Genomic DNA, 288,358 nt, shown 5'->3' with positions numbered 1-288,358 from the left:
CATTGCTAGATATTTGTTTGCTTGCAAGCAGAAAAATAAGGGGGGAGCAAGAATGTAGGGGGAGAAAATGCCAACACATTTGAATCAGGGTCTTGGTGTCCGGACATAAACAAAGCAAACAAACAAAAAGACTGGGGTGGGGGGGGCAGCTAGGTGGTACAGTGGATAAAGCACTGGCCTTGTATTCAGGAGGACCTGAGCTCAAATCCTGCTTCAGACACTTGACACTTATTAGCTGTGTGACCTTGGGCAAGTCACTTAGCCCTCATTGCCCCACCAAAAAAAAAAAAAAAAAGACTAAGCTGGTAAACTGGTATATTCAGCCCTCATCTGGAATCTTGGGACAGCTGTCTCATCTGGGTGTTGGCTGCCTCTGGGTCAGTATTAGACAAACCTTGAAGTCACTCAGGAGCAGGGGCTTTCTTTAGATGATCCAGGAGTACACACCCACAAGTTTGGCAGCTGTGGAAGTAGTCAGAAGGAGCAGGTAGGAGCCCTTAGAAACAATGATTGACTGCACATAAATTAAGTTTCCTAGCCAGGCAGGCCTAGGTTCAAATGATGCAATAAGATTTTTCATAAATTCATAATCATAATTACATTAATGTCAGATTACAGATCAACATACTTAGAGGTCTCATGATAGACTAGTTTTAAGAAAGGAAATTTGCATGTCACCAAGGTAACTTAGAAAACTTTAGCATAGAAATCCTTGAAACAAAAGAACAAACCAATACAATAATTATCACCAACATTAACTTACACCAAGTCTTCTTGTATGCTAATAATCCATTCTTAATATCCATTTAATAAACACATTTTGAGTCATGTATTTATCTGGTGCCTAGATATCTTTTCTTGCACAATATGCTTTATTCTCAGGACAGCTCTGAAAGGGTCTATGATTCTTTGGTTTTGAAACTCCAGAGAATTTCAGTTTATATATCCAATTTGCTATTTCTATCCTTACCTAAATCCTGTATCTGATATAGAAATCATTTAAAAATATATGAAGGTCAACTATAAAACTCTCATGCCTTTTAATATAATCAAACATATATTTTAAAGTGGGAAAATAATTTCTTTTCCGTTACCATTATCAATACAATTTTTGTGTAAAATCCAATTAATCCTTAATTAATAAATCCCTTATCCAATTTGAGAACTTGTTATTAAAACATATTGAAGGGGGCAGCTAGGTAGTACAGTGGATAAAGCAACAGCCCTGAATTCAGGAGGACCTGAGTTCAAATCTAGCCTCAGATACTTGACACTTACTAGCAGTGTGACCCTGGGCAAGTCATTTGACCCTCATTGCCCTGCAAAAAACAAACAAAAAACAAAAAACATATTGAAAGCCTGAATTTTCATGACACATAAATTTATAAGCCAATCATAAACATCTATATATGGTACCTAGAAAAAATCTAATCCTGTTGCTTTTCTCAAAATTTACTATTTTGTTTATTTAGAAAACTTACAATACATCTTTGTCTTATTATTTTGCCTCATTATTTCCCCCTTAGGAGAATATCTTACACACACACACACACACACACACACACACACATATATATATATGACCACAAATACAGATTAAAATTGTAAAATGTTCATACTTGAATCGTATAATAGTAACTCAGAGGTGTTCCAGTATCAATCTATTACTTAATAGATTTAGTATTGTACCTACAAAACTTCAAAAAGAGGGACATAGTTATACCAATGTCACAAAGAGGGAAAAACTTCCTTAGATGTTTGATTCCAGGAATGAGTCATATCTGACAGCCAATCATGCATTCACAGGGTGTTAAAAGCAAGGTTTAGGATTAATGAGGTGGGAATTTTCCTTTTCAGAAAGGAAATCACACAATGGAGAAATAGAATCACAAGGATCCTACCTTGGGTCAGGCCAAAGTCATCCTAAAAACCTTTCAAAAGCACAGAAATCCACCCTTCCCAGTTCTCAGCATATGCCATACACCTTTATCAGTTCTCAGACTGCAGCACTTGCCACTTTCTACTATTTGCTTCATGACAATACAACTATGCCTACAATCAAAGCTCAAAATAATAATTAGTTACGGTCCTAGGAATTTTTACCTTAAATAGCAGAATTTCACTAACCACAACTTAGGACTCGAATATCTTTCTAATGTTTTCCTAACAGTTAACATTTAATTTATCCTTTACTTATAAATTAAAACTACACATATTCTGGGGCTTCAGACATAGAGCAGATACTTGATAGTTGACTCATCATTAAAATGTTGAAACTACATCTTTAAACCACCTTATAAACTTTCATAATAGCCAAGATTTTTTTTTTTAGTGAGACAATTGGGGTTAAGTGACTTGCCCAGGGTCACACAGCTAGTAAGTGTTAAGTGTCTGAGGCCGGATTTGAACTCAGGTACTCCTGACTCCAGGACGGGTGCTCTATCCACTGCGCCATCTAGCTGCCCCTAGCCAAGATTTTAAAATTAAAATTCACTATTATATTAACTATTTAAGTTTTCAAGTATCTTTATTTTTATCACATTCTTTTAAAAGCCCAATTCATGTGTAACAGTATACAGATTAAAAATTGTTTCTCTAACAAGTCTGGGGGCAGCTAGGTGGTGCAGTGGATAAAGTACCAGCCCTGGATTCAGGAGTACCTGAGTTCAAATCCGGCCTCAGACACTTGACACTTACTAGCTGTGTGACCCTGGGCAAGTCACTTAACCCCCACTGCCTTGCAAAAAAAAAATCTAGCAAGTCTATTACAATGTCTCTCAAAAATCACAATATAAGGAAATTACAAAATACAATGATAATACAAACAATAACATGTATTTAAAACATGAAACAAAACTTCAGATGACATCAATTGCATTTTCAAACTATCTCATGTGAAAATCATTGATCTTATTACCTTTGGCATTTTAAAACCATTTTTAAGGTTATCAGGTATGGAACAATTACATTCAATTAAAGAAATAATAACAATTTAGTGCTTAGCATATGCTGGTCACTGTGTTAAGCACTTTACAATCATATCATTTTGATTTCACAACAACCTTAGGAGGGGGTACCATTATTATTTTTCTCTTTACAGATCAGGAAACTGGTGCAAACAGAGCTAGTATAATTTGCCTAAGATTACACAGATAATAAATTCAAGTTTCCCTACATTTTTCAATATTTTTAACACCTGTATTTGGGACGCTGATCTGAGATGAGAGGGGTTAACAGAATAAGAGGGAGAGGATCTTTGGTTTAAACAATCTGTTTTCTTTTCATAGTCAGAAATGTCAAGGAAGGGTTAATAAGTGGTGGCTGTAAAAGTGCAAGCCTTTACCAATTTTGTTTTCTTTCTTCCCTCTGGGCTGACTTCCAAACCAGCTGTTTTTCTTCATTGCCCTAGAACAATGGAGTTATCAATCTTCAGGGAAAGTGTCATCTGCTTTCACTTTTATAAAATTTAATACTTATTTTTCCTTAAAACAAATTCTACAGTGTGGTACACCAAAAATTATTAAGATATTTCAGAAGGGAGTGAGTTCCTAGAATTACCACAAACCCCATGATTTCTCCCCAGCAATCTAAAAATGATTAATCTTCAGACTCCTTAATGATTAATCTCCAAATCTCCAGAATCTGCTAAAATGTTTTTAGCAGTTCAACAAACTTTAATTATCTGACTTTATTTCTGTATTTCCAAGTTGATGCATGTTGAAATGACAGGGGAAAAAAAAGCGTTTTGCGGGTTTTTCTATTTTCTTATAACCTAATCTCCTGGAGAAAGCCTAAAGGAGAGTTAGTTCGATTAATGAGACAATTGCTTCAAATATGAGAATTCATTAATCTTTCCCAGTGTCCTAAACTCTTTGGCTACACAGCCCTTAGAAGTTTTTCTGGCTGGCTGCATTTTAAATCTTTCAAGGTAACAATATCTACAAATAGCACAAATAGGATACAGACATTCTACAAAGACACACAGACAAAATGACAGGACAGATACAGACAGAAAGCCTGCAATTTCACAAACAAAAAACTTAAACAACAAACACAGGAAGCATTCCATAAAGACGAATTAAACCACAAATTGACAGAGCATGCAATTAAGACCTCAGCTTTACCTTAGGTTTAACTGGTTCGACAGAAAGCACACAGCTGAAGATTTTAACCCAGATGTGAAGGAGCTAAAGGCACAAAGTTTGCAAAGTATAGATGTGCAGGGAGCCTGAGGCTCATCATTTGCAAAGTATAGATGTGCAGGGAGCCTGAGGCACATGGTTTGCAAAGTATGGACATGTGGGGAGCCTGAGGCTCACAGTTTGCAAACTTAAACATGTTGGGAGCCTGAGACACATGTTTTGCAAACTTAGACATGCTGGGAGCCTAAGACAGATGGTTTGTTTGCTGGCATGCCTAGCTTGCAAACGACCTGAGTGTGCACACCAAATTTGCATATGGAGCTGAGTGTGCCAGCATATTACAGAAAGGTGTGCTGGCATGTCATTATAAAAGGATATCCATTTTACCCAAGTGATCTGAGATGAATCACCAGAGGGGCCCAGGCACTTTTCCTCACAAATAAAAGGCAGGCTCAATCAAAGGGGAGAGCTCAGAATGGATTGGAGCACAAGGAGGCCTCATGGACTCCCCAGGCAAGGAGGAGCTGGACTCTGGAGAAATCTCTGGTGATGCCTAGTCCACTCCCACTGGTTCTGGAAGGTCCAATTGGTGCAGTTCCATGTCCAATCCCACCACTGCCACCAAAAATGTCAATCGGACTTTTTCCAGAACAGGTCTCTAACCTATATATGACCAGAGCTGCACAACATAGGTCAGAGACAGGTGTCAGGAATTAGAGAGAAAGTTTATTTTCTAAATGGGGAAAAGACTTGCAAGTAAGGTGGAGCCATAGACACATGTGCTGGGGCCCCCTTCCTAGTGGGGGTGGGGGGACTGCTCAATGAATTGTAGCCTTAACAATGAGGAGGCAGCAAGCATGTGACAAGTTTGATTCACTTGCAGGACATTCTGACTTTGTCCAGTGTTTGTCTTTTGACCAGAGAACACCTGGTGAATTGTGTGACTAGATCATCCAGAGGGTCATCACAAAGGATTGTTGTCCTGCTAAGCTCAGGGCACAGCTTGCTTGCTGGGCCTTAGCTCTGGAAAGACAGAGTCTAAATTTAACTTTGTCATGCCTCTGTTGTGGATGAATATTTTGATACCTGATAGAGTAGGAAAAGAACTTTGATTTAATATAAATTGTTGAAAACGTCTATGAAGAAACAGTTTAGAATGGGATTTCAAAAAGCTTTAGAGAGAAAATGACCTGTAGTGTAATTCGACAACCTCGATCTGTTTGATACAATGTGGAATGATGTCTCACTTGTGTTGGAACAATTTAATGTTCCAAATAGCCAGAGAAACATTTATTTTTTAAAACTTGATTAATTTTAAGTGTAAAGAAACAGTTTTAAGGGCACCAGCCATTCAACTAGAATTTATTAAACACCTACTATATGCCAGGTGCTGTACTAAGGGCTGGTAGAACAAGCCCACCCTCTGTTCTCAAGGAGCTCACAGTCTAATGGGGAAGCCAATATGCAAACAACCATATACAAACAATATATGTGTGTGTGTGTGTATGTGTGTGTGTATGTATGTATATGTATGTGTATGTGTATATGTATGTGTATTTGTATATATGTATACAGAATAAATTAGGGGCAATCTTGGAGGGAAGGCACTAAGATTAAGGACTAAGGACGGGGATAGGCTTCTTGAAAAAGGTGGGACTCAAAATGAGATTTAGAGGAGGCTAGGAGGTAGAGATGAGGATAACGAGCATTCTAGGCATGGGGGACAGGTAGTAAAAAATGCTCTGGATTGAGAAGGGGAGTGTCATGTTTGAGTAACTGCCAGTGTCACTGGATTGCAGAGTGCAGGAAAGGGAGTAAGCTGTAAGAAGCCTAAAAAGGCATAAAGTAGCCAGGTTATGAAGGGCTTTCAAAGACAAATAGAGAATTTTATATTTGATCTGGAAGGTGATTGAGAAGCTCTGGAGTTTGTTGAATAGGGAGGTGATATGGTCAGACCTACATTTCAGGAAGATCACTTTAATGGTTCAGTAGAAGATGGATTATAGTGCGGAGATCTGAGGCAGGGAAATCAACCAGCATGCCATTCTACCAGTCCAAGGGTGAAGTGATGAGTGCCTACACCAAGATGGTAGCAGTGATGGAAAAGAGAGAACAGGACATACATAAAACATGTTTCAATGATAGAATGGACAGAACTTGGCAGAGAAGAGTTGAAGATAACACCTAGGCTTCAAGCCTGAGTGACTAGAAGGATGGTGGTAGCCTCAATAATAATTGGGAAGTTAGGAAGAATGGAATGTCTAGAGGGAAAATGAGTTTAGTTTTGGACATAGTAAGTTTAAGATGTCTAGGAATATCCAGTTCAAGATATCTAAAAGACAATTGTAGATAAGAGACTAGAGGTCAGGAGAGATGTTAGGGCTAAATAAATAGATCTGGGATTCAGCTTCATAAAAATGATAATTGAAATAATGGGTGCTTATGAAATTGTTAATAAATAAATGAAATTGTGTGTGTGGCCTGCTTCAGCTTTAGATGATCTTTGTTCTTGTTCTAGTTCTGTCACTGGCTAGGGATATTATTTAGGAGAAGTCATTTAATTTCCCTAGGGCCCAGTTTCCTCATCTGTTAAAAAAACAAACAAACAAACAAAGGACCCCCTATAGTTTTCAGGATAGGCTGAAATTTTGCTTTGCTTTCAAAGCAGGAAATAGACCCAGGAAAGGCCAGCATTGTGGAGTGGGAAAGAATCAAAGGATTTAGATTTGGAGAATGAAAATGTCTTGAAATACAAGCTCTGTCCCTTTGTGTGTCAAGAAAGTCACATACCTTCATTGGGCCCCTCTTTTCCTCAATTGTAAAATGACAGTTTAGGCCTATATAATCTCTAAACTCCTTTCTGGTTTTCTGACCCTATGACCGTGCAAAATATTCTCCTTATTCTCTTATTATATCTTCCCTTTCTGTAGTGAAATACATTCAACAAGCACCCTTCAAGTACTTAATCTCTTTGAGTTTCAGTATCTTCATGTGTAAAATGAATATAATAGACTAATCGATTATTAAATGTTCTCCTCCTTTTAAATCCTAAAATTGTACAATATAAGGATTCAAGGCAATATTCTCAGTACCTGGCAGAAACAAAGACAAATAAATTAACTGAATTGAATTGAATGATTCCTGCCCTTAAGAAGTTTGTCAATTAGTAGTGGAGATGACATATATAAAAACAAGCATAATTTAAAATAAAATATTTTATGTGTATAAGAAACCTATAAATAACATCAGAGAATCAGAATCAGAGTGCAAGAAGGGGTATTAGAAATAATATCCCTTTATAATATCTCTCCCATCTGTTCCCTTCTTGCCACTCATGCCAACAGCCTCAAGAAAGACTCTGAATAAACTCAGATGACAACTGGACACCATGTAAAATCCTTTTTTGTTGTTGTTTTTCAGTCATGTCTGACACTTCATAACTCTTTTTGAGGTTTTCTTGGCAAAGATGCTGTAGTGATTTGCCATTTCCTTCTCCAGCTCATTTTACAGATGAAGAACTGAGTTAACAATCAGGGTTAAGTGACTTGCCCAGGATAACATTGGTAATAAGTGTCTGAGGCCAGATTTTAACTCAAGTAGATGAGTATTCCTGACTCCAGGTTCAGCATTCCATCATCCTCTGCACCACACTGCATCCTGGGACATCTCCAATGGTCTGGACTTTTATCTTGCCACTAGATTTTGATGATTCTGGAAGAGAAAGAGAAGATGACATCTTTGTGCACCTCTAATCACCTAAATCCAATTCATGCTCAAGTCAAGATATCAGCCCATGATGTCACTGGTCCTCTTCAAGGATGAACAACTACTTATACCCTAAACTGATAGCCTTCTAACTGGTCTCCTGGCCTCAAGGGTTATCCCCCACAATTCTGTCAAAATGATTTTCCTAAAGCTTGGCACACCATTGTCATTTTCTTATCTAATAAACACCAGTTATCTCTAGGATCAAATATAAACTTCTCTGTTTAACATTTAAAAACTTTCATGATCTGGCCTCAGACCATGAGAGTGTGAAATCCTTAAGAGCAGGTGTTGTTTTGAGCCTTGTTTGAATCCCCAGTTCTTAGCACTGTGCCCTTAATAAATGCTTATTGGCTGACAGACTGACTGGCTTTAAGTTTGAGCTCCACTGTCCCCAAAGAATGAAGAAGTATATGGGAATGTGAGCCCTGCCCCTACATTTGGCTAATCCCCTTCCTGCACATTCATCACAGTGCAGACAAATTTGCCTCCTTACTGTTGTATCTATAGGACAGCATCCCTGTCTCTGTGCCTTTACCTCGGGGCTGTCCTGTTCCAAATCTGGAATTCATTCCTTCCTCACCTCTGCTTCTAAGAATTCCTACTTTCCATCCAGGCTTAGCTCAAACTCCTTCATAGACATGAAGTTTTTCCTTATCCCCTCAGCTGCTAATGCCCTTTCTCTTCTCTCCCCATCATTATCTTATATCCACTTTGTATTTATTTTTATATGTACATCCTAATTCATAATGAAAATAGCATTTATCTACTTCTTTAAGGTTTGCAAATCACTTTACAAATAGGGAAAGTGAAGCAGGCAGAGGTTAGGTGACTTGTCTTAAACTAATGTCTGAGATTTACATTTGTTCTTTCACACTCCTAGTCCAGGCCCTATTCTCTGCCCTACCTAGGCTAGATTATGAATCCTTCAGTGGGAGGGGCTATATTATTTTCCTTTTGTCTTTCCATCTCGGCAGCACCTAGCACATAATAGGCCATTAAAAAGGATTGTTGAACTTACTAGCTGTGTGACCCTGGGTAAGTGACTTAGCCCTCATTGCCCCGAAGAAAAAAAAAAAGAAAAGAAAGATTGTTGATTGTTGACTGACGGTTGAGTGGGACACCTTCATTTCACAGATGGGAAAATCTTGGGGCCCAATAAGTGACTTGCCCAGCTCATAAGGAAGGTAGCCGAGCCTGTATTTCAAACCAGATTCTTTCAGTGAATCCCAGGTCTCTTAACTTTCTGACTTCAGGTTCGAGGCTGGCCGGTCTTTGTATAACCTAAGCGCCTACCCCATATTGGGCCTTTAATAAATGATTACTGATTGTCAATTGACGATTGGGTCAAAACACACAGATATTTTACAGCTAATGAAAACCTTGGAGAGAGGAAGTGCCTCGGCCGAGAAAAGAAAGTCACAAGGAAGGTAAGAGAGCCGGTATTTCTAGTCAGGTTGTTTCACTAAATCCCAATGTCTTTCTGGCATCGCCTTCCAGGTTCTATTTCCTGACTTTAAGAAACAAAACAAAACAAAACACGTTCGTCCTGGTCGGCCCCGCCCAGCCCACAACAGTCCAGAGTCCGGGGTAGCCCAAGAGCCTCTTGGCCGCAGCGCGCTGCCAGAACTACGACTCCCAGCGGCACCCGCGCGGCCTCCCGCGGGCTGGGCATGGGACTTGAGCCGGGTCTGTGCTGAGGTGGCAGAGGAAGCGATCCCGGATGTGGCAGAGCCGTGGCAGCGGAGGAGGAGGAGGGGAGGGCTGAAGATGGACTCCTCCGAGAAGGCGGCAGCCACCTCTTCCCCTCGAGGTCGGCCGGCTCGGGGTAGACCCCCGAAGCTGCAGCGAAACGCCCGCAATGGCGTGGGCAAAGGTGGGGAGAAGACCCCGCATATGGCGGCTTTGATTCTCGCGAGAGGAGGCAGTAAGGGCATCCCCCTGAAGAACATCAAGCTCCTGGCAGGGGTCCCGCTCATCGGCTGGGTGCTGCGCGCAGCCCAGGACGCCGGGGTCTTTCAGAGGTGTGCATGCGCAGAGGGGGCCCAGGCTGACGGGGAAGGGGCGCGGGGGCCCGGGGGTGAGCTTCCTCCCTCTGACAGCGCCCTCAGGAGTGGGCGTGGAAAGGGTTTGGGATTCAGGGAGCCGGGCTCCTTGAAGAAGAGGTTTTTAGCCCCTTCGGATGACGTGGGGACAGTTCTCATACTTTCCCCTCTTTATTTTCCCACCTATAAAATGGGGAGATTGGTTGCTTTCCCCTTTCCTCTCCCCCTTCACAATGATGCAGGTGCCCCGAATGAATGAATGAACGAACGGAGGATGGCATTTATTGAGTCTATGTGCCAAATACCGTCTGAGGCAATAGGCGAACTGTTTAGAGGTCCGGCTAGCGTTAATTAAATGCCACAGACTATGTCTTGTTGCTTATTGATAAGGGTGAAAAGGAGGGTTCAGGAATAGGTGAAATGTGAGGTCATGCATTCTTCTTTTAATTCCCAATTCCAAGCAACCTTCCTGGTCCTCTTTCTGTGAGTCAGCACAATCTAAAATGCAGCCAATGTTTATACATAGGGAGAAAATAGGGAAGATTTATAGTACACAGTAATTTTATTGTAATATTCTTGTAAATGATTTCATCATTTAAATTTGAACATTGCCCTGTTCAAAGGATTTCCAGTGCTTGGCCCTTGATACAACTGATCAGTCAATTCTAATCGCTGTGCCCGTTGTCAATCACTTGATGATGTTCCTGCCAGCTCTTCAAGGAGAAAAACTCACGTAGATGACTAAGGGGAAAGGAGGGAATATTTCTTATGAATTATGAATCGAATTGCTATAGCCTCAGACAGTGGTTAAAATTGCATATAACTGCTCTGGGAATTGCAGTATTTCAGCTTTTTGGTGAAGAAATGAACTGGTGGAGCAGTTTGAGAACTGTTGGTCAATCAATAAGCATTTATAACTCAACGTGTACTATGTGCCAGACACTGTGCTAAGGACCGGGTATACAAAGAATAGACCCTATAGCCTAATGGAGGAGACAGCATGCAAAGCATGTACAAAAAAACTATATGCAGAATAAAATGGAGCTAATCTCAAGGGGAAGGCACTAAAATTAAGAGGAATGGGAAAGGCTTCTCACCTGAGTCTTGAAGGAAGCCAAGAGGCAGAGATGAGGAGGGAGAGTATTCTAGGCGGGGACAGTTTAAGAAAATGCCCAGAAGGGAAAGATGAAGTATCTTGTTCTTGGAATCCTGTTCCTGGATTGCAAGTTATGTGGAAGGTGTAAGACTGATAATACCTTTCCAAGTATTTGGGGGCTAGGTTATGAAGGGCTCTGAATGCCATACAGATCTTTGAGGTGAGAGAGAGCCACTAGAGTTTATTGAAGTGGGGAGGGGGGAGGTGACATAGTCAGACCTTTAGTTTAGGAAAATTACTGATGGCTAAATAGAGGATGGATTGGAGTGGGAAGAGACTTAGGCAGAGAAACCAATCAGCAAGCTATTGCGGTAATTCAAGTATAAGGTGATAGAGGTCCTGTACCAGAGTGTTGACAGTGTCAAAGAAGAGAAAAGAGTGTGTTTGAGATATGTTACAAAGATAAAATCAACAGGCCTTGGCAACAGGTTATGGAGGGGAAGGAGAAATCAAGGATGACACCTAGGTTGTGAGCCTGGGTGACTGGGTGGTACCTTCAACAGTAATAGGGAAACTAGGATGATTTGGAAGGAAAGATAATGAGTTCAGTTTGGGATATGTTGAATTTAAGGTATCTACTGGACATCCATTTTCAGATGTCTGAAAGGCAATTGAAGAATTGAGACGAAAGGTCAGCAGAGAGATCAGGGCAAGATGGATTGATATGAGAATCATCCGTGTAGAGATGAGAATTGAATCTAGGGACACTGATAAAATCACCTAGTAAAATGGTATAGAGGGAGAAGGGGAGAGGGCCCAGGACAGAGCCCTGGCCTCAGGCTCGAGGGCCTGTGCCCCCATTTCTCTACCACACACTGGCATTTGACCTTGGTCAAGGTATTTCATTTTTTTAGTGTTCCAGGCAACTCTGTATGAATATAAATGGCAGAGAAGGTGCCAGGCAGCATTGGTAGAGGAAGTTCATCAGGAGATCTATGTACCAATGAAATCATAGGCCCATCCACTATCTCTTTGCCAGCTTTTTAGCAGTATATTTGTATTCCACACCTGGCACTTCGAGTTGGTTGCTTCAAAAATGTTCATTAAATGAATTCAAGTGGTTTATAAAGGTGCTCTTGGCAGAATAAGTTCCTCATCCTGAACCTCCCTGTACCAATGAAACACAGGCCCAATCTCTATCTCTAATAGAGACAATAAGTTATAGAGAGAATAGAAACACCTATAAATCAACAGAAGAAAAAAAATCCAAGAAAAAGGCTAGGAAAAAAACAAAACACTTATGACTTCAAATGTTTTTATATAACTGCACAAAGTATGGGTAACAAGCAAAACTTGCCGCCAATTAGAGCCATGCAAAAGTCTAACAGGATACCTTAAAAGGTAAGTAGTTTCTATTTTGTTTTTCAAGAAAAAATTTAACCATGGGCTGGGTATATTATAAATAAAGGGCCTTTGGGGTTGTATATAGGTGGGCCTAGGTGACCTCTGTAAATCATGAAATTTTAGAACTGGAAGGAACCTTAGATAGCATTTCATCCAAATCTCATTTTGTAGACGAGGAAGCTGAGGTCCCAAAAAGTGAAGTGATTCATCTAAGGACACCTCACTAGTTAGGAGCAAAGCTCACACCACAACAGTCAAAGCTATTGGTACATACTGATTTCTGCTGTTCTGTAATCATGTCTAATCTTATTAACACCCTGTCTCATTTCCCAGAGCAACTCTTACAAATCCTTTTTTCTTTCCTCTTGGCTCCAACTAGAATTTCCTATATTTAGCAGATAGTAATAATAATCACTGACAGTGAAGTGCCTTACACTTCACATATATTGTTTCATGTGAGGTAGATACTACAGATATCTTATTTATTGATGAGAAAACAGACTTATCTGATTCCATATTCCACACTCCATTCACTATGGTATACCTGTGTTCTCACCTCCTACTTCTCTGTAATCGAAGCAGTCTGCATTTCCTAAGCCTCCTTCTTCCATTATTCAGAATTTCTCAGCATCATGACCCATTTCTTCCTTTTGCCCCTTGGTCACAGAATAAGAGGTATTTCTACTCTTCTACTTTGCATTATTATCCCATTTGTTCCCATCTTCTCCAGGAAGTTGTTCCAGCATTCACCCATCTCTCAGGAGAAGCAACCTGGTGTTGTAGGGGAAGCATGCTCAATTTGAAGTTTAGAGGACCTTGTTCAAATCTTGGCTGTACCTCCCACTGTTTAGTTGCTCTGTGTGACCTTGGATAAGTCATTTAACCTCTTTGGGCCTCAGTTTTCTTATCTATAAAATGAGGGAATTGGACTATGTGACCTCTAAGGTCCCTTCTAGCTTTAAATCTATATTGTGCTCTGATTTGTTTACCTACAGATATGCTCAAGTCTCTCCAACCCTTCCCTCAAAAAAAAAAAAAATCCCCTTGACCTGTATTCCATCTGGCTGCTGTCTCATCTGTTTCCCACTACATTGCTATGTTTCTTGAAAAAGTTTTCAGTATCTAATGTTTCTACTTCCTTATTACCCCTTCTCTCCTCAACCCTTTCCAGTATTTCTGCCTCTTCCACCACCACTCAAGGCTCCTCCCTCCACTCTTTTGTAAAGGTAGTCAACTTGAGTGTGGCACACTGCATTGAATGTCAGCTCCCAATGTGTTGGTTAGTTTTGCCAAAGTCCTTCCCCACCTCTTATTTATTCCTTTTTTTTTTTTTTTTTTGCAGGGCAATGAGGGTTGTGACTATCCCAGGGTTATACAGCTAGTAAGTGTCAAGTGTCTGAGGTCGGATTTGAACTCAGGTCCTCCTGAATCTAGGGCTGGTGCTTTATCTACTGTGCCACCTAGTGCCCCCTCTTATTTATTCTTATAAGGGATGTGCCTGAGGAGAGGGAAAGGGAGGGAGAGGTACATAAGAAAATTTAGGTATTCTAAACCTAAAAGGTATCGATAAAAATGCATTTAAATCTTTTTAAAAATATATTCCTTCAAAGATCACCTCTGATCTCCAGAAAACCAAATCCAGTGTTCTTTTTCAGTCATTGTCTTTGACTTTTCTTCAGTTTTTGACACTATCGTGTCCTCTCTTATACTGGATACTTTTTCCTCCCTCAGGTTCAGAGATAGCAGTCTCTTGGTTTTCCTACCTCTCTAATCATGCCTTTTCACCTTCTCTTTGCATGAAGCATCCAATCTTAGCTTTCTCTTTGAGAAGAGTAGCTAGAGCATTAAATTTGGAGTCAGAAGACTTGAGTTTGAATCCCAACTCACACCCATGTCAGTCTCAATTTCCTCATCCAGAAAATAGGGGAAGTAGTATTTGCTTTGGGGCACCTAAAGGGCTGAGTGGAAAAATCACTGGGCTTGGAGTGAGGAAAACCTGAATTCAAATCTGGCCTCAAATCCTAGCAATGAAACCCTGGGCAAGTCACTTAATGCTCTGTTTGCCTTAATTCACTGGAGAAGGAAATGGCACACCACTCCAGTGTCTTTACCAAGAAAACCATGTGGACAGTATGGTCTGTGGAGTCACAAAGAGTAAAGAACAGCTGAACAACAACATCTGCTTTACCCACTAACAGGATTGTTGTGAAGAAACCATTTTTCAGATTAAGTGCTTCAGAAGTATAGTACTTTTCCCACTTAACTGCACTTTCTCCCTTGTCAATTTCAGTTCTTTCCTATAACTTCACCTACCACTTCTATGCAGATGGCTCCCAAATTGGTATCTCCAGCCCTGGTCTCTTTTCTGAACTCCCAGACTTATAAAACCTAACACATGTAGAAAAAACATTTCCACCTGTATGTTCCAACGTAATACCTACATGTCTAAATTTGAATTTGTCATCTTACCCCTTCCCCCCAAAACCATGTTTCTTCTCACTTAACTATTTCTCGCTGTGGTGCCAAGATTTTCTCAGCCTCCTACATTTAAAATCTTGGCATAGTAATTGACCCTTTATCCCCTTTAAACCCTCTCAGTGCCACTCAGCTACCAGTTGATTCCATTTCTGCTATATGTTTGACATTCAGCCCTCTTCTCTTTCCACTGTGACCACTCTATTTTTGGCCCTCCTTACTACTCTCTTCAACTGTTAATAATACATTACTAACAGGTCTCCCCTTCTCTACTTCCCATACCTCCCAAATCCATATTCCATATTATTGCCAAAATAACCATTTCTTATGCATACATCATGTCACTCCTCTGCCTAATAATTTTTAGTGGCTGTCAGCCAAGTAAGGCTTAGATTACTTTGTTTGGCATTCAAAGTCTGCCATAGTTTGGCCCACTCTATATTTCCAGGCTTATTTCATTTTACTCCCTTCCATAAATTCTGTATAATTGAACTACTTTCTGCACTCCAAATATACCCTGTGGCCTCTTCACTCTGCTCCTTCTTCACACTGCCCTCTAAACTTAGAATGGCTTCTCTGCTGAATTCCTAAGCTTTAAAACACAACTTAAATGCCTCTTCCATGAAGTCTTCTTATTCTACATGGTTGGTAATATCTTTCAGATCTTAAATAATACTTTGTCATCTATTAATCATGATATATATATATATATATACACACACACCTTTATTCATGCCATCCCCTTATTAGATTGTAAGCTCTATGATGACTCGCATCCTATCTCATTTAAACTTTGTATGGTCCCCAATGCCCATCATAGTGCTTTATACACAGTAAAGACTTAATAAACTGTTGTTGAATGAACGAAGCATAGCACAAGTTGTTGCCATAGTCTGACTTACTGCTGTAGCCTCTTGCCATTGACAGCTGCCTAACCCTGCTTTAGAAAGAGCCTAGCAACTTTTTTTGTGTGTGGTAATAAGGGATAGGTGGCTTACCCAGGGTCACACAGCTAGTAAGTTTCAAGTGTCTGAGGTTGGATTTGAACTCAGGTCCTCCTGAATCCAGGGCTGGTGCTTTATCCACTGCGCCACCTAGCTGCCCCCGAACCTAGCAACTTTTATTCATCCAATTAAGTGCTGAAAGCTCTATGTTTGAAAGGAAGCTTAAGGAAAGTTTGTATGTTGGGGTTGTTGTTTTTTTGCCTTTGCCAGTGTTTTGAGTTGTTTGGGCCTCCCAAAACAACAACAGTTCTCTAAAGAAAGATATGGGGAGAGCCAAGCAGAAATAGGAGCTGACACCAGAAGATAAAAGGACTTTTGAAGTATGAACGGGAAAGATAAGGGAATGACTGTGGTTTCCCCTTTACAGCTAAATGAAGTATTGCAGAATCTCGGGATAAGGCAAGGTTTCAGAATCATGTTTCAACTACCTTCGTGAGGAGGAATCTCAACATCCTATATAAGAAGTAATTGGAAAATAATCAATCAGTCTTTTGTTTAGAGTCCTCCAGTGAATAGCAAACCACTTCTTCCTAAGGCAGCTGTTCCACTTTTGGTCAGCTCTTTCAGGAATTTTTTTCCTTATATAAAGCCTAAAAGCTTCCTCACTTCAACCCATTTTCCCTAGTTGTCTGAGAGCAAAAAAGAGCGGATCTCATCTCTCTTCCAAATGATAGCTTACAAATATTTGGAGAAGGCTATCAGGCTGTCTTCTTTTTCAGGCCAATTATCCCCATTTCTTTTATTTTATCCTCTTATGGAAAGATTGCAAGGTTCTTCACCACCCTGATGAATAAAATTAGAGATAGAAAAAAACCCTGAAAAAACATATAGTTTTACTCTTTGGCAAATGAAGGAATTGAATTGTGGACCTATGATTTTATCCAGGGTCATTGACCTGATATGTAGTAAAGTTGACACTGAAAGAATGGGAAAAAATGGAAATCTGTTAATGTCTAACTTGCCCTGCATTTTAATGGAATGAATTTTTTCATCAAAGTGAAAGCTTACTCCTTTAAGTCCTCAAGCATTTCTTTTTTTACTATTTCTGATAGAAATCTTTATAAAATGCTATATGTACATCCCTGGCTTACAACAGAATGTACTGAATATAATAATTTCTTAAGTTTGAATATGTCTCAAACCCTACCTCTGACCCATCCTAGCTGTGTAACCCCCAAGCAAGTCATTTAATCTCACTGCTGACTGGCGACTCTCTAAAACTCATAAGTTACAAATGAGTTTCCCATGATAAACTTCAAGGAGTTTTCATGTTAGGAGTTCCCCACCCTGATGAAATTATAGGTACTTAAGTTCTGGTGTGTTTCTCTGAAAAATCAGTCTCATAGTCACACCTCAGTTGTTAGGGGCTTTTTCCTTAACTATCCTTGGCAATATTATAATTATCCATTGATGTCACATTACTTTCTAAATGCTGGAGGGTGGGAAGAGTACGTTAAGATTCACCTCTGTACTATTCAGTTGTAGCCAGACCAGTAGTTCTTAGAAAAGGGGTGCAGCAGCAAGTCATGCGAATGGACTGAGAAGGAAGCTTTCTGTTGTTAATAAGGGTTGAACCTCCTCGATTCAAAATAAACTTTTCCCTTTTTAAAGGACTGCACTCTTCAAAGATCCCTCTAATCTGCCATAAGACTTGGAATACAGAAATTGTGTTTTTGCCTTCAACCATCTGAGTGTGTTATAGAGCATTATAGCAGTTGCTAATTATAGCAAGAAGAAAGATGTCCTGATTAGATTGGAAGTAGTGTAAAGCACCTGGGATATTTCGTCTTTATCACTTTATCTTTTGACTCCTCATCTCTCTCCCTATCTCTATCTCTCTGTCTCTATGTCTCTGTCTTTCTCCCTCTTATTCTCCCTCTCTTGGAATAGGCCTCATATCAAAGTAGGCCCTACTGTTGTTAGAAGATGCAATAGAGGTGACCTTTTCTTCTCAAAGGCTATGCCAAAAGAACACAAACTCACAGGTTCTACTGTGCTAAAACTTTGACTGGGAGCCCAAGAATAGACAGGATCCTACTTTGACCAGGATCCCAGGAACAGACAATCTGTTTTCAAACTAAGTTCAGGGAGGCTTATCACCAATACGCTGGTCATTCAGTGATGAATCCCTTGGCCATGGAAGCCCATGAAACAAAGAGGAATAAAAAATGTACCTCAGCTTTTCGCAGCCTTCCTCTCTTTCTGCAGGGCAGCTACATGGTGCAGAGTGCCAGAACTGGAGTCAGGAAGACCTGATTTCAAATCTGCCCTCAGACACTTTCTAGCTTTGTGACCCTGGGCAAATCACTTCACTGTGTTGGCCTCAGTTTCCTCATTTGTAAAATGACCTGGAGAGGGAAATGGCAAACCACTCCAGTATCTCTGCCAAGAAAACCCCAAATGGGGTCATGAAAAGTCAGACATGATGGAAATGACTGAACTACAGACAACAATCTATTTCTTCAGTGATGGTGGCAATGGCAGAAAATGGAGCAAAGAATGCTGCATCATCTATAAATTTTACCTTAACTGTTGGTACTCTGAACGTGAGATCTTTATAGAATGAACAGTGAGTGGGAGTGGAGGAACCGAATTAGATTTATCTCAACGTTCTTGCTATAAATAAAGCCATAAGAGAGAAAAGGCCAGTAAATTGAAGCTCAGAAATTTAGCCTTGTAGAGGCAAATAAAGATATTACTGGAGTTGGTTTTATCAGGTACCCAAAGGCATCAAAAAAATAGAATCTGAGGGGAGATTTGTTCATTTTATGTTCATGATAAGTATTTGTAAAACGATCATCATAAAAATAATTGTAATTTATGTGCCAACACCTATTTCAGAGGATAAAATAATGAAACTATGAAGAATACCATAAAATCTTCAGGAACTTTAGGGGTTTTTTTTAAAGTCACTTTATTGATGCCTTTTGTCTTTACATCACATATACCACTCACCCCTAAAATATTGAACCCTTCAGGTGCAAAGAAAAACGGTTAAGCAATACCTGATATAGAGACCAATTATAGTAGCTGACATGATGTATCCTATTTTGCCTAGTATTCTCCTAACTCTCTGCCATGAAGTAAGAATCATGTTTCATTAATTCAGTGATGGTCATTCATTTTTCCATAATTCAGAGTTCATCTTGCTTTTAGTGATTTTTTTCATTTATATCATTACATCATTGATTCTCTTATTTTTTTCTGTATCAGTTCATGCAAATCCTCCCACATTTCCCTAAATTTTTCATATTTATCATTTCATATTATACACTTATATTTCCTTACTGTAGTTTTTACATGCACTCCCTAGTTTATGGACATTCATTTTGTTTCCAATTTTTTGATACCACAATATACACCTATCACTGTGTTGTTATATTAGACTTTGGGGTGGGGGTGGGGGTTGATTTCCTTGGTAGTGTGATTGCCAAGGGTTATGAATTGTTTGGTCACTTTTCTTACATGGTTTCTAATTGAAATACAAAAATAGTTGGATCACTTCACAACTACTCCAGTGGGATATCAATACCTTTTAGCATGGGCTACTCTTCCTCTTTTAGTCATCTTTGCCAATTCTTTTGATGTAAAGTAAAACTTTGGAGGTGTTTTCATTACATTCTTTTACTCTTAATAATTTGGTTACTATTAAGAATTCTGTCTTCAATTTCCAGAAGAAGTTTTTGATGGATTTACCTGTTTGTATTAAGCTAGAAATTATCCAGCAAGTACATATTTTTGCCAGTTTTTCTTAAAAATTTCTTTCCCTCTCTTGATCAAAATCATCTCTTAAATCAGTGAAGTTCAGTCAGCCTTGTGTCCTATTGTCCATTGTCTAAAGTTCTTGAGATTTACTGGCTAGAAGGGCATCAGCCACATCCAAATCAGCCAAATCCCTTCCCAGAACTGTGATGTTAACAGAATCCTTTTGATATTTGTATTTGATAACCATTTGTTGCCTCATGCCTTTGCTTACAGGCAGCAGCCCATGAAAATGTTATCTTCCACTATCTCCTTTAAATGGGTTAAATGAGCCTAAAGTAGTTGGAGAAATTCAAGCATGTTATTATTTACCAATCAGCCCTAATGACTATGAAGAAGACAGAGAATTAATTTCCAACAAACAAATGATTGAAGCAGAAAAATGAAAAAGAAAAGAAAAATTAATCCATTAGTGTCCAATATAGTGATGACCCTTAATTTTAGCTGGGCCAATCCATAGGTAACATACATAGTTCAGCACTGGGCCTATTAATCCACTATTGATGGAGTTGTGAAAGGATCCAACCATTCTGGAGAGCATTTTGGGAACTTTGCCCAAAGGGCTGTAAAATTGTGCATACCCTTTGATCCAGCAATACCACTGCTAGGTTTATATCCCAAAGACAACCCCAAAAAGAGAAAAAAGATCTATTTGTACAAAAATATTTATAACAGCTCTTTTTGTGGTGGCTAGAAATTGGAAATCAAAGGAATGCCCATAAATTGGGGAATGGCTAAACAAAATGTGATATATGATTGTGATGGAACATTATTGTGCTATAAGAACGATTTCAGAAAGTCCTAGAAAGGCTTATGTGAACTGATACATAGTGAAGTAAGCAGAACCAAGACAATGCTATGCACAGTGACAGCAATATTATTCAGTGAAGAACTGTGAATGATTTAACTATTCTCAGCAATACAATGCCAAGACAATCACAAAGGACTAATGATGAAACATACCATCTACCTTCAAAGAAAGAACTGATATTGATTGAAGACAGACTGAAGCATGCTTTTTTTACATATTTTCTTTATTTGTTTTCCTATATAAAATTACTAACATGGTAATGTTTTACATAATTGCACATGTATAACCTATATCTGCTTATTTCCTCAGGCAAGGGAGGGTGTGGGGAGAAAGGAGGGAGGTATATAATTTGAAATTCAAAACTTGAAATAAAAATGTTTATTATTAAAAAAAAACACTGGGCCTATACTCAAAACCTTCAAGTCAAATTGCTTTTATAATTTGTGTTCATGGTTAAAGCTGTGTTGATGATTTTGAGTTCTGAATAATATTTTTGTTTTATAACTGATTTCATTTTAACTTATGTTGTCATTTCATTATTACCAGATAAATGTCTATGGAATATAGTAAAATTCAATTCAACACACACTTATTAAATTCATACTACATGCAAGGCATTATATTAGTCCCTATGTATACAAAGACAAAACAAAAATCAATCCCTGCTATGAAGGCACTTTTATTTTACTAGAGGGATACAACATTTATACAAAGAAGTCAGTGCCTGATCATTTGAAGAGGGAAAAATGGATTAACAACTATTATTTTCTTCTATATCAGTTCATGCAAATCCTCCCACATTTTCCTAAATTGTTCATATTTATCATTTCATACTGCACACTTATATTTCCTTACTCTAGTTTTTACATGTATTCCCTAGTTTATGGACATTCATTTTATATACACCTATCACTGTGTTGTTATATTACTTTGGGATGGGGGTTGATTTCTTTGGTGGTATGATTGCCCCAGTAGGACAAGAGATATGAATTGTTTGGTCACTTTTCTTACATGGTTTCTAATTGAAATACAAAATAGTTGGATCACTTTACAGTTACCCCAGTGGGATATCAATGTTCCTGTGTGCTCCCATGGAGGTGGCACCTCTGTTGGGCCCTGAAAGAAGTGAAGAGAGATTCGAAGGTATTTTAGAAGAGAAGGGTGAGCACTAGTAACTAGAGGAAATCAGGAAAGTCCCCTTTTGGGAGATGGAATTTGAACTGAGGATTCCAGGAGATAGGAGGGAGAGCATTCTAGACATAAGGGACAACTTGTGCAAAAGCACAAGATGGGAGATGGACTATCATATTTGGGGCACAATAAGTTGGCCAGTTTGGCTAAACTATAGAATGGTTAAGGGACATGTATATATTACTATATAAGGTAAATATGGAAAAGTAGGGTGGAGGGGCTTTAAAATGCCTGGTGAGGGGTTTAAACTTTATTCGAGAGGCAATGGAAAGGCAGCAAGATTGGTGAGCCAGGGAAGTAGCCTAGTTAGATCTGATTTAGAGAAATCATTTTGGCGGCTACATAATGGATGGATTAGAGAGGGAAAGGATCAAAAGCAAAGACACAACTGGACCTGGATGTGGGGTGGGGGTGGATTCTTATACCAGAGAGGTAACAACAGCTTGAATTAGAACTTACCCTGATCCTTTAACCCAGACTTGATGAATTAGGATGAATTTATTTCTCTCAAAGTAATCTATAATCTATATAACAGGAAACCTAATTAGAAAGACAAATGTTTAAGTAGGCATGTCCCTATGATATTGAAACCAACAAGTCACCTTTGTGTTAACTTTTTGTTTTTGATAGACAATGCAATTAAGTTGGGTCATTTTCAAGAAATTATCTTCCCATGATATTTTATAGTAAACCTAGATTTTTATAGCTGTATTAGTAATCAGTGTTCTCTGTGAGTCAATAGAGTGCTATGATGCCCAAAAAAGGTAGTATGATTTTAGACTTCATTTAATTTCCAATATGGGGGAAGTAATAGCCTCACTGTGTTCATGTTCCATCTGGAATATCATGTTCAGTTCTGCATACATGATTTTAGGAAGAACATTGATAAGCTAGTGAAGGCAACCAGGATGGTGAAATAAGTCAATAAGTTTTTATTAAGCACTTATTGTGTACAAGGCAGGATAGCATACATAGAGGAGAGTTAGGGCCATAGGAGGATCAGGTGAAAGAAATGGAGTTAGATGTCCAGGAAAAGAGAATAATTGGATGTGGAGGGAGAGAGTTAGGATGGTTGCCTTCAAGTTATGTGAAGAGCTGTCACATGGGGAGGGGGTTAGACTTGTTTGGCTTGGCCCCCAAACATAGAACTAGGAACAATGTCTAGAAGTTGCACAGAGACAAATTTAAGTTCATCAAAAGAACCTTCCTAACAATCAGAATGGGCCCCCTTTTGCTGGAGATCTTCAGGCAAAAACCAGATGAGGACTTGATAACTATATTATAGAGAGGATTCTTTCTGAGATACGGAGGAACTAGATGGCTTCAGAGGGCTTTGCTAACTGAGATTCTGTGAGCCTGTGATATGGCAAAGTATCAGTAACAGAACATTCAGATGCCAAATTTCCATTGGACGTACATTCGTAGTTTTAGAATTAAGAAGAACCTTAAAAATCATCTACTCAGTCTAATATTAAATGTAATTGTTGGGCTACTTGAACATTTCTCAGCTATTAATATGATATATGTTTCTTTGGGGAGGGCTGGGTTTTTTCACTTCATTGGTAGAGAGAGCTCCTGTTTAGGAATTTCTACCAATGCTCATTGACACCTCCTCTACAATTTAAAGTTTTAAAGAACTGTCTGGAGCATTAAGAAGTCCATGCTTATTTTTCACCTTAATATTCCAGGCTTAATATGCCTTTTCATTATCTTAAAATGATCCCTTGTGTATCCAATTATAGCTACTGTTTGACTATTTCTAAAATATTGAAATTCCTAAAGTCTCAAAAATGTCTAATTTTAAAGCAAATATTGGGCAAAATCAGTATATCATTCAAATATATTTAAAGGACAAAGTTCATTATTATTCCTCAGTAGTAAGGTGATTATCCTTCCCTGGCAGTGTGGACACAGCAGTGGGAAGATTTAGAGTCAGTGGGATCTGCCACTTATTGTTTGGATGAACTTGGGAAAGTTATTTTACTTACCTCTTTGGGCCTTTACTTTCTCATCTGTCAAATGAAGGATTACTATATTATCTCTAAAGTCATTTCCATTTTTAGCTCTACAGTCTTATGAACCATAATGCAATAAAATACGATTTTGGGGGTAGCTAGGTGGCACAGTGGATAGAGCACTGGCCTGGATTCAGGAGGACCTAAGTTCAAATCCGGCCTCAGACACTTGACACTTATTAGCTGTGTGACCCTGGGCGAGTCACTCAACCCCAACTGCCCAGCAAAAAAACCACAAAAAACAAACAAGGAATAAAATACGATTTTTATGGCCTGGGTCAGGACCAGAGTCCTTTAAAACAGATTTTCTGCAAAAACAAAAAAGTAATGGAAATATAAATAAATGATGAGAAATAAAGCAGACTAGTTTTTATCTTTCCTTTATTAATCTATAAGACTATGGTAAAATAAATTTAAAGGCATAAACAACTTAGAAAATTCATTAAAATCTTCTGTACCAATCATTTTCATTTCATTGCCTACAATGATTAGTTCCTTCATGGCAGAGACTATTACTTTTTATCTTACATAGTGCTCACACCCAGTCATATACTCAATAAATGTTTACTGGTTCAATAAAAGTGGTATATCCCTTAAGACAATATTATATAATGAGATTTTGTTGTACTCACTCCATAAGGTGTAGTATAGAACCCTCCACCAACCCCTTCCTGGGATTTGGAAAAATTAAGTCAGAAAAATCAAAATTTTTAGAAAGCCTTTTGGTAAAATAAAGACCAATTATTTTGTCATAACTTACATTTCCAATAAAGAACTGAAGAAATCCACAAAGGAGATAGGAATTGTATTGGGTAACTTAGAATTATAGAATATTTGGCCTGGAAAGGACCTTACAGATCATCAGTTCCTGCCTTGGGCCAGTCACTAACTTTTTTTGTTTCCTAATTTCCTCATTTATAAGATGAGTAGGTTGGAAGAGATGACTTTTAAGGTCAATTTCAACTCACAATCTGGCATTCTATACATGCCCTTGGTTTACAAATGAAGAAATTCAGGTACTAAGAGGTAAGTGACTTGTCTTAGGTTCACAGAAAATGAGTGACATAGCCAAGGCTAGAACGTCATGTCTCCTAACTGCCCTTTGTTTGCCTCTTGACCACAGTTGCATAACTGTGGAATAGAAAATGAGAATTAAAAGTCAATGAAGCTACTGCCAAATTCAATAAACAGTGGAAAAACAATTAGGGTAAATTGCCAGTTTTAGTTTTACTGTTGTTCCATTGGCAAAAAGCAGCTAGTTACTGATGTGAGAATCATTCCTGAATCAGCTTTTTGTCCATACAGCCACTGAAGTGATTTTCCTAAAACGCAGGTCCAGCTATGTCCATTTATCTCCCTGTCTACTCGTCATCTCCTTCTCCTTCTCCTTCTCCTTCTCCTTCTCCTTCTCCTTCTCCTTCTCCTTCTCCTCCTTCTTCTCTCTTTCTCACACACACACACACACACACACACACACACACACACACACACACACACACCATTTCCCTCAGTAAATTCCAGTGGCTAACTCTCGCCTCCAGGAACAAATAAAAATGCTCTATTTGGCATTCAAACCCTTCATTACCTATCTCCCTCCTACCTTTCCTGTCTTCATCCATCTTACTCCCCACCATGTACTCTTTAATCCAGTGACACTGGCCTTTTGGCTGTTACCCAAACAAGACACTGGATGAAGCATACTATCCATCTCCAAAGGAAAAAACTGATGTTGACTGAACAGACTAAAACATGCTATTTTTTACTTTCTTTTTTTCTTTAAATTTTCTTATACAAAACAACTAATATGGTAAATGTTTTACATAATTGCACATGTATAACCAATATCTGATTGCTTACTGCCTCGGGGTGAGGGGAGGGGAGGGAGGAAATGAGGGTTAAATTTTGGAACTCAAAACTTTAAATAAAAATGTTTATTATTTTAAAAAAACACGATCTCTTGGCTCAGGGCATTTTCTCTAGTTGGAAATGCTCTCTCTCCTCCACTATGACTAATGACCTTCCTAGCTTCCTTTAAGTCCCAACTAAAATGCCACCTTCTATAGGAACCCTTATCTTATCCCTCTTAATTAGACTGCTTTCCCTTTTAATTGTTTTGTATTTATCCTGTTTGTAGCTGGCTTTGTATATATTTGTTTTCATGTTGTCTCCCTCACTCGGGAAGTATATGGAAGTAACCTGAAAGAGGAAGGCATTAGCAGCCCAGGGGGGCAGTCACCTAATCCCGTGGGGGGAATGCAGACAGGAAAAGGCTTCCTGTAGGAAGTGCAATTTGAGTTTTCTTGAAGGAAACCAGGGAAACTAAAGAGATGAAGATGATAGGACAGAGCATTATTCCATGCGTAAGGAACTACCAGTGCAAAGGCCAAAAGAAAGGAAATAGACTGTTGTGTTTGGAGTACTGTAAGGCCAGGCTACATTGTAGACTGTGTGAAGGAGAGTAAGGTATGAGAAGGCTAGAAAGGTAGAAAAAGCACAGATTTTAAGAAATTTTAAATGCCAAAAATAGGATTGCATTTTTAGTCCTGGAGTCAATACAAAGTTACTGGAGGTCTTTGAGTAGAGTAGTGATGTGGTCAGACTTTGGCAGCAAAGTGGAAGATGGATTGGAGTGGGGAAAGACCTTCAGTGATAATGGAGACACCATATTTGAACTAGTATCAAAGTTCCAGTTCTACTGCCTAAGGAAGTAGAATTAGAACTGATGAAAAAACAAGATGGAAATTCAGCCAGACTGTATCAAGTGTCCACAGAGGAAGGTAGGGCTTTAAGTCAAACAAATTTGAGGGCATCGAAGTATCAATTTTCAAGGTACCATAAAGAAGAGAAGGCTTTATATTATCTCCCCCCCCCAAACAAAAGACAACTAAAAGAATACCGATAACTACAGACCCATATGCCTACTTTCCTATCTATCTAGACAAAAATTTCATGAGAATAATCTACATGCATATCAAGGACATCCTTGATGAGGTTATGAGAAGGGGACAGGCACACTTTCACAAATAGTATTCCCTAATAAAGCTTATTTTTTATAATCAAACAGTTGACTAAAAGGTATAGTGAATACCAGATTTCACTGTGCTTTTTGTTTGCTACCTAGAAAAATGCCAAATAAACATTTATTACTAGGTTATGATAAACCATTTTTGAGTGAGAAATAGGTATTTGCCCATGTTTAGGTCCAAAATGACCAAAATGTGTCTTCCTTAGGTGACCTTTTTGGGGAAGTCTTAAAGATGAATGTATAGCTGTGTGACCCTGGGCAAGTCACTTAACCCCAATTGCCTCACTAAAAAAAAAAAAAAAAGATGAATGTGTTCCGACAATCCGTCAACTCAGTCATGTTAACTCCTTAGCTATGTTTAGTGATGTTTAAAGACTAGCTTAAGGAGTTTCACATCTGATCTTAAGATGTTAATAGGGCACACAATAATCTCTCAGAGCCGTGATAGTACAAGTTCCCACTTCAAATAACAGGAAACATTTTTTCTCTATATCCCGTCTTCATTAAATTTCTGTTGTGCAATATTAAATCCATTACTTCATAATGTGAATATTCTTTGCTGAATTCCTATTACTTAGCATTATAAAACTAAAATTCCAAATCATAGTGCTTATTTTTACCTTTCATCTATTTCACTAGTTTTACAGGAACTTTAGAGATTTTGAAGCTATTTACTTTGATAGCAAAGCTCTTTAATGGTTTGGGGGGTTATGTTGTTTTTTTTTTATTTATATATAGTATATGGGTTTCTACGGATCATGATGAAATTGAGAAAGTTGCCAAACAGTGTGGAGCACAAGTTCATCGCAGAAGTTCAGAAGTTTCAAAAGACAGTTCTACTTCTTTAGATGCTATATCAGAATTTCTAAGTTATCATAATGGTATGTATTTAATTACTTGTTTATTTTTTTAGAAAGCAAGTGCATTTTGTTGTTGGGATGGGATTTTGCTGTATTTAATTATTATATAATTTTATTTACTTTAAGATGAATTGGTTATAAATTAGAAAAATCTTTGTTGCTACTCAATTGTTTTTTCTTTTTTTGCTGAAATCATTATGACACACATTTTCTTCATCTTGTGTCTTCTTAAGAGGTTGATATTGTAGGAAATATTCAAGCTACTTCTCCATGTTTACACCCTTCTGACCTTCAGAAAGTGGCAGAAATGATCCGAGAAGATGGATATGATTCTGTTTTCTCTGTTGTGAGGCGTCATCAATTTCGGTGGAGTGAAATTCAGAAAGGAGGTAACCTGACATTTTCATTCTTTCTAGTTTTAACTTATTAAATCACAATTCGAATTTTTTCTTCTCTAGGTGTGTTATGAGAAGTGAAAGTGAATACATAATACGTAGTGTAAATTATGGAAGCAATAACAAGGTAGTAATGATACAGTGGTTTATGGAGTATGATTTCTGTTTATAAAACTCTGATCTTATTACTAACAATGAGGTGATAGTAACAGATAATATATTTAAACCAGCAGTTGCTAACCTTTTCAAGTAAAAGGACTCATTTTTAATGTAAAAAAGTTTTCAATTCCATAATATAATAGTTATACTATTAGTATCCATTGACTATAAAATAGAAAAGTTACAATAAATTCATTAATAATTTAGGTGAATTTCTGTTTTACTAATGAGAATATTTATAGAGATTTCAGGACAGTAATACATGTTATTTATTCAGCCAATGGAAATTATGTTTACTTATTACGTGGAATTCGTTGAGGAAATGGATCCTTTACATTCCAGTGTTTCATGATCATAGTCTATACATATAGACTGAGAACCTTCAATTTTAGCTTCTCTTCTAACCTATGGGAAATGTTTAAAATGATTTTCAAAAAACAAGTAAGTCAGAAGCACTAGGTAAATATTGGAAATATTTCAGACCTAAGTATTCTACTTCTTGACAAATTATATAAAAATAAATAAATAAAATGTTAAGACCCTTTAGACTAGAATAAGACTGAGAATAAGGTGTCAGCAAAATCAAAGTGAATAAAATAATGAAGGATATGCCATGGGATTACTTACAAAAGCCTAGAATTATCCAACCCTTAAAAGTTGAAAGAAGAATTTAGCAACTAAGACTTAACATGTTAAAATGTTAGATTTTACCCAAAGGGATAGTAAATATATAGAGAGATTTAAAGAGGGATTGAATACATTCATGCATGACAAATCCAAAATAGTATTTTAAGGGAAACTAAGAAGGTTGGGGGCAAGGGGCAAAGGGCAAGGGATGGGGAAAGGAGAGATAGATGGCATTTCTTTAATTTTTTAAAGATTGACTAATTTTTCAATAAGATGTCAAAATTTATTCAGACAGGTTACTGAGCTGGAGGGACCAGGAGTCTTAGGCACTGTGGAGGTTTTTTTATGTTCTTATGCTTTTTCTTCCATTTTGATTGGGTCAAGATACTAAACTTATTTTGGCATATGAAATGCTACATTTTTAGGTTCCCTTCTGTGGTTGAGACCGCTGAACTTAGAGAGCCCATTTCAAATAAGAAAAGGGCAAAATTATCTCTACAGTAATTTCTCCTTGAGAAGACTCCTCCAGTTAGACATACTCTTTTAAAAATTTATATTTTAATAAAATTTTATTGATAACATCTGCTTTTATATCACTTGTATTTCCCAATTTACTCCTCTCTCCACCTCCCAAAGAGTAATCTCTTATTACAGAGAGAAAAAACAAAGGGGAAAAAAGTTCAGCAAAGCTAAAGAGAACATGTGTTAACCCTATATGTAATTTTACACACCTATAGACCTCCACCCCTCCAAAGAAGCAGGGAAAGTAGGCATATTCTTATTTAAATCTGAGTATTTGGTAGGAGGAGCCTAACAAAAAGAAAAACTAATTCTATTAAAAGGATGCAGAACATGATACTATTTTCATGCTGCATAAGACTGACTTGACTGCTCTGGTTGTTTGGTAGTAGGAAGGTGAAGTAGTTGAACACTTACAGTTAAAGAGGAATTAAGCATTTCTGAGAATGTGGTAGATTTTTAAAAAATGGATATCTTCACTGGATATTCACTGGAGAGTTGAATCAGCTGCAGATGTGTTTTCCCAACAATTAGTGAATAATAATAATAGCTGCTATTTATCTGGCACTTCTAAGGTTTGCAGAACACTTTGCAAATATTAACTCATAACATCATTACCAGATTAATTCAATTTTGTTTGTATACAGACCATTCAGTACTACTTTGTTAGAAGATCCTCTCCATCCAAATCAATCCTGTGATAATGTGGTACACACAAACATCAAATGACATAATATTTTCATCTACTTTTTAACATTAAATTATTCTAGCATCTGGATAATTAGAGTATACCAGGGAAACTGGGCAGGAAGGGCATGTCATAGTTGTTGCATGTGCTCTACCTGGAACAAATTGTCCTTGTTATGCCTGAGGTCATAACCCAAGGTTATTACAGGGGCTCTCTAGACCAGAGATGACAAACAGGCGACCAGCATCCTTCAACACTTCAAAACAGATTAAAATGTAATTTTTAAAAGTTAATAAAATAAAAAATAATACAATAAATCACAGATAACATCACATTTAAAAACCAAGTCAACATGTGATCCACAGGTGTCCATATATAGCAATTAGTGGTCTCCATTTCTATTTGAGTTTAGTAATTACTGTAGAGTTGAATCAGCTGCAGAAGTGTCTTTCTAACAATTGCTGAATAATAGTAATAGCAATTATTTATATTGCACTTTTAAGATTTGCAGAGCACTTTACAAATATTATCTCAGCATATAACCATCTGATTAAAACCTAAATTCAAATACAAAGTCAAATTTGAGTTTGATGCTCCTATCTAGACTCTTCCAAGGATGTGGATTTGTACTAGGAATTTCTTGCATTTATGAGATGGATCATCAGGTAGTTACTGGGAGCTAGAATTGGTCCTTCAGCAATGTATTAATATGTTTTAGGAAGATTTTCTAGATTTTTATGGCCAATTAGCATTTGACAATAATAAAAAAACCCTCAAAACATGTAACTATAACATACATTCCCTGAAGCAATCTAGTTAATGGAGATTTTATTATATTACGTTGTGTATGACTGTTCATGTTTTTATAAAGGGTTCTTATCCAGAATTATTCCAATAGAATCATTCATGCTAGCAAAGATGGGGTTATTAGGATGTGTTATTAGTAGATATGCAGACATTTTGAATTGATTATAGTCTTTTACTTGCAGTAAGTGAAGTGACAGAGCCTCTGAATTTGAATCCAGCCAAACGCCCTCGTCGGCAAGACTGGGATGGAGAATTATATGAAAATGGCTCCTTTTATTTTGCTAAAAGACATTTGATAGAAATGGGCTACTTACAGGTCTGTATGGTCATCTGGCCAAAACCTTCTAAAGAAGTGTACTCTGGATTAGTTATGTTTATGTCTTAAGTCCTAAAAAATGAGAAGAGAAGCAGAGTTGCTAAATGATATCAAATGTCAGCATTAAGGGGGCCAGACTATCACTGACAAAACTGCTTTTGTATGAGGCATTGCCCTTCATGTTTATCTTCTGGTGCTGATCAGTAGAACACAGATACTCTATGTATACTATACTTTAATATACATATGGTGTGCTATACATAAAGATATTCTGTATATAATGATTTTCAGACAGGTATATCTTCAAATATAAAATTATTATCGTAACATTCATATTATTCCATTAAAAACACCAATATTTTAGCTCTGTTTTTGAGTTACTGTTCTCTTATAGCATTACTCCTTAGTAACTGTCCCATTGTTATGAAAGTCATCCTGAAAAGAAAACTTGAAAACCATGGAGTTCCATCATATTACCATTAGTTTATCTAAAACACCATGTTTGGGAAGAAAACAAGTTTTCTATCTTCTCACCAGTCTACGAATTTTATACCAAAGATCAAATATTTTAGAAAAATCATATTAATCAGGTATAGATTCGTCTTACAAGCTTCCATCTGAGACATGGTCCATATAGTATATGGTATGTTTATACCCTAAAATATAGAGAAAGCCAATATTCTCTGCCCAGTAGGAATGAGATACAAGGACTTATTGACTGACTATTAATTTTGATAGTGGAAGTCCTGGGGCAGCTAGGTGGTGCAGTGGATAAAGCACTAGCCCTGGATTTAGGAGGACCTGAGTTCAAATCCGGCCTCAGACCCTTGACACTTACTAGCTGTGTGACCCTGGGCAAGTCACTTAACCCCCACTGCCACCCCCCCCCCCACACACACAAAGAAAGTAGAAGTCCCATCTTTATAGAAAATGATTCGTTTTGTCCACATAATTGCTAAGGTAGGAAATCATACTCCCTTCCCATTGACATCAGCAAGTTTTAATGATAATGAGCCTCACCCCCACCTCACATACACATACCTTCTGCTTCCTCGACTAGGAGTTTTAAATTAGGGCTTAATATTAGTTCTTCCATTTGTTTTATATGAATTTCCACAAATAAAATAGATACGGTTCAATAGTACTGTAAGTTTTCTTGTCCTCCATTTTCTCTTGTGTCATAACTAGAACAAAAATCACAGGGACTCTTAAACTGTCCCTGAGTTGTAGAGAAATAGAAAGAAAAGAGATCTGTTCATATATGTTGTTATCATACAGGACTCTGTGACTGATTGCTTCTCTATTCATCTACCTCTCCTTTTGGCCAAAATATTGACGGGGAGAGAATATTGTTTATAATTATTTAAGTAGACTTTCACTTTAAAGGGGAAAAAATGAGAATTTTGCCATCAACAATACTGGGAAATATTCCAGGCTTCTTGATGGGTTTGTTTGAATATAGGGAGAAAAAGGGCCCTCCAAATTATTAGGTTCAAAAATTCATTGGTTTATGTTAGTAATGTCTTACATTTTTGTAGTTCTCCAGAAATCCTTTTAAAAGTAACATATAAAAAAGTTTTGTGTATTAAAATAAACTTTTTTCTGTAAAGCTACTAAGTTATGCATACCTTTTAGTCCAGCTGTACCACTGCAAAAATACAGCAGCAAACAGAAAACTCAGGGAGTGCCAACCTATCTAAACAAAGTATGGTATAGTCACATAAAGGAATATTACTGTACTAGAAAAAAAATCACAAAATGGACCGCTTCAAAGAAAACTAGGAAGACCTCTGTGAGCCAGAGTAAAGTGAACAGAATTAGGAAAATGATGACAACATTATAATGAAAAATAACTTTGAAAAACTTGAAAACTCTGATCAATAAAATGTTATCTTTCCCCCCAAACTCTCCTCTGTTCCTCATTTCTTGATTAGTTTTGAAGATACCACTCTCCTCTCTGTCATGCAGGCTCACAGCCTACGTAATATCTTTGACTCCTCATTCTTCCTCATCCCCCATTTCCAATCGGTTGCCAAGGCCTGTCAATTTTATCTTTGTAACATCTCTCAAATATGCCACCTTCTCTCCTCTGCCATTGCCACCACCCTGGTGCAGGCCCTCATCAGCTCACACCTGGACTATTACAATAGCCTGCTGATTGCTCTCTCTGGCACAAATCTCTCCTCATTCCCATCTATGCTCCATTCAGCTGCCAAAGTCATCTTTCTAAACCTCAGGTATGATCATGTAACCCTCCTTTACTCAGTAAAGTCCCATGGCATCCTATCACCTTTAGTATAAAATATCAAGTCCTCTATTTGGTATCTAAACCCTTCATGATCTGCCCACCTTCCCAGTCTTACTCTACTTCCAACCCTCATGTACTCCAGTAACATTGGCTTTCTTGCTGTTTCTCAAACAAGACATTCCACCTCTAGACTCCATTCATTTTTACTGGCTGTCCCTCCTGCCTGTAATGCTCTCCCTCCTCATCTCTGTCTCCTGGATCCCTCTAAGTCCTGGCTAAAACCCCATTGGATTTTTGGGAATTATTTTTCAATTCCCCTTAATTTTAGTATATAGCTTGTTTGCGCATAGTTGTTTGCATGCTCTCTTCCCCATTAGACTATGAGCTCCTTAAAGCAGGGACTGTTTTTTGCCTTTCTTTCTATCTCCTGTGCTTAGCACAGTGCCTGGAACATAGTAGGTGCTTAATAAATGTTTGTTGACTGACTGACTGAAAATGAAACATGCTACCCCCCTCCTGCCAGAAAGGAAATGGATTAAAATGTAAAATGAGACATTCTTTTTTGGACTTGGCCAATGTGAGGATTTATTGTGCATATCTATTATGAAGGATTTTTTTTTCTTTTTTTAAGTTTTCAAAGGGAGTCATTGGAAAAGAGAAATAATATTAATTGACTAATTAAAAAAACCTTTTTGCTGGGACAAGAACAGCTCTATTGATGCTAAGAAATAATCCTTTTGACATTAATTTTTATAGGGTGGGAAGATGGCCTACTACGAAATGAAAGCTGAACACAGTGTAGATATTGATGTTGATATTGATTGGCCTATTGCAGAACAAAGAGTATTGAGGTAAGAGCATTTAATTAAAGCTAAGAATATTTCTGTTTAACAAACAGACTAAATTCTATAATTGTTAAAACATTACAACAAAGTGTCCAGATGGCAATTTCTGAATAACTTGTAAGTTATAGGATACTCAATATAGTTGGTATGGTTCCATAAAATCACACCAGTTTAGCCTACCTTGATCCTGTCCACAATAAAGTATGAGATTTTATGCCTTTATATGCAACAGAACAGAAGTAGCTATTTTTTTTTAATATTTACAGCAGTGACTTGAAAAATTAAGTAGATAACATGCTTATTAAATTTGCAGGGGACAACTTATTGTGATGGGGCTGTTTGTAAGAGTTAGTAGAGTGCTAGACTTGGAATCATGAAGACCTGTTATTGGAATCCTTCCTCGGCATCAGCTGCTTGACCAAGAGAAAGTCAGATAGCAGCTGTGAAACTCAGTTTTCTCACCTGGGGATAATATTAGCTAAAACACCCACCTCAGGCTTGTTGTTGTGAAGCTCAAATGAGATGATCTATGTAAAGTGCTTTTAAACCTAAGAGTACTGTATTTGGATTCAAAAGGACCTTGTCAAATTTGGATTTGGTTTCTTTCAGATATGGCTATTTTGGCAAAGAGAAGCTTAAGGAAATAAAGCTCCTAGTTTGCAATATTGATGGATGTCTCACCAATGGTCACATTTATGTATCAGGAAACCAAGAAGAAATAATATCTTATGATGTTAGAGATTCAATTGGGATAAGTTTATTAAAGAAAAGTAATATTGAGGTATTTACCCACTGAATTATGCTATATTTATTATACTTTTTATTTAGTCTAACAGATAATTGAGGGAGAGAATCCTGAGATTTAAAATTTTGAGTGATAGAATCTCAAATTTGGAAGAGATTGCACAGGCCATCTTGTCCACCTCTTACCGTTAAACAAATACCATCTACAAAATTCCTGACTGGTCGTCTTTCCAAGGCAGCCCATTCCATTTTTAAAAGTCCCAAAGATTAAGAGATTTTTTCGTCTATTGAGCCTAAATCTGCTTCTTTGCAGCTTCTAGTCATCTGTCCTCTAGGGCTAAGCAAAATATAAATCTTCTAACATACGACAGCTGTTTATACACAGGATGGTTATCACGTTTCACCTAAATCTTCTCTAGGATAACTTTCGCAGTTCCCTTTGTTGTTAATTACGTTGTTTCAAGGCCACTCACTATCCTGGTCACCCTTCTCTATACACTTTTCAAGTTGTTAGCAGCCTTCCTAAAATATGGCATCAACAAATTCAACAAAGTATGCTAGATGTGATCTCATCAGGAAAAAGCACACTGGAGCTATCCCTGCCCTACATCCTGGAGCCTGCAGCTGTCTTATGTATCAGAATGGGATCACTGATGTATCATTTTTTCTCTGAAGTCTTTTGCCCTGTGGAAGTACTACATTTCCATTTTAGATCAGACTTAGAAAATGTTAAAGTAGTCATATTTTAAATATAAAATCATTTCTTTTTACTTAACATAATATCAAATAACTTCATTTTGTTGACTTGTATTATGTTCTAGAGATATTATTTTTAAAGAATTTTTCTGTTTTTAAAATTTGCAGTGCAAATTTAAAATATTTTCATCTTTTTTTCATAGGTAAGGTTAATCTCTGAAAGAGCCTGTTCAAAACAGACACTCTCCTCTTTAAAACTGGATTTGAGGATGGAAATTGGTGTATCCAATAAACTAGCAGTTGTAGATGAATGGAGAAAAGAAATGGGCTTATGTTGGAAAGAAGTGGCATATCTAGGTAGGTACCTTTATTTAGTCATAATAAAACAGAATTAGGGTTTCATCTTTTACATGTGAATCTATGAGTATTTTGTCCATTTTGTAAAGAAATGGAGAAGAAAAAGCATCACTCATCCCCCTAGACTGGTCATGGCAGAGGAAGCAGAATACTCCTTGTTTCATAGTGCCACTTTCAGACTCTCCTTCTGTTACCCATCACTCAGTAGCCTCCACTCCTTTGAGCTTCATACTGTCCAAATTTATCACCCAATCTAAATTCTTTTGACTATTTTCTATTGACATTCAGTATGTTTTCCTTCATTCCTCAATGAGTTCAGGGCCTGTACTTGGCTCCACATCAGCTCCTGCCCTTATACACATTAGGGGACTTCAGTTTACATATTGATGCTTCTTCAACTATCAGAACTTCCCAATTTCTTAATAACTCAGTTTTTTTGTTTTGTTTTGTTTTTGCAGGGCATTGCGGGGTTAAGTGACTTGCCCAGGGTCACACGGCTTGTCAAGTGTCTGAGGCTGGATTTTAACTCAGGTCCTCCTGAATCCAGGGCCAGTGCTTTAACTTCTGTGGCACCTAGCTGCCCCTCAATAACTCAGTTTTTAATCATTTTTTTCTGCACTCCAGCTCAGCTCCATGGAGTTAGATAGTCATATTTTTGGTCTTGCTTACAACCACTTGTTCATGAGCTCTGAAATTTATCTGATCATAATCTTTTATCATTCCACACTTCCCTATGCCTTATGGCTGTTGTCCCTGTTGTCCTTACTGGGACCACCAGTCCTTCCCCCTTCAGTTCCTTCCCATTCCATTATCACACCTGCACTGGATACACTGTCTTCTCTCTATCTTGAGCCTGTTGTAAATTGATTCAACTCTACATTTTCTTCTTGAATCCTTTATTCCCTTGTCCTATTACCAGTTACTCCTCCAAACCCCAACATTGGATTACTCCCACTATCCATCTCTTTCACTACCATTCATGTGGAGCTGAATTGAACTGATGGAAATCACCAAACAATGATGATTTGGTCCATTACAGACTGATGTTACATAATCGACTAGGCCTTAGGTTCAGCAAAGCAGTCCTTTTACATGTTACTAATCAATTTACTATCCCACTTACCATAGTGATTATTGCTTAAATTACTGACTGAGGAGAAAAGAGTGGTTCACAGTGTCAGATCCTTCAGAGAAGTCAAGAAGAATGAGGATTGAAAACTACCATTAGATTTGGCAATTAAGAAGGCATAGGTAACTTTGAAATATTTTCAGGCAAGCAACAATTAACAGAGTCTGATGCCAGATTTGAAAGAGTTGGAAAGTGAGTAAGGGAAGAGGAAGTAAAGAATGAGCATAGGTGACTTTTTGGTGTTTGGCTGAGAAAGGGAGAAAAAATGTAGGATTGCAGGTTGAGAGGATTTAGATTCTTAGTGAATGTTTTTCTAGGATAGAGAAGATGACGTGGATGTGCAGAAGGGAGCTGGGAAGGAACAAATTAATAGAGAAGACTGGGCAAAGAGAAGGTGATTGAAGGGCAGACAGGTGGAGAGGATGGTAGGCATGATATTGGGGACACATGTAGAAGGGTTGGCCTTAGGAAGAAGAAAGATCACTTTTTTAGCAGAGGCTAGAGTAAAGGAGGAGAGATTGGTGGATGGTATGAAGAAGGAAGAAGACTATGCTCAAAGCTGTAGTTTCTTGTTTTCTCTCTCTAGGTTGAGGTTGGCAATGAAGGACATGCTGAGGAGTTTGCATTTTGACCTGGAGTCCAAAGGGAACCACTGTAGATTTCTTAGTAGAACAATGACCTGTATCTAAGGAGTATTCATTTGAGAGATGTGTGAAAGTTGGACTATACAGTGGAGAGACTAGATACCAAGAGACTAAGCAGGAAGCTGTTTCAGTGCTTTGGGAGAGAGTGGGGAGAGAGGTGAGGAGGGGAATGCATTTTCTGGCATTCTTCATATTTGACATTTCATTAGTTGTTAGAAATGTGGAGAATTCTCTGGGTGTATAAGACTAAAGCAGATTAAACTTTCTTATCTAGCACTTTAGTAACTGGAACTTGATCATCAGCTCTTTATAATCCCTACACTAAAATAATAGTTGATAACTGTGAAGCAGGCATGGTAAGGCTCTCAGATGACCTCTGAACAAGGACTGCAGAAAAAGTCAATTACTAAGTTTAAATGATCAGGGCAGCAAGGTGGTGCAGTGGATAGAGCACTGGCCCTGGATTCAGGAGGACCTGAGTTCAAATCTAACCTCAGATACTTGACACTTGCTAGCTGTGTGACCCTGGGCAAGTCACTTAACCCTCAGTGCCCTGCAAAACCAAAAACAAAACTAAATTAAATGATCAAAAGTCTGCTTTGCTTTGAGTAATAATAATGTGCAAGGATGCATTTTCTCTAATTCTTTGAAAATCAATCTACACATAAGATTTCTGTATAATTGTGGCTTTTGGAAACTAGAACCCTGCATACTTACTTGATAAGAGTTTCCTGTAAACAAACTTGAGTTATGTTGGGGAAAATTTAGAGCTCATTTTGTTCTCTCCCATGGGTTCTTAACATAGGATTCATGAACTTTTTCTTTGATATTTTCATAACTGTATTTCAATATAATTAGCTTTCTTTATAATCCTACTTTTTTACTTTATGCATTTAAAAACATTATTCTAAGAATTCCATAGGTTTCACCAGGAGTACCTAACACAAAAAGAGGTTGAGTCCCTGGCCCATGCTATAATATTTATATGGGTGTTTATCACGTGTATTTCTAAAATAATGTGTGCCTGTTCCTTCAGTTATGAGTATTTCCATAGCTTGTTGAAATTACACTGTATCTTAAGTTTTAAAAATTGTTCTTGAAATATCTTATTTTTTTTTAGGAAACGAAGTTTCTGATGAAGAATGCTTGAAGAAAGCTGGCATGAGTGGGGTTCCTGCTGATGCTTGCTCCATTGCCCAGAAGGCTGCTGGGTATATTTGCAAATGCAGTGGAGGCCGAGGTGCCATCCGAGAGTTTGCAGAACATATCTTCCTACTGATAGAAAAAGTGAATTCATGCCAAAAATAGAACATAATGTGATATTGATAATGATTAAAAAGGAAGAGGAAACTATATAGTCCTCTTCAACCACTTTGCTATTATTTTGTTGGGTTTACTTCTGTGTTGTAATGTTTCAGAAATATGATTTGCTCTGTGGTATAGTTAAATAGCTTTAAAAAATTTCTGAAATCATTAGCCCAAAATCTGTTGTAGAAATGGAATGGTCTGTGTTACCTTTTATTTGAATTTATCACTTAGGCTTGCTTCCAGCCTTTTCCAGATTTTTGTTAAACAAAATTAGCAATATTATCAGAAGGTGAAAGCTTTGCATTGTACCAAATAAGAATGCATGCTTATGTGCTTCAAGTGATCCTTGAGTTTTATTTATTATAGGACTGTGTATCTGGTAATATTTAAACTATCAATTAATAAAATTATATTGCATAAACTTTACTAGAACTGTCTCATTATTGTGGGAGAGAAGGGTTAGGAAACACATTGCCTTTTTCCTGAAATGCATTTTGGATTGCACTAGACCACACATTTTAGAGTCAGTTACAAATTAGGAAGCAACATAATGGAGAGCAAGAGGTATCAGACTCATCGCCCCCTGGATGAAAGCAACTGGCACGACTCCTAAGTGCAGCCCAAATTATATTAATATCTAGTTGGGGCATATTTAACAAAATCACTAAAATACAATGCAACATAATGTGAATTTGTGCCTTTCTAAGTCAGTATGTGATGTACAGGGATCCATTTCTATTTGAGTTTGACACGTCTACTGTAGTAGTTAGGGCACTGGACTTGATTCAGGAAGCTCTGCCTTCAAATCCAATCCCAGCACTTAATAGTTGTATGATGATGGGAACTCATCTAATCTCTCTGTACCTCAGTTTCTTCATCTGTAAAATGAAGGGAGGAAAGGTGGCTCATGGCTAGGTGGCCATTAATGTACCTTTCCACTCTAATTTTGTGAACCTACGATCCTGTTAAAAATGTAACAAAGTGTTGACTTTATTTATTAACTTATTCATTCAACAGATATTTTCTAAAATACTTGTATACATTACATTGTGGTACTCACAAGAAGACAGCAATATCCTAACCTCAAAGACCTTATTGATTAATTTAAAAGCTTACATTTTATTTAAGTTTACATAGAGCTGGCTACATAATTGGGATGAGTAGAAGAAGATGAACTGGTGAGTCACTCCTACTTATCTCTAAGATTATTTTAATGCTAATTTTATGTACTGGATTTTGCTATACTTGCACCTATACACAACAAAGAAATCTCTCTTTTATCTAATGGATTCATGAACATAACATCTCAGAGATTGGACAGTTAGATCAGGTTTCAGAAAAGCAAGAAACATTTTTTCTGATCTAATTATATGCTTCTGTCATAGAGTACTTTTATACTTAAAATCTCTGTAAATATATAGAATAAGACATTATATTGACTATCAGCAAAATTGCCCTTGTTCTCTTTAAAAAAAAACAATCTCTTCTTAACTTTGCTATGATTTTTGTCATACAGTAGAAATTATGTTTGGTATCTAAGGTGAAGTAATTGTATTTAGAGACCTTTCATTTCAAACTGTTTTCATTTGCTGACTGTTAAAAAAAAACCTATTTGTATATAACAGGACTATTTAAATAATTTCCTCATTTCCTAATTAGCTCCTAGAATTCTTTAGTTGCTGACGTTTAGTAGGTATGTTATATAGGATGTATGTTTTTTGTTGGTTTGTTTAATGGGGGAAAATGAAAGGAGCTAGAGAGATGGATGATTCCAATGTGAAAGATTTAAAGTGTTCCCTAGTCATTGCAAAACTTAAAAGTGAAAGCTCATTATATTTGACTTCATAATTGAATGGCCATTTTTTGCTTCATTATCTTAACTTTTAAGAAACAGCTTCTAAAATTAGGTCAGCAGAGTGAGAAATATAGGTGAATTATTTTGTTTTTTGCATACTGTAATATTTTGATACAGTTCTAAAAGAGTTGATGTGAACTGAATAAATTATCTTTCTAATATTAAAAAATAAAGCATCCCCTTAAAATACTTCTTTTAGCAATAGTATTCAGAATTCTATATATGTTTCAATGGAATTCCTTTCTAATATTGATATTGACGGTATTATATTGAACATTTATTGTCTATAATTTTAATATTTCAGGGAACATGATTTGATTTTTATATATGAATTGATGTGATAAGCTATATGATAGATAACATAATGGTGACTGATTGGAAAAAAGCCATAAAGGAGTTGCAAGAGATCAAATTTTGAATCTGGAGAACACTGAGATTAAGAGGATAGATGTAAAGACTTTGAGAGGTGATTGACTCACTGCACTTATTAAGGACCTGCTATCTCTACCTGTAAATCTCTCCCCATAGTTCTGCTCCCAACTCTCATCTGGACTGCAACACCAGGATGTTCTTGCTGCACCTCAAATTCAATATCATGTGTGACACAAATAGCATTAGATTTGCAATTTGAAGATTTGAGTTCAAATTGTTTATTTGTACCTCCTATCTGTGCAAGTCACTCATTGTCAATTTACTCATATTAAAATGAGTTAGTCTAGATCAGAGGTGTCAAACCCACCCTGAGCAATGCAGATGTATACCACAACACTCCTGAGTGCAGCCTGAGCCAGATTAAAACGTAACTGAGAATTTTTTTTAAATGCAGTAAAATATAGATAACTTTGCATTTTAAAACTCTCAATATGTGGCCCCCAGGGATTCTTATGTATAGATTGGTAGCCCCCATTTTTTTTTGAGTTTGACACCACTGGTCTAGAAAATGATCTCTCAGTTGTCTTCCTGCTCTAAATTCTGAAACTTTACCCAAATCTGAACTTAGCTCTTTCTCTCAAAAATTAACCCTCAACTTTTATTGATGGAAACCACTCTCAGGGTCATGCAGATTTGCAACCCCAAAGCCAGAGAGGCAACATTCTCACACTCAATGAATCAACATTTTTTTTGAGTGACCTTGCAATTAGAATTTTTCAGAGACTATGCTATTTACAGCTTTGTAGCCAGATAGCCTCTCTGGGAGAAAATTGGTATTAAAAAGATGGCCCTTTGTTTCAGGGAGAAACTTGAGATCATTAAAACTAAAAATAAAATCCAGTCTACTAACTTCCTCTTCAGCTCAGAGCCTAGTTCTTTGTCCATCTGTGGTATCTGTCCAAGCATTACTGTAAGAGGGGATTCTGGGGCAAATTCAAGTCAGAGAGGGAGGCACAGAAGACAGACCTCAGAACATCCCAAGGCCAATATTTGCCACTATCACTCCTGATCCTGAATGTATCATGTGGACTGGGACCCCAGCCCAGGTGGCATAAGGGCAGCTTCCCCCAATAGGATGTAGCCATACAAGTATAGCAGTAGAGGAAGGTGGACCTCTGAGAGTAGTGTGATAGTGATGGGGTCCTCAGAGGGTGGAAGGTGAAAATGATGCACTTCCTCACCCATGGGTACTGATTTGCTCCACATCTCACAGTCCTCTAAAGGACTGTGAACCACGGAGCTTGACTATTGCATTGAGGAAGCCTACCTCCACCTGAATTCTTGGCAACTTAGGACAAGGCTCCAGTGGCCTGGTACTAGTTATAACTTTATATCAGAAAAACATGGACTGTTAAACCTGCTCTATAAACTGTTCATTCACTTGTATGTAAGCCTGGAAAATAAACATTATTCATCTGTTTTCATATTCATTCGTTCGTTCATTCATTCTCGTAACTATCCACCTGTGCGGATAGTTAGGAAAAAAACTGTATATGTGATGAAGGCTCTCATTCAAAAGGTTTTGTAATATTTTATCCAGGACTTGAAGTAATCAACTCAATATCATCTGCTAAAAAACAAAACAAAAACCTCTTTCTAGAGCTCTTCTCCATGTATAGAGAATTCTCCCATTTGGGCTCTGGGCTCTGTTTTACCTTCCCCATGACCCTGGCGAAGCATTTGATTTTCTAGGTTATGTTTTGCTTAAGGTACATCATTAAACGGCTGTCAAAGTCATTTCAGTGCTTACTTTTTTTAATCTTACACATTTTTTTTAAATTGGCAAAGATTTTGCTAAAATCTTGGTAAACTACCTTTTAGAATTCCCCTAATCAGATTAGTCGCTCCCAGACCATGTTTTTTGTTCACATCCCACCCAACTATAGTCATCTACCAAAACTAAATTGCCCACTGTCTTCCCCTGCAATTACACTTCACCTGGATCAGCATCTTCTGCATTAAACTCGAACTCCTGGATCCTGGCCGTCTAGAATCCCCTGACCTGCCAGTCCCTGGAGAAGCTAATCCATTCATCTTTGGAGCTCCCACTTTAGTTTACAGCCTTCTTTCCAAATGATGGAGTGAATGTTAACTAATGAAGCCACTATGTCTATTAGCCTGCCTTATATCAAAGTTAATATTCTGTGTAGTCAACTGTCCCACAGGCCATCTTTCCATGAATCTGTGGTGTGTGAATTTCTTTCCCTTATTCCCCTTCCACTTCTTTCTCTGGGCACAGAAATCAAATCAACAGTCAGTCAATGGACATTTATTAAGTACTTACGATATGCCAGACATTGTGCTAAGCACTGGGGATACAGATATTAAAAAAAGAAAAAGAAAAGATAATCTGTCTTTTAGAGGATTACAATCTTATGGGAACAAAGCAACACACAAAAGAAAACTGAAATAAGTAGATTTGGAGAAGGTACCCAGCCAGGGGTGGGGAGATATGATGGAGAATTCCAAATGAGTGCAGCTATGTGGGACATGATGAGATGGTTTGCTTTGGTGCCCTCCTTAAATGAAAGGAGGAACTTCTCTACCCTGCCCAAAAGATCATTCTTTTTGATAGAGAAAGCAGAAGCAAAATGGAATTGAGCTCCTCTGATTCCTCTCCATTGTTTATTATCATTGTCTCATCCAACCCAGACTGTGGTACTGTTCTTATTTCATCCTCCTCTTTTTGTCAGCATGGCTTTTGTTTTGTTTTGTTTTGTTTTGTTTTTTAGTGAGGCAATTGGGGTTAAGTGACTTGCCCAGAGTCACACAGCTAGTAAGTGTTAAGTGTCTGAGGCCGGATTTGAACTCAGGTACTCCTGACTCCAGGGCCGGTGCTCTATCCACTGTGCCACCTAGCTGCCCCTCAGCATGGCTTTTAAAAGTTCTTCCTGGGGCAGCTAGGTAGCACAGTGGATAGAGCACCGGCCCTGGAGTCAGGAGTACCTGAGTTCAAATCCGGCCTCAGACACTTAGCACTTACTAGCTGTGTGACCCTAGGCAAGTCATTTAACCCTCATTGCCCAGCAAAAAAAAAAAAAATTCTTCCTTTTTGTGGTCCTTTTCTTTCCTTACCATGCTCAACTCTTTCTGTGTTTTAGTATTCCTGTGATTACTTTTACAGGGCTAATGCACACTGTCATTCTTCATGCATTCATTTTCTATTACCTGGCTTCATCTTCAACTTCTGTACCTATCTTTAAAAAAAAATAAGTTGACCCAAACACAATATGATCATAGGTATTAGTTTTTTAATCGATGAAAATGAATGAATGATTATGAATTGATTGGACAATACCACCTATTATTTTGTAGTCATGTAAAGACAACATAGGTGAGTATCATAGAACTTAAAAATCCATTTGCAACTAGTATACCCATAAAATATCATTTTCAATTTGTACTGTCTTCAGTTGAGCGATGACTCACAGATATCCTTTTTTATATTGACAATTTATGAAACTGTCTTAGGGTAAGCACATTGAAACTCCACTATTATGCTCAGAATCTACAGTGTAGGGCTATTTTTATAGATAAGACTGAATTATAATGAGAACCTCTGTAACAGAATGCCTTCTTTTGTCAGTTAGAGGATTATAGTGATTTTAAGCATATTTCTTGAAATTTGGCAATAAGGTTTCAGAATAGAATTGCTTTTATTTTGAAATAAAGATAATCGAGTCCAAACTTATGGAAATCAAATAAGAAATTATTTCTTTTAAACATCTTTTCTCACTAAAACCCTCAAATTTTTGTAATTTGTAATGAGTCTATGGCTACTTACACCTTGACCATGCATTGTCCTGGTCTATAGATATGCCATGAACTATTGCAGCAGAGAATATTTCTATATAGACACCAAGAATTGAATAAAAATGGCCATTGAGGTCATTGTACTTACTCGTATTTCCATATACACACATCTCTCTATTGTAAAGGGCTAAAATTCTAGCTATACTGTCTAAAATATCTAATGAGTGGTCGCCAATAAATTAGAAGCTTTAGCAAGAGTATTTAAGTGTTTAAGTATTTATTAAAGAGCATTAGGATCAGGGGGCAGCTAGGTACCACAGTAGATAAAGCACTGGCCCTGGATTCAGGAGGACCTGAGTTCAAATATGGCCTCAGACACTTGACACTAGATGTGTGACCCTGGGCAAGTCACTTAACCCTCATTGCCCTGCCCCCCCCCAAAAAATGACCAGGATATCTATTCTGGAGAAAAGAGCATTAGGATCTAATGATCAGAGAGAAAAGGTAAAAATCTAACTACATCTAAGAGACCCCATCATCCAACCTGCCATAGCAAGGTCAGGAACCAAAAAAAGACCAATTCTTCCTTCTTCCTCCCAAAAACCTCCCTTCTCTGATTTCCAAGTGCTTGAATCAGGGTCAACATCCATTATGAATGTCATTAAGTTCTAGCAGTGCTACTCAGCTGAACCCATGTCTAGTTGATAGACAGTACCCATGAGCAAATGTCACTTCCTGACTCTAAGGAAAAGCCACATGGCTTGCCCTCAGATGCTTTCTCCTCATGGCGGAGCTTTCCTACAGTAACTCTCCAGCAGGTGCAGTCACTCCAATTGTTACACTATATTCTGCATGTATGAATACACATATATAATGATTATTACATATACATATGTTAAGTACCATATATAATTATATATTATTACATGGTAGATATGTACACGTATAATACATGCATACTTATATAACTGAATTTAAATACAACTGGTCCAATATATAACCAAATAGAGTGGTGTTTTAACTGCCACTCTTTCATTTTCTTTTTTAATTCCCATCTTGGGCTCTAAAAGTACTCAAGATGTTTTAATATTTCCTTACAAATTCATAGAAATGTACAGTCTTTATAATTCACTCTTCACCAATTATTGATTCATAAACTGAATATATCACTTTTTCCATGAGCTTTCTCTATATTTCAATCCCCCTTGTCTCATAGGCTCAAATAAAAATCAGTATTACTAACTATATAATTTAATAGTATAAAAACATTATGAAGATTTTTTTATTTCTTCCATAACATATCACAATGAGAACACAGCACACAGTCCAACAATTCAGTTCTTTCAAGGATGGCACTCTCTTCTCAGGAATTTTCATTCTGATGTTTCTTCACAAGATAAATGATGGCACAGTCTCATAGAAAAGAAGTTCTCTTAGTCCTTTATGTACCTCAGACAATCTCAGCAGGAAAAAAAGTCCTTTACCTTTGTGCTAAAACAGTTTCTCTCCAGAATTACAGTTAAATTCTGTCTCCTCACAGACTCCTCAATGGTAACAGTCATATAATAAAAACCCAAGATTCCATTCCCTCTTAAAGAAAAAGTAACAGTATCCAAGGCTCTGTGGGAAGGGCTATTGATGCAGGGTTTTTTTTTAAATTTTTCGTTAAATATTTCCTAATTACATGTTTTAAAAAACCTGTAACAAACATTCTTTAAAATTTTGAGCTTGTATTCCTCTTTCCCAACCTCTCCTTGAGAAGACAAGCACTTTGAATTTGATTATACATGAGGTCATACCAAAGATATTTCCACAATAGTCATGTTGCAAATGAAAAAACACAATAAAAATCCAAGATAAAAAGTGGGATTTTTTTGTTTTTTGTTTTGTTTTATTTTTAGTGAGGCAATTGGGGTTAAGTGACTTGCCCAGGGTCACACAGCTAGTAAGTGTTAAGTGTCTGAGGCTGGATTTGAACTCAGGTACTCCTGACTCCAGGGTCGGTGCTCTATCCACTGTGCCACCTAGCTGCCCCAAGTGTTGGTTTTTTGTTGTTTTTTTTAAGTATGCTTCAATCTGAACTCAGAGTTCATTTTTTCTTTCTTTGGAGGTGGATAGCATTTTTCATCATGGGGCCTTTGGAATTGTCTTGGATCATTTTCTTGATCAGAATAGCTGTCTTTCTCAATTGATCATTCTTATAATATAGATATATAGATATAATCTATATCAGATTACCTGCTGTCTAGGGGAGCCGGGAGGGAGGGGAGGGAGGGAGAAAAATCTGAAATTGTAAAGCTTGTATAAACAAAAGTTGAGAACTATCTTTACATGTAACAGAAAAAATAAAATACCTTATATGTAAAAAAAAAATATTGCTGTTACTATGTACAATAGTCTGTCTCCCGGTTCTGCTTACTCCACTTTGCATGAGTTCATATAAATCTTCACAGGTTTTTCTGAAACCATCCTGCTCATCATTTCTTATCACACAATACTCTTCCATCACAATCATATACCACAACTTGATCAGCCATTCCTCAATTGATGAGCATCCCCTTGATTTCTATTTTTTTTACCACCACTAAAAAGAGCTACCTTAAATATTTTGGTACAAATAGGTCTTTCCCCATTTTCTTTTATCTCTTTGGGATACAGACCTAGTAGTTGTATTGCTGGATCAAGGGGTATGCACAGTTTGAAAGCCCTTTGGCCATAGTTCCAAATTGTTCTCCAACGGTGGAACTGGTTCACAACTCCATCAGCAATACATTAGGGTCCCAATTTTTCCACATTTCTTCCAGCATTTGTCATGTTAGTCAATTTGATAGGTGTGAAGTAGTATCTCAGAGTTATTTTAATTTTCATCTCTCTAATCAGTAGTGATTTAGAGCTTTTTTTCATGTAACTATTGACAGCTTTGATTTCTTGTTCTGCAAATTGCCTGTTCATATCCTTTGACCATTTATCAATTGAGGAATGGCTGATATTTTTATAAATTTGACTCAGTTCCCTATGTATTTGAGGAAGGAGGCTTTTTTTGTCAAACAGAAAGTTCTTACCCCCAAATCTTGGATCTTTGGGTTTGTCAAACACTGGAAAGACTTGTACTAACTGATACAAAGTGAAATGAGCAGAACCAGGAAAGCATTGTATCAGCAACACTGTGGGATGAGTGACTCAGCTCTTCTCAGCAACACAATGATCCAAGACAAGTACAAAGGACTCATGAAGGAAAATGCTTTCCACATCCATATAAAGAACTGTTGGAATCTGAATGAAAATAGAAGCATATTTTTTCACTTACTATATTCTTTTTTTTTTTTTACTTTTGATCTGTTTCTTCTTTCACAACTGTGACCAATATGGAAATATGTTTTTACACGATAACACATGTATAGTCTATATCAAGTTGCCTACTGTTTTTGGAAGAGGGGAGGAGAGGGAGAAAATTTTGGAACTCACAATATTGTAAAAACGAATGCTAAAAATTGTTGACATGTAACTGGGGAAAATAAAATACTATTTTAAAAAAAAAGAACTCCCATGCATGTGTAATAACCTATATCTGATTACTTACTGTCTCAGGGAGGGAGGAAAGGAGGGAAAGAAGGAGGGATAAAATTTGGAACCTAAAACTTTTTGTTTTAAAAACGGTTTTAACATGTAATTGGGGGGAATATATTCAATAAAAAGAACAATAACTCCCCCCTCCAAATAACTTATGCATCATAAACAACATATATATTACACATTATAACATATAAGAATCATAGATTTGGATATAGAAGGAATCATAGTGATTATCTAATCCAATCCCTGCATTTTATAGATCCAGAGAAGTTAAATTGCTTCCCTGAGGACTTATAGGTTATAAGTGGTAGGGTCTGAATTTGAACCAAGGATTCTCCCTAACTCAAACCAATATTCTTTTCACTGTACTATGCTGCAATGTAATACAGATAGATACAAGGTGATAGCTATGATACTATTCAGATAACATTGTTTCCTAGAAAGGGACCGTTTAATTCAATGCTGGCAATATTAATAAGTATTACGTTTGAAGCTTAAGTAATAATTCTGAAATATGATTTGCTAAATATTTGACAAACCTAATTCCCAATGTAACCAGCATTTCATTATTTCCCCATTTTTGCTAATGTCTTTATCATCTTATACAAAAATTTCCCTAACTCTCTATTCAAAATAATTTTGTTGATCAGTTTAATTGCCTTATTTTCAGAGAATTTTCTATAAACTAATAATAGCTATCAGGCATATAGTGCTTTAAGTTTTGCATAGTGCTTCACAAATATTATCTCATTTGATCCTCGCAATTACCCTAGGAGTTACTATTATTATCTCCTTTTACAGTTGAGGAAACTGAGGCAGACAAATGTTAAGAGACTTACCTAAGTCCATGTTTGTGTCTGAGGCCAGATTTGAATTCAGTTATACAGCACTCTATCTACCATGCTAGCACCATGCTTAAGAGAACTTCTTAAAATTCAAAAGTTTTTATGATAATGGCAATAATGACTCACACTTATACTATGCTTTAAACCCATTGAGATCATAGATTAAGATGTGGAAAAGGACTTTGTGGGTCATGTAGTAAAACTTTTAAATTTTTTTCTACACAAATGAGGAAGCCAAGAGAGGTCAAACAACTAATCTGATCTTGCATTCTTGCCGTGAATGCCAGTAGCAATTTACAGGGAAGGTTTTAGGACCCATTTAGTTACAGAACATGTAATCAAGTGAATTTCCATCCACACTTATAAAAATTAGATTAAAATGTGATAACACAACAGATAACCTATGGGTCAATTCCTTAGCAGAGGAAGAAAAAAGTAGGTCACATAGAATGTTCCAAAAAGTCTAGTTTCCCCCCTACCAACTCTCTTCTCAGACTCTTCTTTAGGAAAGAATGGAACTTCCCTAAGTATGCCCACATAAGAACAGAGTGAGACTCTTTTCCAGACAAAGATGGCTTGATTAGGTGACTGGGATCACCTGCTGTTAGGGCTGAGAGAATAGTGCAGTGTGGGGAGCAGGATCAGCTTCGAGCAAGCAGCACCTCCAGAGCCTCGGAATCTTCAGCTGCTTCTTCTGAAGCTTGGCTTGTGGACAAGTGAGGAGGTCCAGTGTTTGGGGGGAGTAGCTGCAATCTCTGCTGGAATTGGGGTGGGGCACCCACATTCTGAACCAGCAAGCAAACTTGAGGGACAGCCACCCAGTGGGGGAGGGGCACAGACACACCAAGATTCCGACTATAGAGAATCAGATTTCTGTTTCCAGGTAAGAGAGAAAGTGGGCTGTGGTTACTCATAGGCCAATCAGGCTGAGAGCAAGCCCAATAACCCCCTGGGCCAAGCTGTAGCTTGGAACAGTGTGTTCTGGAAGCAGCACTACACTGTAAGAAGGAGTTAAAAGCCAAGAAATATGCAGTCAAGATGAGTAAGAAGAGAAAACAACAGACTATCAAAAACTTCTCTGGGGGCAAGGTAGACCAGAATACACCCTCAGAAGAAGATAATAACAAAGCTTCCTAAAAAAAATACAAATTGGTCTCAGGCCATGGAAGTGCTCAGAAAAGACTTTGAAGACAAAGTAAAAGAGATAGATTTAGAGAGGTAGAGAAAAATGGAAAGAGAAATGAGAGAGATGTAGGAAAGTCATGTGAAAAAAGAAAAAAGTCAACAGCTAGAAAAGCCAAATGCAAAAGGAGATACAAAAGCTCTCTGAAGAAAAGAATTACCTAAGAATTAGGATTGAACAAATGGAAGCTAGTGACTTTACGAGTGACACAATAAAGCAAATCCAAATGAATAAAAAAATAGAGGGCAATTTGAAATATCTCCTTGGAAAAACAACTGACCTGGAAAATAGATCCAGAAGAGATAATTTGAAAATCATTGGACTACCTGAAAACCATGATCAATGAAAAAGCTTAGACATCATCTTCCAAAGAATTCTCAGGGAAAATTGCCCTGATATTCTAGAAGCAGAAGGTAAAATAGAAATTGAAAGAATCCACCAATCACCTCCTGAAAAAGATCCCAAAAGGAACACTTCCAGGAATATTATAGCCAAATTCCAGAGATCTTAGGTCAAGGAGAAAATATTGCAAGCAGCTAGAAAAAAAGGAATTCAAATACTGTGCAGCTACAGTTAGGATAACACAAGTTCTAGCAGTTTCTACATTAAGGAACTGGAGGGCATAGAATATGATATTCCAGAGGGCAAAGGAACTGGGACTAAGCCCTACAATCACCTACCCAGCAAAACTTAATATAATCTTTCAGGGGAAAAAATGAGTCTTCAATGAAAAAGAGGACTTTCAGGCATTCATGATGAAAATACCTGAACTGAATAGAAAATTTGACTTTCAAATACAAGACCCTAGAGAAACATAAAAAGGTAAACAGGAAAAAGAAATCATGAAGGACATTAAAAGGTTAAACTGTTTACATTCTTACATGAGAAGATAATACTTTCAACTCATAAGAACTTTCTCAGTATTAGGGCAGCTGAAAGGAATATTAGACAGAGGTCACAGCTGTGAATTGAATATGAAGGGAAGATATCTGTAAAGCATTTATTTTTGTTTTTTGTGGGGCAGTCAGGATGGGGTGGCTTATGTCTGGGGCTGGATTTGGGCTCAAGGCGTCCAGGGTCCAGGACTGGTGCTTTGTCCACTGTCCACCTTGCTGACCCATGATGACATCTTTAAAATAAAGTTAAGGGGTAAGAGAAAGGCAGGGAAAAAAAGGGAAAGGGAGAGGTGGAATTGTCTAAAGTAGCTCACATAAAAGAAATAAGAAAAAGCTTATGGAGTTGAGGGGAATATAGGGAAGGAGTGGGAGAGTGAGTGAGCCTTACATTCATCAGAATTGACTCAAAGAGCAATACCATAAACAGTCAAGTGGGTATAGTAATATATTTTGCCCTGAGGGAAAGTGGGAAGGAAAAAGGAAATAAGGAGGGGAGAGGTGAAGGAAGAGAGAGCAGATTGGGGCAGGTGGCAGTAAAAAGCAAAACACTTTTGAGGAGGGATAGCATGAAAGAAGAAAATAGAGTAAATATCAAGGGTAGGAAATAGGATGGAGGGTAATACAGTTAGCAATAGTAACTGTGAAAGAAATGATGAGCAGGGTGCTATCACAAGGAACTATGAAAAATGCAAACCATCAACAGAGGAAGAACTGATGGTATTTGAATACAGATTGAAGTATAATTTTATTTGTTAGTTCCTCTTTCTAAACTTATTCTGTCTGTTTTCTTTCACAACTTGACTAATGTGAAGATATTTGGCATAACTGCACATGTGTGTCTTATATTGAATTGCTTGATTCCATAGGAAGGGGTGAGAATGGAGGGAGGAAGAAAATTTAGAACACAAGGTTTTTAAAAAATCAATATGAGGGGAAGCTAGGTAGCGCAGTGGATAAAGCACCGACCCTGGATTCAGGAGTACCTGAGTTCAAATCCGGCCTCAGACTAGCTGTGTGACCCTGGGCAAGTCACTTAACCCCCATAGCCCAGCAAAAAAAAAATCAATATGAAGAAACGATGAGCAGGGAAATTTCAGAGAAACCCAGAAGGACTTACATGAACTGATGCTGAGTGAGATGAGTAGAACCAGGAGAACACTGTAAACAGTATCAACAACATTGTCTGTCGATCAACTGTGATAGACTTGACTCTTCTCAGCAATAATGGTCTAAGATAGTTCCAAAGGAGTCATGATGGAAAATGCTCTCCAAATCCAGAAAAAAAGAACTGTGGAATCTAGATGCAGATCGAACCATACTATTTCTACTTTTTTGTTTTCCTTTTTTGAGGTTTTTCCCTTTTGTTCTGATTCTTCTTTCACAGCATGACTAATGCAGAAATATGTTTAATGTGATTGTACATATATAACCTATATCAGATTACTTGCTGTCTTGGGTATGGAGGAGGGAAGGAGAAAAATTTGAAACTAAAAATCTTATAAAAACAAATGTTGAAAACTATCTCTACACATAACTGGAAATAATAAAATACTTTTATAAAAATGAATCTGGATGAAAGGGGGTTCTGGTACTAAATTAACCTCCAAGAAAGGGGCCCTGGGTTCATAAGGAAGGCAAGGCTTCTTAGAGTGAATTTGATTTGTATTTTTGCAAGGGATAGGAGAAGTGTGGGGAGAAGAAAGAAAAACAGGAATAGAAGTGGAATTGGGAAGGAGAAATAATAGAGATGAGTGGAAATATTGTCATGCAATGCAGCATCCAATAAAATGTAAGTTCCTTAAGGACAGAGACTTTCATTATTTGCTTTTGTATATGTAGGCCTTTGTATTTTTCCAATTCTTAGCATAGTGCCTGGCACATAGTAGCCTCCTTAATAAATGCTTGCTGACTTGACTTGAAGCACCTAGCGCAGTTCTTGGAACGTAGTAGGCAATTATCAAGTACTTATTGATTGATTGAAGGGCTGATGTTAGGAAATACTAATCAGTCAAGTGATGTCACTCGAGCAGTGACCCATATAGATAAGCATGGTCCACAAGAATTTATTAAGTACACATGATATGCCTGGCAGAGGTGGGGATGTAGTGCCTGCGCAAGCGCACGCACGCACACACACAGACATCATTATTCTCAAAGAATTCATAGTCTGGATCTTTGGCTGAGACTTGAAGGAAGGCAGAAGTCAAAGATGAAGAGGGAATACAGCACACTTTATTACTACATCTACCTACTAAGGGTGAATATTTATTTAATACCCAATCATAAATGACATTATTTTTATTCATCAAATTAAAAAAAATAAAGCTTATTTTAAAAAAATACAACTATTCTTTACCTGGGGGCAACTAAGTGGCTCAGTGGATAAAGCACTGGCCTTGGAGTTAGGAGGACCTGAGTTTAAATTTCACCTCAGACACTTACTAGTTGTATGACCCTGGGCAAGTCACATAACCCCAATTGCCTTAAACTTCTGGAGCCATCTCCAGTGGTCCTGATCTATATCTTACCACTGGATCCAGATGGTTTTGGAGGAGAGAGTGAGGTTGGGGACTTTGCACAGCCCTCCCTCACTTGAATCCTATTCAGTGCAAGTCATGTCATCACCCCAATGTCATGGTCCTCTTTGAGAACAAAGGACAAGCAACAATTCTATACCTAATACAAAATTTTAAAACAACATGTAATATACCAAAATTCTTTTTAAGGCCTTAGCATATGCCTATGAAAATACTCTATCTGGGGCAGCTAGGTGGCACAGTGGATAGAGCACTGGCCCTGGATTCAGGAGGACCTGAGTTCAAATTCAGCCTCAGACACTTAACAATTACTAGCTGTGTGACCCTGGGCAAGTCACTTAACCCCAATTGCCTCACCAAAAAAAAAATACTCTATCTATGCCTATCCTTTGACTTAAAGAAAAATTTCCCCGAGTTCTATAATGAATCTTTTATAAGGAAGCCTTATAAAGAACACAATATCTCAGGTTATTTGCTGACATGGAGTCATTCATATTTCTCTGAATTTTAGATGTTCGATTTACTTGGATTCTTGGATCTTGGACTCTAATCTTGGATGCACAATTTAGTCCTTAAGAGTAGCTTAATAAGGTTAATTTGCCCTATTTGAAATTGCCCATAGAAAAGAATTTTCCTCTGTTCTGGTGTTTCTCCTTACTATGTCTGAGCCTTATTTTCCCCATGACAGTATTTTCTAATACTTCCACACCATGAAATTATTTCCACAATAGTGAAAAACCTTAGACTATTTTTCTCCCAAACCCATAAACTACTCCTATTTTCAATTTCTTTGGAAGTTAGCCAATACAATCTATTGTATTTCCCATAATCAGAAGTCAAGCTTATTTTTTATTTATCAGATTTTCATTAGTGACTTTCTTCCAAAGAAATCTTTCAAACTGAGAAGAGCAATTACAGGGCATTTTCCTTTTAGAAGGTATCCATTACTGTCTATTTGAAAATTTCTGGATTTAATTTCTTGCCTGATGTGGAGAGTGAGCTTTTCTGTTCCCCAGGAAAAAAGCAAAAAACAAAAACCTAAGACTATTTAGAGTTGAAAGGGACCTTAGAGGTTATCTAGTCCAACCTCCTTATTTTACAGATGGGGAAACTGAGGCTCTGAGGGACTTGAGTGATATATTTAAAGTCACACAACTAGCTTCCCCTCCAGTGCATTTTCCCTTGTATTACAGATAAAAGCAAAGAAAGACTGAGTTATGTTGTACAGAGTTTGGGTATTTATATGCATTGTATTGCTTTCTAATTCTTTGAAAATTGAAAATTGGTCATTGACAGGAGAACATTGTACAGAGTATCAACAACATTATGTGTTGCTCAACTGTGATAGATTTGATTCTTCTCAGCAATACAATGGTCCAAGATAGTTCCAAAGGACTCATGATGGAAAATGCTCTCCAAATCCAGAAAAAAAAGGAACTGTGGAATCTAGATGCAGATTGAACCATACTATTTCTATTGAGTTTTTGTTGTTGTTGTTTTTCTTTTTTGAGGTTTTTCCTTTTTGCTCTGATCTTTCTTTCATAACATGACTAATGCAGAAATATGTTTAATGTGACTGGAAAATAATAAAATATTTATATGGAAAAAAATCGGTCATTGATGTATTATATAGATGATAATTGTAGCAGGAGCAAAATTGTAACCCCTCCCCCATGCAGGTTAAGCTAGTTTTTCCTTAGAAGGTATTGAGGCATTCCTTAAGATTTGATTGGCTTTGGGGGCAGGTAGGTGGCACAGTGGATAAAGCACTGGCCCTGGATTCAGAAGGACCTGAGTTCAAATCCAGTCTCAGACATTTGACATTAGCTGTGTGACCCTGGGCAAGTCATTTAACCCTCATTGCCCCCCCCCCCAAATAAAAATACTTGATTGGCTTTGGGAACTAAAAGACTGCTGTTGACTTATTGCATATCCTTCTCTTGCCATGGGCACTGGCCCACGTTAGGCTCAGCCCAGAATATTTGTTTTAGTCTTGGGGGATTGGAACATAATGAGCTCTGTAAAGTGGGGGATGGGTAATGCAGAAGACTGTAAACCTTAATTGGCCTTGCTGCTTCTGGTGATAATTTTAGGGATACTTGTAGGGGTCGCTTCCTGAGAAGAAACCCCCACTTCTCGAGGATTAGAGAATAAATTTTCGGTGGCCATTCAGCAAGAAGAGAAGAATACGAATATATTCTGTGCCTTTAAATGCTTTTACCTTGAAGATAATTGCACTAAACTGTGGTTTAGTCCCTCCAGCTTTGCTGACTCTTCATGCCTAGTGATTTCAGCATCCTCTGTGTTCTACTAGGAGATCTCTTCAGAACTCGGTATACTTTAAGTTGGCCTGAAGGGAATGCACTTTTGGAGATAGTAAAAGATTTTCCCCACATTAAAAAAAAGACAGATTCAAAAATACATTGTGTTCAAACTTTGCTAGAACATTATGAACCAAGCGCCCAGTAGACATTTCAAACTCAACATAATCAAATAAGAAAGCATTATCCTTATCTTGAAACCCTCTCCTTTTAAAAACTTTTATGTTTCTATCAAAAATCACGACCATCCCTCCAGTCTTCTAGGCTTGTGACCTTGAACTCAGTTTCTCTTGCCTCTTTTGGCACCATTCCCCATAATGTCTAATCCATTGGGAAGTTTTATGAATTCTACTTCCACTGCTTCCCTTTCCAATCTATCCACTTCTATCTTATCATTTCTCATAGAGACCATTTGAACAGTCCCCTAATTGGTTTCCCTGATTTCATTCTGTCTCCTCCCCAATTCATCCTCTGCAGAGCTTCCAAATCTGCCTTCCTAAAGCACAGTCACTTCCCTTCCCTGTTCAGGAAGATACAGGAGCTTCTTATTGCTTCGAGGATCACATCAGACATGTACTAGCTGTGTGACCCTGGGCAAGTCACTTAACCCCAATTGCCTTAAACATCCTGGGCCATCTCCAGTCATCCTGATGTATATCTTGCAACTGGATACAGATGGCTCTGGAGGAGAAAGTGAGATTGGTGACCTTATACAACCCTCCCTCACTTAAATCCAATGTAGTGCAAGTCATGACACCCCGATGTCATGGTTCTCTTTGAGAACTAAGGACAAACAACAATGCTATATTACAAGCTGTTTGGTATTTAATGCCCTTCACAATCTGGTTCCAACCAATATTTTCTATCATCCCCCTTCATGCATTCTATGTTCCAGCCAAATTGGTCTATTTTATATTTCCTATACTGATCCTAAATGTCCTAGTAAACATTCTATCTTCTATCTCTGTGTTAATGTAAAAATTACACCTCCCTGCATTCCTCACCTTGGACTCATAGAATCCCCAACTTTTTTCGAAGTTTAGTTGCAGTGCCACCTTCCTCATGAGGTTTTTCTCAATATACTCAGTTGCAATTGCATTCTTCTATCTATGATTGTATTTACTTTGTAAATATTTTCATATGTATACATGCCTTCTTTGACAATAGAAGGTAATTTCACTGAGGGAAGAGAATACTTAGTCCTTGTCTGCATATCTTCAAGCTGGCCTATAGAACATGTAGCATAAATGCTTATTGAATGAATGAAGAAATATATTAAGTTTAAAAAGTGTCTCCTAGAGGCAGCTAGGTAGGCCCAGAGTCAGGAGGACCTGAGTTCAAATCCAGCCTCAGACACTTGACACTTATTAGCTCGGTGACCGTGAGCAAGTCACTTAACTCTGATTGCCTCACAAAAAAATAAATAAATAAAATAAGAAGTGTGTCCTAGGCCCTTAACTGTTTGCTAAATATAATTTATTTAGACATGCTGGCAATCTATTACCAACAATTGAAACCAGTTGAAATTTAATTCAGAAAGGAAATGCAAATTACAGGGAGGATGGTATGAGAACATTGAAAGAACATAAGAGTGACTATGTCCTGTTCAATTGTTAAAGGCAAACATCCTGCTAATGTTTACAGAAGGTTTAAGCCATATTTTTTATTTGTTTCCTTAAACATTTTAAATGGCGAGAGCACCTATAGCAAGTTGAACAGAGAAGAGTAAATTGTATAAAAGGTGATTCTTTTCCAGAGAGCAGGGCTTGAAGCTATACATTCTTTCTGCTATAACCATGTATTAATGAAGTATAAGGTTGTTTTCCTGAAGCAAATTCCTATCCTTACACTGAAACACATCATGAAATAAAATCTCCTATCAAATGGAAAGGGCTTCAGTAATATCTAACACCCTTTACATAGAAAGTCTGGTATCTGGGAAATGAGAGAGAGGGTGGGCCAGGAGAGTGGAGAGTTCTTCCCATATCCTCCTTCATTTAAGGAGGATGCCCAAGGCAGACATCTCTTCATTCCCCACCTGGCTGCTGCTTCTGGTCTGCTTCTTGCTTCTACACCGAATGCCTTCCCCACCTCTTTTCAGATTCCTTTTTACATGTTGCTTCCCCTCCCACCCTATTAGATTGTGAGCAACTTGAGGGCAGGGACTGTCTTTTGCTTTCTTTGTATCCCCAGCACCTAGAGTGGAGTCTGGTACAGAGTAGGGGGCTGAATAAATGTTTATTTACTGACTGACAGAATGAGGGGGGAGGGAGAATAGAAAGGGGAGGAGAGGAGAGGAGAGGAGAGGAGAGGAGAGGAGAGGAGAGGAGAGGAGAGGAGAGGAGAGGAGAGGAGAGGAGAGGAGAGGAGAGAAATAAGGACACCAAAAGATAGTGAGATGAGAGAACGAGAGGGGAGGAGCAGAGAAAGAATAATTAAGGGAAAGAGAGAATGTATGTGTGTGAGAGAGACAGAGAGAGACAGACAGATAGGAAGAGTTCTAAGAGTGTGGGGAAGGGTAACACTGCTAAAGGGGAAGGCAATTTAACCCTGGAACGTGGTTGCTGCTGCTTCCAGATAGAAGCCAGACAGCCAGAATCAGAAGCAAACCCTGAGACAGTGTGGTTTGGGACTTCGAGATTTTCCAGGCTGGGGCAAAGTGTCAGTGGCTCCACCTGAGTTACAGCTTCTCTTACATAAGTTCAGAGAGACTCATTGAAAGTAAGTTATCCACCAAATAATTTTTTTCCAGCCACAGCAGCTGTGAAATACAAAAGCCATCTATCTGTTTTGGTGGAAAGCGATTTTGCCCATACTGGTGAAGTCACAGATCCTTGAAGTACAAGATAAAAACTGAAATGTTAAAACTAACATTTTTTTTTCAGGGAAAGGTTATAAATGGATTTGTTTTGGAGAAGAAGATTTCCTGGCAGTTTGTGCTTAGGCTGGTGGGGGCAGTAAATTAAAGGAAGCTGTGATCACAAAGAGCCAGCATGGCTTTATCAAGTATTTCATGCTGGTGAAATGTTAGCGGTCTGTGTGAGCTACACAGACTAATTTTAAAGCTCATTAGTCACTCCTTTCCTAAATGATATTCAACAAGCTGCTGTCTCTCCCCTCTCTAGTGCTTCCTCCACAGAACTGCCAAAACAATCTTCCTAATTCACATGACTAAGATGTCCTCCCTCTGCTCAAAAACCTTCCTTGACTCCCTACTTCCTACTGGATAAAATACAAACTCCTGGGGTTGGCATTTAAGAGCCTTAAGAGTCTGGCTCCCACCTACATGCAATTCCAGGCTTCTGCTAGTCCCCTTTACATACTCTACACTCTAGACCAATGGGACTACTAGAACAGTGTGGATAGTAAGAGGCACTGGGTTCAAATCTTGCCTCTGACACATAATTCCCATTTGACTGAACAAATCACTTAACTTTTCTGGGCCTCAATTGTCCTATCTGTAAAATGAGAGGGGAGGAATAGGATTGGATGGTATCTGTGGTCTCATCTTGGTCTAAATCTATACTCCTTTGATATTAGCTGCCCCCTCCCTGCCCCTGCCCCGAAATTGATATTCTTTCTTCTAGGCTTTTGCATAAGCTGAATTCCCATGCTTGGAACATACCCATTCCTTACCTCTGCCCTTCAGAATTCTTGTTTTGGTTGTTTTGTCTCAAGGGCCACCTCTGTAAAGCCTAGCCCGATCTCCTCACTTATTTATATGCTTCCTCCTTAATTGTCCTTGTACTATACTATATGTCCCTGTATCCCCACTGTCTTGTATGTAGCAAGCATTCTCCTTTCATTCTTGGGGCTGAGCAGAACCAGTATCTGCTACCTCTGAGGAGATGAGGTGTGGGTTAGGGGAAAGAGTATTCCTGTAGAATAAAGGGGAAGGAGTATTCCTGAAGAATAACTATGATCATGAGGGATCCCAAAACAGGCTCTAGACACAAGAATATGTTTGCTTGTGCTCCTGCTGTGGACCTCTGGTGGCTGGTGGGGGAAAGATGCTGGGAGGGCCCTTGAAATAGTAGAGTTCTCCAGGCAGGTAGGTGATTCAGGCCTAGAGTCAGGAAGATCTGGATTCAAATCCAGCCTTCATTTACTAGCTAGGTAAATATATGCAACTGTCTGAGCAAGTGTCTCACTTCTGATTGCCTCAGTTTCCTCATTGGTAAGATGGGGATGATAATAGTGCCTACCTCACAGGTTTATTGAGGATCAAATGAGATAATATTTGTAAAATGCTTAGCGCAGTGCCTGGCACATAGTAGATATTTAATAAATTTCCCCCTTCTTGTCCCTTTCCAGGGTTTTAACTTTGTCAGAGATTCTGTTAGAGGTTAGAAGTTACCTCAGAGGCCATCTATTTCAGCTCTTTCATTTTACAGAAGAGGAAACTGAGCCCAGAGAGAAAAGTAAATTGGGAAATGTCACTCCAGTAGCAAGCACTTTAAAAATGTTTCTTGAATGAATGAACAGATGAACAAAGGATCATAAACTTAATGTTAGAAGGGTACTTATCTAGACCAATCCCCTGACTTTACATCTAGATGGATAAACACTTGGACTCCATATAATGGATTCCAATTCCCAGTAAAATCAAATTTTAATTATACATGGCGGTATGAATATTTCAACACTGTAGCTGCTTTTCACTACCTATATATTGTGAGCCTTAAAATATGCACAGTTTTATATTATTCATTCATACCATTACTCCTTCCCATTAATTCAGTAATGGCGATATGCCTGTTTATATAAACATTTTGGAACAGTTTTTCCATATTAAAAATCTTTACAAATTAAGTTAATCATACAGAAAAATATAATTCACAAATTATCCAACAAACATACATCAATTGTCTTCTATTTATGTGCTTAAAGCAAGGTTTTCACAGAACTTTCCATGAAAGTTATGAAGAAATATGGTATCATAACAATTAATTTTTAAGTTTACAAGCTACTTTGTATACATTATCTCATTTATTCCTTAAAATTCTGTGAGGTAGTCTACCCTCATTTTACAGATGAGGAAACTAAAACTCTAATAAATTAAATGACTTGTTCAAGGTTATACAACTGCTACAAAGATCTGGCCCCCAGACCAAGTTCTACTGATTCCTAGTCCTGTGCCCTTGGTTCTAAACTACTTTCATTGGACCTGGAGTCAGGAAAACCTGAGTTTAAATCCTGCCTCAGACACTTATTAGCTGTGTAACCCTGGAAAAGTCACTTAACTTCTGCCTTAATCTACTGGAGAAGGAAATGACAAACCACTCCAGTATTTTGGCCAAGAAAACCCTGTGGACAGTATGGTCCATGGGGTCACAAAGAGTTGGACACAGCTAAATGAATGAATCATAACAATTTATGTATATATGTGTGTATGCATCTAGAGTCATGCATATGTATATATGTACATACATATATAATGTTCTTTATGTGGGTAGTTGTATGTATGAATGTTTATATACATGCATCAATATATACACATACATACATATATGTATATATAATTTAGAATATTCATTTTTAATATCTCTCTAATATAAATAGAAGCAGCATCATATTAAATATTAATTGTTTTAAATGAATTTATAAATGTATGTAGGTATATTTCTCTGATAATTTTGGAATCATCTTTTAAAATGAGTGTTATAGACACTTGGAATTACTGCATGTGGAAAGAAAGAAATGAACAAATAAAAACATTTTGGCAATAGTTGTGTTGTTATAATATTTCTACATTAAAATAGCACTTCATGGGGCAACTGGGTGGTGCAGTGGATAAAGCACTGGCCCTGGATTCAGGAGGACTTGAGTTCAAATTCAGCCTTAGACACTTGACACTTACTAGCTGTGTGACCCTGGCCAAGTCACTTAACCTTCATTGCCCTGCAAAAAAAAAATAGCACTTCAAATAGAGTTTTACTAGAATTATTAGGTGGGAAATCATGCCATCTTCTCCTCTATTAGATGAGTCCAGGGATTTTAGAAATTCTACTTATAATAAAGCAGAGAAGAGAAACTCCTTAAATCTATGTAGAATAGTTGACTGGTTATGCATGGGTTAACATCTTTGATCAAATAAAGTGTCCATCCTTTATTTTTCAGTGTCTGCACTACTCTGGGCCCTGTCCTTAAACCCAATTACCCTTTCAGTGGCAATAAAAGGCTCATAAATGAGGGATATGAAAAGATTAATAAGTGAAATGAGAAATCTTATTATATACTTTGCAATTTATTACAATTATTTAAAATCAAAACTGATCCAAAGTCTAGTATAAAGGTGATAAATTGGTATCATCTAAGGTTTGCTAATAAATGATAGATTATGAAATCATTAGCTATAACGAGACACTCATGAGTTTTTTAGTTTTGTTCTTGTAGGTCACAGTGAGCTGAAATCCTCTTTGTAAACATCCACCAATCACTGAGCCTGCTGATGCCCCAAGCAATTCTCTCTCTTTTTAAAAATCTTTTTATTCTGAACTTGAATACTAAAAAATATGAGCATTTCCAAATATACAGCAGAGTACAAAAAGAATGTTGTATGTAAAACTATAAATCCCCATTTCATACTGCCTGCTTTTAAAAATAAAGCATTGTCGAAAATTAAATATAGTTTAATCTGCCTGTCTCCTCCAAAAAAGTAATAATAATAATAATAATAATAATAAAAAGATCAGATCAAATTAATGTTTAAGTATCTCCTACAATTTTGTTTCCATACCTATTGTCCTCCTATGAAAAAAACAGATCAGAGAATATAATATCTCCTACAGGAAAAACCAGATCAGAGACAGAGAATAAAACATAATACCAATTTATTTTGTCCCAAGAAGAAATATAAACATGATCATGTTGAAGACTCCTTCCAAGGGAGCTCAAAGACCTCCTCTTTCTAAGGGTTTTTAAGGTTTCTTTGGTCACTAGTTACAAAATTAGCATGGCACAAATCAACCCAAAGCAAATACTACAAATGTAAATCAGTTGAACAGCTCAACTTAAAGCAGATGCTGTGGTTAGATTATGTGGAAACAGGAAGGGTATTATCAAAGACAAGGAGGTCTCGATAGTTGATCAGGAGAACAATAAAATCTATTTACTTTCTTAGGAAAGAAGATAGTGAATAAGAATTTCAAATTCTCTTGGGGAAAGTAAATAGGGACTGTCGGGACTTCAGTTTGGAGTCTTTGAGCAAAAGGCATTTTGCTTCTATTAATCCAGGGTCTCATAAAATTCATTTGAATAATAAGGCAGCTCCATCAAATCTAGGTGATCCATACATTCATATTAACAGCATAGAATCTTGTACATTAATTTCAAAATTGACTTATCTGTACCTACTCTGAACTTCCTTCTCTTGTTGTGAATATCAAATGAGATGATATTTGTAATGTACTTAGCACAGAGCTTGGCACACTATTAATAGGTACTTGATAAATGATTGTTCCCTTTCCCTTCTCCCCACCCTCTTTTATGCGCATTTTTAAAAAATGCTTCCATGGGCCTCTTTTTTTGTTACCTCTATTGTTACTTGTCCTCCTGTTTCAACTCACTTCACTATGCATCAGTTTGTACTCATCTAATTCATCATTTCTTAGGGTACAATATTATTCTATTATATTCACATACTATAATTTGTTTAGACATTCCCCAATTGATTATAGTTTGCAGGGGCAGCTAGGTGGATAAAGCACCAGGCCTGGATTCAGGAGGACCTGAGTTCAAATTTGGCCTCAGACACTTGACACTTACTAGCTGTGTGACCCTGGGCAAGTCACTTAACCCTCATTGCCCCACCAAAAAAAAAAAAGATTATAGTTTGCTTTTCTTTTTTCATCTTTTTCCTTTTAATCCCCTCTTCAGGATCAAGAAATCACTTTTGTTTGTGACTTCATTCCTTCACACACATGCTAATATTATCTCCCCTCTTTACCACCTTTCTGTGCTCTACTTGTTTCCCAGTTGTTTGATGTACTACCATACCACATTGCATTCAACCATTCTTTGAACATTGCAAATAAGTTTGAAGTTCATCTCATGCCCATTCCTCATACCCCTTCCTCCATGTTTGTATATTCTCACCCCAATTATGAAAAATAAGATTCTATCTCCTTCTTTCCCCTCTCTAAATTAATGTATTCCTCTATTTCTCTTATTTAAATCCCTCAATACTCTTTGAAGAAAACAAAGGTCTGAAGGAACACATTTATTCCCCTATTTGAATGTTCTGACAGCAATTGTTTTTTGGTGGGGCTATGGGTCTTAAGTGACTTGCCCAGGGTCACACAGCTAGTAAGTGTTAAGTGTCTGAGGCCGGATTTGAACTCAGGTACTCTTGACTCCAGGGCTGGTGTTCTATCCACTGTGCCACCTAGCTGCCCCAACTTTCATTTTTAATATAGAAGCAGTTAATCAGTCAGTTAGTTAACAGGCATTATTATTCAGTACTGACTACATACCAGGATTGTCCTGAGCACTGTGGATACAAAGAAAAGCAAAACACAGGCTTTGTCCTCTAGGAGCTCCTATCCTAATGGTGGAGACAATATGCAAACAACTATGGGCATACAAGTATAAACAGGGAGATGGAAAGTAATCTAAGAGGGAAGACACTAGCATTAACAAGGACCAAGAAAAATTTCTTTCTTTTCTTTTTTTAGGGGTGCGGCGGGACAATGAGGGTTAAGTGACTTGCCCAGGGTCACACAGCTAGTAAGTGTCAAGTGTCTGAGGCTGGATTTGAATTCAGGTCCTCCTGAATCCAGGGCCAGTGCTTTATCCACTGCACCACCTAGCTGTCCCTTCAAGAAAGGTTTCTTGTAGAAGGTAGATTTTAGCTAAGATTTGAAAGAAGTCAGAGAAGCCAGGAGGTGAGGGTAAGGAAGAAGAGCATTCTAGGTGTGGGGAAGCACCAGTAAAAATGCACAAAAGTGTCAAGATGGCAGAGTAGCAGAAGAAAGGACAGCTCAGCTCCCCTCCACAAATCCTCCTCGAAATGCTAGAAAATGTACCAGATTGAGTCCTAACTGGGAAATCATACTTTAAAAAAATCACAGTGAATCATTTTTCCAGGCTAGGTTTTCATAGGGAGATAAACAGAGAGGTTTGCAGACATTGAGGATGTGGTCTAGATAGAAACAGCTATACAGAACATTGGGGGCAGGCAGCCAGTTGCTACAGTGGATAGAGTGCTAGGCCTGGAGTCAGAAAGACTGATCTTCATGAGTCACTTAACCTTATTTGCTTCAGTTTCCTCATCTGCAAAATGAGCTGGAGAAGGAAATAGCAAAGTACCCCTAGTATCTTTGCGAAGAGAACCCCAAAAGGAGTCATGAGGAATTGGACACTACTGAAACAACTGAACAACAACAACTAAAATGCAAAACATTCCAGAGTAGGAACAGAAGAAGGACCAAAGCTGTATGTCAAGGCAAAAAGACATCCCATATCCAAACAGAGGGGTCCAACTGTCTGTAAACTGTTTGTAAAGGAACTGGTGCCAACTGGTACTTATGGAACACATTATCAAGTTCGAGGTCATAGGTCCAGGATAAACTGAAGAGCAAGTTCAGAAGCAAGCAGAAGTTTCTATGTAGTGGTGACCATAGACATGGATTGGAGTCTCAGTTCCAGCTTCTACCATAGTCTACTAAAGTCTGAGAGGAATCACTAGGTTGGGAATCCCAGGCCACAGAGGCACAGCTCTATCACTCTAAACCTGCAGAACTTTACAGTTGACTGATAGTGGCTGAATCCAGTCATTGTCTACTGGAAACCCAACCAGAGATAAGCCCATAGGTTTGTAACCTGAAATGAAACCAAGGTCAGAAAATTGCAGAGCATAGACTAAGAAGGTAGTGATAAGACTTTGCCTTATATTGGGACACTTCAGAAGCACTGAAAGCTTGCAAGCACACAGATGAACTGTCCCTGAGAACTTGGAATAACACAACACTAAATGTCCCAAGAAAGTAGCAAAATAACTAAAGAGGACACAAGATTAAACCAAATATCTCTCCAGAAGTATGAACAGCTAAGCCTTCACATAAAATCCAAAGCCAGGAAGTAAGCTGAAAGAATGCTGCCATAAAAAGTTGATGTGGTGATAGGAATGTTCCAAGTCAAAAACCCAAAGAATGGTTCCAAATATCTACAAGTGTCAAAAGAAACATTAAAAAGGTAAACATTACTAAACAATAATAAGTTGTTTACATTCTAATATAAGGAGATCATGCATGTACCCCCTCAGAAACTTATAATCATCATGAGTTTTGAAAAAGTCTTGAAAGACAGTGGGCTTAGAATTGGTTTTGCTATGTTTTGATGATCTTAAAAGAAGAATGAGGTCACATTTGAACTCAGGTTCTCCTGAGTCCAGGGCCAGCACTCTATCCACTGCACCACCCAGCTGCCCCTGAATTTCTTACTGAGATCTTATGATTTCAAAGTATTATCTTCCCATGTAGAAATGTAAACAGTTTGATCTCTTAATATCCCTCATGAAGTCTTTTTCCTGTTTACCTTTTTATGCTTCTCCAGGATCTTGTATTTGAAAGTCAAATTTTCTATTCAGTTCAGGTCTTTTCATCACAAATACTTGAAACCTCTTTCTCATTGAAATCCCATTTTTGCCTCTGAAAAATTATACTCGGTTTTGCTGGGTACGTGATTTTTGGCTGAAGTCCCAATTCCTTTGCCGCTGTGTGACCCTAGGCAAGTCACTTAACCCCAATTGCCTCACCAAAAACCAAAACAAAACAAAACAAAAATTCTTCACAAGAAATTCACAGAAGACAGGGCTGAACTGAATATAAAGGGATGATATCTGTAAAGCATTTATGTTTTGTTCTTTGTAGGACAGACAGGGTGTGGTGTCTTATGTCTGGAGCTGGATTTGGGCTTGGGGCCTCTGGGTCCAGGGCTGGTGCTTTGTCCACTGTTCCACCTAGCTAATCCATAATGACATCATTAAAATAGGGTTGAGGTGTAGGAGGAATAAACTGGGGGAGGGAGAAGGGGAGAGATGGTCTGGGGAGAGGTATTTCACATGAAGGAAATAAGAAGAAAGCTTATGGAGGAGAGTAGAAGAGGGGGAAGGAGTTGGGGAGTGAGTGAACCTGATATTAATTGCAGAATTGGCTCAAAGAAGGACTAACATACATACTCAAGTAGGTATAGTAATATACTTTTGCCCTGAGTGGGGGAGGGAGAAAGGGGGGGAGAAGGGAAGGAGGAAAGGGCAGATTGGGGGAGAGAGCAGTAAAAAGCAAAACACTTTCAAGGAAGATGAAGATGTTCTGCATTACTGCACCAGTATGACATATTGAATTGGTTGATCTCATAGGGAGGGTTGAGGAGGGAGGGAGGAAGAAAAATTTAGAACACAGAATTAGCTCAGGGATCCTGATCTCATTGGAGTGCGCTCATGGAGGGAATAGCTTTCATACCCAATTGGGAAGAGCAATCTATTTAACCCTGCAGGAAAATAGGAGGAGAAGAGGACAAGGAAGGAAGGGTGAAAAAAGTGAGTGCAGCACTAGGGAGAGGATACTCAGAAGTAAAAGACCTCTGAGGAGGAATAGGTAAAAAGAAGATAGAGTAAATGTCATGGGAAGGTAGTAGGATGGAGGGAAATAGTTATGATGATTGATTATAATGGCAAAATGTATGGTACCTACTTTGCTGGACTTTTATGAAGAAAATTCTCTGTCAAGCTTAAGGCACTATATAAAAGTTATGATGAACAGGATACTATCAGGAAAACCTGGAAAGACCTACATGAACTGAAGCAGAGTGAAATGTACTGTATACAAAATAACAGCAATAGTGGGGGATGATCTGCTGGGAAGCATGTGGTTATTTTCAGCAAGGCAATGATCCAATATAACCCTGAAAGATTTATGAAGATTGCAGCCCATCTGCAGAGAAAGAACTGATAATATCTGAAAACAGATGGAAACACATTTAAAAATTGTTTTTTTATTTCCTCTTTGACAATGCCTTAATCTGAAGTTTGGGGTTTTTTTATTGTTTTCTCTCACAACTAGCTAATATGGGAATTTTTCCTGTCTATTCATGTATAACTTATTTTGAATTGATTGAGTTCTTGTGGGTGGGGGGTGGGAATGGAGGGGGGAAGAGAAGTTGGAACACAAAGTTTTTTTTTTAATTGATGTTAAAATTTTGTTTTTACATATATTTTGGAAAATAAAATTCTATTCAGAAAAAAAAGAAGAATGAGGAAGAGGAATAAACTAAGGGGAGAAAATGTAGAGGAAAGAGGGGGAAATTATTTAACATAATTGGAGTGCATAAGTAGAAGCCTATATTAACAATGAGGAAGGGTTGGGGATTTGGTGGCACTTAAATCTTTCTATCATCTGACCTAATCAGAGGAAAGAATATGCTCACACAGTTGGGTACAGAACAATATTTCACTCAACAGGGAAATTGGAGAGAATAGAAGTATGATGGGGTGCCTATAAATCTTGGAACAGATAAACAAGTTATAGTTTATAAATGTGATGGAATACAACTGAGCTGAACTCTATTAGCATAATGACTAATTAAGATTCCAGAAGACTAATGCTGAAACATGCTAATCACCTCCTGAGAGAAAGGTGAAGGACAGAATGAAGAATGAAGCACTTTTTTTTTCACGTGGCCAATGTACAAAATTGTTTTGATTTTATATTTATATGTGTGTTTCTGTTCTCTATTAGGGATTGGGAGCAGGGGTAGGAAGGTGAATCTTGGATAATTTTAAAAAAATAAAATATTTCTAAATGTTCTCAGTATTCTCTTGGTGGAGGCAAAAGGAAAAAGCCTGAGAGGTGATTTATTAATAAATAGTGCCTAGCATTTAGCCTCTATGTATGTGAGTTGAAGGTTGTTTTGAAACATTAGTTATATGGATAAGGAAACTGAGGCCCTCTGACATTAAATGATTTGCCAAAGTCATTCAGATAGGTAGAAGCAGAATTGAAATATGTCTTGGTCTTCTGATGTCAGATTCAATGTTCTTACTATCATTAGAGTTGTGTAGTCGTTCACTACAGCTCTTTCTTAGGTGCTAACTCTATGCTAAGTTATAAACATTTATTGTTACGAGGAGTGAAATGGAAATTGCCTGGAGCTACAGAGCACAAGTAATGAGCAATGCAATTTATCGTGCCCTGAAATAGTAACATGCCAATAAAGACTATCATTCATTTCAAATAGTGCCTTAATTTTATATAGCATTTTATAACTTTCAAAGCATTTTTTCCAGTATTATCTCATTTAATCCTTAATCGAACTCTGTGAAATAAATGACAAGCCTTATTATTCTTGCTTTATGGGTGAGGAAATTGAATCTCAGAGAACTAAAAAATAATTTGGCCAAGAGCCAAATAACTACTAAAGGGCAGCACTAGAACCTGGATGCAAGTTTTCTGTCTCTTAGGCCAGTCACTATTCAAGCTATACCACTCTGGCTTACAGCAGTCAGTCAGGAAACATTAAGTACCTACTATGTGGCAAGCACTGTGTTAAGCACTAGGGACACAAAGAAAGGTAAAGATAACCCTTGCTCTCAAGAAACACACAGTCTGATAATGGAGAGAGTGATCCTCTACATTTTAGGGCAACCCTTTTGTCTCTTTGCCTTATGGATCCAGAGTCCTCTAAGTCTGATTTATTGCATTCAGCTCATCCAAGTTTTTGTTCAGAGCTATGCTTAAGATCTAGCAGAGAGGAGTGGGAATTACCTATTTTCTCTCTATAAGAGTTTCTTATTCTTCTCCTTTCACATCCACCTTCACACACACACACACACACACACACACACACACACACACTTACTTTAACCTCCAGTTGAAATGTGATGATATTACCTTGAAGTGGATGATTAAGTGAAATGTGGAAAAATCCAGAACATGTTGTTTTCCAAAAAAAAAAAAAAAAAATCAGTACTTGCACTATGTGCCCTCTTATATTCAAGCGGTGTAATTTAAGGAGCAAAGAGTTTTCCATGGCCTTTCCCTTTCACTTAGTCTCAGGGGAGCCCACTTTTGTAATGGGCAAGGAATCTTGAGAGAGAATAGGAAGGAAATGCTGTCTTGGGGAGCCTGTACTCTGGATAGAAAACCATACAATGGGGAAGGTTTGGAAGGGGATAATATCTCCTTTGCCTTCCTTTCTCCTGAGAGGGATTTCTTGCCAGGATATGTGGGGTCCAAGGAGCAGAGAAAGACACTGTAGCCAGAACAAGGCTTCCTGTCCACTGTGTTGGCCACAGGGAACAGTGGTTGCTGCATTCAGATTGACATTGCATGTGCCATTTGTGGAGATGCCTATCTGTGGTGGCAGGGAGAAGCATGGAGAAGAGGAGTTCTCCCTGTTTCATCAGCTACTGACAGGTTTATTAGACGTAGAAGAAGGGAATGCTATAGGTATATTGCACAATAAAGCAAATAAAGATTGTTGTGGCATTCATATGAACAATTTAGGGATGTAGGAACTAGACAATAGTGGGTTTGCATTTGGACCCGATTTAACAGCCAAAAAATCCAAGTAGTAGCTTGGAAATAATTTTTTAGTAGAAATCCCCCAGAGATAAATATTTTGCCCAAAACTGTTTAACATTCTTTTCAATGACTTAGACAAAGGAATAGATTGAATATTTATGAAATTTAAAACCAGAACAAAACTCAGAAGGATAGCTGGATGACAATGGATTACAAAGTCAGGATGCCAAGGAATTCTGACAAACTAGAACACTGGGCAAAATCTAATAAAATAAAACTTAATAGGAATAAATATAAAATTTTACATCTGCAAACAAAAAAACCAACTTCATAATTTCATAATTGTGATAAATGGGTGTATAAAAATTGTAAGGTTTTATTGGACTTCAAACTCTATAATAGTTAACACTAGGACCTGGCAGGGGAAAAAAAAGTTAACATTATGGTGAATTAAGAGAGTCAGTGTCCAGGACAAAGGAAATGATAGACATCTTTGTTTTCTGTCCTAGACCACCATAACAGTATTATATTCATTTCTGGACACCAACGCTGCTATGTGGTGTGAGTCAAGAGTATAGGTATCCACAGTGGGATTGACTAGAGGAAGTGGGGCGTTTTAAGTTGGAAAGCTGAAAATTTAAGAAAAATATAATGATGGTCTTCAAGTATTTGGAGAATTATTATGTAGAAGAGAGGTTAGATATATTCTGCAGATGGTAGAATTAGCTGGATGGCAAGGTAGGTAGATAGCTGGGGAGATTGTGTGTGTGTGTGTGTGTGTGTGTGTGTGTGTGTGTGTAAGAGAGAGAGAGAGAGAGAGAGAGAGAGAGAGAGAGAGAGAGAGAGAGAGAGAGAGAAATCCACACTGAGTGCTTGAAAGTTACAAATACAAACAACCAAGGCAACCAAGACAGTCCTTGCCCTTGAGAAAGGGGAAGACAACACATGAAGTGGAGATCGAAAGGGGGGGTGGTGTATAGAGATAGATGAGAGAGATATGGATATAGATAGGGATAGGGATAGGGATGGGAAAGAGAGAGAGAGAGAGAGAGAGAGAGAGAGATTTCCCTCATTGTTAACCCTTGATTTGACCTGAGCATCTTATACATTCCTCTCTAGCCCTTTGCTCTCCTCCCTCTAACCCCTCTCATTACCCTCCTATGTTCTAATGTAGTCCCATCCCCCTCAAAATGAAATAATTGATTCACTCATAGACAGGAAGTCTCCAGGTCTGTTCATAATGACCTAGGCCCACCTCTTCATTATTTATTAACATTAAATTGTTCAATTAATTCTTAGCAATATTAAATTCAGTAATACTAAATAAGAATATTAAAATAATATACTGCAAACAATTAGAGTGTTAATAATAATATTATTTGTCCTGCAAAATAAAATTATTTGAAGAATAGAATCCCAGAACTGGAAGATACTTTAGAGGTTAAATTAGAGGTTAATTAACAGTCTAATTTCCCATGCTGGTTATTAAAATAAACATTAGTTTAGAAATTCAAAAGAGACTTTTGTAAAATAAGAATCAAAAGGAAAAGTAAACAAATAGAGAACCACAGAAATTAATGAATTCATAGCAAACATATTTCTTATTATTTGGCCAAATTTTTAAGCCTTCTAATCGGCAACCCTGCCTTATGTCTCTATTCCAAATTATCCTGCAAAGTTCTAACATTAGGCTTTCTAAAAGATAGGACTCATCCTGCCACACCCTATTAGTCCTCCTTACTCAAAATGCTTCAATGATCTCCTGTTGCTTACTGAATAAAGTCCAAAATATTTAACTTGTCATTCTTTTTCAAAACATTTTATTTTATTTCCAAATTCTACCAGGGCCCTCTATTTCCTCCTCCACCTATTGAAAAGTCAAGAAATATAATACTCATTATACATATGAAGTCATACAAAACATATACATATTATTAGTCTGATACTCAAAGCCCTCCACAAACTGGCACCTTCCAGTGTTTCTAGTTTCATCTCACACTATTCCTCATCACTTGATATTCTAGTCAAACTGACTTTTTCTGCATTCTCTCCCAGATTGGTTTGTCCTTTCCCAATTCTGTGCTTTTGTTCATGTCATGATTTATGCCTGGAAAGGATCTTCATTATCTCTTTTGTTGTTAATTTATATGTATTTGTATATGTATAAGTATAAACACACACACACTATATGTGTATGTGTGTGTGTGTGTGTGTGTGTGTGTGTGGAGAGAGAGTTGTTGATTGCTAATGGTTTAAGATAAATACTGTTTATTATCTTAAGGAAAGCTCCATTTATTCCTCCGCCCTCTAGTGTTTTTAATAGGAATAGGTGCTATATTTTGTCAAAAGCTTTCTCTGCATTTATTGAGATAATCATATGATTTTGGTTAGTTTTGTTATTGATGTGGTCAATTATATTGATAATTTCCCTAATATTGAACCAGTCTTGCATTCCTGCTATAAATACCACCTGGTCATAGTGTATTATCCTGGTGATAAATTGCTGTAATCTCTTTGCTAATATTCTATTTAGAATTTTTGCATCAATATCCATTAGGGAGATTGGCTTATAATTTTATTTCTCTGTTTTTGCTCTTCCTGGTTTAGGTATCAGCACCATATTTATCTCATAAAAGGAATTTGGTAGGTTGCCTTCACTTATTTTTCCAAATAGTTTGTATAGTATTAGAATTAATTGTTCTTTAAATGTTTGGTAGAATCCATTGCAAACCCATCTGTCCCTGGAGATTTTTCTTAGGGAGTTCATTGATGACTTGTTCAATTTCCTTTTCTAAAATGGGCTTAAGAATAGTCCATTCCTCTTCCATTTCATTTAGATTGTCAAATTTATTGGCATACAGTTGGGCAAAATAGCTCCTAATTATTGCTTTAATTTCCTCTTTCATGATGGTGAGTTTACTCTTTTCATTTTTGATGCTGGTAATTTAGTTTTCTTCTTTCTTTTTTAATGAAATTAACCAAAGGTTGATCTATTTTATTAGTTTTTCTTAGAACCAGCTCTTAGATATATTTATTAATTCTATAGTTTTGTTACTTTCAATTTTGTCAATCTCTCCTTTAATTTCCAGAATTTCTAATTTGGTACTTAATTAGAGATTTTTAATTTGTTCTTTTTGTAGCTTTTTTAGTTGCATGCCCAATTCATTGATCTCCTCTTTCTCTATTTTATTCATGTAGGCATTTAGAGATATAAAATTTCCTCTAAGATCTGCTTTGGCTGCATCCCATAAGTTTTGATGTGTTATCTTATTATTGTCATTCTCTTGGATGAAATTATTGATTGTTTCTATGATTTGTTGTTTGACCCATTCATTCTTTAGTATGAAGTTATTTCATTTCCAATTAATTTTTGGTCTATCTTTACATGGTCCCTTATTACACATAATTTTTATTGTATCGTGATCTGAAAAAGATGCATTTACTATTTCTAGCTTTCTGCATTTTATTCTGAGGTTTTACTGTGACCCTAACATGGTCAGTTTTTGTGTGTGTACTGTGTACTACTGAGAAAAAGGTATGTTCTCTTCTATCCCTATTCAGGTTTCTCTATTTACCTCCTTAACTTCTTTTTGCTTTTTAAAAATAAAAGTATTTTATTATTTTCCAGTTACATGTAAGGATAGTTTTCAACATTTGTTTTCATAGGATTTTTAGTTCCACATTTTTCTCCTACCCTCTCTTCCCTTCCCCCTCCCCAAGACGGAAAGCAATCTGATATAGGTTATATATGTACATTCACATTAAACACATTTCTGAATTAGTCATATTGTAAAAGAAGAATCAGAGCTCAAGGGAAAAACCTCAAAAAAGAAGGGAAAAAACCAGCCCAAAAGTAGAAACAGTATGGTTAAATCTGCAGCCAGAATCCACAGTTTTTTTTTCTAGATGTGGAAAACATTCTCTATCATGAGTTCTTTGAAATTGTTTTGGATCATTGCACTGCTGAGAAGAGCCAAGTCTATCACAGTTGATCATCACACAATGTTGCTGTTACTGTGTACAATGTTCTCCTGGTTCTGCTCTTCTCACTCAACATCAGTTCATGTAAGTCCTTCCAGGTTTCTCTGAAATCCTCTTGCTCGTTTCTTTTTTTTTCTTAAAATTAATAAGGTATTTTATTTTTTTTCCATTACATGTAAAGATAGTTCTCAACCTTTGTTTATACAAGCTTTACAATTTCAGATTTTTCTCCCTCCCCTCCTCTCCCTCCCCCTTCCCCTAGACAGCAGGTAATCTGATATAGGTTTTATATATATACACATAATAACATTAATCCTATTTCTGCATTAGTCATGTTATAAGAAAAAAAATCAGAGCAATGATGGAAAACTTCAAAGTAGAAAAAAAAAACAACAGCATCAAAAACAAAAGAAATAGTATGGTTCATTTAGCATCTATACTCCGCAGTTCTTTTTTTTTCCCCTGGATTTGGAGATCCTCTTCTATCACGGGTTCCCTGGAACTCTTCTGTGCCATTGCATTGGTGAGAAGAATATAGTCCATCACAGTAGATCAACACTCAATGTTGATGTTACTGTGTACAATGTTCTTCTAGTTCTGCTCATCTCACTCATCATCAGCCCACGCAAGACCCTCCAGGTTTCTCTGAACTCCTCCTGCTCATCGTTTCTTATAGCACAATAGTATTCCATTGTATTTTTATACCACAACTTGTCCAGCCATTCCCCAATTGATGGGCACCTCCTCAACTTCCAATTCTTTGCCACCACGTAAAGAGCAGCTATAAATATTTTTGTACATGTGGGTCCCTTTCCCCCTTCCATGATCTCTTTGGGGAAAAGACCCCAAAGTGGTATTGCTGGGTCAAAGGGTATGGACAGCTTTATCGCCCTTTGGGCATAATTCCAGATTGCTCTCCAGAATGGTTGGATCAGTTCACAGCTCCACCAACAATGGATTAGTGTTCCAATTTTCCCACAGCTTCTCCAACATTTATTATTTTCCTTTTTTGTCATTTTAACCAATCTGATAGGTGTCAGGTGGTACCTCAGAGTTGTTTTTATTTGCATTTCTCTAATCATTAGAGATTTAGAGCATTTTTTCATATGGGAATAGATAGCTTTGGTTTCTTCATCAGAAAACTGCCTGTTCATATCCTTTGACCATTTCTCAATTGGGGAATGACTTGGGTTCTTATAAATTTGATTTAGTTCCCTATATATTTTAGAGATGAGGCCTTAATCAGAAGTACTGGCCTCAAAAATTGTTTCCCAGCTTTCTGCCTCCCTTCTAATTTTGGATGCATTGCTTCTGTTTGTACAAAAAATTTTTAATTTGATGTAATCAAAATCATCCATTTGGCATTTTATAATATACTCTATCTCTTGTTTGGTCAAAAACTGTTTTCCTTTCCAAAGATCTGATAGGTAGACTATTCCTTTCTCTTCTAATTTACCTATGGTGTCACCTCTTATGTCTAAATCTTGTATCCATTTTGACCTTATTTTAGTATAAGGTGTAAGATGTTGGTCTATGCCTAATTTCTGCCATACTATCTTCCAGTTTTCCCAGCAGTTTTTCTCAAATACTGAGTTCCTATCCCAGAAGCTGGAGTCTTTGGGTTTATCAAACACTACATTACTGGTGTCATTTACTACTGCATTTCCTGAGCCTAGCCTATTCCATTGATCTACCACTCTATTTTTTAGCCAGTACCAGATAGTTTTGATGACTGCCGCTTTATAGTAGAGCTCCAGGTTTGGTAGTGCTAACCCACCTTCCTGTGAATTTTTTTTTCATTATTTCCCTGGATATTCTTGATTTTGTTTTTCCAGATGCATTTTGTTATTATTCTTTCTAGCTCTATAAAATAATTTTTAGGTAGTCTGATTGGTATGGCACTGAATAAGTAAATTAATTTAGGCAGTATTGTCATTTTTACTATATTAGCTCTGCCTATCCATGAGCAATTGATATCTTTCCAATTATTTAGATCTGATTTGATTTGTGTGAAGAGTGTTTGGTAGTTGTGTTCATAGAGTTCCTGGGTTTGTCTTGGCAAGTAGACTCCCAGGTATTTTATATTATCTACTGTTACTTTAAATGGAATTTCTTTTTCTATCTCTTGCTGCTGGACTTTTTTGGTCATGTATAGAAATGCTGATGATTTATGTGGATTTATTTTATATCCTGCTACTTTGCTAAAGTTGTTAATTGTTTCAAGTAATTTTTGAGTTGATTCTCGAGGATTCCTTAAGTATACCATCATATCATCTGCAAAGAGTGATAGTTTTGTTTCCTCCTTGCCTATTCTAATTCCTTTAATTCCTTTCTCTTCTCTGATTGTTAAAGCTAACATTTCTAGGACAATATTAAATAATAGGGGTGATAATGGACATCCCTGTTTCACCCCTGATCTTATTGGGAAGGCCTCTAATTTATCTCCATTGCATATAATACTTGCTGATGGTTTTAGGTAGATACTGTTTATTATTTTAAGGAAAGCTCCCCCTATTCCTAAACTCTCCAGTGTTTTTATTAGGAATGGGTGTTGTATTTTGTCAAAAGCTTTCTCTGCATCTATTGAGATAATCATATGATTTTGGTTGGTTTTCTTATTGATGTGGTTGATTATGTTAATAGTTTTCCTAATGTTGAACCAGCCCTGCATTCCTGGTATAAATCCCACCTGGTCATAGTGTATTATCCTGCTGATCACTTGCTGTAATATCCTTGCTAATATCTTATTTAAGATTTTAGCATCAATATTCATTAGGGAAATTAGTCTATAATTTTCTTTCTATGTTTTTGCTTTGCCTGATTTTGGTATCAGCACCATATTTGTGTCATAAAACGAATTTGGTAGAACTCCTTCTTCACCTATTTTTCCAAATAATTTGTATAATATTAGAATTAATTGTTCTTTAAATGTTTGGTAAAATTCACCCGTAAACCCATCTGGCCCTGGGGATTTTTTCTTAGGGAGTTCATTAATGGCTTGTTCAATTTCTTTTTCTAATATGGGTTTATTTAAGGATTTTATTTCTTCTTCAGTTAACCTGGGAAGTTTGTATTTTTGTAAATATTCATCCATTTCATTTAGATTGCCAAATTTATTGGCATACAGTTGGGCAAAATAATTCCTAATTATTGATTTAATTTCCACTTCATTGGTGGTAACACCCCCTTTTTCATTTTTGATACTGGTAATTTGGTTTTCTTCTTTCTTTTTTTAAATCAAATTAACCAATATTTTATCTATTTTATTGGTTTTTTCATAAAACCAGCTCTTAGTTTTATTGATTAATTCTATAGTTTTTTTGCTTTCAATCTTATTAATTTCTCCTTTGATTTTCAGGATTTCTAATTTAGTATCTAATTGGGGATTTCTAATTTGTTCTTTTTCTAGTTTTTTAAGTTGCATGCCCAATTCATTAATCTCCTCTTTCTCTTTTTTATTCATGTAAGCATTTAGAGCTATAAATTTTCCCCTAAGCACTGCTTTGGCTGCATCCCATAGATTTTGGTATGTTGTCTCATTATTGTCATTTTCTTGGATATAGTTATTGTTTCTATGATTTCTTGTTTGGCCTGTTCATTCTTTAGAATGAAATTATTTAGTTTCCAATTGATTTTCATTCTACTTTTCCCTGGCTCTTTCTTACATGTAATTTTTATTACATCATGATCTGAAAAGGATGCATTTACTATTTCTGCCTTTCTTCATTTAACTATGATGTTTCTGTGCCCTAATACATGGTCAATTTTTGAAAATGTGCCATGTACTGCTGAGAAAAAGGTATATTCCTTTATATCCCCATTCAATTTTCTCTAGACATCTATCATGTCTAACTTTTCTAGTAATCTATTCACCTCTTTCACTTCTTTCTTATTTATTTTTTGGCTAGATTTATCTAATTCTGAGAGGGGGAGATTCAGATCCCCCACTAGTATAGTATTACTGTCTAATTCCTCTTGTAACTCATTTAACTTCTCCTTTAAGAACTTGGATGCTATACCACTTGGCACATACATATTCAATATTGATATTACTTCATTATCTATAGTACCTTTAAGCAAGATGTAATTTCCTTCCTTATCTCTTTTAATGAGATCTATTTTTGCCTGTACTTTGTCTGAGATAAGGATTGCTACCCCTGCTTATTTTACTTTAGCTGAAGCAAAATATATTCTACTCCAGCCTTTTACCTTTACTCTGTGTGTATCTCTCTGCTTCAAATGTGTTTCTTGTAAACAGCATATTGTAGGATTCTGGTTTTTAATCCACTCTGCAATTCGCTTCCATTTTATAGCAGAGTTCATCCCATTCACATTCACAGTTATTATTACTGTCTATTCCCCTCCATTCTATTTACCCCCTTTGTACTTTCCCCCCCTTCTTTCATCCTATTCCTCCTCACTGACGTTTTACTTCTTACCCCTGCCTCCCCCAATCTGCCCTCCCTTTTTATCACCCCCCTCTCTTTTCTTTACCCTTTTCTCCCTTGCTTTTGTCCTCCCTTCTATCAGTCCCCCCCTTCCCTTCCCCTTTTGCTTCCCTAAAGAATGAGTTAAGTTTCTTTATCCCAGTGAACGTATATGTTATTCCCTCTTTGAATCAAATCTAATGAGAATAGGGTTAAAACAATGTTCACCCCTCCTTTCTTTCCCTCTATTGTAATAGGGTGTTTTTTTTCACCTCTTCATATGATATAATTCATCCCCTTCCACCTCCCCTTTCCTCTCCTTCCCATAGACTCCCTTTTTAACCCCTTAAAATTTTTTTTTGTATCATCATATCAAAGACAATTTATATTTATACCCTCTGTATAAATGTAAAGTCCTTCTCTCTGCCCAAATACATTTACAGTTCTTAAGAGTTATGAGTATTATCTTCCCATGTAGGGATATCAACAGTTTAACCTAATAGGGTAACCTTTTTTTTTTTCTCCCCCTCTGTTTACCTTTTTAAACTTCTCTTGAGTCTTGTATGTTGAGATCAAATTTTCTATTCAGTTCTGGTCTTTTCACCAGGAAAGATTGAAAGTCCCCAATGTCATTAAATGTACATCTTTTCCCCTGAAAGAAAATGCACATTTTTGCTGGGTAATAGATTCTTGGCTGCAATCCAAGCTCTTTTGCCTTCCGGAATATCATATTCCAAGCCTTGCGGTCCTTTAATGTTGAAGCTGCCAGGTCCTGAGCAATCCTGACTGTGGCTCCATATTTAAATTGTTTCTTTCTGGCTGCTTGGAGTATTTTCTCCTTCACCTGATAATTCTGGAATTTGGCTACAATATTCCTTGGAGTTTTCCTTTTGGGGTCTCTTTCAGGAGGTGATTGGTGGATTCTTTCAATGATGATTTTATCCTCTGATTCTATGATATCAGGGCAGTTCTCCTTAATAATTTCCTGGAATATGATGTCTAGATTCTTTTTCTGGTCATGGCTTTCAGGCAGTCCAATGATTCTCAAATTGTCTCTCCTCGATCTGTTTTCCAGATCAGTTGTCTTTCCAATGAGGTATTTCACATTTTCTTCTATTTTTTCATTCTTTTGATTCTGCTTGACTGATTCCTGATGTCTCATGGATTCCTTATCTTCCAACTGTCCCATTTTAATTTTTAAAGCATTATTTTCTTCAGTAATATCATGCACCTTTTTTTCCATTTGGCCAACTGAATTTTTTAAGGCATTGTTTTCTTCAGTGAAATTATGCACTTTTTTTTTCCATTTGGCCAGTCAATCTTTGTGCTTCCTTTTCCAAGCTGCTGATTCTTTTTTCATAGTTTTCTTCTTTTGCTTTCATTTCTCTGCCCATTTTTTCTTCTACCTCTCTCAATTGATTTTTAAAATTCTTTTTGAGCTCTTCCAGGAAGGCTTTTTGTTCCTGATACCAATTCACCTTCCCTTGTGAGGCTTCACATGTAGGCAATTTGAGGGTATTGTCCTCATCTGAGTTTGCGTTGGCTTCTTCCCTATTGATACAGAAGCTCTCAATGGAGAGGCCTCTTTTTTGCTTCTTACTCATTATTGCAGCTTATTTATTTATTTTTTAAGTTGAGGTCTGCTCTCGGGGCACCAGAGTCCCTGTTTTGGGCTTCTTGTGCAGGGGTATAGGTGCTGTATGACCGGCTTTTTACTCTGAGGCCTTTATGGTGTGTGGAGATCCCCCACCCTGCACTTCCTGTCTGGGTGCGCTTGGCCAGTCAGGCGCCCGCTCCTGGCGTCCATTCCCGCCTGACCTGTTTGTGGCCCTCCCGGCCGGTGCAGGTAGGTTTTTCCACTGTCCTTCTTGGCCACCAGATTTTTGAGCCAGGTTCCAGGGGCCTCAGTTGTTCGGCTGTGGCCCGTGGCTCCTGCTGACTTGCCCTGACCCCCTCGGCGCTGGGTTGCTGCCCTGCGCTGGGCCTCCCTTTTGCTCAAGTCAGACCGACCTTTTCCTGAAGTCTTCTAAATTATCTCTGGTTGGAGGACTGTGTCTCTCTGTCCCTTTGCAGGTTCTGTAGTTTCAGAATCCATCCAGAGGCTTGATTTAATGTTCTTTTTGAGGGAACAGAAGGAGAGCTCAGGCAGTTTGATGCTTCCTCTCCGCCATCTTGGCTCCGCCCCTCCTGCTCATCGTTTCTTACAATACAATAGTATTCCATTACATTCATGTACCACAACTTGTTTAGCCATTCCCCAACTGATAAGCATTCTCTTGATTTCCAATTCTTTGACACCACAGAGAGAGCTGCTATAAATATTTTTGTACATGTGGGTCCTTTTCCTTCTTCTATGATCTCTTTGGGATACAGGCCTAGTAGTGGTATTACTGGGTCAAAGGGTATGAACAGTACCATAGCCCTTTGGGCATAGTTCCAAATTGGTCTCCAGAATGGTTGAATCACTTCACAACTCCACCAACAATGCATTAGTGCTCCAATATTTTCACAGCTTCTCCAAAATTTATTATTTTCCTTTTTCATCATATTAACCAATCTGATAAGTGTTGAGATGGTACCTCAGGGTTGTTTTAATGTACATTTCTCTAATCAATAGTGATTTAAAGCATTTTTTCATATGGCACTAGAGAGCTTTGATTTCTTCGTCTGAAAACTGCCTGCTCATATCCTTTGACCATTTCTCAATTGGGGAATGACTTAACTTCTTTCTTATTGTGGTTAGATTTATCTAGTTCTAAGAGGTGGAGGTTGAGGTCCCCCATTAATATAGATTTGCTGTCTATTTTTTCCTGTAACTCACTGAACTTCTCTAAAAAATTTGGATACTGTACCACTTGGTGCATACATGTTTAGTATTGCTATTACTTCATTGTCTATGGTGCCTTTTAGCAAAATGTAGTTTCCTTTCTTATCTCTTTTAATTAGGTTAATTTTTGCTTTTGCTTTGTCTGGGATAAGGATTGCCACCCCTGCTTTTTTTTTTTTTTTTACTTCAGTTGAAGTAAGAATACATTCTGCTTCAGCCTTTACCTTTACTCTGTGTGTATCTCTCTGCTTCAAATGTGTTTCTTGTAACATATTATAGGATTTTGGTTTTAATACACTCTGCCATCTAATTCTGTTTTATAGGAGAGTTCATCCCATTCACATTCACAGTTATGACTGCTAACTGTGTATTTCTCTGCATGCTATTTTTCCCCTTGTTTGTACTTTTCTCTTTCCTTTCCCCCTGTCCCTTCTTACTAGTGTTTTGTTTCTGGCCACCACCTCCCTCAGTCTACCCTCCCTTTTTTGTACTTTCCCATCTTATTTTTACCCTCCCTTCTATCAGCACCCCACCCTTTTCTTTTCCCTTTCCCATTTTACTTCCCTATAGGGTAAGATAAAATTCTATACCCAACTGAGTGTGTATTTTATTTCCTCTTTGAGCCAAATCAGATAAGAGTAAGGTCAAAATAATGTTCACCTCTCTAGTTTCCCTCCATTGTAATAGATCTTTTGTGTCTCTTCCTGTGATGTGAGTTGCCCCATTCTGCCTTCCCTTTCCTTTTCTCCCAGTTTAATCCTTTTTGTTAGCCCTTAAGTAGCCCTTAAGGTTTTTTAATGTCATTCATCAGAATCAATGTATACCCACACCTTCTGTCTGTGTGTACTCCTCCTATCTGCCTTAATAAAGATACACAATTCTCAAGAGTTGCAAGTATCTTCTTCCCACGTAGGGATGTAAACATTTTATCCTTATTGAGTAACATGCTTTGGTTTTTACCCTTTTACCTTTTCACGTGTATCTTGAGTCTTGTATTTATAGATTGAATTTTCTGTTCAATTCTAAGCTTTTCATTAGGAAAGTTTTAAAGTCCCCTATTTTACTGAATGCCCATCTTTTCCTCATAAATATTAGGATTAATTTTGCTGGGTAGTACATTCTTGGTTGTAATCCCACTTCCTTTGCCCTCTGGAATATTACATTCCAAGCCCTCCAATCCTTTAATGTTGAAGCTGCCAGGTCCTGTGTAACTTTAATTGTTGCTCCTTAATATTTAAATTGTTTCTTTGTGGCTACTTACAGTATTTTCTCATTTACTGGATAATTCTGGAATTTGGTCTCTTTGGGTCCTCTTTCAGGAACTGATGGATTATTTCAGTGACTAATTTTTCCTCTGCTTCTAAGACATTGGGGCAGTTATCTTTGATAATGTCATGAAATGTGCTCTCTAGGCTCTTTTTTTGATCATGGTCCTCAGGTAGTACAATTATTATTAACTTGTCCCTCTTGGATCTATTTTCTAAGTCTGTTGTTTTTCTGAAGAGGAATTTAACTTTCTTCTACTTTTATATTCTTTTGGTTCTGTTTATGTCTTCTTCTTGTCTCATTGAATCATTAGCTTCCATCTGCCTGATTCTGATTCTTAAGGAATTATTTTCTCCAGTCAGCTTTTGTACCTCCTTTTCCATTTGTCCAATGGTATCTTTAAGGCATTATTTTCTTTTTCCAACATATTGACTTTCTCTTGCATAACTCTAATTTCTTTTCCCAATTTCTCTTCTATCTCTCTTATTTGGTTTATAAAATCCTTTTTGAGCCCTTCCAAGAGGGCTTTTTGGTCCCAAGACAAATTTTTCTTACCCTTTAAGACTTCACATGTAGGTGTTTTATCATTGTTGTCCTCCTCTGAGTTTATGTTTTGATCCTCCCTGTCACAATAGTGGTGAGAGTTATTTTCTGTTTCTTATTCATATTTTAGCCTCTTTTGTGCCTTTTAAGGTTGATTTCTGCTCCTGGGGTACAGCATGCACTGTCCCAACCTATTTTTGCTGGGGGCCAGGGGCCCAGTCACTGGCTTTCTGCTCTGAGGCCTCAGCAGTTTGTAGCTTGCAGCTTGCTCACAGCACTGGAGTGGTACAACCTAGTTGGACCTGTTAGGTAGCAGATACCCCAGCTGACAGATTGACTCCTGCATTGGGGCTGGAGGCCTCACAACTGACCTGCTGTGCCACTAGCTTACTGAGATAGGGCCTTGGGTCTTCAACTGCTGATTTGTGCTGTGGCTAAGAACCTTTTGCTGGCTTGCCCAGACATGCTCTGCACTGAGCTGGGCTCCCCTTTTACCCAGGTGAAACAGACCTTTCCTGAAGATCTTCTAGGTTATCTTTTTTTTTTTTGGTGAGGCAATTGGGGTTAAGTGACTTGCCCAGGGTCACACAGCTAGTAAGTGTCAAGTGTCTGAGGCCGGATTTGAACTCAGGTACTCCTGACTCCAGGGCCAGTGCTTTATCCACTGTGCCATCTAGCTGCCCCTAGGTTATCTTAAATAGGAAGATTGTTTTACTCCATTATTTTTACAGGTTTTGCAGCTCCAAAATCTGTTGAGAGGCTTAATTTGATGTTGTTTCTTGAAGGAAATTTTGGAGAGCCCAGGCAGCTTCCTGGTTTCATTCAGTCATCTTAGCTCCACCTCCAGAACTTGAGAGAGACTTCTTGTGTACCTATTTAAAGACTCTGGGGGGTACTTATTCCAACTCCCACTTGTACTGATCTGGATCCCCCAATTATAGCTGCATTTTCCCTTAGCATCCTTGGGATCCTAAGCCCCTTTGGAGTCTAGGTGTCTTTCTAATGTGATTGGTTTGAACCCCCATCCCAGTGTGTTCTCCCCATTATTAAGCAATAATAACAGTATCTCCTTGGTATCACTGATCAACTCAGAGCACAGTGCTTTGCATGTAAGTAGCACTTCAAAAATGCTTTATCCATTCACTCATCTGTCCCTCCAAGTTCATTTCCAAATGACAGGTAACCAGGAAAGAGAAGTCATTCCCTTGCTTGCAGAAGCCAGCATCCACTGTTAGACTGGTTCAAACAGATGGCTTGAAGACTTGCTTCTTACTATGCTCAACTATCCACATGCTCCCAGTCTCCTGGTGTTCTCTTGTTTTGAAGCTCACGAGGTCTAACTCTACTCTATTTTCCCTCCAACCCCTCCTTCTCCTAAATCAGGAAAGAACAGCTACAACAGGGCCACATACTCATAGCTTCTGACAAACAGGTCTACTTATGTAGACCATTGGCACTAGAGCAATCTCTCTCAGTAACAGTAGGGCCATGTCCTTGTAGCTTTGTACCTGCTCCTGATAAGAGAGCCCTTTCTCACATGGAGGCCCACCACAGCTCTTCTTACTTTCTCATTATCAGGGAAGAAAAGAGGGCTCACTTGACTGGTAAATGCTCTTTTTAATACATGCTCAATTCTGGGTCAGCAGCCAATCAAAAAGACAGAGTCCAGAGACCAGAAACAGTCAAAAAAATAACTGAGCTATGAAATCCATGTAGGGTACTGTATTAGGATGGGATGCTACACATGCTTATAAAGGCTGGGCTCTCATTGCCTAGTCCCCTGTTATACTTGCCCTAAAGAAAATGTTCAGCAAAACCAACTGACACTATTAGCATCTCTGATTGTGATCTTTGTGGCAAAATTTTGTACTCATAGTCACAGACACTCTCTCTACTGAGAGAGTAGCTTGATTACTTGTTCTCAAGCTTTACTGATCATTGCTTTTAATGTTTAGTTCAGATTTTTTTAGTGTTGTCTTCATTTAGATTACTCTAGTCATTAGCCTGCTCTAAGCCTTTAAAGTTTGCAACAAAACTTTTTACTATCTGTATATTGATATCGAGATTGGATAGATCTAGAAAATGTTTTAAAAGGAAAGTCTTAAGGATCCTAGAATTGAAAGCTATAAACAACCTTAGATATGAACTCTAAATACTCTCAAATAGGACTCTGTCTCTTTAGATACACTGTACCATAAAGACCTGCCCAAGAGTAACTTCTATTTTCTCTGGTAACTAGTCCTAGATTATAGAATTCACTTTTGTTCATAACAAGTAAATCTGGTATTGCTCATCTTCTGATCTGCATGATTTTAATCCCATGGAACAAGATGCCCCTCCTTGGATAAATTCATCATTTATAAACTCACCACCATGCTTTTAACTCAAGCCTTGATTGACACCAACTTCCTTCCCCTCTATTGGAGGGCTGGAGGGTGGAATACCAAACTCCTCCTAATGACTTTCTTTATAGAGGGCAGAAAATAGACTATCAGCTCACTCCACTTTGCATCTACTGCTCTGCCTAGTTTCAACTCCACGGAACAAGATGCCCTCACACTGGCTATCCCCTATTATATCCCTTCAATTTCCTTCTTCCTTTAGTATGTTGTCTTCCCCTTTAGATTATAAACTCCTTTTGGTGGGGATTGTATTCCTTTTTATTAATTGTATCCCCAATGCTTAGCATACTGCCTGAAACATAGTAGGTGCTTAATTAATCCATTGGATTGGATTAGTCCCCCAATCCACTTGATGAGGTCACAGATGCATTGGTTCATTTGACTCAGCTGCTCTTCCCAACTTCAAAAACTATATAAACATCCTCATATGACACACCAAAGACAGTTGTTTAGAGTCTAGATGTGATGTTCTACTTTTATTTATGGCAAAAAAAGATTAGAGAGATAATGACAAATATATTACATTTTCCATCTATTTGTTGTCTTCTGGTCATTATGGGAATTTTAATGTTCTTGTGATATGGCTCAGTAGTCTCAAAATGAGCTTTTTGGAAACTTGCCTTTTCCTCCATTGCTTTTTTCTGTCTTGTGAGGTAAAACTCCTAATTGTCTTCTGCTGTTCTCTTCTGCAGTGTTGTATAGATCAATTTATCTTCTAAATCCATATTTCCCTTGGCTGCCATGTCTCTCCATTTGGCAAATAAATGAATTATTTGTTGGCTGAGTGGTTATTGGGTTCTTTTGGCTTCTGTTGCAATGACCTACAAAAAATGGAAGATATTTAAAATTTTATTTTCATACTTACAGATCATTTTTCTCTTCTGGTAATTTTGTATGGCTTCCAGCCATGAGATAATAGTCTCTGAAGACAAATCATCTAAAAGGCTAGAACATATTTCTTAAAATTACCAAGGTAAAAGATTTTAAAAGATGTTAACAGAAATAAATTACTTAGGGTGAGGGAATATAGGCTGATTACTTAAAGCAGGGGATATCTGATAGTCCTTGCACAATTAGTAAAAGTAAGGCATACAATACATTAGATGAACCTCCTGTAGTATATTTCTGAAAGAACATGGAAAAAATTCCCATAGGATGGACAGGCTTGGGTAGTGTGAGATATTCACCCATAGAAGGAGTATCCACATAAATGAAATCACACATCCACCAGAGCATTAATACATTGACACTTTAAAATAAATGATATATTTTATAATTTATAATACTAAGAACAATAGGGGAAAGGAGGTAATACATGTGAAAACTATAAACATAAATGTCACCAGGTATATAAGGAATCTTGCTATATGCCTGTGGCTCCTGGGAAAACATCAATTCTAAAAATCTGCAAGGATGAGGGGCACAGGTTATATAGGGATAGTAAAGGTCCAAAGTTCAAGTAATTAGTTTAGCTCTATTCAAAGACATTTATATTGCAAAAGTTTTAAACATTCCCTTATGTTTTCCTGGAATTTTTGCAACACACTAAAACAAAAACCTTCGGGGGCAGCTAGCTGGCGCAGTGGATAGAGCACCAGCCCTGGAGTCAGGAGTACCTGAGTTCAAATCCGACCTCAGACACTTAACACTTACTAGCTGTGTGACTGTGGGCAAGTCACTTAACCCCAATTGCCTCCCTAAAAAAAAAAAAAAAACCTTCATGGGGGAACTATAACATCATAAGAAACGACCCTCGATTTCAGTTGTTAGTTTAGAACAGAGGTCAGCAATCTCTTTAGCTCAGAGTGATACCAAGGTTAAGAAATTATTATAAAGGCCGATGATTACACAAAAGAAATTACAGGTATATGGAGGCAATGAAAAAAAGTGGGAGAAAGGAAGTTAGAGAAGAAAAACAGAGGGAAAATAGGACAGAAAAGGAAAAGTCAAAAGTGCATAACAGTGAGGACTAGGAAAATACCATAAGGTCATTCATGAATTTGATTAAGACATTATAGGTGTGATAGGATACTTTTAAAAACTATACAATCACGAAGACTAATCCTCCAGCAGAAAGTAATTCCCCCACCCCCCATTCTATGGACTCTGCAACACTGCGTTTGTTTCTCAATATAAAAATGTCATTATTATCTTTAGAAACATGGTGTATGGTGTAAAGTTATGTTTTGGTCGCCCCCTAGTGGATTGTATACTATAGCTGCAGAGAAACCTGTCAGATCTGGGATCCTTCTACATTAGAGATTAATACAGATTATAAATGGTAGTATCCTATTCCCTTGCTAAATTCCAAATATTCGAACATTGGATATCCTATCATATTGGTTTGATATTATATAATATAATTATATAATAATAAATTTTAGGAAGCATGTCATGACTGATTCTAAAAGTTATAGTACTAAAGAATCAACTGTGGGTATTTGACAGATTTAAACGATACAACGAAAGACCTCTGACCATAGGGTTAAGTAGTTAAGTCAGGTTAAAATAGGCAGAAAAAAATAAGAAATGAATTGATAATCTATAGACTAAAATATATTTTCAATCAATACTGCAATACTTTATTTAAACAGAAGGAAATTTAGGAGCTAGAGATTCACATCCACCTGACCTGAGTTTGAGAAAAAAGAAGGAAGTAGTTTCTTAATTATCTTTACCATTCTGGGGGACTAAGTGAGAGTGGGATCAAAATAGTGTAAACTAATCACTAAAAATGAATATAAAAAGAGAAAGGACAAAGTAGACAAGAAATACAGAAGAATTAAATGGAGGTAATTTTTAAAAATCAATAATTGTAAAGTGGGAATAGATTAGCTCCTCCCCTAAAAAAAGGAAAATGACAAAATGGTTAAGAAAGCAAAACAGCAATTTGCTACATAAATTTGTTGCAATTTCAAATGTAAAGACATAAACAGAGGGAAAATGATCTGGAACAAAATTTACTATTCATCCGATAAAAACCAAAAAAATAGAAGTTGCAAGCTTGCTTTCAGATACAATAATACTAACAATTTACACATTAAGAGAGACAAACAGGGAAAGGAAAATACTTAGAGGCACCATAGACAATGAAACATCTTTACTAATTGCCTTTTTTCAGTCTACATCCTTCAGGACCACTCCAAAGCTTTTGATGCTGTTGACCACATCCTCTGGCTGACTATATTCTACCCCCTTGGGTTTCTTGACACTGCTTTATGATACCTGTTTCTCTTCTTCCCTTTCTTGCCAGCCCTTCTTGCTCTTCTTTGCTGGATTATTAAACATGTCCTGCATGAGTGTGTTCCAGAATGTCTTATTCTTCCTATTTCTCACTCCATCTCCTGCCTCCTTCTGTACTCCTTTCTCACTTCCACCTCTGAGATACAAAATTGCTTTCTTCAATGAATCAGTAAATGTTTATCAAGTGCCTGATACGTGGCAGGTATTGTGCAAAGTTCTGGAGTTACAAAGAGGCAAAAGACAGTCCCTGCCTTCAAGTTTACAATCTTCTAGTCCCCTACCCTAGTGACAAGTTCCACTCCCTCAAAAAAGTTACTTTGTTTTATTTTGTACCTATCTTGTAAATACTTATATTGTACGTGAATTTTCCCCTTGTAGAAAGTAAGTTACTTGAGGGGAAGGGATTGTTTATTACATTTTGACTATTATAGCTCTTGTCCATATCAGTCAGTAGCCCCCACAGATCTAGAAACTCAGCACATACCTCAATTCTCTTCCTCCTTTGGGCCTGGAATTTCATCTGGGGTCAAAGGGCTGATTATTAAGGGCTGGTGCCTGTGATTTCCAGGTAGAGTCTCATCATTCAGACTAAAAGGACCATCTAAACAATTCCAAGTCTCCACAAAAGGAGAATTTAAAATTTCTGAACATAAAGGGCAATAAATTCACTGAATTTTCACTCAGATGCAGATCACAGTTGGATTTAATGGGTAGTTTTCAAGGGTTGCTCTGTCAAAAAGAAAAACAAAAAACTTCATCACCCTGTGGCTGTGATGATTAGTCTCTACAACACAGCGAGGCTGGTCCTTGAATGACCATTGCTATTACATGGGAATGACCATTCCCTTACATGAAACTTCTTCAGTTTGGCAGAACCTGCCAAAGTAATCTAATTAATACTTCGATGACAGCTTCCAAACCTTAGTGTTGCCTCCAAATGAAGCATTACCATCCTTATCATCATCATTCCCATCATCATCTGTCAGTCATTCTGACTCTTATAAAAAATCACTCAACCTCCCTGGGGCTTCACATTATTTGTAAAATGAGGAGTGGTAATAGAAAGTTTCTCAGGTCTCTTCTAGCTCTAGCTCTCTAATTCATTTATCTTGATAGGACCATTAATATCTTTTAGCATTTTGGGGAAAGTTAAGTTCAAAGAAGGGCTAGGTTGATGCTTGGAGTGGTTAAGAAAACATTTAATTCAACAAACATTTATTGAGCGCCTACTATGTGCCAGGAATTGTACTAGACTTTGAAGATACAAAGACAAAAACTAAACAGAATCTGCTCCCAAGGAGCTCACATTCTACTGAGGGTAACATGGGGAACCACACGTACATAGATAAGTATATACAAAACATACATAGAGTAAATGCAAAGTACTATCCTGGGGGGTGGGGGGAGCATTAACAACTGGTGGGATCAGGAAAGGCCACTTGTAGGAGGTGTGCTTTGAAGGAAAACGGGAGTTCTGCAGAGTTAAGGTGAGAAATGACATTTCAGACATGGGAAACAGGCTGTTCAAATTCATTTTGATGGGAGATGAGGATTATGCTTATAAGTATTTAACAACCAGCTTCACCCTCCCCAAATGTATGCACAACATACTTTTAAGTTTAACCTGCATTATTAACATGTTCTCCATCACTTTCGTAATTCTAGAAATCATAACAATAGGTCAAACCCTGGTTTGTAGCATTTGCCAATTTCTGAGATGTAAGTGTTCACACCAAAATTTTGACAATTAGTTCTCATAAGTAGATGCCAGTTGGCTCTGGCACACCACTTCAGATATAGTCCATTGTATATGAAGAACAGCTATTGTATTGGCCAGTGTGTTGAAAGGTAGACTGAGTAAGAGGAAATGTGATCTGTGAGTGAGGGAGACTGAGATCTATTTGGAAAGAGAGTTTGGAACCAAATTGTGAAGGCTTTTAAATACAAAACAAGGAAGTTTGTATTTAATCCTGGGGGACTAGAAAGCCACTGGTGCTTCCTAATCAGAGCATATAGTCAGTAACACCTGTGCTTTAAGAATATGAATTTGGCAGAAATGTGGCAGATGGCATGGGCAGTGGGGAACTGGAGGAAGACCAATCATGAAAATATTTTAAAAGTCCAGGTGAGAGGTGGTCAGGTGACGATCATGTGAGAGAAAGTGGAGTGTGTGTATGAGGAGGGGAGAGAAAAAGAAAGAGAAGGGAACAGAAGAAAGAGAGAATGTTGAAAAAGGAACAATAAGATGGAAACAAATTGGTTAGATTTTCAGAAGCCAGTGAAGGAGACTGAAGAGTTGTGGATGCCACTGACATTACAAAGCTGAGTAGAATGGAGCTATTCTGAATATAACTGGAAAAATAGGAAGAGGAGAAAATAATAAGTTCCATTAAGGGCCTGTTGAATTTGCAATGTCTACAAGGGGCATCTGGGTAAAGATGTCCAATGGGCAGTTGACAGATGACAGAAAGACTATCCAACTTTGCTATTTTTTTGCCAAATATAATTATAGAACATATTATAAAAGATATGATTAATGACTATCTAGCAATGGGAACTCTGATCACAAAAAAGCCAATGTGGCTTCACCAAGAATGGGTCATACTTCCAAGACAGTCCTAAAGGACTCATGGTGAAAAATGATGTCTGTCTTCAGAGAAAGAACTGATGGAGTCTGAATACAGATTGAAGCATACTATTTCTACTTTATTTTTCTTGAGTTTTTTATTTTGGTCTGTGTTTTCTTTTACAACATGACTAATATGGAAATATGTTTTTCATGACACATGTATAACCTATATAAAATTGCTTGCCTTCTCAATGAGGGGGTTGGGGAGAGGAGAAAATTTGGAACTCAATTAAAAAAACCCAAATATTGAAAATTGTTTTTACTTGTAATTGGGAGGAAATAAAATACTAAAGAAAAAAGAATAGGTCATACTAATGTTATGTCTTTTCTGAACAGTTAATAGATTAGTAGATTAGGTGTCTGTTATAGTGGTATTTTACCTAGATTTTATTAAAGCATGTGACAAAGTAACTGAGATTATTCTTTTTTAAATTACCGACTTTTTAAAAAAACTACTGTCATTTCATATGTTTGCATGACTTCAAATGTATAATTTATGTCATTTTCCTTACTTTCTCAAGGGGTGGGAGGAAGAAAATTTGGAACCCAAAATTTTTTCAAAATGAGAGTAAAATTATTTTACATGTGACTGGGAAATAGCTAAATAAATAAAAATATATTAAGATTGAAAAAACCTACTGTCATTTATCAATAATACCCCCCAACCCAAGCAACTCTCATATATAATAATGAAAAATTGTTATGCAAAACAAATTGCCAGATCTCATGTGATTTTTGCCAAAACTATGCAGAGATTTAGGTTAGACAGCATTAAGAGTTAAGTGGATTTGGAACTGGTTGAATTATAAGACCCAAAGAATAGTTTCAAGTCAGTGTGGGAGTGTTAAACAGTTTTGATCTATTCCTTGGATAAAGGTATATATGGCATGCTTTTTTTTTAAGTGAGGCAATTGGGGTTAAGTGACTTGCCCAAGGTCACACAGCTAGTAAGTGTTAAGTGTCTGAGACTGGATTTGAACTCAGGTACTCCTGACTCCAGGGCCCGTGCTCTATCCACTGTGCCACCTAGCTGCCCCAGTATATGGCATGCTTAACAAGAGAAGGAGGATTTCCTGTGCACTGTATCTGGGAGAGAAGAGGAATCTGGAGAAGTGGCAAGGAAATAAAGCCATGATATGAGTAAGTAGAGATCTTGACTTTACACTATACTAATACTGGAAGTTATTTGGATGGTGGGGGTGGGGTGGAGGGATGGGGTGGGTATTTGAATGAAAAGGTGATTGCCTTTAGTTTAATAAGTTCATAGCTCCCCTCTGAAGGGAATTCAAACCATAGGATGTTGCTTTAAGTATGGAGGACCCTTGGATCAGTAATATAGCACAATTCTCTTACTCTAAATCTTGCTATAGCTCCTGGTCAAGTAGCTTCTGAAAATTTTAGGGCTTCTGTGTTATGGAACAAGTTTACAACTTCAAAAGGTTTTTAGCTACTGCTGTTAGGAACATCCACAATTCTGAGCAACACTTCATTTATATAAAATACCTAATTTAGCTAAATTTACAGATTATAAATTTAAGATTAATTATGCAGTTTTGGGAATGTTAATGACTATTGTCACAATGAGAGCCACATTATGGAGTAATGAATAAAGAGCTATCCTCAGAGTCAACAAGACCTGGTGGGTTAAATCCTGCCTTTAACAAATACTGACTGAGTACCCTTTGGCAAGTCATTTAACTTCTCAATGCCCTCTAGACAATTCTATAACATTATAAATTACAGAACATTTTACAAACATTCATTGGGAGAGGAGCTATCCTAACCAGAAATTCCCTATAGCAATGAAATAACTACTCTTGACTACCATCATCCCTCCAAAAAAGGGATTAGTCTGGCTTTGGCATATATGCCAAAAGTCATGAAAAGTCAATGTAAAGTTAACTAAAATCTGTAGAGAAAAAAAAGGATACAGTCCTTGCCAAGTGCTTCCCTTTTTTATGGATATAAATGTGACTCAGAGGTTGCTGACCTCTTCCTTTTGTTCTTCATTCTTTCTGTACTCAGTTGACTCCAAGATAGTGATGTCATTTTAGTCCTCTTCAAGAATTAAGGACAACAACCAACCAACCAACCAACTCAATTACCATTATCTCAATATATCCTATACAGCTTAACTATCATTGTCTGGGGATGCAAGCTTTCGAGCTACTGGTATGTATTATAGTGTATAGTTTGTCTTAAGAGTGTGCTTGTTTAAAGAAGTGAATTTTTATTCTGGATCATTATTATTTTCTTTTTGTGGCAGAAGTTTTCATTTCTTTTTTTCAAAGTCTGATTTTGCTATTATAAGTTTACTTTAAAATTGTTCCTACATATTTAAATGAAATGGAGAACATAATAAGGCAACGAATTAGATAATTCAAACCCTTCCAAAGCATTATCTCCTAATACTGTGTTTCAAGAGGTGAAACCAGATTGTGTTGTTTTGTATATGTGAGAGATTATCTCAATTCTCCATTTAACCTAATTCAATTCAACAAACAATTGTCAAATTACTATACACAAGACACTGTGTCAAGGGGAAGAAAATGAAATAGTCCCATGAAATGAGTTTATATTCTATTGGAGTATTCAGTCAGTCAGTCAATAAGCATTTAGGGATTTAGTATGTGCCAAGCACTGTTCTGAGATATCTGGATACAAAGAAAGGCAAAAACACAACCCCTGAGATCAAGGAACTCATCTCTCATTCTAATGGACAAATAACAAATACAGGGTAATTAGAGGATGGAGAGAGTACTAGCATCTGGGGAGTCAGAAAATCAGAAAAGGCTTCATATAGTAGGTGGCATCTAAGATAAGCCTTGAAGTAGTCTAAAGATTCTAATAGGTAGAGGTGGGCAGGGATTTTCATCCAGACATGACTGAGATCTTTTGCCAAAGCACAAAGATGGGAGAGGATATGCTAAATTTGTGAAACAGCTACAAAATCGGTTTAGGAGGAATGTAGAGTGCGTGAAGGGAAGCAGTGTGAAATAAATATGGAATGGTAAATTGATGCCAGATTGTAGAGGGCTAAAATTACCAGGAATACCTGGAAATAGAGAGAAATGGAAAGTCATTGAAGATTTTTAAATCAAGTGAGTGGCATGCTCCCTTCTATATGGCCCATAATCTACCTATACCTTAGGAAGTTTTAGTTTTTAGTTGTGTGAAGGATGAATTAGAGAGAGGAAGGAAGAGTAAAAGTAGGGAGAATGATTATGGGACAGTTGCAATAGGTCAGGTAAAAGATGATATGTATCTGAATTAGGGGTCAGCTATGTGAGTACAAAGAAATGTATGGCTGTAAGAAATCTGGAGGTAGAAAAGTCATGACTTGGCAACTAATTGAAAATGAAGGGTGGGGGTGAGGGAGAGGGAAGAGTCAATAATAATTTTGCCTTGGTGAATGTGAGTGACTATGAAGGTGATGGAACCATCAAAAGGAATGAAATAATTTGGAGAAGGGATGATTTAACAGATAGGACAATGAATTTTACCATTGACTTTGAGACATGGAAAGATATTAATATTATGTGTTATCTCCATTTTTTTGTACCTGGTGAAACTATCTCAATTGGAAATATATGGATTTATCATGAACCATTCTAGAAATTGTTCAATGTGAATGATATATGTTCAATGTGGATGACATGGTTAAAGCCCCAAATAGGTATTTATTACTTCCTTTCCTCCCTTCCCAACCCCAAATTCAATAAGGAAATCAAAGGCAGCAATGATCTTTGTACAATATGCATTTCAATAACAACACAAAAAGAGGTAGGCAATCAATTAGCATTAGCAAAACACACTTTCTCATCTAAGCTTTAAAAAAAGATCATAGTACACACTCCAATTCAATTCAACAAACATATATTATTTTAAGACAATCATCTGTATATAGATAATACAGGTTAGTCATGTCACAGTGACTACTTCCTCTTTATAAATTAAAGAAGGATGGATAAAGAAATAATTTTACCTTAAAAAGCAATGATATAATAAGCCTGTAGAGCATTTGAATGTGTGAAATGAACTTTGTCAGTTTTCCTCATGGTAACAGTAAGCAGTGATTGTATTGTGTTCATATGAAAATGACATTCTGAGAATTACCACTGAACATTATCCCTAGGAGACCCAAATGTCAATACCAGTCTTTGGGTGATAGCACATAGTTACATATTGCTTGCCTGCTTTCTAATTTTAGGAGATGAGACAATAAAAAATGCACTTTTACAAAATTCACATTCAATTTCTTGAATGAAATTTCTAAATGCTAAGCATCTTTTCATAGTATGACCTGACATACACCATCCCTTACTTCCATGCTGCAGAATCTTTTAGGGCTAATCCCCAATACTTTCACAGAGGCTTTATAGAAATAAATGTAATGACTGTTGCCTTCACAAAATGTAATAACTAAGAAAATCCAATTGAATAAAATACCAACTGAGGCCACAGGTTAAAACAATTAGGAAAAAATTATATACATATTTCAGACATCTAATCTCAGTGGCAAATAAGGAAGTCTTCATTTCCCTGCCCATCTGACCTCCAAAAATTTCCAAGGCAAACCCCTAATTTATTTCTGCCCCAAATTATGACTTTCCTATATCGTAGACCACTGGTAATGGTCTACCATTTTAATGGGTAGAAAATGAAGTTTCACCCTTCCTTCAGTTCTCAAAAAACCCTTTTAGTTACTATTGTCCCTGTTATCCTCCTTATGATGGGCCCTCTTATTTTTTGTCACACATATGATGGAAAGTCATATAGACATAAATATATCAATTAGGCATGTCTACACAAATAGACACATTTTTATGTCTAGCAGCCAAGGAGGCTTTAAACTCCTGGGAGAACCATGTCTCACTCATCTAGATTAATGTGTGCAGATAACAGGTTCTTGATAAATGTTTCTGACATGAATGCACTTTGGGGTAAACTAGAAGAATTTCTAATATTTGTTATAGTATTAACTTTCCTCAGAAATACTTAATCTTGACCAACATGGTATATAACATTTAAAAATCACAAAATTCAATATACCTACATACAAAAAACCAGACCATAGATAATTACTCCCTGATGAAAGAAATAGGCTGTTTAATAACTGGTTTTTAAATTATGAAACTTCATAACTCTACACAACAAGAAATTATAGCATACCTATTGGTGTTTTCCATGTTCAGTCTACTCTCAAGTAATTATATAGATTGTGTATTCTAGAATTTTTTGTGGTAAATTTTGAGTCCTAGAAAAGCTTCCATTTATTTCCCATCAGGCATCTGGAATCTATCTCCTAGGCTTCATCAGTTGAAAATCTGGGAAATGTCATTTTAAGTTAGTTGAAGGAAAAATATGAATTGGGAGATTAATTTTCTATAAACTTGTAGACAGTTTAATGTAGTGGAGTCAGAAGACCTGATTTTGAGACCCTGGGCAAATCACTTAACCTTTCTCTGTCTCAGTTTAATCATCTGTTAAAAGGAAATCCTACTACTTCCATGACCTATCTTATTGGGTTTGGGGGATGGTCAAATGAACCAAAATGCTATATAGTTGGGAACTGCTATTTTTATCTGTTCCAAAATAAAACATAAATTATTTAAACATTTTTGCATTAGTGTAGATAATTGAAAGCTGATTATATAAAAATGGATTCCAGTGTGAAAATTACATTTTATATGCATTGTCAACAAGCCAGATGGAAAGCTTATTTGATGAATGACTCTTTAACTACATATAACAATGACTATTTGCAAGCTTGTATATTTCTAGATGATTTTAAAGGAAAATAAAAGTCATACTAGACATAAGTATTCTTATTTCTCATTCCCCATCATTTTGTGATGCAAAAATAAACTTGCAAAAGTAAATTGATATTAAATAGTCATGATCTTTGCTGTCTGACTATCAAAAATGCCGAAATTTTGTTTTTATTGATTCTATATGTTTTGGAGCTAATCTCTTGTGAATGACAGTCATTTAATTCTATAAAACCTAATTGATCAAATATGGTACAGAGTAGAAGGTATGATCTTTTTTTTTTTTTTTTTGGTGAGGCAATTGGGGTTAAGTGACTTGCCCAGGGTCACACAGCTAGTAAGTGTTAAGTGTCTGAGGTGGGATTTGAACTCAGGTACTCCTGAATCCAGGGCCCGTGCTCTATCCACTGCGCCACCTAGCTGCCCCAGAAGGTATGATCTTAAAGTTAAGAACAAATAGTTCTTATTTTATTGGGAGTTTAGCATAAATCCTCATTGTGATTATATTTCCAGAAAAAAAAGGCAATGTAAGTCCTCAACAAAGACCCATTTAAGAAGTGTGACTATAAAGCAGACTAATTCAACATATAATCCACAGAATTCAGCTTCAATATTTTCAAGCCATAGCATATATATGTATGTATATATGTAACATATATTTTGCCCCAAAAAGATTTATTTTTCTTTGGTCCTCTAGAATCCACATGGAGTAGATAGGATCACACAAATCCCTAGGATAGAATTGTATGTATCTATGAAAAAATTACCATCAGGAACTATGTAATAAAATGTGAAATTGCTTGATATTTTCAATGCTGGAGATTAAGATGGACAGATGAACAGCCTTTAAACAACGATCGATAAAGTGTTTTTTTTTAAATCAAGCTATTAACCTGGACACATGCATTTTATAACTTTTGGATGTGTTTTTCTGTGTAGAATGCTTATATTTTAATGATATATATACTTAGACACATATGTTTCCTAATGGTAATTGCTGAGCACTTTGTAGTATGAAAGAGTAGATATTTTCAGGCTAGCATATGTATCGAACATTTACAAAAGCTTAACAGCATTAAATTTTCCAACACTACGTTGACATACAAAGTCAAAAGAGAAATGTGGATTCAGGGACAGAATTAACCAATATCCCAAGGCTCTTTGAAATAATCTGCTAACAATATAAAGTGGATTATGATAACCAATCACATTTTAAACAACCAATTTCTCAGTTGGGCTATCCTATTCTTTCCCCTATAAAACTGTCTCATATTTGTTGAGGACATGGATTAACAAAACCATATTTTATTCTAACATTGCATTCAGTAAAATATTTGAGGTGGTCATTTAAATTTTTGTCATCTAAATTTCTATTTGTTGGGAGTCTTATATGAAGGATTTAATAACTTCCATGTGCCTGTGGTCCTGTGATCTCTCTTCAATGTGGGTATTCCTTCTAATGGTGCAGATCTTTCTCAATTCATAATGATTTCCATTACTCCCTATCAAAACAAATGCAGCAGGCTTACTGGGTAAACATTAGGGGCTCTTCTACAACCACAGACCTTTTCATGGGTGGCTTTGTGTCTCCCAGAGCAACAATATGCATGTAAGAGATATTGGGCTTGGACGGAGAGGACTGTCCTTACTCTGGGTGATCTTTTTGGGGGTAGAAATTGGGTTCTTGCCTATGTTAGCAAAATGGAGAATAGCCAGTAAGCTATCATTATCTAAGAATTAGAGTGTGGCAAGCTAGCACATAGTGGATTTTGTTGAAATCCATCACTAGTTATAAATTTTGGCCCTAACAAACCGGCACTTTTGTGTATAAAGGGATGTGTATGTGTGTATGTATATACATATGTATGTATGTATGTATAGGAATAAGATGATTGTTCTACCTTGCTTTATGGGGTATATTCCTAGGGAAATACTAAACTTAAATACTGCTATGGTCCCACAGAACTTTAATACATATCTGAACACCAAATTCTGAACAAGATTATGATAAATTTGGAAAAAACTACATTTCCATATGTAGTCTCTTTATAGTAACAAAACAATGTCAGGTTAACATGGACACAATTATATAATTTAAAAGTTGCAGCTATTATCTGAATTATTCAGATAACTGAGGGAGAAGCAGAAAAGAGAGAGGAGATGGAATCTAGATACCCAGACTGGTTACCTATATTGCTCCAATTTACCAGGGTTTCACATTGTCTAAGAACTTGGCAAATGAGCAAACCATAATTTGAAAAAAAATATTACAGACACAACATTTCAAAAAACAATCACAACAGTAAGCTATGGCATTTTGGATTGTTATTACAGAATACAATATTATTTTACTCACACACAACTTCTCCCCCTTATCCACCCACCCCACATAACCCCAGATGACAAAAATAAATAATGCTTGTAAAAACTACCATTCTATATACCAGTTTTGAGTCAGATGAATTTCTATACAGTCAGTGTTATTGGCCAATCATCACTGAAATTTCCTCTTCCCATTTCCCCAATTTTCTTTATTGGTTGTTCCTCATTCTAAATCAACAAGGTCTTCGTTGAATGACACCATCTGAACTTGAACATACCAAGTGATGTTTTGTTTCTTTCCCAAGAACTTACTTCCAGAGTTTTACTGGCCAAAAATCCACAGCAAACTACAAAATATTTTGCAGAAGTACTGATCTCTTGGTAAGCCTCCAAATAAATGCTTAAACCACAGAATTTTGTTGTTTCTTTTTTCTTAAATGATCTATGCAAATCCATAAATAAGTCTGAATGTTTTCCTTTCTGCATATTCACACACAAGCACTAAAAACATTGTACTGGCCCATTCACTTCCTCAGCCTCTGTCCTTAGGAAGTGGGTTGGAATGAGAGGTCTTCACATGGTTCTAGCTGCATTTTTAGCACACCAATTTTATGAAGATACCAAAGCTGAAGGAATTCCTCTGGCATAGCATGGAAGCCTGAATAGGGTAACTCATTGTCATAGTAGTGATGACTAATAGATTGCTCACGCAGATCCATAGAGAAAGGCCAGAAGCCATAGATGGTAACTTCTTCACACAAGCCCAGGGCGGCACTGACAAGAAAGAGACCTGTAGATAAGCGTTTGGCATGAATTCCTCTACTTTTCCAGAATTTGCCAATGCTACGAAGAAAATTGGGATTGGCAAATAGTACTGTTTGGTTGGCACCCACATCTGCCAATGTATAATAAACCCGGAGAGATGGCTCTGTCCCCGTTTTCATAGAAAAGGCAGGCATGTAGATGTAGCTGTGGTTATATACTTTCATGTCATCCACAAATGTCTTTCGGGACCAAAGCAAGTTCTGGAATCTGTTTTCAAAAACAAAAGAAAGAAAAGAATTAATTTTGGCAACAAAGGAAACAAATACAACAACACCCAAACAACTTTTTATCTTTGTGGTGGCCACAGTGATTAAACTAATAATTTTAAAATAACTGGAAGTAGCTTTCATGTGATCGGGATCATCTCCAAGCTCATACTCAATTTTTATATTCAACCACTTTCATATATTATTTTCTCTGTGCACAAAAAATAGTAAGATCCCGTTTTCTTTTTTTTCCTTTTTTTTTTCCTTTAGTGAGGCAATTGGGGTTAAGTGACTTACCCAGGGTCACACAGCTAGTAAGTATTAAGTGTCTGAGGCCAGATTTGAACTCAGGTACTCCTGACTCCAGGGCCGGTGCTGTATCCACTGTACCACCTATCTGCCCCAAGATCCCATTTTCTTTCAAAAACAATTTGCATGAATTCATTTTTACTCAAAATTATTGGGAAATACAGTACCCTTTTAAAATAAACACTACCAATTTTCAAGCTGCTGGGTTTTGTGCTTGTTAGACACTGTTTACTCTTCTTATTTTCAGGGGATAAATTCTGGAGATCCCAGAGAACTCCATGAATACCATAATGTACCAATAATGATGACTTACACACAAAGGAGAATTTGTTTCCAACACAAAATGCTTCAAACAGCTGCTTATGTTTCTCTCCTGAGTAATAATAACTCATATTTATGACACTTAATGTTCTCCAAAGTACCTCCCTCCCAATAACTCTTCAAGGTAGGCAGCATAAGTGTTATTATTTCCTTTTTGTTGATAAAAGAATAAAGATGAAAAATGACTTGGCTTAACTGACATTCAGTGACTTGTCTGGGGTCACACAACAAGTAAGTGAGGCATCTAGTACTTGAAATCAGAATTCTTAAGCCCAAGAGCAAGCCTTCTTTTACTTTACAGCACTGCCTGTTCTTCCAATTCTGTCCCCTCAAAGAGGGCTGCCAATTTCCTGTTTAATGAAGAGAGTGTGCCTTGACTTGATTGGCTACATCTGTAGCCAATAGTGGCAGAAGCTGAGGATGAGGCTAAAGTAGTTTTGGGAAACAGGAGGTAATACCACCTATGAAGAGTTGGACAGGATGAATCATGAGTTTTTGAAACTGCAAATTATAAATCCACCAGATCCAAGGATTTCCTGTTGGGTATCACTGTCAGCTTGCCAACTATCTCACAGAGTGAGCAGGCATGGATGAGTTGAGATCTGCATAACTGGAGGGAATATACAAGTCAACAAGGTCACATATCCAGTTGCATATTTTAATATAATAGTCAGAAACTACAAATCTAAAGCCATATTTATTATGACTACTAGGGAAAGCATAAAACCCATCTATGATGCAGAACACACTCTTCTCTCAAGATTTGTTCATGCTTGTTCTTGATTCTTAGGGTATCCCTGACAGAGATGAGTAATATATGAATTCTCAAGCACCATTACTATACCCTTAGAAGAATGCATATGAGCAAGTTCAATCAGACTTCAAGGACTAGATATACCTGGTCCTCGAATTCATGAATTCTTGTTATTCAACTTCAGGAGGGCGCTTTTCACCAGCTACTGTAAATTCTCCTATAATAACTGTTCCAGAGCTCTTTCCTATAGCCTCTAATCCAAAGTCTTATCTTCTCTACCTCACACAAACACACATTGCATATAGCCTTGCTTCCTCATTTATACAAAGATCAAGACCATTCAGTCTAATTGGTTACAGATTTCATGGGAAGAGCCAAAAGTGTCTTCAAATTTGAAGCAAAATAGTTGGTTTTGTGAAATGCCAGTGATAGGTTGAATGTAGAATTTTCTATTGATAAGGAAAAACAATCTAATGTAACCAGTGTCCCAGAACCGAAGCTTAGGGTTTACATGAACCAGGTTTATTTTGGGGAGCTTTTCTAGAGTTATATGTTTGGCTGGAGAAGGGAATGGCAAACCACTCTGGTATCATTGCCAAGAAAACCCTATATTGGATCACAAAGAGCTGGACATGACTGAAATTACAAGGTACAGCAAGGTATATAAGAAAGGTAAATAAAATGGTAAGTAAAACAAATTAGAAAGTAAAATGAAAGCCAACTAGAAATGAAATTGTAAAGCTGAAGGAAAGTACACTGGGTGGGCTGTCAAATTGTTAAAAGGGAACAAGAAAGCAAGGATTTCCTAGAGCTAGCTTCAGTCAGGAAGAAAGAATCAATTGTTAAAATTTCAATATATTTATTTACACCTTGGAAATCAGCAAATGCTATAAACCGGGGATTGATTTATTATTTTGTTGATTATTTAGACTTATAAAAAGCAATTTAGAAATGTTAATAATGAAGATTTCACTTAAAGTGTCAAGTATATAATTTTTTTTATTTTTGGTAGCAGGATGCTAAATATTTATCAGTTCACCTCTGGCCATAAGCATTTTAATGAATTGGCTAGAAGGTAAGTTGTAAAAACCAAAAGTAGTTTGAAAAACAAACTTGAGGATCTCAATCAATATGAAGAGCTGGAAAAAAATTTGCAATGACTTGTATTGAGGATTGATTATTGGCACAGCAAACATTTACCAAGGGCCTACTGTGCAGTGTTTATACCCATATTAATTGCACAGTCAGTGAGGTAGTACAGGGGATAGAGTGCTGGACTTGGAGTCAGCAAGACCTGAGTTCAAATATAGCCTCAGATACTTACTAGCTATGTGACCCTGGGCAAGTCACTTAATCTGCATTTGCCTCATTTTCCTTATCCATAAAATGGGGTTAATAATAACACCTATGGGGGCAGCTAGGTGGCACAGTGGATAAAGCACCAACCCTGGATTCAAGACGACCTGAGTTCAAATCCAGTCTCAGACACTAAACACTTACTAGCTTCGTGACCCTGTGTAAGTGACTTAACCCTCATTGCCATGCAAAAAAAATAAATAATAACACCTATCTCCCAGGGTTGTTGTGAGGATCAAATGAGATAATAATTGTAAAGTGCTTAGCATAGTGCCTGGCACATAGTAAGCACTGTATAAATCTTAGCTATTATTATTAGTTATTATTGCTCAAGTGACTGCCATCTATGTTCTAAGTACAGGTTAGTCTCTTCTTAGAAGATAAAGTAAAGGGAGTACAGAAATATCTCTCCATATTCTAGGTTATCAGGAAATGTCACAAACCCAACGATGAAAGAGCTGAAATGGGAATGAGGAGACTTGAATTATTTCAGGAGGTTGGAGAATAGAACGCACACACACACAAAAAAAAAATAGAAGGAAGGGAAGAAAGACTACTTTGTAGTCTGGAGCTAAAAACAAATTTAATAAACTTTGTGAAGAATAGGAAGCTGAATTATCTGTCCTCTGAGGAATAAGATAACTCCACAGAAGCTGTTAGTTGATTTCATCTCAGAAGAATCAGAGGGAGAAGAGAATGGCAGTAGTGATTGTACCTACTGAGGGGTATGAGGCAGGTATTTGTTAGCCTGATCATAACAGAAATATGTTGTCTTTCTAGGGCATATATCCAAGATATAAGTGAGACACCCCCTCTACCCCCTAGGAAGACTTGTCAAAACAGATGACTGTTTCACACTTCGGGAGATTCACACGGTCATAAATGAAACTGACAGAAGGAACACAGAAAGCATTGCTGAGTGTTGGGCAGGAAACGGAACACCACAGGAACATTTGGGCAAAGAGTAATAGAAAAATTAAGGTGATTTTGTCATTACAATATGCTACATGTTACCTAGACTGAAAGAAAAAAAAAGAGATGAGAGCTTTGGGAAGTAGATTACAAGTCTCACAGTCAGTCCACACTAATCTGTGAAATACCTACTATTTGCCAGACACTGCTCTAAGCATTGAGGATACAAAGAAAAGCAAAAGGCAGTCGGTCCCTGCCCTCAAGGAGTTTATCTTCTAATTAAGGAAACAAGATGAAAAACATATGGACAAACAAGACAATGACAGAATAAATTGGAGATAGTAAATAGAGGGAAGGCATTGGCATTAGAGGAACAGGAAAAGCTTCTCATATAGGATGAGATTTGAGATGGAACTTGAAGGAAGAAAGGAAAACCAAGAAGCAGAGATGAGAAGAGAGAGTATTCCTGGATGAAAATGCCTGGAGTTGGGAGATGGTGGGGGGGGGGGTTGTTTGTGTGTCAGCAAGGAGACCAATATCACTGGAGGATCAGAGAGGATGTATGGGGGTGTAAGGTGTTAAGAGGTCTGGTTGTGAAGGCCAAACAGAGGGTTTTATATTTGATCCTAGAGATGATAGGGAGTCACTGTAGTTTATTGAGTAAGGGCATGACATAATTAGGGAGATTAATTTAACAGGTGAGTGGCACATGGACTGGAGTGGGGAGAGACATGAGTCAGGGAGACCAACCAGCAGGCTACTGGATTAGTCCAGATGTGAAGTCATGAGTGACTGCACCAGGATGGCAGCAGTATGAAAGGAAAGAAGGGGGTATTTAAGGAGGAAAAGGAAGGATTAGGGAATAAGCATTTATGTAGTGCCTACTGTGTGCAGGCACCATGCTAAGAGCTTTGATCCTCACAACAACCCTGCAAGGTAAGTGCTGCTATTATCCTCATTTTATGGTTTTCTCTATATCCTCACAGTGATCTCATTGATTCTCATGAATTAAATTATCATATTTATACATATTTCTTCCAGGTCTGTATATTCAGCCCTAGTCTCTCTCCTGCTCTTCAGTCCCATATCCCCAACTACCTACTGGACATTTCGAACTTCTTAGGAGATAAAGCGAAGGGACTTCAGGGATGCCTCTCCACATTCTGGATTGTCAGGAAATAATGTGGACCTAACCAGAGGTGGGCCTGTAATCTGTAAAAAGGTGAAGCAACAAAAACAACAAAAGAGCTGAATTAAATTGGGAGATTGGAGAAAAGAAAAAAGAGGAGGAGGAGGAAGGGGAGGAGGAGAAGAAGAAGGAGAAAGAGAAAGAGGAGGAGAAGGAGGAGGAGAAAGAGGAGAAGGAAGAGAAGGTGAAGGAGAAGGAGGAGAATGAGAAGGATGAGGAGGAGAAGGAAAAGGAGGAGGAGGAGATGAAGGAGGAAGAGGAGAAGGAGAAAGTGGAGAAGGAGGAGGAGAAGAAGGAGGAGGAGGAGGAGGAAGAAAGGAAGAAAGACCACTTTGTAGTCTGGAGTTAAAACAAATTAATGAACTTTGTGAAGAGGAAGTTGTATTATCTGTCCTCTGAGGAATGATCAGATATTATCACAGAAGCTGTCAGTTTATTTCCTTCTAGAAGAATCAGAGGGAAAAGAGAATGGCAATTCAAACTCAGTAGGTCCAAAATAGAACTCAATATTTCACCACCCTCGAACCTTCCTCTCTTTACAACTTCCCTATTTCTTTGCAGAGCACTACCATCCATCTAGTCAGTCAGATTTGCAATCCAAGAGTTGTCTTTGACTCATCATTCTCCCTCATTCCCCATATCCAGTCAATTACCAATTCTGTTCATTTCTCCTCCATGATATCTCTCACATCTATTCCCTGATTTCCATGCACACTGAAACAATTCTAGTTCAAACCTTCATCACCTCTTGTCTGGACTATTTTGACAACCTCTTAACTAGCCTTCCTCCATCCTAACTGCTCTTTCTAATCCATCCATCCTCTACGTATCTGCCAAATCAATATTCCCAAAGCACGTGGCTGACAGTATAAGTCATCTGCTCAAGAAACTCGCGTATTCTCTGTTGCTTCTGATAAAATACAAACTCCCCTCCTTGCATTTAAAACTTTTTATAATCTGATGCTAACTTTTTCTTCTGGGCTGATTAAATTCCCATTCATTCACTCTATTGTCTAGCTAAGTTTGCCTAATTGTTGCCCACATACACAAATTCTATCTCTTGTTTCTGGGCTTTTGCACAGGTCTGGAATATACTGTCCCTAGAACAGATACTTATTGATTGATTGGAATGACCTCTCTTCTCTACTTTGCCTCTTGGAATTGCATGCTCCTTTCAAAGTCCAGCCAAATGTCACTTTCTGTTGATGTCTTTCCCATTGCCCCCATTTACCAGGATTCTCCGAAAGTGGGATGTACTCCCTCTGGGCATTTATGTCTTTCTGCATATGTTTTCACCAGTAGAATATAGGGTACTGGAGAGCAGAAACTATTTGGGGATTTTTGTCTCTCTCCCTAGGATGTAGCAGTGCTTGCCACACAGTAGGTACTTAATAAATACTTATTGAGCCAATGAATGAAAACTACAGATCTTTATAGAAAAGAGTAAAATAAGCATACAAATAATATCTCCAGTCTAGGGTGGCTACACTCTCCACAGAGCTTCCCCTTATATACATGATTTTGATAACTTATCTGTGTGATAAAGTAGGATTCTTTGAAGGGCAGCTAGGTGGTACAGTGGATAGAGTGCCAGGCCTAGAGTCAGGAAAACTCATCTTCCTGAGTTCCAATCTGACTTCAGACACTTACTTGTTGTGTGACCCTAGGCAAGTCATTTAATTTTTTTACCTCAGTTTCCTCATCTGTAAAATGAGCTGGAGAAGGAAATGGCAAACTATTCCAGTATCTCTGCCAAGAAAACCCCATTTTGGATCACGAAGAGTTGGACATGACTAAAAATGACTGAACCACAGAAACAACAAAGGACATTTTGTGATCTTTGGAGAATGTGAACAGTTTTCACTTGTAAACATAATCATGTGAAGCCCTCTCAGAGTGGGAAAATATGTAAACGCATCAATAAAACTCTGGGTGGGGAGAAGGGACAGTCCAATGTGGCCATCAGGTATGAGAACTAAGCAAACTCAGTAAGGGTTAGAGCCTTCTTTACTTTAAAAATTATATATTCTCATGATTGTTTCTGCCCCTGTGTATTATAGATCAGCCTACTCTTTTCCTTGTAAATAAAACCTTGGACAAAGTTCATCAGGATTCAAGTGTGTATGGCCAAAGGGAAAATAGGAAAGCAAAGAGGGTAGATGCCAGGAGTTGTGGGCATATGGAGTAAGGATTGGGGGACAAAACTAGTAATCCTAAATGACATGCTGATGAGATGGCTGGATACAAAAAAAAAAAGAAAGAAAAAGAAAAGAAAAGGGGGCAGCTAGGTGGCGCAGTGGATTACTGACCCTGGAGTCAGGAGGACCTGAGTTCAAATCTGACCTCAGACACTTGATACTTACTAGCTGTGTCACCCTGGGCAAGTCACTTAACCCCAATTGCCTCACACACAAAAAGAAAGAAAAAAGAAGAGAAGAGATTGCTGGGTGAATGCTAGAGATATTTAGACTTTAGAACCTAGTACAGTTTCCCGCTGTGGAAAGTTCTAGCGAAAACCCCAGTTCCCCTAAATGTGAGCAGGGTGTTCACAGCCTGAGATATTACTGAAGTCAAATTTGTTGGGCTTTGTTGTTAGGGTAATGGTGCTCTACTGTCGATCATTTTATTCATTTGAAATTAAATTATTATATTTACTGGATTTCCTAGGGACTCTAGGACTCAGCCCTCTGGACTGCCTACTACTAATTTCATGGAGTTGCCTAGATTATAGAGCATCTCTGATGTTAATATCAAAGCCTTCTTTTTATGTTTTTTGAACGTCGTCTCCAGCTGCCCTTATTCAACTCTAAACTGACATTCTTAAACACATTCTCTTCTCCCCTTTTTAGGCCCTGGTTCAACAGTCTTTTTTATCATGCCCCTTACAATACTCCAGGCACTCTTCTGTACCTATCCCCTCTCTGAATCCCCTATCACTTCCCTAGCTATATGTGTAGTCATTTTTCCAGCTAGATATTTTTCTATCATTCCTCATTTCTGCAAATTATGACCAATGTGAAAAATTCAAGAAGTATTTATGTTAGACCATAAGACTATCCCCAAATCAAAATGCATCATCCCTGTAGGTTTAAGAACATCAGCTGGAGGTTTTGTGGTAAAATAATGGGATTTGGCAGGCACCCAGGGGTCCCACCTGATTGATTTAGTATTTGAATTGGGTGAACATGAGAAACTAAGTACCTACTTAAGGATGACTGGATGGGGACCACACCTGGCTGGCCCTGAGTGACTTGTTCTCAGAGGCGGTGTACTACTGACATCAGCAAGAGACCACTCTCAACTAATCAGCTTGAAGGACCTCCCCTTTGGGGGAGGGAGAGAGGAACTAGGAAGTGAACACTTGCTCATGGAAGGAGCCTCTTTTTGTTGAGGAATAGGCATTTGGACACTGGCTTGGTGGTGAGAGATTTCACGTGGACTGCTAGGAAAGGAAATTGGTTTCTTTCTCTCTGGCTATACCAAATTAGATCTAAGCTAGAATTTCCATGCTATAAAGAATCTGTTTTCAATCTCTCTCTCTCTTCACTAAATTTTATATATATATTTGAGGGGGGCAATGAGGGTTAAGTGACTTGGCCAGGGTCACACAGCTAGAAAGTGTCAAGTGTCTGAGGCTGGATTTGAACTCAGGTCCTCCTGAATCTAGGGCTGATGCTTTATCCACTCTACTACCTAACTGCCCCCTAAATTATAATATATTTTAATAAATCTTTAAAAGCGTAAACTCTTGCTGAATTTATCAGTGATTTTAGATAGCTTCCCCCCTAAAACGGGGGGGGGGCAGATTAGGACCCACATTTAGATTTTAAACAACACAGTTTCTAAGGAAAAATAAACTATATGGCCTCTGAAGGTACAGTGGAGACCTATGATACTGGTATCAACAGTATGTTTATACGGAAGAGGTAGCAGGGTGCTATGGTGGATGGAGCACTTGACTTAAAGTCAGGAAGACCCGAGTTCAATTCTTCCTTAGACTAGTTGTTACTACTAGTTACTAGTTGTATTTATTTACAAGTCCTTTATTTAACTGCTCTCAGCCTCAGTGTCCTCATCTGTAAAATGAAGGTAATAATACCACCTACCTTACATAGTTATCATGAGGATCAAGTAAGAAAATAGATGTAAAATGCTTTGCAAACCTTAAAGTGATTTATAATCATTTGCTGTTTTGTTTTTTGTTTTGTTTTTGGTTTTGGTGAGGCAATTGGTGTTAAGTGACTTGCCCAGGGTCACACAGCTAGTAAGTGTTAAGTGTCTGAGGCCAGATTTGAACTCAGGTACTCCTGAATCCAGGGCCAGTGCTTTATCCACTGCGCCATCTAGCTGCCTCCATTAGCTGTTTTTTAACACAGTATCATAGAACTCAACTGGTCCATCCCCCTTATTTTATGTATGAAATAAATGAGGCTCAGAAAAGAAAAGTGGCTTACCTAACACCCCATAGTGTAATGATTGGAATGATGCCACCTGCTGGAGACTTACTGTAGAAAAGCTCCACCATGAGGTGAAGGTCTTTGAGGACAAGACCATGCATCTTTTCTTTGGTGTTAGGAAGTGACATTTGCTTGTGGGAGGAAGAAAGGGGAGGCTGGCACTCTGACTCGCTCTCTTTCCTGAGGACTCCAGTGGAGAAGGGAGATAGAAATGTGCTTTCCCTTTAATAGATAGATGAATGTAGGCCTTTCTCTCTCTCCTTACCAAATTCTTATTCTCCTTAATAAATGCTTAAAAGTCTAACTCTTGCTAAAGCTTGTAATTATTGGCAACCACTCATTAGATATTTTAAACAGTATAGCTAGAATTTTAGCCTTAACAATAGTTAATTAGGGGCAGAGCTGGGTTAGAACTCAAGTATCCTGACTTGGCATAGCATTTTTCTGATAGCTCTTTGTGATGTGCCAATAATGCAGATCCTATTTTGTGATTTTGTTTAGTCTCTCATCTTAATTATACTTTGTAAAAGGCACTTTACCTCATCTTCTCAAATGCTTCTGCCCTCATCAAATCATTATTATTGGAACACTAATGCATTGTTTGTGGAGCTGTGAACTGATCCAACCATTCTGGAGAGCAATCTGGAATTATGCCCAAAGGGCTATAAAGCTGTGCATACCCTTTGACCCAGCAATACCACTTTTGGGTCTTTTTCCCAAAGAGATCATGGAAAAGGGAAAAGGACCCACATGTACAAAAATATTTATAGCTGCTCTTTTTGTGGTGGCAAGGAATTGGAAATTGAGGGGTTGCCCATCAATTGGGGAATGGCTAAACAAGTTGTGGTATACGAATGTAATGGAATTCTATTGTGCTGTAAGAAACAATGAGCAGGAGGAGTTCAGAGAAACCTGGAAAGACTTGCATGAACTGATTATGAGTGAGATGAGTGGAACCAGAACATTGTACACAGTATCATCAACATTGTGTGTTGATCTACTGTGATGTACTAGATTCTTCTCACCAATGCAATGGTACAGAAGAGTTCCAGGGGACCCATGATGGAAGGGGATCTCCAAAACAACTGTGGAGTAGAGATGCTGATTGAACCATACTATTTCTTTTGCTTTTGGTGCTGTTTTTCTATTTTGAGGTTTTTCCTCATTGCTCTGATTCTTCTCTTATAACATAACTAATGCAGAAATATGTTTAATGTTATTATGTGTATATAACCTATATCAGATTACCTACTGTCTAGGGGAGGGGTGAGGGAGGGAGAAAAATCTGAAATTGGAAAGCTTGTATAAACAAATGTTGAGAACTATTTTTACATGTAACTGGAAAAAATTAAGTACTTTTATCAGAAAAAAAAGTCATTATTAAAAGATAGCAGAGGCAGGAACATTCAAAACCATGTTTAGCTAAAGATTTTTCACTTTTTCTCAAGAGCAATATTCCCACAAAACAAGCCTTTTTTCCCTCACTGTGCTTTTGCTTATAATTTATGCTTTCTTTCATGGTTCTTAAATTTCCACATTTTTTATCATCCACTTCCTGACCATATGTATTTCCACATATTATTTTTTGCTTTCTGGTACTACTTAGACTTTTTGCCAATTTCAGTGTTTCTCATTATTGTTTTTTTTCTTTCTTACTTTACCCAGTTTGTTTATCCAGAAGCTGCTTCCTACCTCCCTTCCTTCTCCCCTCCCCCATCCACCTCCCTCCCCCCCCCCTCTCTCTCTCTCCTCCCCATTGTTTATACTACTTTTCTCTTTCACACTTCAACATTTCCCACAGAAAAACATTTTTTAGAGAATATCTACCTTTCTCCAAATAAGTGACTTGTTAACACTTATAGTTAGAAATACTTCATTGTATTTTCTCTACAACTGCAGCTGTGTATGACATGTCCAGAAGTTATCTGGCAGAGACACAATTAACTTTTTTTGTTCTAAGACAAAGCAAAGGAACCCATAAAAACAAACTTGGCTTTGGAAGGCTTTGAGTCACTATGGTTGTGTTTATGGAACTTCAAAACATCTATCAATTCCATTAAATTAAATCAATTATATTAAAAATTCTCACAAATTATGAGGTTTATGCAAAAAACAAACAGCCAAATGATTCATTGGATTGACCAGCTAGTTTGATATTGTATAAAAACAGCCTATAATTTTTCACCCTATGTGGAGTTTATAGCTTGAAGTTTTTCTCCCTTTTCTAAATGCAACCTTAAAATTTGTTTAACATGATTGTACACATATAACCTATAATAGATTGCTTGCTGTCTTAGGGAGAGGGGAAGAAAGGGATCTTCTATATTTTTTATTTATTTAGAATTTTTCCCCAAGTTACATGTAAAAACAAATTTTAACATCAATTTTTAAAATTTTGTCTTCCAAATTCTCTTCCTCTCTCCCTCCCTACCCCCTTAAGAACTCAAGCAATTCAATATAAGTTATACATGTGCAGTCATGCAAAACAGGGAACTCAAAATCTTATAAAAATAAATGTTAATGTAATTGGGGGGAAATGCTATTAAGGAAAAAAATAAAATGCAACCTTAACCACAAATAATAGCAATTTCTTTTTCTCATTTTAATGGTACCTCTCAACTTTGCTTTAATTTTCAAATAGGAAAGAAAAAAATGACCTGTGAGATATTGCTGTTGTTCAGTTGATCTTCCTGACCCCATCTGGAGTTTTTGTGGCAAGGATACTAAAGTGGTTTGCCATTTGCTTCTCCAACTCATTTTACAGATGATGATACTGAGGCAAATAGGGTTAAGTGATTTTCCCAGGGTCACACAGGTACTAAGTATCTGAGACTAGATTTGAACTCAGGAATATGAGTCTTCCTGACTCCATCCCTGGTAGTATACACTGTGCCACCTAGCTACAGGATATTAGCTTCTTATCCATTTTAGCACGTTATTCATACTCATTCATTAGAGATTTATTTGTTTTTTAAAAGTTCCATGAATGCTGTTTTCTTTACATCATAGTCATTTCTCAGGAAGAATAGGGGAAATCTTTCCCTACCCACCAACTCCAGAATCAACCTTTCTTTGTGACAAAAATAACAAATAAGCAAAAACATCTGACATAATAATGACATCTGGCCATATATAACATTTCATCCTAATAATCATAGGAGATAGGTCTGTAATGGAAGGGACCTTAAAGGTCATCTAATCTGATACTCATACTTTACAGATAAGGAAACTTGGGGCCTAGGGGGAGTTATGTGACATGCCCAAGGTCACATAGGTAGCATCAGAGGGCAAGTATAAACCAAGATCCTCTGACTCTACGGTACTTTCCACTGTACTTTTTTCTGGAACCTTAGTTTGTTTCTCATTTACTCAGAGTTCAACTTCCCAAAAGGCAGGTAATCTTTTAACTGAAGTCATTTATCTTCTGGATGAAGAAGCTCAGACTTAATTCAGTAAGCAGTGGGGAAATATTGAAAGGTTTTAAATAGTGAAGTAATGTAATTAGAGTTGCCCGTGGTGTGTAGGATGAACTAGAGAGGGAAGATGCTAACTAAAGTTTGGAATACCTGCTAAGAAGCTATGCCAGTAGGCCAGATGATAAGGAATGTGAGGTTGACCTAGGGTGGTATACTCAGTAGGATTATAGAGAAAGGGGATAGATTTGATAGAGATTCCAAAGGTAGAACTGACAGTTCTTGAAAGGAAATATTTTGGTTTTGTATTTTTAGCTTCTAACGGTTGTCTTTGGATTCCTGGTAATTAACAGGGTGCCAGACACATAGTGTGCACTTGATAAATATTTTTTGGCTTTCTGATTGTTGACCCACCCTAGTGCAGTCCCTCATTATCTCTTGCTTCAACCACTATAAAAACAGTCTACTATTCAACTTTCTGTCTTTACTTTCTTTTTCCTCCAATCCATTCTTCACTAACAAGTTAATCTTCTTTACTTACAGACCTCTTCCTTCAAACATCTATTAAGCACTTACTGTCTGCAGACAGAGGAAATATTTAATAATCTGTTTCCCATACTTCCTGAACCAAACATCATTCTCCTTGGCAGAGAAAAAGAAAGAAAATAAGAACTGAATAGTCCTATGTTCTCTCTGTTGCCATTTGTTACCATCTGGTCCACATCAATTAATGGATTCTCATTAAAGTCTCCCCCCCCCCCCCCCCCCCCCCCCCCCCCCCCCCGCTCATCTTAATAAAACTTTCCTTTGTAATACTGTGAATGGTGTCTTGAAAGGGGAGGGTCAGTCTCCATAACCATGAGAGAGACTGTGAATACTGTGGGGACTAGTTTGGGGCAAGGAAGGAATTCTGAACAAAAAGAATGAGAAAACTCCCCCAAAGTCTACTGTGGCCCTTGGGTTAATGAAAGTTTCCCACACAAGGGTTACAATAGGTCATTTTTTTCTTTACCCTTTTTGTCTCATTTCTCTAACCCCGAGTAGACTGCAAAACTGTTGATGCAGTGGCTATGCAAAAACAGGACTAAGAGTTAATTATATCAGTCACTGAAAGCAGAACATCTATTTTCATTCCATCTTGTGATTCAAGTGCTGCTGGATTACATCAGCATTTGAGAAATTCATTTACCTGAATGTGCCTACCCTACGATTTCAAACAGACAGCCGTCTGGTTGTATCCCTCGCTATACTGAGTCACACTGCCTCCTTCTGCTAAGAAGCACTGAGCCATTTATGGGCTCTTAGGAATGAAAAAACTCAGATCAAGGGAGATGCTTTGGTTAGAAACAGAGACATATAGGCAGTATGTTCCAACCTTTTTCAGTCCATGATGAACACAGGTGAAATTATTGAAGCATTGTTGAGGAAAAGGAGGATCCAAACGTCTGTCTAATTATCTCCCCTACCTCCCAACCACATCTGATGTGTGTATAGTATATACATAAACATATTAAGATAAAATTGTGAAGAAATCTATTTGTTTAATTGAGAAGGGTAGCATTTCTGGACTAGTGATCAAAAGGTGTAGGGAACTTCCCAGTGAGAAAATCCTCTACTAATTCAGATCAGCAATTGTTTTTAGAGTTCTCAGGAACCCTCAGAGATTAAATGATTTATCAAGAGACACATAATCTGCTCTGAAGCAACTAGCTAACATAATGACTAGAGGGCTGAATTTAGAAGCCTTGAATCTGAACCCCGGTTTTCCTTAATCAAAAGCCAGTTCTCTAACCTCTAAACCATGCTAACTGCCTCTAATTTATATATTATAGCAAGGGTTGCCTTCATCTTAATATACCCTATTTAGAAATAAAAATATCTCATCCTTTTGAAATGCTAAGAATAATATCTCCATAGCCCTTCATGATTAAAGTGTAGCTCAGGGGCTCAACAAGGAGGATTTTTCTAGATCACAAGTTCAAAGGAGAGGTTTTCTGTAGTCTCCATAAACCCTGAGGAAAAAGCTGTTACAAATGCAGGAGCCACAGGGTGGGAGAAGTCATTATGGAGATGGGAAGTTCTGCTTCATAGGCAGGGCTGCTTCAGGCTACTTGTTCCAGGCTGACATAACAAACGTTTTGCTCAGAAACCCAAGTAGCAGACCAGAAGCCCCAGAGACTCTGTGGCAATTGGTAGTCATATTAAGTGATAAAGAAGTATTCATGAGACTACCCTGTGTGGGAGAGAATTAATCACATGTAAGAAAAAAAGAAACTTTTTATACATTAAGATATAAGCTCCTCACGTGCAGCGACTATTTTGGCTTCACAGCTCCAACACATAGCAGACGGTTTTGCACATAATAAGCAAATGTTTGTTGAATCAAAGGTGATTTTCCCCCTTTGTTCTATATACTTTGATATAATTTATAATTGCATATATATCCAATTATAATTTATATATAATTTGATACATTTACGATGGATAATCTGAATAGATTTATGAATATTGTGTGGTTAATCATATGTGTGTATGTATATATATATATGTGAAATGTAGCATTAGCATGATATTTCCCTGGGGTTCTAAGACATCCAATTTCCAGGCCTAAATTACTATATCGCTATATTGTTCTCTTTTATCTGCACACGTGAGTGGCAGTAGCTGAGGATAAATTCACAAAGAACCCTAAAGGCCACAGAATCTTAGGCCTAGAGGTAGTAGGTATGCTCAGAAAGGGATGTCAAGTCATCTCAAATCTCAAGCCTGAGCATACCTAAAATACTCTGGGGATCTTTGCTTCCAGAAATAGGTGAAAAGTATATCCTGGGTGGGCTTTATCCCCTATTGTCTTGGAGAAAGAATGAGTGCAAAGCATAAGTGCAACTCAGTCCAGAACATAGAGAACTAATCTCTATTTTATTCTTCTTCAGTCATTGGTATTTTAGAGATTTTTAAAAAAATTCCAGATCTCAGAAGTCAGAGTCAGTGAGGACCTGCAATGACTCCATGCTTAATCATCTTGGGAATTAAATAATCATTACCCATCTTATTGTGGCAGTTTCCATTCCCGTTATCCCCATGATTCAGTCACTGTCTGCAAAAATATTCTCTTTCTTCTGTTCTGTATTCTCATCCCTACCCTTCTACAGGACATATTCTGATATGACTTGTAATTCCATTGCATTAGATAGAATCTTTATTCTACTGTTACAACAAACTCCCCTTCATCTAAAATCTGTTCACTTTATACTCTCTTCACATTTTTTCGGTTAACAGGATCCCAGTTCTCCCCAGAAAACACTGTGACCATTCTTTCTAAAACTAGGTGCTTCTTCTCTCATGAGCCGAAAAGTCAGGAAGAGTACACAGGTATTCCTCAATGATGATTTCCATTTGGAACTATCACTCAGAAAATTTATCTTCCTTTGCAATCCAGTACACCCAGTACAACTTTTTTTCTGTCACCTCTTCAACATTCTTTCCTCAAGTTTATTTTTGTTTATTTTTTTTGTGGGGCAATGAGGGTTAAGTGGCTTGTCCAGAGTTACACAGCGTAAGTGTTTGAGGCAAGATTTGAACTCAGTTCCTCCTGCATCCAAGGCTGATGCTTTATCCACTGCACCACCTAGCTGCTCCCCTTTTCCTTAAGTTTAGAACCTGACTCACAATCTCCCATTCCCTATCCCAAACCTTACTCAGACATAGGAACTTAATATATACGTTGATGTTCCCTCAAATACCTTGATCTCTCAGTACATCAATTTCCTATGACCTCCTTTATACTTCACTTCAAATGTCATACACTTGAACTGACCATCAGTGATGATAAAACATGAGCAGGTTTCATTTTCACTGGTGGAGGGAATACCTATATTAATGAGATCACAGGACTGAAATATGTGAGATGCTATACAAATCTAGAACTGTAATGAAAATAGGTAACCATACACTTAAACCACTATATTCTTTAATATGAATGATGAAAAAATCACTATAAGGCATATATGCTCTTTACATTCAGCTGGACTAGAACCTCTTGCATTGCAATGAAAGATTATATTTGCCATTTTAAAACTATTTCCCACATATTTTGCTAATCTTCACTCTAACATCCTAAACATTTTTAGTAGCAGGCAATTTTATAAACCACCCCCATTCCCAACTCCATAACAAATAATAGCTGATGTTTTATAAGATTTACCAAGCACTTTACATATGTTATCTCATTTGATCCTTGTTTGTTCAGTTGTTTTCATCATGTCCGATTCTTCTGTGACCCCATTTGGGGTTTTCTTGGCAAAAATACTGGAATGGTTTGCCATTTCCTTCTCCAGCTTATTTAATAGATGAGGATTACAAAGCAAATAGGGTTAAGTGACTTGTCGAGGGTCACATAACTAGTAAGTGTCTGAGACCAGATTGGAACTCAGGAAGGTGAGTCTTCCTGACTCTAGGCCTGGTAGTTATGAACATAGGCCTGAGACTCAGGAAAACCCTACGTTCAAACCTCACCTATAACATTTAGTCAATAAATTCCAAAGGTTCCCTATTACCTTTAGGATCGATGATAAGCTCTCCTGTGTGTCTTTTTTGGTCTGTCACAACCTGGCCCCAATCAACATTTACAGTCTTGTCATACATTGCTCACCTTTCCATACTTTATGTCTAGCCAAAATGAACTTGCTAATTGACACATCATTCTCTATATCCCATCTCTATGCCTTGATACTGGCTGGCTCCTCGATATCCTCATCTCTACCTCTTATAATCCCTCATTTCCTCTAAGAGTCAGATCATGGATAGAGTACCGGCCCTGGATTCAGGAGGACCTGAGTTCAAAACTGGCCTAGGACACTTGACACTTACTAGCTGTGTGACCCTGGGCAAGTCACTTAACCCTCATTGCCCCACAAAAAAAGTCAGTTCAAACACAACCTTCTACATCTAACCTTACATCATCCCTACAGATGCCCATGCTCTCCCTACTAAAATGACATTTAATTTATTCTATACATTTAATATAACGTATATAAAATATATTACATTCATTATATATTATATGAATTCTATCTATATTATATTTAATATATACATATATAAGACCTTTTTAAGCCTTAAAGCACTATATAAATGCCATCTATTCTTATGAAAAGATGAGAAAATTGAAGGACAGATACATGGCAGATGACAGAGCTAGATGGTACTTGAGCTGGAACTAGAATATAACCTCCAAACCCTAGTAGTATGATCTCTCTCTTTCTTTTTTTTTTGGTGAGGCAATTGGGGTTAAGTGACTTTCCTAGGGTCACACAGCCAGTAAGTATCAAGTGTCTGAGGTCGGATTTGAACTGAGGTCTTCCTGAATCCAGGGCTGGTGCTTTATCCACTGTGCCACCTAGCTGTCCCTTCTTTCATTTCTTAAATATCTTCTTGTTAAAGAAGTATCTTACTGAAACTACCTTTGAATTTTTTGTTTTTTAAAGTACTTTACGGCAACTCTTGGGAGAACCCCCACTAAGAAAGAGCCCTCTGTGATTGGCACTTTGTGAGGTGCAGGTCTTTTACAGTACAGACTAGACCCTCCAGAACCACATGTCATCAGTAATGTAGAAACAGCAGGCATAAGATCCTCTATTATTGTGATGTTCAGGTGATCTGCACTCACATTGCCTTGGGTAAAGAAAGATTCAAAAGAATGACCTAACAGACACATTCTCTACCCTCTAGAAACTAACAATTTAAAAATGGAAATATTGACGTGCACCTCTGTATAAATAGGTTGCAAATGGAAACCTATGCTGACATAAAGAATTTTTTTAAATGTTTATAATGTAAAATGAAGATGTAGAGCTCTAAGTGCACCTCCACATGTTTTTGCTCTTGTTGTTCAGTCATTTCAGTGGTTTCTGACTCTTCGTGATGCCATTTGGGGTTTTCTTGGCAAAGAGACTGAAGCAGTTTGCCATTTCCTTCTCCAGCTCATTTTACAGATGAAGAAACTGGAGCAGGCAAGGTTAAGCGACTTGCCCAGGGTCTTTCCCAGTGACTTGTCTAGTAAGAATTTGAACTCAGATCTTCCCAACTCCAGACCCAGAAGTCTATCCACTAGGCCACCTAGTTGCCACCTTCACATACAGACACATATATGTTCGTTTCTACAGGGTAGTAAACACAAGTGTCTATATTGATATTTAACAATTCAAATGTTTTTCTGCTGGTGGGAAATGAATGAATAATAAAATGTAGGAGGGACTAACTTAACTAGTTCATATCTAGAAAGTCAGGAAAATCTTTAAAGAAGGTGGTAGGATTCTTAGGGGACATTTGAAGGCATAGAGACAATAAGCGATTAAAGAATCTGAAGGCTGAGATGGAAATAAAGGAACATGGTAGGCTATCTGAGAAAAGGTAGTAGATAGACTTTAAGTTTCCCCATTCTGGTGAAATAAAGAAGGCAGAGATGCTGTCTACCTGGGGAAGTAGAGGGATTAAGTTGAAGGATAGGGAAAATAAAGGAAATGCAGTACTTTGAGGAATAATCTTAAAATACATAAAGATGATCTTGGTCCTTATCCTAAGGCATTGAGGAAGGACTAGAAGGTGAGTGGTACTAGAATTGGAGAATCTGATAAGGAGAAATTTATAATAGAGATAGAATGTAGTTCAAGACTGGCCTAAAGCTATGGCTATAAGTAATTATTTTATTTTGGGGTGCTGTTATATTAGGTAATTCCAAATATCAATTGGAAATAGGTCACGTTATGAATTATGTTCTAGAGAAAGCATTTTTTATATTAACTTAGGATGTCCTATTTTCTGTTCCCTGATGACTCACTACCCTTAATCCTGTGGCTCACTGTGTTATTATTTAACTTTCATTGAGCATCTGCTCCTGCTCCCTTTCACTGACATGTTCATCTTCTTTTGCTACCAAGGTCTTTGAAATGCTGTACTACAAAGTCATAAGTCACTCTTCGTGCCTCCCCAGAAGTTTCATCCAATTATCTCTAAGTCTGTAAATCACACACCTTCTGTGAGAATATAAACTCAGCTTTGACCTCATATATTATTCTTTTCTCTCCCACTGGGAGGTGGTTAGGGTGAACTATATCAGCAATAACTCTTTAAATGTCTTATCTCTTGAGCTGCTTTCCAAGAAATCAGTTGACTACTTCCAGAGGGAAGATTTTGTGTTGCTGAAAAAAGATCACAAAGTCACCCTGTTTATCTATTTCCTCCCCTTCCTCATTTAAATCTTTTTATTGAATCAGTCCATTTCATTATTTGCAGGCACCATTCTTAGGGTCTCTGTAACACCTTTTCTTTTTCACTTCCTTATTTTCTGTCTGACTTTTTAAAAAGAGTTTTATCTTGTTGGGAATCAGTCCTTCTTTTTCACTTCCTTGAAATACCTGGTGATAATTTTCAAAATCACTATGTGCTTTGTAATCAGAACTAACTGGAAATAGGAACTACTGCCCTTTGTCTTTCATTATGATCTTTGATTTTTAACATGTTCCTCTCTTTCGTCTTCTTTATGTTGTATATCTACCTGAGGTTGAAGAATAATAGTGGAAGTTTTTGTCAGAAATGCAAATGTTAATTTACATTTTAAAACAAAGTTTACTGAAACCTAATATAAGAACAATGTTTACCTTTGGGCCATTAAAACCAATAAGAACATTTCGATAGAAAAATGAAACAGTCATTATAACAATGTTGGGTTTTTTCTACAAAGATATACAAACATTGTAATAACAGACCTGTAATTAGCTACATCTCCAATAGGTACTGTATTTCCTAAGGCTACTTTATTAATCTACATCATTTTAGCACCCCAGGGAAAAAAAGTAATTACAACTAAAAATGTAGAAAGTAATTAAGTGACTGCAGTGGGAAAATACAGATATATCTATTCACTACCCAACCCCAATAAACAATTATTAATGTGTCATCACATCTCATGATGATAAATTAGACTCATTTTAAGGTGAAAAATCTGAAAGTCAATAGATACATAATCAGCTAAATGGAAAGAACCTATATTCAAATGGAGCCCTATCATACATCCATTGGAAACTTTCAATACATGTAGAATATAGTCAGTGAGTTATTCACTCTTAAAAATGTCTTTTCACAATGAAGTCAGGGGCCCATATACCTTGGCCATTGCTGAATATCCTCAACATTAAGAAGATGTCTCAACATTTCAACAGACAGATACACTCTGAACAAATATAATTAATCTAATAGATTATTATCTAGTAATATTAATGATCTATTGGGGGCAGCTAGGTGGCCCAGTGGATAAAGCACCGGCCCTGGATTCAGGAGTACCTGAGTTCAAATCTGGTCTCAGACACTTGATACTTACTAGCTGTGTGACCCTGGGCAAGTCACTTAACCCCCATAGCCCTGCAAAAAATATATATTAATGATGTATTAATAGTAATATTAATCTAATAGAAGAAAAATTAATGTTGTGCTGGTCTGCAGACTCAGTTGCATCAAGGAGACACAATGAGGGTCAGAAAAAGCTTGTCAGTTTGTTTGAGGTGTTACTTCTAGAGAACAAATATGTTGGAAATGGTAGAGTCAAGACATATCTCAAAAGGAAATGAAAATGGTTTAGCTTAGGGCAGGACACAGTGAACCCTGGGATACTTACTTGGCAGGTATCCTACAACCTAGTTTTCCTAGAAGGAAAATCATATCACAATGGTCCCCATTTGTAAAGAGAACAGATTTGCTTTTTAAAAATTTTTTTCTTTTCTTTTCTTTCTTTATTTATTTTAGTGAGGCAGTTGGGGTTAAGTGACTAGTAAATGTTAAGTGTCTGAGGCCGGATTTGAACTCAGGTACTCCTGACTCCAGGGCCCGTGCCCTATCCACCGCACCACCTAGCTGCCCCCTAGATTTGTTTTTAAAGTAACTCTAGCAATACTGGCCTCTTTACTGTTCCATGTACTGTTCCATTTAATCTCCTTACTCAGTACTTTCACTGACTGGTTGTCTCCCATGCTTGGAACTCTCTCCCTCCTTACCTCTATCTCCTGGACGTCCTTTAAGTCTAAGCTAAAGTCTCATCTTCTGAAAGAAACCTTTCTCAATTCTCCTTAACCTTAATACCTTCCCTCTAAGATCATTCCCAATTTGTCATGTGTGTATGTATGTGTGTATAAATACATACATACACATAAATATTTATATATACATACATATACACACACATAGACTGGTTTTTTTGCCTTTATTTGTATTCCCAGTGCTTAGCACGGTGCTTGACACAGAGAAGGCACTTAATGCAACTTGAGTCTTCCATTAGACAGATCCTAGATTGTCCCTCACATTTAGAAAATCACTAATCTTGACCCACTTCCCAGCAACCTTATAATACCATATAATAATTATGTACATTGGAGGATATGGAATAATTCCTGAGAATTTTAATCATGAGTATCAAAAATGAGATTGAATGCTTCATTCCAAAGTAAAACTAATACTTAAAAATAAACTGATTATAATTATACCAGATTTAAACTCAACAAACACATTAAGAAACTACTATGCGTAATTCTAACTATAATGTAAGGAGATTGATCTTTTTTCATACTTCTAAGTTTAATATGCATTATTAATACTTTGTGAAGTCTGGACAATCCATAAAACTGTAATTAAATTCCAAATTATATCTATTGTCTATATGTGAGGTATAAATTCTCATAAATTGAAAATTCAACAATTGGCTCTTACAAGCTGAATAGAACTAGTTCTAGCACACTCCTCAATACCCACACTAAAGAAATTAAATATCTTTTCAAATGAAAAAGTATACTTAAAAAATAGTTAATATTTAATTTTCCCACAATTACATGGAAAAACAATGTTTAACATTGACTTAATTTTTTTTGAGTTCCACGTTTTCGATATCGATCTTTAGACAAATATTACACAATGTACTTAAATAAAAGAGAAGAGACCTATCTTTCTAAATGGTTACTTTAAGAGGTTAGACACCTATTTCTGCAGCATTTTCATTGCTTAAAAATGTTTTAAAAAGTCCTCTTTGGGACCAGCCTCCAGAACATAAAGTCCATAAGAAAATAAATTGCATTTTGAGATCTCATTTTTAACACTAGAGAACATTACCAAGAGCTTCAACACCCATTTTATTCAGTAGACTTATATCTTAATGACTTCCTCTGGAGGACCTCACCATCTGCATATAAACAAGAGAGTATCTATGATGGTGGCAAACACCTTTGATTAGCATAATCATTCAAAAGAATTTGACTACATAAAAAAAGCAAGTGGATCAAGAATGTATCTGGGCAGATTACTCAGACAAATTTTATTAGTATATATATCTTACACAGACACTATACAAAGAAATACAAAGCTGAACCCTGAATTGATCAAGAAAACAGACTAGATTGCTTTTCATAAATTACACAATGCTTTTTAATGCCCCTAAGCTTCACTCTGAAACAAAAGACCATTATTTTAATTTTAATATCCAATATGCAAGTCATGGACTAACACAATTACCAATGAAGTTGTGGGTTACCCAAAGGGCAACAGAGATGCAGGTTGGCAATTGCTGTGGGATATTATCAATAAAAATTACACAAGAAATTGATGCAATGGATAAAATCAGATATAATACTGGAAAAGAAAGTGGTGAGGGCAGCCTAGATGTTACAGGCAATGCTAGGAGATTAATAGGCCCCCAAAAGAAAGCTCTCCCTGGAGAAAATTGATGGAACCAGATGGACATGAATTGAACAAGATGAAAAAGTATGGATGAGTTGTAATCTGCATTATTGGAGGGGGTGTCCACATCAATATCACAGTTGTATCAAAGTATTGAAGTAATAATACTTTTATAATGATAGCATTTTCTTCCATTTTATCTGAATCAAGTATCACCTGAAATAAAACCCTTGTGTTTTTATAACACTGCTCTACCAAAGGGTTTACGTTTGTAAAAGTATTAAAGTTCAAAATTTCCTTGTAAAGACTAGATGATGTGGTTTTGCATAAAACTTTAAAAAATAGAATTTGCAAGATATGAAGATCTATTAACAATGCAACAAATCAGTTTTCAAACTCAAAACAGATATGCTTTCCTCTGCTTTTATTTCAATTTCATATTTTTCTCAGTATCAGCTATCTTTTGTTTCTGACATCTGAATATTTGTAGTTTGTGAAACATCCTATTTGCAAATACTGTAAGCTTCCTTGAAAGAAATCATGCTGTTACTTCATAATCTTTATGTAAAAATGAAAGATTGCCTAATTTTTAAGGTTGTTCTCTCTTCTTTCCTAAATAACTGTTAATATTCCTTAGATAAAAAATGCATTTATCTCCCTTTCTAAACACTGAGTTAAAAGTAGGTAATAGAGGTTCTTAAAATGCTTTGAAACAAGCTTTCTTTTGAAATCTAGTAATTTGTTTTTCCAGGAAGTAATCAATTTCCCAAAGAATGCATTGGCATACTCCTTAGAAATGTAGATTTGCCAAGGAGATGTGACTTCCTTCTCCATAATGAGTGTCACCAAGATACAGTCTAAAGTTTTTAGTCTTTCAGCACTTGGGATACATTTTTTAAAAATCAATTTCCACCTACCTCCCAAAAGAATTTCCTCCACTCATTTTAAACCTTGAAAATTCTAATGATTACTCCTGGTTCACCAACTGCCTATCAAATTCTCATCTGGCACAGAAAGTCAACTCAAACTCAACATGCACAAAACAGAACTCATTATCTTTCTCCTAAACTGACCCCTCTTCCTAATTTTCCATTTTCAATTGAGGCTACCACCAAACTTCCAGTCACACAAGTTTGCAAGCTTGGTGTCATTGTTACTATCACTTTTCTCTTATATCCAATTAATTGTGAAGTCTCATTGGTTATCTTCACATCTGTCTTCTTCTTTCTACTCACATGGCCACCACCATCATTGAGGCTCCTATTCCCTCTGATCTGATCTATTGCAATAGCTTTGTTAATTGGTCTCTCAGCTTCTAGTCTCTTAATTCTTCAGTTCATCCTTCACAGAACTATCAAAGTATTATTCCTAAAGCATAGGTCTGACCAAGTCACTTCCCTGTCCAAGAAGCCTCTTACCTTTAGAATAAATACAAACTCCTCTGACATCTAAAGTCCCTCTCATGATGCTTCCAGGCTGCTCTTACAGACTTTTTGCACATTAGTCCCCTCATGTGCTATTTACTCTAGACAAACTGGCTTATTTGCTGTTCCCTATACTTGGTTATTCCATGTTTATATCCACATTTGCATAAGCCACCTCTTAGTCCTAGAATGTACTGTCTACTCATTCTCTTTTTAATGGAATAACCTCTATTTATTGGGATCCTTAACTTCCTTCAATCCTCAACTCAAAATACCACCTTTTCCTTGAGGCCTTTCTTCTCTTCAAATGTTAGTACTTCTTCCACCCATAGAAATTACTTTGTATTTATTTATAGGTATATATTTCCCACCCACTCCCTCATAAAATGTAAGCTTCTTGGGGGCAAGATTATTTCATTTTTTTTTTAATCTTTGAATACAGAGTCCCCATTACAATGTTCATATAGTAGGCACTTAATAAATACTTTTTGATTGAGCATGTAAATTCCTTCTCTTCACCAAAAGATTAATTCTTGCTTGTCCTATTTCTCTGTATTGAACTTTACATAGAACTTTAGCTTTAGTCAAATAATTCTTCTACAAATCTATTTTTCTGCCCATTTCCTTCCTATTCTTTCCCTTCCTTTCTCCTTTATAGGTTATCAATATATTTCTATTTAAATATACACAAGTTTGATTTTCATAGTATCTCATGTGTATTTTATTCTAAATAGCCTTTCTTCAGTATATTTTTAAGTCTTTCTACCATTTCTTCACATCCTTAAAGCTGGATAGAACCTTCTGATCCAAAATTTCAACCATGGTCTTCAGAGTGTTTTCTTTCCCTCTAAAATAAAATGTGTTTCTTCTCAAAAGCCAAAGCTTACTGACCTTGTTCACAACTCAGAACAATGGTGTTCAGGCCTCTCTCTGATTTTTCCTGAATCTAATCTAATGCAGGTGTATCATAATATCAGCACCACATAGAACCAATCTTATCTTATATGAGATCCCAGCTGATATAACATCTTGTTTAGTAATAAAATTCATATGCAGGATTCAATAATATGTTACTAATAATACATGTGAAAAGTAAAAACCCAATTGATTGGTCCTTTTCTCTACATAATGCTAGGCTCAACAGAAAAGATATGAGCTAGATCAGATAATGAAAGATGAGCAGGGCAATGATGTGGTTATACCTGTGCTTTAGGAATAATCCTTTATCAGCTGTATGACAAATGAACTGAAGAGGAGAGAGACGAAAGACTTGTATACCAGTTAGGAATATATTCCCATAGTCCAGGTAAGAGGTGATTACAACCTGAACTGTGGTACTAGTTATATAAGTGAAGAGAATAAAATGGATGTGACACATATTGTAAAGGCTGAATCTGAATTGCCATCTGAATTCATAGGACCTCTAGTAGAAGTGACTGGGACTTTAAGAGATAAGAGTATTCTGCTGTGCTGGACAATGGATCTCAAGTGAGCATTGTATTGCAGACATTTTATAATAGACATTTACAAAAAAGAACTCTATACCCTACAAATGTACTAGAACTCTGTGGGCTGAGAACTGTCCATATCTGGCCCACACAAGGATGAGCATGAAGTCCCCTAGGGACATCATGGATGTCAACAAAATAGTCACCTTGTTTGTGATTATCTGGACTTCGTAAATATCTCTCTATTTTAACCTCATTATTTGGAACCAATTCCTTTGTTCGAAAAAATAGCAGAATGCTATTGATATTTCCCTAACTGCTAGTTCTCTCTGTCCAAGTGCCCTTTACTTAACTACCTTTCATTTGTTCAGTATGTACTTATATTTGTACATATGTCTCTGTTGAAAAAATATAGATTCCTTGACAATAGAGATTTTTATTCTTTTGTTTTGTGTATCCAATGCCTAGTATACTCGTGCTGAGGAAAACAAGGTTAAATGATTTACCCAGGATCACACAATTGGGAAGTGTCTGTGGCAGGATTTGAACTCAGGTCCTCCTAACTCTAGGCCCAGCACTCTATTCACTATAGCACCTTGTGGGCCTTGAATAAGAGATCTAAAGTAGAACACTACTATACCATGAGTTAAAGATGCCCTCATTGGTATTTGCTAGGCAAACCAGTGATTTTCTGCATTGAATCACCACAATAGATGCTATCAGATCCCAATGGCAGAAGAGGAGAAGACAGAAGATTGTCTTCATGTATGTAACAGGATTCTACCAATTAGAGCTTATATCCCAAAGAATTATGGAGACATCATCAGTCAGTTCAAAGAATTATAGAGGAGGTGGTTAGAGATGTGAAGTACCTGAAGATATTAGTACACCTAGATGAATTCAGTGTCTCTAGTAAGACCATGGAGGAATGTGAGGTAAGAGTGTTGCAGGTATAAGTTCAGTTGGAAGAAACTATCCTGAAGCTGTCAGTTGTTAAGTTCCAGTTCTGTTGAGCCTCTATCCATTGTGTGGGTCAGACAGTGACACAAAGAGGAATGAGCACTAATGCAGAGAAGAAAGAAGTGATCGCCAGCTGGACATGTCCAGAGAATTTCTGTGAGCTAAAGACTTTTCTAAACTTTGGTAGCCACTATCAAAACCTTAAGAATTCTGATCAATGTAATGACCATTTGCAATTCCATAGTGCCATTGATAAAGAATGTTACCTTACCTCCTCACAGAGGTAATAGTCTCAAGATACACAATGAGAAATAGATGGGAGAGAGAGGGGAGCGGGATAAATAGATTTAGGTATAATCAACATGTGGATTTGTTTTCGCCACATTATGCATACTTGTTTCAGGGGTTCTTCTTTTCTTTTCAACTGAGGGGAAGAGGAAGTAGGAGATCAAAAAGGGGTAGAGATAGGACTCCCAAAAACATGGGAAGAAAAGAGAAAATAAGGAATCACAGATAAATTGGACAGCTTTGAAAATGATATTGAATTTATTATATACTTGAAAAGTAAACTACATAAATATTCTTTATCATATACAATCCCATCTTTCTGTTCTACAATACATATTGAGAAGTTAATTTTATTTGGTGAGTTTTTTATTTGTTGGAATTTAAGGTTATTTTAAATTTTGAGAATTATGCTCATTGATAAACTTCTCAGCTCCCTCAGTTATAGGTTGAGAAGAACAATAAGCAGAAATGAAATAAGACCAATTTGGCCTGACCAAATTCATTTAAATATCTTCTGGAAATAGTAAGATGAGATATATGACAAACTTTTAAAAGTATTTTGCCGATAAAACCATAAATTGCCTAGATTAATAGACTAGGAGGGGCAGCTAGATGACGCAGTGGATAAAACACCTGCCCTGGATTCAGGAGTAACTGAGTTCAAATCCGGCCTCAGACACTTACCACTTACTAGCTGTGTGACCCTGGGCAAGTCACTTAACCCCAATTGCCTCACAAAAAAAAAATAGAATAGGAAACAGAATATGTAAGTAACCTTATCTGAGAAAAAGAAACTTTACAAGCTATCAATGTAAGATAAAATCCCTATGACCAGACGGATTCACTAGTGAATCCAACAAACATTTAAGGAACAAATAATCCCAATAGTATATGAATTACTTGAAAAAAATAGGTAAAGGAGTCCTACCAAATTCCTTTTATGACATAAATATAGTTTAGATACTTAAATCAGGGAGAGCAAAAATAGAGAAAGAAAGCTATCGACCAATTGCCTTAATATCGATGAAAAATTTTCAAATAAAATGCTAGCAAGAGTATTATAGCAATATAGCAAAAAATCATACACAATGACCTGGTGGGATTTATACCAGGAATGCAGGGCTTGTTCACTATTAGGAAAACTGTCAGCATAGTTGACCATATAAATAGCAATATGGACAAAAACCATGTGATTATATCAATGGATGCAGAAAAAGCCTTTGACCAAAAAAAAAAAAAGCCATTCTTACTGAAAAAACTAGAAAGCATAGAAATTAATGGAACCTTTCTTAAAATGCTAAGTAGTATCTATCTAAAACCAAGATCAGGCATTGTCTTTAATGGGCATAAACTTGAAACCTTCCCAGTAGGATCAGGAGTGAGGTGAAGATGTCTGTTATCACCACTGTTATTCAGTATTGTGCTGGAGATGCTAGCTATGGCAGTGGGGCAGGAGAAAGAAATTGAAGGAACAGGAATGGGCAGTGAGGAAACAAAGCTATCACTCTTTGCAGATGATATGATAGTATACTTAAAGAACCCTAAAGAATCAATTAAAAAACCAGTTGAAACAATTAACTTCAGCAGTTGCAGGATAGAAAATAAACTCACATAAATCATCAGCATTCCTTTTTTTTCTTTCTTTTTTTTTTTGGGGGGGGGGGGCTAGCAATGAAGGTTAAGTGACTTGCCCAGGGTCACAGAGCTAGTGTCAAGTGTTTGAGGCCAGATTTGAACTCAGGTGCTCCTGAATCCAGGGCCAGTGCTTTATCCACTGTGCCACCTAGCTGCCCCCAATATTTCTATATACTACCAAGAAAACAGTAAGTAGAAAGAGAAAGAAATTTCATTAAAAATAACTGCATGTAATATAATTGGAGTCTATCTGCCAAGACAAAACAAGGGACTATATGAACACAATAACAAACACTTCACACAAATAAAGGCAGATCTGGGCAACTGGAGAATTATTGATTGCTCATCGGTAGACTGAGCCAATATGATGAAAATGACAGTTCTAAGTTATTTTACTTATTCAGTGACATGCCAAACTACCAAAGAACTCTTTTATTGAGCTAGAAAAAATAGTAGCAAGATTCAGAAGGTCGAAAATATCAAGGGAATCAATGAAAAAATTTTAAGAAAGGTGCTATAATGTTAAGAAAGCCAAGCAATACTAGATTTTATACTATATTACAAATTGGTAATAATCCAAACAATATATGGTACTAGCTAAGAAACAGAGTGGTAGATTCATGGAATAGATTAGATACACAATATATAGTAGCAAATGACCATAGTAATCTAGTCTTTCAAAAGCCCAAGGATTTAAGCTTTTGGGCCAAGAGCTCCACATTTGATGAAAATTTCTTGGAAAACTGGAAAGCAGAAACTAGGCATAGACCCCCATTTTGTACCATATACCAAGATAGGGTCAAAATGAATAAATGATTTAGACATAAGGGTGATATAATAAGTATATTAGGGAAAAAAGGAAAGATATACCTATTAGTTATATAGCTAAGGGGAAAGATTATGATCAAACAAGAGATAGAAGAGATTACTGGAAATCAAATAGATAACTTTGATTCCATGAAATTGAAGGGCTTTGCACAAGCAAGACTAATGCATCCAAGATTGGAGAGAAAACAGGAAACTGGGGAAAAATTTTTGCAACAAATCTCCCTGATGGGGCCTCATTTCTCAAATTAATGGGGAACTGAACCAAATTTATAAAATTAAGAGCCATTTCCCAGTTGATAAATGGTCAAGGGATATGAACAGGTGGTTTTCAGAAGAAGAAATCAAAACTATCAACAGTCACATGAAAAAATGCTCTAAATCACTACTGATTAGAGAAATGTGAGTTAAAACAGTTCTGAGATACCACCTCATAATTATCGCACTGTACAACATGAGAGAATAAAAGAATGACAAATGCTGGAGAACATGTGGAAAAGTTGGGACACTGATACATTGTGGATTGGTGAACTGGTCCAGCCCTTCTGGAAATCAATTGGAGCTATGCCCAAGGGCCTATGGAACCGTGCATACTCTTTAACCCAGTAACACCACTACCAGACGTGTATCCTGAAGAGATCAAAGAAAAGGGGAAACAACATATTTGTACAAAAAATATTTACAGCAGCTCTTTTTGTGATAGAAAAAAGTTGGGAATAGAAGGGATGCCCATCAATTGGGGAATGGCTGAACAACTGGTGGTATGTAATTATGATGGAATACTACTGTGCTATAAGAAATGTTAAGTGTGATGGTTTCAGAGAAACCTGAGAAGACTGTAAAGAATTAATTGTTATTTGAGGTTTTTATGCCTTGGTGCGCACTGGCCTGGGGCTCCACAAACTGCACAGTGCTCCACCCATTGGTTGTAGCTGTTGCCAGGGCTCTGGAACCTCATGTCATCACCACTCGCCGACGCCTACATGGGCCTGGCAAAATTATAATGATTGGAAGCCTAGTGAGGGCAGTCATGTGACTGTGAGGAACCTCTCCCTAAGTTATCAAAATAGAGAGTTACCACCCTGGAAAGAAATCAGAGATAGGACCCATGACAGTGGAATGCAATAAAATGTTCAATGGACTTATTACACTTGCATTCAATTTTTGAGTGTCCATTTTTTCATCTATAAAATGGGAACAATAATAAACCTAGTGCCAAGTCTGTTGTGAAGATAAAATAACATATGTAAAGCACTTTGCAAATCTTAAGGTGCCATAGAAACGCCAATGATTATGATGTTGTAAGTCATAGAATTTTCTTGAATCTCATGTTTCTCATTTGTAAAATTATCTCTGAGCACCCTCCTATCTCTATTTTTTATCCTAAGTAAGCTTTGATAGGGAGAAGAAACACAAGAGGTCAGGAACAGGAGTTGCTGCTGAGGGTGAGTAAACCTGAGCAGACAAATGTAATAGAAAAGGACCTGGGTTTGGGTACTTGGAATAGGGCAAGGAGAAAATGAGAGATGCATAGAGAGATAGTACTCTAGAGACAAACTCTAGGCATTTCACACTTTTGCCAAAGGTCTATTATTCTCAAATAAACTAAGCCAGATCATCTGGATGTCACGGGAACATAGATTTAAAGCCATCTACGTTCTCATTTTATAGATCTAGACCTAAGGCCTAAGCAAGTGAGGAGACTTGCCCAAGGTCACACAAGTAGGAAGAAGAGAGAAGGGTTCATCAAGTTTGGTGACTCCAAATCCTGAATTCTTTCCGATCCTGAACTAAAGGAGCAGCAGCCTTCCAGGTCTGCAGTGACCACAGATGTTACACACTGGTACTTGAACAAGGAAGTGCTATGATGATAGTACCAAAGGAAAAAAGGAGTGTGATTAGGAATGTTTTTCTGGCATTCTATTTTGGGGACTCTTTGGCAAAAGCAAATTGCCTTATCTTCAGACAGAGAAATGTCTTTGAAGTTAAACAAAGTTAAGAGGGATCTAAGATGAAGTATGCTACTACACCTCCCATGAAGGTTATTTTAGATTCACAAGGGTCTCTGAAATGCCTCTAGAGAAACCAGGATTTGAATGAGTATGGAAATGGAGTACTTTTATCATTTCTAAAGTTTGTTACTTAGCAGTAGGCAATCTTAGCAGCAGGGTGCCAAGTTGCTGACACAGATAGAGCAAGTGTAGGAGGGATAAAAAGTCCTGGCAACAATCAAACAAAGGGTTAAAGGAAAGTCCTCTGGTATGTAGAAGGGAGGTAGATAGATGATAGATAGATAGATAGATAGATAGATAGATAGATAGATAGATAGATAGATAGATAGATAGATAGATAGATAGATAGATAGATGATAGATCTCATACCCAATATTTCTTATGGTCAGAAATTGATATGAGTTAATAAGTTCTTCCTTTAAAGTGCAAATAACCCATTGAAACTGTTATTCTTCTTTGGCAGTCACCCTATAGCATGAATTTTTGCTATAATAATATTGCTTTCAGGGCAGCTAGGTGGCACAGTGGATATAGCACCGGCCCTGGATTGAGGAGGACCTGAGTTTAAATCTGGCCTCAGACACTTGACACTTACTAGCTTTGTGACCCTGGGCAAGTCACTTAACCTTCATTGCCCCACAGAACAACAACAACAACAACAACAACAACAATAATAATAATAATAATTCTTTCTTCCTAGTGTTAGGTGAACCCACTGAGTGAACATTTTTATTTTAGTGTTAAAAAAAAGGAAAGGTAGTTTTGGACAAAGGGACGTTTCAGGAAGGCTTCTGGGTAGCCAGAAGTCAGCATAAGTGTGGAGGTAGACAGAATAATTTCAACTGCTTTTCAATTTTGTTTAAGGGTTGATTTAGTGCCCATCATATCTTTGCTCATGTGACTCTCTACCACAACTCTTACTGGACCTCAGCCATCCAATTCCACTGAAAATCATCTCCCATGCTTTACATTTTCAAGGTCTACCCCAAATCAATATCTGAGCACAATTGCTTTATGAATGACAAGATAGAATTTAAAATTCTATTAAAATTAATTCTATTAAAATTTTATTTGAATTCTAAACTCATTAAAAAACAGAAACTCAGGGACATCAAACTATGAAACCAGGCATTCCTTTATTGTTCCGACAAAGAGCTCTTAAGTTCCATGTACTGTTGAAGATATGCAGATAAAGACACAGTCTCTGCCCTCCGCTTTATGCTTTAGTAGGGAAGCTAAGCTAGGCACACAAACAACTACAATATAAAATTTAATAAGTGAAATAAATTTTAAAAACAAGTTATGGGAGATTCAAGGAAGAAAATCACTCTTGATTAGGGGTTGAGGAGATGTGAAATGGAGGTAGTAATGTAACATTTAAACCAGGGCTTAAGGAATGGGTAGAATTTCAATAGGTTCACTTTTTAATCCATTACAATCTAGTTTCTGACCTCATCATTCCACTGAAACTACTCTCTCTGAATGATCTCAAAATTGCCAAATATGATGGTCTCCTCTCAGTTTTCATCCTTCTTGACCTCTCTGCAGCCTTTGACAAGGTTGATCATCCTCTTCATGACCATTATCTTCTCTCTGAATTTTCTCTCCTGGTTCTTCTCCAACCTATCAGACAGTTCCTTAGGTTCCTTTGCTGGATCCTCATTCAGGTCACATTCTCTAACTGCAGGTGTCCCTTGGGAGTTTATCCTGGGCCTTTCTCTTCTCCCTCTATACTACTTCACATGGTTATTTCATCAGACCCCCCCTGAATTTAATTATCATCTCTATGCTGATAATTATCAAATCTATATATCCTTCCCTCATGGGTCTGCTTACCTCTAATCTTGTATCTTCAACTGCCTTTCAGACATCACGAATTAGATGTATAGTAAACCACTCAAACCCAACATGTCCAAAACTCTTTACCTTCCCCTTGAAAATCTCCCCCACTTCTAACTTTCTTATCATTGTAGAGGACAACATTATCCTCCCGGTGCCATTCTCGATTCTTCACTATCTCTCACTTGCCATATCCAATCTATTGCCAAGGTCTATTGATTCATCTTTGCAACATCTCTCAAATATGTTCCTTTTTCTCCTCTGACACTTGCACCACCCTGCACCAGGCTCTATAACCTCATACTTGGATTATCACAATAGCCTGCTGGTTAGTCTTTCTGCCTCAAGTCTCTCCTCACTCCAATTCATCTTCCATTTCAGCCACCAAAGTGATTTTCCTAAATGACAGGTTGGACTATGTCTTTTCTCTTCTCAATAAACTCTAGTAGCTCTCTATTACCTATATGATCACTTACAAAATGCTCTACTTGGCATTCAAAAAACTTCATAACTGAGCTTTGTCCCACCCCTACCTTTCCAGTCTTTTTATACTCTACTCATCAACCTGTACTTTTTATTCTGGTGATGCTGTCCTCCTTACTGTTTCATGAACAAGACAATCCATTTCTCAGTTTTGAGCATTTTCTCTGGCAGGCCTCATGTTTGGAATGTTCTCCCTCCTCCTTTTCACTTACTGACTTCCTTCAAGTCCCAACTAAAATCCCATCTTTTATAGGAAGGCTTTCCCAACCTCTCAATTCTAGTTCCTTCCCTCATTTAATTATTTCCTGTTTATCCTGTGCATATTTATTTGCTTATTGTCTTCCCCATTAGATTGTAAGCCCTCTGAGGGTAGAGAATACCTTTTCTTTTCTTTTTTTTTGGGGGGGGGATACCCAGGCTTAGCATAATGTATGGGAGATAGAAAGCATTTAATACATATTTATTGAGGAACTGACTAACTGAACAGGCTGTGAGAGGCATTCCAAGTAATGTCGACCAGAAGAGGTAAGTAGCTTTGGCTACAGGCAGGGAACATCAAGAAGCCTAATTTGGCTAGACTATGAAGTATGTTAAGGGAAAATGGAAAATGGAAATTTAGGGGTGCTAATCAAATTGATGAGCTAATAGGATAGTAAGCTTTCTTTCAGACACTATCTCTAGTAGAATGTATGGGCAAATCTACTAGTATACCCACTAAAGCAGGGAAGTCCCCTTTGGTATCTAATTAAAGATATTATTTTAAATGGTATGGATTGGGGATGGACATTTTTATTAGGACTGCTGTGCTGTAGTCTGACTGTTCAGTCATTTCAGTCATGTCTGACTCTTCACGATCCCATTTAGGGTTTTCTTGGTAAAGACACTACAGTGATTTGCCATTTCCTTCTCTAGTTCATTTTACAGATGAGGAAACTGAGGCAAACTGGGTTAAGTGACTTGCCCAGAGTCAGACAGCTAGTAAGTGTCTGAGGCCAGATTTGAACCCAGGCCTTCCTGACTCCAGGCCTGGCACTCTTATCCACTGAGCCATCTAGCTACCCCTAATACTTAGACTACTGGGGGGTCTAAGCAAGCTGTTTGGTTTGAACTTATGAAAAAGCTGGTTTGTAGCAGACTTGGACCCATTTGGGCCATTTTGCCTTTTTCCCTTTTCAAAGAATAGATCAGAGGGTAACAGTACTAAGAATATACTTGAGACCTCATTGGAATGGTGAGGAGAGGATTTCCCATATATTCGCACACTCCTGGGAGCCTCCCATGACTGTCTTGAGATAGAGGCATGTGAAAATTACATGTGCATTCATCTATGAGGCCTGAGAAGTGAGTTCCTGGACCCCAATTTTCTACTCCAAGTTTTGGAGAAGCAAAGCCATACCTTCTTAGCCCTAGAGATGGCAGCCGTGAAGAGGGAAACTAGATAGTCAAGCAGGGAAGTGGCTGACCCCAAACCTCCCATACAGAGAAAGGAAAGTGCAAAGTTAGAGTGGTAGTGAGGGATTAATATGCCAATTTAAGAGAACAAACGTCTTAAGACTTTGCCCTATGTTATTACCATGAATTATTTTGACACTGCAAAAGTGATGGGGAGGAAGGAGGTTGTTTTTCAAGCAACCACAAGTTCCTCTTCATTCGAGTAGGAGCCCAGCCTTGGGGATACCATCATAAGGCAAGATGCCCATACAGATATCTGGGGTAAGAGCATGACTCACCAGAATGTCAAGGGCTTTTCCTATTTAGCAGTCTCAAGGTTATTTCCCTCAAGGGGAATCCAAGCTCTTCTGATGTGTCAGGAGAACTATATAAATTTTAGAGAAAGATGGGACTTACCAGAGAGAAGGGAGAACTTTTTCATTTATTTAAATGCAACTTGTGAATCCTTTATGTGTTTTCTGCATCTCCTGTGAGATTAAATATATAGGCTGTCCTATGCCCCATATTATTACCTTTAGCCTTGTAATATTGGGGGACCCTTTGTCCCACTTCTTTCTACATGCAAATTATATTCAGATGTTTCCCAATGGGAATTCTGGAAGGGGGTATACTGAACCAAAGAGAGAATGATTTGGGGGACCTGCCCCCCAAATTGAACCTAATCTGTTTAAGCTCAGAACTTAGTGTAGTATGCCATGGAATATAGAAAAAACAGTAAAGTTGAAAGAACACTGGTCTAGGAATAGTAAGGCCTGGTTTTTAGTCCAACTCTTTCAATAACCAAGTATGATGTGATCTTGAGGAAATCATTTAACTTCTAAGGGTCTTAGTTTCCTCATCAGTGAAATTATGGAGCTAAGATCACTTCCAACTCTAACAACATGTTGTGAATAGAGCACTGGACTTGGAATCAGGAACACTTGGGTTCAAGTCCTGCCTCATACACTTACTAGATATCTGACCTTGGTCAAATTTCTTAACCTCGGGCAGCTAGGTGGCACAGTGGATAGAGGAGGATTCAGGAGGACCTGAGTTCAAATCCGACCTCAGACACTTGACACTTACTTGCCGTGTGACCCTGGGCAAGTCACTTAACCCCAATTGCCTCACCAAAAAAAAAAATTCTTAACCTCTCTGGGCCTCAGTGTGGTCAATGATAAAATGATTGGGCTGGATTTGATGACTTCTTCCAGCTCTGAATCTATGATCCTACACTCATTTAACCTATGGTTCTAAGTAAGACTGGAAAGGTAAATGGAAACAGATAATGGAGGGTCACAAATGCCAAGCTAAGTTGTTTGGATTATTTGTTTTTCCTCTCTTATGGTATCTCAGTTTGCACAGCCACAAGATGAAGCTAATATGTTTATAATTTCCCTCTTCAACCAACCTATATAAATGGAAGTGTAGCATGGAAACAACCCATAGACCTACAGATATTCTTTCTTATGAAAACTCTCACAGAGGACAATGTATTTGTTAATGTTTTTACCCTGTTGTATTTACACACTACTAGATTGTAAAGAAAATGTTTCATCAGTCTTGAATTGACAGAAACAAAATACAAGAGGCCATCATCACTTTTGTACTAACTAGTATGTGTTGGTTATTAAATGTTTTTATGTTACTCTGTTAACTTTGTTTCAAAGTCATTATGCAAATGCAAGATATATTTACAATTGTGGTGGCAGCTGCAAAGCTTTGGTGGCTCACCAAGAGCAGAAATCCCCATCAGCATACGGAACACTAATTTGGATGCATTTTCTGCCAAAACAGACATTTGTTAAAGGGGGGGAAATGACTATTGGGAGAGAATTTCCTCTTGTGAGAAATTCCTAAGTCCTAATCACTGGATACTTAAAAAATAATCACCGACATTCTATACACAGTTTTCAAGGGAGTTTTCTAAATAAACAATCCTTGGAGAGATAACTCTCGCTTTTCTGAAAAGTCTGATCTCTCTGAAACCCACTACCTAGAACAGCATCAGTCAAATAACTTTGGAAGATATGTTATGATGTGGTTCAGGCCTAGGCTGATTCTGACATCTTCCAAAAATAGTGAATGGATGTCCTTTAATAGGCCCATTTTGCCTGGTTACTTTGGGGTTCTTAATTTTTTTGTTAATTAACAATTAATTTTTTGTTAATTGTGATCAATCGACATTCAGTGGGCATTAACAAGGCACAAAACAGGAGCAGTGAATAAGCAAAACTTGATGCTGCCTACTCAATAAGAAAACAGATCTCTATGTCATTCTTACTCTCTCTGAGACAGCATAAAATACTGCTTACTTTTCAGGTACTGATCTAGTTGATGTGCTTTTCTCAGATTCACTTGGCTTGTCAAGTCCTATTAATTTCCTATCAGTAATTTCGCAAACTGTGAATTATATTTATTATCTGCCAGTTACCTAAAACTATAAAGTCTTCTTTTCCAGTTACTCAGAATTTAATTTTTACCTTTTAATTTTAATTTCTTACCTTTTCCGAATTATGCTGGGGTTAGCTGTCACCAAATGGGTTTTGAATCCAACATCTTTATTGTATTCACTGGACAAAGGAGGAAGATTGCATCTAGAAAAAGAAGAATATAAATTTTGGGTAATTTCCACATTTTAAAATTCTGAAAACATCATTCAAAGGCAGCACAATATAGTTATCAATGAGGAAGCTAGGTGGATCAAGAACTGGGCCTGAAACCAAGAAATACCTGAAATCAAATCCAGCCTCAGATTTACTAGCTGTATGTCCCTGGGAAAGTCACTTAACCTTTGGCTGGCACATAGTAAACTATAATAATTACTACTCCTACTCCTAATACTATAATTTTATTATTGAATAGAGAGCTGGTCTTGGAGTTAGGAAGACTTAGGTTCAAGTCAGTCACCTAAGTGACACTGGGCAAATCATTGAACCTCTCAATGACCCATATATTCTCTAAAACTATAAGTTTCAGAGCAAGTGCTGATATACATTGGCAGAAGTGGTTCCATATACCAATTAAATCTTAGGTCCATTTTTTAAAAAAGCTCCCTTTTTCAAGGCTGGTCAATTATATTGATCAAATAATAATGATAATAGCTGATATTTATATCACATATTAGAAATATCTCACTTGATCCTCCTAATCTATGAAGGAGGAAGTATAAGAATTATTATCCTCATTTTACAGACAATGAGACCAAGACCCAAAGAAGTCAGTGGACTTGCCCCAGACCATACAATCACTGTCAGAGTCTGAACTTAAGTTTAGATCTTCTGATCTTAAATTCAGTACATTTTCCACTGTGTCAAATAAGAATCTTACTGTTGGGGATCTACTTATAAGTAATTATTCTCTCTACTTTTCTTAAGTTTTTGCAAAATCTAGATTATATGATAGCTATTATTTCTGGATAAATTCAGCTACCAAAATCAATACAATCAACCAAATAATTAGGTTTTTTAATGTAGAATTGCTATTTAATAAGCCTGGGTAAAGAGCCAAGATGGTAAAGTAAAAGGTATCATTTTTGCCTTAGTTCCTCCACAAAAACCTATAATGCACTTCAGACTAAATGCTATGGGGAAAACCAAGAAAAAGTCACAGTGAATCATTTTTCCAGCCCAGAATGGGTTAGGAACACAGAAGAAGGATTCTTCTGATACTGCAGTGGGAAATGACCGGGAACAGAGTTGTAGCAACAGAGGGCCATGGGGCAGGAGCCATGGATAGAATAGCCTGGTGCTAGGCATTGGTAAGGGGACTGAACACATGGGCAGAAAGAGATCCCAGAAGAAGCCTGTACTACCACTGGGAGCAGGAACAGGTGTTATCTGGCAGCTCTGTCACCCATTTTCTAGTTCAAGGTCAGACATAGTTCCATGGCAGAGAGGAGTGGTCACAGTCATGAGGTAGAAAGGAACAAATTCCAGAAAATAGCTATGTCTCTCTCAACCCAGGAACAGAATGGGGACTTAGTTCTAACTTTTAATACTACACAAAAACCTACAGTGCAATGAACCAAGGCAGGAGACCAAAACAAAGGAGGACTAGCAGTTCAGTCACTCGGAATCTGTAGAACTTTCCAGAAGGCAAGTCCAGCAGTAGTCAGAAGAAACTCAATTATACACAAGCTAACAGACCCAAACGTGGGTCAGGAACTTGCAGAACACAGACAAGAAGGGCAGAGAACAGTTCTTTCTCTTGATCATTCCACTTTGGAAGCACCAAAAACTTATAGGCTCTAGACTGAGCTTGAAAGCAGCAGGACATAAAAGAAAGAAAAAAGCTGAGATAGAACCCCTTCCCCCAGAGGTAAGGTGAGCCCAACAGTAACTTAAAGTCCAAAGTCAAGATGTAAGCTGGAAAAATGAGCAAATCAATAAAGAACCCAACCATATAGAGTAACTGTGATGAAAAGAAAGCTCAAGACACAAAAGAGAAAAAGATAATGACTTGAAAACACCTATAAGCAAAGCCTCAATGCAAACATAAATTGGACACATGACTAATAATAATTCCTAGAAAAGTTAAAGAGCAAAAAATGTTTAATCAAATAATAGTATAAAGGAAAAATTGGGAAATTTTTCTCATTTTTAAAGGGATGCAAGAAAAAACTCATTTCTAGAGGGATGCAAGAAAATTTTAAAAAGAAAATTAATAGCTTGGTAAAAGAAGTATGAAAAATAAAGAAAAAAATAACTCCATAAAAACTAGAATTGGCCAAAGAGAAGCTAATGACTCCATGGCACATAAAAAAGAATGATAAAACAAAGTTTAAAAAATTTTAAAATAGAAGAAAATGTGAAATTTCTCATAGGAAAAAACCTGACGTAGAATATAAAGGACAAATAATTTCTGAATCACTAGACTGCCTGAAAGCCATAAAAATGGCTTATACATCATATTTCAAGAAATTATGAAAGAAAACTGCCCAGATATCTTAGAACCCGAAGGCAAAGTAGAAATTGAAAAAACATCTGTAACCTCCTGAAAGAAATTCTAAAATAAAAAAACTACAAGCTAAAATAAAAAACTCACAGGTCAAGGAGAAATACTGAAAACTGCAAGAAAAAAAAAACAATTCAAATACTGTGAAACCACAGTAAGGATTACACAAGATTTAGTTAGCAGTTACCATTATAAAGGAATAGAGGTCTTAAAATGTGATAATCTGGAAGGCAAAAAGCTAGGTTTATGATCAAGAATAAGGCATCTAGGTGGCATAGTTGATAGAGTGCTGAAGTCAGCAGGACCTGTGATCAAATCCAGCCTCAGATATTTACTAGTTTTGTGACCCTGGGCAAGTCACTTAGACCTTTTTGCTTCAGTTTCCTTATCTGTAAAATGAGCTGGAGAAGGGAATGGTAGACAGGGTTTGCTGGTATCTTTGCCAAGAAAATCTCAAATGGGGGCATGAAGAATTGGACATGACTGGTTGACAAAAATAAATAGAAATGAATAGAGAATAATCTACCCAGCAAAAATAGTCATTTGATGAACTATAGGATTTTCAAGCCTTCTTGATGAAAAAACCATAGCTGAATAGAAAAAAAATTACATTAGAACTCAATAGAACCAGAAACATGAATTAGAAATCATAAGGTAGTACACAAGGTTAGATTGTTTACATTCCCATATGGGAATATTATAGATGTAATTCCTCAGAATTTTATTATCATTAGGGTTGTTAGAGGGAGTCTACTTAGACAGAGGGTATGAATGTGAATCTTTTATGTTGGGATGATATCAAAAGGAGAATGGAAGAATAAGAAAGATAGATGCACTAGGAAAGGGGGGAGAGAGAGGAAAAATAGGGGAAATTATCTCACATAAATGAGGCATGCAAGGAAGAGTTTGTACAATGGAGGAGAGAAGTAGGGAGAGGAAAGTGGGCAACACTTGAACCTCACTCAAAACTAAATTAGTTTAAGGAGGGAAGAGTGAACATACACACACAACTGGGTACAGAAATTAATTTTATCCAACAGGGAAAAAGGAGGGAACGGGGTTAAGAAAAAGGGGAGGGGAATGGAAGGGAGGGTAGATTAAAGGAGACAGTGATCAGAAGCTACTTAATAAGCTTAAGAGTTCCAATTAATCAAGAATATTTATTATGCACCTACTATGTACTTGTCAGTATGCTCGATATTTGAAATAAAAAAAAAATAAGTGAAACAGAGTCCCTGCCCTAAAGATCATTGTAGACAGCATGTCTCTGGTGGAGCAAAAAATATATCAATAAATCTCTATATCTCAGGGCAGCTAGGTGGCGCAGTGGATAAAGCATCAGCCCTGGATTCAGGAAGACCTGAGTTCAAATCTGGCCTCAGACACTTGACACCTACTAGCTTTGTGACCCTGGGCAAGTCACTTAACCCTCATTGCCCCACCCCACCCCCCAAAAAATCTCTATATCTCTAGCTATAGCTATTTCAATCTGTAGCTCTGCTTGGTTTCAACTCTACAGAACAAGATGTTCTCCATGCATGGTACCCCACTCTTGCCAAGGTATCTTTCCCCACTTTTCAAGCCTCTTTTTCTATGTTGTCTTCCCCCATTCAACTGTAAACTTCTTGAAGTCAGGGATTATCTTTCTTTTTCTTATTTGTATTCCCAGTGCTTAGCACAGCACCTGGCACGTAGTAGGCACTTAATAAATGTTTGTTGAATTGAACTGAAATTGAAAATATATGCACATACATCCACATATGTATGTGTGTATGTATGTATACAAAATAAACACAGGAAACAGGGGGGAGAATTAACACCTGGAGAGGAGGGAGAGAGAAGAGGAAATGCTTCATGCACAAGGCAGTGCTTCAGCTGAGCCCTAAAGGAAACTAGCAATCCCAAGAGGCATAAATGAGGAAAAGGAGGAGAAGGAGGAAAAGAGGAAGAGGAAGAGGAAGATGGAGAAAATGTCCATGGGAGACAGCCTGTGCAAAGGTACTGAGATGGGAGACAGAATGTTGTGTTTGAAGAATAGTTTTTTTAAAAAGCCAGATTTACTGAACTGAAGAGTCTATGAAGAGGCAGACTGTGATGAATAGAGAAATTTATATATCATCCTAAAAGTAATAGGAAGCTGCTAGAAATTTCATGGCTGCAAACTCGACCCAGGCAAAGGGGGGTCTGTCTTGGAAAACAAAACAGGTTTTTTTCTAGGTTTTTCATCTCATGTACTAACACTTCGAAGAGCTCACAACCAGCAGAAAAATGTACCCATTGAAAATTCCTAATTCTGCTAACTTTGCAGCTGGTTGGGGGAGGAGCCAAGTTGGCAGAGGAAAGACAGTGAATTCCCGAATTCATGACATGATCACTCCAAAAAACATCCAAATAACACCATAGGAAAATGCCTGGAGCAGCAAAACTCACAGAAGAATGTACTGAAATCATCTTCTAACTAAGAATGGCTTGGAAGGTCAGAAGGAGGGAGCTGCTGTGCTAATAATACAGGAGTCGAGCCCAACCCCACAGTCACCCTGACACAGATCCAGTCCCAGGAAGGCCTCAGCAGAGAAGGAGACCCCCCCCCAGAGCCTCTGAATCACCTGAAGCGCCAGTGTTGTCTGGAACTAAGCTCACAGTCTGGTGAGTGGGCTGAGCCCTGGGCAGAGGGGGTACTACAGGGGTCTATACTGGTGCTAAGGCAGAACTTGGATTTTACACCCCTGCTGAGAACCAGGAGGTAGGCTCGAGTAGCAGTGGCCCAGGTTGGGGAGGGGCATAGGCTCATCAGAACTAACAACCACAACACACAAAGCTGGTTGATTAGCAAGTTTGTCTGGGGTCATCTAAGGACCAGGGAACAGGCCAGGCAAGTGAAGAACCTGATTCTCCTTAAATTAAACCACCTGGGACTTCTTAAGCTTGGGATACTGCAGCCTGGAAACAGTGCCCCACTTTAAGGAGCTAAAAGGCAAGTAAAAGAAAGGCAAGGGGCAGCTAGGTGGCGCAGTGGATAGAGCACCGGCCCTGGATTCAGGAGGACCTGAGTTCAAATACGGCCTCAGACACTTAACACTTACTAGCTGTGTGACCCTGGGCAAGTCACTTAACCCCAATTGCCTCACTAAAAAAAAAAAAAAAGAAAGAAAGAAAGAAAGGCAAGATGAGAAGACAGAGAAAGGTGAGGACCATAGAAAGTTTCTTCAGTAACAAGGAAGACCAAGGGGCACCCACAGAGGAAGATGTCAATATCAGGGTCCCTATATCTAAAGCTTCCAAGAAAAATATGAATTGGTCTCAGGCCATAGAGGTGCTCAAAAAGGACTTTGAAGATAAAGTTAGAGCTTTCCTTTCAGTTGTCTGTAAGGTGCTTGGTTCTTCTTCGGAAGCTAAGGCCACGTTGGGGTGAACCCTCACTTCAACCAGCGGCTAGCACCACTACAAACAAATCTTTCCTCATCTATCTCCCGAAATGGCCGTCTCCGAGCTCGCTTGCATCTACTCTGCTCTCATCCTTCACGACGATGAGGTTACGGTCACGGAGGATAAAATTAATGCCCTCAATAAAGCAGCAGGTGTAAATGTTGAACCATTCTGGTCTGGATTATTTGCAAAGGCCCTGAACAATGTAAACATTGCTAGTCTCATCTGCAATGTAGGAGTTGGTGGACCTGCCCCAGCAGCTTGTGGTGCTGCCCCTGCTGGAGGTGCTGCTCCTGCTAGCACAGCTGCCTCAGCTGAGGAGAAGAAGAAAGAGGAAGCAAAAAAAGAAGAGTCCGAGGAGTCTGATGATGACATGGGCTTTGGTCTGTTTGACTAAATATATTTTTTGAAACATTAAATAAAAAGCTTAACTAAAAAAAAAAAGATAAAGTTAGAGAGGTAGAGGAAAAAATGGAAAGAGAAATGACAGTGATGCAGGACAGACATGAGAAAAAAGTCAACAGCTTGAAAAGTCAAATTGCCCAAATGGAAAAGTAGGTACAAAAGCTCTCTGATGAAAATAATTGCCTAAGAATGAGGATTGATCAAATGGAAGCCAGTGACTTTATGAGAAACCAAGACTCAATAAAGCAAATCCAAATGAATAAAAAAATAGAGGGCAATGTGAAATATCTTCTGGGGAAAACTGCTGACCTGGAAAATAGGTCCAGGAGAGATAGTTTGAAAATTATTGGTCTACATGAAAACCATGATCAAGGAAAGAGCTTAGACATCATCTTCCAAGATATTCTCAGGGAAAATTGACCTGAAATTCTAGAAGCAGAAGCTAAAATAGAAATTGAAAGAATCCACCGATCACCTCCAGAAAGAGATCCTCAAAGAAAAACTCCTAGGAATATTATAGCCAAATTCCAGAGCTCTCAGGTCAAGGGGAAAATATTGCAAGCTGCCAAAAAGAAAGAATTCAAGTACTGTGGAGCCCCAGTCAGGATAGCACAAGATCTAGTAGCTTCTACATTAAAGGACCAGAGAGCATGGAATATGATATTCCAAAGGGCAAAAGAAATAGGATTACAACCAAGAATCACCTACCCAGCAAAACTCAGCATAATCTTTCAGCAGAAAAAACGGGACTTTAATGAAAAAAAGAAGAATTTCAGATACTTGTGATGAAAAGACCTGAACTGAATGGCAAATTTGACTTTCAAATACAAGACCCTAGAGAACCATAAAAAAATTGGAGCTGGGGGACATACCTGGGGTTGTACAGTAGGTGACTGTCTTGTGTCTGAAGCCGGGATTTGGCTGGGATCCCCCTGGGTCCAGGGGTGATGCTTTGTCCACTGTGTCACTTAGTTAGGTGATGACATCTTAAATTGAGGGGTGAAGGGAGTTCACTGGGGGAGGGAGAAGGGCAGAAGTGAAATCCTACATGAAAGAAACAGGAAAAGGCTTATGGAGTGGGGGAAGAGATGGGAGAGGAGCAGGGCAGTAAATGAATTTTACTTTCATCAGAAAAGGCTCAAAGACCTTAAACTCATTAGAGCTGCCTCAAGGAGGGACTAACAGACACACCCAACTGGGTGGAGTAATCTATTTAATCTGGGCAGTAAATGAGCCTAACACTCATAAGAATTGACTCAAAGACTTCAATCTCATTAGAATTGGCTCAAGGAGGGATAATGTACACACTCAATTGGGTGGAGTAATTTCTCTAACCCTGCAGGAAAATAGGAGGGGAAGGGGATAAAGAGAGAGGGGCAAAAGAAGGAAGGGCAGATTTGGGGAGGGGACAGACAGAAGCAAACCCCTTTTGAAGAGTGATAGGATGAAAGAAGATGGATAATAGAATAAATAACATGGGGAAGGGAATAGGATGGAAGGGAAACAGTTAACAATAGTAATCATGAAAAAGAGAAAAGGGGGGAAATTGTAAAAAAAATATTTATAGCAACTCTTGGTGGAGGCTAAGAATTGAGAATCAAGGGAATGTCCATCAATTGAGGAATGATGGAAAAAGCTGTGCTATATGATTGTAGTGGAATGGTCTTGTGCAATAGGAAATGACAAACAGCATGATCCCCGAAAAACCTGGAAAGACTAATGAACATCAATGTATAGTGAAGTGAGCAGAGCTGGGAGGACATTGTGCATAGTGACAACAGTATTGTTCAAGGAGCAATTGTGAATGACTTAACTACTCTCAGCAGTGCAATGATCCAAGACAATCCCAAGGAACTAATGAGGAAGCTCACTATGCACCCCTATAGAAAGAACTGATAAAAAGAATACTTGTGGATTGTACATATATAACCTGGTTGTGATCTTGTGGAGGGGGGAGGAAAGGGAGGAAGGGAGGGAGAAAAATTTGGAACTCTAAATCTTATAAAAATGAATGTTGAAAACTACCCTTACATGTAACTGCAAAATAAAATAAATCTTTGTTGCTGAGAAAGAAAAAAAAAGAAAATTCCTAAAGGATCAGGAAAAGCCCATAATGTGCTCCAAGGTTTCTCTTGATTATGGATTGCAAAATGTAGTCCTTCTCACATAGATCTCCTTCTTGTATTACTGTTTTTCTTTTGTTCTTGAAGAGGACCATGACATCAGGAGGTGATGTTGTTACTTGCACTGAATTAGATTAAAGTGAGGGAGGGCTGTGCAAGGGCACCAACCTCATTCTTTCCTCCAGAGCCATCTGAGTCCAGTGGCAAGATAGATATCAGGACAACTTGAGATGGCTAAGGCTGTTTAAGGCAGTTTGGGTTAAGTGACTTGCCCAGGGTCACACAGCTAGTAAGTGTCTGAGGTGAGATTTGAACTCAGGTTCTCTTGACTCCAGGGTCACTGTGCCACCTAGCTGCCCCATCTCTATTATATAAGCATAAAAATGATTAATTTAGTTGTAACGGAAATGCATGTTTTACCATGATCAAGATTTCTGTCAGTTTCTCTTTTCTTGCTTCCTTTGGGAACTGGAGATGAAGAAATTATAAATCCACTCAGTTGACCAGCTCAAATTTCTGGGTTCTTTTATGTTTCTTTTCCTTCCCATCTGGGTCTTTTCATGTATTTAGCTCCTTCCCACAATGGTTCTAGCATATGGGATGAAAATTTTTCTCTTCCTTTGGTGTCTGTCTCTGACTTTTGCTTTCATCTCTTCTTTGATGCTAAGATCACTATATTGCTGTCTCTGCTCTAAGTTTGAAAGTTCCCTTGGGTCAGTGACCATGTGTACACTGTGGGCAAAATACAATAGTGAGCATTGTAGGAAGTGTAAAGGAAGTATTGAAGTCTCTAAAGAGCTTACTATCTAGTGGGAGCCCTTATATAGCAGTTGGTTTCCCTTAATTTAGAATTCTGTTCATGTAAATTCAGAATTCACATCCCAGAAAAGGGGAAGACAATTGATGGCATGTATTACCGTGGGATGCATTTTCTCTTCCAACTTATAGAGTGGTTAAGATCCTTTACAGTCATTTTTTCCCCCAAAGGACAAACTTGATCCTAGTATTTGATGTTGGTCCTGTGTTAGTGTTTGCCTGCCTTGTTATATTGTCAATGAGAAATCAGTTTTCTTCTAGAGCTCCTTCTCTCATATTAAGTTTATCGTATAGAGTTAATGCTATTATGATAGGTGACATCATCATTTAACTTAGGATTGGGAGAGGGACTAAGCTTGTCATTTCTTTGGTAAATGGAATTCATGAGTGAAGAAATTCCCTCTACCAATGCAGGCTGGTACCTTCAATGCAACTTTAACTGGGGATATAATAGAGATACAATAGACCATATATAATAACAATTATTATAATATAACTACTGGAGATCAATAGAGAAAAAGGAAATAGTCTTGCTCTCAAGAAGCTTACATTCTATTAGAAGAGGCAGAGGAATAAATGCGTATATACTGTAAGTATATATAATATGCATGTGTATATAGAAATATAAGGTTACATAATTTAAATTAATCACAAAGGAAATTTATATCTGAATTAAATCAGAATTTGAAAATATCATGGGGACATTTGACACAGTTTAAGTGTGTACCATCTCTCTGTAAGTTGTCCCCAAAATTAAACTGACACAAGCATGTGATAAATAATAAAATAAGGACTTCAGTCATGCTAAATTTGAACTCCTCATGCTATGCAATTTATCATTTTCATACACTTAAAAATGCAGAGGAAATATAAAAAGCTAAATGAATAAACATTTTATTCTTGAATAATTAAGATGAGTCCTCAGTTGTGTATAGAAATGTAACGTACCCAATAAGGAAATAGGAAGGGAAGGGGATAAGAAAAAGAGGGTGCGGATGATAAAAGGGAGAGTAGATTAAGGGAGACAGTAGTTAGAAGCAAATTAGAATTTTGGGGAGGGACCGGACAGAGGGAGAGAGAGAGAAAAAGAGAGAGAGAGAGAGAGAGAGAGAGACAGAGAGAGAGAGAGAGAGAGAGAGAGAGAGAGAGAGAGAGAGAGAGAGAGAGAGAGAGAGAAGAAAATGGGATAGAGGGAACTATACAGTTAGTTATAACTGTAAATGTGAATGAAATGAGCTCACACATAAAACAGAAGCAGATAGGTGAATGGATTAGATACCAGCATCCAATAACATGTTGTTTATAAGAGATCACTTGAAACAGATTCACATACAGAGTTAAAATGAAGGGTTAGAATAGAATCTAATATGCTTTAGCTGAAGTTAAAAAGGCAGGAGTAGCAATCACAATCTCAGACAGAGCAAAAACAAAAAGAGACATAATTAAAAGAGATAACCATGGAAATTACATTATGCTAAAAGTTATCATAGACAATGAAGTAATACCAAAATTTTTACAGCAAGTTTTTCTGATTAAGGCCTCATTTCTCAAATAGATATTGAGTATAGAGCTGAGTCAAATTTATAAATATAAGAACCATTTTCTAGTTGACAAATGAAAGCTACTTATAGTCATATGAAAAAATGTTCTAAATCATTATTGATTAGAGAAAGGCAAATCAAAACAACTTTGAGGTACCATCTCACATCTATCAGAAATGTCAAATGCTGGATGAGATGAGGGGAAAATAGGTACAGTAATCAACGGCTGGTAAAGTAGTAAACTAATCCAACCATTCTGGAGAACAATCTGGAACTATGCCCAAAAGACTATAAAATTGTGCATATCTTTTTTTTTTTTTTTGCGGGGCAATGGGGGTTAAGTGACTTGCCCAGGGTCACACAGCTGGTAAGTATCAAGTGTCTGAGGCCGGATTTGAACTCAGGTACTCCTGAATCCAGGGCTGGTGCTTTATCCACTGCTCCACCTAGCCACCCCCTGTGCATATCTTTTGACCCACTAATACCATTAGTAGGCCTGTATGCCAAAGATATCAAAGAAAAAGGAAAATAATCTATAAGTACAAAAATATTTATGGCTGTTCTTTTGTGGTAGCAAAGAACTAGAAATTGAGGGAATGCTCAACAATTGGGAAATGGTTGAATAAGTTGTAGCATGTGATTATGATAGAGTACTGTTGTGCTTTAAGAAATGAGAGGATGGTTTCAAAAAATCATGGCAAGCCCTATATGAACTGATGCAAAATGAAGTGAGAAAAACAAGGAGATCATTGTGTACAATAACAGAAATGTTGCAATGATGATCAACTGTTAGAAACTTGGATACTCTGATTAATACAATAATCCAAGACAATTCCAAAGGACTCATGATGAAAAAATACCATCTACTCCAGAGAGAGAACTGATGAACTCTCAATGCAAACTGAAGTATACTTTTCTTGCTTTATTTTTCTTAATTTAAAAAATGACTGATAAGGAAATGTGTTTTGCATGATTTTACATGTATAATTGATATATTGCTTGCTCTCTCAGTGGGTGGCAGAGTGCTGGAAGGGAGGGGGAGAATTCAGAGCTCCAAATTTAAAAAGAAAAGAATTTTGAAAATAAATAGAAGATAAATTAAAATGCAAAAAATGAGAAAGAATAAAGATGAAGAGACACTTGGGGAAAAAAGATAAGGCCTCAAAGAAAACAATAGAAACATCTTGTCTTTTGTGAGTTCAGTTTTATAATTTAAAAGCAAAATGCTCCTCATTCTCCTTTATTGGTTTATGACCACAAAAGTGTACATTAATCTAACATATTTTGCTATCCTGAGATGTACCAAGAGTCTGTAAGGCTAAGAAAGACATATTCCCTTATTGCCCTTCCTTCTTTCCTAAGTTCTTGTACATAGCCTTAAAAAAAGAAAGAAAAGCATGTTTCAATTTATTAATCACAAGCGAATAGCTCTGAGGGGTCTGTGGGTTTATTTCTGGGAGAAAAAGAAAAGCAGAGGTCCTGGTGTGAGTCTTTTCTCTTACCGCATGACAAAATTTGCTTCATCTATTTGTCGGCCACAGACACTCTTCTTCAGAATCCCACCATTTCCCACCACTGAACACTTCTTCAGTGGTAGCTGGAATGGAGTAGCCTAGCAACAGAAAAGAAGGGCAGTTTTCATTAAACAGAACACACACCAGTTAACAGACTCATTGTTTATAACAGACCCTCCAGGGGAATTTCATTGGAAATGAAGCACAATAAAGTGAGAATATAGGAAGCAAGACAGCAGGAATGGCCCTCAAATGGTTAAAATGACTAAGTTAACCTTTTCCTCTAGAAATCAAAGTATAGAAGAACCACCAATTCTATAACAAACTTTTGGTTGAAAAATAAATTATCTTAATAAATAAAACAAAGAGCTCTTTCTATAAAAAAAATTTAAAAAGATTAAACCTTTGGTTAATTTGATTAAAAAAAAGAAAAAAGAAAACCAAATTACCAGTATCAAAAATGAAAAGGGTGAAGTCACCTCCAATGAAAAGAAAATTAAAGCAATAATTAAAAGCTATTTTTCCTAGCTATATGCCAACACATTTGACAATCTAAATGAAATGGATGAATATTTACAAAAATATAAACTGCACAGATTAATAGAAGAGGAAATAAAATATTTAAATAAGCCCATTTTAGAAAAGGAAATTGAACAAGCCATCAATGAATGAACTCCTTAAGAAAAAATCTCCAGGACCAGATGGGTTTACAAGTGAATTCTACCAAACATTCAAAGAACAAATTAATTCCAACACTATACAAATGATTTGGAAAAATAGGTGAAGATAGAATCCCACCAAATTTCTTTTATGAGACAAATGTGGTACTGATACCTAAACCAGGAAGAAGAAAGAGAAAGAAAAATATAGACCAATCTCCTTGATGAATATTGATGTAAAATTCTAAATAGAATAATATAGCAATTTATCACCAGGATAATATATCCCACCAGGTGGGATTTATACCAGGAATGCAGGGCTGGTTCAATAATAAGAAAACTATCAACATAATTGACCACATCAATAACAAAACTAACCAAGATCATATGATTATCTCAAGAGATGCAAAGAAAGTTTTTGACAAAAGACAGCACCCATTTCTATTAAAAAACACTAGCAAGCATAGGAATAAATGGAACTTTCCTTAAGATGATAAACAGTATCTATCTTAAACCATCATAAATTATTATATGCCATGGGGATAAGTTAGAGGCATTCCCAGTAAGAGCAGGGGTGAAACAAGGATGTCCATTATCACCACTATTATTCAGTATTGTACTAGAAATGTTAGCCTTATCAATAAGAGAAGAAAAAGAAATTGAAGGATTTAGAATAGGCAAGGAAGAAATGAAACTATCACTCTTTGCAGATGATATGATGGTATATTTAGAGAATCCTAAAGAATTATCTAAAAAACTACTTTAAACAATTAACAACTTTAGCAAAGTTGCAGGATATAAAATAAACCCAAATAAATCATCAGCATTTCTATATATGACCAACAAAGTCCTGTAGCAAGATATAGAAAGAGAAATCCCATTTAAAATAACTGTAGACAATATAAAATGCTTGGAAGTCTACCTGCCAAGGCAAACCCAGGAATTATTTAACACAATTAGAAAACACTTTTTACACAAATAAAATCAGCTCTAAATAAATGTAAAAATATAAATTGTTCATGGGTAGGCTGTGCTGATATAACAAAAATGATGATCCAACCCAAATTAATTTACTTATTCAGTGCCATATCAAACTACCAAAAACTTATTTCATAGATCCAGAAAAAAATAATAAAATTCATGTGGAAGAACAAAAGGTCAAGAATATCAAGGGAATTAACAAAAAAAAAAATGCAAAGGAAGGTGGCCTAGCTGTACCAGATCTAAAAACTATATTATAAAGCAGCAATCATCAAAACTTTTTGGTACTGGCTAAGAAATAGAGAAAAGGATCAGTGGAATAGGTTAAGCTCACAAAACACAGCAATAAATGAATACAGCAATCTCCTGTTTGATAAACCCAAAGACTCTGGCCTCCATGATAAGAACTCATTATTTGACAAAAACTGCTGAGAAAAATGGAAAATAGTATGGCAGAAACTAGGCATAAACCAACATCTTATACCATACACCAAAGTAAAGTCAAAATGGTTACAAGATCTAGACATAAAGGGTGATACCACAGGCAAATTAGAAAAGGAAGGACTAGTTTACTTGTCAGAACTAAGGAGAGGGGAAGAATTTATGACCAAAGATGAGATAGAGAACATTATTAAATGCAGAGTGGATAATTTTGACTACATTAAATTTAAAAAGGTTTTGCACAAATAAACCCAATGCAAACAAGATTAAAAGGAAAGCAAAAATCTGGGATAAAGGGCTTATATCTAAAATATATAGAGAACTGAATCAAATATATAAGAATATGTCATTCCCTTATTGAGAAATGGTCAAAGAAATGGTCAAACAAGCAGTTTTCAGATGAAGAAATTAAAACTATCCACAGACATATGAAAAAATGTTCTCAATCACTAATGATTAGAGAAATGCAAATTAAAAGTACTCTGAGGTACCACCTCACACCTATCCAATTGGCTAATAAGACAAAAAAAAAAAGGAAAATGATAAATGTTGGAGAAGATGTGGGAAAATTGAAACACTAATGCACTGTTGGTGCTGTGAACTGATCCTACCATTCTGGAGAGCAATTTGGAACCATGCCCAAAAGACTTTAAAACTGTGCATACCCTTTGACCCAGCAATACCACAACTAGGTCTATATTCCAAAGAGATCATAAAAAAGGGAAAATATCCACATGGACAAAAATATTTATATCTGCTCTTTTTGTTGTAGAAAAGGATTGGAAATTGAGGGGATACCCAAAAATTTGGGAATGGCTCAACAAGGTGTGGTATATGAATGTAATGTAATAATATTGTGCTGTAAGAAATGATAAGCAGATGGATTTCAGAAAAACCTGGAAAGACCTACATGAATTTATGATGAGTGAAATGAGCAGAACCAAGAGAACATTGTACACAGCATCAACAACATTGTGAGATGATCCACCGTGATTGATGTAACTCTTTTCAGAAATATAATCAACCAACACAATGCCAAAAGAAAATGCTCTCCATGTTCAGAAAAAGAACTATGGAGTCTGAATGCAGGCTGAAGCATACTATTTTCACTTTTGTTGTTTTTTGTTATTGTTTTTATTTATTTTCTCGCATCTTTTTCCTTTTGTTTTGATTAATATGGAAATATATTTAACATGATAATAATGTATAACATATATCAAATTGCTTGCTGGCCTTGGGAGGGGAGAAGAAAGGGAGGGTGGGAGAAAATTGTGGAACTCAAAAAATATCTTTACATATAATTGAGAAAAGTTAAAAATTTTTAAAAATTTAAAGAGAAGCTGGAAAAAAGAAATAAATTATCCTCCCTAAAATTACCATGAAAAATAAACAGCAGCTCTATGGGAAAACAAACAAACCAAAGCAAAACAAAAGATTATTTTAAAGTGTTTAAACATGGAGCTAGCTCACTTGGATTCTCTTCCTTCCCTTCATGCTGATTTATATGGCATGACTCATCATTCAGTCATTCAATAAACTTTTAGTGCCTGTAGAATGCAAGAAAATGTCCTATGAGTGTAGAAGTCTTAGTTGTATTTCAAAAAGTAAAATAAAATAAAAAGGAAATTGCTATAAAAGCATATTTTGGATAAATAGTTTATCTTAGGATCTTAAACACTCAGCAAATTTTTGAGTCCTACCATGAAAGGGTATGGAGAAAATAGACATATGAAACCTAGTGTATCCCCTCAGGTATCTTACAAACTAACAGACTCTATCCATTTGTAGAAAGCAAAATGCATTAGACAGAAAAAAAATCAGTTTACCTTGTTTTTTTAGCCATATACTTTTATGTTTGAACACTGAAATACCAGTTTTACTACTATCAAAGTCCTAAATTAAATAATCTACCCAAGTATTGTGGCTTTATATCTATTTTTTTTCTTTATAACAAAGGTCATTGTGCTCAGATTTTTGACATTTACAGAACAGTGAGAGGCAAGTGTCTGAGTCTAGATTTGAACTTAGATGTTCCTGATTCCAGACCCAACATTCTAACCACCATGCCATCTTTCTGCCTAAGAAAGTTTTGGGAATATGGGTGGAAGCTGTGTGATATATACAGTGACACTTTAAAAATTTCCATAAGAAATGTTCAGCAAGAGAGATTTCTTCCTTAACCTAGGACTGTTATTGTTGGTCCTTCATTCTCAAAGAGGACCATGACATCGGAGTGATGTCATGACTTGTACTGAATTGCATTTAAGTGACGAAAGGCTGAAGGTCACCAACCTCACTCTCTCCTCCAGAGCCATCTGGGTCCAGCAGCAAGATATATTATCAGGACAGCTGGAAATGGCACAAGATGTTTAAAACAATTAAGACAATCTGAAGTGAGATTTGAACTCAGGTCCTTCCAACTTCAGGGCCAATGTTCTATCCACTGTGTCACCTAGCTGCCCTAGGTACTAACCTAGGATTAGGTATAAATTAGAGGTCCTAAGATATCCCATCTGATTTGCCTGGAAGGAAGATCCCTTCTAACACTGAGATTTTGTGTATCTGAGTGATCTGTACCATGGGTAATTAATACTTTAAATGATGATTTTTGAAGTTAAAGCTGATATATAGATGGCAGGTCCACAAAGCAATCCCAGATTGCATCAAGACAAACACAGTATCCAGAATTAGGGAGCTGATGGTCCCCTGGTACTCTCCCCCTCAGATTGCAATTTATTGAATATTGTATTCAGTTCCAAAGCCAGATTTTAGTAAGAAAAAGAAAGGCTAGAGATCATTCAAGGGAAGACAACCAAAATAATGGAGAGTTTTGAGAGAATGCCTTTGGAAAATCAGTAAAATACACTAGTACATAAACTCAAGGAGAAGGGAAAATATTGGAGTCACATGATAGCTATCTTTCCCCCCAAATCACCCCTCCTTTTAACTTCCCTATTTATTTTCAGGGAACCATCATCTTTCTAGTCTTCCAGGTTGACAACCTCCGAGTCATCCTCAGCTCTTCCCTCTCTCTTATCCCCATCCATATCTAATCACTAGCAGTATCTTATTCATTCTATGTATAAGCCAACAAGTATTTATGAAGTGCTTATCATGTGGAAGGACTGTGATAGTAATACAAAGACAAAAATAAAATGAAAATCTACATTTCTCACATCCATCCTCTTCTCTCCACTCACAGAGCCATCTTCCTAGCAAAAGCCCTCCTCACTTTTCACTGCTTATCTGAACGATTTCTATAGTCACCTAATTGATCTTCCTGCTTTTGTTTTCCTCCCTATTCAATTCAGCTTCTATAGAGCTTGCCAAATTGATATTTGTAAATCTTACCCTATCACTCCCTTGCTGAAGAAGCTCCAGTGGGTCACTCTTGCCTCTAGGAACAAATAAAAACTGATTTGGCCTTTAAAGTCTTTGACAATCTGGTGCCCACCTATTTTTTATACTTTCCCAGATTACTTCTCCCTTATTGAACTCTATATTTTAGTCAAAGTGGTTTATCTGGTGTTTCTTATACATGAAAATCTATCTCCTGGCCCTGTGACTTTGCAGTTTTACTCCCCATTCCTGGAATGTCATCCCTCCTCAGCCTCCACAGAGGATCTATCCAATATGCCAGAGACCTCCCTTTGAGTCTTTTAATATTGTGTAGATATTAGAACCACATTCTCTTGGATGCCTTGGATCCCACTCAGGTACCAACTCTTACTTTAGTCCTTTCATGCTATTCTTATTGATTTGTGCTCTCCCCTCCTAAACCGCCCCAAAACTACATTATATATGATTTAGATTAACTTATCAGTGAATAGAGTACAACTCCTGGAGTCAACTCCATTCAACAGATATGTTTATTAAGCACCTATTATGTGTCAAGTACCATGCTAAGCCTTAGGGATACAGAAAGAAGCAAAAGAGAATCCCTTCTTTCAAGGAGAAAGAGAGTCAGGTCCAAGTCCAAATTTAACCTCAGACACTTATTAGCTGTGTGACCTTGGGCAAGTTACTCAGTTTCCTTATCTGTTTAATGGGAATAATAATAAAAGCATTTACCTCACAAGGTTGTGGTGAGGATCAAATGAGATAGCAATTATAAAGCACAGTGGTAAGTACATGGTAATTGCTGTGAATATTAGCTATTATTATCTATTGTTTCAAAAAAAGCATAAGATCCTTGAGGGCAGAGACTACTTGTGTTTTGGTCTTTTTATCCCAGCACCCAGCACAGTAAGTTGAATTTAATAAAATTCAAATGATCTGGAGTACTTGAAGAGCAGTCAGTGGAAGTGGGTTGAACTCTTTCCACCTGAGAAGAAGAAAGCAGGACTAGGAGCAGAGTAGAAGCTGCAACAAAGGTAAATTTATATTTAATGCAAGGAAAAACTTCTTTAAAAGGAGAGCTCTCCAAATGTGGAAGAGGCTGCCTTGAAGAAGTGAGTTACCTATTGCTAAATGACCACTTCTTAGGTATAGTCTGGAAGGTATTCTTACTCCTGTAGGAGGTTGGCCGCAAAGCCTTCAATGATCTCTTCCAATTCTATGATTCTGTTGCTATGAATTTTTCTCTGATAAGTTCTTGTCCGGATTCTGCTATTACCCACCTCAGTATGACAGTAACAAATTTTTACTATCTGATTTAGTCACAGGCAAAATAGGAACATCTGTCAACAATAAATGTTATTTAAGTCTAGTACTTCAAATAGATACATCATCTCATCAATATTTTCATGCTATATGATTCTAGTCCATGTCTTTCCATAAATCCTCCACAGAGGATCTACACAATATGCCAGAGACCTCCCTTTGAGACTTTTAATATTTTGTAGATATTAGAGCCACATTCAGACTGTCCATCTGTCACTATATGAAGAGCCAACCTCATTCTTCTCAGATGTCTTTTAGGTTGTCTTTTTTAATGCTTTTTTTTTGAAAGGCAATCAGACTTCCCCAGGGTCACACAGCTAGTAAGTGTCTGAGGACAGATTTGAATTCAGGTCTTCCTGCCTTCAGGGATGGTGCTCTATCATTTTATGCCACTTCTTACAAAAGGTCATTATTAGTAAAAATACAGCAGCCTATTTGCATCTACCATGTATCTTTTCATTTGATGTTGGTCTACCTGCAATGTTGATTCTTTTGTTTTGGCCTTCTCTAAGTCACAGTTATAGAATATCACTTAGAAAATATGTTTGCTAAAAAAAGATTTATTTTGTCAGTAGAAAGAAGTTTTGAATCATTGAAAGCAGTGAGATTGCAATATTTCCCAAGTACAATTCAGTTCTCTCCTCTTCCCAATTTTTTTGGGCCCATCTGTAATGCTCATCCAAGATATGTACTGTGATGGACAAAATTTAATTGGTTGCCATAGGTTCCCATCATTTCTATCCTAGCAACCAGTTTCTTGTAACTGATGAAAATCAGATCAAGAATGCAATTTCCCTTTTGTTTTTTCTGCTATTTAAAGGATGAAATTATTATATAAGCAAATCAAGGAATTGTTCATTTTGCTTTGTCAGAGAAAGAGCTCCAACAGGTGTCCAAATAACTAGTCTCCATTTTTATTTATTAAGTACCTTACTATATGTATAGCATTGTGCTAAGTGTTAGATGCCTCCATATTAAGATGCTAAGTATATTTCTGAAATCTTCATCTATGTTCTATTATCTAAGTGGCCTATATTTCTCCTGCCTGGGTGGAATGACCCCATTATTACTCTCCGCACTAAATCTTTGCCAAAATACTTCCTACCACATAGATTCCCTCTGATTTCTGAATGTCCTCAAAGCATATCTTCTTGATATACAATGCAATACCCCATACCTTATAAAAATCATATTCCTTTTGAATAAGTATAGTTTTTTCAGCCACAATCATGATTCTCATTCCATTCATTCTTTTTTTGTTTGTTTTTTGGAGTTTTTTTTGTTTTGTTTTGTTTTTTTGGTTTTGGTCAGAGTCACACACCTAGTAAGTGTCAAGTATCTGAGGTTGAATTTGAACTCAGGTCCTCCTGAATCCAGTGTGCCAAGATAATGGAATGTGATAGATGAGATTTAGCAGATACTCAGGGGCCCACCTGGAGATTAATTTAAACTGATTGAATTGGATAAGGCAACTGACTGCTGAATGGATTACTTGCTGACTTCTAGTTAAGCACATCTGCCTGGTACTTAAAGGTACTTAAGAAAGTAACTGTTCTCAGAAGCTAACAATTTTGAACTTTGACCACCTTTGGGCCCAGCAAACCAATGAATTTGAATGACACTAGCCAATCAGCTTTAAGAACCTCCCATTTCTGGGAGGGGAACAGGAAGGAGGAAGTGGACACTGTGGAGAGAGCTTGGCCTCTTTGGCTGCCAGACATTGGGCGTGATGGCAGGGAACTTCACAGGGGAGTTTCAGAAGGCAAAGATGTCAGGCTATAAGAAATCTGTTTTCAATCTTTCTCTTTCTTTTACTATCTTTCAATAAACCCTTTAAAAAGCCTAAACTCCTTTATCAGTGATTTTAGTCAGTTTCCCCCAAAAACTGGGGGGACAGATTGGAACCCACATTTCTAATTTTAAATTACACAGGGCTGGTGCTTTATCCACTGTGCCACCTAGCTGCCCCTACATTCATTCTTATTTATATTTTATTATTTTTTGTTTTTTGGTGAAGCAATTGGGGTTAAGTGACCTGCCCAGGGTCACACAGCTAGTAAGTGTTAAGTGTCTGAGGCCAGATTTGAACTTGGGTCCTCCTGACTCTGGCTGGTGCTCTATCCACTGTGCCACCTAGCTGCCCCCCCCCTGCTTCCATTCATTCTTAATCATACTTGTGAGATGAAAATTTCCTCCTTATGTTAGGACATTTCACTAACTTTATTTTGTATATTTGTATATGAACACCTGATATCAGGGATCTTCCTGTTCTCTTTCTTTGTTTCTTGTGATTTTCTTGGAATTTCTATTTCTATTATTCCTACACTATAGTTATTCTTTATGTTATCTAGCTTGGTAGATATCTATCAATCTATATCTATACCTATGGAGGTTTTTACCTCTCCCTTTCTTTTCAGTAGAACCTTTTAACTATCCTCAAAAAATACATTTTACCATCTTTTGTTATGTGCAGCCAGAATCTAATTATTACTATATTTTCTCTTGGCACAACTACATCTAGGATAGATTGACTTATGCACATCCCTTTCTCCTTAACTGAATTTTCCATAGTTTCAAGAAGTCCTAGCAAGGACTATAATCTATTGATAAAGTCAGATGGATAAATGGCTCCTTCATTTCTCTTTAGCAGGTACATAATGGTACTAACTTTCATTATTTGTATTTTTTTCCTCTAACCCTCCCTGAATGTTATCCTACCTGAGGACCTATGGAGATCCATGTCAGCATTCCTGAGATCACATAGCATTTTAAGAAAGCGCCTCCTCTCTATCAACCCCACTTGTCTTTTCTTTCCTCCTCTATTTTTATGTTTTTCTAACCTCTAGCTTCCCAGTCAAGGTAATTATTCTCTTCTGCCTCCTCAGCATCTTTTATTGTTTTTATTGAAGTCCTTCTTCCATTTTTAAAGGGACAATTCATTTTTCCTTCTAACCTGGAGCATAAAGAGGCATTCCTCAAGTATCTTTAGCTTATCTTCTAAAGGCAAGACCAGATTACATTATAGGTACTCAAATAGCTTTACTTTATCTTCTAGGGAGAAGACCAGACTGTTTATACAGCACCATATTTAACTGTGGCTTCGAAATTCCAAATGCTATAGGAAATATGGAGGCTAGACACAGCTCCTAAATGGAAATTTATCCTGGGAGAGAGGGAAAGGAGTCTGGACTCACTATGAGGGTGTAGATCTTGAAGAAAAGAATTCTAATCTAGAATTCAAATCTAGTGTGACTATAGTTTCATGAAAATAAATACACCATCTGTATGTAGCACACAAAGATGGAATAATATTAAAGTTTATCATACTGACCCAATCTCAAACAGATAAATATTCACTTTATAGAGAATTTCATAAACATCTAAGATGATAAATCCATATTGTTCAAAAGGCAAATAAAGATGAGAAAGAAGCACTAGTCAAATGTGAGTTCTTAAAAAATAAATCAAATCACATCTTTGCCATTCCTACCAAAGGTACTTTTTCCAAACATTTCTCCTTGTTCCATCAAGGAAAAGAAAATATTTGGTGTGAGAGTTGAAAACACCATACCGTCTTACCTAATCAAACCTTTCCTGTCTTAAATAGTTCTATCCACAAACAAAAACATTGACTATATGGGGGAAGCACATGTCTTTTTATCTCTTGTAGCTCAGCCACTAACCACTGACATACTATTTCATTTGTTCCTGATCCTCTTGAACCATCCATGCTCATAAGCAGAGCTGGAAGGTATTTAGAGGCAATTTAGTTCAACCACTTCATTTTATAGATAAAGAAACTGAGGTAACTGCCAGGTAACAGGGAGGTGTCAACGTTCTGACTTTCACGCATCAAACCCTTATAATCTGGATTTCCTATTCTAGAAAAATGATTCATATATACCATTAAAATTTCAAAACAGCATGGCTATTTTGTCAATGATATTCTCTAATGAATACTCAGAAATATTTGCTATGATTAATAGCAATAATAAGCAATTTTGTCCACAAAACACTAGTATAAGTGAATTTTGCTGTATAGGTATATCACTGATTGGCTTCTTCTTTGGTTACTTTTTAGCCTGTTATTAAATGGGGAAAATGAAAACACTCAGAATCGCCACCCTGGTTTTTCTTCACCCTGCACTCAGAAAGACCCCTTCCTAGGAACTGCTGTTATATCAAAGAACCCCAATTAAAATATATGCAGAAGTATAATGCAATAATGGTTCACATTTCCATGGTATATTTCGGTTTAAAAGGCATTTTTCTCAGCACAGAACATACATTTCTTTAGCAGTATCATCACCACCATCATCACCATCATCACCATCACCACCACTATTTACATAGAACTTACTACATCCCAGACATTGTGCTAAGTACTTTACAAATATCATCCCATTTGATCCTCAGAACAACCCGGGATGTCGGTGCTATTATTATCTCCATTTTTCAACAGAGGTTAAGTGACTTGACCAGAGTCATCTAGCTAGTAAGCATCTGAGGTCTGACTGAACTTCAGCTTTCCAGACACCAGACTCAGCACTCCATCCATCCACTGCACCACCCCACTGCTCTTATGTGAAGAATGGGAATGTAAGCACTGGACCACAGGCCCCTGATAAATGTTTGTTTAGTTGCGTAGTGCAAATGTTATTGTCTCCATTTTACAAATGAAGAAACAGACACTCAGAGAGGTGAAGGAACATAATCACAGTCATATAACTAGTAAATGGAAGAGCAGGAATTTGAATCCAGGGCTGACAAACTGTGATTCTACTAAACCAAAATGGCTCCATTATAATATAATGTCACTAGGAGATGTGAATCTTGAATGAAGTTAGAAACATTCACTTTTTTTTTTTTGCAAAGCAAGATTTGCAAACCCTTAGCTTGTCCTAAAATGATGTCACTGCAACGCTATTTTGCAACATGCAAAATAGATTTGCCTTTTTGATTAAAAATGTCTAGTTCTGACAATTCTACCTAAATTAATTTACTTATTCAGTGCCATACCATTCAAACTACCAAAAAATTATTTTATAGAGCTAGAAAAATAATAGCAAAATTCATCTGGAAAAAACAAAAAGTCAAGACTATCAAGGGAAATAATGAAAAAATGCACAGGAAGGCGGGTTAACTGTACCAAATCTGAAACTCTACTATAAAGCAGCAATCATCAAAACTATCTGGTACTGACTAAGAAATAGAGTGGTTGATCAATGGAATAGGTTAGGCACAGGAGACACATTAGTAAATGATATTAGTAATGTACAGTTTGATAAACCCGAAGACTCCAGCTTCTGGGATGGGAATTCAGTATTTGACAAAAACTGCTGGGAAAACTGGAAAATAGTATGGCAGAAATTAGGCATAGACTGACATCTTACACCTTATACTAAAATAAGGTCAAATTGGGTACATGATTTAGACATAAGAGGTGATACCACAGGTAAATTAGGAGAGGAAGGAATAGTCTACCTTTCAGATCTTTGGAAAGGAGAACAGTTTATGACCAAACAAGAGATAGAGAATATTATGAAATGCAAAATGGATGATTTTGATTACATTAAATTAAAAAGTTTTGTACAAACAGAAGCAAAGCATCCAAAATTAGAAGGGATGCAGAAAGCTGGGAAACAATTTTTATGGCCAGTACTTCTGATAAAGGCCTCATTTCTAAAATATTTTGGGAACTGAATCAAATTTATAAGAATACAAGTCATTCCCCAATTGAGAAATGGTCAAAGGATATGAACAGGCAGTTTTCTGATGAAGAAATCAAAGCTATCTATTGCCATATGAAAAAATGCTCTAAATCATTATTGATTATTGAGATGCAAATTAAAACAACTCTGAGGTGCCACCTGACACCTATCAGATTGGCTAATATGACAAAAAAGGAAAATAATAAATGTTAGAGAAACTGTGGGAAAATTGGAACACTAATGCATTGTTGGTGGAGCTGTGAACTGATCCAAACATTCTGGAGAGCAATCTGGAATTATGCCCAAAGGGCTATAAAGCTGTGCATACCCTTTGACCCAGCAATACCACTTTTGGGTCTTTTCCCCAAAGAGATCATAAAAAAGGGAAAAGGACCCACATGCACAAAAATATTTATAGCTGCTCTTTTTGTGGTGGCAAGGAATTGGAAATTGAGGGGGTGCCCATCAATTGAGGAATGGCTGAACAAGTTGTGGTATATGAATGTAATGGAATACTATTGTGCTGTAAGAAACGATGAGCAGGAGTTCAGAGAAACCTGGAACGACTTGCATGAACTGATGATGAGTGAGATGAGCAGAACCAGAACATTATACACAGTGTCATCAACATTATGTGTTAATCAACTGTGATAGACTAGATTCTTCTCACCAATGCAACGGTACAAGAAAGTTCCAAAGGACTCATGATGGAAAAGGCTCTCCAAATCCAGAAAAAAGGAAAAAAAAAGAACTGTGGAATATGGATGCTGATTGAATCATACTATTTCTTTTGTTTTTAGTGCTGTTGTTTTTCTTTTTTGAGGTTTTTCCTTTTTGCTCTGATTCTTCTTTCACAGTAAGACTAATGCAGAAATATGTTTAATGTTATTTTATGTATCTATATCTATATCTATATCTATATCTATATCTATATCTATATCTATATCTATATCTATATCTATATCTATATCTATATCTATATATTTGACCTATATCAGATTACCTGCTGTCTAGGGGAGGGGGAAAGGGAGGGGAGGGAGGAAGAAAATTTTGAAATTGGAAATCTTTTATAAACAAATGTTGAAAACTATCTCTACATGTAACTGGAAAATAACAAAATACTTTTATTTTTTTAAAAATGTCTAGTTCTTTGTCTATGAATACATCGACTCCATACCTAGTCACAGCCTTAACCTTATGTCTTATTGTGCCCATACCCACGCATGGGCACTGACTCCCCCATATAATTACAGCCCTCCCACATATATAATTAAATCCCTCACCCATATAGCTAATTATGTCCTCTACTAGGCATCTAAATACACCCCCATTCCACAATCTAATTACACCCCCTTCTTATGAATCTAATTGTACCATTCAACTACATCTAATTACACCCACACTCACATATTTAATTGCACTGTCCTCCCTAAGGACCTAATTACATCCTAACCAATGCATAAATTAAGCCCCCATCACGCATTTAACAACATGCCCCAGACATACAACTCTAACTCTGTACTCCAATCAGTTTATAATTTCTGCCTTAAGTTGACAGTTTCCCACAAGTTGATTCCTAGTAGGCATGTTGTTCAATCAGAAAGAAGCCAAATGGTAACAATATGCTGTCTGAATCAAAACAACTTCTGTTTCTTCCAAGAAATCACATTAACATTTATTTTCTCTTTAATTCTTCTGACAGCTCTTTGATAATCTAAGTAAAAATATCAGTGGTCTATCCATGTCACATGGAAGCATTTTTGTGACCAAATATATAGTATTTTAAAAATTCTTATGAGGGGAACATGCTTCCATTATACAACAAACTATGAAATGATTCTTAAGACATCACCTTGATTGGTACCTTGGTTGAGGACGAACGCTAACAGTATGCCATTGTTCAAGAGGGATGAGTCATTTGTTCATTTAAATGAATTAGATTTCTCAAGGAGTGTCTTCATTTTCCATTCTACTAACAAAATTGTGTCACTTAGTAATGTTATTAGTAAGGTTGATCTAGTTTCATGCAGTAGACAGATTTTTGAAAACAAGATTAATATCATGAGACTTGTTTTCTAGTGGCCTTCCATTAAAACTTAACAAGGAATTTTCACCAGAGAAAACATTTTCCCACTAATGATATGACCTTTTCCTTACTATGGGTGGCAGTTATTTTGTGTTATTACTTGTATTATATTTTGTGCACCTATATGTACATATATAATATATACATAAATATTGTAAAACTCTAAGATGGAATTTCTTTTAGGGAATCACGGGTGGTGGGAATTAACCAGAACATTACTCATTAGCATGAAAATATAAAGAAGCAGATAGAGCCAGTAGTGGGGCTGAGACAGGTGTGAAATGTTAATTAGGCCATCTGGTTTTCTGAGTGCTAATGTGCAATGGAAGCACTCTATTACAGGACCCTTTAAAATGTGACTGTTGAGATTCATTTCAAAGTATCTAGTTTGTGTTTTCTATAACCTTATTATTATGTGTGTAAGGATATGTTTGTTTTTCAGAATTTTCTAAATGCTTTCCTTCCTCACTAGGGAAGGCAAATTTATTGCTATTACTTGCTAGAACAAATATGCATTCATACACACACTTTTATATAACTATATTGATAATTAGGGCCACTGTCTCCATGTTAGTATATTTTATATTGAAATTTTATTTCCTCTTCTCTATAGAATCTGATTTTAGCATTCAAGGTAGGAGGGAAAAGACATAAGTACTTCCAAAAGGCCTTTCATCTTATCTTTTTTTTTGTTTTGTTTTGTTTTTTGGGTTTTTTTTTTTTGCGGGGCAATGGGGGTTAAGTGACTTGCCCAGGGTCACACAGCTAGTAAGTGGTAAGTGTCTGAGGCCGGATTTGAACTCAGTTACTCCTGAATCCAGGGCAGGTGCTTTATCCACTGCACCACCTAGCCGCCCCCTTTGATCTTATCTTGATAGGAAAACCCAAGGCTATTCTCCTGGCATCAGCCTGGTAATTTTATAGGCAGAACTCCCTAGACATACCCATATCCATATTAATTGGCTAATATCCTCTATTACCTGTATAGTAATTACCTCTATCTACCTGTGTAGTTTTAGTTGTATATTGCTTTCTTTTGCTTTGACTCCTGAAACTAGTTGAGATCTTCTCCCCCTGCTTCCCAATTATACTCATAAATATTTGTACATCTGGGCCTAAACTGACCCATAGCTCCTTAAATAAGACCTACAACCTCCTTTTAGCCAACCCAGAATAAAATGGAAAATATTCTAGTACCATACTCTCATTCCTTTCAACCAATTACTATGTTCAAAGATCCCAAGTGTAGATCTAGAAGTAAAAATGGCAGACAGCATGTTGCTCCCCTCTAGTCACCATCCTGGAACCTCTCAAAGGGAGAGAACATTCCTTATCAGGCATCAAAAATAAAACTTTTCCTATTCAAAAAATAGTATAGCTGAGAAGGTGTCTTTGATACTGCCACACTGTCATGTATATATATATATATATAAGTGGTCCTGATTTGCAATCTTGGATCAGAAACTGTAATGTGGTAAAATTTGCAATCAAAGGTGTGTCTGAAAACCAAAAATTAAAGTTGAGTGGCTCCAAGTGCTGGACAGAAAACCACGTGCAAAGAATAGATACTAAGACTTTAAAATTGAATTCATTTGGGGCAGCTAGGTGGTGCAGTGGATAAAGCACCAGTCCTGGATTCAGTAGGACCTGAGTTCAAATTTGGCCTCAGACACTTGACACTTACTAGTTGGGCAAGTCACTTAACCCTCTGTGGGGACCAATTTTTTATTGGGGAGTGTTAGCTGAGCAACTTGCCACAATATTGGGGCAAGGAAAGAGACCCGCAGCCTCCCTCAAAACAGAATAGGATTTATTTTAACAAGAACGAATTAAAAAAAAAAAACACAAACAGGATCAGTAGGATCAAGGGAAAGAAAATAAAATGGGGAAAGGGAAATTATACAACTTGAAGAAATACCACTGCCCAGGAATCAGCTGAGAATACACAGCAGAGATCCTGTCGCCTTCCAGCCTCCAGCTAGAATGGCGAATTCTCCTCCCCCAATCCCAGAAACCCCCCAGCCCCCAGCCAATTGGATGGCCGCTCTGACAGTCACATGACTGCCCTCACTAAGCTTCCAATCATTATAATTTTGCCAGGCCCATGTAGGCGTCAGCAAGTAGTGATGACGTGAGGTGCCAGCGCCATGGCAACAACTACAACCAGTGAGTGGAGCACCCTGCAGTTTTCGGAGCCCCAGGCCAGTGTGCACTGAGGCATAAAAACCCACATAACAATTAATTCTTTACACCTCATTGCCCCGCAAAAAAAAAAAAAAAAAAAGAATTCATCATTTAAAACTACAGGAACTCTGCCTAGATTGGCTTGAGACTATCACTAGAGCCAAAGAAAGGGATAAATCAGAAATCTAACTTGCAATGTTAGAGAAAATGTGGAAAAATTAGAACACTAAAGCATCTTTGGTAGAGTTGTAAACTCTTCTGGAGAACAAATTGGAACTATGCTCAAAAGGCTGTGGGGCTGTGCATACCCTATGACCCAGCAATACCAATCCTAGTTCTGTATCCCAAAAAGATCGTTATAAGGGAAAAGGACCCACATGTACAAAAAATATGTCTACCAGCTCTCTTTGTGGTGGCAAAGAACTGGAAATTAAGGGGATGCCCATCAATTGGAGAATAGCTGAACAAGTTGTGGTATATGAATGTAATGGAATATTCTTGTTCTATAAGAAATGATGAGCAGACAGATTTCAGAAAAACTTGGAAAGACTTAAGTGGACTGATGCTAAGTGAAGTGAGCAGAACCAGGAGACATTGTACAAAGTAACAGCAACACTGTATGATGATTAGCTGTGATAGACTTCGCTCTTCTCAGGAATTCAATGATCCAAGAAAATTTCAAAGGACTCATGATGGAAAATGTTCTACACATCCAGAAAAAGAACTGTGGGATCTAAATGAAGATTTAACCATAGTATTTTTACTGTTTTTTTTCTTTTTCAAAGTTTCCCCCTTTTGTTCTGATTTTTCTTTCACATCATGACTAATGTGTAAATATGTTTAATGTGATTGTACATATATAACCTATATCATATTGCTTGCCATCTTGTGGAGGGGGAGGGAAGAGATTGAGGGAGAAAAATGTGGAACTCAAAATCTTACAAAAATGAATGTTGAAAACTAAAAAAATTCTAGCTTGGAGAATGTTAGTACTCTGGTCCAATCAAAAAGATGGTATAGAAGTCAGATGTCAGAATCAGATACATTTACACTAAATATCATCTCTAAATCACTGTATCTTGTCAATTACATGGTTTTGCATATTATTTTGTTTTATTTTTTCTTGACTTAATTCCTTAATAAAGGATTTTTAAAATTAATTCTAATCAAGTTTCAGTTGAACTAAGAAACTTGAACAAATATTTCTCAGAATTCCAGAGATGGAAGGTCCTGGTAATACATCTTGTCTAACCTCAACCTGACTAAGAATACCCCTATAAACTAGAATGAGAAGTCATCCAGACTTTGCTTGAATACCCCTAGTGAAAAGTACCACACTATTCACTAAGCACCAAGCATGTTTAAGGTACTATGCAATATTCTAAGGAGGGAAAGTAAGCAATGTCAGAGTTCCTGCCTTAAAGTAGCTTATAATCATCTGTGAAGAGAAAAGGGAGAAGAAAAGGAAATGCCATGTACAAGTAAGTATGGTTTTGAAAACAAAATATAATAAGGATGAAAAAAGAAAATCAAGGCAAAGAATATAAAGCGCTCTGGGAGAATCTGAGGAGAAATACATAACTTTCAGCTTCAGTATCAGGGAAGATTTAATGAAAAGGTGGTACCAGCAATGGACCTTGAAGAATTTCAAAAGGAAGAGAGAACTAAGGAACACATTCTAGACCTTGTAAATGGCCTGTGTAAATGAAGAAAAGAGAGAAATGAGTGGAAGAAGTAGGAAGAGTTAGTGTGGTTGCAATGGAGAGTATATAAAAGTGGAGAGTATAATTAAATAAAGTTACAAAGTTAGGTTGGAGGCAGATTGCAAAGGGCTTTAAACTCAAGGCTAAGGGCTTTGTGTTATATCCTCTAGGCAAAAGAGGAAAGATGATTTGCTGATATCTGGCCCACAAAATAAAGGAAGGAAGGAGATATTTAAATCTCGCCCCACCCTCGTGTACCTGTGTGTGTGTGTGTGTGTGTGTGTGTGTGTGTGTGTGTGTGTGTGTGTGTGTGTGTGTGTGTAAGGGGGAAGAGAAAGGCAATCTGTTGAGAGCAGCTAGCAGCAAGAGTAAAAAAGAAGAAAAGATCTATTGAAGGAGGGAACAAGGAGACTTAGCAGCAGAAAATTTCAAAATTCCTAGGAGCATTTCTTCATAGGTAATTGTTTTGGCAATTAGTTGTGTTGGACTCTTTGTGACCCAATTGGGGATTTTCTTTTTCTTTTTCTTTTTCTTTTTTGGTGGGGCAATGAGGGTTAAGTGACTTGCCCAGTGTTGCACAGCTAGTAAGTGCCAAGTATCTAAGGTCAAATTTTAACTCAGGTCCTCCTGAATCCAGGGTCAGTGCTTTATCCACTGCACCACCTAGCTTCCCCCGATTTGTTTTGTTTTTGTTTTTTTTGACAAAGATACTGGAGTGGTTTACCATTTTCTTCTCCAGCTCATTTTAGAGATGAGGAAACTGAAGTAAACAGGGTTAAGTGACTTGCCCAGGTCACACAACTGAGACCAGCTTTGAACTCAGTTCTTTCTGACGCCAGAGCCAGTAGTCTATCCACTGTAACACCAACTAAAAATTATACTTAGGAATTATAATTTTCAGTTAATTGATTTTTCCACATGTTATACTATACTTTATTAATGAATGTTTGTTGAATAAATAAATCCCATATCAACTCTGTAATATGTTAATCAAAGGAATGATCAATACACATAATTATATCCTTCTTTAAACAAATATTTTAAAACAAAAACACAGTTCATTCCTATTTCCTTGGGAGTTGTAACTTATTCGCTACAACAGCAAAAAAGCCACAGTTGTACTGACATTTATTTCTCTACTCAAGAAACAAATCCAAGATGAAATAAATAATGAGTTCTGCATGGGTAGTAAGATTCCAAAGTAGATTTAAAACAAACAAAAGCAACTTTGGCAAATCTACTGGTTGTATTTTTTTAAAACAATAGTATACCAAGATTCTTATTCCTGTTGTATCAAGCTTGGGGGGAATAGATATAAAAATGGTTTTCATAGCTAAATCAGGGGAGACAAAGCAGAGAAAGAAAATTGTAAACTAATATCCCTAGTGAATATTGACGTAAAATTTAAAATTAAATATTAACAAATAAGCTATAACAACATATTAGAAAGATTATATACCACAACCAATCGATAACAGGGTTGGTTCAAAATATGAAGGAACATAAGCATAATAAATCCCGTAAGTAATATAAATAATAAAAACTAGATTATAGTATCAATATATCCTGAAAAGGTTTTTTGACAAAACTCAATACCTATGTCTCTTTTTTTTTAATGTTAGAAAGCACAGGAATAAAAGAACTTTTCTTTAATATAGAAAATAATATCTACATAAAACCTAAAGTAAACATATGAAATTGAGGAAAATCAGGGGCCTTTCTAAGAAGATCAGCAATAAAGCAAGGATATTCACTATCATTACTACTATTTAGCATACTTCTAGATATACCAGATATAACAATAAGAAAAGAAAGAGAAATCAAGGTAGTAATTATGATCAAAGAGGAAATAAAACAATCCCTTTCTGCAGGTAATAAGATGGTAGATGCAAGGAATAATAAAATTTATTAAAAGAACCCTAAAGAATCAAATAATAATTGAATAATAATTGAAAATTAATTAAAACAATAAATTCAGCTATGTTTTTATATATTAAATAAATTATCAATATTTCTGTATGTTACCAATAAAACTCAGTGGGAATAGATAGAAAGAGAAATTCCACTCAAAATAATTGCAGAAATTATAACATATTTGGGAGGTTGTCCACCAAGGAACTGTATAAATACCTCCGATGAACAACCAAGAATTCTATATATGAATCCTACTACAAAATACTCTACAAAAGGTATGTGGTACAGTAAATAGAGCAGTGGGCCTGGAGTCAGGAAAATCTGAGTTCAAATCCATCTTCAGACACATGCTAGCTGTGTAACCTTGGACAAGTCACTTAACCTCTGTCTACCTTAGCTTCTTCAATTGTAAAATGGGAATAATAATAGTGCATACCTACAGGGGTTTCTATAAGGATCAAGTTGGTGGTAATATTTATAAATTATTTAGCTCAGTGCATGGCACATTGTAGACATTTAATGATGTGGTTTCCATTTTTCTTCCTTTCCATACAGAAATATAAACCTAAATAATTGAAGAAATTTTCATTGTATGTGTAGGTCATGTGAATATCACAAAAATGATACTACTACCTAAATAAATCTATTTTTTCAGTGCCATACCAAACTACCAAAAGATTATTTAATAGGCCAAGGAAAAAAATAATGAAATTCAACTGGGAGATCATAAGGTCAAGAATCTCAAGGGAAATAATAGACAAAGAGGAAAAGAAGTAATCATCAAAATGATTTGGTACTGGTTAAAAATGCAAAAGCTGATCAGTGGAACATATCAGGTACAACATACAACATACAGAAGCAAATGAAAACAATAGCATAGTGTTTAATAAACCTAAAGGCCCCAGTAACTGGGGTAAGAACTTGTCATTTAACAAAAATGCTGAAAAAAATGAAAAACAATCTAGCAGAAAATTGTTTTGTTTTGTTTCATTTTGGTTTTGCATCAGCACCTCACATTAAACACCAAGAAAAGCTCCAAATAAATATGTGACTTAGAAATAAAATATGACATCATAAGCAAATTCATAGAAGAAGAAAGAAATTACCTTTATGATCTATGGATCAGTGAAGAGTTCATAATCAAACAAGGGATAGAAAGTATCAAAGAAGAGAAAATGGACAATCTTAATTATATCATATTAAACATTATTTGCATAAACCAAGCCAATGCAGATAAAATTAGATGATAAACATGTAATTAGGAAAAAATTGTGAAACAAGTTTTTCTGATAAGTCTCATATCTAAGATATTTAAGAAACTGATTCAAAGTTATAATTCTAAAATTCATTCAACAATAGATAAATAATCAAAATATATGAATAGGCAGTTTCCCAAGAAAGAATTCCAAGCCATCAACAGCCAAATGACAAAAATGCTCCAAATCAATAATAATTAGAGAAACACAATTAAAGTACCTCAGAGGTTTCATCTCATGCTCATGTTTGTCAAAGATGACAAAATGGGAAAATTGCAAATTTTGAAAGAGCTACAAACAAAATACGCATATTAGTGTACTTTGGTGGAACTGTGAATTAACCCAACCATTCTAGAAAGCATTTTGAAACTATGTAACAAAAGTCATTAAAATTTAAATAATACCCTTTGGGCCAGCTAGGTGGTGAAGTGGATAAAGCACTGGCCCTGGAGTCAGGAGGACCTGAGTTCAAATACGGCCTCAGACACTTAACACTTACTAGCTGTGTGACCCTGGGCAAGTCACTTAACCCCAATTGCCTCACTAAAAAAAAAAAAATGTAAATAATACCCTTTGAACCAGAAATATCACTACTAGTCATAAACCCTTAGAGAGGAGCGGGACTACTAAAATAATTATAGCAACACTTTGTTTATAATGGGGCAGGATGTAAGCTAAAGGGATGCCCATTCCTTTGGGGAATGTTTAAAAATATTATGGTGTATTAACATAATGGAATATTATTGTGCTACCAGAAACTACCAAACAGAAACTTTAAGAGAAAACTGGGAAGTCTTATATGAATGTATGCAGAATGAGGTGAGCAGAATCAGGAGAACAATGCATACAATGCACTTAACATTTGTAAATAAAAACAATTTTGAAGGCTGGGGGCATGTGAAGTAAGAAGATCCTGAGAGGAAAAGCACAACAGTGACCACAAGAGTGGGAAAAGGGGGAGTAGCAGCAACTGACATTAGATGAGAAGCTGCTGCCAATAAGTTTGGGATTCAAATAGCCAAGAACAAAACCATCTCAAATCTACAACCCTGATCCCGACATAGCCCCCAAATCCATAAACTACTTAGAATGAAATGAAGAAACCAGGATCTTCTCCAGGTACCTTGCCTTCTGCCTTGTTCCCTTCTTCTCACCTGGAATAGTCACACTCTGAACCTGAACTTTCAGGGACAATACCCCTGACATCAGCAAAAATGTCAATGTATTAAATGAGCAAAAACCTCTTTATAATTGGTAGACAGAATTGAAAAAATGAGTATTATATTTGGTAAGCACAACAAATGATACACTTTTCCATTTAGATTTATGTATCTTGAGGGGGTATCTTCTTTTTCCCCATCTATGACAAAAATTATTAAAAGATATTGAAAGAAGGTGAAATTAAAATCAGACTTTTGAATCATCGCTTCTCCAAAATACTAAACCAATTTTTTAAAAATGGATTTGGCAAAATAAAATTCTAAGTATAAAAAAATGGAGCATATTTCATCACATTCCTCAATTCAATCACATTTCACTTTAGCTTACCCCTTTTTTAACATTCATTTAAAAAAAATTTTCAGTTCCTAATTTTCAGCTTACCCTTTTTCAATTTGTACTTTGGTATATATTTTATAATATCTATAGTCTATTAGTATAGTTTATATGTGTGTTTACCTATCAATCCATAAATACATTAGGAGAGATTCAGCTTGATATAGTAGATGGAAACAGGCATTATAGCCAGGAAGCCATAGATTTGAGTCCCACTGCTGATGCATACTGACTATATAATTCTGAGCAACTCAATTCATACACCCTTGCTCTAGGCAACTCTCTAAGGCTGCAAGATGCAGACTTACATTGATAGAAGGAACTTCCTCATCCAGATTCTCCTTATGCCAATGAAATCACTAGTCTTATTTGTTGTCATTTTTTTACTGATAGAAAGTGCAGTCAAAAAGTTTAGAAGCCTCTGTTCAGGTCTATTCTGCAAACTGCTATGTAAGTAATCTGCTTAACACACTGATATTACCATGTTGAACCCCCAGTCGAAAACCTTCAGTAGTTTCTCATTGACTATCAAATCAAGTACAAATTCCTCTTCCCAGTATTTAGATTCCCCACAATCTGGATCCAAACTTTCTTTTTATCCTTATCTTATACCACTCTTTTTATATCCTCTACATTCCATATGAGCATATAAATAGAAGCAGGAAAAAAGCCTTTGCAAAATACAGTACTGATTTATGTTTAAAATGCTAAAAAAGCATAGGTTTGAAAGAGGTGTTCTTTAAGATAATCAAAAGCATTCTTTGAAAAGTTTTATTTGCAATGAAGAAACACTAGGACAGTCTCCATTAAGTTCAGAGACAAAGCAAGAATCCCCTTTTCTTTTCCATTATTATTTGCCATATTACTATAAATGTCAGGCAGAGCAATAAAACAAACAAACAAAAAAGAAAATGAGAAAATAATCTTTAGCAAACAGGAGACAAAACTTTCCAAATTTGGAGATGATATGATGGTCTATTTGGAAAACTGCTGAGAATCAAAAAAGAAACTAACCAAGATTTTAATAGCTTCTACCAAGTTGAAGGACACTAAATCAATTCCTATGAAATATAAGCATTTCTATATGTTAGTAACAAAAATCGGGAGGAAAATATAGAGAAATCCCTAGAATAAAATACAAAATGATTAAAATGTCTGAGAATAAACTTATCAAGTCAGAGATATGACTTACGTAAATGCAAATATAAAATAATGTTTAAAGTAATAAGCAAATATTGAAATAATCTTAATTATATTTGATTCTGGGTCACACCAAAGTAATTTAAATGATGATACTATTTAAATTAATCTATAGATTTTATCCTATATCAGTTCAATATCTTTCCAAATAGAATAATATCCAGATACTTCAACACCTCCAAATAGTTCCTGTCACAAAACATTTTTTCCATGAGTCATTAAAAAGTGGTAGGGGACCCACAAATCCTTTTGGCATTTGTTCAAACTGGTAGAATCCCTTTGGGAATCCTTTTTTTTTACCATTGGAGTCTAATATCCATTGTTCCAATCCCACACTAAAAATCAATGGTTGACCAATACACAGTCCAGGGAATCTTGAACTCATGACATGTTGTACTGATCCATTTTAATTCTCTGACTCAATTTGGTAGTACATATGTATCTTGCCAATGTTGTTTGGAACTTTGGCATGAAACCATGACTAACAATTTCTTCAGGTTTTCCTAAAGATCATCTCTTACCTCCAACTGATATTGCCCTAGACTATTTTTTTAAAGTTTGTGTATCAGTGAGATAAATTTTGTGTACCAATCCTCAGGTATACACCAATACTCCCAGTAAGTTTCTTCCTTAGACAATCCTTCTATTCCTCAGGTACTTGAGAATCGTGAGGCACAGAATGTCAGGGTGTTCAAATAATTAAATCTAGCTTACTGCTTGTGATGATTTCTAAAAAGGCTTTTGTTGTTCAATCTTTCAGGCCCGGCTGACTCTTCATGACCCCCTGGACCATAGCGCCACCCTTTTTATCCTCCACTATCTTTCAGTCAGTCCAAGTTCATGTTCGTTGTTTCCACAATACTATTTATCTCATCCTTTGCCTTTTCCTTTTGCCTTTAATCTTTCCCAACATCAGGGTCTTTTCCAATGAGTCCTATCTTCTCATTATATGGCCAAAGTGGTTAAGCTTAAGCTTCAGTATTTGACCTTTTTTTAAAGTATTGACTGATTTGATCTCCTTGCTAAGGAATTCTCAAAAGTCTTCTCCAGCACCACAGTTCAAAAACACTGACTCTGTGGGGCTCGGCTTTCCTTATAGTCCAAACTCTCACAACCACACCAAAACCACAGCTTTGAATACACAGGCCTTTGTTGGTGAGATGGTGGCTCTACTTTGTAGTATGCTATGCAGATTTGCCATAGCTTTCCTTCCAAAGAACTAGAACTAGCTAAAAGTGGTCAGATATATGATATATTTAAGGCATAAATTTTGTTTTAAGCTAAATCCAAGTACACTTTAGAGTATACTAAGCGTATTATTACCAGCACTTCGAACAGGGTGGAGCTGGTTCAAATCATACCAAAATAACTGCCAGGTCTAGACATATTGGAGCCATGCTGTTCACCTTCTTGTCTTTGACAGCATCCTCAATCCATCCCTATCTTACCATGAATGCTTTGAATTCATTCATTATCCCCAAGTCGTATCAGGAGAGTTACTATTTAGTTTCTAAATAATCACCTCAACAGTTATCTCTGAAAAGCTTGGAATCCCCCATAATTTCAGATAAATCACCTATTACAGCTACTGTTTCATCTTTCTTCTTTTATACTTTAGTCCCTAGAATTCTCCCAAAGTGTCAAAGCATTGTCTAAAGCTTTTATAATATCATCATTACCATCATTACCACCACCACCATTATCAAGTTACCCTCTAAAGAAACAACTTTTTATGATATCAGTTCACAAATAACTGAATTACCATTATGCAATGTTCTGCAATGTCATTTCAATGTAGTTATAGAGTACGTATTAATATAATTGTGCTTCCATTCACCAAAATAATACATGTATCACAGTATAGGACATATAGAATTACAGCACTCAATATAGTATCACTTCAACAGTTTTTTAAAAGACAATGGCAGTTTGGTACACAGAAACTTAATGGTTATTCAAATAAACGGTTCTGGTCTGTGGTTTGAGTTTGTACTAGGAAAAACTTGTCAAATTATAGCTAAGACTAAAAAAAATTAAAGGAAAAAACCTTCAGTATGCCCCACTATGGAGTCTTTTAACCTAAAGTTACTCTGTTAGTGAAGTTATTGGTACAAGGAAATAATGCCTTGAAAAATCAATGTGGCCTAAACCCTCCACACAAAAATCTTTATTGGATCCTTGCAATATTAGAGTGAATAAATGAGCCTTTTCCAAAATTGTTTGTTTTTTAATCAGTTTTCAAGTATCTCAGATGAGCTCCATGGCAGTCCTACTTTTCTTACTTCCATCTCTTGTTTCATGTGGCATATCTGCTCTTTCTTCCCCATTAACATCTAAAACTCAACATATTCCCAACTCTCACTTTTGAAATATCTTCTACTCAGGGCAGCTAGGTGGTACAGGGGCAGCTAGGTGGCGCAGTGGATACATCACCAGCCCTGCATTCAGGAGGACCTGAGTTCAAATCCAACCTCAAGACACTTAACACTTACTAGCTGTGTGACCCTGGACAAGTCACTTAACCCCAATTGCCTCACCAAAAAAAGAAAGAAAGAAATATCTTCTACTCACTAACTTTCCTATTTGGTTATGTCATCATCATTCTCCCTGTCATCTAGTCGCAATACTTTAACATAATCTTTTATTCCTTTTTTCCTGCATCCTTTACATTATATTTGTTTACTTTTAACATTCTTTTTTTTTCATTCTCAGGTTCCAAATTCTCTCCCTCCCTCTTCCTCCCCCACCCACTAAGAAGGCAGGTGATATATCGATTACATATATGAAGTCACATAAAACATATTTCCATATCAGTCACATTGAACAAAAAAGAAAAAGCAAGAAAGATAGACAAAGTGGAAAAGTATGCTTCAATATGCACTTAGACTACACCAGTTCTTTCTTTGGAGGTGAATATTTTTAATCATGGTCCTTTGGAATTATCTTGGCTCATTGTCTTTATCAGAGTAGTTAAGTCTTTCACAGTTGATCATCATTACAATAGTGCGATAACTATGTATAATGTTCTCCTGGTTCTGCTCACTTTATTTTGCATCAATTCATATGTCTTCTCAGATTTTTCTGAAACCATCTTTATCATCAGTTCTTAAGCTACAATAGACTCACATAGGTTCAGCCATTCCCCAATTGATGAGTATCCCCTCAATTTCCAACTCTTTGCCACCACAAAAAGAGCTGCTATAAATATTTTTGTTCATAAAGGTCCTTTTTCCCTTTTCTTTAATCTCCTTGAGATACGGACTTAGTGGTATTTGCTGGGTCAAAGAGTATGCACATTTTTATTGTCCTTTGAGTATAGTGTCAAATTGTTCTCCAAAGTGGCCAGATCAGTTCACAACTCCACCAACAGGGCATTAGTGTACCTATTTTTCCACATCCCCTTTAGCATGTATCATTTCCCTTTTCTGTCATGTTAGCCAGTCTAATCAATGTGTGGTGGTACTTCAGACAGAGTTGTTTTAATTTGTATTTCTCTAATCAGTAGTGTTTCAGAGAATTTTTTACATTTAACTATACATAGCTTTGATTTCTTCTTCTGAAAACTACCCGTTCACGTCCTTTGTTATTCTCATTGTTAGTTAGACATTTTTGACATCCCGCGACCCATTTGGGGGGTTTTCTTAGTAAAAATACTAGAGTGGTTTGCCATTTCTTTTTTTCATTTCATTTTATAGATGAGGAAACTGAGGCAAATGTCACAAGTGACTTGCTCAGGATTTGAACTCAGGTCTTTCTGACTCCAGGCGCAGTGTTCTATCTAATGAGCCACCTGGCTGCCCTTCATATCCTTTGACCATTTATCAATTGGGTAATGGTTCTTATTTTTATGAATTTGGCTCAGTTCTCTATATACTTAAGAAAGGAGGCCTTTATTAGAGAAATTTCCTAGAAAAAACATTTTCTCCAGTTTCCTGCTTTCCTTCTCATTTTGGCTACTTTGGTTGTATTTGTGCAAAATCTTTTTAATTTCATGAAATCAAAATCATCCATTTTACTTCCCATGATCCTCTCTATCTAGTTTGGTCATAAACTTTTCCCTTTATCCATAGATCTTAAATTTTCCCATGCTCCCCAAATTTACTCCTTTTGTCTAAATAATTTCCCCATTTTGACCTTGTTTTGGTACATGGTACATAGATGTTAGTCTATGCTTAGTTTCTGTGAAACTGCTTTCCAGTTTTAAATCAATTTTTATCAAATGGTTAGTTCCTAACCCAAAAGCTTGTATCTTTGGGTTTATCAAACACTAGATTATTGTGGTCATTTACCACTATATATTGTGAAACTAATCTATTCCACTGATCCACCACTCTATTTCTTAGCCTATACCAGAATGTTTTCATGATTACCACTTTGTAATATGGTTTGAAATATGATACATTTTTCATTGATTCTCTGATATTCTTGACCTTCTGTTCTTCCAGTTGAATTTTGTTATTATTTCGGTCTAGCTCTGTAAAATAATTCTTTGGTAGTTTGATTGGTATGATACTGATTAAGTAAGTTAATTTAGGTAGAATTGTCACTTTTATTATGTTGGCTCTGTCTATGCATGAGCAATTGATATTTCTCTAAATGTTTAGATCTGTATTTTTGTGAAAAGTGTTTTATAATTGTGTTCATATAATCCCTGGGTTTATCTTGGTAGCTAGACTCCCAAGTAATGCAGTTATTTTAAATGGAATTTCTCTTCCATCTCTTCCTGTTGGGTTTTGTTGGTAAAATATAAAAATGCTGATGATTTGTGTGGGTTTCTTTTATATTCTGCAACTTTGATAAAGTTAATTGTTTCAACTGGTTTTAAGTTGATTCTTTAGCATTATTTAAGTACATCATATCATCTGCAAAGAGTGATAGTTTTATTTCCACATTGCCTGTTTTTATTCCTTCAATTTCTTTTTCTTGTCTTATTGCTATAGCTAGCTTTAATTTCTCTGAGACTACATCTTTATTTGTAAAAGGGGAATAATAATACCAGTAATACCTATCTCACAGGACTTTTCAATGAGCCTCATAAAATGAGGCTCAAATGAAATAATCTATGTAAAACTACTTTCATACTTAACAGTAATATATAAATGCCAGCTATCATTAATTACTTTTTGAAATTACACTAAGCTGATCACTTGCTACTTCCTAAACCACTTCTTTTACTCTTTTCCTGGCTTCTTTTCTTCTTTCTATTCCCTAAATAATGTATTCTCTAGAATTCTGACTTCCATTCCCTTATCTTGATATATTCTCTGCCTTAGTATTTCACATGTTCCCATGGTTTTAATCACCACTTCTATGCACATAGCCTCCAGACATTTCTCCTGTTCTGACCTCTCTTTCCTAAGCTTCAGAATATTTCCAAAATATTGAGCATCTTTCTATTAGGATGCCTCACCAAAATCTCAAACTCAACATGTCTCAAATTCTTCCTCCTCTCTCAAACCTGTTCCACTTCCTGACATCCCAATTTATGTTAATGTCACCATTTTCACTGTGACCAAATCTTGAAACTCCAGCATGATATATGTCTCCTTTAATTCCTTTTTTTCTACAACCTCAGTGAATTACCAAGTCCTGATTCTATCCCTGAAATGTCTGTAGCATTTACCTGACCCCCATCTATTTTCACTGCCAATATCTTAATATCAGCCCTCATTAACTCTCAACTAGTTAACTACAGTAGCCTCCCAATTGATTTCCCTATATCCCATCCCTTGGGCCTTTAATTCCTGCCAGATTCATCTTCCTAATGCACAGTTCTGATCATGTCACTTCCCTACTAAAAAACCTCCAAAGACTTTACAATGTCTACTAAAGGAAGTCTTGGTACTCAAGCTTTCTATAACTTTGCCTCAACCTCTTTGGCTTTTTAAAAATATATATTTTGTTTTGATACATTGAACACTTTCCAACAAACACTCATGAATAATTTAGATTTTCTTGAATAATTCCAAATTGTTTTCCAGAGAAGTTGAACCCATGTGTAGCTACACTACCAATCAATTAGCATGCCTGTCTTCCCACAGCCATTCCAACATTGAATTCTCCCATCTGTTATCATCTTTGCCAATTAGATCAGTGTGAGGTGATAATTCAGAGTTGTTTAATTTACATTTTTCTAAGTATTACTTATTTAAAACAATTTTTCAGATGGTTGTTTATAACTTGCATTTCTTCTTAATACTGTTCCATCATTTTCTAACACTTGTCTATTGAGGTTTATTTCTGAATGGTGTAGATTATGTAGACTTTGAACATTACACTTCAATCAGAGCTGCTTGATTCAAATATTTTTCCACAATTCATATATTTTCTTTCAATTCTGGTTTCATTGATACTGTTTTAAATTTTATATAGTTTGAATTATCTGTCTTATCTTTTATGATCTTTGTGCATCTGATTATGAAGCCTATGGGCTATACCAGAAAAAAAACAACACCCAACCTTTCATTCTTCTCTGGTTTTCCCCAGTATTACTGGTTTCTAGATTTTACTAACTTAATCTTTTTCACAGATCTACATTATATTTTGTAATCTAGTACCAGATACATTTGATTTGAGCTGGTGTGGAGGAATGAAAATAACCTCAAATAACAATTAATTCTTTACATAAATAAAGCAGGATCAAACCCTGCCTCAAAGCTGAATGACATGGGAAAATAATTTAACCTTTCTGTGCCTCAGTTTCCTCATCTGTGAAATGAAAGAGTTGGACTTGATGATGTGTAAGGTCCCTCACAGCTCTTAATCTATCATCCTATAATAATTATTTCTTTATGATATAATTTGGAATCTGTTAATGCCAACCTCCTTTATTTTTTAGGGTTTTTTTATTATATCATCCTTGATATTTTGAACTTCCTCCATATTAATTTTGTCTAATTAATTTTCATCTCATACTTCTTGAGGAGTTTAATGATTTTATGTTGGTCTAGCTTTGAACCTTAAACTTTTTTCAAATTATTTGTCTTATTTTATTTCTGTGAAAATTATACTTACATCTCTATAAATTCAAGAAACAATTGTTAAATGCCTACTATGTGTAAGACACTATTTGAGGTATAGATAATAAAAAGAATTTTAAAAATTAGATCCTGACTTCAGGAAACTTACTGTTGGGAAGAGGGGAAAAGGAAGAACCAGACAGCATGTACACAGAGAAGACAATATGTACAAAACAAAAGGTAATTTTAGTAGGGAGCACTAGCCATTGGAAGATCCAGAAAAGTTCTCTTATAGAAGCTCTTAGAGGAAATAATTTATTCAGCATTTGGCATGTGCCAGAAACTGTTCTGAGTAATCAGGATACAAATAGAAGCAAGAAAAAAATAACCTCTAATCTAAGGAGAGCTAGAGTTGAGAAGTGATGGAGGGTCTAGGGGCAAGTGTTTGTGTTCCAAGGGGAACTTGAATTAAGTCTTGAAGGAATCTAGAGGTTTCATGAGGCAGAGGAATATAGAAAATCCTATCCATGGAAGGCAATCTGTACATAGGCAGGAGATGGAATGTTGTGTATGGGTAACAGCAAGTCAGTTTGACTGAAGTATAGAACACAAATTTGGAATTCATGTATAATCAGTCTAGAGATAGGCTGGAGAGACAATTTGAAAAGCTTTAAATGCCAATGTAGGAGTTTGTATCTTATCCTAGATATAATAAAAAGATCTTAATGCTTCTTAAGCAGCTGAGTCACCTGGTCAGACCTATACTTTAGGACTGAAGTCATCAAACTTTTTTACACTCTTAAAAATTATTAAGGCCCTCCAAGAGCTTTTGTTTATGCGTGTTGTTATCTATTGATATATAGCATATTAGAAATTGAAATGGATATTTTAAAATATTTAAGAATTATCATATAATATCATAATGAAATTATAACACATTAACATAAATAACATGTTTTCATGAAAGTTATACTTTCTAAAACAAAAATAAAATAGTGGGAAGAGTGGTATTGTTTTATATATTTTCCAAAGTTCTCTGATGTCTGACAACTATAAGAAAGCTGGATTCTCATATCTACATCTGCAATTGGACTCTCATATCTAAATCTGCAATTGATCAGTTATGATATGTTGTTTTCATTGAAGCACATAAAGAAAATATGACCCCACACATATATGTAATTGGAAAAAGGAGGAGTATTTAAAATGCAAATAATATCTTGAAAATATTATGAAAATAGTTTTGACCTGGCAGGACCCCCCTGACAAGGTCTTGGGAATCCCAAGGGGTCCTCAAATCACACTTTGAGAATTGCTGCTTTAGGAAAATCAAATTGGCAGCAATGTTGAGAATGGATTTGAAATGAGAGAAACCAGATGTAGGGAGAATAATTAGGAAGCTTTTGCAAGAATTCAGGCAAAAAAGGGCAATTCCTTGCAGGAGGTTAGTTTTGGCATGAGAATAGACCAAAAGATGAAGGAGAGAGATGTGGAGATTGAATCAACAAAATGGAGCCATTTACCACATATGTAGGGTGAAGGAAACTAAAGAATTGATGATCACTCCAAAGTTGTGAACATGGGTGATAAAGTATGGTGGTACCCTCAACAGAAAGAAAGAAGTTAGGAGAAAGAAAAAAAAAAGATGAGTTCAGTTTTTATTTTAATTTTTTGAACTTTAGATGTTTATGGAACACACTGATAAAGATGTTCAGCGGTTAGCTTGAGATGTATACTGGCATTCATAACAAAGATGACAATTGGATATGTAGGTTTATAAATCCTTTGCACTGAAATGATAGCTGAATCCATCTAAACTGCTAAGACCTTCAAGAGTGTTGAGAGAGAAGAGAAGACAGCCTAGGACAGAGATTGGATAAATTCTGTTTATTTTAGTGGGTTTTAATTTGTACATTCATATTTATGTATATGTTGCTTCCTCCATTAGAATGTAAGCTCCCTGAGGGCAGGATTGTTTCATTTTTGTCTCTGTATCTCTAGTGCTTAGCACAGTGTCTTGCATATATTAATCACTTAACAAATACTTGTTAATTGAATTATTCCCAGATACTTAATGCATTTTTGTTATTTTAAATAGAAATTGTCTTCCTCCTTCATTCTGGAAGTCTTTTTCTAGATCTCTTACTATTATGTGAACACAAGTGGAGAATTTGGAATGTCTCTTGGTTAACCTTCATTCTTACCACGTGACCTGTCTACACTTTTTCCCATCAGAAATTTTGCTGATGACATACTCTATGCCATTTCTAGTGTGTACATCTTCCTTGCAGTCTATTCACACCCAACTCTCTGCATTGCTGCTAAGTAGATTTCAATTCTAACTCTACAGAAATAGTAAGTCATATCCCATCATTTAGAGGCAGACAGAAGCACCCTAACAATGCTATTTTCAAAAGGTGCGGAATTATTTTGAGGAAAATCTTTGGATATTTAAAAGCACAATGCAATCTTCAAAAATCATTACAGCCTGCTCCTCTCCTATTCATATATGTTTCCACACATACTGGACATTGACACACATGCCAATTATAGACCAGTTGTACATAGGTTGTCCATGAAACTACTCATTATAGGACAGACAATGGGATTTATGCATCAACTTCATTTTTCATGTGTGGATAGTTAGGCCTACTGGTAGTATGTAGAAATGCTTCTGATTTTTTCAAATTATTTTGAATCATTATTTTACTAAAGCAACTGTCTTTAATACAGAGTTATTGTCTTTAATAAGACAGCTAGATGGTGCTGTGGATAGAGCAGCAGGCCTGAAGTCAGGAAGATATGAGTTCAAATGACCCTGCATACGTCACTTAACCCTGTTTGCCTCTGTTTCCTCATCTATAAAATGAGCTTGAGAAGGAAATGGCAAACTACTCCAGTATCTTTGCAAAGAAAACCTCAAATGGGGTCATGAAGAGGAGGACATGACTGAAACAACTGACTAGCAATAAATGTCTTTTAATAATTTTTGCTGATTAAGATTTTCTATTATAGTTTCTGGGAATAGAGAAAATATTGCTCCCTCTTTGCTTATGTATGTATATTCTCTTAATTTTGGAACAGTGGATAGAACACTGAGCCTGGAGTCAGGAAGACTTAGTTCAAATCTGGTCTCAGAAACCTGATGGCTGTGTGACCCAGGGCAAGTCATATAAGCTTTGAATGCCTCAATTTTCTCAACTATAAAATAGTGATAATAATATCACCTATCTCCCAGGGTTGTTTTGAAGGTCAAATGAAATAACATTTCTAAAACATTTAGCACAGTAACTGGCACATAGTAGAAGATTAATAAATGCTTATTTTCTTTTTCCGAAAAACTATTATTACTATCTTCAAAAACAGCATGAAATACCAGAAACTTATTTGGTTGAAAAAAACTTAGTCTGTTTTTTTATACTCAGATACTCTACCACCACCCCTCCACAGCCCAGACCTATTACCCTTAATTTTGCTTTCCTGACATAAACTTTCTTAAATTCTTCTTGTCCCCACAATTAAGAGTATGGTTCATTGGTTCACTTCTCTCCATCTTCCTCCATTATTTTTTTAAATTTTATTTTACTTTTAATTTATGGAATAAAATAAACATTTCCACAACATAGCACAATAAAAAGATGAATTTACATGAAACTACAAATCTACTATGTACAACTTGCTATTCCTTTCAAATATACAGCAAAATTATCATGTAAATATCTTCTTTCTCTCTTTTTTTCTTCCCTGCCTCCACCTGCCCCACCCTAGAAATGGCTACCATTAGACAGAAATAGGTATATACGTGTGTGTGTGTGTGTGTGTAAAATGCATACTTCAGACTCTCCATTATTTTAATGCTATTTACCTGTGGGACCCTAATTCAATTTCTCTCCTCCTTTTATCTCCTTTCCTCTAAAGAACTCCTGTTTGATTGCCTTTCCTGGCATTAGCCTGTAGATGTTCTTTTTTTTATTCCCTCCACAACCCCCAGAAAAAGTACAGATTCTGAAAGACAATAATCATGTCTCTTCCTTGAAGCATGTGAATGCCATTTTTATGCTATATAAGTTTTCTGTCATTGTTGTTGAGTTTACATTTTAAAGTCCAAACAATCATGGGTTTTATTGTTGAAATGACTGACGATCTATAACATGTAGAAGTATCCTCAGATGTGATGGACAGTATTACAAAATTTCAGAGCTCGGAACCAATTTCAGTGGCCTTCTAGATAACAACAACAATAACAAACAATAATAATAATAATAGCATTTATATAACATTTTCAAGGCACTTTATATGTATTGTCTCACTTAATCTTCACAATAATCCTGTGAGGTAGGTTCTCTTTTGCAGATGATAAAACTGAGCCACAGAGAGGTTAAGTGACTTACCCAAAGTGACATAACTACAGGGGTGTTGTGAGCTTAAATGAGATAACAGATATAAAGCACTTTGTAAACCTTTAGGTACAATATAAAGGCCATTTATTGTTATTAATCTAGTGTCACTGGGCCTCTAGGTTAGTGATGAGTTCATTCCCTGACAGTATAAAAACCACTGGCTTCCTCCCCCCCCCAAAAAAATGAAACAATGAGCCTGTAGACCACATTTCAGGAAATAAAACAAGACAATTCACTGGAAGTTTTAAAAATATTGAAGTACATATCAACAAAGCCTTCAGGATGATGTCAAATAGGAAGCAAACATTTAAGTCATCCAGAAATATAATAAATAAGTTCTATAGTTTCAGAATAAAAAGAGTCATAAGTAGCCAAGATGAGATAGTTCACAGCTCACATGTCATTTATGGCCAGTTTAAATTGCATAGAATTACTTATCAATGATGAGAAATAAAATAAAAGACTAAAATATGATATTATAAAAAGAAACAAAGGAAATGGTTTACAACACAGTAGACAATGGACATACTAAATTCCAGACAAATTGATGTACTTGTTCCTAGTACACAACATTTCATCTCTTGCCTTTGTGCTTTATGCTCTCCCTTGTTCATGGAATGTTCTTCCTCTTCATCTCTACTTCTTTGAACCCTTGCCCCCCTATTTCAAGAGGACTTTCCTGATTTTGCCAGTTGTCATTGCCCCACCCTAAGAAAATCAGATTCTGATTCCATTTTGTAATTGAATCTATTCTGTATCACCACCAAGATGTAAAATTGCCTTAAGTCATGTTTCTTTGAATTCAGTTTAGAACTACACTTTTCATCTCTGAGTTAAGTTCAAAAGTTCAGCTGTCCTACAAATCACTCTAATTCAAAGAATAAATATTATCTCTATACCTCTTACTGCCAGTGTACAATTAAGGGAAATCTGTCATCTCCCTAATAATCCTGGCAAGATGCAGGTAGTTGCCAGGAAAACTGTTATCTCTGCAACACTGGATGTCCTTTAAGAAAGTCTGGTCTGTTATAGCTGTGACACCAATTAGCAATGTGGGTGGACACCACCAATGAGCTTTCCACAGCAACAAAGTGGAAGGAGGAGTTGTTGCTAGTTCTGCATTCCACACTTCCATCCAATCATATTGTTTTCCATCATCTATGACACTACAGACTTTGTAACCAATCATCATTTTCCATCTGTAATGCATCCTGTTCTTTGTTCTGGGCTTCCCAGAAAAACTATAAAAAGACTAGCTTACCTTGTGGTCTTTGGGCTTACTAAGGAGCTGAGAGACCTCATTTATTGGTAATTGCTAGCCTTATCAATAAATTGGTTGTGATCAGAATTTTGTTCTTCAGTCTGCCTTATTTTCAATTCTTCTTTATTTGGTATATATTTGATATTCGCTTATTTATGAACATGTATTATGCTGATAGAAAGAAAGCTTCTTGGGGTCAAGGACCAATTTATTTGTCTTTATATCCCCTTACTGACTAGCATAGTGCTTGGCACATGATCCAAATCTGTAACTTCACTGGTACAAGGAATTTCTTGTGAAGATGGAACTTATGGTCTCAGAGAGTTGTCTGGGTCACTGAGAGGTTAAGTGACTTGCCCAAAGTTATATGGTCAAAGTTGGGACTGGAACTCAGGTTTCTTTGATGCTAAAGCTGGCTCTCTATTACTCCATGGTATCTCTCTTACTAGGCATATAGTACATCCTTATTGATTGATTGAGGATCTTTATCCGATTTGCAGATGTCACGATACCAAAATGTATCACAAACACACTGAATTATAGTGTCAGAATTAGAAAAGGTTCCTGATAGGCTAGAATATTAGACTAATGGAATAAGATGACATGTAATAAGTATTGGAGGTGTTCAAAAATTGATTACACAAATACAAGACATGGGAAGCATGGTTAGACAACAATTTAAAAAAGATCTGTGGAAGGGGCAGCTAGGTGGCACGGTGTATAAAGCACTGGCCCTGGATTCAGGAGTACCTGAGTTCAAATCCGGCCTCAGACACTTGATACTTACTAGCTGTGTGACCTTGGACAAGTCACTTAACCCCCATTGCCCCGCAAAAACAACAACAACAACAACAAAAAGAAAAAAAAGAAAACAACAACAACAAAAAAGATCTGTGGAATTTAGAAGGAAATAAGCTCAATATAAATCAATAATAAAACAAGACATGGCCAAAAAAAAAAGAAAGAAACTAATGCACAGATATCCATTAACCTGGTGAACATTATAGACATAGTTTCCAGGAATAAGGATGTAATAGTTCTGTTATTGTAGCCTATCAGGAACTTTTCACATATCTTATAGTCTCATTCAGTGGTCAGTAGAAGGAGAACTGGATTCAGAATCAAAGAACCTGGGTTCAAATCTCAGCTTTGCCACTGATATAACCTCAAGGAAACCATTTAATTTCTCTGCAAAATAAAGAGGCTGAATTAAATAATTTCTAAAGTCCCTTTCAGCTCTAAATCTATGATCCTGTGGATATTTCACTACTTCCTTTCACATAGATTATACTCTTGACAAAAGGGACTTTCAATTCCTTACATTTTTCTGCCTCAGTGCCTTTACTTACACTGTTTCCTTCAAATGGAATAGTCTTCCTTCTCAGTTTGCCTGAATGATTCCTACTCATACTTCAAGCCTCAGCTGAAATAAAACTTCCTCCATGAATGACTGCTACTCATCAGCTGTATGACCTGAAGCTTTAACTCCTCCGAACTTTGGCTGAATTGCTTGTCAAATGAGAGGTTTGAACAACATGATCTCTTCCTGTAAGTCATCCCCTACTCTTAGCAATCAAAAGCAACTTTTTTCTCTTTTGCACATTTTATGTGCATTTCTTTTATTGCAGTTCCACATTGGACCACATATGATATTTGTTGATTCATCTTTTCTACTAAACTATGTACAATGAAAGTAGAGGTTATCTGTTACACCCATCACATCACTTCCTTAACAGCCTCTCACACACATAATAGAAGCTTAACATTCATTGAATGAATTGATATTTTAAATGGTGGAAATGATAAATAAATATCCATATTTACCTCCACATCACAGCTATGCTTTAGAAGAAAGAACTTTAAATTTGGTTAGACACTCTGGGTGACACTGTACCTTCATGACCTTGGCCAGGTCACTTAACCTGTCTGAGCTTTGGCTTCATAAATGAAGGGGCTAGACTATATGACATATTAATATTCCTTCTAGATTCAAATCTATGGTCTTATTATATAACCAAACTGGTGCCCTTGAACAGGAGTCTCTATCTCCCAACTTCAAGCATTTTCATTGGCTGCCCCACCATGCCTAGAATGTTCTCCCTCCTCATCTCTATCTCCTGACTTCCCTGGCTTCCTTCAAGTCCCAGCTAAAATCTTACCTTCTACAAAAGCCTTTCTCAATCTGCTTTGATTGTAGTGCCTTCCTTCAGTTATCTTTATTTTATTCTGTATATATCTTATTTGTATAAAATTGTATATTGTCTCCTCCATTTAGACTGTGAGCTCCTTGAAAGAAAGTCTTTTGCCTTTCTCTGTATCCCCAGCACTTAGCACAATGCCTGATACCTATTAGTCCCTGAATAAGTGTTTATTGCTCAACTGACTGACTAATGGCTGAAGAAACTTTAATGTTCTGAATCACTTCCTTTTTTCCCCAAATCTCAGGCTCAACAAGTTTATTTATTCACTGATAGAGGAATCTGATTATCATTTTTTCTATATCAGCTCTCATTTCATTTCTTACAGAAATCCTATATTTTAAATCCATAAGAGCACATAGAGACTATGCTAAAGACTTCAATAGGATTTGTACTATGATAATTCCCTGGATTGTAATGATAAAAAAGATAAGTGTGGCTATAAGGAAGTAAAAGGATGAATGCAACTTTAGAAAATATAGAAAACTAGAGTGAAAATATGGAGATTGTTAGAACTGCTATATGAGACAATGTCTTCATCAAATAAATAGGCTGGTGGTTTTAAAGAGTTGCAAATGATTTTCTTCATGGTACATATTTTAGAAAATTTGAAGATTTGGGCAAATTCTTAATTTTTTGGTTCTTATAAGCTGCTGAAGACTTGCTGTGTTCCTTTATGTACACTACAGTGGGTTATAGAATAAACAGGAATCTCTATGGCAGGGTAAAGTAGCTAAAAATGAACAGCTATATCAAGGAACTATGTGAAATATAAAGAAGCAAACGATGTTTTGTTATTTTCCATTTATGTGGTCCCTATGAGTCCTCATGCAGCAAAGAAATAACTAGATTCACCTTGGGACTGGAATCCATTGCATATTCATTCAGCAGGGACTAGTGCAGGAGGCTGATGATGAATTGTCCATGTTTTGATTAAAGGAAAAGAAAATATTTTTAAGATTCCATCAACACAGCTGCAGTCCATAACATTCCTACTACACCCTCTGTTCATTTCCAAGTGATTTCATTCTCTGTAAATCTCTCTTCCTTGACATATATTCTCTCCCCTAATAGCTTTTATCAAATAATGCAGGCATGCAAAATCAGTTAGGTGCCTGTCAGAACCTTGGGCTATCCAGTAATGGCCAAAAAACAAAAGGGGGGATACAATCCTGGGCAAAGCAGGAAGAATCCTATTCCTACACAGCTCTGCCATGGCCCCCTTCTCCAATTGGAATTCCTTTCCCTCCTCTCCCTCCCCCCAAATAAACATAACAACCTACGCTCAAGTCTAAAGTTATGCCATATCTGCCTAAGCCAGAAGACAAGAAGTGTCCACATTCCGAAAGTGAGTAGTAATTTCTGCTACCCTATTCATCCCCAGAACATCACTTTGGTTGATGAGAGAAAGGAAGATTGAGGGTCCAGAGAAGAGAAAAAACAAGGAGGAATTCAATCTACAAATTAAGGGTGCATCATTGTGGCAGAACATCTAGTAACTTTGTTTTTCACTGTCGCTGAGGCCAGATAGTCTATGTAAGAATACAATCCAAAAATATTCAGGAAGGAGATATATTGCTCACAGTAGTGTAACAGGCAACCTCCCACAAATTCAAGGGGGGTGGGGCATTGTACTTTCTATCACTCCCAGACCCACATACTCTCTGGACTCATTTTTATTCACACTTACTGCCAATATCCTTCTAGATCCATAATGTTCTTCACAAATCACTTCAATGTGTTATGGAAGTAAAACTGTAATAGTTTAATTGCTAAAAGTATATCAAGGATATGCACTGGCAGCAAACAATCTCAACAGTCATAGCCCAAGTAAGTTACCTGTCTTCTCCCAGGTCTGGTCCCAAGGACCTAGATCTATGAGTCCCAGTCTCAGCCTACCCTGGTCCATGAGGTCAATCTAAACCACCTACTTTGTATGAGTTATTAAATTCTGCCAATTCAATCTCAGCAAAATTGCTGAAATCAATCCCTTTTTCATTATCCCCACAGCCACCCCAAGAGAACAGGTTCTCATTGCTATGCCCTTGAACTACTATAACAGCCTTCTAATTAGCCTCCTTTACTCTCTCCCCACCTCCTACTATCCATCCTTCATGTTGCTAACAGATTAATATTCTTTATGCATAGATATGATTGCCATTCTACTACTCAAAATTTTTCAGTGGTTCCTTTTTGCTTATCAAATTAAGATTAAATTCTTATCTTCCAGGGGCAGCTAGGTGGCACAGTGGATAAAGCACCAGCCCTGGATTCAGGAGGACCTGAGTTCAAATTCATCCTAAGACACTTGACACTACTAGCTGTGTGATCCTGGGCAAATCACTTAACCCTCATTTCCCTGCAAAAAAAAATTTTTTAAATAAAATAAATTTAAAAAATGAAATTCTTATCTTCCTCTTACCTCTAGCTCAAAGTATTTCCTCCTTTCTCAAATAGCAGTTTGGGTCTTGTTCTCGATCTGATTCTGGACATCTCTTTTGTCCCTACCAGTCCTTGCCTACATGCCTTTCCATGTAATGATATGGTATGATATAATAAAATAATATGATATTGTGCAGGCATATGTATGCACATGAATATGCATATATTAACTCCACTATTCTGCAAGATAAAGCAAATTTTATTTCTTATCTGGAATGAAATTAATGATATAGTGGTATGTTTGCAAGAGTAAAGAAAAATTATCTACAGTTCCAGTAATGGTATGAGGTGACTGGTTGTAATCTCATAGTTAAAATATTATAAATAGTTCTCTATGGTTTCATTATTTATTTTATTAATAAATTATTTATTCAGTAGTTTTAATATTTAGTTAATCATAGGAGATTCCAGATTTAAGTAATATAAAGATATGAGCAAATATTTATGGAAAAAAGGTTTCTGTATTTTATTAAATAAATAATATTTGATGAACCAGATTGAAGGTACTAACATTGTGAGTTATACTAAAAATTTATTAATTAGAGAATATTCAAATATACCCTTGGATTATGCTTGAACTCAGGATAATAGGATTTAATATGGTAAAAAGTCAAGCAGCAGGAGGAAGGGTGACCTATAAGGGGGTTTGCTAACCCAAATAACCTTCTTACACACAAAATGTTGTCCTCCAAATGTTGTCTTCAGATGAAGAAACTCCATCTGAAAGTAAGACACAAGTTACTGCAGCCACAGTGCAGAGTCCCAGCAATGGGCAAAATTGTTTTATTTATGAAGTTGAAAGACCAAGAGGTAAAAGGTCAAAAAATCCTAAGACAAGAGCACTGCCAGTATGGTACCAATGAAGCAGGAGAAGTTTATTTTGTTATAACTCTGGTCCAGATGGCCATGTGAACAATGAAATTCATTTTTGTGTGAGAAGATGAATCCTACAGAATCAGCTTCAAGAAAAGAATATAGGGCCAGGGATGGAGATCATCCCAGATCCAAAAACAATAAGAAATACCTCATTAGCAATTATACCACAAGTCTTTCTCACACACACACACACATAATACCACTATCAAGATACAATCAGAGTGGGGGCTGAGTCAAGATGGCTGTGGAGAGGCAGCTGAACTCTCCCAACATTCCCCGCCGAACAACTTTAAAAAACTTGTTTTATTGTGCTTCACTCTGTTGCGCTTCAAAGTTATTGTGGGTTGGGGTTTTCTGTTTGTTTGTTTTACAAACTGAAGGGTTTGTGGCAACCCTGCATTGAGCAAGTCTATCAGCACTATTTTTCCATAATCATGTGCTCACATCATTATCTCCGTGTCACATTTTTGTAATTCTCACAATATTCGAACTTTTTCATTATTATTATATCTGTTATGGTGATTCAAGATGCATGATCTTTGATGTTATTATTGTAATGGCGGGGGAGAGCACTACAAACTGCAGACAATATTGTACGTGTTCTGACTGTTCCACTGACCAGCTGTTCCCTATCTCTCTCCCTCTCCTCAGGCCTCCCTATTCCACGAGACACAACAATATTGAAATTAGGCCAATTAATAACCCTACAATGGCCTCTAAGTGTTAAAGTGAAAGGAAAAATCAATCAATGCAGCAAACTTCATTGTTGTTTTATTTAAAAAATTGACACAGCCACTCCAACCTTCCACAACCACCACCCTGCTCAGTTAGCAACAATCAGCATCGAGCCAAGTCTCTCTACCACCAAAAAGATTATGACTTACTGAAGTCTCAGATGATGGTTAGCATTTTGGGGCTGTAAAGTATTTTTACTTAAGCATATATATTTTTAGACATAATACTGTTATATACTTAATAGATGGTAGCATAGTATAAATATAACTTTTATATGCAGTAGGAAACCAAAACATGTGATTTGCTTTATTGTGATATTCACTTTCTTTCAGGAGTATGGAACTAACCCTAGAATATCCCTGAGGTATACCTGTAATGCCTCAGATCAAATTTTGAAGTGGTAGAGCCAACAAAAAATCAAAAGAAAAACATTTTTCCAGCCTTAGACAACTTAGGAGGGGACGTGGGAAAACTGGAACTACTAATGCATTGTTGGTGGAATTGTGAACTAACCCACCCATTCTGGAGAACAATTTGGAACTATGCCCAAAGGGCTATAAAGCTATGTATATCCTTTGAACCAGAAATATCATAAGGACCTATACATGGAAAATTGTAGGTAGCATAAGATTGTAATAGAGTACTATTGTCTTATGACAAGGGTGATGGTTTCAGAAAAACATGAGAAGACATATATGAACCCATGCATGAGCATAGCTGTTCTGATCAATACAACAAAAGAAGACAATTTCAAAGGACTCATGATGAAAAAATAATAATATCCACCTCCAGAGAGATAACTGATGAATTCTGGGTACAAAAAGTATAATTTTCTCACTTTATTTTCTTGGGTTTTTTGCTATGTGGATAAAATGGAAATATGTTTTGCATGATTTCACATATATAATTGATATCATATTGCTTGCCCTTTCAGTGGGTAGGGGAAGGGCATAAAGAAAGGATATAATTTAGAACTTGAAAATTGTTTAAAATAAACAAATAATTTTTAAAAAATACAGTCATCCCATTTCCTGTTTAAATGCGGACTCAATGGCCATAAACATATCAAGTGCAAGTGAGAGAATTTTAATTTGATCTAAAAGCAAGCTATTATTGCAAGAACCAGCACTGAGAAAGAAGTGATATAAGGCCCCAGTTTGTTATCAAAAATTAAAGAAAAATGATAAAGTTCTTGGTAAAGACTTTGATGTAGAGAGAAATGTTGGAGAGATTTGAATCAGAAATAAAAGAAATTTTCAAAACGGGTAGAAAAATTTTAATGAGATATTTTAAGTAAGATTTCCTAGGCTGAAGAAGTCAGAAGGTGAGATGGCCCAAAGGCCTATGGTTATAAGAAATGGAACAATCAGTTGGCTTGATACAAAAGGATAATTAAAATATGTTCACAAGGAGACTTCTGCATAGAATCAGCAGTTCAACAATACCAAAGCCCACCTTGCTTTCCAAGTTGTACAGAGAACTGAAATAGAAGATGCTTCAAGTAAAATAGACACAGTATATACCCAAAAACTGCTTATGACTGAGGAGCTGAATGTAAACAAAAGGAGAGAAAGCTTAACTCAGAGGCAATAATAGCTTTCTTGCCTAGAACCTCAGCTCTATGGTACCTTAGGTAAAACAAACAAAAGCCCAAGCTTGGGAGTTTAAACATGCCAATACAGAATCTATAACATCGACTAACTTAGCTGTATATGTAGAAATATCAATAGACCATAAATGGATTAGAAACACTCAGATTGTAAATAGGCTAAATTATGTTGTCTCAGAAGAAAGAAAAAGAGTTACTTGTTTATTTCAAATTCATTGTTGAATTATATATAATGTTATTTTGCACTTTTTGATGTATTATAGATGTATTATTTATTCAATTTACCTATCATTATAACTATCACTACACATAACCCCTCAGTTTCCAGTTTCTTGACACTACAAAAAAGAGCTGTTATAAACATTTTTATACATATTTCAGTCCTTTTTCTCTTTCTTCTATCTCTTTGGAGTATTAATATAAATGCATGATTAGTAATGATCTTGAATTGCTCCCAATTTTTTTACCTCAAGGAAAAATATAGCCTATTTCAAATTACTTTCCTACAAAAGCTATAGCTATTGTTACTGTATTTTTTGCAGGGCAATGAGGGTTAAGTGACTTGCCTAGGGTCACACAGCTAGTGTCAAGTGTCTGAGCTGGATTTTAACTCAGGTCCTCCTGAATCCAAGGCCAGTGCTTTATCCCCTGCGCCACCTAGCTGCCCCTTGTTACTGTATTTTAAGAGCCAAATAGAAGGATTTGGTGATTAGATGAAGCAGTTTGTGGAAAACTGAAAAGAATTAATGGAGATGGTTGAAGAAAAACTATGGAGAAGACAGAAAAAAGATGAGGAAATTTTTTCTTGGGAAAACTGTCAACTTATGAAGTAAAATTAGAAAGGGAATTTTATAAGCAGTGAGTCTAGAGAGATTGTTGAGAATAATGGAACTCTGAGGTACTTCCTCATCCTCAACAGAGTGGCAAAAATGAAAATGACAAATGTTGGAGAGACTACAAGAAAAGAGACTCCACTGATGCAATTGAACTATGAACTGGTCCAGCCATTCTCGAAAGCAATTTGTAACTATGCCTCAAATGTCTCTACGCTGTATATATCCTTAGTGATGCCACTAATATGCATCTACCCCCAAAGAAAACAAAGAAAGAGAAACATGCATATATCCTCAATGAGATGAAGAAAAGAGGAAAAGAACCCATATATACAAAAATAATGATAGCATCTCTTTTTGTAGTAGTAAAAACCTGGAAGCTAAGGGTATGTCTAATGGCTAAAGGAATTATGGAATATGACTGTAATAGAATATTACTGTACCATAATAAATTATTAAATGGGCAGTTATAGAAAAAATGGGCAGATATGTATGAGCACAACCCGGAGAACAATTTATATAAAAACAACATTATAAGGAAAGCTTTATAGTGTACCTCCTGACAGAGATGGGCTCAAAATGAAGAATAAGAAATACATCTTTGGATATGACTAATGAGGGAATTTGCTTCACTGGATTATTCATATTTCTTACAAGCATTTTCTTTTTATCCTAAATGAACTGAACTGAAGAGTATGGGACTGCACTTTTAGAAGTGAAGAAAAGTCATATGAAGTTGCAGTGATGGTTCAAGGTGACTCTGGCTGTGGGTTTTTGCACAGCCTAAATGCAAATAATTGTCTATGTCTTTGTAATTGGTTACTCTGCAATAAAATATATCTTCAATAACTAATATTCATTTAATCCTAGGATACTTGGAGTTTTGTAGAGAGAAAATATGAGCAAATTACTGAGAAAGTGGGTTTCTTTAGTTAAGTAAAGTTAATTAAGTAAATAATATTTGATAAATTGAACTGATGGCTTCACTAACTAGGAAATATAACTCTGGCTTATCCTGGAACTCATAAGATGGCTCAGAAGTTACCAACAAGTAGAGTTAGTAGTTCAAATAACCCTATTACATGTGAAAGATTATTTCCCAAATCTTGTTATATATACGCATCTACACACATATCTCTGTATACATATGGATCATCTAACTCTAAATCCAGAATTATTTTTAATGTACCACAATATCCTCTATTCTACCCATACACAGTCCATTCAAACTTTACAAAGTCTACATTTCCTGCCCCCATGCATTTGTTTACATATGTATCATATCTCCTGTGAACTTGAAGAAGGTAGAGACCTTGATCTATTTAATCTCTATTTCTTCTGCCTTGCACGTAGTAATCATGTAAATGCTGGCTGATGTCATAGTTGTTGACTGAAGAGAGAATATACATGAAAAGGTGTGAAATAAATAATTTAATGAATCCACTATCTAGTCCAAATTAGCCATTATTGTCAAATCTAGAGAAATATGAAGTTATTAAAACACATCAAACTCATAGATACTAACCTGGGGGAGGAGGGAGTAAGTTGAATTGTCAATGGTGAAAGAGTACAATAATTCCCCATCATACCACATGCTCTTCCCCATAGGGGAATTTTGTTTAGTCATAGCAAAGAGATTGGCTGGATCACAGCATTGTTCCATTTCTTTCCTAATAGAAAAGACAAAGAGAAAATTTAAAACATATTAATGATGTTAAATATCAGAACCACAGACAAGAAAATTCCTTACAAAAATAATAGCTTACTGAGACTCAAGTGTCTAATATATTGGATGAGGATTATTAAGTTGTCTCAATGTTGGAATCACAATAAAACATAAACTCCCTTGAAAGCAGAAATGCTTCGTTCTTGTTTTGCATTCCTAGCACCTTGTACAATGTTTAGCACATACTATATGCTCGCTTAATTAATAGTTGTATAATTGGGTTGAATTGAATCACAGAATCCTAGATTATAGAATTTTAGACCTGTAATAGATGTTATATCATGTGAACCAAATACTTCATTTTACAGATGAGGAAGTGAGGGCCCAGAATAGATTAACTGCTTTGTGCATAACAGCTAATCATTAGCCAGACTAGAACAGAGGTCTGTGAACTTCTAGTCAAGTATATTTCCTATTATATTTCACTTACTCTTTGTTTTTTTGTTTTTAAGTGAGGCAATTGGGGTTAAGTGACTTGCCCAGGGTCACACAGCTAGTAAGTGTTAAGTGTCTGAGGCCAGATTTGAACTCAGGTACTCCTGACTCCAGGGCCGGTGCTCTATCCACTGTGCCACCTAGCTGCCCCTATATTTCACTTACTCTTAACTTCTTTTCTTAAGGGCATCCTGGTTCTATGTAATATTATTTTTTTAAAAAACTAGTTATAGAACTGGGACCTAAAAGCTTAGAGAGAATGACTTAATATCACCAGATTTAGTGGAATTGTCTTATCCTTTCATTACTTGTAATTTGCCCAACTACCATTTCTTCCTGTCATCCAATATGTGCTTCTGTTTTTATCTTCTCCCTTCCACTAAAAGGGTCATTTGATCATAAGAGTGAAGTCATATTGTATGTTTAAGTAAATTGTTATTTGAAAGAGGGTACTTTTTATAGCAAATGGAGTGAAATAATTTAGAATCCTCTAAGAAAATATAGTTTATGGCTTCATAAAATTTAAATAATTTTTGAAACCATAATGAAGTTATGATCAGTATTATTCTGACTAGCTTCAAAAGGCTACAAATACCATACTGAAGTAGTATGTCTTCTATGTATTTGGTTACTCATAGAATCACAGAATTAGGGGGTGCTTCAGGCCTTCCTGTCCTATCTGTACCTGAAGAAGATGCCTCTCTAAAGCATAGCTGACAAAGATTCATCCAGCCTTGCAGGAAAAACTTCAGTGAGCAGTGGGGAAAGAAAAGTGTATGGCTCTACTACTACTAGAGGGGAACCCCACTCCCACCTGAGATAGCTCCTTTCACTTTTGTGTAGCTCTGATTGTTAAGAAATATTACATCAGGCCATCAAAGGTTCCCAAACATTGCTCTTACATTTGCCATTTAGAGCCAAACTGAAAAAGTTTAAGTCCTGTTTCCCATGATGGTCTTTAAAAAAAAAAACACAGCTAAAAAAAATACACACACAGCTATCACAGCCCACCCAAATATTCTCTTCTCAAGGTTAACCATACATATTTTCTTCAAATGATCCTCAGAGAGCAAGATCTAGAAGCCCTTCACCAGTCTGCCCACTTTCTTCTGGGTGCTTTCCAGCTTAGAAATGTCCTTCCTAAAGTACGGTGTCTGAAACTGAATGTGGCATGTTCTAGATGTGTTCTAATATGGAAAAGTGCAACATTTATCCTTCTGGACATTATGGCTAATTTCATTGAAGATAGCATTGGTTTTAGATGCAAATGTGTAAAAATTTAATAAAAAAGAGCTATTCTCCCATTAAAAATGGGTCAAAGAGGGGCAGCTAGATGGCGCAGTGGATAGAGCACTGGCCCTTGATTCAGGAGGACCTGAGTTCAAATCCAACCTCAGACACTTAACAGCTAGGTGGGGCAGTGGATAGAGCACCGGCCTTGGATTCAGGAGGACCTGAGTTCAAATTCGGCCTCAGACACTTAACACTTACTAGCTGTGTGACCCTAGGCAAGTCACTTAACCTCAATTGCCTCACCAAAAAAAAATGTTTATTATTATAAAAAATAGGTCAAAGGATATAAAAGAGCAATTCTCAAATTCAGAAATGCATATTATCAGCCACCACTACCACATGAAAAAAAATGTTCTAAATCACTAAAAATAGGAGAAATGATCATTGAAATGGCTCTGAGGTCCACCTCATAATCATAAGACTGGAAAAGATGACAAAAAGGGAAAATACCATTTGTTGAAGGGATTTTGAAAGGACAGCCACAATAATGCACTATTGTTGGAGCCATGGATTGATTTAAATCATTCTGGAAAACAACTTAGAGCTATATTACAAAAGCTACTAAGGAGTACACAACCTTTGGCCTGGTGAGACTATTAGGCATTTACTCCCATATCAAATACAGTGGGAAACATATGTACAATAATATTTATAGAAGAGAGGTTGGAATGACTATAATAACCTCAGAGTGGTTTTAAAAATCACCAAAAGAATTATATAACTATATTAAAATAGAAATCAGAGTCCTTAAGAACACAAAACAGACAAACAAAATAAGGAGATGCTTAAAATTATAGCACTGTTGAATTTTAGTTGAAATGAACCTCAGCAGTCATCTAATGCAATCCACAGACAGAAATAAATTCTCATTGCAACATGCTCATCAAGTAGTCATCCAGGCTCTGCCTGAACACCTCCAAAGAGAGGAGTCCAATGTCCCTGAAGCACCCAATTCTACTTTTGGATGGCTCTAGTTGTTCGAATAGTTTGCCTGACATAAACCTAAATTAGCCTCTTCACAACTTCTACTCACTGCTCCTGGTTCTGCCATCTGAAGCCCCAAGATACAAGCATAATCACTATTCCATATGATAGCTCTTTAGATACTTGAGTTATCATATCCCTCCATATCTTCTCTTCTGTCCAGTCTAAACATAATAGATTCCTTCTACCAGTCTTCATATGGCATGAATTCAAGGTCCTTTGCCATGCTGGTTCTATTCTTCTGGATCATCTCTGGTCTAATCATCGTCTTTTTTTAAACTCCGGTGCCCAGAAATGAACATTATACTGGTCAGACATATTCTTTTAGGGCAGAATAGAATGAGACTATGATATCCTCATTCCTTGAATCTAGGGCTCACATAATGCAGTGCAAATTTATATTATCCCTTTTGACTGCCATCTCATCCTGCTAATTACATTGAGCTTAGTATATACAGTAAGAGCCCTAGATAATTTCCAAACTATCTACCTATGCTGCCCTATGTTTTACTTTCAAAGTTGATTTTCATCCATATTTAATCTTATTAGAATTATTAATAAATTTAATCTTATTACATTAAACCCAATGCTTTAGTCTACCAAAATCTTGTTGCACCTGATTATTATCCAAAGAGTACAGAGTATCTGAAGAAATAAACAACAGAAAATTGTAATATTAAGCATTGGATTCTTAGAAAAAAAGAGAATGGCAGACATGGGACACAAAAAGGCAAATCCATAAGAAAATTATTAAAGAAAAATTAAATGGATGAATATTCAGGCAAAAAAGTTTCTGAATTAAGAAAAGATGGCATATAAACAACCTAATCTCAGAAAAATAAATTGAGAAAACCATAGTTGATTTTCTTACAAGTCCAGATAAATGGTCAACATGTCAGCTGTTTGGGGGGGATAGTATTGGCATATTACAATGATGTAAAAAGGAATCAACAACATTTGGAACTTTTAATATAGAATAGATTTCCAAATATATATATATATATATATATATATATATATATATATATATATAAAGTACCTCTACTTAGGTAATTAGATTGAAGCATGCTTCAGCAATTAAAACCTTACTAAAGAAGCATAAAAGGTTAACAATCGATTAGGAGTACAAATACACAGAAGTGAATCTAGGGACAATCTGGAAGAACAGAAGCAAAAAGTAATAATAGTAAAATAAAACATGATATCTATAAAAACAAAGCATATTTATCTTGAAGTATGGATTAAAATAACTGAAGGATTATAGGCCTCCCAGAAGAACACAAACTAAAAAACCTAAACACTGTAATGAAAAAAATGAGAAAATTTTGCAGAACTTCTGATGATAAAATATTATGCCAATTAAAAGTATCCACATAAAACTTCCAGGAGAAAAATCTCAACACTCCAAACTCCAAGACACAGTCCCTTAATTTAATAATTTGCATGGCAAGCAACAAATTCTACAGATGTATTCTCTATCCACCATTAATTCAATTAACTTCAACTCAGTATACATTTATTTTTGTTTTTGTTTTTTTGCCAGGCAATGAGGGGTAAGTGACTTGCCCAGGGTCACACAGCTAGTACATGTCAAGTGTTGAGATTGGATTTGAACTTGGGTCCTCCTGAATCCAGGGCCAGTGCCAGTAGACATTTATTATCACCTACTATGTGCCAGGTACTGTGCTAAACCCTTTGAAATACAAGAAGAGGTAAAAGACACTCTGATCTCAAAAAGCTTACTAGATACAAACAAATACATACAAAACAAGCTATATACAAGATAAAAAGAAAATAATTAACAGAGGGAAAGCACTGGAGTTCAGAGGGGTTGGGGAAGGCTTCCTGTACAAGTTAGGATTTTGGTTGGGATTTAAAGGAAGCTGGGGAGGTCATCAGGAGGAGTGGAGGAGGGAAAGCACTCCAGGTATGGGGGACAGCCAGAGGAATAGCCAGGAGGCCAGTGTCACTGGATCGAGAAGTCATGTAGGGGAGTAAGGTATAAGAAGACTAAAAAAGCAGGATGGGGCTAGGTTATGAAGGGTTTTGAACACCAAACAGAGCATTTTCTATTTGTTCCTGGAAATAACAGCGAACCACTGGATTTTACTGAGTTGAAAGTGGGAGGGTGACATGATCAGACTTCAGTTTTAGGAAAATCACTATAGTGGTTGAATGGAGAATGGATTGAAGTGGAAAAAGACAGACCTACCAGCAGGCATGTAATCAAGGCATGAGGTGATGAGGGCCTGTATTAGAGTGGTGTCAGTGTCAGAGAAAGGGCTTATTTATGTAGGTTTATTTGATATCTTGCAACTTTGCTAAAGTTGTTCAATGTTACAAGTAGTTTTTTAGTTGATTCTCTAGGATTATCTAAGTATTGCATAATGTCATCTGCAAATAGTGATAATTTTATTTACTTATTGCCTATTCTAATTTCTTCAATTTCTTTTTCTTCTTTTATTGTTAAAACTAACCTTTCTAGAACAATACTGAATAATATTGGTGATAATAGGCAGCCTTGTTTCACCCTTGATCTTATTGAGAATGCTCCTAGCTTATCCCCATTACATATAATTCTTGCAGGTGGTTTTAGATAGATACTACTTCTGATGGTAAGTAACATTTTATTTATTCCTATGCTCTCTAGTGTTTTTAATAGGAATGGGAGCTGTATTTTGTCAAAAGCTTTTTCTACATCTTTTGAGATAAACCTATGATTTCACTTAGTTTTGTTAATGATGCTGTCAATTATGTTAAGAATTTTCCTAATATTGAACCAGCCAAAGTATAATATATTCTTCTCCAGCCTTTTACCTTTACTCTGTGTGTATCTCTCTGCTTCAAATGTGTTTCTTGTAAACAACATAATGTAGGATTCTGGTTTTTAATCCACTTCCATTTTATGAGAGAATTCATCCCATTCACATTCACAGTTATGACTACTGTGTATTTCCCTCCATCCTATTTTCCCCCTTGTCCCTCCTCACTAGTGTTTTGGTTCTGAATACTACCTCCCTGAATCTGCTTTCCCTTCTTTCTATCAGCCCTCCTCCCATTTCTTTCCTCTTTCCCTTCCTATTTCCATCCTTCCTTCTATGAGTGCCCCCTCTTCTCTTTCACCTTTCCCAAGAAGAGGTCATATTTGGGAGATGTTACAAAGGTAAAATCAATAGGCATTGGCAACAGCTTGGATATGGAGAGTGGAACTGTGAAGCATTCAGGATGACTCCTAGGTTACAAGCCTAAGGCTCTGGAGGAATGGCAGGAGATTTTAACATCCCTCTCTCAGTTTTGAAGGAAAACTACAAAAAGGGGAAAATATAGAATTGAACAAATTGCCTAAGAAATTAAGCTAAAACACTTATGATGTCTACTAAATGGAACTTCTAATGAATATAAGTATTTCTCAGCACCACATGGAACTTTTACCAAAATTGACTGTGTGTCAGGACACAGAGATATTCCAAACAACTATTAAAGGGCAGAAATAGCATACACATTCTCTATATACCATAAAGCAACTACAACAAAAAAATCTAATCGGTTCAAGGAAAAAACAACAACCTCAAACTCATGTGGAGACATAACAATGAAAACTTAGATAATGAGTCAAAAAAGAAATCATTGAAGTAATTTATAATTATGTGAAAAACATGATAATGATGAAACAACATATGAAAACTCCTAGAAAATAGCTAAAGCAGTACCCATGAAAAATCTATATCCTTAAAAATATATATTAACAAAATGGAAAAAAGGGGTAATGAATTCAATATGCATTTTTAAAATTAGAAAACCAACAAATAAATCTAAAATACGCACAAAAGAAAAGATACTGAAAATTAGAGGAAAATAGATAAACAGAAAATAGAAATATAGGTATAACAAATTAAATAAAAAGTTGGTTCCTTAAAAAGTCTAATAAAATTGATCATTTTTGCCAACCTGATAAAAAAGAAGAGGGGAGAAAATCACATCATCAAAATATAAAATGACAAAGGTGAAATCACAAGAAAATCAGAAGAAATAAAAAAGAATTATCAGAATCTACTATACTTAGTTACGTTCCATCAAAACTGAGAACATAGGAGAAGTACAATAACTTCAAGACTTAAAATATCTAAGGTAACAGATCATATAGAGATCTTAATCAAGACTCAGAAAATTAAATAGAATTAGTTGTTACTAGTTTTAATTGTATAAATTCAACTACAACATGCTTCTTAAGGAAATCAAACACAACTTGAATAACTAGAGGAACTGCTTGTGCCAATATAATACTAGCAAAGTTTATGTACAGTTTCAATGCTATGCTAGTTAAATAAACAAAGGTATACTTTACAGAACTCAACTAGTTAGTTGGAAACACAAAAGAACAATATTCCTGATATTGATGCATTGACAGGAGAATTCTATCAAGATTTAAAAGTATAATTAGTATCAATACTAGACAAATTATTCTCAATTATTTTTTTTTCCGAGAGAGGAAAATGAATGTCCTGGAGGGAAGGAAAAGGAAAATTAGGGCATATTATCTTACATAATGCTAATACATAAACATCAAAGAAAGGGGCATATAGAAGCTGACACTTGAACTCCACTCTTATCTGGACTGCTTAAAAGGAGAATGTGTGTGTGTGTGTGTGTGTGTGTGTGTGTGTGTGTGTGTGTAAAACTACATACATGTATGTGTGTTGTATGTTTATATTTGTATGTGTATGTATATTATATATGTATGTATATATGGAGAGAAAGAGAAAGAGTTTGGTACAGAAATGCATTTTACTCAACAGGGAAATAGGAGAGAAAGGGGAGAAGAATGTCAAGATAATGGAATGTGATAGATGAGAATTGGCAGATACTCAGGAGCCCACCTGAGTGGATTACTGGCTGATTTGACTGGATTACTAGTTGACCAGATTCTAAGCACATCTGGCTGGTACTTGAGAGTAGTTAAGAAAGCATGGTTCTCAGAAGCTAACAAACTTTGAGCTTCCTGCCCAGTCAACCAACCATCTTGAAGAACCTCCCATTTCTGGGAGGGGACAGAAAGGAGGAAGGAGAGCCTGTGGAGGGAACTCTGTCTCTTTTGGTTCCTGACATCGTGGTGGCAGCAGGGGACTACACAGAGGAGTTGAGGAAAGATAGGATTGCCAGGTTGTAGGAATTCTGTTCTCAATCTTTCTCTTTCTTTTACTATCTTTCAATAAACTCTTAAAAAACTTAAACTTGTTTATCAGTGATTTTAGTCAGTTTCCCCCAAAAACTGGGGGGACAGATTAGAACCTACATTTAGAAATTTAAATTACACAAGAAAAAAATGGAATTAGAGGGAGAGCAGATTAAGGCAGCAATTAGTCATAAGCAAAACAAATTCTAAAGATGTTCAAAAATATTAATAGTTCTTTTTAAAAATAATTTTATTTATTTTGTTATATTTTAAATTCTGAATTGTTTCCCTCCTTCTTTCCATGCCATACACTAGAGAAGACCACCATTTGACATAAATTTTTAAATACATGTAAAACATACCATGTGTACTTCTAATTATCAGTTCTTTCTCTGAAGGAGGGTAGCATCTTCCTTCATAAGTCCTTTATAGCTGATTTGAATATTTATGGTATACTATATTATAGTACAATATAGCTTGGTTGTTCAGTTATTCTTCTAACAATGCATGGCATTCTCTTGGTTCTGCTCACAACTTTTCATTACTTCATGTAAGTCTTTCCAACACTTTTTTTTCTAAAACCAACCAGCTCATCACTTCTTACAGCACAGTAGTATTCCATCACAATTATATACTACTACATCCCCTCAATTTCTAGTTCTTTGCCACCACCACAACAGCTACTGTAACTATTTTAGAACATATAGGTTATTTTTCTTTTTTCCCTGATCACCTTGGGAAAGAGACCTAATACTGGTATTGCTAGGTCAAAGGGTAAACAGATTTTTAGAACTCTTTGGGCATAATTCCAGACCACTCCTCCAAATGGTTTCAGCAACAGTGTATTAATGTCCCAATTTTTCCACATCTCCAATATTTGTCATTTTCTCCTATCATTTTAATCAATCTGATAGGTGTTTGATGATATCTGAAAGTTGTTTTAATTTGCATTTCTCTAATCAATAATGATTTAGAGCAGTTTTTTATTTGATTATACATAGTTTGTTTATTCATTGAAAAAAGTGCCTCACAAAACCAATGCAACCAAAATTAGAAAGAAAGCAGAAAACCGGGGGCGGGGAGGGGGGGCGGTGCTGGCGGGGAATTTGCAGCAAGTATCTCTGACAAAGGCCTAATTTTGCAAATATGTAGAGAACTGAATCAAATTTATAAGAATATATATATACAGGGGCAACTAGGTAGCGCAGTGGATAGAGCACCAGCCCTGGAGTCAGGAGTACCTGAGTTCAAATCCGGCCTCAGACACTTAATACTTACTAGCTGTGTGACCCTGGGCAAGTCACTTCATCCCAATTGCCTCACTAAAAAAAAAAAAAGAATATATATATATATATACATATATATATATATATATATATATGTCATTCCCCGATTGATAAATGGTCAAAAGATATGAATAAGCACTTTTCATACAAAGAAATCAAAGCTATCTACAATCATATGAAAAATGCTCTACAGCACTATTGATTATAGAAATTCAAATTAAAACAACTACCTCACACCTATCAGATTGAGTAATGTGATGGAAAAGGAAAATGATAAATGCTCGAGGGAATGTGAGAAAACTGGGATAACTAATGCATTGTTGGTGGAGTTGTGAACTGATCCAACCATTATGGAGAGCAATTTGGAACCATGCCCAAAGGGTTATAAAATTGTATATACCCTTTGATCCAGAAATACCACCACTAGGTCTATAAACCAAAGAGCTCAAAAAAGGTAAAAGAACCTATTTATTAAAAAAAATTATAGTAACACTTTTTGTGATAACTAAGAATAGAAACTGAGGGGATGCCCACAAATTGAGGAATGGCTGAACAAGTTGTGGTATATGATGATGATGGAATATTATTATGCTTTAAGAAATTACAAGCAAGATTATTTTAGAAAAAACATAGAAAAAATTACATGAACTGATGCAAAGTGAACTAGCAGAATCTGAATACCATACAGTAACAGCAGTATTGTTCAATGAAGATCTGTGAAATGACTTAGCTATTCTCATCAATACAATGATCCAAGACAATCCCAAAGAATTCATGATGAAACATGCTATCTGCCTTCAAAGAACTGATTATTGTCTGAATTCAGACTAAAGCATACTATTTTTCACTTTCTGTCTGTCTTGTACAACATTACTAATATGGAAGTGTTTAATAAGATTGCACTTGTATAGCCTATATCAAATTGCTTGCCATCTCAGGGAGAAGGGAGGGAAAGCAGGGAGTGATAAAATTTGGAACAAAAACTTTTTTAAAAAAATGTTTAAAAAATTGTTTCAATATGTAATTGGGGGGAAATAAAATATTATTTTAAAAAAAGAAGAAGGGGGCAGCTAGGTGGCAACGTGGATAAAGCACTGGCCCTGGATTCAGGAGGATCTGAGTTCAAATCCGGACTCAGACACTTGACACTTACTAGCTGTGTGACCCTGGGCAAGTCACTTAATCCCAATTGCCTCACCAAAAAAAAGAAAAGAAAAGAAAAACTGCCTATTTGTATCTTTTGACCATTTATCATTTGGGGAATGTCTAATATTCTTACAAATTTGACCAATTTGAGAAATGAGATCTTTAAATAAGAAACTACCTATAAAAATGTTTCCCAGTTTTCTGCTTTCCTTCTAATCTTTGCTATATTTTATTTGTACAAAAAAAATTTCAATTTAATGTAATCAAAATTATACATTTTATATCTCACAGTGCTCTCTATCTCTTGTTTATTCATAAATTCTTCTCTTATCCATAAAACTAATACTAAATGTGTTTCATGTTCTTCTAGTTTTCTTATATTGCCTTTATATCTAGGTAGTGTGGACATTTTTACCTTATCTTGGTAAATGGTGAAAGATATTAATTTATACCCAATTTCTTCCAGACTGCTTTCCTGCTTTCCTAACAATTTTTACTAAATAGTGTATTTCTATCCACAAAGATTAAATCTTTACATTTGTCAAATACAAGATTACTATACTAATTTACCACTGTGCATTGTATGTCTACTCTGTTCCACCGATCCATCTTTCTATTTCTTAGTACAAAATAGTTTTGATAATTACTGCCTTATAATATAGTTTAAGATCTGGTATTGCTAAACCTCCTTTCTTTGCATTTAAAAAATTAATTCCTGGGGGCAGCTAGGTGGTGCAGTGGATAAAGCACCAGCCCTGGATTCAGAAGGACCTGAGTTCAAATCTGGCCTCAGACACTTGACACTTACTAGCTGTGTGACCTTGGGCAAGTCATTTAACCCTCATTGCCCTGCCAAAAAAAACAAAAAAACAAAAATTAATTCCTTCAATATTCTTGACTTTTTGTTCTTCCAAATGAATTTTATTATTTTTTTTTCTAACTTAGTAAAAATTTTTTGGTAATTTAATTGGGATGGTGTTGAATCTATAGATTAGTTTGGGCAGAATTTTCATTTTCATTATATTGGCTCTGCCCCCCATGAGCAGTTAATTAATTTTCCCAACTATTTAAATATGACTTTATTGTATAAAGATATTTTATAATTATATATAATATATTATAATTATATAGATTTTATAATTATGTTCATTTACTATTATAATTATGTATAATTATGATCATGTTCCTGGGTTCATCTTGGTAGATATACTACCAGACATTTTATACAGTCTACAGTCATTTTAAATGGGATATCTCTTGCTTTCTCTTGCAGAGTTTCATTGGTGATATATAGAAATGCTGATTATTTGTGTGGATTTATTTTAGCTACTTTGCTAAAATTGTTCATTATTTCAACTAACTTGTTAGTTGAATCTCTAGGATGTTCCAAATGTACCATCATATTGTCTGCAAAGAGAAATAGTTTTATTTCCTCATTGCCCATTCTGATTCCTTCAATTTCTTTTTTTTCTTTTATTGCTATTGCTAGCATTTGTGATACAATATTATTGTATTAGTGATAATAGGCAACTTTCTTTCATTCCTGATCTTACTAGGAAGTATTCTGGCTTATCCCCATTATAAATAATACTTACTCATACTATTTTCATTTCCTTTATTTGGTACTTCTTTTTTCCTTTTGTTCTGTTTCTTCTTGCATGACTAATATGGAAATATGTTTTACATTTTTGCACATATATAACATATATCAAATTAGTAACTGTTTTAGGGAGAAGGAAGTAAAGGGAGGGAAGAAGATATATATTTGGAACTCAAAAATATAAAAATTAATGTTACAAATTCTCTTTACATGCAATCAGAAAAAATAAAATGACATTTAAAATGTAAAAATACCCCAAAGTGATAATGCTCCCTGATGGTTTTAGGTAGATGCACCTTATCATTTTAAGGAAAAATACACTTATACCTATGCTTTCAAGTGTTTTAATAGGAATGAGTGTTGTGTTTTGTGAAAAGTTTTTATTGCATCTATTGATATCATATGATTTCTGTCACTTTTGTTATTGATATAATGAATTATATTAATAGCTTTCTTTATGTTAAGCCAGTCATGCATGCCTGAAAAATATTTATAGTTCTTTTTGATGTAGCAAAGAGTAGGAATCTGAAGGGGTTCTTATACATTAGGGAATAGATAAACAAGTTATGGTATATAAATGTGATTAAATAGAATTGTGATGAATATTTATCAACATGATGAAAACCATGATTCCAAAAGACTGATAATGAAACATATTATTCAATTCCTGATAGAGAAGTGATGGACTTAGAATACAGAATGGGACAAATATTTCTGGACATAGCCAATCTTCAAATTTATTTTGAATGACTCTACTTATTTATAATGAATTTGGTTTTCTTATATTATCAGGTGGGGGAGGAAAGGAGTTGGGGTGAACATGTGGGAATGGTTTTTGGCTGATTAAACCAGATAAAACATTGCTTAAGTCTCTTTTTTGATAAAGAAATCAAAGCAACAACAAAGAAAAAGAAAACAAAAACCTTTTGTGAGACAAATATAGTCGTAATACCCAAACCAGGGAAGGATGAAAGCACAGAACCATAGATCAATGTCATCAATGAATATCAATCTAAAATTTTAAACAACATCCTTTTGAAAAGACTATTTTATTCTTCCAAGTAATCATTCGTTATTCATAAGTTGTATTTATGTCAGTAATGCAAGCATGATTCAAAATTAATAAAAACAAACAACTTAATTTATCACATTAAAAACAAAAACATCTAATTACCATAATATATGCAGAGAAGCCTTTGATAAAATACAATATTTTTTTAAAAAACACCTTCAAAGTATAGGTATAGTGGGACTTTTTTTACTATAATAATATGTATCTATCTAAAACCAAAAGGAAGCATTATAATGAAGATACACTTGAAGCTTTCTCATTAAGTACAGGAGTAAATCAAGGATGCCTACTCTCTCTACTATTATTTGACACATAGAGTTGGAATACTAACAAATAAATAAGGCATAAAAGTGGGTAAAGAGGAGATAAAAGTATCCTGTCTGTTTATGACATGATGATTTACATATAAAATACTAGGGAATAGGCAAAAAATACTAAGACAATCAATAGCTTCATCAAATCCACTGTCAACAACAACAACAACAAAAACAACCCTCAAAATCAACAGCATTTATATACAATAATAACAAAACCCAAGAGGCAAGAATAAAGAAAACCTTTTCCAAATAACAAATAAAATATTAGGAAATCAATCTACCAAAGCATGCAAAATATTTGTATAAATTCAACTACAAAGTGTTTCTTAAAGAAATAAAGCGCAACTTAAATAGCTAGAAAGATGTTCAGTGCTCAAGGCTGGGTTGTGCCAATACAATACTATCAAAGTTAATTTACAGGGCTTTTTGCTATGCTGGTTAAATAAACAAAGAAATACTTTATAGAACTAAATAAAATAATAACAAAATTTATTTGGAACAATAAAATATCTGGAATATGAATGAAATAATGAAAAGAGGTAGAGTCAAAAGTTAAATAGCATTTCAAGATGGGAAACGATATTATAAATCAGCAGTAATCAAAACCATCTGGTATTAATTCAAAATAACTATTTAGATCAATAAAACAAGTAGACAAGGGACAATCAGGGAAAGGGGAGGGAAGAGGGACTCAACCCAATGTTCTGTAAAATGAGAAAATATAAATCATTTAGGAAAAACTCCACTTTTGATTAAAAAAACTAGAAAGCTTCATATTAAAGATAAAAACATTTAAAAATTAGAAAAAAGCAAATCATGTATCTTTCATAATTTCGTTTCAGAGATGTATTCTTAAACCAGGCATAGAGATAATTACAAAAGAGAAAACAGACAACTTTAATTACATGAAAAGTTTCTGCGCAAACAACATTTATTCACTTAGAAATAAAAAGTGAAGTAATCAAATGGGGTGATCTTTGTATCAAATTTCTCTGGTAAGGGTTTGGTATCCAAATTATATAAATAATTAAGAGACTTTAAAAACATTCTCCAAACAGAAAAGCAGTCAAAGGATATAAACAAAACATTCTCAAAAGAACTGTCAACCCTAAAAATCACAAGAAAGGGGCAACTAGGTGGTGCAGTGGATAGAGCACCGGCCCTGAAATCAGGAGTACCTGAGTTCAAATCCGGCTTCAGACACTTAACACTTACTAGCTGTGTGACCTTGGGTAAGTCACTTAACCCCAATTGCCTCACTAAAAAAAAAAAATCACAAGAAAGGATATTCTATATTACTCATAATAAGATAAATGCAAATAAAAACAACCCTGAGGGTTCACCTCACACCATGCAAATTAAAAAAGATCTCAAAATATGGGAATAGTTAATGTTAAAGGAGTTGTGGGAAGATAGGGATACTAGTACATTGTTGGTAGAACAGTAAATAAATACAAATGTTTTGGAAAGCAATTTGGCGTTATGCAAATGAAGTGACTAAAATATCTATACCTTTTGACCCAGAGATTCCATTACTAGACTGATGCCTCCAAGAAGACCATTGATAAGAAGCAAGTTTTACCATAAACCAAAATACTTATAGTAATACTTTTTTGTGATAACAAATACCTGGAAACGAAGTAGATGCCCATAAATTGGAAAATGACTAAACAACTTGTAGCAAAGGATGTAATGGAATATTACTCTGCTGTAAGAAGTAAAGAATGTAATGAATGCAGAGAAACATGGACTTCATGAATTAAAGAAGAGTGAAATAAGCAGAACCAAAAACTGTGTGTGTATATATGCATGTATATATGCATATATGTGTATATAATGTCTATATACAATAGTCTCATACACAATACATAACATACACAATAACGTAAATGGAAAGAATAACCACAAAAAAGTCAAAATCAAATCCTGCAAAATTATAAAGAATAGAAAATAAAATTATAAAAAATAAATTATAAAGAATGGATCAAAAGAAGAAATATAAGGAAATACCCTTTGTAGAGATGGGAGATCCAAAAGTGTTATACATTGTACATATTTTCATACATTTTTTATTTATCAATATTAAATGGTTTTTTCCTCTTTTTGTCGTTAAAAATATTTTTATATGCAATGGCTTGCTATGAGGGGGAAGAGAGGATTACCAAGGAAATTTTGGTATTGTAAAAAAAGGCATTAATAAAATGTTTAAAATAAAATTTAAAAGATGAAGATACAAAACAATTAAAAATATATCACTAATGATATTGTCATTAAAATTTTATGTTACAGAATAGCACCTTTTATTCCTTATAATTATATCTATGGAGGAACCTGAAGGAGTTTGTGATTAAATAGTTTACACATGGTCACATGACTAGAAAGTGTCTAAAGCTAGATTGGAACTCAGGTCTTTCTGACCCTACACTCTATCCACTATGCCACCCAGCATAAAACTCAAAACCCACAAAAATCATCACTATTTCTATATATCAATGACAAACAAGGAGAAATGATAAAGAAATCCCAGTTAAATAATCACAAAATGCTCTCCTCTCGAGGTTTTCATTGCACTGCTCTCTCTCAGTTCTCCTACCTATCTAACCACTTCTTTGTTATTTCTGCTTTGCTGAACCTCCACCTATTTCACATCCACTAATTATAAGTATACCCCACTCTTTTCTGGGGACTCTTTTTTTTTCTTATACTCTCTTAGTTGGTGATCTAATCAGGTCCCATGGGTGCCATTGTAATTTCTTTGCATATCTTTCCCAAATATAAATATTCGGCCATAGTCTCTCCTGCATCATGAATTGACTGCCTATTGGACATTTAGAATTGGATATTCCAAAGATATTTCAAATCTAACATAATAAAAACATTGCTCATTCTTTCTCCCAAAACCTACCCCGCTTCCAAACTTCCCTATTACTACTGAAGACACTACTAGTCTGTGCACTCAGGCTCAAAACCTGTGTCACCCTCAACTCCTCACTTTAACTAAGCCTACATATCCAATTTGGAGTTGAAAATTGGTACAACAGTTCCATAAATCAATTTGGAATTTTGCAATTCAGACACTTACCAGCTATGTGACCCTGGGTAAATCACTTAACCCTATTTGTCTCAGTTTCCACATCTATAAAATAAGCTGAAAAAGAAAATTGAAAACCAATTCTGTATTTTTACCAAGAAAACCCCAAATGGTGTCACAAAAGAGTTAGATATAACTGAGAAACAACTTAACGTGAACAATAAATGTTACTAAATTGCTTCAATGTTTTGATTCAGTGATGTCAGTCAGTATTTATGACATACCATATGACATATAAATGACAGATAGAAATATCTTATATTTATCACACTATTCATACCTATACACTTTGTAGAAGCCCAAAACTAGAAGCAAAGCAAGTACTCCTTAATTAAGGAATGACTGAAAGAATATTGACATATGACTGCAATGGAATGTTATTGCACCATAAGAAATGACAAGTATCAAGAATGCAAAGAAAAATTCAAAGAGCTCTCTATGAAGGGAGAGAGGGGGAGAAAAGCAAAACCAAAAGAACTATAACTACACCAACAATAAAAATAAACCCTAAAAGAACAGAACTCAGATAAAAGCATATATTGACAATCAATATAAATTCTGATAGACTAATAATGGTGGCCATCTCAATAGAAAGGTATTATACCATGAATGAAAAATGCTACATTATGTGTCAATCATGGTCACTATTTTTTAAAATTTTGTTTAACTATCTTTATAATAGGAAATATTATGTAGGATTCTTATGAGATGATTATGGCATAACAACAAATGTATTAAACATTTTATTTTTTGTTTTGTTTTGTTTTGGGGTTTTTTGCAGGGCAATGAGGGTTAAGTGACTTGCCCAGGGTCACACAGTTAGTAAGTGTCAATGGTCTGATGCCGAATTTGAATTCAGGTCCTCCTGAATCCAAGGCCAGTGCTTTAACCACTGCACCAACTAATTGCCCCAGTATTAACATTTTAAAGAACTTTTGAATAATTTTTATTCAGCAATCTTTTTTTTTTAAGGATGGTTTCCCCAACATATTGACGAGCATATATCTCCATTTTTTTAGAATTTATAGTCAGTAAGCAAACTTTTCTTCATGGTCGCATGTATCAAAATATTTAGTATGATCTTAGCATATATAAACATGAAAGACTTTCATAGAGGAGAGCTTTTAAGACTATATTTTACTTTACTTAGTCAATTGTGGTTGGATATTCTTTTTTTATATTCAACAGACAATAAACACAGTATAGTCTTACATTCTCTATATCTTTCAGTCAATCATGTGACCGTAAAGCTACAGTCTACTGTAAAAAAGACATTTTTGAACTGTTCCTTGTTCTCTTCCATCAAGAATACCCTTGACTCATATGTGATCAGGCTAATAAATAAACATTTTAATAAAGATGAGGAAATAAATATATATGAATGGATACTAATATCCTCTTGATAGCTTTTGGGGGGGTAGCAATTAACTTAGTACCTTTCCCTCCCTGAAATTAATTTAGAACCAATCAAAATATTCCAGAGATTATATCACCGCATTAGAACATAGAGACATTATTTTATCTTGTCACTTCTGTTAGAATGCTGTTGTAAGGACAATATTTTCTAAACCTTACAATCCTAATAAGGTTTGTTATTTACTAGTATTGTTATTATTTAATATAAGTAACTATTTTTATAATCTAATTTTCACATGGATCTATGATGCCATCTATTTTTTGTGGGGAAATGAGAGTTAAGTGACTTGCTCAGGGTCACACAGCTAGTAAGTGTCAAGTGTGTGAGGTAAGATGTGAACTCAGGTCCTCCTGAATCCAGGGTCAGTGCTTTATCCACTGCACCACCTAGCTGCCCCATCTCTGGTGCCATCTAAATAATTACTCTGTCCAGTGATACAGGTCACAAACTATCTATAGTTGCTCACTTTGTGTGACTTATCCTGGTCCTCCCATAAATATAATAAAAGGGGTATATCTGGGGGGCAGCTAGGTGGCGCAGTGGATAGAGCACCGGCCCTGGAGTCAGGAGTACCTGAGTTCAAATCCGGCCTCAGACACTTAACACTTACTAGCTGTGTGACCCTGGGCAAGTCACTTAACCCCAATTGCCTCACTAAGAAAAAAAGAAAAGAAAGAAAAGAAAAAAAAAAGGGGTATATCTGGTGGGCAAGGAACCTCCTCATATTGTCTTGACATTGTGTCAATAACAGTGGAGCACACAGGTGATCCATTAGCAATCCTTCAGTCTTACTACATAGCCAGCCCATTTTCCCTCATTCATACATTTCCCCATTGACAGACTTTGCTTCACTTCCCCTGAGTAATTCCTCTTCTTTATGTATACAGGCTGTTCACACTCACCGTGTTGCTCCATTGCCCCTTACCTAATCCTGAACGTTAATTCTTTAGAGACAGTAGTATTGGCTTAAAACGTGATCAAAGGAATATTGATGCTTAAAAATGCAACATTGTTTCAGGGAGAAACTTGCAGCCTATCAAAAGAGGTATATACCAATTTGCTTTGTGAAGTAAGATTTAAATTATTAATAGTTTTGTTTATTGAAGAGCCTGCAATTTTACTAATTGGAAATTCCTTTGTATTAACAAGCATCCTCTTTTAAAAACATAATTATTCCAAAAAATATGGAAGGATAATTCATATATTTAGGATCAGAAGTAGACCTGTGATTTCACTGCTTTAGGGAACTCTGAAAAGAGATAACCCCCTATATCAATGCAAGTCCTTACCTTCTCTGCAATTTTTAGAAAGTTGCCCAGCACATTGAAAGGTTAAGTGACATGCCCAGAGTCACACAGCTAATACATATCAGAAGTGAAATTTAAACCTATATCCTCCTGGTTTCTATGCTGCCCATCTATAATGTCAGTGCTTTGGTATCCTACATTAAGCTAGGTTCAAATAATATTAATAAATGATAAATAACAATTCACACACATGTCAATCAATTCATGTAGCTTTGCTCCTAACCCCTAACTAAGGTATCTTCTCCAGGATAATCATAGTTTTTATTTAAAGAACAGGGAATTAGAAAATCTGAATTATGGCACACTTTAGTGGATAAAGGTAGGTGTAGGTAGGGTAAAGCACTAAGGGATTTGGGGTGACATTGCTAGCAATGTTGAAAGTAAGCATCTTGTTGCCTTTTCTATACCTACTTGCAATATTTTTTTTATATTTTAAAGGTGGTTGAAAATTCCAAGAAAGTTTTATTTAAATTGCTTTCTAGGGGGCAGCTAGGTGGCTCAGTGGATAAAGCACCGGCCCTGGATTCAGGAGGACCTGAGTTCAAGTCGGACCTTAGACACTTGACACTTACTAGCTGTGTGACCCTGGGCAAGTCACTTAATCCCCATTGCCCCTCAAAAAACCCGCAAAAAACAGAAACCCCATAAATTGCTTTCTATGTGAAATGACATTTTCTATTTGAAGAAGCTTTATGTCTTGGTTGTCAGAGTCAATTCATTAGATTCCAGTTGTTCCATTAAACATCTATACCCCTGCCCACATTACTATATCACAACAATGTGAATCCTCTATTTTTAATTCAAACAGTAATTTCAGAGAAAGAGTTCTAGGAGTGAGCAAAGGGACTAGGAGGATGCCAAAGACAAAATACTTCAAGCACTGTTGCTGTTACCAAGAAAGATGAGGAGAGCCATTCTCTTCTTTCTCTCAGAGTTCAGGCTGGCATTGGCACTGGCACTGCCACTACTCTGTAATTTGATGGATCTGCTATCTTAGCAATAAGATCTTCACCTATGGTACATTAAATATGCCTTTATGGCATAATCCTGGGACCCTAGTCACAATTCATAACATTGCTTCTATGGGGAAAAAGCTTATTTCCTCTTGTAAATGCCTAATTTATAAATGAATTTTGAAGCATATCCTGCTCATTAGCTATAACTGCCTCCCTACACTTCCTTATATTCTTATAAAGTACACTGAACATAATTTAATCTTTTTAATGACTAAAAGTTATCATTATAAATGTCACTCTTTAAAGTTGTACTATGTATATCAGTGATGCTCTCAAGGGCTAATAAGATAAACTACTAGACTATTGGTCTTTTTGTTTGTTTGGTTGGTTGGGTTTTTTGCAGGGCAATGAGGGTTAAGTGATTTGCCCAGTGTCACACAGCTAGTTTCAAGTGGCTGAGGCTGGATTTGAACTCAGGTCCTCCTGAATCCAAGGCAAGTTCTTTATCCACTGGGCCACCTAGCTGTCCCCTATTGGTCTTTTTGAGCTTGTATTTCCTTTTAACTTTTCCATTTTCTCTCTTGTTATCAGGATGTCAGTTGTCACTCCTGTTGTGGCTTGTGCTTGTTACCCCTCCCACCATGTACTTTTCTGCTTCTAGTGTGCCGTAAAGTGGAAAAAATAGATCATCAAGTTTGTTATCACTGTATCAAAAGAAACAGTAACTAGGTTTTGAATAAGTCTGAAGGGACTGTACTACAAGTAAGGTATATAAATTTTACAGTATCTACTTTGACTACACAGTGGTGTTTTTTGCTTACTTCTGAGTTCTCAATCTTATACCAAAAGGCATCTAGTGGTACAGTGGATAGAGCACCACAGATTGTAAAGTTTATTCCTTGAGGGCAGAGAAGTAGGGAGTACTGATGACTAAAAGGCCATTTTGCTAGGGTTTGGGGTAATACTGTGCATTACCACAGAGAAGAGCCCCCATAACTGGTACTTCCATATAGCAGTGGAAATGGAAAAAGAAAAGTCTGGTAGCAAAGACAAATGTGTTTAGTTTTTTATAAAATTCGTTTTTTTGGTTCTACATTTAGTTTTACAATACTACTTAGTTAACAGCTACAATAGGAATTTTTTAAGTGTTCTATGACAAGGTTACTTAACTTTTATCTTTCTAATATCATAGGAGTTTTAGAAAGCTCACTGTTTTTGTGAGGCAATTGGAGTTAAGTGACTTACCCAGGGTCACACAGCTAGTGAGTGTCAAATGTGTGAGGCTGGATTTGAACTCAGGTACTCCTGAATCCAGGGCCGGCACTTTACCACTGCACCACCTAGCTGCCCCAGAAAGCTCACTTTTAATAAAGAAATTATCTAAATTTGCCCATTTCTAACTATGATCATCTCTCTATGTTAGACCAAGAATTCGGTTTACAAAAATCATTTTTTAATAGTCAGTTACTCCTAATGTCTGTGATTAAAAGATTGGTGATGAAAATTTTAAGAGTAAATGGAATGGGGCAGCTAGGTGGTGCAGTGGATAAAGCACCGGCCCTGGATTCAGGAGTACCTGAGTTCAAATACGGCCTCAGACACTTAACACGTACTAGCTGTGTGGCCCTGGGCAAGTCACTTAACCCTCATTGCCCTAAAAAAAAAAAGAGTAAATGGAACAATGAAGGAAATAATAAATTATAGCATTTGTGAAGAATTTGGAGAAAGCTGACTTTATATTTAAGTTGCCAGGACATAAAACTATAAAGTTACAACCTTTAGCTTTTAGAAGTTATCTAAGTTCTATTTCTACAGAAGAATATTAGTCATGGTCTATATGTCATTGAAAGAGGTGGTGGCACAGTGGATAAAACACCCGCCCTGGATTCAGGGGTACCTGAATTCAAATCCAGCCTCAGACATTTGACACTCACTAGCTGTGTGACCCTGGGCAAGTCACTTAACCCCGACATTGTCCTGAAAAAAAAAAAGACCTAAGCACATAAATTCATTTTCTGGAATTATAGAATAGTATGTAAAATACATGTCTATTCATTAATAAAATTTAAAAGCCATATGGTTGTTTAATACCAACTATATTCTAATGTTAATAGAGTTGATATTAAAGAGAAAAATGGAACCACTCTGTCCTGCAAAAAGTATTACTTTGATCTCTCCCCATAGAGTGAAGGTGACCCTGAGTTCTCAAAGGCTATGCCAAAAGAACACAAGTTCTGGCAGCTTCCATTATTCTAAAAAGACCTCCAGTATGGTCTTGGGAAAAGACTTTTTATGTTTTCCAAGGACCAGTCTAGCTAAGTACAGGAAATCTCATCATCAGTGGGTTTTCATGTTGTCTTCTCCATTAGACTGTAAGCTCCTTGAGGACAGGGATTGTCTTTTGCCCCATTTTATATCCATACAGCTTAGTACATTATGTACATTATTAGTACATTATGTCTGGCACACAGTAGTCACTTAATAAATGTTTATTGTTTGATTGGCCAGAAATGTGGGGATGAATTTTTTGGCCTTACAAAATTTTTAAAAATATAAACTAGCATGCAGTCCTATGTGACCTCTTTCTGCTCCTTTAGCAACACTGAAAGAATGGTGAGTTGAAATATGACCATTCTGGAATGATGTTTTGCTCTAATTTCTCCATGTTCCAGTTTGTTTTTGCAAGTGGTGGTGGTGATGAGAAAAGCAATAGATGCAGACTGCCAATCTCCTACTTAGTTAGGTCAGTGAAGGCTTCCTGTGGGATCAGCATCATAATTTGGCACAAATAATATTATGGCAAGCCCTGTGAAGAATGCTGAATAGGAAGACAGTTCATTCCAGTATAAGGGCTGGAAGAGAAAGGGGGTTGTATCCAAAGGAAAACTTGGCCATAAAGAGACAGAAGAGGTGATGGTAAAAAAGGAAGCTTACTAGCTGGTATGAGAGAATCAACTTGAAATAAAGGGACTTTAGCCTCTTTGTAGTAGAGTTTTCCAAAAAGTGCCTGAAGTCTGAATTTCTGGGTTCGCTATAATCTCATAGCTATGGCAACCTTGCTGTGGATCATAGTCTAGGAAAAACACAATCTGTGTCCCATTGGTGGGACATCTTGAATGGATTGGGCACCATAATCACACTTATCCTTAATCTAGTATAGTCTCCTATAGGGCAGCTAGGTGGCACAGTGATTAGAGCACTAGCCCTGAAGTTGAGAGGATCTGAGTTCAAATAGAACCTCAGATACTTAACTCCAATTGCCTTAAACATCCAAAGTCCTCTCCAGTCATCCTAAAAATATGTCTAGCCACTGGATACAGATGGCTTTGGAGGAGAGAGTGAGGTTGGTGACCTCGCACAGCCCTCCCTTACTTAAAACCAATTCAGTGCAAGTCATGACTTCACCTTAATGTCATGGTCCTCTTCAAGAACAAAGGACCAACAACAACAGTCTCCTATATAATGGTTTCTTCTACATAAGAATATTATTTATCTTGCTCTGAGCTGCACTTGCATCATCAAATCTGGCAAGTGGCTATCCAAATTGAAATACAAGCTAAACAGTAAATTTAGTTTGATGGAGAAATTCAAGGTGAGATAGCAGATAGTTCTTTAGGAACCAGAGCAATAGGTATATATGCACCCATACTACCTTGTGCCATTTAATTAAGCAATGTTAACTCAAGATTAACAATGGATGCTAATCTCAGGTCAAAAGGATAGATTGAGGGAATAAGTGTGAGGTTACTCTTGGATACATGTACTAGGTGATCTTGTAATATAAAGCCCTCCTCTTGGCATTAAATATGCTTACATAAGTACTCCAGAAAGTATGCCAGAATGGCCCAAACCCCAAAATATTCAGTCAGCCCTACAACAGCTGGATCCAGGCAGTTTGTCTTGGCTCAGAAATTAGTAATAACCTTCTTTAACAACCCTCTGATTATTTCTATCAAGTAAGATGTAAAGTAGGAAGACACACTCATGAAAGGTGTTTGCCACTGTCAAGGAGGTGATCTAGGAAGAAAGATGCCTTATATATAGCCAGGTCCTCCAGAAACTGTTGTTTGTGACATATATATATATATATATATATATATATATATATATATATATATATATATAGAGAGAGAGAGAGAGAGAGAGAGAGAGAGAGAGAGAGGGGAAAGAGAGAGAGTTATATATAGTTATATGGATATTGTTATATGTTGAATATATATTAATAGATGTTGAAAACCCAGGAATATTGAAGAGCCTCCTAAATGAGCTCCATAATCACTAAATAAGGTTTGGCTTAACTATACATGCTTAGAAAAAGCAAGTGAATGAAGAATGCCTTTTTGTTTTTACTAAGACATGTAGTTAGATAGAGCACCTACAATACTCATTCATGTATGTGTATATATAGAACATAATGAGTCAGACCTGAACTGAAGGAGAAGAGTGGTCTAGATTACCCTTGGAAACCTGCAAAGTTATTTCAATGACCCCATGCTTGTGTGTGTGTGTGTGTGTGTGTGTGTGTGTGTGTGTGAAACAAAGGCCAATATTCTTTTTGTTGATGTTGCATGGTCACTCAAGGAACCCTACATTCTCCAAAGAACTAATGCTGAGGATCACCCAAAGAGCAATGGTAAGGCACAAAATGGTCAGATTTTAACACATTATAGATGCAGAAGAATGCATAAAAAAAGTGGGTTCAAAGATGTCATATTCATTTCAATTCAAAAATTTACTAAGGCATTACTCTGTGCCAGCACTGTACTAGGTATTGAGATTAAAAAAAAAATCAAAATCACTGCTATCAAAGAGGTTACATTCTCCCGGGGAAAAGAAACATATACAAATAAATAAATACAAAATATATATCAAATAAATAGAAAATAATTTTGGAAAGGGAATCAGTCAAGGCTTCTTCTGGGATGTTAATACTTAAGCCTGATGGTATAGGAATTCCAAGAAGCAGAGCTAAAGAGGAATTACATACCAGGAATGGAAGTCAATCTTTTCAAGGTCACAAAGTTGGGAGATAGTATGTGTCATAAAGTGCCTAAATTAGAGTGGTTGTAGTATGAAAGGAAAGAAGGGGAAATGATGAGATGTTGTAGAATTGGAATTAAAAGGGGTTTGGGGATAGATTGGATATGAAGGGAACAGAAGTAAAAGTAAGAAGGAAAGGATGGCTCTTATGTTGTGAATTTAGGTGACTTGGAGGATGGTAATGCCCTTGACAGAAATAGGGAAGTTAAGTGAGGAGGAGGAGCTAATGGGCCAATGGTGAGAGGAACAGAGAACCAGTGTGTTTCACTGGTATTTTCAAACTGACCATGGTAAGAAAAATGCAAGGAAAGCCTCCAGAATTTTAGAAGAATCTCCTTTGGTGAAGCAAAGACATGGAGGTGAGTAGCATGGTGTGAGTAAATACAGATTGGTTGTGATCTATATCATTGGAATGAATATCCACATTGATGAGAACAGATTCACTGGAGCACTGGAGTAGAAAACCACATGATAACCAGCTTTCCTTTACACACTCCCTTTGTTCTTTATAATTCATTCAACATCAATTTCCCTAAACACTGCTTTTCCTATTTGTTTTGTCTTAGTTTTCTCAATTTTTATAAGGCTGCAATGAGGAGGAGTAAAAAACCCAGTAGCTACTCTCTGGTGATCAAGCTTCTCCCAAGTTATAAGCAGAAAATATGGTCTAGTATTGGTTAGAAGAGTTATGATCTGCAAGTTAAAGTACCATACCAATGAAATCACTTATCCTCAAAATACTGAAACATTGACGCAGAAGTCATAAAGTAGGTTACCACAGGCAAAGAATTCCCTCCCAAAAATAGGAGAGCAAATTAAATGAGTAAAGTGGCCAATCTAGTTTGGGAATATTGACTAGTGGCCTACAATCATAAGATGAACACAAACCACCTATGTCTTGACAGTGGGAAGGACAATCTTAGAAATTAACCAATGATGTTATTACTAAATACCTAAAGCAAAAAATACCTCTATTATGTTCCAAGATAATTATGTAGCATTTCCATTTTTAGGGACATATCTTTATCACATGGATATCAACTACCTGAAAAAAGTATAAATATACAATATATCTTTTTTCTTCCATTGTGTATGTCAATATGATAAGAATTGTGTGTATATATATATATGCATAAGAATGAAGAATATAAAATTCTCAATTTAAATACAAGTCAATGTTCAATGATATAAGTACTCCTCCCTGGTATTCTACATGCATGCATACGCGCGCGCGCGCGCGCGCGCGCGCACACACACACACACACACACACACACACACTCCCAGCTCTATTACACTTGGTCTGTCTTCCATTTAGGAAATAAAATTTGCTCGAACTTTATAATAATCAAGTCCAATATTAAAAGCAATGGATTAAATAAGTAAACAAGTTTTGGTTGTTAAACCGTGAGCTTTTTAAAAACCTCTGTTAACTCAGTAAGTATGTTTTTTAATTAATGACATTTTAAATAATGTCACTACTTTTAGATCTCCCTTACAAACTTCTCCAAACTTGGTTAATATATGGTTGCCAATTCACATATAATCTAGCCAAGTCATTGTTGATCAGCTATTTTCACTTCAACTGTACCATATAAATGGAATTACACATTATATTTTTACAGATACTTACTCTCTGAAATGAGTCTTTCTGCAAGCAGTTACTACAAAATCAATTTTAATAAGTAACTCTCTACCCACAGACAAACATAACCAACAGTCTAAGGACACAGAAGGACAAATGTTTCTCTAAAAAGACCAACCCATGTTTTACCAAAGTACTTTATTATCTCCCTAAACTTCACTGGTTTCTATTTACCTCCTGGATCAAATATAAAGTTCTCTTTGGAGTATTTAAACCTCTTCATGACCCAGCCCGTTCTTACCTTTTCAATCTTCTTATACTTTACTCCCCTCTATGTACTCTATGATTTATACATCCAGCCCTGGACCCGATCGATGCTCCTCCAACTCTCTCTCTCATTTCCATACCTTTGCCCAGGCTGTTTCCCATGCCTGGAATGCTCTCCCTCCTCACTTCTACCTCCTTGTTTCCCAGTCTTCCTTCAAGAATCAGCTCAAATCTCACTTCCTATAGGAGTCTGTTCCCTGTCCCCCAGTTGCTTCTCTATCCCCCAGTGTCATCCTTCTGAGATTACCTTTCATCTTTCATGTATGTCTTATACATATATATCTTGTACATACAGAAATAAATCTATGTACAAATATTTCCATATTTGTCTTCCCCATTAGACTGTGAGATCTCCTAGAGGGCAGAGACAGTTTTTGCCTTTGTGTACATACTCAGTGAATAGCCCAGTACCTGCCAGATAGTAAGTACTTAATAATGCTTGTTGACTAACTGTTGACAATCTAAAAAAGATATTTTCTGTTTCTCCTTCTGAACTAAATAAGGGCTTTTTTTCATTCAAATAAAATAGAAAAATATTAATCAACTCTTTACATCACTTGAAACCAAAGATAAAGAATCTGCCACTGGGGAAATGGCATTTATGAATTTGCAGGTTATGGGGTTTTTTATTGTAACTATTATAACAATGAAGATCCTACAAATTCTTAAATAGGTTTGGGAAGGAGTAATATTCCTTTTAAACATGATTTCATTACTCTTTCCCCCTTAAAAAATATCCCTTGCATTTTATAAAAGATTTATGCTGGCTTGCCCTGACAAATAGTCTGCTATGTTTCTGAGCTTCATTCTTAGAGACCAAGAACCATAGAGGAGGATGTAGACCAGAGTAAGGCTAGGGGAAAAAATGTAAATGTTCCTAAACGTATAAAGTGAAAGATTTTTAAAGTGACACTTGCAAAGTGACACTTGCAAAGAGATATTATCGAGGTTCATTTGAAATGTATCTCCTTCAACCCCCTGAAGCTACTACAATAAGAGTATAGCACTGACCACAGCCTTAATCTCTTCCTGAGCCCTTGGAGAAGGTGAAGTGGTCACACTTGATCTGTGTTTTACCCCAACTCTATGGCCCACACCTGCCTACCACCAACCTAAATGGCACATGCACAACATTGCACAGGTTCTCATTTATTGAACTCTCTGTGTCTCTTAATCAATTTAAAGGGAAATCACTGAAGTGTTGAGGGAAACAAACTTAAATTGCTACTCACCCTTGAATTTCCCATCTACCTTTCTGAAAAGTGAGATCCTTACCAAAACGAAGTATTCTTTTATTTTCTTTAAGGAAAGATTCGGTTTCAAGATCTAATAAAATGCTTGGAGGGATAAAGCCTGACCACAAGAAATCATCTCTCTAGAGGGTCTGGCTGTCTGGCTGCTTTGAGGAAGGATTCTATTGCCCAAGCCCTCTCAATGACCATTTCCATCACCATTTTCATCTGTCTCTGTTTCTGCCAAAGGTTTTACCTGATGGCTGACCTCTGGAGAAACATTCTATCCTTCTGATACTCATAGGGTAACATACAACATTCAAGAGTCAAGAACTCCTTTTCCATAACAAGTTTACGGGGCAAGTTACTCAGGCCTCCCCACCCTACCAGCAAAAGGAGAGGCAATGACAGCCTCTTTGAACTTGACTTTAGGAACAAATCTTTAAATAATGATGCAGATGAAGATGATGAGGATGACAAACCCCTGACAAAAAATTGAGCGATTCTTTACATACAATAAGTGTCCTTGAAGATCTCTACTGGTATGGGGTGGGGAGTGGATGGGGGCCAAGGTCACAAAGTCTTAGGGAAAGGGTTGTGGTTGTGTAGTACGAGAGGGAGGGGGTACACAGAAGTATAAGGAAGATTGAAGAGGGCGATTTCCCAAGAAGGGATGTACAGTGTAGGCAGAGCCTTCTTGAAAGGCTGTAGTAGGCTCCTGCCTTCCTCTGTTTCCCAGAGAGAAAGAGAAGAGAAAGGAACCTGAGTACCTGAAGTCTCTAGCTGCAGTCTGGTTTCTCCTCCATGCCTTGCCCTGCTGCAGTACCCCGTTCACAATCTCCTTCTCGTTGGGCAGCCGATACACTGGGAAGACGTAGAGCCAGCAGAGAACAAAGACGCCCAAGGCACTAGCTCCCATTGGCAGCCGGGTCCGGGGACATTTACACGCCAATACTGCCATAGTCCCTCTCCAAGTCTGTCTCCGGGCCCGGCTGCTGTCGCTTATGCTTAGCGCAATCATGGTGTTGCAGTGGTCTGAGCTGCAGCGCAGAGCTTGAACTGAAATCCGAAATTCAAAGCGTTCCCATGCAATACAACTCCTCTCTCTCTCTCTCTCTCTCTCTCTCTCTCTCTCTCTCTCTCTCTCTCTCTCTCTCTCTCTCTCTCTCTCTCTCTCTCTCTCTTTCTCGCTCGCTCTCTCGCTCTCTCTCTCTCTTGCTCTCTCGCTCTCTCTCCCGCTCTCCCTCTCCCCTCCTCCTTCTTTCACGGACACACACCACAAAATCGCGTCTTCTGCCGCTGCTGTTCCAATGGTGGTACAAAGGCTTTTTATTTTGCAACTTTCAAATAAATTATTTCCCTCCCTTTAGCGAAAGCGGCAGAAGAGCAAGCCATCAGCTATGGCCATTGTAGCTTCCCCTGGAGAAGAAAGGGGCTCCCGTCTCTCTCCAGAAGTCAGGAGATCCAGGGACCGCGGGTCTTCCCAGTTGACTGTGCTGCATTACGATCGTTCTCGGTTTTGGTACAGGCAAAAGGTTCTTTTCCTCAGTTACTTGCTTCCTTGGGTTCTCCCCCGCCTCTTTCCCCCTGCCAAATAAAAAAAAAAAAAAGCTCCTTTGCCTTTCGTCTTTCGTCTCCTCTCGGTTCTTCCTGTGGCTGCGGCCGCCGCTGCTGCTGCTGTTGTTGCTGAGGCTTCCAAGCAAAGAAAGAAAGAGAACTAACACTGCAGCCAGTCCTTGTAAATTTCTAGGTCGACCCAGGACCGCTAGCTATCCCACCATTGGTTTCCACCTCTTCAAGAAAATAAAAGAAGTCTCTCTTCAATTAATTGAGCGGAGAAGCACAGGCACCCTGTGCAAACATCTCAGACAAATGCACCGTGATTGGTGGAAATCAAGGTCGTCTTCTCCACCCTCCCTTACCCCTCCACTAGCAAAATTTCCCTTTGACCCTTTGATCAGCGTATCAGATCAGCTAGACTGGATACAGCACATCTATCTTCTGTTCGTGCTCTCCCAAGGATAGATACAAACAATAAAAATAAACACCAAAACACTGAGTGCGTCAAAGGACTAGACAGATTCGGCACCCCTTCCCTCCCTCTACCCCACCACATACACACACACACACACACACACACACACACCCCCTTTCCGTGACTCTTAGACACGCAGCTGGAGTTCCTGAGCTCTGACACCCTCCCACGGTACCTCTCTTTTTTCACTAATTGACTGGTTACTCCTCAGCAAAAGGGGACTGGAAGAATAACTGAGATTTATACCCCCACCTTCCCCATCTCCTAACCAGTCATTTACTGGAGGCTTCCCCAGACAAGCTAGCGCCGGAGTATACTCGCGCGCGCGCGCGCGCGCGCGCACACACACACAGATGATTCATGTACACAGATTTTCCTCCTCTAAGCACTGCAGGGAAAGACACCGCCGGCATCCAAAAGTGAATACAGCTGGAATCCATGCTGGCAGAACCTGGAGCATCACAGATAAGCTCTCAATTGCCTGCAAGGCTTTTTAAAAAACACGTTACTTTTTGTTTGTTCTGTTTTCCTTGAGAATATGATCCTCAATATCACTATCAAAGGTTTCAACCTATTGACCTTATCATAGCCTAAGACCCTAAAATACAAAACTATTATGCTTTCAGGGGTGGTGCTTTTAGGAGCACCTGGCAGTGACCTTTTGTTTTTTCATTTCCATGAAGTATACTGTGGAAACTAAGCAAAAGAAATGTAATGGGGAGTCCCTTCTGAAAGTTTAAAAGTGACTCCTGCATGATTTTCCTGGTCAGGATCTGTCTATAGATTATCTTAAGCAGAATGCTGTGTAATACTTAAAGTGATATTTTCAAAATATTCATAAGGGAAATTATTTTGGCTAGTCTATTTTGTATATATTATGTATTTGAATATCATATTATTAGAAGTACAAAATGTATTCTTGTGCCCAGTATATTAATAACCACCTTAAGATAGGTTAATTTGCATATTGTTAACACTTACTCCTGCTGTATCTGGACTGTGATGCCTGATTGCTCTAGGAATCCAATAAGACCTACCTGTGTATCAGCTCTTTGCCTTCATTCCTTTGACAGACGATCAGATTGGACACTGTTCCTATTCCTGGACCGCTATCCTGCCAGGTTAAAATGCCTTCTCTTTCTGGAGACCAATCAGGGTGGAGTCGCTGAATGTCTTAGTCCTGTGAGGTAATTCTGACTACAAATTGAAGTACAAGTCACCAATCTGCACCAATGGAAGGAGTTTCTACATGGGGAGTTTCTTTGTAAGTCTGGACTAAAAGAAAAGGCTATTTGTAAGCATATCCCGTCTCCTTAATGGAGTAAATCCCTTGAAGGCAGAAACTGTGCCATTTTCATCTTTATTCCTCCATCTTCTTCCTAAAGTGCTTTGCAGATGGTAGGTACTTAAGTTATTATAACAGCATTTGGTTTTGGTTGGGGATGGGGGGTTTTTTTGGGGGGAAGGGTTAAGGGGAGAAGGGAGTTACAGTTGTCCTTGCAGTATAACTGCTACAAGTTCATTTTTATTCTTCATTCCCATGCCCTATGGGTTCTAAGGAAATAGAGGAGTATGTTCCCATAATTCTGTGTTAATTACTGAAATTGCAAATATCTAATTGTCACTCTGAGCCTCCACTTCAGTTTATTAAATGTCATTTATTTAATAAATGGCAGAAACCCTTTTCACCATATGCATTTCACAGGATCATAGAGTTAGATCTATAAGGGCCGTTAGATGCCATTGAGAGCAATCTCCTCATTTTACAGATAAAGAAACTGAGGTCCAGAGAGGTAACTTACCCAGAGTGACGTATCCAGCATCACACAACTATTAAGTATCCCAAGTGGGATCTGAACCCAGGTCTTCCTGACTCCAAGTTCAATTCTCCATTCACTACACCATCTCTGTCATACTCCCTAATCTTCTAGACTTAAAAAAAAATCAAGGCTACTGGCATCATTATTACTTATTAGCAATATAACAAACAATAAATCGTAAGCATAAGTAATCCTTTACAATGTATTAGCTATGAGAAAAGATCACAGCCAGTCTTTTAACCATCACCACAACTGATTTCTCTTCAGTTCTTTAAATACATATCTACCATAAACTCTCTTAGTTCTATTGGGAAATATGATGGCTTAGTCCTTTTTATGTTTTCTCTCAAGCCATCATAAATAATATTCTCTCCAGATTGACAGTTAAAATTCTCTAATAGTATCTAGAGCTTCTATGAGAAAAGCTATTCCAGCAGGTGTTACATTACTTACCCTTGTTTCAGAACAAACAAGTGACATAAAAAACTAAATACATTTTCAGGATTTTCTGACCTCTCTGGCTCCTTGCCTCTCCAAGAAAAAATTTAGGAACTTTGCTACTTGACATCAGCTCCTTTTGCAAGCATACAGTCCACAGACTCAGAACAGGAAAAGTGAGATTTTTTTGTTTTGGTTTTTTCTTTTAGAGCAAAATCATTTTTTAAAATCTTAGAAAATAAAAATATTGATACCTGCCAATGAGCAGATATATTCCCCAATATAATAGTACCTGCTTGCAGAGTTGTAAGGATTAAGTAAGATAATAGTTTATAAAGTATTTAGCATGATTCCTAGTATATAGTAGGTGTTTCATAAATGTTTATTCCCTTCTCCTTATCCTTATTCCCACTATAGGTCATTTGCTTACAGTGAATTATAAAGGGCTCCCAAAAAGTACTTACTCTTTGCAATTTTACATGGCTCTGCCTGCATTTCCCACAATTCCCAACAGCTAGTAGTGTTAGCCTTTTTTTCCTCGAGAAAGACCCTTTCTGTTGAATAGTTGTCTCTAGTGCAGAGGGGTGTATTTCCATAGTTCCCTGCTATGGTAGAAGACAAAGGATTTCACTATATGTGATACAAACACAGTAATAGTCCAGGGTCCCTTTGTTCTAAGGTTACTATGATTCTTGGTGAACCAAGAGTAAAGAACATGACCCTAACCAGTTCTCTAATTAGAATAATATAAATAAGTTTGTTCCAAGTTGCAAACATTGTAAGAGGTAGGGCAGTATTGAACAGCTACATGGTGGAATGGACAGAGAGCCAGACTTGGAGTCAGGAAGACCTTAATTCAAATCTAACCTCAGATACTTATTAGCTGTGTGACCCTGATCAAGTCATTTAACCCTGTTTGCCTCAGTTCCCCAGTTGTAAAATCATTTGGAGAAGGAAATAGCAACCACTTCAGTCTCTTTGCCAACAAAACCTCAAATGGGATCACAAAGAGTCAGATATGACTGAAACGAGGAAAGAACAGAGTAGTTTACTTCATCCCTAGAAGAACATGTTTCAATGTTTCTTCCCCACAGCAACCCATTGTTTCTATACCTCATAAATTCCCCTGGAAGGAAAGGCTACAGCCAAGCCCACATGGCTCTCTATAGGACTACTGATCTCCCAGTGCAGCTTCTCCTCTAGCAGAACTGTCAACTGTATGACTCTGTGCTTCCCTTCTTCCCTTTGGTCTGGGGAAGGGAATAAACACTTTTATAGTGCCTACTATGTGCCAGACACTACTAAAAGATTTACAAATATTATGTCCTTTGATTCTCACAGCCTAGTGAGGCAGGTACTCTTATTATTCCCATTTTGTTATCCTCATTTTAGAGTTGAGGAAACTTAGGCAAACAAAGGTTAAGTAACTTGCCCAAAGAGCTAGTGTCTAAGGCTGGATTTTAACCCAGGTCTTCCTGACTCTAATCCCACTGCTGTCCACTGTACCATCGAGCCCCCTCCTCTGCCCTCTGGCCCAATCTAATTTACCCTAAGGTAAAGTTTTAACTATTTATGCCTCTGTCCCCCACTTCTACATGATCTGAAAAGACCTCTATAATTGATGCCAGGTTGGATCGTGGTGATTCTAACATATGAAGTCCCTTTTCAGAGGAGGTGTGTTTCTCACTCTTGTCAGCATTTTGCACACTTCCTACACTTCCTACTTTCCTTGTTAAACCTTAGAGTTAGATTTGTCCCATCTATTTCCTCTGCTCTTCCACACGTGCTACTGAATGGAGTTAGAGGAAGTCATGTAACAATACTAGATACATTATTATTATTTCATGTTACTTAACTTCAACTGAGCTCTCATTTCCACAAGACAATCCTTTTATTCCTTCCTAACTGATTCCCTAGCTCCCTCCCTATATAAACTACTCTACTTTATGTCTCCCCTTAATACCACTACCCAAAAATGGACCCTTGTGAAACTTCTGTCTAGAAGCCATGCTGTCTTGTTTGGTTGCTGACTCACCAGGACCACTACTTCAGGAAAGCCCCAATGATGCCTCATTTTGCTCCATCCCATCCCACCACCTCTTCCACAGCCTTGTAGCCAACTATTTCCTATTTCCCACTTCATTTTGGAACCACAAATCATGATCAAATTAACTCTACCATTGTTCTTGGATGGTATTTGTCAATCTACTCTCCAGTGACACCCCTAACCTTCCCAGTAACTTTTTAGACCAAAGTGCCCCTTGTTAGCCACCATTTCCCTATGACAGTTGTCTCCCTACCTGCCCCTGTTAATATATAAGCTCACTGAGAGCAGCAACTGTCTGCTTTTGTTTTTGCAACCACAGTGCTTAGCATACTTCTTGGCACATGGTAAATGCTTAATGAATACTATTTCATTAATTCATTCTACGCAAGCTTCCTACAACTGCTTCCCCCTCTCTCTCAGTTGAGGAGCTTGCCTCTTACTTTACTGAGAGAACTGAAGCCATTTGATGTGAACTACCTCTTTTCTTCTTCTTTTCACTTCGAAACCCCTTGTAATCATCTCCTACTTTCTTCTTTTCCCTCAGCACCTGACAATACCCTTCTTCTTGCCAAGGCCAATCCTTCTTAACATGCACTTTATCCCCATCATCTCACTCATTATATCAGATTACAGCCTCAATCATTCCCCCTTCAAATCTTCAACTTCTCCCAATCTATTGATTCTTCCCCATTGCCTTCAAAAACACTTTAAAAAACCTTAACTAAACCTCAAGCTAGAGAGAGCTGGGAGAATTTAGAGAACTAAAAGAACACTGTACACAGAGACAGCAATATTGTGTTTTTTTGTTTTGTTTTGTTTTGTTTTTGCAGGGCAATGAGGGTTAAGTGACTTGCCCAGGGTCACACAGCTAGTAAGTGTCAAGTGTCTGAGGCCATATTTGAACTCAGGTACTCCTGAATCCAGGGCTGGTGCTTTATCCACTGCACCACCTAGCTGCCCCAACAGCAATATTGTTTGATGAAGAACTGTGAATGTCTTGACTATTCTCAGCAATACAATGATCCAAGGCAATCCCAAAGGACTATTGATGAAACATACAATCCACCTCCAAAGAAAGAACTGATATTGATGGAACAGACTAAAGTATTATTTTTTCACATTCTTACATTTTTTAAATTTAATTTGCTTGTAAAAAGTGACAAATGTGGGGATGTTTTGCATGATTATACATGTATAACCCATATCAGATTGTTTGCCACCTCAAGGAGGGGGGAGGTGAGGGAGGGAAGGAGGGATAGAGATTGGAACCGAAAACTATAAGTAAAATAAATAAAAATAAAATAAAATCAAGTTAGCTAATGGCTTATCAGTGTTATTACTTTTTAAAAACTCTTCTTCATTTCATTTGTTAATCTAATGAAGGTTTTTGTTTTGGTTTGGTTTTTTGCTTTCAACTTTCATAATCTCTTCTTTATGGGGGATTTCTTTTTTGTTGTTTAATTGAACATTTTAATATGTTATTTTTTAAAAGGATTTTTTATTTGCATACCCAACTCACTAATCTGCTGTTTTCTCCAATTTGTTGATGAAAGTGTTCAGAGATATAAATTTTTACTGCATCCCAAAATTATTGGTATATTATCTCATTGTCATTATTTTAAGGAGATTATAATTTTTTCTTTGATTTATTCTTTAATCCACCCATTCTTTAGGATTAAGTTACTTAGTTTCCAATTAATTTTTAATTATTTATTCAGTGACCCTTTATTGAATATAATTTATATTGAATCATGATCCATAAAAAATGTTTAATATTTTTGCTTTTCCATACTTATTTTCGAGGTTTTCAGTGCCCTAATACATAGCCAATTTTGTAAGGTTACCATGTACACCAATAAATAGGTATCTTCCTTTCTATTTACATTCAATATCTCTAGAAGTCTATCTTATCTAACTTTTCTAAAATTCTATTCAAGTAATTTACTTCCTTTTTGTTTATTTTTGGTTAGATTTTTCTTGGTCTGAGAGAGATAAATTGAGGTATCCCACTATTATTCATTTACTATTTCTCATTTAACATTTCTTTAAGAACTTAGATGCTATGCCACTAGACATATGTGCGTTTAGTATTGGTTTTAATTCAAAGTCCATGGTGCCTTCCATAAATATAGTGTCCTTGTCTCTCTTGTAACTAGGTCTATTTTTGCTGTTGTTTTGTTTGAGATTATGATTGCTAGCTTTGGCTTTTTTATTTCAGCTAAAGTATGATAAATTTTGGTCTAGCCCCTTATTTTAACTCTGTGTGCATCTTTCTGTTTAATGAATATCTCTTGTAAACAACATATTGTTGATTCTACTTTGTAATCCTTTCTGTTATCCTCTTCTATTTTGCAGGTGCATCCATCCCATTCAAATTCAATTCAATAAATAATTATTAATTGGATTTTTCTTCCTATCCAATTCTCTTATTTTTTTTCTTTCTGTTTGTTTCTACCCTGTCTTTATAAAGAAAGAGATGTTGATGAGAGAGGTGTATGATCAGCACCAGTGCTAGAGGTTCAGTGTAATCTGGCTCTGCTCCTGGTTGTTCTTTTCTTTCCCTCACCCAGTGCCCAATAATGGGTTCTCATTCTTTTCCTTTAGATCCCTTTTTGAAACCTACCCTCCTTAGTTAGAGATTGTTTTGCTTAAGTCTAAATCCCCCTTTAATCTAATTTTTCTATTATTCTCCCTTTCCCCTCCTATTTCCCTCTTGATTGAAATGTATTTTTGCACCCAACCATTTGTATATATTCTGTCCTCCTTTCACTTGTTCAGATAGGAATGAGGATCATGTGTCATCCATTCCCGTATCCAACCCCTTTCTCCTTGTTTGTATCCTCTTTGACTTTCATATACCATATATGTGAGAATTTTCTGGACTCTTCCTCTCCCATTTCCCCCTCTAGTGTATTCCTTTTTTCCTCTCTTCTATTTTTATTCTCCTTTCAGTATCACCAAAACATAACAAAACCTGCATGACCCCTGATATTAATAGAGTTCTGGTGAAATGTATCTATCATCTCCCCATATTAGCATGCAAATGATTTAATTTTGTTTAATTCCTTATGATTCCTCATCCATGTTTACCTTTTTATGTTTCTCTTTATTCCTGTTTGAATTTTAAAGTTTCTACAAAGCTCTGTAGTGTTATTGGTTTTTTCTGGTTTTTTTGTTTTGTTTTGTTTTGCTTTTATTAGGAGGGTTTAGAAGTCCTTTTCTTCATTATAGGTCCATTTTTCCCACTGTAGGATTATAGAAACTTGACTAGGTAAGTTATTATTGGTTGTAAGTTTATTTCTTTTGCCTTAATATTTGGGGACAGGATCTCAGAGTGGCAAGCTCAGGGTTTTAAATATAGGGTTTGCTACTCCTTTATAGTATTGGCTGCTAAATCTTGTGTGACCCTTGGAATCTGAATTATTTCTTTCTGGCATTTTGAAGAATTTTTTCTTTGATCCAGGATTTTTACTTTTCTGGAAGTTTTCAATTAGGGATTTCTTTAAGGAAATGCCTAGTGTATTCCTTATATTTTCATTTTGCCTTCTGGTTCTAAGAGATCTGTACAGTTTTCTTTTATGGTTTTTTGATATATGAAGTCTAGGATCATTTGGGGGGGAGGATGGTCATAGCTTTCAGATCATCCAATGATCCTTAAATTAGCTCTTCCCAAGCCTTTTTTCAGGTCAGTTGTTTTCACTATGAGATATCTTCCATTTTCTTCTAAGTTTTAAGTCTTTTGACTTTTTTAATAGCCCTTGTTGTCAGACTTCTGGGTCACATGAATAAAATAATGTACTAGATATTTTCTGTCATCTGCCTGTATTCACAAACCTCATCATACCAAAAAAATGTACCAAAAAATAAAGCAATTTCAGTTGTTTCCATGATTTAGGATACCTGGACCCCCCAAAAATGTAAAATACAAAACAAAACATGTAATGACTTCTACACTGAGATCACTCAGCACCCCTTCCCTGACCTGCCATGCTATCAGCAATCAAGTTGTATTTAAATGACTTAAAGATTCAAACCAAGGATGCCACATATGCTCTCCCAACAAAACCTAACTCCACACCCCAGGGCCCTCACCTTCTGCCCAGTCCTATGGAGGTACCAGCTTTAAACTATAGAAGTTTGCCTAGGTCCCAACTGATAGCCAGCACTGCAACAGCATTCCAGGGACAGAAGTTTCCTACAAGGGCTACATAGTTCTACATGGTGGAGGAGTGGTCTGTGCTATGAAAGATCTCTGCAGAACATGTAATTGAGGTAAAATAAAATATATTTTTCAAAAAAAGATATCCACAGAAGAATGAGAACAGAGTTAAATGGGTAGAACATGAATTTGATGCATCGAGATCCAGTCCCCAAGGAAACCGCTATCAGAGGGGAGGGAGTCAAACAGTGAACAATAGTTGAATGTAAGGAGGGAAATTTGAAATTACCAAGATATCAGAGACATTGAAAATAAGCATATAAATCAATAGGGAAAACTTAATAGCAGAAAGAAATATCATTTCTAGATATAGTAAATTAGTTGAGGCATCTATGAATACTGCAACACAAAAAAAAGTGATCCAACACTTAATGAGACAGAGAACACTGTGGAACTAGAGGAGAATATGGAACTACAATATCTTGTCCCTGAGTGATTTAAAAATAAATGAGAATTATTAAAGCAGAATTTGTGGCCTGCATAGTAAATATAATGAGCAAATGGAAAAACTGGAATATGCATTGGGAAGTTTAACCAAAGAAACAAAAGAGACAATAGACTGGGGAATGCAAATAGAGAAGCAAAATAACATTAAAAAGAAAATGTGCTCATTATATGAGCAAAACATACTGATCTTGAAAAAAGGATGTGTGGTGAAAACAGAAAGATCACAGGTCTCCCTGAAGAAAATGACAACCAAAATAACCTTAAATGCATGACAAAAAATTGAAGAAAATTGGCAAGAACTTCTGAATGTAGAAAGGAAATACCAATTGAAAGAATTCATAGACCACGTTGGAAAAAAAAAATAAACAAGGACACAAATGCTGACACATAGTGCCTAAATTTAACTAACTAGCCAATTCAGAAACAAGTTCTGTAAGCAATCAGAAGAAACATCTTGGGGGCAGCTAGGTGGCACAGTGGATAGAGCACCAGTCCTGGAATCAGAAGGACCTGAATTCAAATCTGGCCTCAAACACTTTGTGACCTGGGGCAAGTCACTTAACCCTGATTGCCTCACCAAAAACAAAAACAACAAAAAAAGAAGAAACATGTTGAAATACAAAGGAAATTTTAATAACATAAAACTATTCTGCAGTGACCAGAAAATGTAGGAGGGAATGGGATAATGTGGTCTGAAAAGTATTGGAGCTCAAGATGCAATCCAGGATTACCTGACCTGCAAATTTGAGCTTAACCATAAATGAAAAACAAGTAGATGTTCAATAATAAAGAGACATTTCAAACATTATTTAAAATCAAACCTGATATGAAGAGAATATTTATTTCTCAAACATCCCAGACAACAGAAATGAAGGAGGCATTATCAAATGGAAAAGTCAAGGATCAAAACAGCAACAGAGTAACAGCAGAGAAACCAGTAAGAGACTTCTTTCTGAATGTTTTCAAAAAGGTGAAGGCAGAAGCCAGGTGTAATTAACAGTGAAGAGGCTGGTCGGGGACATTGTGGATAAAACCTGGCAATATCCTGACTACAAGTGAATTGATTTGTTTTGTTTTGTTTTGTTTTTTATGGGACTCCATTACAAAATGGGAGGGTAAATGAAAGAGATTAAGAGAGCAGAGGGAGATAGGAGAGTTTGTGATATAATCTGTTCAAAACAAGTGCTAACCATGAGAGAAAGGTGAATCCTGTGATCTCAGAAGGAGAAGAACCTATAGGGGATTGGGTGAGGAAAAAGAGGAAAAAATTAAAAAACTATGGGAAAGGAGGGAGGCTTTGCTTAGGGGTGAACTCTACTGATGGATGCTCCTATGGGCAAAGAAAAATGTTCTGTGAAGGGAGATGGAGACCTTGCACTGGATGTGTTCTATGGGATTGGGTACATGAAAAGACCACTTGTTCTACATCAGGAAGGGGAATAGGAACTCCCAGAGACTACTGGTATCTGGGAAAGTAGAAGGGCATGGAGCCAAGGAGGAGATTTTGAGGCCAATGGAGAAAAGAAGGTAATGTGGTGGGGGATATAGATCAGTAGTGTATTCCATAATCAGGGATGTGGGAGGGAGGAATCCTACCATAGAACAATGACTTTATTTTCAGCTTCAAAAATTGGCATTATTCCATGGGGGCATCTAGGTGGTGCAGTGGATAAAGCACCAGTCCTGGATTCAGGAAGACCTGGGTTCAAATCCGGCCTCAGATACTCAACACTTACTAGCTGTGTGACCCTGCCCAGGTCACTTAACTTGCCCAAGTCACTTAACCCTCATTGCCCCACCCCCCAAAAACTGGCATTATTCTAGAAGTGAGGCACAATTAAAAAAAGGAGAATATAAGGTGCAAGCTCTAAAAGGCAATGACAAAAACTCAGAATGGATGTCTTGAAAGTTTTCATTCTTTGAGGAATGCAGAAAATAGAAAGAGACTAGATAATTATAAGAGTCAGGAAACAGAGAATGAGGGTCTAGAGTAGAGAGAAAGATGAGGTGAAAAATTGATAGAGAGAATTCCTCCCTGGAGAGGGGTGCAAAAAAATGGAATTAAAAAAATTAATTAATAAGAGTAGTTGAAAAAGAGAAGAACAAGGAAGAATCTAAAGGGAATCTAACTAAGAAGAGCAGGGGGGAATGGAGTAGAAGAATTAAATAACCAGGTTAAAACAGTCAAGAAAAAAGAATAAGCAAGCTCTTTACGTGGTGGCAAGGAATTGGAAGTTGAGGGAGTGCCCATCAATTGGGGAATGGCTGGACAAGTTGTGGTATATGAATACAATGGAATACTATTGTGCTGTATGAAATGATGAGCAGGAGGAGTTCAGAAAAACCTGGAGGGTCTTGCGTGAGCTGATAATGAGTGAGATGAGCAGAACCAGAAGAACATTGTACACAGTATCATCAACATTGAGTGTTGATCTACTGTGATGGACTATATTCTTCTCACCAATGCAATGGCACAGAAGAGTTTCAGGGAACTTGTGATGGAAGAGGATCTCCAAATCCAAGAAAAAAAAAAAAGAACTGCAGAGTATAGATGCTGAATGAACCATACTATTTCTTTTGTTTTTGATGCTGTTGTTTTTTTTCTATTTTGAGGTTTTTCATCATTGCTCTGATTTTTTTTCTTATAACATGACTAATGCAGAAATATGTTTAATGTTATTATGTCTATATATATATATATATATATATATATATATATATATATAACCTATATCAGATTACCTGCTGTCTAGGGGAAGGGGGAGGGAGGGGAGGGAAGGAGAAAAATCTGAAATTGTAAAGCTTGTATAAATAAAAGTTGAGAACTATCTTTACATGTAATGGAAAAAAAGTAAAATACTTTATTAATTAAAAAAAAGAATAAGCAAAACTCCAAAGGGAAAGGAGTCAACTAATGGAAGGTGGGTATTGGAGTTAGCAGAAGAGAGCCATTAAGAATAGGGCTGCCTTAAAAAAGAATAAGCTAAAGTAATGGAAAGAACTCTGTTTACAGCAAAAGAGGAAGGGAATCTTAACTTGAAAGAAATATATTAGGGACAAATGCAAGAAAATATACACATAACTCTCATAACTTTAAATGTAGATTAATTGAATTCAATAAAACTAAGGAGTGACAGATTAAATAAGAAACCAAAACCCTATAATCTATTGCTTACAATAAATATATTTTAAAAACAAAAATGTATACAAAATAAAACTGAGAGAATAGAAAAAAAATTTTACTATTCATCAAGTGAACCCCAAAAAAGGAGTTTTAAACATGCTATCTGGCAAAACAAAAACAAATCTTAAAAAATACAAAGGGATAAGCCTAGAAACTACATTGTGGTGAGAGGAACCATGGACAACAAACCAATATGAGCGAGCCTATAAGTTCAAATGCTACACATGTGCAGTACAATAGTGATAGGAGATTTCAATATCTCTCTCTATTTTGGATAAGTCTAAGAGAAAGGTAAACAAAAGAAAAGATGTGGAACCAAACAAATTACTGGAGAAACTAGAGTTAAAAGACTTATGGCATCATCTAATGGGACAGCAAAATAATTTACATATTTCAGAGCAATGTGAAACTTTGACCACATATCAGGGCACAAAGAGATTGGGAAAAAATGTAAAAAAGACAGAAATAATAAATTCATGCTTTATAAACCACAATTAAATTAAAATAGTCATTGTTTCAGGGACCACAAACAAAACACACAGAGCCAAAAGGAGACTAAACAATGAAATTCTAAATAATGAATGGGTCAAAGAACAAATAATAGAAACAATAAGTAATTATATGAAAGAAAATGGTAGTGATAAAACAACATGCCAAAATTCCTGGGATACAGCTATGACAGTTCTAAGGGGTAAAATAATATGTCTACAAATATACATTAATAAAATAGAAAATGAAAACATTAATGAATATAAATATTTTTTAAATTAGAAAGCCAACAAATAAACAAAAATAAGCAGAAAGGGGGAAATATTTTAAAAATTAGAGGATAAATAGAAAAATTGGAATAAAAATAGAAACTGTGTAAGCTTAAAAGCTATTTCTTTTATAGAATTAATAAAATTTAAAAACCTTTAGTTAATCTGATTTTTTAAAAGAGGGCAGTAAATCAAATCAATGAAATAGCAAATGAATGAGGTGAAATCATAACAAAACCAGAAGAAATAAAAATAAAAATAATAATAATATATCATACACATATATTTTAACAAAACTAAGAATGCAAAATAAATAGAAAAATATCTTCAAAAATATAAAATACCCAATCTATCAGAAGGCCTGATAGAGATATTAAATAACCCAATTTCAGAAAAGGAAATAGACCTAGCTGTAAAAGAACTACCAAAGGAAAACAAACTCCTGGAATCACAGGAGAATTCTATCAAACCTTTAAACAATTAGTACCAATACTTCTCAAAAATTAAGAAAGCACCTATCAGAATCTTTTTATGAATCAAATATAATCCCAATACCTAAAGCAGGGAAAGATATAGCACAGAAGGAAAATTATAGGCTAATATCATTAATGATACTGAATTTTTACAAAATTAAACAAAATCCTATCAGACTATAGTGATTTATCCAATAAGTCCTTTCATTATGAGCAACTGGTTGTTGTTGGGCCTTCATTTTGGGGGGAAGTGGGGCAGGGCAATGAGGGTTAAGTGACTTCCCCAGGGTCACGCAGCTAGTAAATGTCAAGTGTCTGAGACTGGATTTGAACTCAGGTCCTCCAAAATTCAGGGCCCATGTTTAATCCACTGCACCACCTACATGCCCCCTTGGTCCTTCATTTTTGAAGAGAACCATGACGTCAGGGTGATGTCATGACTTGCAATGAATTGGATTTGAGTAAGGAAGGGATGTACAAAGTCACCTTTCCTCCAGAGCCATCTGGGTCCAGTGGCAGGCTGTATATCAGGACAACTGGAAATGTCCCCAGATGTTTAAGGCCAATTGGGGTTAAGTGACTTGTCTAGGTTCACACAACTAGTAAGTATATGAGGTGAGATTTGGACTCAGGTCCTCTTGGCTCCAAAGCCAGTGTTCTATCCACTGTGCCACCTAGCTGCCCCAATAAGCAACTGATACTTATTTCACAGATGTAAGGATGGTTCAACATTAAGAAAACAGTCAACATTATCATCAAATTAAAAACCAATTCATGCAAAACCACATGATCATTTCAATAGATGCAGAAAATGCCTTTTGACAAAGTGCAGTACTCTTCTATGTTAAAAGCCCTACCCAAAATAGGCATAGAAAGACCTTTTTAATATCATAAATAGCATTTATCCAATGCCACAAACAAATATCATATGCAATGGTAATACATTAGAATCTTTTCCAATACACATAGGAGTGAAGCAAGGATGCTCACTCTCTCCACTATTATCTGATAAGAGTTCTGGAAATCCTAGCAACAGCACTAATAGAAGAGAAATAAATTAAGGCATAAAAATAGGTAAAGAGGAGATAAAAGCACAATGTGATGCTTTATTTGGAAAATCCTAAGGTATAAACAAAGATACGAATTGATACAATAGCTTCAGCAAAGTTGCAGGCTACAAAATAAACCCTTAAAACTCAATGACACTTCTATATAATAAGAAGAAAACAAAAGAAGCAAAAATAGACAGGGAAATCCAAAATTTGGGAAATATCAAATCCAAATAACTATGAAATACATAAAATATCTGGGGATCAACCTGCCAAATAACACAAAAGATATATAAAGTCAATTTTGAAGTACTCCTTAAGGAAATAAAGAACTTAAATATCTGGAGCACTATTCAGTGCCCATGACTGGGTTATGCCAATATAATAAAAATGACAATATTTCCAAAGTTAATTTATGCTTTTAATGCTATACTAATTAAATTACCAAGGGGATACTTTATATAACTTAATAAAATAATAAAATTCATTTCAAAAACCAAAAAATCTATGATGAAATAAAATAAAAATAAAGAGCGAACAGAATTTCCAAACTTCAAACTATATAATATAGCAGCAATCATCAACTATTGGTATTGGTTAAAAAAAAAACAGAAATCAATGTACAGATTAGGCAAGGGAGAATCAGAAAAAAGTGGAATTAAATAATCCAGTGTTTGATAAAATGGAAAACATAAATTACCTAGAGAAAATGCTTATTTGAGTTGTTTAAACTTCTGGGGAAACTGGGAAATAGTTTGGCAGAAATTAAGGTTAAATCAATACTTTATGCCATATTTTTAAATACATTCAAAATGGATACACAACCATAACATTAATGATCAGATTATTTAAAAAATAGAAGAGAAGCAGATTATATGTTTCTCACAGCTCTGGGTAGAAGATGCATTTTAAACAAGTAAGAGATATAGATAATTATCAAAGATAAAATAGATAACTCATCACATGATACTGAAAAGCTTCTGCAGAGATAAAATGCATCTAGGGTAAGAAGAGAAGTGGTCAAATGAGAAAACAGTCTTTGTATTAAATTTCTCTGATAAGTGTTTGGTATCCAAAATATATAGATAATTAAATAAATATATATATTGACACATATATACATATATATATATACATGTACATACATATTGACTAATAGCTATTATCCAATAGATAAGTCAAGGAATATGAACAAATAGTTCTCAAAGGACAAATTGCAAAGAATTGCACAACTACGTAGGGGGGAAATGCTCTAAATCACTAATAAGAAGAGAAATGCCAAATCAAAAAAAAAATCTTGAAATTTTACCTCAAGCCCTGCAAATTGGCAAAAATGACAAAAATTCCAATACTCAATGTTGGAAGGGTCACAGAATGATAGACACACTAATACATTGTTGTTGAAGCTGTTAGATGACACAACCATTTTGGAAAGTAATTTGAAATTATTTAAATAAAGTGACTAAGACATCCATACCCTTTGAAACAGAAACTCCATTTCTGGACTTATATCCCAAAAGAAGCAATCAAGAAGAAGAAAATCCCCATATGCACCTAACTATTTGTAACAGCCTTTTTTCTATAGCAAAGAATTAAAAGCAAAGTAGATACTCATCAATTGGGGAATGGCTAAACAAATTGTGGTATATGAATACAATAGAATATTACAGTGCTATAAGAAATTACATATATAACAAATATGTAGAAGCATGGAAAGACTTACATGAACTGATGCAGAGTGAAGTGGGAGTATTAAATATTGTATTATATTATGATGTCAGGGATACCTCAGGCTGGGAACCTGTAAGGGTTCAGGGCTCTTGAAAGGAGTTTGATTCAGTGCAAAGTCTGAACCCTATCTTCTTAGATTAAGTTTTGCAACTTCCTGGACTGGGTTTAGAGTTGGACTACACACTTGTAAACTTGCCCCTGGCTAGAAGTTCCAGTAAATTGTTGCTGCACTCAGCCACTATCAGGGTCACACAGCTCATACATGCCAACCATAATTCCCAGTTGATTCCTAGAACTTTTAGATCAAAGGTGTCAAACATGTGGTCAGAAGGCTACAGGCTGCACACAGCCCACAATGCTCCCAAGTGTATCCTGTACCAAATTAAAATGTAGTTCCTATATTATTGTAATATGTTGATATACTAATAAAAACATATAAAGTGTGATTTTCCAAGTAAATACACAACCCCCAAGGGATCCTTATGTACAGTTTAGTGGCCTCCATTTCTATCTGAGTTTGATACTCATTTTGGTTGATTCACTGCTCCACCAGCTGTATATTGTAGTTGGGATCTATCTAGTAGCATCACCATCATGTGACCTGGGCTAGTTCTTTTCCTTAAAATGTATTGAGACTGTCCTTGACTTGACTGACTACTAAGACTCCAGCCATGTATAAATCTTCTTTGTTACCTAAAGTTTTAAGGGTCCTGTCCATGTGACATCAGGGCCCTTCACACTTGTAAAGTATCCCATGGCCATTTGAGTCACCACATTTTGTCTGGATGATCAGACATATTTTGTGGAGAGGAAAGAACCATGTCTACTCAAGTTAAGTGCTATGTCCTTATCACATATGCCTTCTATACAATAGTTAAGAAGATCTCCTTTTCTTAACTGAGTATTTTATTTCATTTCAGTTCTAGACCTAAAGCACCAGACCAGCCTGAATAAGGCCTGATGTACTTCAATTGGTAATAGTATTTGAAAAAAAAAATATGGCTCACCTCATAGTTGAAATGGGGGAAGGGTAATGCAAAAGTAGAAGAGGAGGTGATGGGTTGGCCAGGTAAAGCAGCACAACACTCTATACTAAAGGACCATTTGGTAGCACATGGAGAGTCCTTTCAATGTAACAAAGAATACATTATAGGAATAGATTGTCTCAATAGGTGCTAAAGGACTAAGCGGGAAAGGAAGCAAAACTATTAGCACATTCACTAACTAAAGACAGAGTTATTAGGTTTTTTTTGTTTGTTTTAAATTTTTTTGGTTTTGGTTTTGTTTTTTTGGTGAGGCAATTGGGGTTAAGTGACTTGCCCAGGGTCACACAGCTAGTAAGTGTCAAATGTCTAAGGCCGGATTTGAATTCAGGTCCTCTTGAATCCAGGGCCAGTGCTCTATCCACTGCACCATCTAGCTGCCCCCAGAGTTATTAGTTTTTAAAGACTATTAATAAAAGCTGAAAGTCAGTTAATAGAGCTGGTAACAGCAAAAGTGAAAGCAGAAATTCTGACAGGAAGGCAAAGATCAAAAGGCAGAAGGCAGAAACCAACAAAAACAGGACCAAAGATTCCCTTAAAATCTTATATGTCTTATTTTCTGACTTGATAATTATTTCTGAAGAGTTCATAGGCTTTATCTACCAAAGGAGTGCATGGAATGAAAAAGGCATAAGAACCCTTGCCGTGTACCAAAGATATCATAGATCCAACCACCAAGCCTTATTCTGCCTGTATTTTTGTTTATACTTACTTGTGTATATATTGTTTCTCCCCAGTAGAACATAAGCTCCTTGAAAGCAAGGACTATTCTTTTCCTTTTTTTTTTCTATCCCTAACACATGGCACCACATCTGGTATATAGCAGATGCTGAATAAATACTCCATGTTTCCCTATGAAGAACACACTTCTGTTTTCCTTTTTCTTCACTCTCCTTCTCAATGGAGTGGACAGGGCTGAAGTTGAAGAGAGGGACTGGGTTTACCAGAAGACACCGAAGCAAAGGCTTCGAATGGGTGAGTGGATCTTAGAGCACAAGCAAGAAAATCAATTTGTGTAACCTACTGGAGCATGAAGCCTGGGGGTCTGGGAATGGAAACATAAGGTGAAAATGAATGTATATTGAATGATTGAGCTAGTTCTCTGTTGTTAATTCATAACGCTATTATTACATTGTTAAGCTTTTTATTGTCTTAGAACACAGAGTCAGTTGCAACTGCTTTTTCCTCTGGTGAATAATTCTTCTTTAGGGAAATTTTTGAGAGTTTCCCCCAAACTCTCAAATGTCTAGTCCTCAATTCTTGTTGAGTGCATGACTCTTCTGTGAAAGGCTTTCAATGCCAGACGACTTTATCCTGGAAGTAACAGAGAGTTACTAGAAGTTATTTAGTAGGGGGATTACATGGTCAGACATCTGTTTTAGGAAAATCACTTTGTAATCTGAGTAAAGGATAAAATAGAGGGAGAAAACTGATTTGAAGACTATGTAGGCAGACCAATTAGAAGGTTATTGTAATAGCCTGGGCAAGAGGTAATGAGGCCCTGCACCAAGATAATGGCTCTGTGAATAAAGAAAAGGAGACATGTATGAGAGATGTTTGAAGGTAATAAGGATAAGATCTGACGACAAATTGGATATGTGGAGTGAGAATAGGAAGTTGAAGATGACACCTAAATTGTGAACTTGAGTGACTGGGAAAGTAGTGGTACCCTCCACAGTAATAGAAAAGCTGGGAAGACAGGAGAGTTTGTGGAGAAAGATAACGAATTCTGTTTTGGACATGTTGAGTTTGAGATGCCAAATAAGGTTCTAGTTTAAAATGTCCAGAAGACAATTGGTTTTATGAGACTGGAGTTCAGGAGAGAGAACAGGGCTGGATATATAGATGTAGGAATGATTAAAACCATGGGAGATCACTAAGTGAGATAGTATTGTGGTAAAAAAAAAAAAAACAGAAGTTTTAGCTTAATTATTTGAGAGTTGAGCACATGCTACTGAAGCAGCTTTTGAAGGACCGCCCTTTTGGGGAAGAGACCCTGACGAACAGCAGTGCGCCTGCTGCTGCCTGGAGAGCCGTGGCCAAACACACCGTACTTACGGGACGCCAACTTAAAACTGAGAGTGGAACGGAAGTTCGCTCTCTGGGTCACACACTCTGGCTTCTCAGCTTAGCGGTGAGGGTGCACACTTTTGGTGGTCAGCTCTGGTTCTCGGCCTGGCAGGCAGTTTTGGGATTCAGTGAGTTTTATAAAAGAATATAGACTAAGCTTAGATCTAAGATTATTCATTTGTATTTCTACTTTCCTATTGCCCTAATCGGTATCACCTTTTTGTTATCTAATTAACTCCCGAACAATAAAAGCTAATCCCTCACAGATTAAAGCTCAGAGGCTTCTTTTTCTTAGTGGTCTGGGAGATATATATATAAGGGAAAAGTTAAAGGGGGAGTTTAATGCTCTTATATCCAATTTTAAATCTCACAGTATAAAGAAAGAAAAGTAGAGTGGGCATGGATAAAGAAAGAGCTATGAGAAAATAATTATTAATAATGGGTTTTGGGGGGACCTCCCCAATTTATTAAGTTTAGCTCAGGAACTTTAGCTGGTCCTTTCAGAGATAGCCCAAAGGTGCATTAGAGATAAGGCTATTTGTGACTAGCCAGCTCAATGAAGTAAGGAGAATAAAACTACACCTATTAGAATGCACCTCTGCAGGGGCAGCTAGGTGGCACAGTGGATGGAGCACTGACCCTGGATTCAGGAGGACCTGAGTTCAAATCCGGCCTCAGACACTTAATACTTACTAGCTGTGTGACCCTGGGCAAGTCACTTAACCCCAATTGCCTCACCAAAAAAAAAAAAAAACACTTTAATAAAATAATAAAAAAATTAAAAAAAAGAATGCACCTCTGCCCTCAGTGGGTCTGCCACTAGGCCCTGATATCATTATGCACAGTACAGCTCATTTTAATGTGGATCACACTCAGGTCATGTCAACCTATGGGATTGAATGATGCTAGCCAATTAGCTTTGATCAGTGTGTAAAAGCCACCTCTATTGGAAGAGAAAAAACGACTGAGATCACAAGGTGAATGTCATCCTGGGTTGTACACTAGACTCAGAAGGTTGTCATTGGTGAGTGCTCTCCTTTTAGTACAGAATAGGTAATGTAGAGCCAATATGGCATGGGAGGAAAGGTGGGGGGGGGTTAGAGTTCATCTTGGGTTAAATGCCAGGCAGTCAACTCTTTACTAACATTTAATATGATTTAATAAATATTTAATGCCAAAAACAGATGCAATGGCCATTAATTTATAAGTAGCAATATTTTAGAAACCCCAGTCTAGTTCCCCAGTAATTTAGGCAGAAACAGGCTAGTCCCACAATATTTTTTAAATCACATAGCAAAAGAGACTGAGATGTAACAACCTTGATTGCTGTGGCATTTAAAATTATATGTGGGGGGCGGCTAGGTGGCACAGTGGATAGAGCACTGGCCCTGGAGTTAGGAGTACGTGAGTTCAAATCTGGCCTCAGACACTTGACACTTACTAGCTGTGTGACCCTGGGCAAGTCACTTAACCCCAATTGCCTCACTAAAAAAAAAAAACTAAATAAATAAATAAATAAATAAAATTATATATGGTATCCCTATTTCTGCCACAAGTTTTAGAGAGACTTAGTTGGGGTTCCTAATATGGTGCTACTTATAAATTAGAGACTTTAGCACCAGTTTGGGGCCGTAAGCATTTATTAAAGCGTATCAAATATTAATAAAAAGAGAACATGTGGCTCAGAAAGTTAAGAAGGCCTCTCTAGTCTAGAGGAGAGATAGAGCTCAGCCTGGCTTCCTTCTTTCTCCAAGTACTCCACCAGGAGAACGTCTGAGAGCCTCTCTCCCTCCCACTCCCCAGGAGAACCAGCCCTTCCATCCAGCTCCAAACAAATTGGCTAGCATCCTTCAAATCTATTGGTTTACTGGACTTGCGGGTGGTCCATAAGCAGAATGTACTATGGTCAGAGTTCAGAGAACACACTCTCTGAGGGCCAGGCTTTCAGGTAGGTGTGGTTTTAATTAAGTTAATTTTAAGTGAGTTAATCAGCCAAGTCAATCCAATCAATGTTAATATCATCCCCTCATGTGAGGCCTCTGGGCATCCCCAAACCCATTATTTTCTCACATTACTTTTTAAAAAATGTTTACTTGACATTAAGAAGCATTTGTTGTTATTCAGTTGTTTTAGTCATGTCCAACTCTTTGTTACTTCTTTTGGAGTTTAATTGGCAAAGATACTGGAGTGGTTTGACATTTCCTTTTCCAGCTCATTTTACAGATGAAGAACTGAGGTGAACTGGGTTAAGTGATTTGCCCAGGGTTAAACAGTCAGACTGGTAAGCAGGTAATCAGGAGAGAACAATATCACACAAAAATGAGAAATGAATGACTATCCATGAGACGAGTGTGTGATTATTAGTAGCAAGAAAGAAACCAGGAGATAGGGATAGAATGAAGATTAAACAAAGAGTGGGGATGACAGTGGGAGTGATCCGATACAAAATACGGGAAGAGATGGGATGAAGGGTGCATAGAGAGGGCTTTGTCAAAGAAAATGGTCCCCTCCACCAGAAAAAGAGTGGAGGAAAAGAGTGAAATATTACTTAGATGAATGATATGAGATGAACAAAAAGGAGCACTAGGCAAACGACCTTTTTAAAAGAGATAGTATTGGGCTTTTCTGGGGCAGAGCCAAGATGGCAGAGGAAAGGCAGTAAGCTTTCAGAACACAACATGATCGCTCCCAAAACCTCCATATAATGCCATAGGACAATTCCTGAAGCAGCAGAACCCACAAAAGAACAGGCTGAGATCATTTTCCAGCCAAAGACAGCTTAGAAGGTTGGCAGGAGGGGGCTGCTGTGCTGGGGCAGGAGTAGAACCCAACCCCCAGTCACACTGACATAGATCCAGTCCCAGGCAGGCCAAGCCAGGGAAAGAGAACACTGGAGCCTCTGAATCAGCTATAGTGCCAACATCTTCTGGAACTAAGCCCACAGTCTGATTAGAGGGCTGAGCAGTTGGCCGAGGGCAGATTGCAGGGGTCTCTGCTGGTAGTGAGGCAGAACTTGGGTGTTTCACTCCTGCTGGGAACCAGGAAGTAGGATTGAGTAGCGGTGGCACAGGTGGAGGAGGGGCACAGGCTTGTTGGAGCTAACAACCACAGTAAACAAAATTTTGTTGCCTGGTTAATTATCAAGTTGTCCTGGGGTTATCTATAGACCAAAGAATAGGCCAGGAAAGTGAAGAACCTGAACCTCCTTAAATCATACCACCTGGGACCCCTTGAATCTTGGGACACTGGAACCTGGAAGCAGTGCCCGACTTTAAGAAGGAGTTAAAAGTCAAGTAAAAGAGAGGCAATATGGGCAGACAGAAAAAGATATGGACCATAGAAAGTTTCTTTGGTGAGAAAGATTTAGGTCCACTCTCAGAAGAGGATAACAATATCAGGGCTCCTACATCCAAAGCTTCCAAGAAAAATATGAATTGGTCTCAGGCCATAGAAGTGCTCAAAAAGAACTTTGAAGATAAAGTAAGAGAGGTATAGGGGAAAATGGAAAGAGAAATGACAGTGATGAAGGAGGGTCATGAAAAAAAGGTCAACAGTTTGAAAAGCCAAATTGGCCAAATGGAAAAGGAGGTACAAAAGCTTAAAAATTAGGATTGAGCAAATAGAAGCTAATGACTTTCTGAGAAATCAAGACACAATAAAGCAAATCCAAATGGATAAAAAAAAATAGAGGGCAATGTGAAATATCTCCTTGGAAAAACAGCTGACCTGAAAAATAGATCCAGGAGACATAATCTTAAAATTATTGGACCACCTGAAAGCCATGATCAAGGAAAGAGCTTAGGTATCATCTCCCAGGAAATTATCAGGGAAAATTGCCCTGATGTTCTAAAAGCAGACGGTAAAATAGAAATTGAAAGAATCCACTGATCACCTCCTGAAAGAGATTTCAAAATGAAAACTCCCAGGAATATTATAGCCAAATTCCAGAACTCCCAGGTCAAGGAGAAAATATTGCAAGCAGCCAGAAAGAAACAATTCAAGTACTGTGGAGCCACAGTCAGGATAGCATAAGATCCAGTAGCTTCTACAGTAAAGGATCTGGGGGTATGGAATATGATATTCCAGAGGGCAAAGGAATTGAGATTACAACTAATAATCATCTATTCATCTCTTTCGGAGGGAAAAATGGGACTTCAATGAAAAAGAGGACTTTCAGGTATTCGTGAGGAAAGGACCTGAACTGAACAGAAAATTTGACTTTCAAATACAAAACCCTAGGGAAGCATAAAAAGGTAAACAGGAAAAAGAAATAAAGGGGGATGTTAAAAGGTTAAACTATTTACATTCTTACATGGGAACATGATACATCTAACTCATAAGAACTCATAAGAAGTTTCTCAGTATTAGGGCAAATAATAGAAATAAATTTAGACAGAGGGCACAGGTGGGATTTGATTATGAAGGGATGATATCTTTAAAGCATTTATTTTTGTTTATCTTTTTTTGTGGGGTGGTTGGAGTTGAGTGACATGTCCAGGGTCATACAGTGGGTGAGTGTCTTGTGTCTAAGTCCAGATTTAGACTTGGGTCCTTCTGGGTCCAGGGTGGATGCTTTGTCCACTGGGTCACCTAGCTGCCCTATGATGACATCTTTAGGGTAAAATTGAGGGGTTAGAGGAATTCACTGGGTGAGGGGGAAGGGGAGAGGTAGAATGGGGGTGGAATCCCACATGAAAGAAACAGAAAAGAGCTTATGGAGTGGGGGAAGAGATGGGGGAGGAGTGGGGCAGTGAATGAGCCTTACACTCTTTTGGCTCAAAGACCTTAATCTCATCAGAGTTGGCTCAAGGAGGGAATAACATACACACTCAATTGGGTGGTGTAACCTATCTAACCCTGAAGGAAAGTAGGAGGGGAAGGGGATAAGGAGGGAGGGGTGAAAGAAGGGAGGGCAGATTGGGGGAGAGGTAAGTCAGAAGCAAATCACTTAAGGAGGGATAGGGTGAAAGAAGATAGAAAATAGGGTAAATAAAATGGGGAAGGGAAAAGGATGGAGGGAAAGAGTTAATAGTAATTGTGAAAAAATTTTGAAGAAGAGGCAAGAGTAATGTAAAATGATGATGATGGATTGATGGATTGATGATGATTGGATGAAGTTGGGGATTGACTGATGAGAATGAGGATGGATTAATGATGATGATGAGAATTGTTTGATGATGATAAAAACATATGGTACTTACTTTGCTGGGCTATTGTGAAGAAAATTCTTTGTCAGGTATAAGGTACTATATAAATGTTATCTATTGCTGTTGTTGCAAGAATAAACCTCAATTGTTTATTGTGAGGAAATCTCTCTTTAAAGTGCTATGTAAATGTAGTTTACTATAAAATAAAATGATGACCTGGATGCTATCAGAAAAACCCAGAAAGACCTACATAAGCTTATGCAAAGTGAAATGTACTGTATACAAAATAACAGCAATACAGTAAGATGATACAAGACAACTCTGAAGGTCCTATGAAAAATGCAGTCTATCTACAGAGAGAGAACTGATGGTGTATGAATACAGATTGAAGCATATTTTGTTTGTTTTTTAGTTCCTTTATCTGAAGTTTTGTTTTTGTCTGTTTTCTTTCACAACATAATGTGGAAATGTTTTTCATGACTGCTCATATTGAATTGCTTGATTTCTTGGTGGGGGGAGAGAGGAAGAGAATTTGGAACACAAAGATTTTTTTAAAATTTGATGTCAAAATTTGTATTTACATGTAATTTGGGAAAATAATACTTAATGGGAGAAAAATATAGTATTAGTATGAAAGGGTGAGGAAAGTGTGGTGAGAGGCTTATGGAGGGATGAAAAGGTTTGGAATAACTATTGTGTGAGTGGAATACTGAGTCAATAAGAGAGGTATAAAAAGATTAACTTCCTTCAATCAGAGACCCTAAAAGATAGAATGATAAGAGATTATGATTAGATAAAGGAATTTTGGAGTTGATATTCAGAAATCATTTTTATCTAACTTTTAAAAAAAATTAACTATGAACATGTGTATACTGTTTCAGGCAAATAAGTGTTAAACCTAAAGTCAAAGACAAAACTAAAAAAGAAAAATGCATACATATATATTAGTGCTTACTAATTACATTACTGATATAATATACATTATATATAATATATATACTTAGTGAATAGTCACACAAAAAATACTAAATTAAACATGCAAATAGAATATCAAAATGCATCAAACAATTATCCAGCATGACCACCTAACAAGGAATAGAGAAATGATTTAATACCAGGAAAACAACATAACTAACTTTATAGCAAGGGAAAAAAATAAAGATATATGACATAATTATGTGCATAGAAAACATTCCATAAAATGCAGCACTCATATGTCAAGAATAAAAATTAAAAATATAGGAATAAAGACTTCTATAATTTTACTTTGAAGTATATCTCTGAAACCATGAGACAAATTCATGCTGAATGGAGAAAGACCAGCAACTCTTCCATAAAAACAAAACAAAACAGAGGTTTATCTGGGGCACCATCTCCTAACACTCCTGTATGACTTTTTTTTTAAATCATGCCTATACAAGACAGTTTCAAGAGAGTTGGAAGATGGGGCAGCCAGGTGGCACAGTGGATAGAGCACCAGCCCTGGAGTCAGGAGGACCTGAGTTCAAATCTGACCTCAGACACTTACTAGCTGTGTGACCCTAGGCAAGTCACTTAACCATAATTGCCTCACTAAAAAAGAGAGAGAGAGAGAGAGAGAGAGAGAGAGAGAGAGAGAGAGAGAGAGAGAGAGAGAGAGAGAGAGAGAGAGTTGGAAGCCAAGTACCTGTGCTGCTGGTAGAATGGGCCAACATAAACTTCTGAGTTCAAGTGGAGAAGACAGAGACTGTTGATAAATTTTCCCCACCTTTTCCCTCTTTAGAAAGGAAGCTGAATATCCCTGTGGGCTATTTGCTCACTTTTGCTTTATGACTTTCCTCTGGGTTATAAAAGCCCAAGTCTTTGTTTTTAAGTTCGTAGTTGTGTTTCTATGCTCTTAATTGTGATTAAAAAAAAAAAAGTTGGCCAAGATACTTGCACTGTTGCTGTACTTTGTTTATTTTTCTTATGTGTAAAATAAAGGGAGAGAGAAAACATTACTTGGTTCAGAAACAGAAAACGTTCACAGAAGATTATTTAGAGATTGGAGCTAATTTGGAATCATTGGGCAAAGTGGAGTCAATTGGTTTTATAATCTGCAGACCTGCTAAAATCCAAGAGCAAGATAGCTCTGGTTCAATAAAATTATAGTAAGTACCCTAGGCTGTAAAGGAGCAAAGTGTGGGCATTTTTATATTTTCTTTTCATAGGTATCTAATTTCCATACAAGGGCTGAGGAAGGTGTGAGTAGGAAGGGGAGTAATCTGCTGCCTGGAAAGCTCTGCACACAGGATAGGAAGATGAATCAATTGTCAAAACATACTCAGTAGCTGAACTCTGGCTCAGAGGTGGATGTTTGAGGGATCAAATGTGCCAAGCTACCCAGCACCATTCAGTGATTACACATTTTCTGGACTGGGCTTTACTCAAAACAGTCCTCTAGTAGCTTAAGTTTGATACTGGAACAAAATGAGACACTTATGAACCATTCAACAGTTACCAAAAGGAAGAGTCGCTGAGAAGGAACTCTCAAAAGTTGATTTAGCTGAGCAAAGTTCCTTTGAGTTGCATAGTGCTTTCAACCAGAGAAGCATAGTAGGAATATGGTAGGGAGTATATAAATGCTAATAGGCACAGCAGGAGAAGCCATAGCAGTAGCAGGAACATCAGCAGCAGTAATACTAATACTAGTACTAGTAGTCATAGTAGTAGTAGCAGTAGCAGGAGTAGCAGCAGCAGCAGTAGCAGCAGCAGCAGCAACAGTAGTAGTAGTGGTGGTGGTGGTATTAGTAGTAGTACTAGTACTAATACTAGTAGTAGTAGTAGTAGTAGTAGTAGTAGTAGTAGTAGTAGTAGTAGTAGTAGAAGCAATAGTAGAACAGCCAGAGCTTTCAGCCCTCTGTTCCAGAACCTAGCCAAGAAGAAGGTATGGCAAAGGCGAATTGCACTTGACAGGCTTTCAACCACTTGGGGAAATATTATGGGGGCCCTGAATTCTAAACTCCTGAATAAGAGAGGGGTTGTGTGGTTTGGTTTTTTGTTTGGGTTTTTTTGTGGGGTTTTTGTGGGGCAATGAGGGTTAAGTGACTTGCCCAGGGTCACACAGCTAGGAAGTGTCAAGTGTCTGAGGTTGGATTTGAACTCAGGTACTCCTGAATCCAGGGCCAGTGCTTTATGTACTGTGCCACCTAGCTGCCCCAGGGGTTGTGTTTTAAACAACACTGATTTCATAGAAAGTTCAAGTATACAACCTTTGAAGAGAGAAGAAGGAATTCCTAGGAAATACCACCTCAGACTTGCCTCTCTAATAACCCAAAATTTGAGAGTTCCAGCACTATGCCTTCTAGGGACAGAAGTGGATGTGGTTGAATAATGCTGTGAGATTTAAAATTGGATATACCAGCATTAAAATCCCCCTTTTAACTTTTCATATATATATATATCCCAGACCACTAAGAAAAGAGGCCTCTGAGCTTTAATCAGTGAGGGATTAGTTTTTATTGCTTGGGAATTAATTAGACAACAAAAGGTGATACCAATTAGGGAAATAGGAAAGTAGAAATACAAATGAATAATCTTAAATCTAATCTTAGTCTATATTCCTTTATAAAACTCACCAAATCCCAAACTGCCTGCCAGGCTGAGAACCAGCACATGCGCGCGCCGCCATGGCTAAGTTTTAAAAACCAGAGAGAGCCCACTTCCGTTCCTCCCTCAGTTTTTAAACTGGCATCCCAGAAGTTGGTGCCCTCAGACACTGCATGCTTGGCCAGCTCTCCAGGTAGCAGCAGGCGCACAGTCATTTGTCGCAGTCTCCTCCCTCAAAGGGCAGTCCTTCAAAAGTTGTTTCAGTAGAATGTGCTCAAATCTCAAATGATTCAGCTAAAACTTCCATTTTTCACCACAATGCCAATAAAGAAGAGTATTCTATAATTCAGTCTTCTAATGAGAGATGAATGTATTCCTGGGAAAGGCCAGTCTCTTGGGGAAAGGTTGATCATGCGTGTGATTTTCTTGCTAAAGGACCAACAAGGAGTTGTGCCATGATATGTATTATTAAGAAATCTGGACTTTGTCCTGAAAAAATTTTATAACTGCCTTAGCTGTAATTAGCCAGTCTGTAAAGGCTGTTTAAAAAATCCCCCAACTGCTCCTCCCAGATTGATAAGCAAAAGCCTTTTTTCAATTTAACTACAAATACCAGGGTTTATTGATATGGATAAACTTAGAGATAAATGTAGAAATAAGCAAGAAATATGACCTGTGAACTTGACCCCCATGGACTCACTCTCTTTTTACTTTCTCTGGGCCACTGTCATAGCCATGCCTCACGCGGATGGGTTCACCTCCCTCTCTCCACGTCATTCCCTTCTTAGCTGAAAGCCACCCTCATTCAACTCACTGGAAACCCCTTCTTCTTTTCTCATCAGCAGCCTCTTATTTACTCTGCTCCCCTGCTTCATTCTTCCTCTTCTCATCCTTCCCCTTTCTCTGTCTGTCTCTGTAGCATCTCCCTCACTGTCTAACTTACCCATATATAAAAGACCTCTCTCATTGGGAACCCAGGGACAAGCCCCACCCACCCCCCGCCCTAATTGGCTGGTGCCCCCAGGCTGCAAGGAGTCCCCCTGCTGGGCACTGGAGGCTGAGCAGAGGAAGCTGGTGGGTGACTGAGGCCCTTCATGCACATACTCACTGGGGGCATGGAACTTATATGCCTGGGGCAGTTTGGGGGAGAGCAGTGCACTGGGGGAGGGGCGACCCATTCAGGGCACCCAAGGCTATTTTTAGCTGCTTACAGTCCTCTCCTACTAGCATGAATTATTCAGACAGTATAGGTTTGGGGTATTTAACAACCCTACATTCATTTTCCTTCTAATGGGAGTCCAAGTTCTTAGGATAATACAATAAGACCAGAGGCCTATATGAATTCTTGGAATGAAAGTGGAACTTACTAGAATGTTCTTAGATTGCCTCATCCTCCCAGAGGAGCCTAGTGCCACATTAGGAATATGAGGTACCTATACAACCCTGAGGAAAAGATTGGAGTTCCTAGAAGGAGAAGAGAAATGTACCCAATTTTCTGGGTTACAGTGAAACTTGTATGTGTTTTTGGCATTTTCAGTGGGGTAAAATAAATCCTTTCTTATACCCAATATGTATTATTACCTTAAGTGCTGGTGTTAGTGAACCTTCTATCCACATCTATAGAGATCTAGGTGTAAGCTGTAGTGGAGCTATTTGTTTATATTTCCCAGGGGAAATTTTGGGTGGGGAAAAAATGTGACCAAGAAATATGATTTGGGGGAGAGAAGTCCCAGTTAGACTTCATTCATATAAGCTCAAAATTTGGAGAGTTTAAGGAATAATTGGGATGTTGTATAGGGAAGGTTTTGCATGGACGTCACCAATCTTCATTGTCAAGGGAGGGAAAGTTTCAGGGTTTGGGGCTTTGGAAGCCAAACTCTTGTGAGTTTCTGATGGGAGCTCTTTTGAAACTGGAACTAAGAGGGAGATTCTGTTTAGGACAAATTTCAGAAACTATGGCAATGGGAATATAGCTTCAAGCACTGGGATGACAAAGTGGACTGAGTAAAGTCAAAAACTCACCAACCAGGGCTGTAGAGCTACATATGGAGCCACCTGCTGGCAGCAGCTGGGAACTGCACAGAATCACCGTAAAGAGCAACCTGAAAGAATTTACCTTAGGGTTGGCAGTTATTGACAAGACTCTGGCATTAGGGCACCTCAGTCAAAGGAAACATCATAGCTAGGATTCTAAGTTTACCTATACTTAGGATATTGAAGACCAACGACTGCTTAGTTAAGAGGTTCTGTTTTGTTTTCTTCATTTCAATTAAACTTGGTTCTATAATACTGTGAATAGCATGCTTGTCAGGGGTTGTTCTTAGTATCTTAGGAAGCATAATGTATAAATTTCTCCAAATTTTCTTAGATATTCTATCCAATTAATGTTACCTTTTAGGATACCAGGTGGGGGTCATATATATTTCAGTGTATTGAATACTGATCTGGGCCCTGCATTCTCTTTGTATTGTGAGTATGACCTGCAGGAAATGCTTTGTAATTATTAGAGGATAGGGACAGAAATGAATACAGATGCACGTCAAGCCATTTGAGATTTTGGAATGTTTCTTAACTGTGATGAGGACACCACTAAAAAGGCCATGAAACACAGTATAGAAGAATGGGTAAGCCTTACAAATTTCCTAGAAACATTTGTGGAAGTACATGAACATAAGCACGAAACCCCTTAACTCGGACACTCAATTCCTAAAGAAAGTAAGGAGATTTGTGCCAGATATTAGAAGATTATTAGAAAAAGACAATGCCCTGCCAAATCTAAAAACTACCTCATCACCAAAAGTATCAGCACAGTCCTTTAGATGGCTCTAAAACCTATATTACACCTGTACCACAAATAGGTCTCCAGTAGAAACCAGCCATTGTTGCCAGGGAATGCTGTAGCATTGGAAGAAGGATTCTTAACCAGGGATCCATTGACACCTATAGATTTCAGTCCCCTGTAGATTTCTCATTCATGAGGGAATCCATGGACTAGATCACAAACTTGAGATGAAGTGTTTTTGTAACTGTATTTCGATATAATTGGTTTCCTTTGTAATCCCACATATTTTAATTTATTCATCTAAAAACATTCTTCTGCGAAGGGATCCATAGGCTTCTCCAGACTGCCAAAGATGTCCATGACACACAAAAAAAGATTAAGATTAAGGGTAGGGAAAATGTGAACCCTAAATAGTGTGGGATCATAATAATAGAGATTATGGGATCTCTAGAGATGAGGATCATAGAGCTAGAGGTAGAAGAGATCTCAGAGATCATCTAGTTCAACACCCTCATTTTGCAGATAAGGAAACTGAAGCTCAAGAAGAATGTCAGTTAATCAATAAACACTTATCAGACACTATACCAAATGCTGGGGTTACAGAAAGTGACAAAAGACAGTCCCTAAATAAGTGACTTACCCAAAGTCACACAAGTTGTACAACTAAGGTCAAACTAATGCAAATAAAGAATGTAATAAAATGGTCACATAATTCAAATTCACACTGAATATTTCCATTGGACTAGAAGAAATTACCATATTTTATTTAATTCTAACTTTAAATAGTACAGAATCAACTTCATGGAGCCACTTCACAGGATTCACTATTCACAGGAATGTGTCATGGGCAGGTTTTGAAATGAGGTCTTTGGACTTGAGAATTAGTTCTCATTCTACTAAACTATATTGCCTCCTGATTTACAACCCCAATCTATGGATTATGGGAAACTGATGTCAGATATCAACTGCCTGAGAAGCCCTAAGGGGTCATTTTTGATATGCTTTATACCACCAAAATGGTTCTGTTATAGCATATGATTGCTTGAGATTACTGAATCACCACTTTGAGGGCATGAAGAGTATGGAGAAGATTTCTTTGGATTCTCAACTACAATCCACAATGGGAGCAAGAAGTTCAATATCTAGAAAAGATATTCTAGAAAGCGGCACTTAATGGGGCAGTGACCTAAGAGCACAAGAACCATATTAGGCTTGCTTTAGTACTTAAGCAGGACGTTGGCTGACAAACTGCTATCGAGACAACATTGTACCCCAAATAGGATTGCCCTCCCAGTGATTAACAATAAATAAAGTGAATCCAGGAAGAAAAAAAGACATCCATGTAAAAAGAATTTCCAAAGGAATGAAAGTCTGCCCAATAGACTCCAATGTTATCAATAAACATTGTGAGAGAGGACCTGACCAAATAAGTCAAGGCCTTGTAGATATTTTTCAGGATGCTATTATATCTCACTTCTTCTAGTATTAGTTAAAGCTTGTCAAGAAGATCAGTCCTTGGTCCCAGTGGTGTCAAACTCAAATAGAAATGGCCACCTGATGTTTGATGCCTCTGGATGGAGCATTCAGAGAGAAGAGTAGCTACTTTTTGATTATCATTGTGAGAAGGATGTATCTTAAAACTGAGTGCATCCAAGAGAAGAATCAATCCTTGATGTAATAGAAACTGTAGTCAGTTGGAGAAATGTTTGGAAATAGCTAAAGAGCTAGAGGCAGGGGTTATCCACTGGCTGTCCCTGGACCTAGTCCTCTAGGACTCATAGGACCACTGGCTGAAGTGATTATAAAGATTGAATAGACAGAGTGATCAACTGTGCTTGACAATAGTTATCAAAAACCATTATATTTGAGGCATTCTATGGTACAAACTTAAGGTATATGGATTTACAACTGTTAAAAGGATTATGGGGCAACTAGGTGGTGCAGTGAATAAAGCACTGACCTCAGACACTTGACACTTACTAGTTGTGTGACCCTAGGTAAGTCACTTAACCCTGCATTTCCCTGAAAAAAAAAAAAAAAAGGATTAGGTCTCTGTGTCTTGAGTGAAAAGGACAATCCATTCTGAGTGAAGGAGTTCAGCATAGAGGATAGGGCACTAGACTTGGAGACGTCAGGAAGATCTGCATTCAAATCCCAACTCAAACACTTAACTAGCTGTGTGATCCTGGGCAAGTTATTTAACCTCTTCTGACCTCAGTTTCTTCATCTGTAAAAGGAGTGGGTTGGACGTGATTGCCTCTAATGTTCCTTCTAGCTCTATATTGATGATCCTGGTCTAAATCTGTAATATAGCCTAAAACATTTGGAATATCCAACAGGAGTTCCAAGCATCAAAAACAACAAAATGGATCTATCTGCCCTGATGTGAACAGACTACCACACTATTCAGGAACTTTCTACTTTGACTGGGGCAAAGTCAAGCTTCATCAGTATCTTAAGTACTTTAAGCTGTTAGTGGGTAGAACTTAAAGGCCCTGGCCATTCACGCTTCCTGTGCTGAAATTTATTTTTTAAAAATTCAAATAGCAATACAGCTATCACTTTCACATCATGGAGATTAGGAACACAGTGTCCCCATTATCTGGAAAATCTGCATAAAATTTTTCGGCCCTTCCTTTGTACCAGAAAAGAAATCTGATTTTTTTCTTTTTCTTTTGTGGGGTGTTTACAGTACCTTATTATAAAATTTAGATTGTTATTATAGAATACTATACATGTATTTTATGCATTTCTGAGTTTCTAAATTTTTTCTGTGTCATCTGGTGGCCTTTGCATGTCATCTGCAGCTTCTGCAAAACTCTCCCAAAATTCTGATTTAATTTCTTATGCCCACCCATGATACATAGAAATTGTGATGGAGCAGTTGCTATGTGAAAGTGATAACTAGTTTACAGCACACCAAGCTTCCTTACAATCTAAGGTTCTTCCCTAAGGTTTGCTTCTTGAGTTATCCACATCCTCAGAGAATCCTGAGATGCTTGATTTCAGAGGCTCCTTGGTGTCTGAAGATTGGAAGGAGCACAGAAGGAAGAAATTCATTGTATATGCAGAACACTTCCATTTCTTGAAGGGAAGATAGGATATATATTTCTCCATGATTCCTGACCATGTCAAGAAAGGTCTTAAAGGGGCAGTTAGGTGGCACAGTGGATAAAGCACCATCCCTGGATTCAGGAAGACCTGAGTTCAAATCCGGCCTCAGACACTTGACACTTACTAGCTGTGTGACCCTGGGCAAGTCACTTAACCCTCATTGCCCTGCCAAAACAAAATAAGAAAGGTCTTAAAGAATTGCCTGCTCTGAGATAAAGGTCCTGAGGAAACACCTGAAAGGACCAAATATAAAATCTTCTATTTGACTTTTAATATCATTCATAATTTGGCCCCTTTCCATTCTTCTTACACCTTATTTTCCTCCACATATTTTATGATCCTTTGACACTCACCTCCTTTGCTCAGTGTTCTATCCACTGCACCAGCTAGCCAACCCTTTGAATGTGGCTACATAGTAAATGCTTCTGTCTTCTAAGGTCTTCTATTCATTCCTTGTTGAGATAGGTACAAAGAAAAGATTGCCATCATTTGTTCAATTGAAGATTAACAAGAATGCATGACACTTTTTAGAAATTCATGGAAAATGGTGGCAGGCAATATGAACCACTAAGAGAAGTTGGCCAAGCTGGATGAATTCACTGTATTTAGAAAGACTTTGGCCTAATGCTAAAAGTGCTTGCTACACAAGGCTATTGTGCTAAAGCTGTCAAGTGACAAATATTAGGTTTGCTCAGCATCTGTTAGCTAAATAGACCTTTTATTCTAACAAGAAATGAATACTTGACCTTAGAAAATAGAAGTCAACATGGTTACTATTAGAGATTAAACAAACAAACCAACTACACTAACACTGCAAAGACTTCAACAATCCTTTTTTCTTCTTTGTGAAATATTTTTGAGACTGAGTTTGTCTATCTCATGTAAGCTATAAGTACAATATCCACTCACCAGCTCAATCCCCATGTTGGTTGGCAGAGAAGTTTTGTTCTGCTTTACTTTAGACCTGGATTTGTTAATCCATCAATCTGGTGGTGTCCCAGTCTTGGGAGTTCACCATATTGGTACCCAATAGTGTGGATACATGATCAGCTTGGCCACTGCAACACCAATCTCAGCCTCTCCATGAGAAGGAATTACAGACATGTGCATTCACTCCTGGCTTGAAATCAAGTCTTACCTGAGACTACCTGCTTAAAAGGAATTACACAGAGAAAGAAGGGAAATTCAGAAACTATGCTGCAAACAAAGATAACTATGTAGTGTTATTCCTTTTGTATCTTTTGGAGATTTTTTGGATGAGTGGAATGAACCTGGTCTTCAAGGACTTATCTGCCTTGTTTAGGACTAGTTTTTCTCCCCTTAATCAAATCAAACTCTCTGTGTTGGTTATCCAGATGACATTTGGGTTATACAGATAGCAAAGTGAATGACTAAGAGTCAATTTTAAACCTGGAAAGTGATGCCTGCCAGAAGCCTAAGATATTTACCAACTGAGGACTCAATAAAACTGTCATATTATCCCATTATCTTTGAAAGATTTCAAAATTATTTGTGCCAAGCAGAGTTCTATGTGTGGACAAACAATAACCCACCAGCCTGTATCCTCACAAGTGCCAAGTTGAAGTCACTAGCCAGATATCAATACATGACCAACTATGATTTCAGTGTTCAATAGTAGGAGCAAGAAGCAAGAAAAAGTAAAATGGATTCAGGTGTACTTTTCTCTAGTCCTAATACACTGGAGAACATGATTTTTAATGCAAAAATTAGTAAAGGCAAGGTGGAATTTAAAGGGCCCAATGATAGGAGCCTGTATCCTTAATATTAATATCTTTATTGTTCATCTTAATATCTTTGTTGTTAAATATTCATCCATCGATAGCACATTAATTTCCAGCCATTAGAAATGGGAGACTTTAATACAGCTCTCCTTTTCTAGCCACAGTCACAATAGATGTCAGAACAAGGGATAGCAATGAGTAGTGTGACTAGACAGCAGACCAGACTTTTGGTGATAACAGGAATAGACTTAATAGTTTAACATTGACCAGTCCTTTAAAGCAGAAGCAGCATGCCCAATGGTTAGATTGAGGAAGCAGAAAGTATGATTTTGCATCTAACCCTCAACTTCAGCCAAGAGACAAGCTAAACAAACTCCAGAAAAAAGGAAAGACTCTCAGCAATATGTCCAGAAAATAACCCACTCAATTGGATTTCTAACTAAGATGTAAGGAAAGTTCAACATTAGTAAAATAATTATCATAATATTAATAAGCAATTAAAAATCCTCATAGTTTTATTAATAGATGCAGAAAAAGCTTTTGGCAAAATATAGCATTCATTTATGTTAAAAAGCCTTAAAAAGGATTGGCATGAAAGGCCCTTCTTTAATGTTATCAGAAGCACATATTTAAAAACAAGCATCATTTGCAATGGAAAAATATGGGAAGCTTTCCCAGAAAAAAAACCCAACAGGAGCAAATCAAGATGTGTGACCAAAATTGAAAGCATATATGTAGAAAAAGAGGATACAAATCTATCCTTATTTGCAGATTACATAATGGTGCACATACTTAGAAAACCACATTGAATCAGCAATGAAAATAATCATGATGATGAATAACTTTAGTAAAGTAGAAAAAAAGATAAATCCACAAAATCATCAGTACTTCTATTGACAAAACAAGAAAGAAATTATAAGAGCCATTACATTTAAAATAACAATAAAATATAAACACATGGGACTCAATCTATCCAGACACAAATATTTACTACTATAAAATGTTCTTTACAAAGGAAACAAATAATTGTAATTATATTAATTCCTTGTGTTTGGACTATCCCCAAATTAAAAAGTGGCATATATATATGTATGTATGTATATATATATATATATATATATATATATATATATATATATATATATAGTGTTATATCAATTAAATTACTGAGGAGATATTTTAATAGAACTAGACAAAATAATAGCAGAATTCAACAAAACGCCCAGAATCTATAGAGAAATAATGAGGAAAAGGTACTAATGAAAGGATTATAGCATTTTCAGAACTCAAACTCTGTTATAAAACAATAATGATGACACTATTGATATTGGTTGGAAAATAGAAATGTAGATCAGTAGAGCAGACTAGAAAACCCCAAAATAGAAGCAAGTGAATATAATATTCTAATATTTGGTAAACACAAAAACAATTTAAAGGGAAGAAGACTTCTTTTTTTAAAAGGACTCATCGGGGTCAGCTAGGTGGAGCAGTGCATAATGCACCAGCCCTGGATTCAGGAGGACCTGAGTTCAAATCCGACTTCAAACACTTGACACTAGTTCTGTGACCCTGGGCAAGTAACTCATTGCCCTTCCAAAAAATTAAATTAAATTAAAATAAAATAACTTATCGGAGAACTGGAAAGCAAAATGGTAGAAATTAAATGCAGCAAAGAACCTGAACTTTCTATACACATGTAATGTAGAGGTAGAATATGTAAGCATGAAGACTAAAAGTACAGCCACTTGAGAGAAGGCTCATGAACTTAGTAGTTCCAAGAATGCATGAGATTTGATTTTTGAGATAATTAATTTTGAGATCTGATGGGGGTATGTTTTGGTACTGAAAACCCTTCAACTTCCCAGTACCAGGTAGGGCTAGAACTAGTTCAAGTGCTTCATCCACACAGCTTTCATGCAATCAGCAGCTGAGTTGTCAAAACCTCAATCTAAAATAGCAACAATTTCTAACCTCTTCAAAGGCCAAAATTCCCCATCCCTCTTATTCCAAGATTTTTTAAATCTCTGTGGCTCACTTTCTCTTGTTAGTCTATGAGATTTTTAAAATATTTTTTTTTTGCTCTCTCTTCTGTAAGGAAAAAGGAGTTCCTTAGTCACCACCCCCCACATCTTAGTTTCCTGTCTCTTCAAATGGGACAAAACCTCCACTCTCCCACCTCAGTTCTCATAGGGAGTAGTAAAATGTCTCAGTCTCCTTCCTCTCCCAAGCTCTTTCTAATTCCATCTTTAACTTAACACAAGTCAAGATTGGTGGCTACCAATCCTGTTTCTTTTATATTAAAGATAATAAGGTGATAAGCAATTCAAGAACATTATATAAATTCAAGTGCATCTCTGGCTGGCTACCCGAGGTTTTCAGTTGATGTGGAATAGAATTGGTTTATTTTCCTCAATTCTGTAACCTTTCTGAAAGGGAGAAGAGTCAGAAAGTAAAAGATTTGGGGCAGCTAGGTGGTGCAGTGGATAGAGCACCAACCCTGGATTCAGGAGGACCTGAGTTCAAATCCAGCCTCAGACACTTTACACTTAATAGCTGTGTGACCCTAGGCAAGTCACTTAACCCCACTTGCCTCACCAAAAAAAAAAAAGTAAAAGGTTTGAACAGCTAATGGAGAACTAACTGTTCTTTCACAGAAAATAGAAAAGAGTTGAGGTATTAGGGGTTCAGCATGTGTTTCATCAGCTGCCCACCAAGTTCTTAGAAATCTTTCTGATTTGACCCCTCATCTTTGCTCTTCATCATCTACATCTGTATCCTGAAACAATCCCAGGATGAAAAAGGTTGGGGAGGGGGGTGGGAAAGGCTCCTGATTCCAGGCCGCATTATTGTAACAGTCCAAACCTGCCCAGGACTTCCACATAGATATGTTAGATGAACTCTGCATCTGTGGACTAAAGTTCTCAACTCCAAATTCAAATGCTGATGCTTCTGTTAATTCTGATTTGATGTGAACCTAGGCACCTTCAGTATTCTTTCTTTTTTTTTTTTTTGGTGGGGCAATGAGGGTTAAGTGACTTGTCCAGGGTCACACAACTAGCAAGTATCAAGTGTCTGAGGCTGGATTTGAACTCAGGTCCTCCTGAATTCAGGGCTGGTGTTTTATCCACTTTGCCACCTAGCTGCTCCCACCTTCAGTATTCTTAATCCCTGTGGTTCTGCTCACTAACTAGTAAGCACAGGGATGGAGTTATGTAGATTTAGGCTAACATCTGACACCATGTAACAACAACAACAACAGCATTTATATAGAACTTTAAGCACTTTATAAATATCATCTCATTTGACCCTGACAATATCCCTGAGTGGGATGTGCTATTATTATCTACATTTTACAGATGAGGAAATTAAGACAAACAGAAGTGACTGAATATATATATGGTCAAATCATTTAAAAAATTAGCAGATAAAAGAAAGAAGCACCTTTCACAACTAAGAGAGCTAGGGGGAGGATTCTTAACCAAGCAAAGGATATAGGCGAGTTTAAAAGATAAAACAGAAATTGTAATTACATAAAAATTTTTAAGTTTGTACATGAATAAAATAAATGAATATAGAATGAAAAGAGAAACTGATGAATGGGAATAAATATTTGCATCAAATATTGCATTTGGGAATTTGTAAGGTTTTTGTTAATGATCCAAAACTCTTCAAAACAAAGGTTTACCCTTTTTCAAAACCAAAGAGATCTTAGGCAATCCAAGAGATAAGAAGGAAATAGGTATATTTTTTAAAAAGTTTTCTGCTTGAGATAACACAGAAAGCATAAGCAGTACTTCTATGCATCTACATCATGATTTTACAGAATCTTTTAAATATGAACCACCATTTGTTGAAAACTAAATTGGGCTCAAATATGCTGTAATGTCATCTACTCTCTAGGATACTCTATTATAGCCTTGCAGGTGTCTGAAGAGAATGGGTTCAAATTTAAAGCAATTGCTAAGGAGCATTTGCCCTATCAAATTCACTTGTGAATGTGACATAGATGTTCTCTTGCTTACAGAAAATGGAAGATGCCATGCCAATTCACTGCTCAGTTGGATGCAACAGGTCATTCTCCATTGAGCTCTACTGCTAATGCATTCCCATATGGATTCCAGTTCCTACATATTTGAAGATGTTGAAAGATCATAGCATAGCCTGTTCCATCGCCAATACTCATTCATTTAAGAGCAGAAAGGAGGCAAAGATAAGGCTGTTCACAGCCAAGTGTTATCCCATGTTGTCATTTCTTCTACTTCTGTTCCTGCCTGAAGGCTTATAGGAGGCTTTGCCTCCATCTTAACCAGGAAAAGGAGAGTCAGATAGATACATCTGGTGTAGATATGTAGTCAGATATGTCTTTGTGTATAAACTTTCCATTCTGGCTCATCAGCCAATCAAAAGTCCTCTGTTTACCACAGTAATTCACAGTTACTCATCAGTTAACACCCAAAGATGGGATAGTTCATGCTCAGGAATTCTAGTTTCTGTCCTGTGCTCACAAAAGGAGAGAAAGGAAAAAGAAGGGGTCTGCAAGCCAGAGTTCTAGGAACTCTATTCTTAGGCTTGCCTGGTGCTTCTTTCCGAAAAGTCATCATTTTCTTCTCTTGAAAAAGCTAGGTAGTGCAGTGGATAGACTTCTGGACCTGGAGTCAGGAAGACCTGAGCTCAAATCCATCCTCAGATACTTACTATGATCTGAAGCAAATCACTTAACCTCTATTTACCTCAATTTTCCCAACTGTAAAATGTAGGTATTAACAAAATCTAACTTTCAAGAGGTTTTGTGAAGATCAAATGAGCTAATATTTGTAAAACCATAGCACCATGCCTGGCACATAGAAGGTGTATACGAAAAGCTCATTTCCCTGTTTCCTTCCTGAGGAAGGAAGCAGAATGGTCTCCTGTTACCCCTCACCCCCATGTTGCTACACTTTGTTCTGAAAATTCAAGGTAAAGTCTATGGGAAAATGGGACTGATCTATTTCATAGCTCATTTTTATAGACCATGGGTAAAGAGTGGCTTAATCAGAAGAATTGCTGGTAATCCCTCAATCAAGGTATCATATATCTCTATCATGGGAGGTACATTTCAGATAAAGGTCTACAAACTCAAGTAGTAAACTGGGAAACTCCAAATTGAATGTGTTCCCTGTTTGTAAAACTTGTAAATAAATTAATAGAAAAAAAAGAGACCTTTCTATTTGAAGCCAATGATTTACCTAAAGCTCAGGTCCAACTGCATCACTCCCCTGCTCAATAAACCACAATGGCTCCCTTTCACCTCAAGGATAAAATACAAAATGCTCTGTTTGGCATTTCAAGCTTTTCATAACCTAGCCCTTTCTACCTTTCCAGTTTTCTTACATCCTACTCCTTGCCATTTACTCTTTTTAAAATTTTATTTTTAACTTAAGGAATAAAACAAGCATTTCCATGGACTCTTCAATCCAGTGACACTGGCCTCCTAGCTGTTCCATAAACAAGACACTCCATCTCTTGACTCAGGTCATTTTTTTTTGTCCCCACATTTTTTGTCCCACATCCCCATATGTGGAATGCTCTCCCTCTTCCATTCCATTTACTGACCTCCCTAGTTTCCTTTAAGTCTCAACTAAGATCCTTTATTTTTCTAGAAGCTTACCCCCAACCCCTCTAGTACATTCCCTCTTTTAATTACTTCCTATTTATCCTGTATATAGTTTGCTCTCTATATATTTATTTGCATATTGTCTCTTCCATTAGAGTGTAAGCTTCTTGAGGGCAAGAACTGTCTTTTGCCTCTTTTTGTATCCCCATTGCTTAGCAGTATGCCTGATACTGTTTATTGATTGGTTAGTTGGTTTTAATACTTTAAAATTTTTTTAATATGATAGTATTGTTGATTATCAGGTTTTTTATTTCTTTAAAAAAAACCCTTTACCAGCTCTAAGAAACAGACCCTAAAGTGTATTGGTGCCTAAGAGCATTAGTGGGGTTTGATCTTCCATTGAAAAGACATTAGTAAGGGGCAGCTAGATGGCACTGGCCCTGGATTCAGAAGAACCTGAGTTCAAATCTGGACTCAGACACTTGACACTTACTGGCTGTGTGACCCTGAGCAAGTCACTTAACCTTCATTTCCCTGCAAAAAGGTGGGGCGGGGCCAAGATGGCAGAGGAATGGCTGTAACTTTCCGAGCTCCCTGCAATCCATCCACATGCCTCCAAATAATGCCATAAGAAAAGACATTAGTAACAAAAAATGGAAATATGGGCTCACCTGAGAGATGGTATCATGAAGCCTTAGTCAGGATGGTTCCTGGATATGATTCTCACTATTGTCTCATATCTCAGATATTGAGATATAGAATTGAGATACAGGTGTAAAGGGCTGTATTCATGTTTGCTCCCGGCTGGGCTAAAATAAAGTTCTGTATGAAGAATCTTGGCTCATATCTAACAAAGTGCCCATCTGCATTGTCTGTCATATAATGAATTCTGTGCTACAAGAGGAAAGTTTCACAAGTCATTAATTAGAACAGATGGTGGTGTCAGCCTTAATAGACAACATAAATCTGCTGGGAAAACAAACATCAACAAATCATTTTCAGAAACAGAATGGGGAAGGGGAAGCAGTGAGAAAGAAAGGGTAAGGGTAGGTTGTTGTGGGCATACTTCCACTGTTTTGTCACATCACAAGCCATGTTCCTAAATCATGCTAGTGGGCACTTGAAAATCAAGTAGTCAAAAATTTACCCCAAACCTCCAAGCTTCTGAATTGTTAAAAGTCTCTATTTTTATATAGTGTAGAAGGAGAAGAATGAACTGAATAGCATCTGCATTTCCACAGAAACTTGGCAAGCTTCGCATCTCTAATTCTGTTCATGGAAATAGAACTCCTTGCTGTGGGAGAAAAAAAAAACTATGAAAATGTAACTATTCTCATTAAGGGACCCCAAATCAGAAACCTGGATGTGTCTGGTTATCTCGTGTTAGCAACAGGGATGGAGGAAGAGCTAAGCTGAGGCCATGCCCCAGAATGAGAACCAGGAGTTGCAAATTGTTCAAAGAAAAAGTAAATATCGTGGCCAACTCTACATTGCCATCAAGCTGGTATAACCTGGATGTTAGTTGTACTTGTGTGTGTGTGTGTGTGTGTGTGTGTGTGTGTGTGTAAGTGAGTGTGGATAAATAAATTTTTTGATGCTTTAACTCTTTATATTGCAATAATTTCAAACTTCCCCTCCCCTCCAGAGTAAATTTTCCCTTGGGTTAATGAAAAATAACCAAGCAAAAACTTCCCATACAGTGATTATATCTGTCAATATACACAATTGTCTGTCCAGGTAGTACCTCACCTCTCCATTCTGAGAGGGAAGATATATTACATTAGTATCATCCTCAACTCCCCACTCTAATCCTCAACTCCCTCACCTAATATATCCAAGCAATTGCTAAATCTTGCCATTTCTACCTCCCTGTCACATCTCAAATCTCCTCTCTCTACTCATACTTTAGTTCAGGACCTCTTCATCTCTCACCTAGAATACTGCAATGGTTCCCTAGTAGGTCTACCTGCTTCAAGTCTCTTCTCATTTCAATCCATCCTCCACACTGCTGCTAAAGCTGTTTTTCATAAGCACAGATCTGACTGACTCAAAAAACTCCAATTGCTCCCTCTTTCCTCTCCTCACTTTGATTTTCAAAGCCTTGACCCCAATCTATCTTTCCAGCCTCACTGAAAATTACTCCCCTTCCTAGACTCATTGATCCAGCTAAACTGGCCTTCTCTATATTCCACACATATGATACTCCATCTCTGGACTCAATTCGTTTGTATTAGCTGTTCCCATAGCTGGAATGCATTTTTTCCCTACCTTTCCCTCATCAGGAAGGAGAAAAGAGTCTATCTCTAAGATGAAGCTCAAGCAACATTTCTGCATTTCCTGACGGCCTCAGGATTCTCAGAATCACCTACTAGCATCCTCCCTTTTACACGACCTCTTATTTAGCTACTTTTATTCTCTTTTTATTCTGTACATACATGTATCTATACTTATTCTTTCCCATCTTAGAATGTAAACTTTGGGAATAGAGAAAGTGTTCACTATATTTGTATCCCTAGCACCTAGCATTGTTACTGGTATATAGTTGGTGCTTAATAAATAACTGATAGGGGGCAGCTAGGGGGCATAGGGGATAAAGCACCATCCCTGGATTCAGGAGGACCTGAGTTCAAATCTGGCCTCAGACACTTAACACTTACTAGCTATGTGACCCTGGGCAAGTCACTTGACCCTCATTGCCCCGCCAAATAAATAGATAGATAGATCAATAGATGAATGAATGAATGAATAAATAAATAAATAAATGGATAAATAAACAAACGAACAAACAAACAAATAAACAAATAAATAAATAAATAAATAAATGATGGGGGTAGCTAGGTGGCACAGTGGATAGAGCACTGGACCTGGATTCAAAAGGACCTGAGTTCAAATGTGGTCTCAGACACTTAACAATTACTAGCTGTGTGACCCTAGGCAAGTCACTTAACCCCAATTGCCTCACCAAAATAAATAAATAAATAAATAAATAAATAGATGAATGAATGAATGAATAAATAAATAAATAAACTGATGGTTGATTGATTTTTCTCCAAGACCTCCAGCAGTTTTTCACTTATTTAGAGTTTGAGTTCTCTTAAGGAATCTTTTCATTCATATTGTTATAGTCAGTTACATATTTTTTAAATTCTGCCTATTTTGTTCTGCATCAATGTATACAGATCTTCCCATTTTTCTCCAGATTCCTCATATTTGTCATTTTAGACTACAAAATTGTATTCCAGGGGCGGCTAGGTGGCACAGTGGATAAAGCACCGGCCCTGGATTCAGGAGTACCTGAGTTCAAGTCTGGCCTCAGACACTTGACACTTACTAGCTGTGTGACCCTGGGCAAATCACTTAACCCTCATTGCCCTGCAAAAAAAAAAAATTGTATTCCATCACATTTATATATAATAGGTTCTCCCCCATTATTCCACATCAATGAACACCCATATTGTTTCTAGTTCTGTGCTATCACAAAAAAATAAATGCTATTATCAGTGTTTTAGAATATATTGAACTTTTGTTCTTGTCTTGGACCTCTTTGTGGTATATATCCAATAATGGGATAATGAAGTCAAAGCATGTGAGCAAATTAGTTACTTTTCTTGCCAAATTCCAAACTGATATCAGGAATAGGTTGGACAACTTCATAGCTCTATCAACAGTGCATCAATGTGATTATCTTCCTGTAGTCAATCCAACATTGTTTCCATCTCTTGGCATTTTTGCCAGATTGCATGGTGTGAGGGAAAAGCTCAGAGTTCTTTTGATTTGCACTTCTCTTTTATAAAGTTCCATTAAGTTTGTCCTAAGCAGATTTAAAAACAAACACATTTAAAAATATTTATTCTGGATGAGGCTTTCACATTTAACCCATTCAAGGACACTCTGCCAAGTTATTTGACCCTTGATATTGATGAGGTCCCAGGTAATGGCAATCTCCTCCTTACTCTGTCATTTATGCACTACACACTCCACCAAGGGACATTCAGGGTGGTTATTGGAGAGCTGCTATCTCTATCCTCCAGTTCTGCCCCTTTCATGTCTGAGTGCTATTTCCCTTTTTACTCTGTGGGTTGGGCTAGTCTGTGAATTTATCTTATTAGAACCTTGACACAAGCCCCCATTCACTAGATACCCTCTACCCTTCTCTTTCATTAGCTATATTTCAATGAAACCTAATTACATGAATAAGGTATAATGTCTTCCATAAGTATGGATTATTATCCATCATCTTTATGCATGTGGAAATAAGTAAAAAGAATACCATATATATATATATATATGTTTTTAAAAAAAAGCCACCACACAAGCTATTCTCCACACATCCCTCTCAGATCCAGACTGCCTCACAGCCTCTAGGCACATCCTAAACCCAGGAATTGATGCCAAGACTCAGCCGCTTCCACTAGATGCTTCAAGGGCTCCCAAATTGGATTTAGAGACATCACCAAAGTTTTTTTCCTATTCGTGCTCTAAATGACTCCATTGGCTTTCCCACTCATATCACACCAAAGTTGGCTAGGAAATGCAGGAAACACATAAACTGGAATGGCTTCTGGCTCTTCTCCAAGGGCAACCACCAGCAATCTGGATTCAGACATGAATCCTCCTCGGAAAGTTTTTCCTTTCTTCTGGTTGCTCCACTCACCTCTAACCTCTCTAGTATAGTTTACCTCATAAAGTAGTTCTTGTCCAGAAGCATAACCTTGCCACTACAGTCCTATAAGGAAAAAGTACCTGTAGGGCCAGAGCTGGCTCTTCCCATCCCGATAGCTATACTGTTTTATCAGTCTCCTTTATCTTTATTAGTTTTTTTTTGGGGGGGGGGCAATGAGGGTTAAGTGACTTGCCCAGGGTCACACAGCTAGTAAGTGTCAAGTGTCTGAGGCCGGATTTGAACTCAGGTACTCTTGAATCCAGGGCCAGTGCTTTATCCACTGCGCCACCTAGCTGCCCCTCTCCTTTATCTTTAAAAACCCATATGCTTGGCATACTTTATATCATTTCTTTCTTTCTCATTGTAGCCTCAGCAACTTAAGCTTGGGTGCTACCTTTTCACTTGCACCCATGATTAGGACAGAAAGAAAAATGTGAAGCAAGGATCCTACATTAACATCAGCAGTGTCATAAGCTACCAGAGCTTGTGCTCCCCTGACATAGTCCTCCAGACCCCAGAGTCACCTCATTGTAGAGACATTGGTATGGGATTATTTTCCTGCCACTGCCTCCCATTCCTCCACTCTCCATCTCAAGCTTCAGCCTGCTTGTTCTATAATGTTTTCTTTTAATGTAGATTCCTTTGCTCACTCAATAATAATTTCTATTTTCTTCCACAGTGTAGCCTACAAACATTCTCAGGTCTCTCCTATCCTTCAAAATAAACACAGAAACAAAATCATTTGACACTATCAAACTCTTAAGTAATTGTCCTATATTTCTTCACCCTTTTATAGACAAATTCCTGGGGCGGGGGGGGGGGAGGAGTCTGTACCAATTGCATCCATTTACTCACTTCTCTTTTTTCTTTTTTTGTGGAGCAATAGGGGTTAAGTGACTTGCTCAGGGTCACACAGCTAGTAAGTGTCAAGTGTCTGAGTCCAGATTTGAACTCAAGTCCTCCTGAATCCAGGGCTGGTGCTTTATCCACTGTGCCACATAGCTGCCCCATTTACTCACTTCTCAACCTCTTGCATTCTGGTGTTTGATACCATTCAACTTAACCGGCTGTCTTCAAAGTTGCAAATTATCTCTCAATTGCCAAATATTATGGAATTTTCTTAGTCCTCATCCTTGTCTTCTTTGTAGCACTCGCTGAACACTATTGAACACCCTCTCAGGATTTTTCCTCCTTTTTAGGTTTTTGTGACACTCTTCTCTTTTGATTCTCTCCCTATAAGCAACGCTTCTCAGTGTCCTTTGCTATGAGCCTCTAACTGTGGGTATAACAGAGGACTCTGTCCTGGGATCTCCTCTCTCCACATCTTCTCTCTTGATGATATTCCCCAGGTTTGTGAAGAGCCAAAGAGAAAGACTCTCTGTGTCTCTTCTGTTGACATGAATGATTTCATCTTCAGAACTAGCTTCATTCAGAGTGCAAAATGAGCAAGTGCCTCTGGTTTACTTCCACCCCAACTTCTCAACAAGGTTGACCACAGAGAGAAACAAAATTGACCTGAAACATTAGCAAGCTCTCCTTGAAAGAAATATTTCCCTGTCTCACTTCAAAGGTTAGCTGATAATAGTTTGTAATTCAACATAACTGCCCTTAATTTTCTTATTTATTTTATGCTATATATGCCAGTAAGACATTTTACTTGTAAACAGAGCCCACAGAGATTTCTTTATTATCTAGTTGGTGTTTCTCCCCTGCTATTGCTTATGGTAATGATGAAGCTTCTTTGACTTGCCCCCTAAATTTTACAAACTGTGGGTTCCCCCTCCCTCCACCCAGGACAGATACATTACATTGGATGGGAACTTGAAAATGCAGACTAAGTTTGGAGGGGCAATGAACCAATCAATGCCTCCTCTACTCCCACTCCTGGCACTGGATGAAAGGAAGAAATAGTCCTTTTAAAATTTAGGACTGGAGGATTCTGCTTATAAGCTCCAGACTTGTCTGAGGCATTTGGATTTCCCTGTTTGTTTTTATAACAGGTCAGTAAAAACAGTTTTTCCTATTTATGTTTTGGGCTATTTCTGTTTTTATCCATCTGGTTCCAAAAAGTGAAATCTAGTTCTGTTCCATTTCATGCCAGGTGACTCGTGATTGGAGCCCAGTTTTGTCTCTGTTCTGTGCTGACAGATTCCTAGAAGTAGACTCCAGCAGGGAGAATCTGTTTAAATCACCTCCATTCAACCCAACATGTCACAATTACAAAGGATGCAGCATTTGTGGGAGGGTCGCTCTGAGCTATCTGGATAGACTAGCCCTCTGAATGTGTGTTCTCTTTAAATGGAACTGCAAGGAGTTTGGAAGCCTCTACAGGCCTCACCCTCAACATTCCAGTGGTTTGCACAGTAGATTAGAGTAATTGCCTTTGTCATCTATCCTCTTCTAGCGTATCTCTAGTTTTTAAATCATTTGTGAGAATTCTAATTCTTACTTCAGGAGAGTCTTACTATAGGCAAAGATTAGACTTTTCTTTGTTAAAGTAGCTTGCAGGCCAAGAGATCCTACCTACTTCAGTAAGTCTTACCTCAAGTAAAGACCTATTTCATTTTCTTTCTATGCATGTCCTAATTTTTATTCTTAGTAGGAAAATAAATCATTCTTTTGTTTTAGTCTTTATTCCAAAAAAGAGAAAAAAAACACATTCAAAACCCACAGATACGTGATCATAGTATAGCAATCGGGAATCCATTATTGATGGCTAAGAATTTGTAATAAGTTGTTGTGCTGTGTAAGTAACCAGGAGATATCCCATACTTCTACATCGCATTTACCCCTTTCCCATTCTGGCACCAAAGGTGTGAGAGAAAGGAAGCATATACAGAGGGGACTCTCAGGCATCAGAAAATCAGAAAATTTCACAAGTCCTTATGGGAGTTCTCATTTAGTTGTTTGTTACCTGTTACCAGAACTAGAAACTACATGGGAATAAAAGGCCCGATATGGAGAGAGAGAGAGAGCTGGAGAATGGTTTCTTTTCATGACCTTTGCTGTCTGGAAAATGCTGACACTTCTAAAACAACAGCAGCAGCAGCAACAACTAGGAACTATTTGAGGAAACCTTGAAAGACCTATATAAGGTGATTCAGTGTGAAATCAGCAAAACCAGAACTGAATACACATTGACTCCAACTATATAAAAAAAGGAGAGAGAAAAGAACAGAAAAAACCCAACAAGGCCAAAGGTGGTAGAATTTCCAATTGACCTAAAAAGTTTTTTACAAAGTCCAAAAGGTGCATCTTATTTATTTGTTTGTCGCTTGTTATTTACAGTTTTCAGTATGGATGTGGCTATTCTTCAACCCTCCCACCAATTCCAAAATGGTCAGATGAACCTATCGAGAGCATAATGGATAGGAGTCTCCATTCTGAAGTGGGGACAAAGTCTATAAAGAAACAGTGAAGAGTTCAAAAGGATATAAATTTATTCCTGGGACCAAATGATTTCATATAGAGATGCAGGAGTAAAGATTCACTTTGAGGACATTTCCCACCATCTGAACGTCTCTTCATGGAAGTGGCTATGGGCTAGGAGCAACTGTAGATGCACTAAATAGACCTCACCTTGTTTTCCTATGTGTTAGCAATGCAGACAGGTTAGTTTAAGTAAGTTCCAGTTCATTGCAAGGCAAGGGTTCTTAGTCTGGGGTCCAAAGAATCTGTGGATAGATTACAGAGGGTTAATGACTTTGAACCGGGGAAAAGATTACATTTATTTTCACTAACCTCTAAATGAAATTTAATGTTAATTATTTTTAAACATTATTCTGAGTCCATAGGCATCACCGGACTACTAAAGTTGTCTGTGACACAAAAAAGGTTAAGCTTCCTTGCTCTAAAGGAACTTTGATTAAGTGCCTAGTCAAGAAAGCTTTGAACATAATCACAGAGAGTAAAGGGTGGAAAATGAAAGTTTAATTAACCAAAAAGACCCTAGCCTTGCCTGGTGATCTCTTTAGTAACTTTGAATGAGATCCTTGTTGGAATTTGAAGGGAGCCTGGACACTTGCTGGGCAGAAGATTGGCCACACTGATAGATCGCCTTTAAAAGATAATTGAATAGGGGGAAGCTAGGTGACACAGTGAATAAAGCACCAGCCCTGGATTCAGGAGGACCTGAGTTCAAATCTGGCCTCACACACTTGACACTTACTAGCTGTGTGACCCTGGGCAAGTCACTTAACCCTCACTTAACCTGCAAAAAAAAAAAAAAAAAAAAGATAATTGAATAGTTCAAAAATTTGTCCATTTGGATGAGAACAAGCCAGGAACACCTATGTGGAGTATTACCCCTATCTCTATAACAGAAAAAGTGTCCTGAGAACTAGCAAAAACCCCTAGAAGTGATGGGTGAAAGTAGTCATTTTCCATCTCCTTGGATGATGGGATTTGGGAATAGGTTCTATTGGGCTTGAAAAGATAGCTAAAGCTACCAGAAGGAAAGGAAAGGAAATTAATAATAACAGAACTTATATATCACTTAAAGGTTTACAAAGTACTTTAGAAATATTTCCTCTGATCCCCACAACAATTCTGAGAAGTAGGTGATTTTATTTCCCCCATTTTACAGTTGAGGAAACCAAAGCAGACAGAAGTTAGTTGACTTATCTGGTGACTGTGTTACCCCAACTTTCTGAGGTTTGATTTGAACTCATATTCCTGACTCTTGGGCCAGTGTTCTACCCACTGCACCACCTAGCTGCCTTCCAATTTTATAGAAAAAGAAGCTAAATATTTATGATGGGAGGAGGAAGGAAGCTTCCCAAACCTTCCCCCACATCTCTTCTATTCCCTTCTCCCATGTTCAGTCTCCTCAGGCTAAGTGGTTGAACCCACTATTCTCAGAGATTTCGGTGTCATCCAATTGGTGCTTCTCCTTGTCATGGCTTATAATCACAATAAAGATTCTTTATCTAATCTGTCTGTACCTTAAACTACATGTGCTATAGGAGCAAAGTAGGGGAAGATTCCATTATTGGTTTATCACCTCAATGCAGATGCCAAATTTATATATCCAGCCTTTCTTTTTCTTGAATTTCATCCATCCCATATCACTAGCTACCTATTTGAAATCTTCAACTCAACATATAGAAAACAGAGGTCATTATCTTTTCTTGCAGATTCATCCCTCTCCTTAACTTCCCCTTCCCAGCCCCTACCTCTAATAACCATGTTTATCTGAGAAACTAGAAAAGAAATAAATGTGTATCCATCTGGGAATTGAGAGGACAAACTAGATGCATGGAGACATAGCCAGCTTCAGGACTACAAAAGCCCCAACATTTGGAGCCCAGCAGGGAACTACACTTAGAGGAACTTTATGAGGATTTCACAAAAGGAGAAGAGGAATTCCAATAATCAGGAGCTATGAATGTATCTCTTTGCCACATGGGTTCTCTAAACTTGAGCCCATATTGACCTAGACTCTACATGTATTGTGGGTGAGTGTGCCCCTGGTTTGGGCAGGAATGTTTTATACCCAAATTATTATAACATTTTAGTAGACTTTTTTGTTGCGAGTCATTTTTCAGTTGTGTCCAACTCTTCATGACCCCATTTGGGTTTTTTTTGGCAATGATACTGAAGTAGTTTGCCATTTCTTTATCCAGCTCATTTTACAGATGAGGGAACTGAAACAAAGAGGGGTCAGTGACTTGCCCAGGGTCACACACTAACTGAGACCAAATTTGAACTCAGGAAGATGAGTTTTCCTGACTCCAAGCCTAGGACTCTATCCACTATACCACCTAGCTGCCCAACTTTAATAGACACATATTTCTAAAAGCTGATTAATCAGGTAATCAATAAGGGTCCACAAATAAATTCAAGATTACCCCTGAGGGCAGAAGCTGTCAGGTTTGGGGGAGGTGGGCTGGGAGGGGGCTGACCTTCCAGAGGATTGCTATAATTTTAGAGCTTAATCTCAAATTTTGGACTCTTCACAGTTGTAGGAATCAATTGGATTCTCTACCCTGGACTATCAACATAGTATAGGACACTCTAGTTCCTAGAGGAAAATTATCATTTTTTTTTTCTCTTTTAGGCTGCAATTGAACATTTTCCCCTAGTATATTTCCTTCCAAAGGCAGATGAGTTTCTTCATGATAGTCTTTGCTTGTCTGAATGCTTAAGTATCAATATCGGTTGTATTGTTATATCCTTCCTTATAAGTATGAAAGCTAAGTATGGATTTTACATCTCTAAAGTACAGGTCTTTTTCTTGGCAAATTTCCTAGAGCACACTTTGATAGCTCACAAATACCACCACCTACCTTTTTAAAGCAGACCTAGGATGTTTGCCTTATTTGTGACATGAGTCTAGATAGTTTGTCCATGATCCTTATGGACTAGGTTCATAGGACAAGGTTTGTATGCTGGCCTAGAAACTTTGAGTAATCAACCCTACAGTCTTAAGCCCCTTTAGGGAGCCTTATACCTTTCTGGGAATTTTCTGTTTGTTTTCCTTTTTAAATTAACCCTAGTTAGGGGTGAGTTGGAAACGCCATTTAAATTGCCCTTAAAATGGCTAGGATCCACTGGGAGAAATTTCAGGGGCCCTTTGGTAGTTATAGGGACCCACAGGGAATTTGTCTGGACCTACAAGGGGCTTCCATATGGTATAGGGACACCTATAGAAATTTTGGAGTACACTTTGTGGCAAGGGACACAAGAGATTTTGAATAGACCGAAACTGCATGGTCTCTTAAATGCTGACATAATCTAGAAATGCCTGAAATGATTCCACTTTACATATGAGGAAACAAGGCTAAAGATATGATACCTCTCCGATGGCCTATGGGACAATCTGCATTTTTTAATACTGTTGTACAAGGAAGAAGCCAATTGGAGAGAAAGTAAGGTGTTTCTCCCAAACATTGTCTAGACCCATGGGAGGTGATGGAGTTGAGAGAATATGAAATTATTAAGCAGGGTGGGTGACCACTTGGCCAGTATGTCACAGTAGACATTTATGCTAAGAGCAAGGATTAAACAATGCCCCTTCACCTAGGCAACCTAGGTGAAGAACCAGACCCAAGCCACCCCGTTCTCTCTGTAACATACCTTGGACACCGTAAGCTTCTCCATTCATTTGCTACCCTATTACTATCCTATGGATTCTCTTGGTTATCTCCCTGTGCTGGTAATTATTAAGCACTGGTGAATTGTCAACCTGAAACAACTCAGTATGACTAGAAGAGAAGACTTCAGAATTATAGGCACCAAAAGTTACATTTTTTTAAAACTGTGATACATGTGATAGGACAAAGTTGTCCACAGGACCTCATTGGCCCCAGCTTCCTGGTCATCTAAGAGCAAAAAAGAAAAAAAAAAGTCCCAGGGTGAAGAGTATAGGCCACTCAGACTTGATGTGTACCAAAGACCACAAGTCACCATTCTTTGGTGACCTACTGACTAGATTTGTTTCTAGATGAAGAGGAGCACTGAATCCAGAGAAGATCCAGTGCTACAGTCTCCTTGTCTCACTCTTGCTGTGATAAGACAGAGACCTCCTTTGTTAAATGTTCATTAACTTACAAGTGCCTCATTTCATCTCAACATTGAACCTGAATTAAGAGGGCACTGGCATTAGAGCCTCACCTACAACAATTCAGATAGCCAGAGACTCACAGAATCTCAACAATACAATGATCCAAGACAATCTCAAAAGACTATTGATGAAACATACTATCCACCTCCAAAGATGGAACAGACTGAAGCATGCTATTGTTCACATTCTTCCTTTCTTTTAGTTTGCTTGTACAGAGCGACAAGTATGGTAACGTTTTACATGATCATACATGTATGGCCCATATTGTATTGTTTGCCACCTCAGGGAAGGGGGAGGGGGGATTATTCTCTAATACTATTCTATTGTATTATGGAATTGTTTGTTTTGTTTAAGTTCAGAATAAAATACTTAGAAAAAACAAAAACAAAGAAAAAAGATTTGGAGGGGACTTAAAGGGAATGACTACCATCTGTTGGGAGCTGAGAATTACAGAAGACATGAGCTTCAGACTTAGTGAAGACTATAATATGAAATGATGACTGGTGACATCTGCTGAGAACTATATGTTCAAGATGAAGGAAAAAGAGAATACATAGGCAGCCAGAGGAACCATAGAAAGGCTCCATAATGGAGGGAATCAAACCCTGGCTAACTCCTGCTTAAAGACTTCCCCAGGACAATATGGTAAGTGATGGCAATGATATGCAACCCGAGGGTTTGGAATATCATATTACAGAAGGCAAAGGAGCTTGGACTACAACCAAGAATCAACTACCTAGTAAAATTGAGGATAATCTTTCAGGGGAAAAGGTGAACATTTAATGAAATAGGGAACTTTAAAGCTTTCCTGATGAAAAGACCAGAACGGAACAGAAAATTTGATCTCCAATGACCTCTCTTTTAAAAAATCATTACTTCTTACCAATCCAACGGTACAAGAAAGTTCCAAAGGATTCATGATGGAAAAGGCTCTCCAAATCCAGGAAAAAAAAAGGAACTGTGGAATATGGATGCTGATTGGACCATACTATTTCTTTTGGTTTTGGTGCTGTTGTTTTTCTGTTTTGAGGGTTTCCCTTTTTGATCTGATTCTTCTCATAATATGACTAATAGGGGCAGCTAGGTGGCGCAGTGGATAGAGCACCGGCCCTGGATTCAGGAGGACCTGAGTTCAAATCCGGCCTCAGACACTTAACACTTAACTAGCTGTGTGACCCTGGGCAAGTCACTTAACCCCAATTGCCTCACTAAAAAAAATAAATAAATATAATATGACTAATGCAAAAATATGTTTAATGTTATTATGTACATATAACCTATATCAGATTACCTGCTGTCTAGGGGAGGGGGGAAGGGAGGGAAAGGAGGGAGAAAAATTTGAAATTGGAAATCTTATATAAACAGATGTTGAAAACTATCTCTACATGTAACTAGAAAATAATAAAATACTTTTATTTTTAAAAAATCATTACTGCTAACCTCACTTCTCCCACCCCCACCACCAATTAAAAACTAGAGAGAGGGGGGAAAAACAAACCTTTGTAACAAATAAGCACAGTCAAGTCAAATGAATTCACACAGAAACCATGTACAAAAATGTATGTCTGTACCTTGAATCCATCACTTCTCTGTCAGGAAGTGGATAACTTGCTTCATCAAAAGTCCTCTGAAGGTAGGTCATTGCAATGATCAGAATTCTCAAGCCTTTCAAATCTGTTTTTCTTTATGTTATTATCCATGGATAATTTTTTGCTCCCAGTTCTGCTCATTTGACTCTGCATCAGTTCATATTCACCAGGATCCTTTGAAATCATCTTTTGCCATATCTTATAGCACAATAACATTCCTCTACATTCACACATGCCAATTTTTCAGCCATTTCCCAATTGATGGGCAACCCCTTTATATTGTAGTAGTATTTTCCCCTTTTAATCTCCCTCCTTCAGAATCAAATGTTTTGCTTGTGACTATTCCCTCCCTCTTAACATCCTTCCACCTCTATCTCCAATTTTTTTCCCCATTGTTAGAGGCATTTCTACACCAAACTGTGTGTTCAGTCCTCCTTTTTAAGTTTCAGATGAGTAAGATTCATGTGATGCTGGCTCTTCCCCCATATTTGTACTCTCTTCAAACATGTACTCCAAATATAAGAAATAACAAGTTCTATCCCTTCCTCCCCCTTTCTACATTAGTGTATTACTTGGTGCTCTCCTTCCTCCCCCCCACCCCACCCCACTCCACCCCTTAAAACAGAACTATTCTACTCCAGGCCTTGTGTTTTTGACTCCCTCAATATCTTTAAAAAAAAATTCTTAAAAGACACTTGTTTCTTCTCCCTCTATAATATTAGCAATATATCATCAGCTACTTCCAATTGCCCAAATCAGTTCATCTAATAAGGTTTTTCTTGATTCTTGTATTTATATTTCAAAGCTCCTACTTAGCTCTAATCTTTTCATCAAAATTTTTTAAAAATCTTCTATTCTACTAAATGACCATTTATCCTCCTGTTGGATACTACTCAGCTTTGTGGGATTATTTTTAGCTATATCTAAGCTTATGCACACATACATATATTTATTTAATAAAATTTTTACCCAACTACATGTTAAAACTATTTTTACATTAAAAAAACCTATTTTTACATTAGTTTTTTAAAAAGTTTTGAATTCCAAATTCTATCCTTCCCTCTCTCCCCTTGAGATGGTAAGAAATCTGATACAGATGATACATGTGCAATCATGTAAAACATTTCCATTTTAGTTATTTTGTACTAGAAGAAAAAGAAATCATCCTGCTTATTTCTTGTTTTTGTTTTTGTTTTTTGTTTTGTTTTGTTTTTTTGTTTTTGGTGAGGCAATTGGGGTTAAGTGACTTGCCCAGGGTCACACAGCTAGTAAGTGTTAAGTGTCTGAGGCTGGATTTGAACTCAGGTACTCCTTGACTCCAGGACCAGTGCTCTATCCACTTCACCACCTAGCTGCCCCCTAAAATTGTTATTTATTTTTAACGTTCATTTTTTTTCTTTTTTGTTTTTTAGTGAGGCAATTGGGGTTAAGTGACTTGCCCAGGGTCACACAGCTAGTAAGTGTTAAGTGTCTGAGGCCGCATTTGAACTCAGGTACTCCTGACTCCACATCCTGCTTATTTCTTAAAGCACAATATTCCATCACAATCATGCAGCTTGTTCAGCCATCCCCCAAATGACAAGCATCCCTTCAATTTCTAATTCGTAGCCACTACAAAAAGAGCTGCTATAAATATTTTTTTGTACAAGTAGTTCTTTCTCAGGGGGCAGCTAGGTGGTGTAGTGGATAAAGCACCGCCCCTGGATTCAGGAGTACCTGAGTTCAAATCTGATCTCAGACACGACACTTACTAGCTGTGTGACCCTGGGCAAGTCACTTAACCCCAAATGCCTCACCAAAAAAAAAAAAAAGAAAGAAAGAAACTATCAAACAAAAAAAAAAAAGGTGTTTATCTGCCCCCCTCCCCTTTTAAAAAATCCCCTTGAGATATAGACATAGTAGTGGTATTGCTGGATCAAAGGCCCTTTGAGCAAAGTTCCAAATTGTTCTCCAGAATGGTTAGATCAATTTACAACTCCACCAAAAGTGAATTAGTGTCCATTTTCCCACATCCCCTCCAACATTTATTATTTCCCTTTTTTTTGTCATATTAGCCAATCTATTAATTCTTTTTTTTTCCTTGCAGGGCAATAAAGGTTAAGTGACTTGCCCTGGGTCACACAGCTAGCAAATGTCAAGTGTCTGAGGCCAGATTTGAACTCAAGTCCTCCTGAATCCAGGGCCAGTGCTTTATCCACTGTGCCACCTAACTGCCCCTCCACATTAGCCAATCTGATTGGTGTGAGGTGGTACCTCAGAGCTGTTTTAATTTTCATTTTTTTTATCATCAATAGTGATTTAGAACACTTTTTCATATGCCAATAGATATGTCTATCTAACTTTTGTCTTTAGGAAGTTCTCCTAGATCTCTTCTCCCTTAAGGGTATTAGCTATCACATCTTCTATGATCTGATTTGCAGTTCCTTGGAACTTAAAACTTTCTTTTTGGATGCCTACAGTACTTTTCTCCTTTTTAAAATGAAAGCTTTGAATTTTGAAATCCCATTTCTGGGGTTTCTTTCAGGAAGTGATCAGTGAAGTTTTATCTTCGCTCGTTCCAAATAGATCTGGGCAATTTTCATGTATGATTTCTTGAAGTCTAGGCTTTTAAAAATATTATTTTCTAGTTTGATGATTCTTAAATTCTCTACTTCATCTGTTTTCCAGAACAGCTGTTTTGGATATATGTTATCTTACATTTTCTATTTTTTTTCCTCAATCATTTTGTTCTACTCTCTCTTGCTGACTCATGGAATTATTAACTTACTTGGTGTATTCTTGTTTTCAGGGAATCTGTTACTGGAATAAGGTTAACCACTTTATCTTCTAAGTTTTTATTCTTTTGATTCTTTTCTCCAGAGCTGGTATTTATTTTTAATCTCTTACTTTATTTCTATTAAGTATTCATGTAATCCTGGGGACATTCCATTTTTTTCTCTTGACTTTCTACTAGTTACTGTTAGAGTTACTTTCTCCATCTAGGATAGATTTTTGGCATCTTTATATTTACAATAATTTTGTACATTGGTCTGTGTTCTCTCTGGTCTATTCATTAGTTCCTGAATTGAGGCTTTGTGCTAGGGATAGGCGCTAACCTAGCTGATCTTTTGGTAAGGTGGTTGATAACAGTTTGGTCTTGCCCTGGATTCCTGATCTCCACAACCCTGTATCATTGTGAACCTGAACATTGAATTTTCAAAGACGTCTATGACATCTCAGGATGGAATACTAGGAATCTCAGAGCCCCTGGATACCTGGACTGACCCAGTTTGAGCACTGTTGTACCACAATTGGCTTCTGTTACTCCTGGTGGCTTCCAAACTCCTGGCTGTGGATTTCCAAGCAAGTATGAATGGGAAACATGATTTGACTCATCCAATTTTAATTCACAGGACAAACTGTAATTTTGTCTTAGTTTTCTGAGTTTTTTTGAAGATTATCCCTTTTAAAGAAAAATAACAACAAGGTTTTAAAATAAGGGCATTACTTTTTAAAAGCAAACCCAACCACAGAAAAGGAAGACACCACAATATACCTGAGAAGAAAATCTTTGATTAATAATTTTGATGTCACAGAACTAGTTATACTTACATAACTAACAAATCAGAACAAGAATTTTAGCTAAAGAATGAAATTCAAAATACA

General features: G+C 36.9%; 3 protein-coding genes across 4 annotated transcripts; 2 read left to right on the top strand and 1 right to left on the bottom strand.

Annotated features, from left to right (window-relative positions):
• Positions 1-9,571: 9,571 nt before the first annotated feature.
• On the top strand, positions 9,572-39,503 carry CMAS (cytidine monophosphate N-acetylneuraminic acid synthetase). The gene is made up of 8 exons (XM_043968532.1): positions 9,572-9,931; positions 27,474-27,616; positions 27,829-27,984; positions 30,973-31,106; positions 34,111-34,205; positions 34,809-34,980; positions 35,843-35,996; positions 38,890-39,503. The coding sequence occupies exons 1-8, from the start codon at positions 9,678-9,680 to the stop codon at positions 39,075-39,077; spliced, it is 1,296 nt and encodes a 431-aa protein (XP_043824467.1). The 5' UTR covers positions 9,572-9,677; the 3' UTR covers positions 39,078-39,503.
• A 56,549-nt stretch (positions 39,504-96,052) lies between these two features.
• ST8SIA1 (ST8 alpha-N-acetyl-neuraminide alpha-2,8-sialyltransferase 1) lies at positions 96,053-229,712 on the bottom strand. Its single transcript, XM_043966643.1, has 5 exons — positions 228,409-229,712; positions 199,179-199,323; positions 151,978-152,087; positions 139,713-139,805; positions 96,053-101,437 (listed from the first exon to the last, which is right to left on the bottom strand). The coding sequence occupies exons 1-5, from the start codon at positions 228,657-228,659 to the stop codon at positions 100,951-100,953; spliced, it is 1,086 nt and encodes a 361-aa protein (XP_043822578.1). The 5' UTR covers positions 228,660-229,712; the 3' UTR covers positions 96,053-100,950.
• Positions 145,635-145,987, top strand: LOC122728268 (60S acidic ribosomal protein P1-like). 2 transcript variants are annotated; one of them, XM_043966645.1, is made up of 2 exons: positions 145,635-145,707; positions 145,783-145,987. In XM_043966645.1, the coding sequence occupies exons 1-2, from the start codon at positions 145,640-145,642 to the stop codon at positions 145,985-145,987; spliced, it is 273 nt and encodes a 90-aa protein (XP_043822580.1). In that variant the 5' UTR covers positions 145,635-145,639. The 2 variants fall into 2 exon arrangements, with proteins under 2 accessions (XP_043822580.1, XP_043822579.1); XM_043966644.1 differs by having other exon boundaries at positions 145,635-145,987.
• Positions 229,713-288,358: the final 58,646 nt, after the last annotated feature.

This window comes from Dromiciops gliroides, chromosome 5, assembly GCF_019393635.1.
Source record: "Dromiciops gliroides isolate mDroGli1 chromosome 5, mDroGli1.pri, whole genome shotgun sequence".
NCBI classification, from domain to species: domain Eukaryota; kingdom Metazoa; phylum Chordata; class Mammalia; order Microbiotheria; family Microbiotheriidae; genus Dromiciops; species Dromiciops gliroides.
This window is presented reverse-complemented; position numbering and strand designations above follow the sequence as displayed.

Coding starts and splice junctions, on each gene's coding strand:
- LOC122728268 (XM_043966644.1), top strand. CDS start 145,640: ATGGCCGTCTCCGAGCTCGCTTGCATCTACTCTGCTCTCATCCTTCAC.
- ST8SIA1 (XM_043966643.1), bottom strand. CDS start 228,659: ATGATTGCGCTAAGCATAAGCGACAGCAGCCGGGCCCGGAGACAGACT. Junction 139,806..151,977: donor GAAGCAAATTTTGTCATGCG/GTAAGAGAAAAG, acceptor TTCTTTTTCTAG/ATGCAATCTTCCTCCTTTGT. Junction 101,438..139,712: donor CCCAGCATAATTCGGAAAAG/GTAAGAAATTAA, acceptor TTTTGAAAACAG/ATTCCAGAACTTGCTTTGGT.
- CMAS (XM_043968532.1), top strand. CDS start 9,678: ATGGACTCCTCCGAGAAGGCGGCAGCCACCTCTTCCCCTCGAGGTCGG. Junction 31,107..34,110: donor TAGAAATGGGCTACTTACAG/GTCTGTATGGTC, acceptor TAATTTTTATAG/GGTGGGAAGATGGCCTACTA. Junction 35,997..38,889: donor GAAAGAAGTGGCATATCTAG/GTAGGTACCTTT, acceptor ATTTTTTTTTAG/GAAACGAAGTTTCTGATGAA.